Source organism: Lygodium microphyllum, chromosome 15 (genome assembly GCF_053477565.2).
Source record: "Lygodium microphyllum isolate KBCC chromosome 15, Lygodium_microphyllum_v1.1.10, whole genome shotgun sequence".
In the NCBI taxonomy this organism is placed as follows: domain Eukaryota; kingdom Viridiplantae; phylum Streptophyta; class Polypodiopsida; order Schizaeales; family Lygodiaceae; genus Lygodium; species Lygodium microphyllum.
Window position 1 is genome coordinate 143830565 of NC_141149.1, and position 288358 is coordinate 144118922.

Here is a 288358-nt window from a genome sequence, read left to right on the forward strand (position 1 = left end):
TGTGTACGGTGAAGTGTCCAGGGTGAGAGACTTTGGGGCATATTTCAGTGAGCGTGCTATACTTGCAGCGAGGAACACAGAGGTGGCTTCTTTGAATCATTGTGTATTGCAATCGATGCCAGGAGAAGTTATACAGTACTATAGTGTGGATTCAATTACAGAGACGGGTGATAGCTCATTTTTATACTTTGTAGAGTATTTAAATACACTGGATCTTGGAGGTGGATTTCCTCCCCATCTATTGCTGCTAAAGATGAATGCACGTATTATTCTGCTTAGGAACTTAAATCCAGCAAAAGGTTTATGTAATGGTACACGGTTGATGTGTAAGGCATTCAATAAAAATGTGATAGATGTTGAGATAATAACAGGGACAAATGTAGGGGAACGAGTTTTTATTCATAGGATCACTTTTATTCCTAGCACCTTGCAATTTTCGTTTGGTATGAGGCGGAGGCAATTTCCTATTCGACTGGCGTTTGCTATGACGATCAATAAGTCGCAAGGCCAAACATTGTCTATTGTTGGTCTTTACTTAAAGACACCAATATTTACACATGGACAATTGTATGTTGCATTTTCAAGGGTGAAATCCTCATGTGGTGTGAGGGTGTTATTGGATGAGGATGGAAGCACTATGAATGTCACGATGAACATTGTATACAAGGAGGTACTTCAGAAGATGCAATGAGGTGCATTGCTTTTTTGCAAAGATGCATACGGAGATGAATTTTTTGGAGGGTGGAAGATATGCTTGCATTTTTTCAGAGATGTATCTATTGAATTTTGATGGCTTTGTAGTACTTGCTTGGTATGTATGTGAAATGGCCTCGGTTGGCATATACTCGATGGTAATTGAGTATATATTCCCTACACTGTATATAAGTGTTTGCTTGACTTTTGTAGATGCCTATTCCAAGCTGGGGTTATTATCCAGCTTCTGAGTATCAGAAGGAATTGCAGTGTATCTTACGCGCAGTGACAACGCATGATATTATAAGAAGAACACTTGCAAGGGTCATTGAGCATTTGTATGATGATGTCAACATAGAGATTTTACTTCCAGTTTTTATTGAGGTGGTGCATTGTGGGTATACTCAGTGCTTTCGAGTGCATATGGGTGAAGCTGAGCAGGAAAAGAGGTTTCGGTGATCTCACACAGATAGAATACCGAGGGGGTGGCCGGCATATGAATTTAAGGATCTCAGTTGTTTTATGACGCTACATCAAGCTGTGACAATGTCTGCCAAGTGGTTTGCAAATGTTAAGCCAGGTATTGTTATTCCAATGTTAAGTGATCTTTGTCGATTGTTGGATGTATTCACGTTTATGGTGTGGGCTTTTAAAAATTTAGACGCAAGAAAGAGAGGAAAGACTATCATGTCCCTGTACCATCACCGGGACAAAAAGTGGCAATGGGACTTGCTTCACCTGAGCATGCTATGTTGGAGAATGGAAATTTTCCCAGTGATTCCTCAAAGAAAAGAAAGATTCATTTTGGTTAGGCCCTATGGAAAGTTTCAACATTTTTGTAGTGTTTGGATGTAGATGTATATGTGTAATCAAGAAGTGGTACTTTGTGGTTTGTTGATACTTGGATTTATGGTACAAAGTTTTCGGCTCTAGAGCAAGATTTGGTTTTGGGCTTTGCTTCACCTATTTGTATTTGATGCTTGGATATGCTTACACTTTGTGGTTCATTTCAGCGTAGCAATGTTATTTCTGATTACATTGAATGATCATGTAGAGCTACTTCTAGCTATTGCACATAGCAAGTATGGATGCAACTGCAATATTGGTACATGGTCATTACATGTATATATATAAGTCTATGTACTCCTAGATGCATGTTTGGCCTTTTGTACATGCGTGTAAGAGAGAGAGAGAGAGAGAGAGAGAGAGAGAGAGAGAGAGAGAGAGGGAGGGAGGGAGGGAGGGCGTGAGTGAATGAGTGTGAATAGAGGAGGGGAGAGGTGTAAAAGGGGTGAGAGAGAGAGGGTAGAGGAGAGGGGTAAAAGAGGGGAGGGAGTGAGAGGTGACAAGGGGGGAGGGAGGAAGAGATAGAGGTTGTGGAGGGAAAAGAAAGATAACAAGGGAGGAGGGAGGGAATGAGGATGATAGATGTGAGAAAGAGAGATGGGTAACAAATGGAGGGGGGGTGAAGATAGGTAGGGAGAGGGATAGAGAGAATATGGTAAGGAAGCATATAGTTTCTTGCACTCAAGGATACAAAATATGCATTTTGTATATCTTTTGTTTATGGTTTGGTGCAATGTTATTTCCAATTGCAACATCCAAGGATCGTATAGAGCTACTTCTAGGTATCATGCAAAGTACGTATGGGTAAAGTTTACTAGTTTGGTGTATAAAAGGCGTTGTATACATATGTGAATCTCTATACACCTAGATGCAAATGCATATCTATCCTTTTATGCATGTGTACATGAGAGAGAGAGAGAGAGAGAGAGAGAGAGAGAGAGAGAGAGAGAGAGTGTGTGTGTGTGTGTGTGAAAATATAGGGAGAGATGTAAAAATTGTGTGGGAGAGGGGTCGCAAACAAAGGAGAGGCATAGACTAGGGGAGGGAGGAATACATTGTGAATATACTTAGCGTTTTCAAGTGCATATGGGTGAAGCTGAACAGGATAAAAGGTTTTGACGATCTCACATTGATAGAGTACCAAGAGAGTGGGCGATGTATGAATCTAAGGACCTTGATTATTTTGTGACCCTGTATCAAGCTATGACAAAGCCTACCGAGTGGTTTGCGGATGTTAGGCCAGGTATTGTTATTTTAATGTTAAGTAGTCTTTGTTGGTTGTTAGATGTGCTTACATTAACATTGTGGGCTTCTAAAATTTTAGGTGCAAGAAAGAGAGGAAATACTATTATGTCCCTTGTACTATCAATAAGACGAAGAGTGGCGATCGGACTTGCTTCGCCTAGCCATGCTATATTGGAGAGTGAAAAATTTCCCAGTTATTTCTCAAAGAAAAGAAAGCTTCGTTTTGGTTAGACCCTATGGGAACTGTAAATTTCTTTGTAACATTTGGATGTAGATGCATAGGCACAATCAAAGAGTGACACTTTGTGGTTTGTTGATACTTGAAATTGTGGTGCAAGGTTATTGGTGCAGTCTTTAGAAGAAACTTTGGTTTCAGGCTTTGCTTCACCTATGTGGGTTATTAATACTGAGAATTTGCATGCAATGCTTGGACAAACTTAAATTTGTGGTGTGGTTCATACATCTTTTATTTGTGGTTCATTTCACTGTAGCAATGTTATTTCTCATTGTAGCATCCAAGGATACAAGTTGTTTCTAATTGTTGTGCAAAGCAAGTATAGATACAAGTTTATAAATTTGGTGCATGGTCATTGCATGTATATATGAGTCTATGTACTCCTTGATGCAAATGCATATTTGGCCTTTTATACATGTGTAAGAGAGAGAGAGAGAGAGAGAGAGAGAGAGAGAGAGAGAGAGTGTGTGTGTGAGTGAGTGTGGATACAGAGGAGGGAAGTGTGAATGGGGTGAGAGATAGAGCGGTTGTGAGTAGAGAAGAATAAAGCATGTGATGTTTTTGTGATAGCATTACCCACTCTGCAATAGGGAAGTGACGCACGGCAGCTTTACTTCCCTTGCATCCCGCTTTGTCGCAAAACGGGATAGCGTTCCTTGCGTACGAAGCGCTAGCATAGTACCAGCTTCACTTCCCTTGCACCTCACTTTGCCGCGAAGCGGGATAGCGTTCCTTACGCGCGAAACGCGAGTTTAATACAATGTGACGCGCTACTGTTTTGCATGAAAGTCTTAGAAAAGTTGGCGTCTGGGGGAAGGGGGGAAGAAAAAACAGGTGGAGGTATCTATCTCTCTCTCTCTCTCTCTCTCTCGCTGTGTTCTGTGTTTGAAACCGATCGGCCTTTGAGATTTCTGCTATAGCCTCGGCTGCGCTGCCCTTGGCTGTACCACAGCACAGCGCCGATAATATGGCTGCTGCATCATCAACGGCCAGTGAAGAAGACGAAATATTGCGGAACATGGTGATCCCGGAGTATCTTTTGGCGGAAGGTGAAGCCAAGGCCGTGGTCGAAGAAGGGTCCTGGGCTCATCCTCCTACTCCCAAGTACCCGGTTCTCGTCTTCATCAACTCCAAGAGTGGGGGACAACGAGGCCGCCTCCTCTTCCAGCCGTTCAAAAGTCTGCTCACCCCATCGCAGGTGCGTTCCTTCCTCAGCTTCTTTGCAACCATTTTCTTTTCTTGAAACTTCTACAAAAATACCGGAAACTACTTGCAATTTAGCTTACAACTGGCAAAGAGCAAGAAATCACCTGTAATCTGCCAAAGCGAGAAGAAGACATGACAGAAAAGTTATGGAAATCAGGCCGTCCTGCCTAAACATAGTGTGAATTTTCAGCTGCGTTGAGTTATGCTTTTGATAAAACATGGACAGTGCAGCTTTCATCTCATTGCCAAAGTGTATTTCTAGTCAGTCTCACCAACAGAATTATATTTCATACATAAGGTTTCTCATGGATGTGGTCTGCATGGCTTCATCTCAATATTATGTTTATGGGATTTTTATACGGGACTTCCGAGGGCTGTTTCATACTTCAGATCGTGTGTATGAAAGGGAAATTTCCAAGAAGATAAAACGGTTCCCATTCTTGAGTCTTAAGGGCGCATATATGAAAACATAGGCAGTAGGCTGGAGAATATTCTTCGATTGGAAACTGATGTTTGTGCCATTCCTTATCAGTGCCATAAACCATGCAATTTCTAGGACTTTTCAACAAACTTATGCAGTGTGACAAGCACTTTCAGAGACGTATAAAATTTATTTTGTTGTTGATTTTAATTACAGGTGTATGATCTACATGAAATTCAGCCCATGAAAGTACTTCATAATATTATAAACGATTTAGAGAAGCTAAGCACAGAAGGTGACAAAATGGCTGCTGCTGTCCGAGAAAACCTGAGAATCATTGTGAGAGTTTCTAAAATTAATAAACACATCAGGTCCTCATCCCTATCCCCCTTTTTTGTAGAAGATTTCTTAGCTTAATAGATAATTGGAGAAGATGCCAATATAGTCTGGCTCAAATCTAGTGCCTTTAATACATACATACTAGCAGCCACCTCAATAATTAAAAAGGGATATTGATGCAGGTTGCAGGAGGAGATGGCACAGTAGCATGGCTTTTGGGAGTGATTGGTGAAATGAAGCTGTGGCATCCACCTCCAGTTGCACCTGTTCCTCTTGGAACAGGAAACAATTTACCATACACTTTTGGATGGGTAGGCCTTCCTCATTATGGAGGTATTAGCAGTAGAGTTGCTAAAATTACATCCATGTAAGAGTTTTGGTGGTTGCTTACAGGGAAGAAGTAATATTGGAACAGATTTGAATTCAGTGAAATTGCTTTTGATCAAAGTTGCAAGAGCAAAGGCCATACAGTTTGACAGGTTCAATGTTATTTCAAAATGTCCAACTTCTCTTTGGTTAATGGAGTTGCTTTATAGACAAGTACATAGTTTACTTTGTGCTTTTATCTTCCTTAAGAGCAAGTATAATGATCTCCTACCAAGCCTAAGGATACTGAACATGACTTGGATGACTCATAGTATTTGCTTGCAAGGATGTGAAAGTGAGACGAGGGGAGTGTGAGGGTTTTGAGGTTACTTATGTGTCTTATGACAACTTGAGAATGTTGAACACAATATTATTGTCTCGTAGTTGATCGCTGCACAAAGTTGTGAAACCAAATCCTAGATGTCTGAGAGTTTTGAGAGGTTGGGAGCTTGAAAGAAATAATCCCATGACAACTTAGATGTCTCCTAGTTGATCAATTGTAAGGCTGTGAAAACAACTACACGTAGTCTTTTAAAATCAACTCCAAAATGAGTATACAAAGCATGCTCTCATAGTAAAGCAAATATCACTTAGAAGTGTTTGCATGTAATTTTATTAGTTGTCACTTAATATTAAGTTTTTTAACTATGGAATGAAAACTAGCCCTAATATATACCATAAGTTGAAGAGATATAAAGCTTTCTATGTACACGAGAGAAATGAGCTAGATAGGAAAGATCCCTCAACAACGATTGCCTTGCATCAATCTTGATAATTTTTTTTTCCAAGAAAAGAAATGTCTATTAATAACACCTTGGCAAAATGTCTATTAATAACACCTTGGCAAATAAGGTAAAATACAAAGTACAAGGCTGTATGATGACATCCCAAGCAACCTTCGCCTTGGTTCAGGCTCCCGTCTCCTTCGGACCAAATGAAGTTCTTGATAAGGCGCTTCACCTGACCGATGCATGACTTGGAGAATGCCCAATAGGAAGTGATGTACCACATAGTTGCTAGAAGGACCTAGTTGGCAATCGCTACTCTTCTTACTAGTGAGAGTCTCGTTGAGCTCCAATAAAGAAGCTTTTGTCTTATGCTTAAGAGGAGAGGTGCTAATTGTTGTTTTGAGGTAATGCCAATCCCTGCATGGCATCCAAGATATCTCACTACGGTCCTATGGGGAACCAGGTGAAATCCTCATGCGTTGCCACTCTAGTTGCCTAGTGTCACATGCTCAAAATCCATAGGACTTGTGCCAACTAATTAAGGCACCTACTGTTCTACAAAATATCTCCATGACTGATACAAAGGCCCTAAAGTTACTCTTATCCCGGTCTAGGTAGATTACTTTGTTGTCTGCAAACTCCACATCTAGAAGCTCCTCGAAGTCAAGGATGGGTAATTTTGATGACTTTGATATTTGTAGATCTCTCTCAATGAGCTTATGGCCTTTGCTACAAATAAGAACAAGAAGGGGGACTAGTGGGTAGCCCTGTCTAATTGATCTTTGATTGCTGAATCTATCTCCTCCCGCCCCACCAGTCATAACTTGGCTATGAGATGAGGAGTAAAGAGCAGCTATTCCCTTGACCCACTGCTCTGAAAATCCCATCCTTAGCATTGTACCTTGTAAGAACTCCCAATTGACGCGGTTGTATATCTTCTCAAAGTTGAGAAGTAGCATGATAAGGTTGTGGTTCTTGGATTGAGCCAAAGTTGTGGACTCCTTGAAAGTGAAAATGTTGTCCAAGATGCTGTGCTTCTTGAACAAAACCTGCCTGTGTTGGATGAATGATATTTGGCATCGATAGGGCTAATTTGAGATTGATCACCTTTGCAAGGGTTTCATAGGTAGTTCCAAGCAAAGTAATCGGTCTCCAATATGTGATCTCCAATTTGTCTCCACTTCCATTGGGAATGAAGTGAATCAATCTCTCGAAAAGTCTCTTTGGCATGACCCCTAATGCCATGATCTCTTGGAAAGTTGAGATCCTTCTCCCAAGCAACTTGCTCTTCTTTAATAGTTTTCGTGTATCTTCCTCTCTTGTCCTGAAGAGCCTCCACCATATTAAAGTTGCCACCAACTATCCAATGATCCACTTGTGGTAGAGACTGGGTAGTCCAAAATTGTCTCTTGTCTCATTGGCCATTTGGGACATAAATTACCAATAGACCAATAAGTGACTCCTCCACTCTCACTGAGACTCACATAGCTCTCCCTAGAATCACAATACCCCAATCTCGTACAAGTTGGGTCCATTGCTCCCCAACACATATGTAAACTCCAGCATGTATCTCTACACCTCCGACAATTGCTACCCAATAAATGTGAGTCTGATCTGGAAATAGCTTCTCGCAGCAGCAACAGGATATCCTCTCTACTAAGAGGTGGTGCTCTTGCAACACGAGAAAATCAATTGCTACTCCTACTAATGCTCTGTGCAAATCTTGCCTCATGAGGCTCCATCTTTGCTTGAAGTGTTGTCCCCTTCGAAGCCTTGTACGTTCCATGAGAGTATTCTCATGGAGTATGTCTCAGCCTCTCAAATTGGTTGGTGTTGCTTTGCTGCTCATGCTTGTCTCTGCTGTCGCCTAGCATAGACCCTCTTATGTATCTTCTCCCCTATCTTTGTTGTAGGGTGGAGTGGGGGAAAGTCCTTGGAATATGCATTCAAGTCCTCTACATCTTACTCGCTCTCTTGTGTCTCCTCACCCTTGTCACCTTGTTGGGTGTTAGGTACTTACGGGATCAGCTTTGGAATCGCCACTTGGCAAGGTAGTAAGTCTAGGAGATGGTGGTGCGTCTATAACCTGCTACATCTCTTGAGTCGTTGCTGGGATTATTGGCTCTATGGGCTACATTGCATCTATCTGTGGTGCTATTTGTGATGCTACTATAATCTGTTGTGGAATCCCTAGCCCTTGGATAACTAGGAGTGGCTGTGGAAGTTGTAGGAGGCTGGGATGACACTGTATGTGCTGGTGGTCTAAGGTCCTTGATCACTCTTGAGTGTCCTTATGCATGTCTTAGCTTTGCGTCTCTTTGTTTTTGCCCCTATCCCTCATATGCATGCTCTTGTTGCCACTGGTTCGGTCTCCTCCTCTATCTAGCATTGCGCCGTCTTTGGTGCTTTGCATGGCTCCTTCTTCGTGTTATGGGTCTATTGCCTCCTTGGTCTCTGAAGGAGGTTTGGTGCTGGCGAGACTTGGGGCACTCCGTTGCAAGATGTTTGAACATTCTACATGTGAAGTATTGGCCCAGAAGTCGTGTGTATGTGGCGCGTCAGTTGAGAAAACCCTCATGGACAGAGGGAATCATGATGGTCTAAGGAAGGGGATGCAAGGACTCTATGGGAACAATAACTCGAACCAATGGGTATCTGTGTGGGCCTTTTGATACTGTGTTGGCAAAGGTCCTCTCTCTTTGTATGACGTGGCCGAATGCATTGCCAATCTTAGAGAGTTATGGCATGAAGTACTCATCAAGGCCAAGAAAAGAGATGGTGATGGTAGTGCCATCTCCGAGCAATGATTAGTTTCGACCCTTCATCCATTTGTCTGAGTATGCCATTGATGATCTAACATCAAGCGGCCTGGTAGCAAGCATTGTCTCCATCTCCTCAAGTAAGCTGAACTAGATCTTGAAGCACACCTTCCATAGGGGTACCACTTGTGTGATCTTGGTAGGAGTGCCGGTAAGAGCCGAGTGGATGGAGTTCTTGAGAATGCGAATGGACAGGTGATCTCCAACCAATTTGCAGGCCAGAGAAGATGCCTCAAGGGCTGTAAATTTGTCCCCAAGTGCCATCTTTGTGTTTGGAGCAAAGCGAATTGGCAAGAAGGCATTGGCTGAGTGTGTGCAGGGGATTGCATTGCAACCCATTGGTAGTGGTGGGGAACCGGCTGCAATCTCCTGCGATGCACTAGCTCCATGTGAGCGTGATGTTGGCTCTGATTGGACGACTGGTGTTGAGCTTTGTTGTGGCGATTCTAGTGCCTAAAGGGGGGAATATGCCAAAGTAGGGGGGATGGATGCGGCTTGAGTAAGGAACCGGATGAAGGCTGCGAGGGTGGATGAAGCTGAGGATGCCATGTGTGAAGGAGGAAAGATGGTGCCTGATTGTTGGCTTGTGGCGGTAGGTGAAGGCGGGTTGTGGCTGGATTAATGGGCTGTGGTAGGTGAAGGCAGGCTGTGGCTGAGTTGATGGGCTATATGAAGGAGGGAAGATGGTTGTGCTAGTTGCTAGCTTGTGGCAGTATGTGAAGACGAGAAGTGGCTGTTGACAGGTTGTGGCGGGTTTGTTGATGGCCTGTGGCAAGCAGTTGACGACATGTCGATGTGTTAGGTAGGGCGCCTGCTTGAAATAGGGGGATTGCTTGGAGCAGGGGGGTTGCTTCCTAGCTTAGAGTCCTTAGCCCAAAGTGTTGACTATCGCCTCATTGAATTGGCATGGTGAAATTAGCGTAGACCTTTAAGATGTGGCACCAAATCTCACGTGCCAGGAAGTGACATCAATTTTGATGGCTTGATTCTAGTATTTATGTTTTACTACTCCAAATTAGGTTGCAGATGATGCAACTTATTTCAGGTTAAGTCATAGTTTCACACAAGACTCATTATACTACATTGCTTTTAGAATGGAAGATTTCAAGATTTGTTGCCAAATGCTTATCGTGCTAGGAAGCGCTTGACATGTTGGAAAAGACGTATCCTTGCTTGGGTGAACTTTGACTCTTGGAATAGTACTTAAATGCTGAGTTTTGCAAGAGAAGTGACAAAAATCTTCTTAAATACTAAAAAACTCGGTTTATATATAAATTTCTTATGCTTGGTTGATTGCCTTGCACAAGTGCAATTAAAGAGCTATTTCCTACTGACAAATATGAAAATTGAACTAGGGCTGCCATTGCTATTGCTGTGCTGTGTGATGCATATGCCTTTGATAGAGAGTTTTGGGATGAGGTGAATCATACGAATCAAATGATTGATCCTATCATGCATATATTGAGGCTTGCAAATGTTATGGATCCATGCCTTGGAAAGATTTATGAAGATTTAGATCACATGATTGAGAAGTTGGAGAGATTGGAGCCAAATGCTAATAAAGATGAGCAAATTAAGGAGTTATGCATCAATAAATGGAATGAGTAACACTCTATTATGTATGTTGCAACATATGTATTTCAAGCATAGTTACCAAGAAATGGGAACGGGAATAGGACCCCTTGGAACGGGGAGAACACCCATATATATATATATATATATATATAGAGAGAGAGAGAGAGAGAGAGAGAGAGAGAGAGAGAGAGAGAGAGAGAGAGAGAGAGAGAGAGAGAGAGAATCAACACTTAAGTCTTAGAATCTAGAGAGATATATCATATCAACAAACCATAATTCGTGAAATTAGAGACATAATAATCAAGTTTCAGCAATAATAAAGATTCAAAACATTGTAATCAGAAATGGATTGTCGCATTCATGATTCAACATTGTAATCAACAATGTTGCATAAGTCCAACAAGTGTGCGTTGCAAAGACACAAAATATGCACTAAAATTTAAAGTGTAAAGATCCAAGTTACAAGAGCCCCAATTTTGAAGTCAATACTCTAAAGTTCCAAAAGGCTAGCTGCTAAGGCTTAAGTGCTCCGATTCATGGAAGATAGCTCCACTGTGCCTGAATGCTCATCCTGCTGAACAACATCCTCGCCATCACCATCACCATCATTATCATCATCGTCATCTTTTTCCCAACGTATAAAAGAATCAACCTTTGCAAGTGATGTACGAGCTAGCAAGTGAAGATTGGAGCTCACATAAACTAGGTCATTCGTTTTCATTGTACCAAGACGATTTCTCTTCTTTGAGGGAATGTGATTGAATGAGCTCCGTAGTTGCTCTAAACAAGAAGAGCTAATTGTTCGGCTAAGAATACGAATAGCCAAACTTTTCAACTCTGGAGCTTTTGCCTCGTAGTCCTCCCACAATAAAGCAGCCCCAATATTTGTCTTGTCCTCTAGTGCATCCTCTGTACCAAACACCCCTAATGTTTGCCGGTACATAGAGAGCTGATTTTTAATTTTGCGTTGCATTTCATGGCTAGGATAAAGCTTGGCAAGCAATGTGTTCCAAGCCTTGACCACCTCAAGGTCTCTTTCTTGCATCTTTCCTTGAAACTCAGGATCAAGCATATATGCTGCAGCATGCATAGGAGAGTCATACTCATTCCATCTGCTGACGCATAACTCCTTGATCTGCTCATACTTGTCTGCATTTGGTTCCAAACTCTCCAACCTCTCAATCATGCGACCCATACCTTCATAGATCTTTCCAATGCATGGATCCATGCCATCTGCAAGCCTCAACATATGCATAATAGGATCAACCATTTGGTTGGTGCGATTCACCTCATCCCAAAAATCTCTATCAGAGACATATGCATTGCATAACACAGCAGTAGTAGTGGTAGCCCCAGTCCAATTTTCATACTCATCACTAGCAAATAGCTCCCTAATTGCACCTTTGCAATAGTGCAATCGACCAAGCATAAGAAAGTTATATGCAAATCGTGTATCCGAGTATTTGAGAAGTTCTTTGTCACTTCTCTTGCGAAACTCAGCATGCAAGTACTGATGATTACATATAAATGTGATAATCTTGTTGCCTTTCGCAACAAGAGATGCAATCCATGGCAAGTCCCCAATATCCTTCAACAAGTTATTCAAGCAATGCGTCATGCATGGACTAAAGGTGATATGTGGATACATTGCCATTAAAATGTTTCCTGCTGTCCTGTTTGTAGGCTCACCATCTGCCACAAACTGCACTACATTTTCTACCCCAACAGCCTGCACTGCCTCACACCACTCGGATGCCAATACATCTGCACTCTTTTCAGTCTCTGAAGCATCATGACTACCAATAAAGTATACATCTCCACGAGAATATGCGACAATGCCATGTTATGGACCTATGGCGCGTGTCACTTCATCCATCTGCTATCAATGTCACTCCATTTCTTGCCCATTGGTTGCGAATATTTGTTGTTGCAATCTCTATGGCTGCTTTCTCCTTCTGAAGCAATGTAGTCCTGATAGTTTCTGATGAGTGAAGGGGGCTTATATGTGGGTCCATACTTTGCAATCTTTGTCACCATATTTAAAAAATAAGGTGACCTGGCTGATTTGAATGCAATATGATCATGGTAAAAAAAGCGTGCCACTGTTGCACGTGTTTCCTCTTTTTTCTTTGGTTCCCATGAAGTGTGCAATGAACTCTGTCTAACGCCACAACCTGCTGCCACTGATGGCCCACGAGAAGGCTGCGTAGCCACTAATCCTGGTGGTCTTCTACATGAAGCACCATGCCCTGCTGGCCTTGGAGTCCATGTTGTTGGATCCACTGCTATATTTGGAGTCCTCCTTGCATGTGAATTCTCCATAGAAGTGGCTATGCGGTCAAGTAACTCCTGCCTTTTCTCAATTGATATATTGGTGCAAAAACGCACCTCTTTCCCCTCATGTAGAATATGGGCTCTTACTTTATCAGCCCCACTAGTGCGAGCATAAGAACAAAGTTTGTATTTCCAAGGGCGAGCCCCTCCACCTCTCAATGGCACCCCTGCATCTACCTCATCCCACCATGACCAAGTAATGCTTGGATTTTGTCCAATTGTTGACGAAGTACCTGCTGAGGATGTTGAAGATCCCATAGATGTCAATGCTGCCATCCATATAAAGGTGACAAATAATCAGTAAAGCTCATTAAAATTGCAGAAATTTGCAGCCAAAATTTCACCATGCGTGTGTTAAATGTTTGCTAAAAATGCCAAAACTTTGGTGCTACTTCAACCTGCATTCCTTTTACTGAAAATGCCACAAATTTGGGGCATTCTAGCTTGCATTCCCTTGCTGAAAATGTTGGGTATCTCACACGCCTTACTTACGCCTACGCTCATATGGGAGTGTGCGGGTGATCACTAGGACACTGGGGCACTTTTTACTCTCGGTAGGAGAGGTTTTTTCCCCTAGATTATGTGTACTATTTTGTATGTGCTTGTGGTGCACACTTACGGGCACTTACTATGTTCGGGTGTGAACAGCCCCTTATAACCCTAAGGTATAAGGGTTATCATTTGTACTTTCAGCTAACACTCTATTCAGTACTATTGCATTGGGTATCGTGCTCAACTCTGTCTCTCACTCTCACACTGTCTACTGCACTTCAGCTGCACCTCGATCCTCTCCCATCTGACATTTGGTATCAGAGCTGGTCAGCAGCTCTGCACAACTCCCGAGGATTCTGCACAGCTCCCGAGGACTCAGCTGCCGTCGCTAGTCAGCTCAGGTTTGGGCCTGCATCTGTCTGCCCTGTGCAGACTCGTCAGTCAGCCCATCTCCTTCCTGTAGCAGCGCCGCCAGGAGCCCCGCCAGATTGGCGCCTCTGTGCCCTAGCGCCAGCTCGTCAGACAGCGCCACCAGCTGCCTGCGCCGCCTGGACCTGGAGCTGAAGCCGCCTTGTCTGTCACGAGCCCTGCTCCTGCGTGTGCCAGTTCGTGACCAGCGCCGCCCTGTCTGCGAGAAGCTCCACCTGACGCGCCTCCTGTACTTGCAGACGCCGTCGCCACCTAACGCGCCACCTGACGCCGCCTCCTGACGCCGCCCTGTCACGTCCTTGCCAGCTGACGCCCTGTCCCGCCATCTGACGCCTTGTCCCGCCACTGGTACCCTGTCCCGCCACCTGTCTCCTGACACGCCACCAGTGCCCTGACGTGCCGCCTGTGTCCTGACGCGCCATCCTGTACCCTGTACCTGTGCGTCAGTCCGACTGTACCCAGCAGTCATTACCTTGGGAATCGTGCCCGTCGTCAACACGCAGAGGTAACATTCTGCACTTTTCTTTTACACAGGAGTTCGTGCAACAGGTTCAGGTTCAGCATTGGGAAACGTGCTGAACAGCAGGTTCAGTTTTCAGCATTGGGAAACGTGTTGTGTCAGTCTGTGACACATTGAATGCACATTTTGGGGCTTTTGTAACAGACATTTGTGACAGAAATTTTGGGCAGAAAATTTTGGGGCTTTTGATGTTTTAGTGTTGCTGAGCACTAATTGCACCTTGGGAAGCGTGCATCAGTGACTTTTTTTTTTTTTTTTTTTTTTTTTTTTTTTTTTTTTTTTGACAGAGTACCCTTTGCACATTAATTGCAGACTTGTGTTTGCTGCAATTTCTGGAAATTTGCAGATTTCCAGCCCGTACTGCATTGACATTGCTCTATTGCCTTTTGGGAAATAATGGCAAATCAGGGAGGAGATGTATTCACCTATGTGTCCAATGATGACCGATTGGATGGGAACAATTATTCCCTTTGGTCTTTCATGATGAAGAATGTATTAGTGGCCAAAAATTTGTGGGATCATGTCAGTGGAGAGGAAGCACGACCGGGAGTTGTGGCTCCCGCTACTCCTCCTCCAGGAGGACGTGCAAGAGGGCAACCTCAGCCCCCTCCACCTCAGCCCGCTCAGCCACTTCCCCCAAGAACTGCAGCTCAGAAAGCTTGGGATACACGGGATGCACAGGCTATGTCGCTGATTGCATTGGCAGTTCAGCGTTCTATCATTCCTCATATTCGTTCAGCAGCTTCTTCACAAGAAGCTTGGTTGACATTGGAGCAGATGTTTGCAGGAAAGAATGAGACTCGCATCTCTTTCTTGAAGAAAGAGCTAGAGACTCTAAAGATGAATGAGGGTGATTCTATGCAGGATCATCTCAACAAAATTCAGGACTTGCGGGAGCAACTCATGAATGTGGATGAGTACTACTCAGATGCGCAGCTGATTTCTACGACATTGAATTCACTGCCTCCCTCTTACTTGGCTTTTCATACTGCCTTGAACCTCACTATGAGGATTTCGAAAGAGCCCATCACTTTCATTCAGCTTGTCAGTTTGCTTCTAGAGGAGGAGCAAACTAGACGGAACAGTGGTGTGGATGGTATAGCCTCTGAGCAGGCTTTTATGTCAAGGCAGAAGGGTAAAAACAGCCAAGGGAAAAATGCTTCGCAGAGTTCTGGTAGTAGTAGCACTTCACAGACAAGTCAGAAACAGGGGGGCACGCAAGCCAAGAAAGGAAAATGCCATTACTGCAAGAAGCCTGGCCACTATATCACTGAGTGCAGGAAACGCATCGCCAAAGAGAAGAAGAAGGAGTCAGGGATGTCTGTTTCTGCAGCTCCTTCCACTGCTAGCGAGTCCGCGTCCTTTGTTGCAGCCAGGGACTATTGTTTTTACACTTGCAGTTATGATGTCTCTTGGGCCGATAGAGCATTTAGCTCTACAGAGGATGCTGACACTTGGTTCTTTGACAGTGGTGCTTCACGGCATATCACATCTCGTAGAGATTTGTTTGCTTCTCTTGGTGCACCTCCCGTTGGGAAGTCTGTTCAGTGTGCTAATAATGCATCATACCCTGTTCGTGGTATTGGGGAGATTCAGCTTACAGCCATTGATGGCTCTATTCTCCGCCTACAGGATGCTTTGTATGTGCCTGGCATTAAGAAGAATCTGCTTTCCATTTCTTCTATGGCACGTTGTGGTTTGCAGGTCACCTTTGATGATGACCGTTGCATGGTCCGTGACAAGGAACACATGACATTGGTCTTGACAGGTTCTCTGTGTCATGGGTTATATGAGTTGGATGCTCTTTCGGTAGATCAGTCTGCATATTTGACATCCACTCTTACTCCTGCTATGTTAGAGGCAGAGTTATGGCATGCTCGTTTGGGGCATGTAAACTATGGCAGCTTGATGCTATTACAGCGTACTCAGATTTTGGATGGATTACCTCTCTTGGAGAGACCTCCTGAGCATTTATGCGAGGGTTGCATTTTGGGGAAAATGCATCGTTTCTCTTTTCCCCGTGATGTTGCTTTTAGAGCAACAGCCAGATTGCAGCTTGTGCATTCGGATGTTTGTGGGCCCATGCAGACACAGTCATTGGGTGGTTGTTACTATTTTGTAACATTTATTGATGACTTTACACGTTTTTGCTGGGTCTACTGCTTGAAAAAGAAGTCAGAAGTGTATGATGCATTTTTGGCTTTCAGTGCACTTGTGGAAACTCAGTCTGGTTGCAAGATTAAGACTCTCCGTTCGGACCGAGGGGGGGAATACATGTCCTCTATGCTGAATTCTTATTTGCAGCAGAAGGGCATTATCCATCAGTACACTACTGCATATACTCCACAGCAGAATGGGGTAGCAGAGAGGAAAAATCGGTCACTCATGGAGATGGCCAGATGTATGCTGAAGGCAAAGAGTTTGCCTCATAGTTTTTGGATGGAAGCCGTCATGTGCGCTTGCCACATTTTGAACAGATGCCCTACCAAGGCCTTGAAAACCGTCACACCTTTTGAGGCTTGGCACAGCCGCAAACCTTCTGTTGGCCACTTCCGTACTTTTGGGTGTCTTGCATATGCCCATATTCCACAGGTACTTCGAAAGAAGTTGGACAACAAGGCTGTAAAATGCATCTTTATGGGATATAGCAGCGAAAGCAAAGGCTACAGACTCTATGATCCCGTGACCAAGAAGGTTTTTGTCAGCAGGGATGTTGTATTTGATGAAAAATCAGAATTATCCTTGGCTGGTTTTGATACATATCAGGCTGCCCGTGATGTCTTTGAAGGGCTGCTGCCCATCACATTTGGTGATTCAGCTGGTACTTCAGCAAATGAACCTAATGTTCAGCCAGCTGCTCCTATGGAACATGCAGTAAATCAGCACATTGCTGAAACTGAAATTCAGCAGGAACTTGTACACAGTCAGGAAGCAAGACAGGTGCCTAGATGGTACACGCAGACTATGAGAGATAGTCATTTGGAAACACCCTTGGCTGGTCGTACTCGAAGGCAAACTCGACTGCATGATTCAGCACATTCCATGGAGTTTGTTATGGCAGCATGTACTCATGATAATGAGGAGCCTGAATGTTTTGAGGATACACGACATAGTGTGCATTGGATGGCAGCCATGCAAGCTGAATTGGATTCTATTCATAAGAATCATACTTGGGATTTGGTGTCTTTGCCAGTTGGCAAGCGTGCCATTGGTACGAAATGGGTCTACAAATTGAAAAGGAATGCAGATGGATCCATAGCTAAGTACAAGGCACGGCTGGTAGCTAAAGGCTACGCACAGAAAAAGGGCATTGACTATGAGGAGACCTTTGCTCCTACCTCCCGTATGACGACCATTCGGTCTATGATTGCCTTGGCTGCACATTTTGGTTGGAAAGTGCATCAGCTGGATATAAAGACTGCATTCTTACATGGGGAACTTCAGGAAGAAGTGTATGTACAGCAGCCCATTGGTTTTGCAGTTGAAGGCTCAGAAAATTTAGTATGCAAGCTGAAAAAAGCTCTATATGGTTTGAAACAAGCTCCACGAGCTTGGTACGCAAAGATAGATGCTTTCTTGCTTAGTCAGGGGTTTGTAAACAGCCCATCTGAGTCTACCCTTTATGTACATAAAGAAGGGGGATCCATGCTGATTTTGTGTCTATATGTAGATGACCTTTTGCTCACTGGAACACATGCTGATCAGATTTCAGCATTCAAAAATAATTTACAGCAAACGTTTGACATGTCTGACTTGGGTATTTTGCACTATTACTTGGGCATCCAGTTTGTACATGATGCTAGAGGCATTGGATTATGTCAGTCAAGGTACATTGGGCAACTTCTTGAGAAGTTTGGCTTACAGGATTGCAAGCCAGTTTGTACACCCATGGAACCTGGGCTCAAACTGTCATTACATGATGACAGTGATTTGTTTGATATCCATACTTATGCTCCAGCAGTGGGATGTCTCATCTATCTATGCCACACTCGGCCAGACATACAGTTTGCCGTTTCAGTTTTGAGCAGGTACATGCATCAGCCTCGTATGTCGCATTGGCAAGCTGTGAAGCGTGTGTTTCGTTACTTGCAGGGTACTAGAGCTCTTGGATTGCTTTATGCCAAGGGGGGACCACTGCAGTTACATGCTTACAGTGACTCTGATTGGGCTGGTGATTTTGATACTCGTCACTCCACTAGTGGCAATTGTTTCTTTCTTGGCTCGTCATGCATTTCTTGGCTTAGCAAGAAACAATCCACTGTTGCCACGTCGTCATGTGAAGCTGAGTACAAGGCAGCCTTCACTACTGCAGTTGAGTGCGTATGGCTTAGACGCTTACTTGCTGATTTGGATGTATCTGTTACGGAGCCTACTCCTTTATATACTGACAGTCAGAGTGCCATTGCAGTGGCACGGAACCCTGTGTTTCATGCTCGCACGAAACACATAGAGATTCACTACCACTTTGTCAGAGAGAGGCTACATGCAGGTGATATCAGCCTTGTCTACTGTCCTACCACCAACAATGTGGCAGACATCTTCACCAAAGCTCTTCCACGAGACAAATTTGAAGCATTTCGCGATGCTTTGAATTTGACGCCCTTTGGTGGCGGATGATCCTTGTACACTTGATCACTCTTCACTCCAGGGGGGTTTGTTGGGTATCTCACACGCCTTACTTACGCCTACGCTCATATGGGAGTGTGCGGGTGATCACTAGGACATTGGGGCACTTTTTACTCTCGGTAGGAGAGGTTTTTTCCCCCAGATTATGTGTACTATTTTGTATGTGCTTGTGGTGCACACTTACGGGCACTTACTGTGTTCGGGTGTGAACAGCCCCTTATGACCCTAAGGTATAAGGGTTATCATTTGTACTTTCAGCTAACACTCTATTCAGTACTATTGCATTGGGTATCGTGCTCAACTCTGTCTCTCACTCTCACACTGTCTACTGCACTTCAGCTGCACCTCGATCCTCTCCCATCTGACAGAAAATGCCCCAAAATTTGGCATATTTTCAGCTTCCAAATTTGGGGCAATGACTGACTCAAAATGCCCCGAATTCGGGGCATTCTAGCCTGCGTTCCCTTGCTGAAAATGCCCCAAAATTTGGTGCATTTTCAGCTCCCAAATTTGGGGCAATGACTGATTTAAAATGCCCCAAATTTGGGGGCTCTTTTAGATCCCGGGATGATGGATCCCAATGCCCCACATTTGGGAACATTGCAGCCAAATTTAGGTCCCAAATTCCAATCCTTGAGAAATGCCCAAATTTTGGGGCAACTACCAACAACTGAAGTCTGATCCAAAATGCCCCAAATTTGGGGGAGAATCGAGATAGTGATCCTCGAGACCTCACTTGATCGTGGGCGGGAGTCACGCCAGGCAAGAGAGGCGGGAGAGGTAGGCGGGTCCCGAGAGCAGGTGGGAGTAGGCAGTGGGGGCAAATGAGAGCAGGCGGGAGCAGCGGGAGAGGCGAGAGTAGGCGGGACAGTCGGCAGGAGTAGGCGGAAGCAGCGTGAGCGAGGGACAGCCGGCAGGAGCAACGGGTGGGACAGTCGGCAGGAGCAGCACGAGTGAGGGACAGTTGTTGAGGGATAGTCGGCGGGAGCAACGGGCGGGATAGTCAGCGGGAGCGCAACGGGCAACGGGCGGGAAACAGGCTAGGGAGTTTCGCCCGCCGAAATGAAAGTAAAAAAAAAAAGAGGTCCACTATTGGAACAGGTGTTCCAAATAGGGAACGGCCTGGTAACGGACAAGGAATGGCTCGGAACAGGCTGGAACGTTCCGCTAGTGTTTTCTGGGCTCAAACATCTTGGAAGGCATTAATCTGTTCCTATGTGCCGAACGGGTGTTCCCTGTCTCTATGATTTCAAGGCAAGTTGTGAGAAAGACACCTTGAGGTAGTCACAAGCTTGGAACACATTGCTTGCAAGGCTCTTTTCTAGTTGTGAGATGTTGCACGAAATAAAAAATTTGTTCTCTTTGTATCGGTAGACATTTGGGATATTTGGTATACAAGATGCACTAGAGAATAGAACACATGTTGGGGCTGCTTTACAATGGGAGGATTATGGGACAGAATTTCTAACACTCTAGAGTTTAGCTATTCATATTCTTAGCCAAACGATTAGCTCTTCTTGTTTGGAGTAGCTATGGAGTTCGTTCAATCATATTTACTCGAAGAAAAGAAGATACCAAAGTCTAAACAGTTTTAGATCCTTAGTAATTGATACATGGCTCTACATACACAAACACACTCTTGCACACAAGCACACACAAGAATGAATGAATGGAAATATGCATGCATATGTATGCGGTTCCTGCCAATGTATGTATGTATGCATGTATATGTGGTTCCCCTTAGACCCTAGACACACCCCTCATTTCAAGGTTCTTGTTTCCATTCCCATCTCTTGTTCCTAATAACTATGCTAGGATTCCTTTCACACGTATGTGCATCGAAACAACAAATGCTCTATAGAGTAAATAGTGAATGATAAAGGGCCATTTGGATCGAAGCCAACTTGATTTGTGGCCCCAAGAAGATCGATTGCAAGATCCACCTTCGTACCTTGCCTTTGACAAACAGGGGAAGGTAATTACCCCTTGGGATAGAAGGTATCAATGTTCGTCTTCTAAGAATGTTGATAAACCATCTACTGCAAAGATCTCATGGCAAAAATGTTTTTGTTGTATTGACTAACTTACTGGATGATGGAGTTCTTGAGGCCTTGGCATCTAAGGTCAAGGGGAGCAAGACAAGCCTTAGATTTGAGTTTCTTCTTCATGCAAATGAAAATTGCCACATGGAATGTTTGTGGTGTTTGTGGGGAGTTTTGCATGATAATGGTTGGGATGTTCTTTGTGCTGTTGAGAATAAAAATCAGGAGTCTCCGCAATGCAGTATTTTGGTGTATTGATGATTGTTCATGAGATATTTCAGCTTGTATTGGTTAAAAATGATATATTTGGCAGACTTTTGGAGTCAAAATCACACCACGAGGGTGAGATTTTATGGCTGGTTGGTGTTTATGCACCCAATGATTTCTCATGTCGTTGTGATTTATGGAGGCAGCTGCAAATATGTCTTTCTCTTGGCAGACCTGGTTTATTAATGGGAGAGTTCAACATGTGTTTGGACCTTTTCCATTTCACCTCTAGATATTGTGTTATGGATACACCTAAAGATCATGATTGGGATGCATTTGCATCTCAATCATGACCTCTAGACATTGTGTTATGTATGCACTTGAAGATCATGATTGGGATGCATTTGCATTGGTACTTCTAAAGCAAGATGTAGACATTGGTTGTGCCCATCCGTTCATGGCTATACATTCCATTTTGCTATAAGATTTGGAACTTGGAGTTGGTTGGATCATATGTATGTGATACATGATGACGGTTTCTTGCCAGAGATCTCAGAGATGAAGGTTTTGCAGCAATATGTACTCTTTGACCATTTTCCATTGGAGTTTGTAACTCTCAGGTAGTTGACTCATACTTTTGTCCATTGCCCTTGCACTTCAATTCTTCCTTTCTTCGGCATGTAATATTTAGTGATACATGATACAATCATTGGATCAATTTTCTCTTGAGTTTCCACACAAGGGGATAGCCTCTTTTGACATGCTAATTTATAAAGTGCAAAGAGTGGCGAGAGAGTATGGAATTCATCATGCTCCCTTTTGCAAACAAAGATTGTATATTGCTGAGAGAAACTGTTGGTATTCGTTCGATCTCTTTTGGTTGATTCTCCAAAGGATTCTCTTTTGGTTTTGCTATCTATGCAATTGCCAGACCTCATCAAACAGTTTCACTTGCAATTCTATTAGCTGGATTTACATACTGATTTGTTAGAGGGATTGCATGATAATAGCTATCAGTCACATAAATTTTATTGGGGATTACATGCATTTTTTGCATGTGAGAATGTGGTGAGACTTCAAAATTCTGCTCACCAAATGGTCATAGGTCCCCACACTATTGTGCAAATGTGTTGGCAATATTTCATGGATCTACTTGGGTTGTAGCAATCCATTTCAGACAGAATTACCACTTCTTGAGCTATCTTTTATGAGTCGATCCAAGATTAAGTCTTGCCAATATAACTACAAGTTTAGAGGTTGAATTTGTGAGGATGAGGTGATGGATATTTTGCTATGTACTAGGAAGTTTGGGCAACCGGAATTATGCTTGCCTTGTGGAAAGATGGTGTTATTAAGTTGATTCCGAAGGTTCCCTCACCTTCAACACTTATGCATTGGAGACCCGTTTTTTTTGATGGGCAATATGTATAAGGTATTTTCCAAGATGTTAGCTAATCGAGTCTTGACTGTATGAACACCTTCTTGATATTGTGCTTCCTACTCAGTATTGCTTTATCAAGGAGAGGAACATCTTGCAAAACATGTTAAATGTGCAAATGGGCATTAGCTATACCCAACATACAAACTAGTTCGTCTACCTTGAATGGTCTTTTTTTGCCTAGTTCATGCAAAATATGGGGTTGGAGCCCATAATATCTCATTTGATATACATTATTAGTAGGGATTCATCCTTAAGAATCATGCTTAATGGTGGTGTTATAGAGCCGTTTGTTTTTTCCTGATTTGTCAAACACAACTGCCCTTTGAGTCCTTTATTTTTTGCTCTTGCCATGCACCCTATCTTGACTATATTATTGCACTAGGTTGCCAATGGGGATAGAGTAGGCTTGTCTTGAAACTGGCCTTTGAAGCCCAAAGGGCAGCATACCACATTTTAGCTAACACTTAATTCAACTTAATAGTAGATTTAGCAAAAAAATCCACACATAATTGGATCTAGAGTGTTCTTGCACCACATGACATCTAGTGGCTCCAAAGCTTGGCACTGCTTGTGGTATTTCTTTAGATTACAAATGTATGCTCAAAATTGGTTACAAATGGTTATAATTTAGTGATTTCTCATGACACAATTGATCCATGGATGCACAATGACCTTGTCACCTTCAATGTTGCTCTCTAACCAACAAGTGTTCAAAAATGCGAATGAACACTTTAGCCTAGCAAACCCTAAAGATTTTAGCCAGCATCTGAACCCAATTTTGTAAAGCATTCTCCTAGACAAATACCTCCATAGTTCCTATGCAATCCCACATTGTTCCTCTCACAAATTGAGAGATTTCTCATGATGAAACTATGAGAATGTTGTTTCTTTCACGAGAAAGTTTCCCAGAAAGTGCACTAGGCTTGGGATCTTAGAGGAGAAGAGAGGATCTTAGTCCATAGTATGTAACAACTTGTTTTCTTGATATGTATATTGAAAACAACAGCATATCTTTCTCTAAATGGAGTTACAAAGTTGCCCAATGGATTCCCATGCCCAGAGAAGAAGATCGACTGCTATCGAATTTTTGCAACAAAGAAGAGAATAATGGTTGTCTTTAAACTTAGGTTGCTCAAATGAGAGAGAAGGAGCTCAAAATATGCCAAGACAAGCTTTCCAAATGAGTAACTGGCTACTTCTTAATCATATATTGTTTTTGATTAAGAGCTAATTAATGACTTAGATGTTTTTTTCCCTAAAGAAAAGTAACAATTCTATTAATACACCTTAGAACAAAGTGTCCCAAGGCAAAAATACAAAGTACAAAGCTCAAGAATTATGTAACGGGGAGAAGTCTATCACAAAGCTTGAGTGAATAGCAGATCGGGAGGTTTAGGTGTTAATCATAAGTGAGTTGCTAAGTGGACCAAACATAAGGTTAGGGCTTGCTTTATAACTCAAGTGGCCTAAGTGAGGTGCTTACTGGGCAAAACTTACAATGTAACTCAATTCTAAGATGCAAATTTTTAATTTAGTGAAAGGTTTACATTGCATCTCATCACTTCACATAGCTTGTACACTTGCCCATTATATGCTTGGTGTCAAATCCTTCATTGCTTGTGCAATGGCCATTGCTAAGAGTTAGGGATGCCAGAATTAAAGTTCATTTTAATAAAAAATCTTTGTGAAGTTGAATTAAATTATTAAGTTCATTTCTCATTCTGGTGATGCGTCCCTTCCTTCACACCAACAATTTATTGGCCAAACCTTTGGCTTACGGTCTTGAAGGTTGATCGTGATAACCTTCACAAAGCTTTAGACATATGGGATTTGTTTGCACAAGCTTTGGGGCGGCATATTAATACCCAAATCTTTCCTCACAAGTTGTACGGAACAAGACTTGGAGGCTTTGGGGTGGCAAGGGAAGGTGGTAACTAAAGGAAGTATTACAAGGACTTGGGCCATTCTTTGAATGTGAATGTATGGTTGGATTGGATATTTGCATGTGTAGTTGACACATTTTTTTAATTAGAAATTGCAAGCGTGACCTTTTTAGGTGCGTCTTAAAGTGGTTTAGACAATCATGCTGTCCATGGTTTTATATTATTTGCCACTATTACCTTGGTTGAAGACTAGTTTGAGGGACATTATTTAGTCTATTCATTTTATGCCTTGGAAAAAGGATTCTTCAATTCACATGGTGGCTTTCAAACAGTAGTCATTGCTTGAAGCTATATGCCTTGGTTATCAGCCTTGGGTTTCCATTGCACAAATTTTTCTTGAAGATAGGGGCATCGTGCATGGAAGTACTAAAATATAGAGCTCATACTAGCATGTGTCAAAAGTGGATGCGACAATGGAAGCAAAGAAGAATGCTGAAATAAAGTGTTGAACACGCGACAGAAGAGAAGGAAAGAGAAAATACGAGAACACTGCAAAGAAGAACTCAAAGATATGCACAGGAAATGGAATCCATATACCAGACATGAGACAGTTGTGTGCAACAGTGAGTCACTTGTTGCGTGGGCACCGGCACCGACTTCCTCTCTCCAACAGGGCATGCATTGGAATTTGTAAGTGCTAGACGGTGATTGTGAAGGAGTGTGTAAATATATAGCACAAAACAATGCCATAGATGTGACCAGGACCAGGTCAGCCAACATTAAATGTTGGTTGACTAGCAATAAATGCTAGGAATGCCCCAATAATGACACATGAAAAATGCCAAATGCCTAGCCCACCAGATTCACACATGAGCTGACTAAACTGCTAACACTCCTCTCTCAGATCATGGGGGATCTGATACAATACAATGATACAATGATAAGGACTCGTCATAGTCTATACAACAAAGACTACTAGAATAGAACCATGGATACCCAAGTAGTGGGTGTGCAAGCCACCACCAAGTTGCCTTGGAGAGAACCTAAAGGCGATGTCGATCATACCATAACCTAAAAATAGAGAAGAATCAAAATAACTCTTTGTTGTTGACAACAATGTCTCACAATAGCATACATGACCATCCTGTTAGAAATGCTTCTGAATATATATGAGTGCCTGCCAAAGTGTCTTCTCATGTGAACTCGGATGAGGAGCCAAGCCTGTTCTCTGTCAAGAAACAACCCATTATGAACTTGGATATCGATCACAACTCTGGTTGAACCTGCCTTCGGTTGATGCATTAGTGATGTCCCTCTCTGAAACATGTGCATTTGTATACGTGTATAGATGAGGCTTACTTGCCCCACCTCACCATCATGTCACACTTCCTCTTTGGCACTAGAGAGTCATGAGGGATGACTGTAGCACCTGTACTAGAAAGTAGTAGGAGGATGGGCAGCCAAGCCCTTCCCTTGATCTAAAGAAAAGACCCCCTTCTACATTGCGGCCTTGGTCTTGGCTAGAGGATTTGAGTCGGAGTTAGAGGAGGAGGAGGACTTGGCGGAGGAGTTTGTATCTTGCCTCTTGCTGCTGCTGCTGCTTCTTCTTCTTCTTCTTCTTCTTCTTCTTCGGTGTCCCTCTTGGTTTTGCACTTTCTAGACACAATATATCCAATGGATGGGTGGTGTCCCTCTTGGTTTTGCACTTTCTAGACACAATATATCCAATGGTTGATACTCCTTCTGTACTATGAGTGTGGAGACATGCTGTCATTAGTTTATCTTTTGCATGGTGGCAAGAAAGATGTGGTCCTTTTTATCCAAGATCTGGTGCTATGTGGTCAGAACTACCATGCGTCCTCAAGATTGGGTATTTGGAAAGCCCAAGTTTTCAAATTCCATGGAGTTGCATATGAAGACTATGTTTCATTTCTTGCGCTTTTGGTGTTGCCTTCTTTTTTAATTCCCATTCAAGAGTCCAAAGTCACATTGCTTGATTGAGAGGTCCTTTTTTATTGGCAGTTTGGTATTATGCAATATGTGAGTGTTCTCCCCAAGGATGATTTGGTCTCTTGGCACACGACAATTTTTTAAGGAATTAGTACAATTACCCTATACATATAGACATACAGGGAGGGAGAAAGTTAGGCAAGCGTGCACGTGCACACACACACACACACACAGAGTTGGCAAGGTTAGTTTGCGTAGCATGGTGACATTGTAAGGCATCTTGGTTACCCCTTGGGGGCTGATGTGCAGTCAAAAGCCTTGCTAAAATGGATATCGCAGAAATTGGAAGCCAAGTTTGTCTATTAGAAATCTCAAGCTTGGCCATTCCATGTGCGTCTTAAAGTAGCCCAGGCCATTATGCTCCCTATGCTTACCTACTTCTTGCCGTTGCTGCCGTGGAACAATGCTGCCTTAAAGGATCTCATCCACCACTTTCGTTTCATACTTTGGAAGAAGGATTTTATGCAAGTAGTTATATCTTGGATATTGTGGAGTCATGTTTGCACCCCGAAATTCATGGGAGGTGGGGCTGTTTTGGATGTGGGAACCCATATGACAGCCCTCCGTTGGTCACTGTTTCAAGCCTTGTGTATTGGCCAACAACCTTGGACTCTCCTTGCTTGTGCTGTCATTGAAGAACGAGACCTTTGGCATGGCAATACAAGGATTTAGGGTTCCTCGTGGCATGTGCTTAATGTTGAGGCTCGGTTTTCATTCTCGATGGAAATTCTAGTGGTCCCTCAGATTCTTTTGTGATAAGGAAAACCAAAGGAGAGACCTAAATTTAATTGCATGGCACACCTTGGATTGACCTTGGTGGTTGATGCCACTCTTGCCTTGAGGCACCCTGATGTCCTTTCACACCATTAGAGAGTATTTTGGGTACCACGTGGCTACAGTGATCTTTGGGGTAGAGTCTCTGATCTCTTGTAGGACCGGTAGCCCTTTCCTATTTTGGATTCTGATTGCCCTTGGCAGGACTAGTATCTTGTAGGACATTTGACCCTTTACTATTTAGTCCTCTTCAGTTAATCAAATCTATCATCTCATGATCAGAGACCGTGCATGGATCACCACCAAAGCCAATTCTCTTTGGGGATTGCACAAATCTAAAGCTTGGTGGAAATTGACAATAATGGAGGGATGGATCAATAAGACACCATTCAAATGCAAGGTATTCATTTGGAGAATGTTGGTGAGGGGCCTTCCTCTTGCGTCAACCCTTCATTGTAGAGGTATATCTAATGGGAATCGTTTCTTCTGTTTCATAGCGGTGGAGTCTTCCCATCATAGATTCATTTCTTGCCCATTTGCTTGGAAGATTTGGGTCCTTCTTTGGGACATTGGCTTGTGGTGGTGGGCACAAGGATACATTTACTTGATCGTGTTTTTGGAATGGAAGAGCTAAATACAATGGTCAACCTCAGCCTCACATGAAGATTCTGTTTCACTTTTTCAAATTTTGGGGTTGTTAGCATATTTAGCTCACTCGCAATGTGTTCATTTTTGATGTGGCCTCGGGCATTCAACGTCATGTTGTGAAGCTTAGGGGTCTTCTCCATTGGCAGCTTCACTTTCTACAGCATGTTGATATCTCTTTGTGTGAGATGATTTAGTCCCTTAGTATATGGCAATCTCTGCTATTCCTTTGCCATGAGTTTGTATCTTTTATGCGCGATGGGCTAGAGCCAGCTTGCATCTTGTAATCTTACAATCTTGCACTTGTATTTTTTTGCAATTAATACGATTGCTTATGAGAGAGAGAGAGAGAGAGAGAGAGAGAGAGAGAGAGAGAGAGAGAGAGAGAGAGAGAGAGAGAGAGAGAGAGAGAGAGAGAGAGAGAGAGAGAGAGAGAGAGAGAGAGAGAGAGAGAGAGAGAGAGAGAGAGAGAGAGAGAGAGAGAGAGAGAGAGAGAGAGAGAGAGAGAGAGAGAGAGAGAAGTATCCCACACCGCCACCGTTACATATGAAGATCTTATTTCACTTTTTCAGATACTGGGGATGCTGGCACATTTGGACCACCCGAAATGCTTTTCTCTTTGATTCGGCCTCTAATGTACGGCGACATATTGCAAGGCTTAAAGAGCTCTTGCACTGGCAGCTAGATCTCATCAGACACTCTGACTTGCTCCCTCGGGAGGATTTGCATTCCTGGCATTTAGCAATTGCCTCTGGGTCCTTGCCATGATTGGTGTAACCTTTTTAGTATACTAGTCCGGGGATTTCCCACACGTTGGCCTAGGGCCCTCGTGTCTCTTGTACTCATGTAATCATGTAATCTTGTACTTTTTTTCGTAATTAATACAATTACCTTTTACGAAGAGAGAGAGAGAGAGAGAGAGAGAGAGAGAGAGAGAGAGAGATTCTTTGTGATGCTATTCACTCTGCTCGTGGATACATTTGTGATTTGGTTAGTAATTAGGTTAAGCCAGAATGGGTTTATTTGATGGAGATTGATATTTTAGAGGATAAATTGGAGGATGTGGTGTCCCATTTACCACGAAAGAAAAGCCCTGGCTGGGATGGGCTTCCTAATGAGTTGTTTTCAGCCCATGTTGAGCAACTTAAGGACCCATTAACTCGTCTGTGTCAGCAAGTGTGGAATTTTGGTAGGATGTCTTCAGACTGGAAGATTGCTGTTATTCGGTTATTGCCTAAGGTTCCCTCTTTGACATCTTTGAAATAATGGAGACCCAGTTCTATTATGGGTTCTTTGTATAAAATCTTCTCTAAAATCATTGCCAACAGATTGCAAAAAGTATTCCCGCACTTGGTTCATCCACGTCAATACTGTTTCATTAAGGGTCGGAATATAATGCATAACATTTTGAATGTTCAATTGGGGATTGATTATGCCAAAGCCTTAGGCCAGCAGGTTGTTATGCTTCAGCTTGATCTTGAAAAGGCATTTGATCATGTCAGCTAGTCTTTCTTGCGGCAGCTAATGTTCACCATGGAATTTGGTCCTCGCATGATTTCTCTTGCTGATATCATTAGTCAGGGTGCTGTGGCTCGTATTGCACTTAATGGAGGGATCATTGATGAAATTGCCTTGTCTCGATCTCTTCAACAAGGCTGCCCTCTCAGCCCTTTGCTGTTTGCTTTGGTCACTCACCCGATGCTCTAATTGTTGGATAAGTTGGCTGATCAAGGAGAGATTGTTGGTTTGTCTCTTTCCAGTGATGCCCAACTTTTGGGTCAATCTTTGGCTGATGATTCCTTTATGTTTCTTATAGCTGATTGCTCGAATGTTAATCAGGCAATGGTTGCGTGGAATCTCTTTGCATTAGCTTCAAGGCGTTATATTAATGCTTAGAAATCTACATTAATTTCTTTTACAGAGAGTGATTTGCAAGCTTTGGGTTGGCAAGGAGTTGTGATTTCTGAGGAGACATAACCCGACACTTGGGTTGTCCTATTGGTGTGGATGTAGGTTCTCACGGCTTGTTTGATTGGATGTCATCCCATATACACGATCGGTTTATGCATTGGAAATCTCAAGGCTCGCCTCTTCATGTGAGACTTAAAGTCGTTCAATGTATCATGATCAGCATGATTTCGTTTTTTCTGCCATTGCTTCCTTGGACTAAAAAGTCTCTTTTGGAAGTGGTTTAGCCTATCCGATTCATGTTGTGGAAAAAGAAAGGGAATCGTTTGGGCTAGGTGTGGATTTCGTGGTAGGATGTGACTACTCCTAAAAGGATGGGGGGAGCAGCTTTATTGGATGTTAATTTGCATATGGTTGCTTTGAGACTAGCACTTTTGCAGGCACTATGTATAGAGAGTCATCCCTTGTCAGATATTGCAAAAATTTTCATAGAAAAGACTCGCATCTCTCATGGTAGCACAGTTATTCAAGTTTCTTGGTGACATGTGCTTAATTCCACGAGGCGTGTTGAGGTTTCCCAGTCTTTTCTCCTCTCTCATTTGATTGCATCCTGGCAGGAGATGTTATGTTTTGCAGTTTGGCGGCCTCCTGATTTTCGTAAGGAGGAGAATTCACTGCAAGGAGAAGTGCTGGCTACCTCCGGGTTGTTGGATTGGTTTGATAAAGATTTGCAGCGAGACAAGTTTAATCGAATGGCTCGTTCGGGGTTGTAGATAGTCCATGATGGTGTCATTCTTGGGCAGCCTTGTCTTTATTCTTTCTGGTATATTTGTCAGCACTTTTGGGTGCCTCAAGGATATCATGACATTTGGTCGTCCATATAGGACATGCTTATGAGGTTCTCTCCTTTGCTTGCCTTACAGCCATCGTCTCCCTGGCAAGATTAGATGTTTGTGCTTCCTGATGATTTTGAGAAAATGTTAGCTAATCAGATATATCATTAGATGGTTGAGGCCAAGAGACGGGTCACTGGAAAGGCTAATAAATTATCGCATATTCGAAACAACAAAAAGAAGTGGTAGGAAAGATTCATCCAACTTTGCCGGATGACCCATTTTTGGTGCCCTTAGCTACAAGGATGACAAATCCCATTCAACAGTTCTAGTTGAGATCGTATCAACAAGGTAAGTTGCAAAGCATGACTGGGAATTTACAAGATGCTTCATGACAGTCTCATAAATTTTTTCATGGCTTGCACACCTCTCTTGTTAGAGAGAATATGGTTCGACTTCAACATGCCTAGGGCCAGATGATTACGGATCCGCAATCCATTGTGTGCATGTGCAGGGAGTCTCTGATCTTTTGGCTCTTCACCCCCTTCTACTCAGCAGACCACCTAGGTCCACTTGGCTTTCTATCCCTCGGTTCGAGGCCAAGTGTTGCTAGATATACACGATGATTTGGATAGAGTTATTTGTGACAAGGAAGTTATGGATGTACTTGTGAAGGAAATTGCTAGGGTTTGCACTGAGGACACACAGAGTGTACGACCACGACAGAAACACAAAGAGAGACACACAGACACAGAGGGCAAAACTCAAACCCTAAATGCAAAACTCAAAACTCAAACCCTAAACGCAAAACTCAAAACTCAAAACTCAAACACAAACAAAAACAAAAGAAGGGAGAGAGAGAACACAACTTTGAAGTGAATGGATGCTGTAAATGAATGTAAGAGTGTACAGTGTGCTCAAGAGCAGAGCAATGTCGGAGTGTGACGTCCACCAAAGACGGATCCCAAGGCTGTGACCACCAGTCGGAGTGTAGGAGTGCTGAATAGTGAATGGCAGCAAGCTGATCGCCAAAACGCAGCAGTGTACCACCGATCGGAGGTTGAAAGCTGTGCACATTCTGCTGTAAAGAGCAGGCTGAAACAGTGTCTGAGAGTGTCAGGGCCTGCAATGCTGAAAACGCAGGCTGGCTGACCTTGGAGATGATGGACAGCAGGCTGAACATCAGTCTGGGACAGTCTGGAGCAGTCGCCAACAGCTGAGAGCTGTCGTCTACAGCAATAGATAGGCTAAAGATAATATGGCTGTAGTCGATGATGGCTGGACAACAGATGGAGGCGGGCTGCAGGTTGGAAATTGGGTGCCAACAGCAGCAGAGGGTGTGTGGCCTGGTGTAACTTGCAAACAAGGATGATGGCTGAATGGGGGCAGCCATTCTATCTATAGATGTGGAAGGGCGCCCCAAAAATTAGGGTTTCCACTAAACTCTCTCGAACTGCTTCCCGTTTTAGGGTTTCCACTGAACTCTCTTGAACCGCTCCCCGTTTTAGGGCTTTACTCTAAAAGAACATTTTTAGTGTGTTTGGGGCTGTTTAAGAGGATAATAATCAAGTAATGCATATTTTAGCTCAACACCCCGTCTCAAGCTCAAAATTGAGCTGTAGGGAGGGTACACCCAACACATCACAAAACTATATAAGCTAACCCATCCACTCAGGGTGTCGATGATGAGAAAAAATAGGTGATGAGGTATCCATGTGATGAAGAAGGATGGTGTTGTGGTAACAACAACCGCCTGTGGAAACAGCTTAGGATCCGTGCAAGTGGTGCTCTGCACAATGAGATGCAAAGTATGCTACATGTTGAAGAATGCTCATGCAGCGGGTGCCACTTGGACAGTGTCCCTCGTGGGGAAATTGTTCACTTGCCCAAGTGCCCTAGTACAAGAATGATGTAATCATGCCATGGAAAGGGTAAGGTACAACATGGGGAAGAAGTCGATGTCGAAGACAAAGTGCTGAAGCCTGTAGAATATCAAGGAGGGCAAGAACCCCCTCTCAACCTAGACGTAGATGCCGAAGAGGTCTGTGCAGTCGCAGCGGTCTGTTGAGGCTTTTTAGGTGGAAGACCTTGGGCCTTGGAGCGACACTCCTCGTCCACATGGCCTGTCTCTGGCAATGTGTGTAAAACCGGTTTTTCTTAGGGAGTTGCTGTCAGATAGGTCTAGATTCTTTGGTTCCATCTGAGGAAGAGGAGTCACCCTTTGATTGGCTTGCCTTCGCATCTAGCGAGTTCTTGCCACTAGTGGTTGTCCCTCTCGAAGAAGAGGCAACCAACCCCCTCTGCTCTGAATAAGGCTGTGATGAGGATTTTTTGTGGACTTGATTATACAGCCTTGTGTAACGCAAGAACTGGCACTCAAACTCGTAGAAGGTTGGTAATTTGGGTTGGGAGATGATGTGTTGAATGAAATTGAAGTACTTGTCGGGCAACTTATTCAAGAAGAATGTAACCTGATTGTCATCTGACTTTGGAGAGCCAGTAGTGGTGAACTCGGCAAGTAACCGTCTATATTCAGCCAGCTTGACTTTTAGATCATCTCCTTCCTTAATAGAGAACTCTTGAAGCTCAAAGTCGAGATTGATGCGCTGAGAGTACGATTACGAGCCGCATAGCGGTCGAGAAGGTGACTCCAACGCTCTAACGCGAGCAGGAAGTGCTGCAAATGAGAGTGAAACTCAGGAAGCGATCCCTGCATGAGCTCAACATTTGTTGTGGCATTGTGGGCTCTCCATTGACGGATGTAATCAGGGTGAGCTAGTCGAGGGTTCGGCATGGGCTCTAGACCAATTCGGAGGTCCCAAAGACCCTGAGACTCAAGCACTTGTTGCATGAAATTAGACTAAGTGGTGAAATTTGACCCGTTAAAACGTGTCTTGTCCGTGAAGGCATTCTTGGCCATTGCAACAGGAGTGATAGTGCTCCGAGATGGATAGTGTGAAAAAGTGTAGTGTGGGTAGGATGGGGGAGTGGAGTACGAGGCCCCAGAGTGCCCACGAGGCATGCGTGTAGTGTGCAAGGTGGATCCATAGGTAGGGATGGGTTGACTAGACATGGGCATGGTAACCACATGAGGAACCCAAGGAGGTGGGATGGGAACACGGTGAGCAGAAGATGGGAATCCCTGCGTAGGTGTAACCCAAGGAGAGTGTGAAGACGCACCATAAGCTGAGGATGGAAACCCCTGCGTATGAGTGGTCATGGGAGATGTGAAGTTGGGGATAGTGAGGGGGATGCCCATCACAGTCGTCCCAGGAGTTATGGGTGTGCTCATTTGCTAAAAGATGAGAGGCACTGTGTTAAAGGGTGGCATTCCCCCTAACGAAGTACCATGGCGCAAAGAGGTAGAGAATGGGGTGGAGAAGGAAAAGGTGCTAGGAGTGGAGATGGAAGATCCAACCCCTAGGGTATGTGATGCAGATGTGGAGTGTAATCCAAGGTTTTGGAAAGATGATGAGAGGTGTGATATAGAAGAGGGTGGGATGGGAGGGAAGTGAGAAGCGCGAGTGATATGCTCAAATGAAATAGAAGCTATAGATGTACCTGAATTTCGTCTGCTTCGTGAGCCCCCTCTATTGAAGTTCACATACGCATAGCCATCTGGATCCTGTATCTCAAAAGAAGAAAGAGGTGAGGATTTTGATTCATGCAACACAAAAGAATTATACAAACTTGACATTGGACCTGGCTGAGATGATGAAGATGGATCGCCAGACGTTCCGAATGCCGTATGTCCTCCATGATCGGAGAGGTGGCCAGCCTCAGCAACCGGTCTTGATGTGGTAGCAAAATTGGTAGAAGGGGTGTAAACATCACCATACTTGTTGCGATAGTATTCCTCAAAGTCCTCCTCTATCATGTCAGTGAAATTTGGTGAAGGTGGAGTGCCATCCTCCTCACCGAGTCCATAATGCCGTCTTAGGGCCTCCAATGATGGAGAGGCCTGATAAGACATCATAGGAGCTGGAGGAGAAGGTGTCTGGGAGATTGTGATTCGGTTATGAGTCGTATTGTGTGCCTCGCACAAAGACTAGCTCTCCACAATATCCGCAGGATACTCTTTACAAGAGCATCGGCTCTGATACCATGTGAAGGAAACTGCTAGGGTTTGCACTGAGGACACACAGTGTACGACCATGACAGAAACACAAAGAGATAGACACAGACATAGAGGGCAAAAGTCAAACCCTAAACGCAAAACTCAAAACTCAAACACAAAAGCTCAAACACAAAGAGAAGAAGGGAGAGAGAACACAACTCTGAAGTGAATGAATGCTGTAAATGAATGTAAGAGTGTACATTGTGCTCAAGGGCAGAGCAATGTCGGAGTGTGACGTCCACCAAAGACGGATCCCAAGTCTGTGACCACCAGTCGTAGTGTAGGAGTGCTGAATAGTGAATGGCAGCAGGCTGGTCACCAAAACACAGCAGTTTGGAGGCTGGAAACTGGTAAACGCAGCATTGTACCACCGATTGGAGGCTGGAAACTGTGCATAGTCTACTGCAAACAACAGGCTGAAACAGTGTCTGAGAGTGTTAGGGCTTGCAATGCTGAAAACACAAGCTGGCTGACCCTGGAGATGATGGACAGCAGGCTGAACAACAGTCTGGGATAGTCTGGAGCAGTCGCCAGTAGCTGAGAGCTGTCGCCTACAGCAATGGACAGTCTGAAGATAATGTGGCTGCAATAGATGATGGCTGGACAGCAGATGGAGGCGGGCTGCAGGTTGGAAATTGGGCACCAATAGCAGCAGAGGGTGTGTGGGCTGGTGTAACTTGCAAACAAGGATGATGGCTGAATGGGGGCAGCCTCTCTATTTATAGATGTGGAAGGGCGTCCCAAAAATTAAGGTTTCCACTAAACTCTCTCGAACTGCTCCCTGTTTTAGGGTTTCCACTGGACTCTCTCGAACCGCTCCTCATTTTAGGGTTTTACTCTAAAAGAGCATTTTTAGTGTGTTTTGGGGCTATTTAAGAGGCTAATGAGCAAGTAATGCATATTTTAGCTCAATGGTAATGCTGCATCTACCCAAGGATAAAAGTCCAGGATGGGATGGCTTGACCAATGAATTTTTTGAAGCCTATATTGCCAGTTTAGCCAAACCCTTGATGGGCATGTGCTTGCAGGTCTAGGAGACTGGGATAATGCTTTGCCTCATGGAAGGTAGGTGTTTATTAAGCTTATGCCGAAAGTGTCATCACCCTACACGTTGAAACAATGGTGACCCATTGTTTGATGGGTTCTGTGTATAAAATCTTCTCTAAAGTCATGGCTAATCAACTCCATAAGAACCTCCCTTACCTTGTACACCCTAATCAATATGTCTTTATCAAGGGCAGGAATATCTTGCACAATGTGCTGAATGTTCAAATGGCCATTGTCTATACAAAGTGCTCTAAGCAAGTTGTGTTGGTCCAATTGGATCTTGAAAAGGCCTTTGATTATTTGGATTGGTCTTTTGTGGCAAAGCTTATGCATGTGATGGGTTTTGGTTTGCACTGTCTGATACACACGGTTTGCGTGATACCTCTTCGCAGGTCATCATGAATGGTGGGGTCATTGAGCCCTTCGGGTCCTCTCCGTACTATCTCATTTAGTGGACACAGGATAGCCAGATGGTCTTTCTCTTTCCTTTGGCGAAGTGTGGGCCAAATCATTAGTAGATGACACCACCATGATTCTCAAAGCAGAGCGGGATAATCTTTGCAAGGCATTGCTTGTATGGAATCTTTTTGGGATGGCCTTTGGTCTTTGTATCAACATAGGCCTCATTAGTTGTACTGAATTGGATTTGTAGTCTTTACAATGGCAACGAATGGTGATTTCTTGTGGCAGTGTTGCAAGGCATTTGGGCTACCCCCTAGTAGTTGATGTTCGGCCCAAGTAATTGCTGCAATGAATTTCCCAGAGATTGGAGGCCAAATTTCCTTATTGTAAATCGCAGACGTGGCCATTCAAGGTCCACCTTAAAGTGGGATGGTCCATCATGCTCTCCACTCTCACTTATTTTTTGCCACTCTTGTCTTGGACTGCCATTACCTTGAGGGTGCTTACTGGACACATTCGCTTTATGCTATGGAAAAAGGACACTTTGTATGCTAGCATCTCGTGGATTTTGTGGAGCCATGCTTGCACTCGGAAAGGTATGGGTAGTGGAGCTATGTTGGATGTACACACTCGCATGGTTGCTCTTCGATGATCCCTTGTCAACTCCACTTGGAAAGGCTTCAGCAAATCAAGTATATCACCTCATGATTAAAGAACACCATTGGCTGGTTGCCAAGACTAATCTTGTCTTGGGCTTGCATAAATCTTGGGATTGGTGGAAAATGACTATCATGGAGGATTGGGTCAACAAGACTCCATACAAATGCAAAGTCTTCCTTTGGTGTGTCATGGTTGGGGAATTTCCTCTTGCCCCAGTACTTGCAAAATGCTGGATTTCCAATGGTAATTGCTTTTTTTGTCTTGCCACTATGGAATCTTCTTGCCACTGCTTTCTTTTGTGGCCATTGGCCTTGAAAAACTAGACCCTCTTGTTTGACATTTGGAGGGTTGTGGCTGGCATGTTGCTACATCCCTTTGATTGGGTCTTTGCCCTAGTCCAACACAACCATATATGAAGATTCTGTTTCATTTTCTCTGTTTCTTGGGCTATTGGCATAATTGGATAACCCTGAATGCTTTCATTTTTGATTCTGCATTTGGGGTGTAGAGACACCTTGCTAAGCTGAAAGATCTCTTGCATTGGTACTTGGATCTCATCCAGCACGTTGATCTTCTATCTAGGGAAGATTTGGTTCCTTGGCATTTGTCAATTCTTTGCTGCTTCTTTGCCATGACTTTTGTAGAGAGAGAGAGAGAGAGAGAGAGAGAGAGAGAGAGAGAGAGAGAGAGAGAGACCAACAATCTCTCCTTGATCAGCCAACTTATCCAACAATGAGAGCATTAGGTGATGATCTCCTCTATGGTTTTAGCTGATCTGGTTCTTCTTGACATTGTTGTTCCCTGGCTGGATATTGTTTGCTCCACACCAGTTGTCCTTTCTGTGTGATATTTGTGTGTTAGAGTCTTGGTAGTCTTTCATTTGTGTCAATTTTTCTTAGCTGACCTGATTGTCTGATGTAAATATTGCTACTTAATTTAATTATCTTCACGGAGAGAGAGAGAGAGAGAGAGAGAGAGAGAGAGAGAGAGAGAGAGGTTCAAGGGGGATTCCCCACACGTTGGCCTAGGGCCCTCGTGTATCTTGTAATCAGAAAAAAAAGAGAGAGAGAAAGAAAGAGAAAACCTCTTCACATGATGGCTTTGTGTCATCATGTATCTTGTAATCAAGTAATCTTGTATTTTTTTTCGTAATTAATACAATTACCTTTTACGAAAAAAAAAAGAGAGAGGTTCAAGGAAAAACACTTTTTATTCTGACTGAATAAAAGTCCTGATGAGAAGCATGCAGAAGAGAGAGGCATCTGTGAACCGTCTCAGACTCTCCACAATGCATTGTGAAAGCGATCTGTTTCTGACCTAGGGCCTGTATACAGACAATGTATTACAGTTTGCCCTTCATACTTGAGCTCCAATCCAAAACAGATTTGTAGTTATGTGCTTGTCATGTTTGCTATTCTGCGCAACACTCACACAAGTTGGGCTTTTATTATATCTAATATGCAGGCGTCAAGTGGTATTGATGTGGCTTTTCTTGACCCACATATTGGGCATGGGGATGAGAAAGATTTGGTCGAGTCGGATGGTGACTCTTTGGATTTTGATCAGTTGATGGAAGGGGATGAGATGGGAAAACGCCATAAGATGACGGTTGATGAATTGGTTTTGTGTGCTCCAAAGTTGCCTCAGCAAGGTGTTTTTGTTTCTTGCTCATAGGCTGATGAGTCTTTCCAGTTCATGCTTGCCATTGCCAATAATCTTATGTTTGATTATGTTCATGCTAATGAGGGTAATGTGAGCTCTTTATCGGAAGGGCATCATGTGGTTGCTATCATGGGAATTGTCCTAGTTTTGCAACAGATTGCTACCTTTCATGAGAGGGCAAGCATCCTTTATTTTATGGATAGGACTCCTCTGATTGCTCAGATTCGCGCTTGGTTGCAGTCCATGCTTAAGTGATGATGCATGTCATGATGATGTTCTTAGGCAAGTGCAGGCTCCTCTCGTGGAAGAGATTTATGATGGACCAAAGGGATTTTTTGAGGTCCTTTTTCATACTTCGAATGTGCCTGCTTGCATTATGCAAGATATTCCTTTGTTTTTGGATGGTCAACTGGTCCATATGGTCCCATGGAGGCCCATGGCTGAGTTTCAAGAGGTTCTTAGGTAGGAATGCCCCTTTTGGGTGGAGGTTTTCAATTTTCCTGCACATCTTTGGAGACATCTTCCTTTGGTTTTGAGATCCCTTGGCGAGGTGTTGGTGGAGCCCCATTTGGCCTCCCGTAGTAGGAACAGGGCTTGTATGCTTGGCCTACTATAGTTCATTCTAAGGTGCTTGGGTTGCAAACGTTGGTTTTTGAGCTCAAATAGGGGACATTTGCTGGACACTACTTTCGATGTGGCCAATTGGGTAATTTTATTTCTGAATATGATAGTAGCCTTGAGGTTTTGTAGCATTCTTTGGACCCTGACATGGATATGCAAGAGTGTGATCTCTAGCCTTTGATTCAGCAGCAAGATGTTGCTCCTCTTGTGCCTCTTGCCCTGCATGGACATGATAATGGAAATGAGGATGTTTCCTAGGTTGGTATTGAGCGTGAGTTGCATTCAGTTGTTTGGGATCTACCTTCTTAGGATGATTCTTGGGTCTTTGTGGTTAGACACAATGCTCAATAGGAATCTTATTCGTGACTCTTGCTCACCCATCTTCTCATCTTGTTACTCAGACTTTTCAATGCAGAGGTAGGGGATTTTACATGAAACCTCAATCTTCGTGTGTACCTATAGTCGGTGTGGTTGATGAAAGCGCTTCTTCTGATTCTGCTTTGCGCTTTGATGCTCATGGGAGGCTTTTGTCCCCTCGGGATGTTTTCCGTTCTCAGCAATAGCAGTTCCCTTCTCGTGCTTTGATTGCTCGTTTGCAGAGGGCGGATCTTGTGGATGTGATCCATAGTGAGATGGAGCGATTTCAAGCTGCTAAAGCTATGGATGTTAAAGGGAGAGTGGTGATTCAGTAGGTCTCTCTCTTTTTTTGTTTATCATGAGACTTGCTTTATGGAATGTTAAAAATGCATTTCTCATGGCAGTAAACAATATTGGTTCCGAGAATTGTTTTTGCGGGAAATTGGGATGTTTTTTGTGCTGTGGAGCACAAACAACATGCTTTGGTTGTGGAGAATTGTTTTTGCTGGTAATTGGGATGTTTTTTGTGATGTGGAGCACAAACAACATGCTTTGGCAGGTTTTTCTTATATATAAAAGGATTATACAATATTTTTTAGTGGACAGGTTCCACATAAATCTAGACTTATGTTGGTTGTTTGATCTTCCTTGCAACCATCCTTGGTTTCTCAAGATGCTCGTGGTAGATTTTTAATGCTAGAAATCATATATAAGGGTGAGGTTTTGTGGCTTGCATTGTCTTTCCATGACTCGTCAAGGTTTTGTTATGGGTGATTTTAATGCATGCAAATGTGTGGATCAGGCAACTTCACCTCACTCGGTCATGGATGGTCTTGAGTGTCAAGCTTGGGATGCATTGGCAGTTGTATCTTTGAAGCAAGACATGTGGTCTTGGATGCATCCTTCACTGTTTGGATATACTTATCGCTCTCTTCAGCATCCGGATACTTGTGCCAAACTTGATAGGATATACATTTGTCAGAGTGATTCTTTTCTTCCAGCAGTGATTGATATGTGGATGGAGCAACAACATGTCTTGTTAGATTACTATCCCTTGGTTTTGGAATTGACTCATAGTCCGGTTCATGCCTTTTAAGGCTCTGCTTGCTTATTTGCCTTTGCATTTCAATCAATCTTTTTGGCTGCAAAATTAGTTTTTGGAGTGTATCCAGCAATTGATTGCTTCTTTTAGCTCAAGGATTCTATCTAAGGATATGGAAGTGTGGGCTGTTTTAGGGATAATGCACGTGCATTGTCCCGATAGTATGATATTGAGCATGCTTATTCTTTTCTAGCTAAATTGCAGCATTCAAAAACTTTGTTGGCTCACTTGTGTTGTCTCTCTATCAATCAGGGGATACTATTGATGACTTGGTTACATGCATTGAATGGTTGAAATGTAGAGTTCAATCTCTTCTAGAGGAGGAATATGCTAAATACAAATTGCTAGCCCAAGCGGAAGCTTTGTTTGTTAATAACCGTCAATCTCATCGGTTCTTTGTTCGCTTACGCCAGAAATATACTCGGGAAAATATTGTGCATTTGTTGAATGAGCAAGGTGATATGGTTATTGAATCTATCTCCATCATTCAAATGTGTATCAACTATTATAAATCTTTGTTGGGTCCATAGGAGATTCTTTCATATGTTGTTCTCTCTGCTCATCGACACATTTGTGACTTGGTTAGTAATCAAGTTAAGCCTGAATGGGTTGATTTGATGGAGGCCGATATCTCAGAGGCTGAAGTGGAGGATGTGTTGTTCCATTTACCACGTAGGAAAAGCCCTGGCTGGGATGGGGTTTCTTTTCAGTTCATGTTGAGTAGCTTAAGGACCCATTAACTTGCCTGTGTCAAGAAGTTTGGAATTTTGGTTTGATGCCTTTAGATTGGAAGATTGCAGTGATTCGGTTGTTGCCCAAGGTTCCTTCTCCGACTTCCTTGAAACAATAAAGACCCATTTCTATTATGGGTTCTTTGTATAAAATCTTTTCTAAAATCATCGTCGATAGATCGCAAAAAGTATTCCTGCACTTGGTTTATCCACGTCAATATGGTTTCATTAAGGGACGGAATATCATGCATAACATTTTGAATGTTCAATTGGGGATTGATTATGCCAAAGCCTTTGGCCAGCAGGTTGTTATGCTTCAGCTTGATCTTGAAAAGGCATTTGATCATGTCAGTTGGTCTTTCTTGCAGCAGCTGATGTCTACCATGGGCTTTGGTCCTTGCATGAATTCTCTTGTTGATACCATTAGTCAGGGTGTTGTGGCACGTATTGTACTTAATGGGGGGATCATTGATGAAATTGCCTTGTCTCGTTCTCTTCGGCAAGGCTGCTCTCTCAGTCCTTTGCTATTTGCCTTAGTCACTCACCCAACGCTCTCTTTGTTGGATAAGTTGGGTGATCATGGCGAGATTGTTGGTTTGTCTCTTCCTAGTGATTTCCAAATTTTGGGTCAATCTTTGGCTGATGATTCCTTTATGTTTCTTAAGGCTAATCAGATTAATGTGAATCAAACAATGGCTATGTGGAATCTCTTTGCATTAGCTTGGGGGCTTCATATTAATGCTTAGAAATCTACACTAATTTCTTGTACAGAGAGTGATTTGCGAGCTTTGGGTTGGCAAGGAGTTGTGATTTCTAAAGGAGATATTATCTGACACTTGGGTTATCCTATTGGTGTGGATGTAGCTTCTCACACCTTGTTGGATTGAATGTCATCCCATATACACGATCGGTTTATATATTGGAAATCTCAAGGCTCACCTCTTTATGTGAGACTTAAAGTTGCTCAATGCATCGTGATCATTATGGTCCCATTTTTTTTGCCCTTACTTGGACTAAGAAGTCTCTTTTGGAACTGGTTGAGCCTATCCGCTTCATGTTGTGGAAAAAGAAAGTAAATCATTTGGGCTAGGTGTGGATTTTGTGGTAGCATGTGACTACTCCTAAAAGGATGGGGGGAGTAGGGTTATTGGGTGTTAATTTCCATATGGTTGCCCCAAGATTGGTACTTTTGTAGGCTTTATGTGTGCAGAGTCATCCTTGAACAAATATTGCAAAAATTTTCATTGAAAAGATTGGTATCTGGCATGGTTGCACGGTTATTCAAGTTTTTGGTGGCATGTGCCGAATTCCATAGGACCTGTTAAAGTCTGCTAGTCCTTTCTCCTTTCTCATTTGATTGCATCCTGACAAGAGATTTTGCATTTCTCAATTTTGCGCCCTCCTGATCTTTGTAAGGAGGAGAATTTGCTACAAGGAGAAGTGCTGGCTACCTCTAGGTTCTTGGACTGGCCTAGTAAAGACTTGCAGTGAGATAAGTTTAATCGGATGGCTCGTTTGGGGTTGCCGACAGTCCATGATGGTGTCATTCTTGGGCAGCCTCGTCTTTATACTTTCCCGCGCATTCGTCAATACTTTTAGGTGCCTCGTAACTATCATGACATTTGGTCGTCCTTACGGGAGCAGCTTCTGAGATACTCTCCATTGCCTGCTTCATAGCCCTCGTCTCCTTGGAGGGATTGGATATTTGTGCTACTTGATGTTTTCGAGAACAGGTCAACTAATCAGATCTATCATCAGATGGTCAAGGTCAAGAGATGGGTCACTGGAAAGGCCAATCCAATATGGCATATTTGAGACAACAAAAAGAAGTGGCAAGAAAGTTTACTCCAATATTGGAAATCTAAGATTCCTTATTAGGGTAAAGTTTGCGTATGGAGGTTGCATATTGGGGTCTTCCACTTGGGGATGTGTTGCATGCTCGCAAGATCTCCCGTGTTCTTTGTGTATTTTGCACTACATGTGATGAGACATTGCTTCATCTCTTCGTCTCTTGCCCTGTTACTTGATAGATTTGAGTTTTGTTTCCCGTGTGTGGTCCTCAATGACTTAGGAGCGGATATCAACACGCTTGTGGATTATGGGAAGGATGCCTTCTATGTCCACCTTGCAATCAGATCATTCTAGCCTTTTCCATTTTCTTAGATGGACAGCTCTGTGGCATATTTGGCGTACTCGGAATGCCTTCATTTTTGATTCTACCTCGGGTATCCATGGTCATGTGGCCCGTGTTCGTGGTTTATTGTTATGGTAAATCTCCTCTATGGTTTCAGCTGACCTGGTTCTTCTTGACATTGTTGCTCCCTGGCTGGATATTGTTTGCTCCACACCGGCTGTCCTTTCTGTGTGATATTTGTGTGCTATAGTCTTAGAGGCCTTTCAGCTTAATTTGTATTTGTTTTGTTTTTCTCAGCTGACCTGATGGTCTGATGTAAATATTGTCATTTAATTCAATTATCTTCATGAAGAGAGAGAGAGAGAGAGAGCGGACCTATGGATGTGTTTCTCTGCTTGCGGTTGTGCTTCCCTTGACTAGCAGACGTGCGAATCTGCCTCGTGTGCTGCCTGAGCTCCCCCGTCTCACCTACTTGCGTAGTGTCCGTTCTGCCCTGCTTGAGCCCTGCCCCTGCCTACCTGCTAACAATCGTCGACCTGCACTGCGAACAGCTGTCGACCTGCATTTCTCTCTCTCTCTCTCTCTCTCTCTCTTTCTTAAATTTTATATTCTCTCTTTGTTTCCCCCCTCTCTCTCTCCCTCTCTTCTTTCTTTTTTGCTCTTTGTATGTATATATATATATATATATATATATATATATATATATATATATATATATATATATATATATTCCTCCCCCCCTCCCCTTATTTTAATTAAAAAGAAAGTTTAAATTAAAAGTTTTAATCTAACTATGAGAGAGAGAGAGAGAGAAAGAGAACCTAGGCCCTACACATAAGAGAGAGGAGAGAAGTAAATGTTGTAAGATGTCGGTTGATGAATCGGTTTTGTGTGCCCTGAATTTGCCTTAGCAAGATGTTCATGCTTCATGCTCAGAGACTGATGGGTCTCTTCAGTTTATGCTGGCGACTGCCAACAATCTTATGTCGGATTATGCTCATGCCAATAAGGGTAAAGCGAGCTCTTTATCGGAAGGGGACCATGCTGTTGCTGTCATGGGAACTGATCTGGTCTTACAGTAGATTGTTGCTTTTTATGAGAGGGCAACCATCTTTTACTTTACGGGAAGGACTCCTTTGATCACTAGAATTCGTGCTTGGTTGCAGTCCATGCTTGCCAGTGTTGAGGTGTGTCAAGATGATGCTTTAGAGGGCAAGTGCAGGCCCCTCTCGTTGAAGAGATTTATGATGGATTGAGGGCGTTTTTTGAGGTCCTTTTTCGTTCCTCGGAAGTGTGTGCTCACATTATGCAACGTATCCCTTTGTTCATGGATAGTCAATTAGTACATATGGTTCCATGGAGGCCTATGGCAGAATTTCAGGAGGTACTTAGGCAGACATGCCTAATTTGGGTGGAGGCTATTGATTTTCTTGCACATCTTTGGTGACTTCTTCCTTTGGTTTTGAGAACCCTTGGTGAGGTCACAAGCATTGGTGGAGCCTCGGTTGGCCTCCTGCAATAGGAATATTGGGATATAGGGAAACCTTGCCCGATTAAAGTTTGTTTTGAGGTTCCGGGGTTGCAAACTTTGGTTTATGAGCTGAAATGGGACACATTTGATGGACATTGTTTTAGATGTGGCCAATTGGGCCATTTCATTTCAGAATGTGATAGAAGCCTTGAGGTATTGTAGCGTTTTATGGATCCTAACATGGATATGCAAGAGTATCATCCCCGACAGATGGTTCAACAGCCAAAAGTTGATCCTATGTCGCTTGTCCACCATGGATATGATGATGGAAAGAAGGATGCTTCCCAAGCTAGTATTGAATGTGCATCGCTTTCGTTTGGTCGGAATTTGACTCCTCATGATAAATCTTATGTCTCTATGGTTAGACGTAATACTAGACAGGAGTCTCGTTCTCGACTCCTGCCCACCCACCCCCGCATCCTATTACTCAGACTTTCCAACGCAGAGGTAGGGGGTTCTATATGAAACCCCAATCTTCACGTGTTCCTGCAGTTGGTGTGGATGCAGATGATTCATCTGGTAGTGAGACATCATCCAGCGATTAATCTAGAGAGGGGTCCACTATAGAGGATATTTGTTATACCTTCAGCTCCCCAAAGTGCGAGAGCATATGATCAAAGCGATGTTCCGAGCATAGATGAGGACAATATGCAAATAGAGGGGTGGATATTGCAAGGGGTGGAGGCCACCGAAAGCTTGGAGCAGGTAGAGGAGCTAGCATCGGCTAACAATGATGGAAATACAAGAGTCCAAGAACTCTTTGAGAACGAGGTGGACTCATCCTTTTGTGGTGACATATCTATCGACCTTCTAGTGTATGCGGAGTTGTGTCAGGAGATTGTCATGGGACCATAGGATACTTCATACTTGGAGCCTCCACTTACTCAATTGGTTCCTGACAATATGATATTCAACATTCTTCCTCTTTACGAGCTGAATTGCAGCATGCACAATCTTTGTTGGCTCACTCGTTGTCTCTGTATCAGTCAAGGGATACCATTGATGACTTGCTCACATGCATTGAATAGTTGAAAGACAGAGTTCCTACAAGAAGAGGAATATGCTAAATAAAAATTGCTGGCAAGAGTGGAAGCTTTACACGACAATAACTGTCAATCTCATCAATTCTTTGCTTGATCACATCAAAAATACGCTCGAGAAAATATTGTGCGTTTTATGGATGAGAAAGGTGTTATGGTGACTGATCCTGCTTCCATCATTCAAATGTGTGTTGACTTTTATAAATCATTGTTGGGCCCACAAGAGATTCTTTCTAATGCTGTTCACTTTGCCACCGATACATTTGCAATTTGGTTAGTAACTAGGTTAACCCAGAATGGGTTGATTTGATGGAGGCTGATATTTCAGAGGATGAAGTGGGAGAGGTGCTGTCCCATTTGCCTCGAAGGAAAAGCCCTGGTTGGGATGGGCTTCCTAATGAGCTGTTTTCAGCCCATGTTGAGCAACTTAAGGATCCATTAACTCGCCTATGCTAGTAAGTGCGGAATTTTGGTACGATGCCTTTTGACTGGAAGATTGCTGTCATTTCTTTATTGCCTAAGGTTTCTTCTCCAACCTCTTTGAAACAACAGAGACCCATTTCTGTTATGGGTTCTTTATATAAAATCTTCTCTAAAATCATTGCCAACAGATTGCAGAAAGTATTTCCGCACTTGGTTCATCCATGTCAATATGGTTTCATTAAGGGCCGGAATGTAATGCACAACATTTTGAATGTTCAATTGGGGATTTGCTATGTTAAAGCTTTAGGCCAGCAAGTTGTTATACTTCAGCTTGATATTGAAAAGGCATTTGATCATGTTAGCTGGTCTTTTTTGTGGCAGCTAATGTCCACCATGGGATTTGATTCTCGCCTGATTTCTCTTGTTGATACCATTAGTTAGGGTGTTGTGGCCCATATTGGACTTAATCGAGGGATCACATATCAAATTGCCTTAACTTGGTCTCTTCGGTAAGCTTGTCCTCTCAGCCCTTTGCTGTTTGCTTTGGTCACTCATCTAATGCTCTGATTGTTGGATAAGTTGGCTAATCAAGGAGAGATTGTTGGTTTGTCTCTTCCTAGTGATGCCCAACTTTTGGGTCAATCTTTGGCTGATGATTCCTTTATGTTCCTTAAGGCTGATCACTCGAATGTTAATCGGGCAATGGTTGCGTGGTATCTTTTTGCTATGGCAAACACGCTTTGGCTGGATCTTCTTATGTATACAAGGATTATGCGGTCTTTTTTAGTGATTGAACTCCGCATAAATTGGGAGATATGTTGGCTGTCAAATCCTCCCTGCAACTATCGTTGGTTTCTCAAGATATTTGCGGCCGATTTGTGATCCTGGAAATAATTTATGAGGGAGAGGTTTTGTGGCTTGTAGGCGTGTATGCTCGTACTGCAAGGGAACATCGTCAGCTTTGGGATGACCTGCATTGCCTTGCCATGGCCCGTCAAGACTTTGTCATGGGTAATTTTAATGCATGTGTATTTGGGGATCAAGCAACTTCTCCACATTTGGTTATGGATGGTTCTGAGCGACTTGCTTGGGATGCTCTTGCAGCAGTGTCTTTGAAATAGGACATGTGGTCCTGGATGTATCCATCACAAGCCGGATATACTTATCGATCTTTTCAGCATCCAAATTCTTGGGCTTGACTGGATAGGATCTACATTTGCCAGAGTGATTCTTTTCTTCCTGCAGTCATTGATATGTGGGTGGAAAGACAACATGTTTTGTCAGATCATTATTCTTTGGTCTTGGAAATGAGCCACAGACCTGTTCACGCATTCAAGGCTCTCCTTGCACGTTTGCCTCTTCGTTTTAATCAATCTTTTCTGCAGCAAAACTAGTTTTTGGAAGGCATTCAACAAACTGATAGCTTCTTTAAACTCGAGGGGTACTATCTACAGGAATGGAAGCATGGGAGGTTTTTAGGGATAATGCGCAAGTGTTATCCCGACACTATGGTATTCAGCATGCTTCCTCTTTTCGAGCTGAATTGCAGCATGCCCAATCATTATTGGCCCATTTCTTGTCTTTGTGTCAGTCTGGGGTTTCCAATGATGACTTGCTCACATGCATTGAATGGTGAAAGGCAAGGTTCAATCTCTTTAGGAAGAGCAATATGCAAAATACAAACTGCTGGCTAGAGTTGAAGCTTTACACGATAATAACTGTCAAAATCATCAAATTTTTGCTCGATTGCATTAGAAATATGCCCGGGAAAATATTGTGCACTTAACGGATGGGCAAAGTGTTATGATCATTGATCCTGCCTCCATCATTCGGATAAGTGTCGACTTTTATAGGTCCTTGTTGGGTCCGCAAGAGATTCTTCCCGATGCTGTTTTCTCTGCTCGAAGATATATTTGTGACCTAGTTAGTAATCAGGTCAAACCAAAATGGGTGAACTTAATGGAGGCCGATATTTTAGAAGATGTAGTGGAAGAAGTGTTGTTCCACCTGCCTCGAAGGAAAAGTCATGGCTGGGATGGGCTGCCTAATGAGCTGTTTTCAGCCCAATGTGGAAATGCTTTAGGACCCATTAACTCGACTGTGTCAACAAGTGTGGAATTCTGGTATGATGCCTTCAGACTGGAAGATTGCTGTTATTAGGTTGCTGCCCAAGGTTCCCTCTCCAACCTCTTTGAAACAATGGAGACCCATTTCCATTATGGGGTCGTTATATAAAATCTTTTCCAAAATTATTGCCAACAGATTGCAGAAAGTACTTCCGCACCTCGTCCATCCACGTCAATATGGTTTCATTAAAGGTCGGAATATAATGCACAACATTTTAAATGTTCAACTAGGAATTGACTGTGCCAAAGCTTCTGGCTAGCAGGTTGTTATGCTTCAACTGGATATTGAGAAGGCATTTGATCATGTTAGCTGGTCATTTTTGTGGCAAATGGTATCTACAATGGGTTTTTGTCCCCATATGATTTCTTTGGTTGATACCGTTAGATAGGGTGCTGTGGCTCGTATTGCTCTTAATGGAGGGATTACGGAGGAAATCACATGATCTAAATGTCTTCGGCAAGGCTGTCCTCTCAGCCCTTTGTTGTTTGCTTTGGTTACTCACCTGATGCTCTCATTATTGGATAAGTTGGCAGCTCAAGGTGAGATAGTTGGCTTATCTCTTCCCTGTGGTGACTAGCTTGTGGGTCAATCTTTGACAGATGATTCTTTTATGTTCCTCAAGGCTGATCGCACTAATGTTAATCGGGCAATGGTGGCGTGGAATCTTTTTGCTTTGGCATTGGGTCTTCATGTTAATACTTAGAAATCTACCCTTCTCTCTTGTACGGAGAACGATCGGCACGCCTTGGGCTGGAGTGGAATTGTGATCCCAAGGGGTAATATAACCACACACTTGGGATATCCTATTGGTGTGGAGGTAGCTCCCCGTGCCTTGTTGGATTGGATGGCCTCTCGGATTCATGACAGGTTCATGTACTGGAAATCTCAGAGCTGGCCTCTACATGTTAGACTAAAAGTGGCCCAATGCATTATGATCAGTATAATTTCGTTCTTTCTACCATTGCTTCCTTGGACTAAGAAGTCCCTTTTGGAATTGGTTCAGCCTATCAGATTCATGTTGTGGAAAAAGAAAGGCAATCGTTTGGGTTAGGTATGGATTTCGTGGTTGTATGTGACTACTTCGAAAAGGATGGGGGGTGCAGCTTTGTTGGATGTTAGTTTGCATATGGCTGCTTTGAGGCTATCCCTGTTGTAGAGTCTATGTATTTAGAGTTATCCTTGGTCAGATATTGCTAAATTCTTCATAGAGAAAACATGCATCTCTCATGGTAGCACGGTTATTCACGCTACTGGGTGGTATGTACTTAATTCCACGAGGCCTATTAAGGTCTCCCAGTCTTTTATCCTTTCTCATTTGATTGCATCTTGGCAGTAGATGCTACGTTTTGCAGTTTGGCGCTTCCTGATATTCGTAAAGAGGAAAATTCACCGCAAGGAGAAATACTGGCTTCCTCAAGGTTGTTGGATTGGCCGCATAAAGATTTGTAGTGAGACAAGTTTAATCGGATGGCTTGGTTGGTGCTGAAGACAATCCTCGATGGTGTTATTCTTGGGCAGCCCCGTCTTTATTCTTTTAGGCGTATTCGTCAGTACTTTTGGGTGCCTCACGGATACAATGACATTTGATCGTCCATACAGGACAGTATTCAAAGGTTCTCTCCTTTGCCTATGTTATAGCCACTGCACCCATGGCGTGACTGGATGTTTGTGCTTCCTGATGGCTTTCAGAAAAAGTCAGCTAATCAGATATATCATCAGATGTTGGAAGCCAAGACATGGGTTATGGGAAAGTTAATAAATTATGGCATCTTCGGGATAGCAAAAAGAAGTGGCAGGAAAGATTTATCTAGCTTTGGAAGTCTAAGGTTCTGTACCAGGGTAAAGTGTTCATGTGGAGGTTGCTTGTTGGGGGCCTTCCAACGAGAGATGTGCTCTGTGTGCGAAAGATCTTTGCAAGACGTTGTGTTTTCTGCACTACATGTGATGAAACATTGCTTCACCTCTTTGTCTCTTGCCCTGTTGCTCGACAAATCTGGAATTACATTTCCCGAGTGTGGTCCTCGGCGACCCAGCACTGCATTCCAGCTCGTTCGTGGATTATGGGAAATATGTCCTCTATGTCTTCTTTGCATTCAGATTATTCTTGCCTTTTCCATTTCCTTAGATGGAGAGCCTTGTGGCATATATGGCATACTCGGAATGCCTCTATTTTTGATTCAACATCGGGCATCCATGGGCATGTGGCTCGTGTGCGTGGTTTAGTGCTATGGCAAATCTCTTCTATGATGTCAGCTGACTTGGTTCTTCCGGATATTGCTACTACCTGGCTGGTTATTGTTCGCTCTACTCCAGTTGTCGTGTCGGTGTGATTTATAAATGCTACTCATGTAGTAGGTTGTTCTGATAGCGTGTTGGCTTCATTATAGTTTGTTCCCTTCCTATTTTATTGGCTTGATGAAGGCTTGATGTAAATATGTCCAAAGAGATAGAGAGTTTATGATGATTATTTCTATGTTGACCTGATGGCCTAATGTAAATATTTACTACTTAATTCAATTATCTTTACGAGAGAGAGAGAGAGAGAGAGAGAGAGAGAGAGAGAGAGAGAGAGAGAGAGAGGAGAGAATTTCTTGCTAGGTAAAGTACTGGCTACTTTTAGGTTGTTGGACTGGCCTAATAAAGATTTGCAGCGAGACAAGTTCCATCGGATGGCTCGTTTAGGCTTGTAGACACTCCTGGATGGTGTCGTTTCTAGGCAGGCCCGTCTTTTTTCTTTTTGGCGTATTCGTCAGCACTTTCGGGTGTCTAGAGGATACCATGATATTTGGTCGGCCATATAGGATAGACTTTTGAGATACTATCCTTTGCTTGCGTTAGGTAAAGGCTAATAAAGTATGGCGTATTCGAGATAGCAAAGAGAAATGGCAGGATAGATTCATCCAGCTTTGGAAATCTAAGGTTCCGTATCAAGGAAAATTATTTATGTGGAGGCTACTTATTGGGGCTCTTCGTATTGGGAATGTGTTGTGTGCTCGCAAGATCTCTGTTGGTGGATGTGTATTCTGTACTACATGTCGTGAGACAGTGCTTTATCTTTTTATCCCCTGCCTTGTTGCAAGACAGATTTGGAGTTTTGTTTCTCGTTGACTCAACACTAGATATTAGCTCGTGCGTGGATTATGGGAAAGATGACCTCCATGACCTCTTTGCATTTAGATTATTCTTGGCTTTTCCATTTCCTTAAGATGGACTGCCTTGTGGCATATTTGGTGTACTCGGAATGCTTTCATTTTTGATTCAATATCTGGCATTCATGGCCATGTGGCTTGAATTTGTGGTTTAGTGTTGTGGTATCTCCTCTATGGTGTCTGCTGATCCGGTTCTTCCTGACATTGCTACCCCCTGGCTGGATACTATTCACTCCACACCAGTTGTTCTTTTTGTGTGACATTTCTGTGTTAGAGTCTGTGTAGACTTTCCTTTATGTTTGTTATTTTCAATGCTGAACTAATGGTCTGATGTAAATATTTATTACTTAGTTCAATTATCTTCACGAGAGAGAGAGAGAGAGAGAGAGAGAGAGAGAGAGAGAGAGAGAGAGAGAGAGAGAGGATTTGTTGGATTGGCCACAAAAGGATTTGCAGCGAGACAAGTTCAATTGGATGGCTAGGTTGGGGTTAAAGACTGTTCGTGATGGTGTTATTCTTGGGGAGCCCTGTCTTTATTCTTTTAGGTGTATTCGTCAGTACTTTAGGGTGCCTCCTGGATATAGGGACTTTTGGTCGTCCATATAGGACAGTCTTCAGAGGTTCTCTCCTTTGCCTGCGTTACAGCCGGTGGATCCATGGCATGACTGGATGTTTATGCTTTGTGATGATTTTGAGAAAAGGTCAGCTAATTAGATATATCTTCAGATGGTGGAAGCTAAGAGATGGGTCATAGGGAAAGTTAATAAGTTATGGCATCTTAGGGATAGCAAAAAGAAGTGGCGGGAACGATTTATCCAGCTTTGGAAGTCTAAGGTTCCGTATCAGGGTAAAGTGTTCATGTGGAGGCTGCTCATTGGGGGTCTTCCAAAAGGAGAGGTGCTCTGTGCCCGAAAGATCTCTACAGGTCGTCGTGTATTTTGTACTACATGTGATGAGACATTGCTTCACCTCTTTGTCTCTTGCCCTGTTGCGCGACAGATCTGGAATTTGATTTCCCGTGTGTGGTCCTCCGTAACTCAGCACGCATACTAGTTCGTTCGTGGATTATGGGAAACATGTCCTCTATGCCCTCTTTGCGTTCAGATTGTTCCTACCTATTCCATTTCCTTAGATGGACAGCCCTGTGGCATATATGGCGTACTCACATGCTCTTATTTTTGATTCAACATCAGGCATCCATGGGCATGTGGCCCGTGTGCGGGGATTAGTGTTATGGCAAATCTCTTCTATGATGTCAGCTGACTTGGTTCTTCCAGATATTGCTGCTCCTTGGTTGGCGATTGTTCGCTCTACTCTAGTTGTTCCTTCTATGTGATTTATTAGTGCTGTTCATGTAATAGGTTGTTCTGGTTGAGAGCCTGCGGGCCTCATGTAAATATTAGACAAAGAGAGAATGTGAGAGATAGAGTATGCTGACCTGATGGTCTGATGTAATAGAAAGTAAGAGATACAGAGAGAATGTTGACCTGACGGTCTGATGTAAATATTTACTACTTAATTCAATTATCTTCACGGAAAAAAAGAGAGGATTTGTCAATGGCTGGCCTATCTGATACAAGCTGACTGTGTGGTTGAAATCTTTGTAGGCCCTACGGGCTTTTATGAGGTGTTGTTACATTCTTCTTAGATGTGGGATGCTCTATTGGAAAATGTACCTTTGTTTTTCAACCGTTGTTTGGGCCATGTTGTGCCTTGGAGGCCTTAGTAGATTTTCATTGTCTGCTTCAACATGAATGTCCCCTTTGGGTTGAGGTTGAAGGCTGCCAAACGGTATATTGGTCTTTGTTGAAGGATGCCATGTCTTCCAATTGCGTGGTTTTGGTTCCAACAACCTTGCGTGCTCCTAATCTGAATAGATTATATATATTGTGCAACACTAGCCACAAGAGGTCTAACTGGCTGTGCATAAAATGCTTTGGTATGCATCCATTACTTTGTTGGCTCAAATGGGGCACCTTTCTAGGTTATTGCTTTTCTTGTGGACAATCGGATCACTTTATGTCAAGAGTGTTTGGAAAAAGTGGATGGAAATGCTAAGCTTATTGGGGATGTAGACTTGTTAGTGGAGGAGCTGAAGGATAGTGAAACCCCTCTATAGAGGACTATGGATAAGGGTAAACAATCTATGTACTCATGTGATCAGTTAGCACCTGCTTGGAAAGAGGTTCATTCCAAAAAGAACAAAAGCATGGATGTTCGGCAATTACAGGTTCGACACTCTAGTCCGCCAGACTTCTTGTGCACATATGTGTGGAGGAAGGGTGTATCCTCTTTTGATAGTTTTCCTTTGAATGTTTCTCCCCTTGCTCCAAGTAGAGAAGGAGGTGCCATTGTTTCTAGTGAACATCCTAAGGACCCATCAGCATGCCTTGTCTTTGATCATACAGGTAAGGTCATGACTCCATGGGATCCTAGATACCCTCATTGATCCCCGACGATTGGATTTGGCCCTTCCTACTCGAAGTCTACTTGTCCAAGGTAGAAATCTTTTGTTATTTTGGTAGATTTCTTGGAGAGTTCTTGAGGCATTGACAGATTAAGTTCAAGCAAGGCGTGAGCAGCCTTGTCTTTGATTCTGATTTCAGTCATGTGGGTCGCCACTTTGAATGTTTGTGGGATTTGTTCCCGCAATAAACAACGTGGTATGTGGCGCATTTTGCATGAGAATTGTTGGGATGTGTTGTGCTCTTGAGCAGAAAAGTCATGATGATGCAGGTCACATTTTGGATTGTCATTGTTTTCATGTTGGAAGCAAGGCAATGCACTACTTGGGTGTCCTTATGGTGGTACATAAGAAACTTTAGCCAATACTTATTAAGAAGGATGTCCATGGCTGCTTTATAGTGGTGGAAATTGTTTTTAAAGGAGAGGTTTTGCGGCTAGTTGGACTTTATGTGTAGAATGCCTGGTTGTATTGTCAGGCCTTGTGGAATTAGCTTCATGATTCATTGTCTTTGGGTAGACCGAGCTTTGCTTATGGGTGACTTTAGCATTTGCAGTGACCCTTCCCAGTTGGACTTCGGAGCATTCTTTGATGGATATGCTAGAAACCTGGGCTTGGAATGCCTTTGCAATGGATATTCTGAAGCACGATCTTTGGTCATGGCTTTGTCCATTGGTTTTGAGGTTTACGTTTCACTTGGCACAATTTTCAGTCATGTGGTCTTGCTTGGACCGTATCTATGCCATGCATGAGGATTCCTTTTTACCAGAAATTTTGGAAATGCAAGTGTGGTAGTGATATGCCTTGTCAGATCATTTCACTTTGCAGCCTGATATGATTAGGTAGCTTGTGAATGCTTTCCAGGGTCTTTTGAGTAGGCTGCCCTTGTGCTTTAACTCATCCTTTCTTAGTCGTCTTCAAAGGATATATGAGCCAGTTGTTGGAAAGGTTTTTGTGGGATTTTCCATTGGAAGGCTTGGCCTCATTTGATAAGACTGCTTCCTAACATGTAGACAGTGGCAAGACAATATGGGATCCACTATGCCTCCCTTACAAGCCAGCCTTTGCATGGTGTGGAGGACATCCTAGGCTTGGTTCGTCTATTGTTGCTTGATTATCGACATGATATTTTCTTGGTTTCCTTATTGGCAAAGCTGGCTGGACTTATACAATGTTTTCATCAGCGGTCTCATCACTAGGCTAAGCTTCGGGATTTGACTAATGGCTTTGGGATAGTTCGTGCTAGATTCGTAAAATTTTTAGAGCTTAGGGAAAATATGGTGAGATTGTAGAATGCAGAGGGTCATATAGTTGTAGACCCCCAATCCATTGTATGTATGTTCAATTTCTACTTTGCGAATCTCTTGGCCTCCTAGTAGGCATGCTTTCTTGAGGTTGCTCATGCCCGTGTAGTCTTTTGTACCTTGGTCAAAGATCAGGTTCCACGAGATATGCAAGTTGCCTTGGAGGATGATATTCAAGAGGGTGAAGTTATGGATATTTTGTTGCATTTGCCTCTCGATAAAAGCCCTAGTTGGGATGGTATCGTCAATGAATTCTTTGAAGCTCATGCATCCCTTTTGGGCCCAAGCCACTCATAGTCATGTGTGAGCAGATGTGGGTTTTGGGCAGCATGTCTTCATCATGGGGAAAAGGGATCGTTAAGTTGATTCCTAAAGTTCTCTCCCCTTTGAAACTTATGCATTGGAAACCCATATCCTTAATGGGCACTGTGTATAAGATCTTTGCAAAGGTGTTGGAAAATCATCTTCATAAGCAACTACTTGGTTTGGTGCATCCTTATCACTACGGCTTCATTAAGGGGAGGAACATTGTGAACAATATCCAATTATGTGCGACATACATAGCAAGAGGTGGTCCTTGTGCAACTCGACTTGGAAAATACCTTTGATCTCCTAGAATGGTTTTTTGTTGTGGACCTCATGCAAGGCACGGACTTTGGGCATCGTATGTCCATGTTGATCTATACTAATCGTGTGGGGGCTACGTCCCGTGTTATGCTCAATGGTGGAGTTACTACGCCCTTTTCTCTTGCACGCTCAATTCCCCAATGTTGCCCTTTAAGCCCTCTTCTTTTTGCACTTGCTACTCACCCCGTTCTTTCCATGTTGTCACATCTTGCTGACATGGGATAATTGGCTGGTTTCTCTCTTCCTTTGTCCCAACATTTTTTTGGTTAGGCATTGGCTGATGACACCTTCATGCTTTTGAAAGCGAATGTTTTTAATCTTTGCAAAGCTTTGGATGATTGGAATTTGTTTGGACATGCATCGGGGGTCTCCACATTAATGTTTCCAAATCATCCCTTATTACTTCCACGGGCTCCAATTTGTCAGATTTGGGCGGTAGGGTGTGGTTGTTCATCAGGGAGACATTGTGAGGCAGCTTGGTGTCCTTGGGAGTGGATGTGTAGTTGAAACATTTATCGAAATGGATCTTGCACAAACTAGAAGCCAAGGTTGTTTATTGGAAATGTCAAGCTTGGCTCCTTCATGTATGCCTTAAAGTGGCATAGACCATTATGCTCGCCATGCTCACTTAATTTTTGCCATTGTTGCATTGGTCTAATGTTGCTTTGAAGGATCTCACCTACCACTTCTGTTTTATGCTTTGGAAGAAAGAGCTTGTGAATGCTGGCATATCTTGGAATCATGTTTGCACCGAAATCCATGGGGGATGGGGCTGTTTTGGATGTGGAGACCCATATGATAGCTTTTCATTAGTCGCTTTTGCAAACCATGTGTGCTGTCAACAACCTTGGATGGTTACTGCTCATTTTTTTCTTGAAGCGTCTTTGGCAAGGTAATATGAAGATTATCGGTTCATAATGGCATGTTCTTTTTAATGTTGAGATTTAGTTCTCTACATCTACTTCAGTTCTTCTCAATCGCTTGGTATGTTTGTGGAAATTGGTGCTTTGCAAGGTCCAATGGCACCTAGCTGAGGACAGACTGGCTGCCAATTCTTTCCAAATGGAAATTTTGGTGGTATCTCGCTTGCTTTCATGGGAGGACAAATTGGAGGACAGACCCATCGTATGGTTCACCTTGGATTGGTCTTGGTGGCTGATGCCATTCTCTTGCCTTGTGGCACACTCATGTCTTTCCACATTATTAGAAGGGTCTTCCGAGTACCTCATGGCTACTGTGACCTTTGGGGAAAGGTTTCTAGACTTTTGCAGGACCGCCAAACTCTTCCAGTCCTGAGTTTTGCCTATCCTAGGTAGGATTGGAACCTTATAGGCTGCTTGAGTCTTCAGTCTTCTTCAATTAATCAGATTTATTGCCTCATGATCAAAGATCATGCATGGTGGACCGTCAAGGCTGATGCACTTTGGGGATTGCACAAATGTGAAGCTTGGTGGAAACTAACAGTGATGGAGGGAAGGCATAGCAAGACGCCATTCAAATGTAAGGTATTCATTTGATGCTTGTTTGTGGGTGGCCTTCCCCTTGCTTTGGCTCTTTGCTGCCGCAGTATTTCCAATGGGAACTGTTTCTTCTGTATTATTGCAATGGAGTCTTCCCATCACTGATTATCTCCTATCCTTTTTCTTGAAAAATTTAGCTCCTTATTTTAGACATTTGAAATGCTCTAGTGGGCAACTAGGATGCATCCTTTTGATTGGGTTTTTGATAAGACTAAGCATCATGGTCTAGCGCAACCCCATATGAAGATTCTATTTCACTTTCTTAGATTTTGGGGTTGTTGGTATATTTGGGTTACTCGCAATGCATTCTCTTTTGATGCTTTCTTAGGCATCTAGAGTCATATTGTGAAGCTGAAAGGACTTCTTTAGTGGCAGCTTGATTCAACATGCTGATACTTTGTTTGGTGAGGATTTAGTACCTTGGCGTCAAGCGGTCTCCTCAATGACCCCGCCTTGATTTTTGTGCTTCCTTTTGTTCTTTTCTCATGTAAAAGCTAAGTTTATGCATGGTGGCTTAGAGCCATCCTGCATCTTGTAATGGTGTAGTCTTGTACTTTTTTTGTAATAAATATAATTATGTATTATGAGAGAGAGAGAGAGAGAGAGAGAGAGAGAGAGAGAGAGAGAGAGAGAGAGAGAGAGATGCCTCGAAGGAAAAGTCTAGATTGGGATGGGCTTCCTAATGAGCTGTTTTCAGCCCATGTGCAACTGCTTAAGGACCCATTAACTCGCTTGTGTCAGCAGGTATGGAACTCTGGTATGATGCCTTCGGATTGGAAGATTGTTGCCATCACGTTGTTGCCGAAGGTTCCCTCTCCGACCTCTTTGAAACAATGGAGACCCATTTCTGTTATGGGATCGTCATATAAAATCTTCTCCAAAATTATTGCCAACAGATTGCAAAAAGTTTTTCCGCACCTCATTCATCCACGTCAATACGGTTTTATTAAAGGTCGGAATATAATGCACAACATTTTGAATGTTCAGGTGGGAATTGACTATGCCAAAGCTTCTAGCTTGCAGGTTGTTATGCTTCAGCTGGATATTGAGAAGACATTTGATCATGCCAGTTGGTCTTTCTTGCAGCAATTAATGCCTACAATGGGTTTTGGGCTCCGTATGATTTCTCTAGCTGATACCATCAGTCAGGGTGTTGTGGCCCGTATTGCTCTTAATGGAGGGATTACAGAGGAAATTGCCTTATCTCGGTCCCTTTGGCAAGGCTGTTCTCTTAGCCCTTTGCTGTTTGCTTTGATAACTCACCCCATGCTCTCATTATTGGATAAGTTGGTAGCTCAAGGTGAGATAGTTGGCTTAACTCTTCCCGGCGGTGATCAGCTTGTGGGTCAATCTTTGGCAGATGATTCTTTTATGTTGCTTAAGGCGATCATATTAATGTTAATCGGGCAATGGTCTTCCAGACGCGTCAAAATTCTCTCACAATCCACAATATGGTCTTGAACAAACTGTTTGCACCCATGAGCATCCATCCCTTCATTCTTTTCATACACCACACCCCCTTTGATTGGAACATCATTCAAGAAGGGCATCGTCAATTGTGGTATAAAGTCTCTAAGTACCCTATTCATAGCATTTGTCATGTGTGCCACTGAGTTTGTTGCACCCTACGGGAGAGTACACATCCGTACTAACCCCACGGGAGTCTTCATGGTTGTGATATCCTTGCTTTCAACTGTAAGCTAGAATTGATCATACCCCGAGTAAAGATCATCCAAAGAATAGATCACTCTGCCTGCAAAAGCCTCTACAAATTCATCAACCACAGGACTTGTACCCACATTTCATATGGTCACTTTATTGACCAGTTGCATGTCTTGAATAAATCTCAAAGCCTCATTCTTTTTGGGCACGATTTGAGGATGGGGCTAAAGAGGGCTCCAAGATCTTCATGCGAATCTTTTCATTTAGCAAATCCATTAGTTTTGGCAAGTAAGCTTTAGGCACTGGAATAGGCCTCAAGTTCCATGGTACATGTGGCACAATAAATATTACCATAGGAGATACAACATTTGGATCCACACAACCTATTTCAGTTGGCTGAAATGCAAATGCCTTTCCATGCCTAGCCAACATCTTCATAGAACAGTCTCTTCTTTCAGCAGGCAAAAGAAACCCTTCTGCACCAACCTTCAATTCCTGCAATGTTTCAGATGTAAGCTGATGACCTGCATCTTTAGGATCCCATAAGCTTGGCTGCCTTGACACTTTTTCATAGAGACCCTCACTTTCTGGTGGAAGTGGCTAAGCAATTGGTTTCACCTTTTTGTCAACTGTCTTATACTTTGTCTCCACAAGTGCTTCGGCCCATTGTAATCTTTCCTAATGAGCAAACAATGCTATAACATCATACATGTCCAAAGAACATACTGACAACACTCTGTTTTCAGCCTTATTTTTTGCATGTATAGCTGCTGAAATTTTAGCCATAGTTTCATTAATATTGAGCCCATAAAATATAATTGAAAAACCTTCATTTTTAGCTAACAGCTCTTCCTTAGTAGTCTGGAATCTTTTTGCTTTGGCATCGGGTCTTCACATTAATACTCAGAAATCCACCCTTCTCTCCTGTATGGAGAATGATCTGCAAGCCTTGGGCTGGAATGGAATTGTGATCATCAGAAGGGATAATATTACCAAACACTTGGGATATCCTATTGGTGTGGAGGTTGCTCCCCGAGCCTTGCTGGATTGGATGGCCTCCCGAATTCATGACACGTTCATGTACTGGAAATCCCAGAGTTGGCCACTACATGTTAGACTAAAAGTGGCCCAATGCATTATGATCAGTATGATCTCATTCTTTTTGCCATTGCTTCCTTGGACTAAGAAGTCCATTTTGGATTTTGTTCAGCCTATCAGATTTATGCTCTGGAAAAAGAAAGGCAATCGTTTGGGGCAGGTATGGATCTCCTAGCAGCATGTGACCACTCCAAAAAGGATGGGGGTTGCAGCTTTGCTAGATGTCAATTTGCGTATGGCCGCTTTGAGGCTATCCCTGTTACAGAGTCTATGTATTCAGTGTCATCCTTGGTCAGACATTGCCAAATTCTTCATAGAAAAAATTGGCATCTCTCATGGTAGCACGGTTATTCATGCTCTTCTTAGTGGCATGCGCTTACTTCTACGAGGCCTTTAAAGGTCTCCCAGTCTTTTCTCCTTTCTCATTTGATAGCTTCCTGATAGGAGATGCTTCGTTTTGTAGTTTGGCGTCCCTCGAATATTCATAAAGAGGAAAATTTGCTGCAAGGAGAAATACTAGCTTCCTCAAGGTTGTTGGATTGGCCACAAAAAGATTTGCAGCAAGAAAAGTTCAATCGGATGGCTAGGTTGGGGTTGAAGACACTCCGTGATGGTGTTATTCCTGGGCAGCCCTGCCTTTATTCCTTTATGCGTATTCGTTACTACTTTAGGGTGCCTCGTGGATACAAGGACATTTGGTCGTTCATACATGATAGTCTTGAGAGGTTCTTTCCTTTGCCTGCGTTACAACCATTGGATCCTTGGCGTGACTGGATGTTTGTGCTTCTTGATGATTTTGCGAAAAGGTCAGCTAATCAAATATATCATCGGATGGTGGAAGCGAAGAGATGGTTCATGAGGAAAGTGAATAGGTTATGGCATCGTAGGGATAGTAAAAAGAAGTGGCGGGAAAGATTTATCTAGCTTTGGAAGTCTAAGGTCCGGTATCGAGGAAAAGTGTTCATGTGGCGGCTGCTCATTGGGGGTCTTTCAACGGGAGAAGTGCTCTATGTCCGAAAGATCTTTGCTGGGTGCTGTGTTTTTTGCACTACGTGTGATGAGACATTGCTTCACCTCTTTGTCTCCTGCCTTGTTGCGCGGAAGGTTTGGAATTTTATTTCCCGTGTGTGGTCCTTGGTGACTCAATACTGCCTATTAGTTCGTTCGTGGATTATGGGAAATATGTCCTCTATGCACTCTTTGAGTTTAGATTGTTCCTGCCTATTTCATTTCCTTAGATGGACAGCCTTGCATCGTATATGGCGTACTCGCAATGCCTTTATTTTTGATTTAGCATTGGGCATCCATGGGCATGTGGGCGTATGCGTGGAATAGTGTTATGGCAAATCTCCTCTATGATGTCAACGGACCTGGTTCTTCCAGATATTGCTGCTCCCTGGCTGGCCACTGTTTGCTCTACTCTAGTTGTTCCTTCTATGTGATCTATTAGTACTGCTCGTGTAATAGGTTGTTTCTGAGAGCCTACAAGCCTCATGTAAATATTACAGAGAGAGAGAGAGACAGAGTATGCTGACCTGATGGTCTGATGTAATAGATACAGAGAGAATGTTGACGTGGTGGTCTAATGTAAATATTCACTATCTAATTCAATTATCTTCACGAAGAGAGAGAGAGAGAGAGAGAGAGAGAGAGAGAGAGAGAGAGAGAGAGAGAGAGAGAGAGAGAGAGAGAGAGAGAGAGAGGAGGGAGGGAGGGAGGGAGGGAGGGAGAGAGATGGGGGAGATGCAACGGGACCTTGCCTAGGGCTTCCGCTTGTTGCTTGTGCGTGGCCTTGTCAGTTGCTCGTCGCCTATTCGTGCAGCCCTCCTTGGATCTCCACTCTAAAGCCCAGCTTCTGTGCGTCGACTGCACCCTTCATCCTGTGCGCTTAGCCTTTCCGTCTCCTGTTTGTGCAACCCACGGTCGATGTCACTTCTTGGCTTGCCTGTTGCACCTGCTGTTGCACTCAGACTTGCTCTTCTTGCATACAGTCGGAACAGGGTATTGTGGGTCCGTGCTTTTTTGCGTCCGCCTGTAAGTAGACAGAGAGAACGAGAGAGAGCGAGCGAGACAGGACGATTTAACAGGCAAGATAGACATCGACTTTGTTCTTGTTTCTGCTCTTGCACGTGTGCCATTCTGTGACGACGTGGGTTTGTGCCGCCCCTATGCACAGACAAAGAAAGTAGACCCGCCTCTGCGCGCGCGCGTGCGCGCGCACGCACACACACACACACACACATATATATATATATATATATAGAGAGAGAGAGAGAGAGAGAGAGAGAGAGAGAGAGAGAGAGAGAGAGAGAGAGAGAGAGAGAGAGAGAGAGAGAGAGAGAGAGAGAGAGAGAGAGAGAGAGGGTTTTGCTATGGCAAATATGTAGGAATTTAATGGTATCGATATGGCCTTTCTCGATCAGTAGATTTGTCAAGGGAATGACAAAGCCCTGGCCGACTCGGATGGTGATTCGTTGGCTGATGAACTCGTGCCGTTGCTGGATAGTGAAGAGATGGGCAAACGTCGTAGAGGATGTTGGTTGAAGAACCGGTCTTAGGCCCGAATTCTCCTCAGCCTGAGGTTCATGTTTGGTGTTCACAACGTGATGGGCCTTTACAGTTCATGTTGGCCACCGCCAATCATCTTATGTCGGATTATGTCCATTGTAATGAGGATAAAGCTAAGGCATTACCGGATGGGAATGAAGTGGTTGCAGTCATGGGAATCGACGTGGTCTTACAACAGATAGCTGCTTTTCATGAGAGAGCAGCCATATTTTATTTTACTGGAAGGACTCCTTTGATCACTAGAATTTGTGCTTGGCTTCAATCTATGCTTGTCAGTTTTGAACAGTGCTCAGATGATGCTTCCGAGCGTATGCAGGTTCTGCTGGTTGAAGAGATTTATGATGGCCGAAAGTAGTTCATGTGGTCCCTTGGAGGCCCGTGGCTGAGTTTCAAGAGGTGCTGAGACAGGCATGCCCAATTTGGGTAGAGGTGGTGGATTTCCTTGTGCATCTCTAGAGACTCCTCCCTCTGGTTTTGAGAACCCTTGGGGAGGTCTTGGTGGAACCTCAGCTGGCTTCTCGCAATCGGAATAGGGCATGTATGCTTTGGGATACAAGGAAATCTCGCTTGACAAAGATTCGTTTTGAGATTCCAGGGTTATAAATGTTGGTATATGAGTTGAAATGGGATACTTTTGCAGGACACTGTTTCAGATGTGGCTAGTTGGGCCATTTCATTTCGGGGTGTGACAAAAATATGGAGGTAGTGCAATGCCCTATGGATCTAGATATAGAAATGCAAGATCACCTCCCTTAGTAGACGATTCACAAGCCGGTAGCCGACGATCCAGAGGAGCTTTCCCAACAAGGTTGTAATGAAGGTAAGAAGGATGTTTCCCATGGTGGTGGGGAGCATGCTTCGCTTGCGGGTGGGCGGAATTCCTCTCTTCAGGAGGATTCTTGGGTCATTGTGGTTCGTTGTAATGCAAGACACGATTCTCGCTCCACTCTTGCCCATCCTCGGCCGCCCCCAATCACTCAAACCTTTAAATGCAGAGGTAAGGGGTTTTATATGAAACCTCAATCTTCACGTGCTGTGACAGTAGAAGATAAAAGGCCTTTTGATTCTGCTTTGCACTTCGATGCGCGTGGGAGGCTTGTGCCTCCTTGAGATGTTTTCTGCTCCCAGCAACAGCAGTTCCCTTCCCATGCTTCAATTGAGGGTTTGTAGAGGGCAGATCTTGTTGATGTTATCCGAGGTGAAATGGAGAGATTCCAAGCTGCCAAGGCTATTGATGTAAAAGGGAAAGGGAAAGTAAAAGCGACAGTTCAGTAGTTTTTCTCATTTGTGATTGATCATGAAAATTGCTATGTGGAATGTGAAAGGTATTTCTTCGGGCAGCAAGCAGTATCGGTTGTGGAAAGTTGTGCTAGTTGGAAAATGGGATGTTTTTTGTGATGTGGAGCATAAACAACACGCTTTGGCTCGATCTTCTTATGTATATAAGGATTATGTGGTTTTTTTTAGTGGTCGACCTTTGCACAGATCAGGAGTTATGTTGGTTGTCAAATCCTCCCTATAGCCATTGTTGGTCTCTTGGGACCCTTGTGGCCGATTTTTGATTCTCGAATAATTTATGAGGGAGAGGTTTTGTGGATTGTAGGTGTGTATGCTCCTTCTAATGCAAGGGAATGCCATCAGCTTTGGGATGACCTGCACTGCCTTGCCATGGCACGTCAAGGCTTTGTTATGGGTGATTTTAATGCCTATGTTTATGCAAATCAGGCGACCTCTCCGCATTTGGTTATGGATGGTCCTGAGCAACAGGCTTGGGATGCTCTTGCAACGACATCTTTAAAACAGGACATGTGGTCCTGGATGTATCCATCACAAGTCCTGGAACATGATCTCTTAGATTGAATCTTTCTCTTTTATAGGGCATGCTGTTTACTCTTTAATAACGGATTTTCCTACTTTGTTGGGCGGAATGTTTCCACAAGCTCCGCTATTCATTCAGAAGCTGGCTTGATAATTATCCACTTTGTGCATAGGAAAAATACATGTGTGGTTCTTGCCTGCTCTCTCAGCAAATATTTGGAGGGGAGGCACGATGTTTGTGTGCAAGTGGCTTATTTGTGGTTTGGGGGGGGCGGCCAGTTTTTGCAAACTGCTCCTTGAGGGTCGGCCAATTTCATGACATAGTCTTCATGGAACAGGAACCAATTGCACCACTTATTAGACAAAAGCTCTAAATGGTCTTTCTTGTAATCCGAGTCGAGCCTTTGAAGGGTGGAAGCTCAATGTTAACTTTTGCTAGGATTCTAGTGAGCTTGGGGTGGTTGTGGTGAGGTGCTGGTTGGGGCTGAAGATGGGATGAAGGTATTGAAGGTTATATTCAGGTTTTGTTTGGTTTTTAGGTTGGAGATATTAGAGGTAACTTGTATTGCTGGCCCTACGTCATTCTAGTGGTCGCAATGTTTGTTGGGGCTAGGGTTAGGTGAAAATTGGGCTTTAGGTGGAGGCATGGGCTGGAGTGGGGGCACTACTGCTCTATGGCCACTTTCTGAGCTTCCTCTTGGAGTGGCACCTCTTTTAGTGAAAGGTCTTAGAGATTAAGACTGAGATTTGGTTGGGCTCGAATGGGTCATAGTCATGCAAGATCAATGTGTTGGATTTTTGGCAAAACAACATGCAGAAGTGTGTTTTTTCCGTCAGCAAAGTTGCCAAATTTCATTGGTCAGGGATCATGGGGCCTAGGTCCTTCTAGCTCCTTTGTAGTGCTTGCTGCTTTTCCAGAGCTAGTGTTAAGCTAGGGAAGGGCTTGGGCAAGGCACTAGGAAGTGTAGATGCCAGGTGCTAGGGGGTGCAGGGTGACAAAGTGGCACAGTATGTGCAAAAGCAAGGAAAAACTATGTTACTTAAGTAAAACAGAGGCAGCATTTTGAGACCAGGTTACTATATTGCTAATGCAAGTACAGTAATTGGTACCGCAGCAGTAGCTGAATAGGAGGATGCAAAACAAGACAGAGCCAACTTGTGACGAGGCTAACTTTATTTTCTACTTCCAACCTGATACAACTGAAAAGGGACGAGAGATGAGACCCATTATAACGAGGTTTCTTTGCTTGAGTCTTAGGGTATTGTCTTGTGGAATTTGGCACTGACTCTCCATGCCACACTATGGATGTGGTACCAAAAGATGGTTAAGCTAAGTCAAAGGGTGATTTGGTCTGAAATTGAGGCGTCTTATAAAATCTGGAGCCATGCTGGAGATACACAGGCCATTCCTTGGGATATGCTAGAGTGCTGCTGGAGACGCATTGGAGTGCTGCAAGATTTCACAGTGCTACGTCTTTTAATCTATGCATTTACATTTTAGGCACCTCACATACTGTGGGGCCAACACATATTTATTGTTGGATCCATGGATAACCATCAGTCCCACAATAATTCATGTGCAAGCCATCGAGCCCATTCTTAACTCTTTTGCTAGGTTCCAAACTCACTTTCAGCTAAAGGCTAGCTAAATCCTGTCCTAATAAGTGTTAGCCACTATCCTAAACTCTAACCCCGGTGTACTCTACTATAAATCCTAAGAAGCAGATTAGTAAACGGGATACATGTAGTGGTAGGAGTGATGGCATCTTACCACCATTGGTTTGTAGTTGCATTTATAGTTATTTGATTATAAGGAGGATCTATTGGGATTCAGGTTCGAAACTGTATTTTCAAGATTTTAATTGTAACTTGTATTCTATTTTAATGTTGGGATAATGCATGGCAGGCTGCAGTGCTATCAATGGCATGTCATTTACTGTGTATTGCAGCAATAATAGACACTAATGTTGTTCTACCTTTGTAGCTGGCTTCTTACCATGAAAATACCTTCTTGTGTTGGGAACCATGCGAACCCTGTTGCTTTGCCACATGGAATGCAACCTTTAAAGCAGTTTGAGAATGAGGTATGTAACATGATCTCTAATTGCTAAAAACTAAAACTTGGATGAAAGTTATAAATTTGTGGATTATATAAAGGCTTAAACGTCAATTTTATATGCAATTCATTTTTGATGATGGATATGTTGTTTCTTTTTCTGGAAATTTCCTATGATTAGTTGGAAGTGAAAACTAGACGTTGAGGGGTACAGCCAGAGAGATGAAAACTAGAGAAATACACCCCTGGTTGATACACCTTATGGGATAGGTGTCCCTTACACAGTACCCTCCCCTGGCCAACTGCTATATGATGTAAGTCTCTTGTACATGGAAGTCAGGGTGCCATCCAGTCTGACTGTTTTCTTTGGTATAGAAGGACCATATCTGCTCTTAAAAGAGCAAATAGTAGACTGACTATCTTAACCAACTGAGCAATGGATTGGGAATTGAGGAATGAATAGATTAATTTATCCTCGTCATTCACGGTGGATTTCTTGAGAATCGCTAAAATCTAGTGCTCATTGGCATCTGAGCGTACTCTGTCTTTTTCGGGTACAAATCGTTGATTAAAAAATTATTTCGAATATAGAAACGGCCTTTTGGCAGACATGCAAAGGTCATGAAAAGCATACATAAAGCCAAGATGCAGGTGAGAAACGCTATGGGTTACTAGAAGGAAAATGAACTCTGTGCTGCCTCCATTTCTCAACACTCAGTGGCATGTGACATCACATTGTGACTAGTGATTGGAGTTGTATGAATAATCCAAATCAGCTTGCTAATTTATTCTTGTCAGTCATGGTTGATTTCTTGAGAATCCCTAAAATCTAGTGTTCATTGGCATCCAAGTGTACTGTCTTTTTCAGGCACAAGTCGTTGAATAAAAGATTATTTCGAATATAGAAATGGCCTTTTGGCAGACATGCAAAAGTCATGGGAACCATACATAAAGCCAAGATGCAGGTGAGAAACGCTACTAGGTACTAGAATGAAAATGAACTTTGTGCTGCCTCCATTTCTCAACACTCAGTGCCATGTGACATCACATAGTGACTAGTGATTGGAGTTGTATGAATAATCCAGAGCCATGGAGCAGCACATTATGGATGGAAAACACATGCCGAAATCATATAGGCCCCTTAGTGGAATAATGGATCCCAATGCAACCAAAATGACCACGAATGTCTGATGCTGAATTAAAAATAAAGGCACTTTTGGAATCTAGACTGCAAAAGCTTGATCCATTCAAACAAATATAATGAGTGAAATGTTATTGCTGAACCATGACAGCTCTAGTGCAAGATCCATCCGTGACTAGTAGTCCTCTGCTGTTTTACGAATGTCCTTATTGAGGAAGTGAAACCCCACACTTGCCCTAGACATTGGGCAAGAAATGAAAAGAAAAAGGTAATCCTTGTATATATAGCACCGAAGCACAATGGCCACAATCAATCTCCAGGAGTCTCATCTTGTCGCCTACTACAGCAAACTCTCTAGCGAAAATACCTTACCTTAGTAACGGGTGTTGAACTTTCATAATTGATGCAATCTATTCTAGCATTTTCCTAGCCCTCTCTGGATAACCACACCGTATTAGACTTTCCCACAGACCATTTTTCTCCTCAACTGTTGTATGCTGGATCACATTTGCTGAATGCTCTAGAAAATCATGAGGATTCATGAAAGCCAAATCCCAACAAGGTGCAAAGGCTTCAAAATCAAGAAGTGATTGTATGCTGCCTAATCAGCTTCTTGGCCTACACATACTAACTCCTAATTTTTGGGTACAAAGAAATAGTGTAGCTGGTCTACCAAGGAGTGGCTACAGCATTTGTTGTCTTTAGGGCCAATCTTGTGATCATATTTGTTTCCTTTCTTGAGGAATAATTTGAAGAATCCAACAATGTAGATGCAACCAATTATTAGTTCTGGAAGTAGTGAAACGTTCATCTAGGATCCAACTTGCACATGAGAGACAACTCAAGCTATATCCATGAACATACAAGTAGTGGACATCGGACTAACTTCCCAGCAATAGGGTCAGGCGGGCTCACCCCCGAGCCTAGAAGCTAGCAAAAGATTGGTTCACGATCTCATCCCACGATCAGACGTCCCATATCACCAGTCTATACCATCCCATATGTACGTGTTGGCCTACAGGGCCAAGGGTCCAAGAGTGGTGATTACAAAAGAACGTGCACAATAGAGACTTGAGTCCTATAAATAGACTCAGCTGCCCTAACCTTGAAGTGCCCTTAGTGCATTCACACTAAGTCACTTCATAACCACTATGACCCATACTACTAGTGCTCATCCATATGTAAGGATGTAACACTTCCCCCCTTATGAATGATTGCGGTTCTCAATAATATCCTCACAAACAAATTGGGGAAATCGACTCTTTGATGAACTACCAACTTCCAAGTAGCCTTCTCTATGCCATTTTCCCACTTGGACAAAAACTTGGGATAAAAATTCAAACGGGATCATTTGATCTTATGGTTAAAAACCAATTTGGATTTGAGTGGAACATTATAAGCAATGTCCTGAAGCAACATCACTTTCTCAATCAGAAGTTCACCTTGCCCTAGTCGTTCTTTCAAACGACTCATGTGCGTCATTGGGTGAACTCACATATTCGAGATTAATCTAGATTATAAGACACACTACTTATCTTCTTAGTAATTTGGAAAGGATCACAATATCTCTAAGATAGCTTGTAGTAGTTGCCAATGGTTTATTGAATTAGAATCCTTTGGGACTTTAAGGTAAATCCATATGACTCTTAGAGCTCTCGAGGAGTAGATTTTGGTCAGCATAAAATGTAGCACGACCTTGGGCCGTTTCAATGGTTTCCCTTACAATATCATACATAAACTCGACCATGGGGACTGCATCTTCACCCAGTTGAGCTCAACGATAATCAGTGGTTTTGGCTCATAATTGTACATCAACATAAATGGGCTATATCCAATAGCTAAATGCTGAGCATTGTTGTAAGCAAACTTAATTTGAGGAAGGTGATGCTCCCAATCAAATTGTCTATAGGAGACATGTAGTGAACATATCCTCCATAGTTTGATTTGTCCTCTTGGTTTGTCCATTGGTCTCAGGATGTTGCGAGGACGATGTGGACAATGAGCTCTTCAACTTCATGAAGACCTTTTGCTAGAAATGGCTAGTGAACTTAGGATCATGGTCATTGACTATTTCTTTAGGCAACCATAAAGTTTATATAGATGTTTGACAAAGAGACCAGCCAACTCATGGCTTTTAATGGTCACCTTTATCAGAATGAATCGAGCCATTTTTTTCAACCAGTTGACCACGACCTAGATGCAACATGACCTCAATATTTATGGGGTAATTGTAGTACAGAATCCGTAGAAATGCTACTTCACTTCTTATTAGGAGTTTTGTAAAGGATGTAACATCCCTGCTTGCTTCTGCCATTTAGCTTTATTAAGGTTGAGACTCTCGTTGCTCCCATCGCGAAGTGCCAGTCCTTAAAAAACCCCCCCCTCCTCCCCCCCTCCCCCCCCTCCCGCCCCCAAAAAAAAAAGTTGCTCCCTCCTGCTGCAGCAACTCCCCTCACTGGTAGCATAGCAGTGTGATAGGTAGGTTTCCAACAGGGACGTTGAATGGAAACCTCTGGTCCTCATTGTTTAAATGCCTAGGGAACTTGAATCATGGATCAAAGGGCATCAATAGCCCATGAGATGGCCTACATTGATGGCTAGGAGCTATTACATGGCCATTAGGGTGGCAGCATGAACTAAAAACACACAATAATGATGAAGATGATCTATTCTCCTAGTCCAAGGGAGAGTGAAACCAACAAATGCAATAATCGAAATAATAAGGAACAGGTCCCTGAGTCGTGTGGATTCAAAAGGTGGCAACCTAGAGTGCCTAGAACTGATGGCAATGTGAAGAAGACTTCGAAAATGAAATCATCCGTTTGTATGGCATCACGATCAGCTAGACAACACCATGAACTAAGATATCTGCCAATGTAGGGGTGTGGACTATAGAGGTAGAGGGCTAAGGCTAAATATGTGACAGGGGAATAATGAAGGATGAATGACACAGTAACTATGGCAGTGATAAGGCGATAGGCGCGGTCTTATTACAAGAAGGTCGACCAGTTGCTTTTGAAAGCAAGAAATTAGACCGTGCAAAACAGAATTATTCTGTTTACGAGAGGGAGTTGTATGCAATAGTACATGCAATGAAGAAATGGAGGCACTATCTGTACGGTGCCAAACTTTTGATTTTATCGGATCATGAAAGCATTAAGTGGCTTAATGATCAACCGGATTTACACGGGCGTAAAGCTAGATGGGCCGAACTCCTCCAAGAGTTCGACTATGAGATAAGATATAGAAAAGGAAAGTATAATATAGTAGCTGATGCACTCAGCAGAATGCCCATCATTAATGAATTGAGTTTTACTCAATTCACTTCCAACTTGCTTGAATCTTTGAAAGGGAAATGCCAGGTTGATCCGGCATATTCCAACATATGGGAAGCAATAAAAAATGGGGATCCAACTGAAAGTGCTTCTACTGAGGAAGGAATATCTGAGGATGTTCAGCAAGGAAATGGAGCATCAGGGGTTGCTCAAACTGGATTCAAGTGGAAGATATTTACCATTGATAATGGTTATTTACTCTACAAGGGTAGGGTATGTGTCTCGAAAGATATAGAAATAAGGCGCCAGATATTCTTTGAGTGTCATGATACCCCTAGCGCGGGACATCCAGGAGTTATAAGACTTATAGTCTTATTAAAAGGCAGTTCTATTGGCCTGGAATGAATAAGGACGTCCTTGACTATGTGGTCAAATGTAATAAATGCCAGGTTAATAAAGCTGAAAGATTGAAAATGGGAGGACTTCTCCATCCACTAGAAATTCCTTCGGGAAAATGGGAGAGTATCTCCATGGACTTTATTGTTGCTTTACCTAGAACACAGAGGGGGCACGACTCTGTGTGGGTGATTGTGGATAGGTTAACCAAAATGGCTAGGTTCATTCCAACTTCAACTGATGTTAAAACACCAGAATTGGCTAGATTGTTCGTAGAGAACATATACCGATTGTATGGCCTTCCGGCAAATATAGTTTCTGATCGGGATAGAAAATTTGATAGCCAATTTTGGCGTGTAGTATTTAGGAAATTGGATACTAAACTTAGCATAAGTACGGCGGATCATCCGCAAACAGATGGGCAAACTGAAAGGGTTAACCAAATTCTTGAAGATATGCTTAGGGCATATGTAAGTAAAAGGCAAACTAATTGGGAAGAGTATCTACCGATAGCAGAGTTTGCATATAACAGTGCCAAGCACTTTTCCACTGGATATAGTCCATTTATGTTAATGTATGGGTTTCAGCCCAGAGCTCCTTTTGCAGTAGGACTGCATAAGGAAAAGGTTCAGACAGCTAAAGACTTTTTGGAGGATATGAATAATATGTTAAAATTTGCTCAAGAAAATATTAAAAAGGCTCAAAATCGAGCTAGAGCATATGCAGATCCTCACCGAAGAGACATTTCCTTTGAAGAAGGAGAATTGGTCTATCTTAAGATGCCTGAACAAACTAAAACTATGAAAAAGGGACAATGTCCAAAGCTTTCACCAAGGTATTGTGGTCCTTTCATAATACTAAAAAAGGTGGGAGAATTGGCTTACAAGCTCCAACTACCTGCTGGTAGTAAAATACATCCAGTTTTTCATGTAAATAAATTAAGGAAGAAGCTGGGTGATTTGGATAATCTAATCTTAAATGATGACATTGAGGAGCTATTCAATGGCCAATCTAATCCACATGAACCAGAAAGAATATTAAATGTTCGTAATAGACGAACGAGGAATACTATTTATCAAGAATGTTTGGTTAAGTGGAAAGATTATTCAGAAGAAAGCTCAACATGGGAGCGAGTAAGTACTTTAAAGAAAAGGTTTCCCGATTTACAGTTAGACCTTCCAAGTATCGTTTTCGAGGACGAAACCGATTCTTAAGGGGAAGGAAATGTGACATTAAAGTGATATTTAATGTGACATTAAGGTCACAAATATTGAATGTGACATTAAGGTAAATCAAGGGGAATACGCACGAGGATGACCGTCCGGGCTCTTGGGCGCCTGAACGGGGTTAAGGGGAGCCTAGAAATAAAGAGAGTCTAAGAATAGTAGGACTCACCAAGGTTTGACGGCTGGCAATCGGATGACGATGGTCTGGCCAGCAATATACTAGGCAAGGCTGGGAGGAAAAAGGAATCACTCGTGCTCATCCATCCCGTCTCTTCTTTCTGGCTTCATTGTCTTCTTCTGAGTGTTATGACAATGCTCCTATCCTGGACAAAGCCTATCTGTGTGTGTCATGGATGATGTCTAGAAGCACAGGGCGTAGTCACCTACCAATCATCTTTGCCAGTGCATTATAGGCCACTAACAATAAGGTGATCGGTTTCCATTGGGAAAGCTCCAACCGGTCTCCCTCTTTGGGAAGAAGACTGATAAGGCCTGCTGAAAGACTCCCTGGCATCTGTCTTGAAGTGAAAATCTCTTGCAAGGCCATCAATATGGGGTCCTTCACCACTTCCCAATAGATAGTGAAGAAGGCCTTAGAGAGGCCATCCTCTCCTAGCCATTTCTGCCCGTCCTGTGTATGGAAAGCCTTCTCTAGTTCCCTCTCTCTGAAGGGGGCTAGAAGGGAGCGTCCCGTCTCCACTGTGACGAGGGACGGGATGTGATCCCATAACTATTGTCTGCATCGTTGTCCTCTAGCTCAGGTTGTCTCCTACTGGAAAAGGCGACTGTAGTAGGCGATGGCAATCTCCATCACCTCATCTGGGCTAGAACGAGTCCTCCCATAGTGATCTTGAAGGCTGCCTATCTGCTCTCCTGAGGTGCGAGGCTAGTGTACCAAAAAAAACTCCCTGCACATCGTGTCTCCCTTCCGTGCCCAAAAAGCTGTTGAGGTGCAGAAAGAGAATTTCGAGCGCCTGTCCTCTAGGCCAGCAATGGCTGCTCGCGCGCGCATCTCTTGTGCACGGAGTGTGGGATCCCCTGGTGTCTCCTGTAATAATCTTTGCGTGGCTGCAAGGTCTTGCTAGAGTACTCTCTCCTCCTCCCAGCTCTACTGCCTAGCATGTATGGCTGCCTCTTAGCAGATTCTACTCAACTCGGCTAGGACCTCTGCAACCTCCTCTCCAATCCGGTCCCTCCTGCCCCAATCCCTAGTCCAAAACTGCTCTATTTGTCTCGTCACCTCCTCCCTCCTATAGATTAAGTCAGGGATCCAACAGGATCGTGTGTCTAGGGCAGATGCTGAAGGATCAAGTGTCAAGAGAACCAGCCAGTGATCAGACAACGTGATGCCCGCCAACTGCCCAATCTGGCCTCCACGAGAGCCTCCACACTCTCCCACATAAAACCTATCCAACCGCTCCAATAGGACTCCACCTAGCCCCCATATCCCCAAGAGAAGTCTAGCAACCTCTCCCTCCTGTGGAAGGCACGGTCTCTCCAAGCATCGCGTGCTCCTACTGCTAGTAGAAAGACCTTCCATGCCTCCTGCTCCTCCCCAGCGATGCCCTGGTAGTTTCTGCCTCTGCCTTGCTGGTCCTCCAAAGCCTCCAGCTTATTGAAGCCTCCTCCAACGATCCATGAGTCCACCTTTGGGAGTCCATCCGCGATCTCCACCCAAAACCTACTACGTGCCCTAACCTCCAAGGCACGAGTCCCCAATATCCAATCTGATCCACAGAACCCTCCGTGCCACTATCGTCACGTGATCTTGTACATAGGCGGTGAGACTCGAGCCAATAGAGGTGCATACGCCTCCACTCCTGCCGTGGGCACCTATGGCGTGCTCCCAGTAAGTATACGAGCTGCTCGGGAGTACCTTCCCTACCCGCTAGGCTTGGGTGGGAGTGAGCTTATGTTCTTGTAGAAGTAGAATGTCGATCCGTCCGGCAAGGGCAGACTGCAACTCTTGCCGAACAATCAACTTCCTAGAGCCACGTGTCCAACTGTAGTGGAGACTTTTCACATTCCAGGATGCAAGGTGTAAGCTCATGGGGAAACCTGTGACTCACCGAATAGGCACCTGTTCGGTGTGGAGGCTGTTGATGAGAAGGAAAAACTATGGGGCATGCAAGTATGCTTTGCCACAAGTCTAGACGGCGAACTCCAGTCCCCCATGGTGGCCCTCGGCTGGACCATAGGGGTGATAGATACTCCAGGTGGTACTATCAATGCATCTATCAGCCATGCTGAGAGTCATGACTCTGTACACAGGTAGAAATACGCCGATTGTGCGAAGGGTCACTCGATCACATCCCTTGGAGCTCTCCACTTTGGAGGGGCTCGAAAGATAATGCTCAAGTGTCAGACCTCCCACCAGTTAATGTCCATCATGCAACCGGGCCACTGCTATACAAGCAGTGCTAGTCCTTCTCCCATCCACTGGGAGATGTGGTCCGCCACCTGACTCTTCAACTCCTCTATTTGTGTCATCGTCCAATCGCCTAAGTGAGAGGACTGAAGGAAAAAAACGTAGTTTGGTCCATCCGATGGTGCTAGTAGATGGACCTTGCCCCTCCTTGACTTACGAACCATGAAGATCCCCACCTCTAGAGGTAGTGGGAACTCTCCGCGCTCCGCAACTCTCAGGTAGGACCGGGCGGTTGTCGGCAGCTAACGGGGTGAAGGCGGTTGCAAGGGCAGCCATGTGACTGTTGGCTAGTCGACGAGAGACAAGTAGGCCACTATTGGCCTAAGTGGTAGTTTCTCATGTCAACTTGGCCAAGCAAGGACCAAGGCGAGCTAGTGGCGGGTCACACAATCAAGATGGTGGGCCAGCAAGCAACACACCAATCAAGGCAAATTCAAAGCAGAGTCTCGGGTGGCATATGGCAACGAACGGGCAAAGATGGCGGCAGAAAGTGCAATTGTCGAGAAGACTTGAGCCAAGACAACAACAATGGCTCGTAGGACAACCAACCGAGCACAAGGAGCTCAATGGCAATGGCTGGTGGTGAATGATTATGAGGAATAGCGAGGGCCATGAAGGTAATTGGCTCTCATACCACTCTAGCCCAAGCATGAAGAAAATAAAGATAAAGAATGAATTAATTGACACATAATAACTCAATCACAAAATGAGAGGCAATGTTTTAATGAGTGATAGAGAATACAATGTCCAAGGCTATAACTGACACTAGGGTTAGGGTTTTATTTAGAGAAACTATCATTTGAGCTCATTTTCACCCCAATTTCTTTAAAAAATTTGAGGCTCCTTTGATATTCATCAAATATATTTAAAATCAAGGCTCAATTCACCTTGATGCATGACATTCGACGTTAACCGGGTAATAATTTTATCCAATTTCTTCAATTTCTCTTCAAAGTTTAGATCGAATTCGGGGCTTTTGTCCAATTCTACTTCTAAGGCACTCAAAATTAGGGGCTTTTGCGTCAATGTGCTAAAAAATCATAGTATTTGGTCGTTGCTCCTATTTTTTTGCGACAATGAAGACAAATTATCTTGTTGTGGCGCATTTGTTGGGCGAATCTTCATGAAATTCTTGTTGATTGCCGGCTTGATTGGGTAATATTTATTTTTGAAAATTATTATTTTATGCATATTTTTCTCTCTCCTTAGTGGGAAAACAAAAAGAAGAAATTATTATTCTTCATATTATTCCACTTCATTGAGACAGCCAACTTCTCTTTTATCAATACTTTATTATTATTTGGGCATTTTTTTCTCTCTCTTCACTTGGAAAATATTATCTACTGTTGATTTCCACTCATGGCCAGCAATAATAATGATTTGTTGGGCATGCTTAGTGCTGATGCGAAGCTCGATGGACACCAATTATCCAATATGGGCTTACATGATGCAACATGTTCTTGTTGCAAAGAATTTATGGCATATTGTGAATGGCACCAAGCAAAGGCGGGCTTCTCCAACACCGGCACCATCTCCCGCTTCCACATTGCAAGGTGGCTCTCATGATGTTGAATCATCCTCCTCTTCCACAACACCTCCGACTAAAGACAGTATTGGATGGGATGGCCGTGACGTCGAAGTGCATGCCTTAATCACTTTATCCGTGAAGAGAGGTATCATTCCACATATCCGATCATGCGAGACAGCCAAAGATACATGGCATAAGCTTGCATCATTATTTATATCAAGTGCAAAAATGAAGCGTGCATTGCTTATCTATGTAAGCAACTTGAAGACCTTCGCACGGAAGGCTGTAATATGGATTCCTATTAGGCATCAAATATCTTATTGAATAACTATTAGATATTGATGAAGAGGTTCCAAATAATCAACTTGTTTCTATCACTCTTAATGGCCTACTAGAGTCATATCAAGGTTTTGCTACCACTTTGCGGTTGGTAACTATGGGCAATGAAGTTACCTACAATTTTGACCAGTTTGTGTCTCTTTTGTTGTAGAAAGAACAAGGGCATCTCAACTGCAATGCTACCATGGCGACCAAACATGCCTTTTCCACTCATTATTGTGGAAAAGCCAAATCGAGGGTTTTAAAAAAAAGGTGCTGGTAAAAAATCAGCAAACTTTCATCTTGGTCATCCTTCTACTTGCACTCCTTTTCCAGCAAAGATAGCCTTCCAGGTTGGTCCATTCACTTTTGAAGAAGAAGGAAGAGTCCTGTCTTATTGTCATACATGAGGCAGTGAACTATTCTCAGTTTAAGAATTATACTTTTTTCATTTAGTGTCAGTATAATCCTTCTATTCATAATGCTTGATTTTCTATCATTGATGCGGCTTCTACTTGGTATTGCGACAGTGGTGCATCTAAGCATATCACCTCTTGGTGGACATTATTTTTATTTCTCTCTGATGTAGCCAAGGGGGGTATAGTCATGTGTGCTAACAATGCCTCTTATGTAGTTAAAGGCATTGGTCATGTGTAGGTTGTCTCCGTTTTGGGCACTCCTTTGATATTGCGTAATGTTCTCTATGTGCATGGCATCAATGAGAATCTTATTTCTATTTCAGCCATTGCAACTTCAAGGTTTTGTGTCATTTTTTATGGCCCTTGATGTGCAGTATATGATGATCAAGTTTCTTTTTCCATTCTCTTGACAGGCACTGAAACTAGCATTCCTTCTTGGATAGGGTGGTAATTCTTGATCAAGCACTTAATTACAACAATTAGTAAATGAACATAAATAGAGATACACACTTTACCTTCATAGTCTTGGACAGTGGACACCTTGTTGGCCCCAAAATTGGCGGCCTCTTTGTATTTCTTTAGCTTCAATTGCTAATGGATTGATTGCAAGCCAAAATCCCACAATATCCTTGGTTGATCCAAAAGCCCCTTGGCATTATTTAATGTATTAATGCTAGTCTCTAATGTCACCATCAACACTTATTGGCCAAACAATTGTCCTAGGGTTGGGACTAATACCAATTGACCACTAAACCCCAGGTGGCTAACTTGTCACAACTTTTACCTTTGACACCCACTGCATCCTTGGGTTCCTTGGCTTGTTATTACCATGATATAACTGCCATGTGCAACACCTGTGCTTAAGAGCCTTGCACATTTGATTAATAACTTAATCAAATATTCAAGCAAAATTAAAGCATCTAAAAATTTCATGTCCTTGTGACAGACCTCCCCCTTGAAATCCTTGCAATCGTCTTGGATTGCACTGCATTGTACCAAAGCAAAAGCATAGTGCAATGGAACTTTCATAGGGCATCACAATCACAACATTGGGCACTGTCGTCTATCCATGCCACATGTCCTAAAAACTTGCTGAGAATTTCCAGCCAACATATACATGACATGAAACTGAAAAACAGTTTAGAAAAGCATTAATTCAGCATAAACCATGGCTAAAACTATCAATGGCATTTATTAACATACTGCTGTCCATGGAACCAGCTGTAAAACATTGAAAACCGAGCATAAACTGATCACTTGCTGATCTGAGAACTAATCACAAATTGCTGCAAATGTGACTCCAAACTGATCACAAACTGATTGCAAAAACTGATCAGTAATTGAAGGAAAAGCGATCCTAAAGGTGACAAACTATCCTCAAAATTGATAAAAAACTGAGCTGAAATTAATCAAAATATTGTCTCAAAACTAAGGCAAACACTCATGCCAAACTGATCATAAACTGATGCAAAAATATAGTTTCAGTGCTCGGGTAAAACTCATGCTTATCTTCATACATCTCACAGTGACTAGTACAAAGTAGTGATCCCATGACAAACATACTGTTAGGACAATACCTTGGATGCATGTTAATACATTCGAGATCCACTACATGTGATAGCTGTCCAAAAGTGGCGGAGTGGAATTGGTACCTCCCCCTTGAGCATTAGGCAATGCTTTGGACTCTTGCTCTGTTGAACTTTATTGAGTCCGATCCAAAGTCAGCTCTAATTAAAAGGCATCTATGTAAAGTTACAACAATTGACGAGGGTCCTCCATGTCATCCTCCTCCATCCACTTCACATCCATTGGTGAATAGTTCTTTTGAAACTTCACCAAATATATCCTGGAAACTTTACCTTTGACCTTCTTTCCTCATGTGCCAAAATTTGCTAGGGTACCAACATCTCATCTAGCTCCTCAACCTTAGGCTGAGTTTCAGTAGATATATCCTTTGCCACATCACCACAAAAAGGCCTCAACAAATTGACATGAAAGGCATTGTGTATTTGCCAACGTGGAGGTAATTTCAGTTGATATGCCACATCGCTGATTTTTTCAACACTTGGGAGGGCCCATAATATCTCATACTCAACTTTGGATACAATCTCTCTCTTCCTTTTATTTTTTTAAGCCTTGCCTTTTCAAAATGTAGTTATATAGAATCACCCTTTGCAAACTGCAAATCACCTCTATGGCAATCAACCGGCCTCTTTTGCTTTTCTTGTGATCTTTGGAGCGCATTGTTTATCTTTGAATAGGGTACAAGAGCCAATACATTTTCAGTAAAAAATAGCCTTTGTTGGAATGGCTTATTGTTGAACCATCTTTGAATTTTATAATTGAACAAGCTTCGCAAATGTGTGAGGAAGCTAGGAAATTTCTTTTATCTCAATCTATCAAGTTAAAGGGGGTCGTTAATCTATCAGCTCCCATACCCTACGTTGCATGCAAGTTTTCCACATAACGATCAGCCTCAAAGATCTTATCCTTAGTCTGCAAGATAGGTGGTAGCTTCTTGTTACCCTCAACCACCTCAAATGGAGCTTTGCCAATGGAACTATCAAGTTAAAGGGGGTCGTCAATCTATCAGCTCCCATACCCTAGGTTGCATGCAAGTTTTCCACATAACGATCAGCCTCAAAGATCTTATCCTTAGTTTGCAAGATAGGTGGTACCTTTTTGCTACCCTCAACCACCTCAAATGGAGCTTTGCCAATGGAACTATGCATCGTATTATTGTATGCAAACTCAACCAATGACAAATATTGCTCCCACTGTGTCTTGTGGTTTGAAACATAGCACCTCAAAAGATCCAACACTATGGAATTTGCTTCCTTAGACTGACCATTTGTTTGTGCAGAAGAATGATGAGAATTTCAGCGTGGTACCCAGAGTTACAAACAACCCCTTCTAAATTAAAGTGTGTTTTTGGTCTGCATGTTAATGCTGCAAAATCATCCCTCTTTAGTTGGACTGAATCTGACATACAGTCCTTAGGATGGCAGGGGCTGATGGTGCCCCGTGGCAATGTTGTTAGACATTTGGGATATCCTTTGGGTATTGATGTTCGGCCAAAATACTTGCTGGAATGGATCTCCTGAAAGATGGAGGCAAAATTTATGTATTGGAAAACATGGGCGTGGGGCTTTCATGTACACCTCAAAGTAACCCAGGTCATCATGCTACCCATGCTTACCTACTTTTTACCAAGTCTACCTTGGAACACAGCTTCTTTGAATACACTCACCAAACATATCTGTTTTACGTTGTGGAAAAAGGACTCCTTGCATGGAGGTATCTCTTAGATTTCTTGGTGCCATGTCTGCACCCTGAAAAGCATGTGTGGTGGGGCAATTTTGGATGCATAAACTTATATGGTGGCCCTTCATTGGTCACTCTTCATAGCAATGTGTACTGATCATCATGCTTGGGTCTTTAAAGTTCGCTTTTTTTCTGGAATACTGAGGTATTGTACATGGTAACACTAGCATATAGGCATCATGGTTGCACATTCTTAATGTGGATACTCACTTTTCCACACCCTCCTCCATTTTGGTAAATCATTTGGTTTCTTCTTGGAGGCTCGTTCTTCAAAAGGTACGTTGGCATGTTGCAGAGAATCATTTGGAGGGAAATTCCTTTTAGTTGGAATTGTTGGTGGTGTGATGGTTGCTCTCTTGGGATGGGAAATAGGAGGATTGTCAATCATATGGCATGTTCGGGTTTGTTTTCTATTGGGGATCCCACCTTGATGAGCAGGGGGGTTTTGATGTCTTTCTGTACAAGGAGGAGACCTTTATGGATTCCTTGTGGATAGCACAACTTATGGGGCTAGATTGAAAGGTTGATGCAGCCTATGCAGCCTTTTCTTGCACTTGACTCAGATTTCCCTTGGCAAGATTGGGATATTACTAGTCGTCTTTGTCTTCAAAAGGCTTCAGCTAGGTAGGTGTATCCTCTTAATTAAGAACAAGCATTGGCTGGTTACTAAAGCCAATGCTATTTGGGGCATGCATAAATCGAAGGCTTGGTGGAAAATGATAGTGATTGAAGGATGGTTGAACAAGACCCCATTCAAATGCAAGGTCTTTCTTTGGAGAGTGATCATTGGTGGGCTTCCCCTATTTCGGCCCTTTCTAAGCACCTAACCTCAAATGGCAACTACTTTTTTTGTACAACCAGCGTGGAATCTTTGCATCATAGGTTTATTTCCTTCCCTTTGGCTAGGAAAATTTGGGCTGTTCTAACAGATATTTGGCAAGCAGTTTTTCATCTATTGCTGCACCCTTTTGATTGGGTTTTTGCCAAGGCCAAATATCCCACCCTAGTGTAGCCACATATGAAGGTCTTGTTCCATTTTTTAAGATTTTGGGGCTGGTGGCATAATTGGATCACCCGGAATGCTTTGGTCGTTGACTTTGTCATGTGTCCATGGACATATAGCCAAACTCAAGTATCTTCTACATTGGTAGTTAGATCTTGTGTAGCATGCTAATCTTCTCCCTAGGGAGGATTTAGCTCCTTGTAATGACTTGTTCAAGGAAAATGGAAATGGACAGGTACATGTTCCTCTGGTGGAGGACATTTATAATGGGCCAAAAGGGTTCTTTGAGGTTCTCTTTTGCACCTTGCAAGCTCGGGCCGAGATCATGCAAAGTATTCCTTTGTTTTTGGATGGACAATTAGTTCATGTTGTTCCATGGTGGGTCTTGGAAGAATTTCAAGGTGTACTTAGATAGGCATTTCTTGTTTGGGACCTGGGTGGAAGTGGTTGACTTCCTTTGCATCTTTGGAGGTTTCTTCCGTTGGTTCTGTGCTCTCTTGGGCAGGTCTTGGTGGAACCCCGCTTGGCCTCCCACAGCCGAAATCATGCTTCTTTACTATGGGATACCAGTAAAGTTCGCCAACTAAAATACCTTTTCAAGCCCCTAGGTTGCATTCTTTGTTTTGTGAGCTGAGATGGGGGACATTTGCAAGGCAGTGCTTCAGATGTGGACAATTCGGACACTATGTTTGAACGTAATTAGGATCATGTGCAATCACAACTTCGTAGGGATTGAAATGAGGAGAGACATATGCATCTGCAAGCTCCTCAAGCTCTGTCTCAGGAGCAAACTGTATCTCCTCTTCCACTTCCTCAGCAATGAGGACTTCAGGATTTGTGCGATATCAGGCCAGTGGAGTCATCTCAGCCTTACTATCGTGATCGAGCTTCTAAGGAAATCCCTTGAGTAACAGTGGTGATGCATGGTGCTTGCCAGGACACTCGCCTAGTTCCTATGCATGCCCCCCACAGAATGTTACTCAAACGTTTCAGAGAAGGGGAAAGGGATTTTATACCTTGCCGCCCTCATCTGGAGCAGGAGGGGAGAGTTCTCTGGATTCTACCTTGCGGTTTGATTCTCGGGGAAGGTTGCTTTCACCAAGGGAAGCTCTTTGTGCTCAACAATAGTAGTTTCCTCTGCTGCATCGATCACTGGTTTGTAAAGAGCTGACCTTATAGATGTTATTTGCGGTGAAATGGAGTGATTTCAGGCTGGTAAGACTGCAGACCCCAAGGGAAAGCACTGCAGCAATAGTTTTCCCTTCTCTATTTTATCACAAGGATAGCGTGATAGAACATTAAAGGCATCTTGTTGGGAACCAAAATGTATAGAATGTGGACTACTTTTGCTGGCAAATGGGATATGTTATGTGCAATGGAGCACAAGCAACATGTTATGGCTTGTTCCACTTATTCATAAGAGGATTTCACAGTATTTTTCAGCGTGCACCTGGTAGATTTGGGGTCCTGTTTGTTGTTTGCTCTTCCTTGCAACCTTCTTTGATTTGCAAGGATGCTCAAGGCAGGTTTATGATTGTGGAGATTATGTACGAGGGGAAGGCTCTTTGGCTGGTAGGGGTGTATGCTCCCAATACAGCTCGAGATCGGCGGCAGCTTTGGGTGGACTTGTAGTGTCTCAATTTGGCCTGCGAAGGGTTTGTAATGGGAGATTTTAACACGTGAGTTTCTCAAACAGGCAACCTCACCCCATTCTGTAATGGATGGTCCTGAACGGCAGACATGGGATGCTTTGATGGCCTCTTCATAAAAACATGACTTGTGGTCTTGACTCCATCTGTTAGAGCCAGGTTTTACCTTTTCATTCTCTTCAATATATTGGAACGTGGGCTAGATTGGATAGGATGTATGTTTGTGAATGTGATTCTTTCCTTCCGGCGGTGCTTAATATGTGGGTGGAGACACAACATGTGGTCTCCAACCATTTTCCTTTGATTTTGGATAGATTCATCTCCCGGTGGATGCCTTGAAGACCCAGCTAGGGCGTATGCCCTGGAGATTCAATATTAAGGCTTTAGTGAAATCCCTGTGCTTCATAGCTTTGGCCTTTTTTCACATACTGGAGCTTGTTCTACTTCTTGCTCTTTCAGAGGGGATGCTGTAGCAACCATCTACTAAGTCATTTGGTACTGCTGATGCTTCTTTGATATAGTACATGCTGCGTTTGCTGTATCCATTTGCAACAACTGGTTGATACTCTTTGTATCCCTGGGCCTACCTTGCTGAGAAATTTTCAGCAGTTATGGTGCCTAGGCTTTTCTAGCTGAAGACTATTGCACTCTCGTGTGTTTAGAAATCTGAATATGTTTATTAGTCTTTGCATGTATTTTTGGTATTATCTTTTGCATATAACTGTTTGTTTGCTAGTCTTTGCATATAACTTCTGTTTTTGGGATTAGCTCTTGTGATGAAACAAGCAATAGTTGCACCAGTAGTGCTCCAAATCCTTCAAAATGGGAAACTCTCTCATTTGCATGACCATCCTTATCTTGTTCACTTTAGCACTTGCAAGCTATCATGCACAAACGTGTGTTGCAAATCCTTGAAAAGGGGAACATTATCTTGTTCTTCACTTTTGTTATGATCTTCTGCAGATTGGGTCTTCATAAAGCTTCTGTAACTCTTCTTGTCATTATCACATTTTGATGATGCAGGGTGCTCTACGTCTCCATCCCCCTGTTGATTAGGAAACATGAACTACTTAAAGTAATTCGTCAGCCTTAACAGGGAAAAAATCTGCCCTTCAATGACTTTTGCTCAAGGAAGAAAAGGCTAGTACCATTAAAAAGGTAAGGCTTATGGGATCCCCTCCTAATCAAACTTGACCCAAGTAAGAGAATTGGCATAGAGTCACAAGGACAACACTAGGGTGGGAAGGGCCCAATCTCCCTTCACATTTCGAGTATGATGGATCCCAGGAGCATCCTGAAGCTTCTTGATGTATTCTTTACTGTAGTGGGGCCACATGGATGGCTTAGTACATTCCCTACCAGCATATGCCCATAATGTTTCTTGTACATGAAATCTAAGTAATCTGATTGTTGAATAAAAGGTTGGAATTCCCTCTTTGGTCAGAGGAAGGCTTCTCTGTTTTTTTGCAGATGTCTTTGCACATTCTAGAATGAGCAAAAGAATGCCTTTGGATCACATGTAGGAGAATGCTAGTGTTTTCATTTCCTGTTTCAAACTTTTCAGGAAAATATTTAAGGTAGGAGAATACCAGTGCTTTTATTCCCCGTCTCAAACCTTGGAAGGCTACTTAGGTGAGGCAAAAAGGGTTATGTTAGACAAAGTGCATTGTGATGTGGCGGTGCCCATTGCGTTCAGCCTTATAGTGGCTGGGGATGGGTGTAATGATTCGTATCTCTAGGACCTTCTTCACCACAAAACATACATTGGCTTGCGGTGCTTGAGCAATGAAATGAAGTTCAATCTTCAGATCACTTGCAGGGGGTGGTCATATTGTCCTTTCCTAACTCAAAATGGTAATATGGGGACTGATTGCAACTTTGAAATCTGATCTGGTCTTAGTTGTCATTGGATGCATTCAAAGAGAAAAGGATAGCTTGGTGCTATGTAGAGGAATCTTCAAGGGATCCAGCAAATGAAGATACAATGTGTACAGTTTTTATAAGTTCAACCTGCTCACCTTGTCTTTTGACTTGTTATGCAACCGTGTTTCAGGCCAAAGAAATGTAGATGCTAGAGAGGAGAGGCTAATGTACACATGACATGGTTGCACAGTTATTGCTTGATTATATAATCACATATTCTTGAAGAAGATTGATTTTGAGGGTCTAAATTTGTGTTTGAGCTTCGAAGTGAAAAAGAAGCATTTTGACAAGGGTAAATGCAAGCTATTTATATATAGACAGAAGCAGCACTGACAACATGCTGGTACTCAAAACAGGATGGCTGGTTGACCTACTCTGGAAAATTTTGGAACTATTTCAGCATGGGTAAGATGACACGATTGTGTGCATGCCTGGAACCAAAGTAAGGAATGACAAAAAGGCCCTGCTTCTGACCTGAACAGTTTCATTGGGTAGCAGTTGTGCTGTAGGCATGATCTCAACATGGTTATTAATACTTTTCACTTTTGTAGCAATATAATTCACCCAGCTCACCAAAAAGCCCAATGGAAATCTGTGTTTAGTTTTTATATATTAAGTAAAGCATTGTAGAAAGTTAAAAGCTTCTGTTAGAAATCATCTGCTGTCTGAGTAGACTTTGACTGCAAAGAGTGGTTAGTAGTACTGCTATTGAGGATGGCTAATGTGAAATCTCCTAGTTATCTCCTAAGTTTGAGCAGCTGAATAATAAGCAATGTCATATCTGAAGTCTTTTCTCTTTGAAGACAGCACAATGCAGGTTTTGTTTTTGTTTTTGAAGTGGTAAATTCTGAGAACCGATCCAAAGCATTCACAAACTAACCATTGACTACAGTTTTCATGTGGTTATTTTTGTGTCAGAGAGTGAGGGATGTGATTTGAAGTAACCATTTCTGGTTTTTAATAGAAAGATAAACGTTGTAAATTATAAACAATGAATTCCCCAACAAGAACCTTTGATTGCTGGAAGGTCTATAGGAGTGTACCAATCTTAGAGAAGTGACCCTGTGAACTTCTGCTGGTGGTGTAAGTCACTTGAGTCTGTGGATAACGAGGCTTCAGAGCTTAGCTAGGCTGGTGGCCACTGAAGTCTGTGAATACCAACTGACATTGGGCCTTTGGATATGACAACTGTTGTGAGGCTCTCAAAACTTGATGGGTTCCAAAACCTGTCTATTAGGGAGCCTCAGCATACCTTGACCCATAGCTGATACAGCCCAGGCCCGAACTTTTCTACCCAGCTTAGGATCCTGCAGGAACCTCTCCACACTATTGCACTGCATCACATATCTATAGTCAAGCTTTGTGTCACTAGGCACTGGCTTGGGCATCTCTGGCACAATCAGTCACATTGCACATGAACTGCCTGACACGTATAGCTAGCCCATTGCAAGCAAGCAACCACATGAAAAGGGAGACCCGCCTGGCTTTCAGAAAAACCATGTGACACCACTTGGCTCAATCCTGCTTGAGCTTCTTGGTGGCTCAACCCTTCCACCTCCAGAAACAGCATTGCTGCAACTCCTGATAGGTCACATGGGGTCAACACTCCGGGTCTTCCTTCTCATTCCCATCACTCTGGTTTTCCTCCAAGCCAGCTCTTTTAATGGTGATGGTGGTTGTTCCCTACTATGAAATAAGTATTTGGGGGGGCCCATAAAAGAACTCCAACAACTTCAGACATCACATTCATATGTGAAATTTGAGCCACTAAGAAGGCGCCTCTTGGCTGCTAGATAGTTTTGTGCAGTGGCAACCACTCCAGTAGGATGGCTTCATGAATTTCTTTCTTGGCGGCACCTGGTCAACCTTGAGCCACCCATTGGACGTAGGACACTCTTTCAGAAACTGCTGCAGTTCCAACCTTTTGACCTGGAGTACTCTAGTGTATGAGAATACTCCCCGCCATCGCATGGTGTCGCTGCTCCCCCGTCTCCGACTGAACTGCCGCCTTGCGCCCTCTTGTCAGTCTTCCCCCTCCCGCTCGATAGTCGTCCCCCCCCCCCCCCCCCAACCCACGCATAAGTTGTTCCCTCCCCCTGCAGCAACTCGCCACCCCCCCGGTAGCACAGCAGCGTGATAGGTAGGTTTCCAGCAGGGACACGCAATGGAAACCCCTGGTTAGACGCCGGCACATTCTGCGAGTGCCCCCCCAGTCAAACACCTTGCGCATCATCCTCTCTGAGGAACAGCTATTAGCCGTCCGTGCCACAGAGCTGGAGTTGAAGGAAACATCAATCTTTGGTTAGGGCGTTGGACGCTCCCCATCGAAGGCCCAACTGTGGGATTGGCTCCACTCCACGTTGCACATTGGTACAACGCAGATTGTGGAGGTAGTCCTCATGGGCCAAGGTTTCTTCATGGTTCGACTCACCTCTGCGGCAGACACAACTCGTGAGTTAGTGGGGAGCTCGCCCTATGCCTCCACGAAGGGGGTTATTCACATGGTTCGCTGGTATAGCGGTTTCACATTGGAGACATTTGCGCTCCAAAACAAATTTCTCAGACATCCAGTCACCTTACTTTTCCCCGGATTGGCGGTAGAGTACTGCCAGTTAGTGGAGGACTTTGGATGGCTCTTCGGCACAGTTCTTCCTGCCTCTTTTGCGGATGCAGTGACAGCTGGAGGAGTTCCAAAGGTACGAGTGGCAGTGAAAGACACAAAGAGTATACCCGAGTTCCTAGAGATTGAGGCAGGAGTTCACTCCTTTAGGCAGCAGGTCATTGTGACTGGGCCACCAGGGCAGCGTCTGCGCTGCCATGACTTTGGGCATCAGGCAGCAGTTTGCATGCGCTTCGGAGCCAAGGCGACTCCGTCGACATGCCCGCAGGTGGACACTGACTGCTTCACACGGGTCCAGAGACGACAGAGAGGGAGACGGCAGGGGGGGTGGCGGCCAGCTCCTCAGACACAACCTCGTCAGCAGGGATCAGGAGGGTGAGTGACACCCCTCCCCTGGTAGAGCACTCCATAGCCCCCCTCTGCCCGGCAGGACTGCAGTCCCCCACATCCACCACTTGTGCAACAGACTACGTCAATTGAGATCCCACAACCCCCACACCCACCCCTCCACCTCCCATGGATCCCCCACAAACCTTGGCCCACGACCCCCCCTTCTAGGGCTGCTAGCCCTCCCCAACACGCGCCTTTGATCATCCCACCATGCCTCGATCCTCTTTCCCCCACCACCTCTCCTCTCAAGCACCCCTCCGATCTGCACCGGGTACATGTGATCCCCCCCCTCCCCCCCCAACCAAGCAGAGGAGGTGATGAGTCACACACGCCCACATCCTCCTCGCACTAGCAGTCTTGCCCCCCTCACACAGCCACCAATTCATCTGCCCTTGCCGCCTGTCATACACGATCCTGTCGGATCCTTGACTCAATCTACAGGAGAGAGGAGGTGAAGAGGCAGATTGAGCAGATTTGGACGAGGGAGTGGAGCAGGAGAGATTAGATTGTAGAGGAGTTTGCAGAGGTCCTAGCCGTGTCGAGTAGTATCTTCCCCAGGAGGCAGCCCTACAGGCCAAGCAGTAGTGTTGGGAGGAGGAGAGAGCACTCCGGTGGGACCTAGCAGCTACGCAGAGATTACTACAGGAGACACACGGGATCCCATTCTCGACGCATAGGAGGTGCGCAGCACGAGGATCCATCGCTGGCCTAGAGGACAGGCTCTCGGAGTTCTCATTCCACACCTCAGCAGCCTTCAGGGCGTGGAAGGGGGACACGATGTGCAGGGAGTTCTTTTAAGCACACTAGCCCCGCACCTCAGGAGAGCAAATACGCAGCCTTCGGGATCAGTATGGGAGGATTCGCTCTAGCTCAGCCGAGGTGATGGAGATTGCCACTGACTATTACAGATGTCTCTTCCAGCAAGGGACAGCCTCAGCCAGAGGATAGCGTTGGAGACAGTAGGTCTGGGATCACATGTTGTCTCTCGTCACAAAGGAGATGGGACGCTCCCTCCTAGCTCGTTTCATAGAGAAGGAACTAGAGGAGGCTTTCCACACACAGCCCGGGAGAGGATGGCCTCTCTAAGGCCTTCACCACGTACTTGGAGGTGGTGAAGGACCCCTTATTGATGGCCTCCCAAGACATTTTGACCTCAGGACAGATGCGAGGGAGTCTTTCGGCAAGCCTTATCAGGCTTCTCTCCAAAGGGGAAGATCGGTTGGAGCTTTCCCAATGGAGACCGATCACCTTATTGTCAGCGGCCTGTAAGGCACTGGCAAAGATGATTAGTAGGTGACTACAGCCCGTGCTTCCAGACATCATTCATGACACACAGATAGGCTTTGCCCAGGATAGGAGCATCCTAGACAATGTATTCACCTTCTTTGAGGCGATAGAGTGGGCTTAGCACAGCGGGTAGAGATTGGCCATACTACTCTTGGACTTCGAGAAAACTTATGACAGGGTGGATTGGGATTTCCTAGAGGGAACCATGGTGAGGTTGGGTTTCCTGTAGGCTTGGATCCTTGGGGTCTCCGCACTTAGGAGATCCGCCACCAGCAGGCTTCTCATAGGCGGTAGGTGAGGGGAGGAGTTTCAATTGGAGAGATCGGTTCGGTAGGGCTGCCCCCTGGCCCCGTACCTGTTCGTACTCTTTGCACAGGCAATGTCTCACTTCCTCAGGTTATGTGTGAGCGGATTACATGGCCTCCGACTTCCAGTGAGAGAGGAAATTGAGTTGCTAGACTCAGAGTATGCAGATGATACAACACTCTATATAGAGGCCGATGAGTTGATGCTGGAGAGAGTGAGGCTGGCTCTTGAGGTGTTCTGTTCTACATCGTGAGTGAAAATCAATTGGCGAAACTCGGTTGGTTTTCTCACAGACCTGGACTTTAACACGGAGTGGGGCGTCCACCTAGGATTTAGATAGGTGAGCAGAGGGCAGACTGTCCCTTACCTAGGGTTCAAGGTGGGACTCGACATCACTCCCGCCCTGTAGCTTCTCCCAGTCCTCGATTCTATTCGTAGGAAGCTGACCTATTGGAGCACGACTCACCTCTCACTAGCAGGCTGGGCCCTGGTGGTTAACTAGGTCCTCCTAGTGAGGGCCTGGTATATCGTCTCGTGGTGGTACTTCTCCTCATCTTGCGGAATGCGGAATTTCCTTCCGTCCGGGTTAGATGGTTTCAAGGATTCGAGGGCTAAGGTGGCGTGGGCTACCATCGTACGACATCGGTCAGAGGGAGGGCTTGGGATCATAGACCCAGAGTATCAAAGTATGGCCCTCTTAGGCAAGCTAATTTTTGGCAGCCTCACACCAGGAGGGCAGACCTGGAAGGTTCTATTGCAGTAGGGTCTTCACGATTGTAGACCGAGGGTTGGTGGTGAGTGGAGGTTGTCCTTGAGATGGATCCTCACATCAGCCCAGATCACGCCCCCCCCACACACCCCCCTAGATCACCTTTCTTACGTAGCTTGCTTCGTGTGTGGTAAGGCCTTCGTACGGCCCTAATCCAGAGCCCCCGAGGCTGCTACGAGGAGATAGACCGTTAGCCAGTGGTCTTGAACCCCCAGGTCAGAGATCGGGAAGGGGCACAGATTGGCGAGCGTCCCCATATCCAGTGGGCTGGTTGGGAGGCTAGCCCGGCTCGTACCATCTAGTCATGGCGGGAGGTATACAGGATGGTGGACGAGGAGGTGCTGCAGCGAGTATCAGGCTACTAGAGAGGAGCGGAGTTGAGGAGAAGGGAGATAGCCGTAGCAATACCTCAGGAGTGGCTTGCTCCCCGGATACGAGAGCCGATAGAGTTCGGATAGGTATGGGCCGCTAGGTTTTCACTAGTAGGCATCCCCCTACAGGTGGCAGGTAGAGTGGGTGGTGCTCCACATGGGTCTTTCTTCACCGTATAGGGGGGGGGGGGGGCGTCTGGCTCTTGACAGAGGGTAGCAGGATGAGGGGATAGCTGTCCTTTCATGGAGGAGGCTCCGGGTGATCGGCTTGCAGGGGAAGAGATGGCGGCTGGACCCTTTTGTCTTGTGGATGGAGCTTAGGGTGTGGCGCCTTTGGATCTGTGAGGGCAGGCCACTTGATGAGCTGGAGTGGGATCCGAGAGAGTGGCTATGGCCGGCCACTGCGGTCGCTAAGAAGCCATCGAGGTTCCTGGAGTACACTGCCAGGATTGGCAGACACGTATTGATGTAGGAGGATATGGAGTCGGTGTTGTCACGTAGCAGGCACTGGGCGGAGCACAGCATCACTGAGCCTTCCGACGGACCTTCTAGTGTCACCTATGGGATAGTTGGAGGCTGAGGAGGGTATCATATTTCTTATGGTTGGTGGCATATGGAGGGTTGGTGGTGGGAAGTTTACTTGCTGAGATGCAGAAGGAGGGAGGTTGTAAGGGTTGCACACAACAGCCTCTGGAAACCCCAAAGCACTGCCTTTGGTTGTGTGAGGCGGCCCAGCTCGTGTGGAGAGGAGCATGCCGCATCCTTCGCCTTATAGCACCCTGCCTTGGATGTATCTCATTGGGAGCTTTTTGCTGGCAGGCAATCAGCTAGGGCCGTCACCTTTTGTATGAGGCCAGGATGCAGGACACGATATTCATTATCGAGGCAGGGTCGTGCGCAATGGTCGGTTTGGAAGCTCTACCCATCCGGCAGGTACTGGAGCCTACAACAAACCGCTCTAAGGTATGGGAGATCATAGGGAGTCTTACTGGGTGGCATATTTGGAAAGTGCGGTGATAGGAGACTTTCGGTGGAGAGAGACTTTCAGTACAGGCAACCTTAGTAGAGCTTTGGACCTCCATCATCCACTCCCTCCATAGCCGATGGGATCAGGTGTAGGGCGAATCTAGGGCTCGCCAGGAGCTTCAAGGTCATTTCATGCGCACTTGGGGCGGCCAAGACCTATTTTTTGTGGTGCAGGCAGACAGCCCTAGATGGCAATATACCCCCCGGGGGCTCCATGGCTTCTTGCCCCCATCCCCCCTAGACCACCTTTAGAGGCTTGTATACATGATGTATTTGTGACTTTCATCAGCTCGAGCTAGTTTGTCGAGCATGAGCACTCCGTTGTAATCAGCTTTTTTGAGTAATATAATCAGCCACATTTTACTTGCAAAAAAAAAAAAGAAACCTTTTGACGTGGCCATCTGAGATGATAGCTTTATGTCAATTTTCTCGGAGGCTGCATGGGAACTCCTAAACTAGTTCTGCATGATGTGTTTGCCAACTCTCAAGGGGATGCAAAGGATGGTAGAGCGGCAAAGCATTGTTGGCAAAATGGAGGAGAAGGGACCTCGACAATATGTACACACATATGTATGTATGTTTGAAGACTTGTTTGAGAAGGAGCTTCCTGGTTCACCCACTTGGAGTTAGACCTCTGACTGCCATCTTGCACAAAGGGGCTTGACTTTGATGGTGTGGATCAATGGTGCTGAATAATAGTTTCCATGCCATGTTAGCTTGGGAATTTTGCAATTTGTTTGACCTTGACATTAAGGGTTTGCAGACTTGGTGGCAGAATGGAATTGTGCAAGATGCCAAAAGGCACTGATCGAAGCAATGTACTAGGCTACAACTTAGAAAAATATGATATACCATTTGTTTTAGCAAGAGAAGGGCATGGAAGGCTGCAGTAGATTAGCCTTTGGCAAATGGAATCCAGACCAGAACAAACTTTTGAGCTGATGTTATAATAAATATCTAGGCCTTGTTGAAACCTTGGGCACCAAGTTGACTTATACTATGCTCTTCGACATGAAGCCTAGGTGTATGTACTAGTCCCCAATCAATGCTAGATTTTGGGCCTATAAATAAAAGGATAGTAATAGGCTATAGCATCAATAATAAAATTTGAAAATGAAGTGGAAATGGATTGTGGCGATTGGGCAGGCCAGCTAATCCATGCCAGCATATTCATGTCCTTTGCAATTGACTTGCACAAAGTTGTTTTTGCTTTTGAAAGAAAGGTTCATTCCTGCTATGGTGCAATAAATATGAAGGGCTAATCGGAACCTTTTAAATCACAATTGCTTTCTTTACATATACTGTTGTGTCATTTGGGTAATTTAAGTCTAATAACCTTTTATATCCTAGTTGTAAGCCTTAAGCCACGTAGGCTTATGGATCTAGAGCAGAGAAAAAGAAATTGCCTTTGTGAATTGAAGAAACAAGTATAAGGTCGTGACAATCATGTCTAATTGATCTTTCGTTCTGCTCATGACAATCCTTTCTCTCCTTCTTGCAACCTCGCTTGCCTCTGCTATTTCGTGAGAGTCTCCTGCTCCTTCTTGCCTTGAGCAATGTGCCTTGTGCTTCTCACTCTATCCTACTCTGTTCTTAGGCTGGCCATTTATTGTGCTTTGTCTCTTCATAGTTGTTTTCCTAGTATACATATAGGTGACCCCAAATGATCAAAGTGGATGCGCAAACCAAAATACAAGTATAAGGCCATACAAGCCGGTGATATACAGAATACCAAAAGCTAACCAGCTCTACCAGATCATTGGTGGCTAGTGCAATGAAATCAAAGAATAATGATCTGCAAGCTTGGGCACGTCTAGCATGTCCCATACCACCACATCCACCATAAACCTGACAACATCACGTCATATGTCCACATGCCACTAGATACACCATGGCTACTCCAGCACTAGCTGATGCCAGATGTGCATTGGAATAGCCGTCCAATCGATGTTGATAATCCTCAACCTTGATCGTGGGAGAGTAGCAACATTTAATCTCTCTATTTGGCCTGTTATGCATACCTTAGCAGCTCACCATGAAGTAGAGATCCATTGCCTTCAACACAATCTTGCTAATGTGCCATGTGAATACAATACATGGGCTAGATTACCAAGTGCCATCTCATCCATATGGCCCTAGAGTTAAGCCAGCTCATAGGGTTTGATAAGTGCTAGAAAGTGATACATGTATGAATCCACAAACTATCGGTCTATGATGGCATCATATCGGATGTGAAGCATAAGCATGGCCCCACCACCACTCTTTGTATCTCTCTCTAGCCTTGGAACATACGAGGAATGTCACTCTACTACCATAAGATAGGAGCATCCCCACCAGCTATATTATCTCTGGGAGGAGAATCAAAGTCATTGTATAGGAGATTAGGAATGGACATGCCAAACCAATACATAAGATTAGGATTCATTCCATGACATGACACAGTGACAAGGAACAGGAAGCATCCAAGTTGGACTGAGAAGTTGCAGCTTGATCTTCCTAGTTCCATTTTGTTTGCATATGGAATAGATTTGTATGAGCTGTACTGTATGACTGTACTAGTATGTTTCCATACAGTTGGTGTCTGATGTTCCTGTCCAGCATAAAACACTGACCCAAACAGCCCATTCAAACATTCGAACTTCTTGCTCAGTTCTCACCCTCCTAAAAGAAATAGGGGGTTCCCCTAAATTTTGATGTCAGACTTGTCTCATCTACCTCTACCACTCACCTCATCATCAGCAAGGAAGCAAGACAACAACTCATCAGCAGCATAGATAGACCACCACTAGCATTTTTGGACAAGCATCGTCAAGAAGCCTCAATGACCAGCACCAAGAACTATCATCCTCAAAGAAAGTTGCCAAAAGGACCAGAGACAGAAGATATTTTCCAAGTCAAGGCTGTGGTTCAGACTTCTTTGAGACATAGTGGTCAAGGGTGCTGCCAGCTGATTTACATATTTCACCAAAAATTTAGTGGTGAGGCCATCCCAGCGAGGGCAAATTTACCAAAAGTTCAGTCAAGTCATCCTCACATATGTCTGCATCTAAAGTTGCAGCTATATCAGGTCAGACTTGATCCTTCATCAATCATAAGACATAGACGGGGCTGTTCTTGTTGTGTTTGAAGTGAGTAATCACAAGCCAAGCATAAGGAGTTTCACATTAATGATTTGGGACAGCTAGGATATTTCTTGGGTATTGAAGTGATAGACACTTCATATGGTATATGGATTTTGCAAAGGGAATATGCACTAGAGATGCTTGAAAAGTATGGGGTGACATGTTGTAAGGCGGTGGATACTCCATGGGATCAAAATGCAAAGTTCTTGGATGATGGGAACTACATTTAGGATGTGACAATGTATTGGAAGATGGTTGGAAATCTGATCTACTCACCCATTACGAGATCAGACTTGAGTTATGCAATTGGAATAGAATCCATAAGATATTCCCTACACATTTGCACAATAGCTTGGGAATGTGTGACCATTTGATGGACAGATTTTTGTAGCCTTTTTACATTTTGCCTTGTGATAGAGGCATGCAAACGGTGATACAATGTATGAGTTTAACAATTGTTATCTTGCAAGCCCTCTGACAAAGCATCAATCTTGGGGTGTTGATAAGATTGCAGTTGAAAATCTTTAATGAGATCTAGCAATTGCACAGATAGAAAGGAAGAAAGAAAGTGTATATTAACATCTCTAAAAGGCCAATGTGGCCTATGAGACCAAAGCAATACATACAGTGATGGTTATTTCTCATCTGGAACGAGAAAAGATGAAAAACATGTCTGTAAGACTGAAAAGAATAGTGTCCTATAAAAAGAAAACATATCGATGATCTAAAAGTAAAAGTAGAAAAAGGAAACTCTCCATCAGTGAGATGTTTTTCCTCTAAGGAGATGTATCTCTGCATGGCTAAGGTGCCTTGGCATCTATCTCCTTTGGCAGTCAATAGTGGCTCTATTTGTCTGTAGTGTGGACCATCTTGGCCTTCATCCGGGTTGATGTGGCCACCTAGACTGGTTGAGTTGCACGTCTCTATAAAAAGGGACACCTATAGAAGAAGAGGTTCAATGATGATGTACTTCTATAGGTTGTGTGGCAGTAGTAGTGGTATGTGCCATACTGGGTCGCGTAGTAGTGAAAAAGTTAGTGATCGCTCTTTGTCTATGTGAGCGGATCTGTGGGGGGTCTCATACTTTGTAGAACCTCTAAAGATCCAAGAGGAAGAAACCCAAGCATCTCAAATCCTCAAACTGCATGATTCGTCTCAAGGGTCCAAAACCCTTTTGAAATAGATAGTGGTATCTGTCTCGCATATCATAGTGTACCAAGCATCGGTAGATGTAGTGTATCTTTGCCTTTGGCTCCTGTCGCATTGTGGGCGTATGAGTTCCTCTGTTTGTATGCCCTCCCATCTGCCTATCTCAATCCTCAGGTTGTAAGTAGGGCGTGGGTGTAATCAAGGTGCCGAAAAGCCACAGTTTGGTGCATGGTTCATGAAATTGTATGTGAGCACATTGTCTATCCAATGCACCTAAGGTTGCATATGCTTTTGCCAAACGAGCCTTTGATGTCTCTCTGCAAGAGAACTGTGGTCCCTTCAACGTGACCCCCAAATAAACATATTGCTTGATCATCTCTATTGGCTCTCCATCGAAAGTAAAGTGGTACTCAGCTCTTGTCACCTAAGTAGCTGAAGTGTTAAATACCATAACTTTAGTTTTCCCAAGGTTCACCTTAAGGTATCTATCTCTGCAAAAAGCTGATAATTGCATCCAAGTGTCTATTTAGTCCCTTAGGTGAGTCCGATATAAGTACAATATCGTTTGCATAAAGTAGTAATGGTATCACCACTCTAGCTAGCTCCGGCCGCACCAGTTCTGTTCACATATTTTGAAATTTCATCTATGTACAATCCAAATAGTGTTGGTGAAAGTGGGACAAGGCATAGATACTCCATTGTATCTCTACGGCACATCAATGTCTTGCATTCTTCTCACGAGTCTAGCATGTGACCCTATGTCAAAGGTCTTGCGAAAGTCCACAAAACAACAGGAGATCTTTTTCTTGAATGCCTTGCCTTCTTTGATGATTGTCCTCAATGTAAAGATATGGTCTAGAGTTGTATATCCCCTCTTGAAGCTAGTGTGGCCTTTTGATCTCAGGCCATGCATCTTGACCCATTCAGCCAATTCTTGTTCCACAATAGACCCATATAATTTGGCCATCATGTGTCCTATCATGATAGTTCAGTAGTTACTAAATAGCACAAGGCCTCCACTCTTAAAATGCGGCACAATAGTATGATTTGACCAATTGGTCACAGGGTCTCTACTCTTAAGGAGTGGCACAATAGTATGGTCTGACCAATTGGTTGGAAAACAAACTGCCCTATTAAAGATGTGAGCCAGCATTGGTACCAAGATATCACAAGCATGCACGAAGTGTTATGCTACTAAACCATCATGATCCTATTGGATAAACCAAGAGACGGTCATTTGAAGAATCAACCAAAAGTGAATGTACCAATGCTAGGAGTTTGTTAGCAACATCCAATCTTTATCTACGAAGTGAAACATGATGGATTTTTGTATTTTTTGGCAACTCTTTGCATACTAGAAACTAACAAGTCAAGGGTAGCAATCCCATTGATTGGGAGATCAAGTAAAAAATGGTCACCTGGGTGTCTCATGTATCCATCAAATGTTTCATGCCAAAGAAAGGAAGAGTTGAAACTCAACAACATCCCACCCTAGTAATGCTTGAAAAGATGAATTGGCTATTTGAGCGTTGCAAGCGTTGCAAATTCTAGTGGAAAATGATAAGAAAGCACACATTGTTGTTGAAGCTTAAACTTGAAAGCCTTTGGTAAGAATGAATAATTGCGAATAACGTACAATGATCCAATGGATTCTAAGTTTCCAAGTGTTGGGCAGAATAGAAGGTATAATCATGATCTAGTAAACACAACAAGACCAGAGATCTTGCTACAGAAACATTGATGCAAATGTATTCTAGCCATGACTTTTACATTATACTAACAAGGGATGCTCGTCCCCGGTCCCTGGGACGTTGGAATGTTGTCCCGAGACGAGACGCCTGTGCGAGACGTGGAGGTGGAATGGGGGATGTCCCCGTTTAGAAGCGTCACAAGTGGACGGCCGTCCCCTTGTCCCAGGGACGCGTTACCTATCGGGGACGGGATTGTCGGGAGACAGACAGTCACTGTCCCTTGCTTTTGGGTTGTCTTCCCTCCCACACAACTCCCGGCGGGCTTCTTGACTCGCTCATCTCCCACCTGACTCGCGGCTCCTCCGACACTTGCTCCAATTTCCAACTCCTACTTCCCCCGCAGCCCGCCTTACTCCCCGCCCTGTAGCAGCCCGGCCAGCACCCCTTCATCTTCTTGTTCTTTATCTCTTGTCTCCTCCTCCTTCTCCTCCTCTTCTTCATTATCATCATCATCATCATCATCTTCTCTTCCTTCTTGCTCCTTGTAGCTTGGGCTCCTAGCCTCCATACATCGGGCACCTGGGTCCGACAGTGAGCAACCGAGCAACCAGCATGGCTTTTTCACGACCGGCTCGTCGGGTCAGAAGGAGAGGCAGACACTCCGACACATGGTCGTGGTGGGATGAGGTAAATGTTGAACGCCCATCAAGTGGAGGAGGATCACACCCTTGGTCATGCAAGTTGTGTCCATATCCGCGTACGAGTGGTGCAAATAAAGTAAGGGCCCATTTATTGCATGAGCCAAGATTGGAAGTGCAATTTTGTCCCAATGTTATGCTGGAGAAGAGAAGGGAGCTTCTAGATCATGTTGTTGGACAAGAGGCTCTATTTGCATCGAGGCATGCCACGAGTGGTGGTCGATTCAGCTACACTTGCGGCAGCGGCAGCAACAACAGCTGATAGGCCTAGAGCTTGATCTACAGTAGCGAGTGTGGCTTTTACACCACATGGAGTTGCTCGATTGAGGCCATATTCACCATTAGTGCCTTCGTCCTCGACCATTTGACGCCAGACTACTCTCGAGGGAAGTTGGGACCCAATCAAAAAAGAGGAGACAGATTCAACAGTGGCTCGTTTCTTCTACCACGACCATATTGTCTTTCATACAGCCAGATTTTGAGTCTTGACAAATTGATATGCTCGAATCTTTACTATTTACAAATTTTCCTGTTAAATAATATAATTTTTAAATTTATAACTTGGTTATAACTTATATGATATAAACTTATAACTTATTCTAAAATCATGTCATCATGATAATTATTGTGTTTATTATTTTATGCCCCTAGGTCGGAGTACTTTAGAGCCATGTTGAAGAACGTTGGAGAGTATGGGCCTAACTATGTGGCCCCCTCTTCTAAGACTTTACGCACTACCTTGCTCGATAACGAAAATCGTGTTGTGGAGCAAGATGGAGAAAACATAAAGAGACGTTGGGAGAAAAATGGTGTCACACTTATCGCCCTGATGGGTGGAGTGACACAAGAAAGAGGTCTATCCATGGCATTGAAGCTTATTCTTGAGGGGAGATGTATTTTATGTCATCCCATGATGCTTCAAGGATTGGGAAGTCCGCAGATGAGCTTGCAGAAGAGTGGATGTCTGCCATTGAGATTGTTGGGCCACATTTGATGGTTGGTTCTGTGGCTGATGGTGAGCCCACAAATAGGGCACCAGGTGCCATGTTTAGGGAGTGTATAAGCATATGACATTTTCTTATTGCATGGCGCATTCCTTGAATAACACGAGAAAATGAAGGGCAGCAATAGAGGGAGTGAAACACAATTCTCAAGAGCTATTGGAGATGAAGGATGTGCTGAAATCTCTCCAAGATGATGGTTGCTCTCAAGTCAACTTTTGGGCAGCCCATTTGGAGTGAAGAAAACTCAAAAACTCAGGTATCTGATGTAGGGCGGATTAAGATGGTGTAACCCTGCTGTAGACAGCTTGAATTTGTTGCAAACCAAGCCTCCATGAAGTGGCTGATGGCTGGGAACTATCCCCTGGGGGTGCTGGGGTGGCAGTAGGAGTTAGAGACACACAATAATGATGAAGATGATCTGTTGTACCACTTTAGGGAGGAGAGAAACTAGCAAACCCAGCAATCGAAACAATGAAAAACTGGTCGCCAGGTTGTGTGCACTCAAAGGTGCAGCAATCTGGAGTGTCTAGAGCTGCTGGCGTCTGAAAGAAGACCTCGAAAATGTAATTGCCTGTGTTGGTTAGGCATCCTGATCAGCTAGATATTACCACAAACTAAGGTGTCCACCAAAGTAGGGCTGTGGACAGCAATGGTAAGAGGACTAAGGCTGAGGATATGATGGGGGAATGATGAAGAATGAATGAGAGAGTAAATGTGAAGTGAAGATACATGGATGCCTATACCCTATTTATAGGTACATAACTCTCTAGGCTGGTGCCTTGACACTAATACATTATACAAATAAAGCCTTTTTGGGAATGTAACTGGAAATTAAAATAGGGATTGATGGAACAGAGTGCACATAATGGTTTTTGTATCTCAACATCCCCTCTGCGGCACAAAAAGGTGTCTTAGGAGGAGTGATAGAGAAGTTCTCCATCTTGAAATCTAGGTATTCCACATAGTTACCTGGAACGGGGAACGGGAACGGGAACGGGACCCCCTGGAACGGGGGGGACGTCCAAGGTGGGGGAACGGGAACGGGGGGAACGACACATGTCTTAAGTGCCCCAAATATGCCCTGCATGACCAAGTTGCCCCAAAGAATGCCCCTCTAATTGCCCCAATACCCCTCAATGTTCCGAATTGACTCGAATGTCCCAAAATTGACTCGATTACCCCCATAGCTCCAAATTGCTCTGAATTGCCCCAATTATTCTAGTTTCCCTTGAAATTAGACAATATAAATGGATGATTACCTTGGAATTGAGAATAGGCTGAAATTTGATTGTGATTTGCAAGAGTTCGTAATGCATCAAATTTGAACTTTGCATGGACTCCTGATTGGCTTGTGGGTTGTCTTGACACTTTGAATATTCAAAAAGAGAGAGAGAGAGAGAGAGAGAGAGAGAGAGAGATTAGTGTGTGCACATTAGGCGATGGACATAAGTGAACATTTGATAGAAGGAGTGTGATACAAGCAAAAAGAAAAAACATGAAAAAATGTAAATTTTTGGTCAACAGGCCTGGAACAGCCGTTCCAAACAGGGAACGGCAGGGAACGGCCTTGGGAACGGCAGGGAACGTTCCCTGGCCGTTTCACCTCCTCCAAGGGTCTAGAACGCGTTAAACCGTTCCTACAAGCCGGAACGGCCGTTCCCTGTTTCTATGGTATTCCACCTAAAAGGACACATGTAAGGAAGAACAATAGATATTGTGTGCTGATGGTATTCGAAACTTGATCTTAGGAGAGAAGCCAATAGCTCTATGTTTCCATGCTGCTAAGAATGGGAAGGCATAGCCACCAAGTTATGGCCAAAACATCCACGGTCCTGACCGAGGTAGAACTTGTAGATCGTCGGTGTCATTAGGTGAGATGGTAGCTTGATGTTGACCACCCCATCCAAGGGAAGATGCAAAATGCAAAGGCTTTTTTTATTGGATGATGTAGGCAGTTATGTATAATTTTGTGATTCCGCATGGAAGAATTACCTATGGGAATCTTGTCTTTGCTTGAAGTGCCAAGGTGGGTAGCCTCCATTACTTGTTTGTATCTAGTTCTCTTGACCATTTTTTGACTGTGGCTAGAATGCAGCATATATCTTTATGGCATCATGGGCTTGGGTATATGTACTTAAAAGGAATGAAAATGCTTACTTGTTTGTAGTATCTTCAATCTCTTAATTACAAATGTTTTGATTCTTGTGACCATTGTCTTTATGATAGGCAAACGTATAATTCTCATAAGAAGTTTGGTGCTATGCGCATGGGTGAGCCTCTATGACCCCCACTAATTGGAGGAAGTAGATCCCATTGGAAGACAGAGAAGTAGAATCCCTCTTTGAACCTGAAAGTTTATGTATCACAACCTCTAAAGTTTTTAATAACGAAGGAAGGATTGCCAATGGGTGCCAAAGAAGGTACTTGAGGTTGCAAGGGAACATGGTCTAGACAACTTCTAGAGGTGGCCTCTTGAAAGTGAGTGGAAGAGGGATGGGAGGTAAGGGTATCACAAATAATCTATTTGATGTCCTCATTGGAGTTTGTGTCCATGGAGCCAGAGAAGTGTGGAGGGGAAATGTGTAGCTCTTGTGGAGCAATGGGTCGGCAACAACCTCTCTTTGTGGATGGAGTAGAGCCAAAGAAGTTGAACGGCCTTTGTCTCTCGGTGGAGTGGAATGCCGAAATGCGGAATCCAATAGCCTTTGTCTCTTGGTGAAACAGATTGTAGAACTGCAATCCATGGAAGCCCTTGTGAGGATGTGGCACCTTTTCTTGATTGCAAGGGCTTATGTGCATTGTGTGCGTCTTATTGCCTTGATCATAAAACTCTAATAGTCGATGTAAAATGAACTTCCTTGCTTAGAAGGACAAGGTGGCACAAGGAGTGCCAGGTGGTAGACACATATAGTTTGGTAGGGTAGGGAGCAAAGGTTGACGATTACAATATGCAATGGAATGACTGTTCTTCTTGCATTAGGAGCACCTTGTGGTCTATCCTTCTGTCTTTGGAGAAGCCATAGCACTGGTGTGTCAAATGTGTAAAGGGAGGGTGGGAGGAGAACATAATGGTATCCCCCAATGATTTAGTCGAAATAAATAATATGGAATCTAAGAGTATTGCTGATACTGCAACCCTTTTGCCCCTTCTTAGACGAAGAGAATCTTTAGCTCTCTAAGCACCTCTTTACATTGTATCAAAACTAGATACTCTCTAGAGAGACTTGGGCTCTCGATTGAGAAGCTTGTCATAAAAAATAAGAATTCTTAAAGGAAAGATGACTTTGAAAAGTTCCTCACGGTTTGAGTTTCCTAAACAACCTTTGTCGAGAATCGAGCTAGAGTGGGTATCTTAGCTTACTCCATGAGATTTTATATCAGTTGACGTTTTTGCTGCTGTGAATATTTGAGCTTACTTTGTGAGATTCCTCTAGAGGAGAAACATTTGACTACTATGGTGTCTACAGACCCCAGGAGATTTCACTTGCCGAGGTTGATTTGATTCCCATGCATCGAGCCCAACAACTAGAAGGTAACATTGATTATTCACAGTTGGATTTAGCACATAGGTCGAATGATTTTACAGGAAGGACGGAACATCCTAGTAGGACTGGCCGTCCTATTGGAGAGAGCGATGAAGAGTACAAATCTTCATTTACTTCCCCTCTTTCGACTCCAGTGTGAGGTACACAAGCTTTTACTTCTATTTTCCTTCCTAATGTTTCTACTTCCATGCATAGTGTTGGTAATTTTCAAGAAGGTATTGTTCAGTCCATTCATAGTAATCAAAAATCTTGGAGAGGACAAATACTCTTATATAAACACTGGAAGAGGTACGTATACCTTATAAGAAAAGCTCAAAATTTCCTCCTTTGAGTTTTCCTTCAAGTTTTGTTTTCTTCAAGTGAGTTTGAAGTTTGTACACCATCATTTCCATCATCATTAAACTTTCAATTTCAACCAAATCATTCATCCCCGATTCACATCAATTCCTTCAACTCCATAATTTTCAATCCCACCCATCCTACCTTTCTCTTTCGCTGGATATCATATCTACATTTACACTATTTTCCGCATTACCATTCACCATTCCACTTGTCCAACCTTACACCACACTGTGGGGATCTTCAAACATACTTACATTCTATCGCTTTAAGTCCATTGATTTTGTACATGAGGTGATGGAGGTGCATTGGTGGTGGGGGTTATCCCCCAAACCAAGTATTGATAGGGAGCTATATGAAAGGGTATCACATCCATGTGTCTAAAGCGCCAACCGGTTGTCCCATTTTCGAAGTGACCACACAATTTGCCAAACATGTCAATAGCAACTGGGCCAACCTACACCTTTTTGGCGTTTGGACAACACACGAGTTAGTTGTGTCCTTTGGGACACCCATCTAAAATCATCATGCTAGGCGCTTTGATGCCACATGTAGCACCTTATTCCACATTTCTATCCTATGCTACCCACCTATCCCCCATCTCATATAAAACCCTACCCATTTGCATCAATGAAGCATGCGTTTACATACAAGACTCATTTTAATGGGTCTAACTTTAAGACTTGGTCTAATTTGATGTGGCATGTCTTGGATTCCCAAGGTTTGTGGGGACTTCCAACTCCAACAATTGGACCTTGCATACGAGCATTGGGCACATCTAGTCAACTTCTACATGGCTTGCAATTCTATCTGATGTAACCTTGACCATGAGCTCCAAGAGTTCAAAATTATTAAGGGGGATGATTTGACTAACAAGTTCTTGAAGTATTGGTGATTGCTCGTTGAGTTCACTGCCATCGGCTTTCCCAAGTTAGTTGATGATCAAGTCACTTGCTCATAAACAAATTTCCACAAAAATATTTTGATATCATCCAACAAAGTATATTTCAGAGCCCGAGTTAGCCACCTTCTATGAGTTTGAATGGCAACTTGTGTGTTTTGTAAGGTTGTCCGATTGATTTTCAAAACCCCCAGTTTTCATGTTGAGAGGGTGCTTTGATTTTCCACAAGGTGTTGGAAAGGATAACACCGAGACTAAGTCACAGATAGTAAGGTCCAAAGTAACTCACCTTCTGGATTAAAATCGGTTGACAAAATATCCCCAAAAGGAATAGGTGCCGTTAGTATTGCCAAAAGGCCAGCCATCTTGATGACGACTATTGCTTAGAGGCCAAGAGCAGTTAGATCCTCTTCGCCACCTAGGAAGTTGATCGCATGAGGTGAGGGCACTATTGCCCTGCTCCACAATCGGGAGAGAGTCATGGTCCTCTGAGCAGGGTAGATTTGCTGGTCATAAGGCAGCTGGACTATTCACCTCCACTACACCCAAGGGGTTATCCAATTAATCCACCGATGCTATTACTTTAGACTTTGGTTCTTAAGAACCCTTTATCCCCCTTGAGGATAGGCTTAATGAGTCCCCTTTGGTTTTTGGGTTGTCCTCTCCATCGTGTGTGCAACCAAAAGAAGTGGAGCCCACTTTGGATACACCCACACTTTGTAGTCATTTGGGGTCCAAGCCTCTATCACAATTCACACAATAAGACAACCGTTGGAAGACCATGATGGACTAGAGAGGGAGTTTTATGATGGATGGGAGCATGTGGAGCAACTATCAGTCATGATGATATCATGTACGATACAAGCAAAGAGCTCAACCCCACATGAGATCATTCGAGCGGAGATGGGGGCAGCACCTACAGTGGTTGTGGCCCTGCTCCAAGGAGTGACTTTCTTACATGGATTATGGGAGCTAAGTTAAAATAGATACCCATGACTAGCACTGGCTTCATCTCGACAATTAGTAGTTGAGGGTGACAGACATTTCTGGTATGCTCAGATGGGTATATGGATGAGTTTGCATGGCTTGCAGATTGACAGATACCCTATGATAATAAATTCAAAATATGTGCATCGTTTGACCCCTCAACAAAGCTACAATAAAGGATGAGTTTTCCCTTTTCTTTATTATTAACAGAGTTTTGGAGTATGTAGTTGGACATTGCCAGTATAGCTTCACGTATGATTTTTTCCCCCTTTGAGAAAACGAAAATATACTAAAAACACTATGGAGAAAATCTGCCTAAGGCATGACAAATTACAAGAAATGCTATAAAGAGCAGGTAAGTATAGCACAAATACAATGCTTTTGTGAATGACCATTCTGGTGGGCAAAAATGGTTGACCACTGGAGGGGCAATATGGAAAAAGAGCATACATGGGACAGGTTTTGGGAGTGGGAATAGGAACAAAGACAGGGACTAGAATTGCCATCCGCTATCACCATTAGAGGGGGCTCTAACAAGGGGACGGGATTGGAATGATTTGAGGATAGGTTGCAAATGAGACGAGAAGCTTTAAAATGGACGTCCCATGTCACTATGGAAAAAAGTGCCTCAGTCCCAGCTCTGCTGGAAGTCGTCTCTTCTCCTCCTCATCATCACAAAGGTGCTCTGTATCCTCTTTGATGTCTTGTAGAAAGTGTGGACGATCTTTGTCCAAATCCTCGAAAGAGTCACTATATAAAGAGTAGCTAAGTACATCACAAACACAATGGTTGTTTGGTGAGCAAGAAGGGAAGTATGGAAAAGGTTTCCTGAGTGCCAAGTCCACAAGAAGGCTGTTCTCTTCCTCCTCTTGTGCTAGTTGTAATGTTCAGTGGAAGGACGTTCCATTTGAAGTGCCTGTATCCATCCGACAATGAGAAGGTGCTTACTTTGTCAAGGTCTCAATTATAGCCTTGGCTCCCTTGAGAGCATGTAGTCTTTGGCTTTGAATCTCCTTCGGTAGCTCTTGAAATGTGAACTAGTCTTCCTCCAATGCAATAACCTATGTGGAGAACCTTTCCCATGATAGGTAAGTCCTCAATCAGAGAGTGTGACCTAACTCTCATCTCAATATTTTTTGAGAATAATTTGCCTCCTCTTCTCTTTGGTTTTAGTCAATGGTAGCTAATGAAGACTAGACAAAATAGATCTTCTAGCTTTCCTAATAGCAGCTGCAAATCTGGCCTCAAAGCTTTTCCCTAATTCTGAAGTCCCGATCTCCTGAAAATTTTAGTGAATGCTATGCCAGGATCCTCCTTGTGTTGGTGGAGAGATTGACGGCTATGTAGTAGAAGTTCCTTCCAAGGCTCCTTGCATAGAAAAAGACCCTTGACAACAATGAGCGTAGCCAATAAGGCTTTGCTCCAACTATTTAGGTCGATGATTTCCAATGCTTTTCTAGATGTGGGTTGTATGATGATATTCCTAGCCATTGTTGCTCTAGTGGGGCTCCCACATGCTCATGTCGAAATAAAGTCAGCAGTTCGCCTGCTGGCCAATGCGTGACCTAGAAAATGCTCAAGAAGAAGTGATACCATATGGTCATGAGAGGAACCTGATTGGTGACTGCTACTCTACTTGCTAATGAAAGCCTCATTGAGCTGCAGTAAGGGAGCTTTTGTGTCATGCTCATAAGAAGAGGTGCTAATTGCTACTTTGCGGCATTGTCAACTGCCACATGGCATCCAAGGTAGCTCACCATGGTCTTGCGGCGAACCTAGGTGAAATCCTCGTGCATTCTCCATTTCAGCTGCCTAGTGTCCCATACCTAAAATCCATAGTACTTGTGCCAATTAATTAAGGCACCTGCTACTCTGCAAAATATCTCAATGGTTGTACAAAGCCCCTCAAGTTGTTCTTATCCCTGTCCTGTTAAGTTGATGATCATCAACAAAGTTCGCATAAAAAAGCTCCTTGATTCTTGTGCCAATTTATTAAGGCATTCGCTACTCTGCAAAATATGTCGGTGGACGTACAAAGGCCCTCAAGTTGCTCTCATACCTGTCTATTTAAATTGATGTGTTGTCAGCAAACTCCATATCAAGGAGCTCCTTGATCTCAAGGATGGGTAACCAAATGTCTATGATATCCGTGGATCTCTCTCTCTCAAGGAGCTCATGGCCTTTCCTATGAATATGAACAAGAAGGGGTACTAATGGACAGATGTATCTCGGTGACCTTTGGATATTGAATATGTACTTTGGTCCCATCAATAATAACATGGCTATGTGCTAAGGAATAAAGAGCCGCTGCTCCTTGACCCAGTGCTCTAGCAATCCCATCCTTAGCATCGTGCCTTCCAAGAACTCCCCAATCCACATTGTTATATGCCTTCTCGAAGTCGAGAAGGAACACAATAAGATCCTTGTTCCTAGAATCTGCAAGAGTGGTGGACTCCCAAAAGGTGAAGATTTTGTCCGATATGTTGTGCTCTCAGAAAAAACCTATCTAGGTGGGGGGGGATGATAACTGACGTCAATGGGGCTAGTTTCAGATTGATTGCCTTTGCAAGGAACTTGTAGGTTGTTTGAAGGAAAGTGATCAGCCTCCGGTTAGAAAGTGGATCTTGCATAGCTACTGATACCATAAACTCATGGAAAGTTCAGATTAGATAAGATTCTAGTACTTGATGAGCTGGGAGGTAGCCCCCCGAGCTGGAAGCAGCGGCCCCCCCCTTCCCCGACACCTGACCTAGCTTTTGAAATCGACGTGTGACGACATACGCAACAGACCCATCATGTCTCCTGCCACAGCTGGTCAACAAACCCACCACAGCCCATCAACTGCCACAACCTTTCTTCACCTACCACCACAAGCCAGCAACCTGCCTTGACTTGCCGCCACAACCATCTTCCCTCCTCCACACAGCCTGTCAACGCAGCCACCATCTTGCTGACACAAGCCTGCTTTCACTTGGTGACAGAAGACAGCAATCAGCCACCATCTTCCCTCTATTGCCACTGGGTGCTTGCCACATCCAAGCCAAGTGCCAACTAGTAAGCCTGTATGGGCTAGAAGCCATAGAAAGAGAGATCTTCCCAGGCCTAAAGATGTCATGTAGCTGCCTCCAAAAATCATGCAGGAATACACATGAGATTCCCTCTCTTTGCCAATGGGGGGTTGCTGTTGGTAATGCTCCAATCTTGCTCATGTGTATCCTCTGCCCTAGTCTAGTATTGTAGCCAAAGAAGGGTACGTCACATGGTCTATCAAGGAAGGGGTCCCTCCATACTCATTCTCCAGGATACCATTGAAGTCTTTGTCAAAAGACGACATACTAGTGAGACAGTAGGGTTTGTGGCGAGGAACACGGAGTGATTTTGGCAAACACTTAGAAGAGAAGAGAAGAGAGAAGAAACTTTGATGAATGGAATGATGAAGATCTGAATCTTGGAGTGAATGTGATACAAGGGAACAAGGGTGCCATAGCATAGGGAAGTTGATGAAGAGAGCCACGAACCATGAACCGCAATGTCCTCCTGAAGGGATGTGAGGGTAGTTGAGAGGCTGCAGAGAAGATGTGACGGACTGAATGAATCAGCCGTAAAGAACGAGTGACAGAGGCAGCCTATAAATAGGCAAGAGATTGTCTAGGGTGGCGCCCGGAGGGAGGGTGCCGGTTGTCTAGGGTGGTGCCCCACCGTGGGTGCCTAGCCCCTTCTTGGGGCTGTCCACTGTGAAACCCTAAACACAAAATGCGAAACCCTAGATGCAAAACGCAGAACACAAAACTATGGGCGAAGGGAAACAAGAGAAGAGTGAGATGGAGATGGAATGCTACATGCTGAAGAATGCTCATGGAGCAAGTGCTACTTGGATAGTGTCTCTCGTGGGGAAATTGTTCACTTGACCAAGCGCCCTAGTACAAAGATGATGAAATCATGCAATGCATAGGAGGAATGTCGGACTTTCTGTGGTGCCGAGAACCATAAGGATATGCCGTACTTGATTTTGGGAGTTGGCTCCATGTTGACCGAGGGACGAAGAAGATCCACCTTGTAATTTGAGAATACCACTTGAAAGGAGACATTCGAAGATAGTCAGGAGACTGGATGGGTTGTAGAACTGGAAACTCAACCTCAGGAGAGAAGCCACTAGCTCCGTGACTTCATGTTAGAAGGAATATGAAGGCGTAGCCACCAAGTGGCTGCTGAAGACCCAAGGGTCCCAATCTAGCTAGATTCTCTAGATCGTGGGTAAGATTCTCTAGATCGTGGGTAAGATTCTCTAGATCGTGGGTATGAGTAGAGGAAATGACAGCTCAAAGGAGAGCCACTCCTCGAAAGTGAAAGGTGGTGGTGTGTGAAGAACTTCATGGCACATAGGGTCCCTCTTTGAATTGGAAGGAGTAGAAGGAGGAAACCCCTTTGAAGCCGAAGAAGAACTGGAAGCCCCCTCTGAGGGCGAAGTAAGAAAATCCCCCTCTGAATCCCAGTTTGAGAGAGAAAGGGAATCCAATCACTCATGGCTCACGAACTGCGAAGCATCTGATGATGAAGAAAGTGCCATCAGTCGTGTCGAAGAAGGTATCTGGGGCTCGGAAGAAGAAGATGGAAAGCACCCAAAAGTGGCCTCTTGAACCTGAGTGGAAGAGGGTGGGGAAGAAGGAAGCTCAAGATGAGCCAAGGGTGGGGAATAATCGCGGGCTCTCAGGAGAGGGGACTGTGGAGGAGATGTGGGCCGTGGAAGCCATTGTACCCGAGAGTGGGTGGGGAAAACCTCTGTGTAGTGGGGTGGTCTCCAGGAGGGCTTATTGCCTCGTAAGATCTAAGAGCTTCTTAGTGCGCGCGCGTTGGTTGCGGAGTATTGCCTTGAGCATAATACTTTGATAGCCGATGCAGAACGATCTTTGCGGCCCAGAAAGGAGGGACCGGCTTGTACCATCAAGACATGGCGAGAGGTGTAGAGGATGGTGGACGAGGAGGTGCTGCAGTGAGTATCAGGCTACCAGAGAGGAGTTGAGTTCAGGAGAAGGGAGATAGATGAAGCAATATCTCAGGAGTGGCTTTCTCGCCCGATATGAGAGCTGGTAGAGCCTGGGGAGGTATGGGCCGCTAGGTTCTCACCAACAGGTATCCTTCTACAAGTGGGAGGTAGAGTGTGCGGCGCTTCACATGAGACCTTCTTCACTGTGCAAGAGGGGGGGCGTCTGGCCCTTGACAAAAGGCAGCAGGATGAGGGGATAGCTGTCCTTTCATGGAGGAGGATTCATCACGAGAAGACATGGCGGTTGGACACTTATGTCTTCTGGAAGGAGCTCACAGGCCACTCGATGAGCTAGAGTGGGATTCGAGAGAGTGGCTATGGCTGGCTACTATGGTCGCCAGGAAGCCACCGAGGTTCCTGGAGTACACAGCCAGGATTAGTAGACATGTACTGATGCAGGAGGACATGGATTGGGCGCCGTCACGTAGCAGGCACTGGGCGGAGCACACCATCACGGAGGCTTTCAGACGGACCTTTTGGTGCCGCCTATGGGATAGGTGGAGGCCGAGGAGGGTATCATATTTCTAATAGCTGGTGGCACATGGAGGCTTGGCGGTGGGAAGTTGGCTAGCCTTTGGAATCTCCAAAGCACTGCCGTTGGTCGTGTGAGGCGGTGCAGCTCGTGTGGAGAGGAGCATGCCGCATCCTCTGCTGTATAGCACCCAGCCTTGGATGCATCTCATGGGGAGCTTTCTGCTGGCAGGTAGTTAGCAAAGGCCGTCACCTTCTATATGAGGCAGGGATGCAGGACACGATATTCATTATTGAGGCAGGGTGGTGTGCAGTGGTCTGTTTGGAGGCTCTACCTATCCACTAGGTACTGGAGCCCACAGCAGACCGCTCTGAGGTATGGGAGATCCTAGGGAGTGTTACTGGATGGCATATTTGGAAGGCGCGGTGTCAGGAGGCATTTGGCGGAGAGAGACTTTCAGTACAGGCGACCTTAGTAGAGCTCTGACCTCGATCATCCACTCCCTCCGCGGCTGATGGGACTATGTGCAGGGCAAGTTGAGGGCTCGTCAGGAGCTCCGTTGTCATTTCATGCGCACTTGGGGCGGCCAGGACGTGCTTTTTGTGATGCAGGCAGGCAGCCCCAGATGGCGATACACGCACCCTGCATGGCTTCTTGCTCCCATCCCCCTTAGACCGCCCTGAGGGGCTTGTACATTTGATATATCTGTGACTCTGCATTAGCTCTAGCTAGTTTGTTGAGCATGAGCTTTTCCTTGTATTCAGGTTTTTTCTGAAGTAATATTATCAGCCACAGTTTATTTGGGGGGGGAAAAAAAACTTTGATCTTCCTGGGCAATCTATAGGGAATGATGGTGTTTGGATAGTTATTTGTAGGTCAAGTAAGAAAGCCCACCTCAGATGAGGAAGAAAGTCATATGATCTGAGAAAGTTATTGTTCATGTGAACCATCTTTAAGTACCATGGCATACCTCAATATACCATCAGTGATAGATATTCAAGAATGAATAGTTTATTTTGGATAGGGATTTTTGAGAATATGGGCATCTGTAGAAACTTGGAGTGTTGGAAGATTCTCAAATGCTATGTGCCTAAACATATGTGCCTTTGGTAGAGTTTGCTTACAACAATATTGTTCATAGTCCATTGGCAAGGCACATTTGGAGATAGTTCAAGGTGGAAAGAAAGTTCCACCTATTTTGATTACTAAAGATAAGATCTTTGAGGCAAGTAAATATGTCAAAAGATTGGATGTAGCTTACAAGAACGTTAAGCTAGCTGTCTAGAAGTCACAAGAAAAGCAAAAGAAAGCAGCTAACCATCACCACAAAAGATTGAGTTCGTAAGGGGTGATTGGGTTCGTTTGCATTTTGGAAAGGCAAGGATTAAAAAGGTGAAGGGTAAATAGTGCTTATTCCCTAAGTTAAGCATGATGAAGCTTCTCCATTCGACATAGACTTGCTGCCTAGAGGTGCGTGCAGGTTGTGTGCAGCACTTTCCCTCTCCAAAGCAAACAAAGTTTGTTGTATGTAGCAGTCTTGGTCTGTGTTCAAATGTTTTTTGAAGAGCTTCAAAAACATTTGAGTTTTCAAGGCATATGTGGGCAGTTCTAGTGTCTTTTAGTCTTAGTTGGTGAGAGCACCTTGTTATATTGTGAGCAGGCCGGGCTGGACGGATTTGTGAAGAGCACATACAAGAGCAAGTTTCTGGTTAGAGACTGTGAATGGTTGAGACTTAGGGTTTTGGAGCAGAATCATCTACCTTGTACTCAGATTGAACAGCTCTAGTAATCTCAAAGAAATATCAGAAGGGGCAGGGAGCTTTGGAGCCTATCTGCATCTTTTGTCTTTGAGCAGGAGCATTCTTGCTACCCTTGTGCGAAGTGATTTCTTACTGAAATTGTGGTGAAATTGTGCGAAGTGATTTCTTACTGAAATTGTGGTGCTTTTGCAAGTTAATTACCTTTCTTTGCAAGTGTGAAGGCTGGTTTCATACAATCTGCCAGCACTTAGGAGTTAAGACTCTAATCCATTTGTCTATGACCTCTTGTCACCTCCTCTTTTAGGTTTTGCAACGAAACATCAGCTAGGGGGCTAAAAATAAAAGACCCTCTTAACAGCTCTATCTCATTGCAACATTTGTGAGATTAGGGCTAGGTTGGCAAGAGCTTTGGAAGCTGTTTCTTCACACTTGCAGCTGATGTAGCACCTTTTTCACACTAGACGGTGGTCATGCTTAGTTATGTTCTTGGTTTTTCCATTGGCAGACTACCCCGAGAGGCCTTGTACTGATGTGATGTTGACCTTTTAGCTGTAGCCATGTTGTTGAGCTCTTTCATATAATCATCTAAATTGTTTCTTTACCAAATAAAAATTAGTGTTTGTGGAAGCTGTATTCCTCGGATTCCAAGCTGTTGCAACTACTCTCTCCTTGTATCACAATTCATGTATATCTTTGAATTTTACACAGGTATGGATGCACAAGTTGCTTATGCCTTCCATCGAAAAAGAGAGCTACATCCTGAAAGATTTGGACATCAACTGAAAAATGAGGCATGTTTAATTATCTCTCACTGAAAAGCTTCAATTGACACAGGTTCCCATTTAATGACCATTACAAAGTGTACATAAAGTAAGGAGTGTGAGAGGTTGGTCACTTATTACCTTCATTGACAAGACTAACAATCATTGCCTTCACTAATCAGGTTAACAAATTATTTTTTTTCAGAGTAAATGAGTGAAGGCAATATCTACCATAGTAGTCTTGATGCACTAGTTAAGTCAGATGGTAGAGGACTATTACATTGCAGTCTGAGGCATATTTCATCTTATCATGTGAAACATGAGGGACTTGATATCTCAAATTACCTAGGAACCTTCCTAAAAGTGATACATAAACAATCTACTAAACAACTAATTGCAGGTCATGGATATGCAAGAATCATCATGGTCAACCTAACATCACTAATGAGTATGATATACTGACACAAAACTTCCTTTTTCTTTTCCAAGAAAGTAACATCTACGAATACTTTTGGAAAGAGACATGAGGTACAGTACAAACTACAATTGTCAAATGAAGGACTGCTATGTAGATCATTAATACAGTGGTTCAGTGAACGACCCATCTGGTGGGTTGTCATGCCAGACCATGTGAGTTCCTTGTTCAGGTCCAGAACTTGCCTCCAATTTATCCTGTCCTTTTCTAGCATTTTTTGGATAATTAAAACAACCTTAGAAATGTGTTTTGTCTTTTTGAATGGGGCATCAGACTTCTTTTATTGACAACAATTCCTATAAAATGGAATTTGTGTGCATACCACCTCACCGTTTGTGCCCACAATTCCATGCGATCATCATCCACACAGCTCTCATGTTGCCACTACCTACACATTGAATCCATCTTCTGTGTTTCCAAGCTGCTAGCTTTCACGTGTATATTGGCTCTACTCCGAAGGCTCCCCAACCTTGCTGCAGCTTCCACGACCTCATCTTCAACGTCATCAACTCCTCTAGACACCAATTGACTTGATTCCTAGCCTTGCCGACCTTTTTCTAGCCTGGCAATCCAATTTCTTGGTGGGCGGCTTTGAGCTTGATTTCTATTTTCATGGTAAGCTTTGTGAAGAAGAGGCCATCTATCACAAGCATGTTTTGAGCCAATAGTACACTTGAGCTATCGAAGCCCTCTACCACTAGATTTGCTTATATGTTTATTGTATTGGAGAGGTTGATACTGGTCCAACTTTGATACGGACCATTGAATGCCAAGAATGGCTCACATGGAGTGAGAGAGAGTCTCGAAAGGTTCTTGCTTTTAGGCACAATATTTGAAATGAGAGTTGTTGGGTTGAGGCAGAGGCATTCGTGAAAAGTCTCACTATTTACACTGTATTGTGCATCACTGATATGGAGGGGAGTACTTTGGGGCTTCTATATGAGAATATGAATAAATTTGGCGAGGCTTGCCTTACCACAGCTTTTTGTCCCAAGACAAGTAAGTTTTTGTTTAGCTTTTACACATGTAATTATTTGGTATGAAGGACTCCTTGATGATTGATCATTATTCTAACTTCTAAGTTTTTAACTTATTTTATCTATGATCCATTATCCTTTGCTATGGAGGGGAGTACTTTGGGGCTTCTATATGAGAATATGAATAAATTTGGCGAGGCTTGCCTTACCACAGCTTTTTGTCCCAAGACAAGTAAGTTTTTGTTTAGCTTTTACACATGTAATTATTTGGTATGAAGGACTCCTTGATGATTGATCATTATTCTAACTTCTAAGTTTTTAACTTATTTTATCTATGATCCATTATCCTTTGCTGTGAAGGGTTGATGAGATTCGTGCAGTGTGGAATGCACGATGCGATTGGTTCCATAAACCAATCCATGTTGTTGCACATATCTTGCATTTCCTTTGGCGCAGCAAGGAGTAGTACACTAGTGAGGAGTTAGAGGAGGGCTTCATGGAGTACATGAGGCATCTCACAGGGGATAATATAGATATGATGAGGAGAGTAGAAGAGGATTTATTGGCATTCCGCAATCATTCTTTGCCGATGTAGTCTCGGAAGGCCCATACACATATCCCTTGTTTTGAGTTATCATTGTCATAGAGTGGCTATATTCCCTCCCTTGGATCTTCAGGATTCCCTTCGTTGATAAAGGTTTTCTTACGTATCACATACACAGGACTCCCAAGCTAGTGCTTCACATGTAAGATGATTGGACATCTTGCAATGGAGTGCCCTTGGACTCGACATCTCCATATCTCCTTCAGAGATGAGGTAGATGGTAGAGACCCAACGCATAGAGGATGTATGTAAAGTGCGAGAGACGGCATAATGCTACACAGATGACAACTTTCTCTAGGATTGACCAATTTTATGTGGATGATTGAACTTGCGACAGGGGCAGCCTAATGGGCATTATACCTGGCACGACCCTCTCTGGCCATTTACCGATTTAGCTACTTCTCTTTGAGAAAGTTAGAGAACCGTACTCTAGTGTTAGGATTCTAGAGCACTTGTTTTATGAGGATGGCCTTAGAGAGTCAGTTACACAAATATGGAGATCTAGGGCCATCCTAGGCCGACGAGCAGTTAATGACTTGGATGAGATCTTACAGGAGATTAGTTTGTTCTTTAGGCAGGAGGGCACTAGGAGGAAAGACGGCCTTTTAGAGAAGGAGAGATCTGCTAGAGTATCATTGGCTGCCTTACAAAGGGGAGAGGAGAGAGGGCTAGGGTGTAGATGGACACCTAAGAGTATGCACATTGCCAAAGCAGAGATCAAGGCTATCAAGGAGGCCGCATCAGAGTTTTTTTTTTTTTTTGCAAATAACATGTGGCTAATTATATTACTCAGAAGGTTGATTACAACAAAGTGTGCGTGCTCAACAGACTAGTTGGAGCTGATGCAAGTCACAAGTCCATCATGTATACAAGCCTCTCAAGGCGGTCTAATGTAGTAATAAACTTATTTTTAAAGACGTAATCCATATGTTAGCCAAAATTAGGTCTGTCTGCTGCAGCCACGTCAATCCTAGCTAGTCATTGTTTTGATGAGGGGGGGATGGGGTTAAAAAGCCATGTAGGGGGGGGTGTATCACCATTTGGGGCTGCTTGCCTGCATTGTAGAGGATCGGTCATGGCCGCCCCAAGTGAGCAGAAGGTGAAAACGGAGCTCTTGATGAGAACGAGACTCGCCCTGCATGTTGTCGCAGCGGCCGCGGATGGAGTGGATGATGGAGGTCCACAGATCTTCCAAAGTGGCATATACTGAAAGGCACTTCCCGCCAAAAATCACCTGACAACATGTCTTCCAAATGTGCCATCTTGTAAGACTCCCTATGATCTCTCATACCTCTGAGCGCTCTGCTGTGGGCTCCAATACTTGGCGGCTGGGTAGAGCCTCCATGCAGACCACTGCACTCCATGAGAAAGATCGCGTCCTGCATCCGGGCCTCATACAAAAGGTGACAGCCCTGGTTGGTTGCCTGTCAGCAAAAAGCCCCCCATCAGATGCAGCCAAGGTTGGGTGCCACTCATTGGAGAATACGGTAGGCTCCTCTCCACACGTATTGTGCTGCCTTGGAAGACCAAAGGCAATGCCCTGGAGTTTCCAAGAGTTGCTATGGGCAGCGCTTACAATCTCCATCTTGCTGCATTTGAGCCAACCAACTCCCAACAGCTAGACCCCACGTGCCAAAAGCCAAAGGAAATACGACACCCTCATCGGCCTCCACCTGTCCCACAAGCGACGCCAAAAGGTTTGACAGAAGGCTTTCGTGATGCTAGCTCCATGCAGTATCTGCTGTGCGAAGGTGCCCAATCTATATCCTCTTACATGAGTACATGTCTACCAATCCTGGCTGTGTACTCCGAGAACCTCAGTGGTTTCTTAGTGTCCACAGTGCCCGGCCATAGCCACACTCCAGGATCCCACTCCAACTCATCAAGTGGCCTGCTCTTCCATACCCACATGCGCCACTCCCGAAATTCCTCCCAGGGCACATAAGGGTCCAGTCTCCAGGTCTTCCCCCTGGAGTCCAACCACACGAATCCTCCTCCAGGAAAGGACAACAATCTCCTCATCCTGCTGCCCTCTGTCAAGAACCAGACGCCCCCCATCCTGCACAGTGAAAAAAGTCCCACAGGGACTAGCCACTCTACCTACCACCTGTAAGGGAATACCTGCCGCTGAGAATTTAGCACCCCCACTCTTCCACATAGAACCGGTCCAGCCGCACAAGAAGAGCTGCGCGGGGCTGCCTGTATCCCCAAAAGAAGTACATTGACTCTCTGTCCTTTGGAAAGCTGGGTCCTGCCAAGCATCACGTGCTCCTATTGCAAGGAGGAAGACCTCCCATGCCTCTTGCTCCTCCCTTGCCATACCCTGGTAATCTTTGCCTCTGCCCTGCTAGTCCTCCAGGGCCTCTAGATTGTTGAAGTCTCCTCCAACAGTCCAAGAGTCCACCTTTGGAGGTCCTGCTGCGATCTCCACGGACAACCTGTTGCGTGCCCTAACCTCAGTAGGAGCACAAACATTGAGGACTCCAAGGCACAAGTCCCCTATATCTAGTCTGATCCATAGGATCCTCCTTGCCACAATCGTCCCGTGGTCTCGTACACAGGTGGTGAGAGGCTTGGGATATCCAATTTGATCCATAGGACCCTCCCTGCCACAATCGTCCCATGGTCTTGTACACAGGCGGTGAGAGGCTTGGGGAAATAGAGGTGCATACGCCTCCACTCTTGCCGTGGGCATTGATGGAGTACTCCTAGTAGGTGTATGAGCAGCATGGAAGTACCTTCCCCACCCGGTGGGCCTAGGAGGGGGGTAAGCTTGTGCTCGTGAAGAAGTAAGATGTCGATTCCTCCGGCAAGGGCAGGTTGCAGCTCTTGCCGAACAATCAATTTCCTAGAATCATGTGTCCTACTGTAGTGGAGACTGTTCACGTTCTAGGATGCGAGGTGTAGACTCATGGGGAAACCTGTGAACAAACATCTGTTCGGTGTGGAAGGTGTTGATAAAGAAGAAGAGCTATGGGGCATGCGAATGCGCTTGGCCACAGGCTTGGAGGGTGAACTCCATTCCCCCATGGTGACTCTCGGGCGGACCATGGGATTGATAGATGCTCTAGGCGGTACTACGAGAGCACCTATGAGCCAGCAGACTAAGAGGGGTGACTCTGTACACTGGCGCAAGTGGGCAGCCTGTGCGAGGGGCCACTCGATCACATCCATCGATGAACTCCACTATGGAGAGGCTCGAAAAATAATGCTTAGATGTGGGACCTCGGCCCCAGCCCACCTGTTAATGTCCACCATGCACCCTAGCTAGTACTGGGAAAAAAGTGCTAGCCCTCCTTTCCCCAACCGTTGGGAGATGTGGTCTGCAACCTGGCCCCTCACCTCCTCCTCTATCTGTATCATCGTCCAGTCTCATGAATGAGAGGTCTAAAAGAAGAAAGCATAGTTTGGTCCATTCGGTGGTGCTAGTAAATGGACCTTGCCGCTCCTTGACTTACAAACCACGAGGATCTCCACCTCCGGAGGTAGTGGAAACTCTCTGCGCTCTGCAACTCTCAAATAAGACAACAGACCACTACAAAAAAACTCCTGGTAGAGCAATTGGCGTCCACTTGGGGTCTAGGTGGGTGTGCAAGGGACAGACCGCCCAATACCTAGGGTTTCAAGTGGGACTCGACATCACTCTTGCTCAGTAGTTTCTTCCAGTTCTCGACTCTATTAGGCGCAAGCTGACCTACTGGAGTACTATCCGACCCCCACCTCTCCTTAGCGGGTCTCGTGTTGGTGCTTCTCCTCGTCTTGCATGGTTGAGGTGTGCCGCCTAATGCGGAATTTTCTTTGTTTCGGCTTGGACGGTTCTAGGAACTCTCGGGCCAAGGTGGCGCGGGCAACCATTATCCGGCATCGGTTTGAGAGAGGGCTTGGGATCATAGACCCACAGTTCTAGAGACTGGCCCTTTTGGGCAAGCTAGTAGTCGGTGGGCTCACATCAGGAGAGCATACCTAGAAGGTCCTTCTGCAGGAGGGTCTCCAGGAGTGTAGACCGAGGCTTGGTGGTGGTTGGAGAACATCCTTGAGATGGATCTTCACGATTGCCCAGATCACGCCACCTAGATCTTCCTTCCTCCGCAGCCTACTTTGTGTGTGGTAGGGCCTCCGCAAGGCCTTAATTTAGAGGCCCCCAAGATGCTAGAAGGAGATAGACCGCTAGCCGGTGGTCTAGAAACCCCAGGTCAGAGAGATTGGGACGACGAGCGCCCCCACATCCAGTGGGCTGGATGGGAGGCTGGCCCTGCTCGTACTATCAGGATGTGGCGGGAGGTATACAGGATGGTGGATTAGGAGGTGTTGCAGCAGGCATCAGGTTGTCAGGGAGGAGCTGAGTTAAGAAGGGAGATTGACTCATTGATTCCTCAAGAGTGGCTTGACCCCCTGATTCGAGAGCTAGGGGAGCCTGGCGAGGTGTGGGCTGCTAGATTCTCATTGGTGGGTATCCCCTTACTGGTGACAGGTAGAGTGGGCGGCATCCCCTACTGGATTTTCTTCACCGTGCAGGATGGGGGGGCATTTTTTCCTTGACAAAGGGCAGCAGGATGAGTAGATCGTTGTCCTTCCTTTGGAGGAGGATTCATGTGGTTGGTCTCCAGGGGAAGACCTAGTGTCTGGACCCTTATGTGTTCTAGGAGGAGTTCTGGGAGTGGTGCTTGTGTATATGGGAGAGCAGGGCACTTCATGAGCTGGAGTGAGACCTTGGAGAGTGGCTATGGCTGGCCACTGCCGTCGCCAAGAAGCCATTGATGTTCTAAGAGTACACGGCCAGGATTGGTAGACATGTACTGATGTAGGAGGACATGGATTGGGCTCCTTCGGGTAGCAGATACTGGGCGGAGCACATCATCATGGATGCCTTCCGTCAAACTTCTGGTGTCGCCTATGGGACAGGTAGAGTTTGCGGAGGGTGTCGTATTTGCTATGGTTTTTGGCACATGGAGGTCTGGCGGTTGGGAGTTGGCTGGCCCAAATGCAACAGGATGGAGGTTGTAAACGCTGCCCACAGCAGCACTTGGAAACTCCAAAGCACTGCCTTTGGTCTAGCGAGGTGCCACAACTCGTGTGGAGAGGAGCTTGCCGCATTATTCGCCGTCTAGCACCCAGTCTTAGATGTATCTCGTGGGGGGCTTTCTGCTGGCAGGCAATCAGCTAGGGCCGTCACCTTTTGTATGAGGCCGGGATGTAGGACACGATTTTCATCATTGAGGGTTGGTAATGCGCAGTGGTCGGCTTGGAGGCTTTACCCAACTGCCAAGTACTGGAGCCCACAGCTGATTGCTCAGAGGTATGGGAGATCGTAGGGAGTCTTACAGGATGGCACATCTGGACGGCATTTGCAAGAGGTTTTTGGTGGGGAGTGCCTTTCAGTAGAGGTGACTTTGGCAGAGCTTTGGACTTCCATCATCCACTCCCTTTGTGGCCGGTGGGACTAGGGGCAAAATGAATCTTAAGCTTGTAAGGAGCTCCGTTTTCACTTTCTACGCACCTGGGGCAGCTAAGACCTATTCTTAATGATGTAGATAGGCAGCCCTAGATGGCGATACACCTCCACTCCATGGCTTCTTGCCCCCATCCCCACCAGACCGCCTTGAGAGGCTTGTATACATGATGTATTTGTGATTTGCATGAGCTTTAGCTAGTCTGTTGAGCATGAGCACTCCGTTGTAATAAACCTTTTGAGTAATATAATTAGCCACATTTTACTTGCAAAAAAAAAAAGATTTCCAGAGTTGCATGAATCTATCCTACCACTTCTTTTTGCTATCCCGAATATGCCATACTTTATTAGCCTTATCCCTGACCCATCTCTTGGCCTCCACCATCTGATGATATATCTGGTTAGCTGACCTTTTCTCGGAATCATAAGGAATCACAAGCATCCAATCACGACAGGGAGACAATAGCTATAATGCAGGCAACTGATAGTACCTCAATAGTTTGTCTTGTATGTTTGACCAAATATCATGATATCCTCTAGGCACTTGAATACACCAAAAAGAATAAAGATGGGCATGCCTACGAATGACACCATCCAGGACTGTCTAAAACCCCAAACGAGCCATCCGATTGAACTTGTCTCGCGACAAAACTTTATCAAGCCGATCCAACAACCTAGAGGTAGCCTGTACTTCACCTAGCAGGGAATTCTCCTCATGAAAACGAGGATGGTGTCAAACTACAAAACGTAACATTGCCTGCCAAGATGTGATCATATTGGAAAGGAGAAAAGACTGGGAGATCTTAATAGATCTTGTAGAGTTAAGCACATGCCACCAAGAAGCATGAATAACCGTGCTACCATGAGAATTGCCAATCCTTTCTATAAATTTTTTTGCATTATCTGTCCAGGGATGACTCTCAACACCGAGTGCCTGTAGAGAAGATCTAAGCTCAAAGCAGCCATATGAAAATTAACATCCAAAAGAGCTGCTCCCCCCTTTCTTTTAGGAGTAGTCACATGTTGCCATGAAATCCACACGTGGCCCAAGCGATTTCCTTTCTTTTTCCATAACATGAATTGGATAGGCTGAACCAATTCTAATAGGGACTTCTTGGTCCAAGGAAGCAATGGCAAGAAAAACGAAATCATGCTAATCATAATGCGTTGAGCAACTTTAAGTCTCACATGGAGAGGCCAGCCTTGAGACTTCCAGTATATAAACTGATCATGAATATAGGATGCCATCCAATCCAACAAGGCACGAGGAGCTAACTCCACACCAATAGGATAACCCAAATGTCTGGTTATATTTCCCTGAGGAATCACAATATCATTCTAGCCCAAAGCCTGCAAATCATTTTCCGTACAAGAGAGCAGAGCGGATTTCTGAGCATTAATATGAAGTCCCGGTGCCATAGCAAAAGTTTCCACGCTCAGGACCATCCATAACCGAGTGTTGTGAAGTTGTCTGATCCGGAGATATACATGCATTAAAATCTCCCATCACAAAGCCTTGACAAGCCATGGCAAGGCAATGCAATTCATCTCAAAGCTGACCACGTTTAGAGCAATAGAAAGAGCATACACACCCACCAGCCATAAAACCTCTCCCTCATATTGGATTTCCAAAATCATGAATCTGCCTCGCTGGTCTTGAGAAATCAAAGATGGTTGCAATGAAGATTTGACGGCCAACATTACTTCAGATTTATGTGGAACAGAACTACTAAAGAAGGCAGAATGATCCTTATATACATAAGATGATCCAGCCAAAGCATGTTGTTTATGCTCCACATCACAAAGAACATCCCAATTGCCAGCTAACACAATTTTCCACAACCAATACTGAAAAGACGCAATTCTCATGATGGATTACAGAAAAGAAAACTACTGAATCCCCACTTTCCCTTTCCCTTTAACATCTGTGGCTGCCTGAAATCTTTCCATCTCGCTTTGAATCACATCAACTAGATCCACCCTTTGCAAACCAGCAATTGAAGAACGAGAAGGAAACTGCTGTTGTTGTGCACGGAAAACATGCCGAGGAAGCATCTACCTCCCTCGTGAATCAAAGTGGAAAGCAGAATCAGAGACCCTTTTTTCATTCGCAGAAACTGCAGATTGAGGTTTCATATAGAACCCTGTAGCCAGGAATTATCCGGAGGAGACAAGTTCTGACCCATCGAATTCGATGCATGCTGAATACTAGCTTGAGAAGCAACCTTCTTTCCATCTACTTGTCCTTGCTAGACAATCTGGACAGGAATAGCTTCACGCTGTTGAACCATCTGCTGGGGAAGATGGTCATGCATATCTAAATCACGATCCATAGACGGCTGCATTACCTCCTGGCTTCTATCACATTCTGAAATGAAATGTCCCAATTGTCCACACCTGAAACAGTGTCCAGCAAATGTGCCCCATTTGAGCTCATAAACCAAAGTTTGCAATCCCGGAACCTCAAAATGAGGGCAAGGTTTCCCAGTATCCCAAAGCATACATGCCCTATTCCTGTTACGAGAAGCCAATCGAGGCTCCACCAACACCTCCCCCAGAGATCTCAAAACAAAGGGAAGAAGTCGCCAAAGATGGGCAGGAAAATAAACCACCTCGACCCAAATTGGGAATGCCTGCCTAAGTACCTTCTGAAATTCTGCCTTAGCCCTCCAAGGAACCATATGGACTAACTGACCATCCATGAACAACGGGATTCGTTGCATAATATGAGCATGCACTTATGGGGAGCGGAAGAGGACCTCAAAAAAACTTGTGGGGCCATCATAAATCTCTTCCACAAGGTTTGCCGAAAGAGTCCCTGGCATCTATCCTGAGGTTAAAATGTCTTGGAAGGCCATCAGTAAGGGGTCCTTCACCACCTCCGAGTACGTGGTGAAAAAGGCCTTAGCGAGGCCATCCTCTGCAGAGCATTTCTGCCCGTCCTGTGTGGAAAGCCTCCTCTAGTTTCTTCCTTATGAAGGGGGATAGGAGGGAGTGTCCCATCTCCTCTGTGACTAGGGACGGGATGTGATCCCAGACCTGCTGCCTGCAACATTGTCCTTTGGTTGAGGTTGTCTTGTGTTGGAAGAGGCGTTTGTAATAGTCGGTTGTGGCAATCACCATCACCTCGTCTGGGCTAGAGTGAATCCTCCCATACTGATCGCGAAGGCTGCATATCTACTCTCTGGAGGTGCGGGGTTGGTATGCCTGATAGAACTCCGTGCACTTCGTGTCCTCCTTCCGCGCCCAGAAGGCATCTGAGGTGCGGAATGAGAACTCCGAGCGCCTATCCTCTAGGCCGGCAACGGTTGCTCGTGCGTGCACCTCATGTGCGTGGAGGATGGGATCCCCCGGTGTCCCCTGTAGTAATCTCCACGTAGCTTCTAGGTCCCGCTGAAGTGCTCTCTCCTCCTCCTAGCACTACTGCCAAGCCTGTAGGGGTGCCTCCTGGCAGATACTGCTCGACGCGGCTAGGACGTTTGCAACCTCCTCTGCGATCTAGTCCCTCCTACTCCACTCGCTCGTCCAAATTTGCTCAATCTAGCTCTTCACCTCCTCTCTCCTGTAGATGAAGTCAGGGATCCGACAGGATCGTGTATCTTGGGAAGATGCTGGGGGATGAAGTGTCACGAGGACCGGGCAAAGTGGTGCTAACCAACTACCTTATCTGACCTCTGCGAGACCATGCCCACACTCCCACATAGAACCTATCCAACTGCTCTAGCAAGGCTCCGCCTAGCCGCATGTATTCCCACGAGAAGTCCAACGACCTTTCCCTCCTGTGGAACACTGGGTCTCTCTAAGCATTGGGAGCTCCTATTGCTAGTAGGAAGACCTTCCATGCATCTTGCATCTTCCCCAGCTATGCCCTGGTAGTTTTTGCCTCTACCTTGCTAGTCCTTTAAGGCCTCCAGGTTGTTCAAGTTTTCTCCAATAATCCAAGAGTCCACCTCTGGGAGTCCTGCTGCAATCTCCACCCAAAACCTGCTGCGTGCCCTGACCTCAGTGGGAGCATAGATATTGAGGACTCTGATGCACGAGTTCCCAATATCCAACCTGACCCATAGAACTCTCCCTGCCACAATCGCCACTTGATCCCGTACGCAGGGGATAAGGCTCAAACCAATAGAGGTGCATACGCCTTCACTCCTGCCGTGGGCACCGATGGCGTATTCCCAATAGGTGTATGACTTGCTTGCGAGAACCTTCTCTACGTGATGGGTCTGGGCAGGGGTGAGCTTGTGCTCGTGCAGAAGCAGGATGTCTATCCGTCCCGCAAGGGCTAGGTGCAACTTCTACCAAACAATCTTCTTGGAATGACGTGCCCCACTTTAGTGGAGACTATTCACATTCCAAGATGCGAGGTGCAAGCTCATGGGCAAACCTGTGACTGACCAAACGGACATCTGTTTGGTGTGGAAGCAGTTGATGGTGATAGATGCTCTAGGTGGTACTACCAATGCATCTATCAACCAAGCTGAGAGTCGTGACTCTGTACACTCATAGAAACGAGCCGCCTGTGCCAGGGCCCACTCAATCACGTCCATTAGAGCTCTCCACTGTAGAGGGGCACGAAAGATAATGCTCAAGTGTGGGAACTCGACTCCAGCCCACCAGTTAATGTCCATCATGCAACTTGGCCACTGCTGTGCAAACAAGGCTAGTCCTTCTTCTCCCATCCATTGGGAGATATGGTCCGCCACCTCACTCTTCAGCTCCTCCTCTATCTGTCATTGTCCAATCCCCTGAGTGAGAGGATTGAAGGAAAAAGGCATAGTTTGGTCCATCTGGTGGTACTAGTAGATGGACCTTGCCCCTCCTTGACTTACGCACCACGAAGATCCCCACCTCTAGAGGTAGTGGGAACTCTCCGCGCTCCGCAACTCTCAGGTAAGATCACGGTCCACTGCGGAAGAACTCCTGTGGTAATAGCTGTGCTTGTCTCAAGAAGGTGTGACGAGCGGTAGGAGCAGATGAGGTGGTGGCTGTGTGTGGGGGGGAGCAAGGTTGCTGATGCAAGGATGTGGGTGTGTGTGGGTGATCACCTCCTGTGGGGGTTGGGGGGGGGGGGGATCAACTGAACTAGGTGTGGCTCAAGGGGGTGCTTGGCAGGGGAGGTGGTGGAGGGGAAGAGGATCGAGGGATCGTGGGGTGGTCAAAGATGCGTGGCGAGTGTGGGGGAGGGCTAGTGGCCCTAGAAGGGGGGGGGCTCTGGGCCAGGGTCAGTGGGGGATCCATGGGAGGTGGGTGTGTGTGTGGGTTGTGGTATCTCAGGTGAGGTAGTCTGAGCCACGGGTGGTGATGTAGGGGACTGTGGTCCTACCCGGTGGGGGGGCTCGCCCTCCTGATCCCTACTGACGCGACCGTGTCTAGGAAGCTAGCCGCGGTCCCCCTTGGTGTCTTCCTCACTGTCGTCTCTGGACCGTGTGAAGCCATCAGCGTCCACCTGCAGGCCGGTCGACGGAGTAGCCTTGAGTGCTCTACCGGGGGGGGGTCGCTCGCCCTCCTGATCCCTGCTGACGAGACTCTGTCTGAGAAGCTAGCCGCGGTGGGTGCTGTCTCTCTCTCTGTCGTCTCGGGACCGTGTGAAGCCGTCAGCGTCCACCTGCAGGCCGGTCGGCAGAGTCACCTTGGCTCCGAATTGCATGCAAACTGCTGCCTGATGCCCAAAGTCATGGTAGTGCAGACAATGCCTTGGTTGGCTAGTCATGATCACCTTTTGCCAAAAGAAGTGACCTGCCTTAATCTCTAGGAACTCGGGTATACTCTGTGTCTTTTGCTGCCACTCGTACCTTTGGGACTGTCACAGGGTAGGTGGTGGGCGTAGAGTGGGGAGGCGGGCGTAGAGTGAGGTGGCCGGCTGAGCAGGGTGCCTTAGGTGTGTCTCATTAGGGCGACGAGGATTGACAGTGGTGCTGGGACAGAGCGTGTGTTGGATAGAAGGCATACTTAGCTCGAGCAGGCGGAAGATAGGCGTTTGGACGTTAGGGGCAGGAGACGCAGTGACTGTGGGAATAGGCAGCGTGCAGGGCAGGAGCCGAAACGACAGAGGCGTCCGTCTCTCTCTCTCTCTCTCTCTCTCTCTCTCAGTCTCGCTCTCTCTCTCTTTCTCTGTGTCACAAAAGCAGGGCGCCGCAGGAAGGAAGGACGCACATTAGTTCAGGGCGGACAAGACCTAGCACTGAACTAAGAAAGGAACTCACGCGAGGCGAATGCGCGTCTGCAGGTAGGGAAGCACATCCACATGTTCGCCATCCTCTCTTTTTTTCGTAAAAGGTAATTGTATTAATTACGAAAAAAGAGTACAAGTTTTCATGATTACAAGATACACGAGGGCTCTAAGCCGACGTGTAGTACTAAGCCACATTTTCGCCATCCTCTCTCTCTCTCTCTCTCTCTCTGTGAAGAAGCTTAAATTAAATAGGCATATACATCGGGCCTCCTAGCCAACCATAAAAATCCTAACAATTTACAAGTCAAGCAAAAAGACTACCAAAACCTCTCTTTATTTTTCGTGAAGATAATTGAATTAAGTAGTAAATATTTTACATTTGACCATCAGGTCGGCTTACAAAAAACGGAAAATAACAGTCATGAAGGAAAGTTTACACAAACTCTAACAAAAAAATATCACACTGAAAGCACAGCTGGTGTGGAGCGAACAGTGTCTACCGGGAGTAGCAATATCAAGAAGAACCAGGTCGGGAGACACCATAGAGGTGATTTGCCACAACATAAAAACCCCGGATTCGGGCCACATGACCATGAATCCTAGATATTGAATCAAAATCTGTGTGTGTGTGTGTGTGTGTGTGTATGTAGATATAGCTAGAACGTTGTGCATGGCACAACGCCCTAGGGTACCTGCTCGGTAACATAGGCATGCTCATATGCAACACATTCGCGCCACAATTACTTACTACAGATGAAGATTACCACACTGACTCAGTCGGAGATAGCTCGCAGAGTTTTGGTGGATTCCATAGTGTGAGAGGGAGATACTATATACTCTTTCCTTATTTCCATTTCTCATTTCAGATTATGATGTAGATCTAGACATAACTTTGTTTTTCTTCTATGATGAGAGATGATGATACTAGTTGTATTGGTTATGGTCTCATAGGCCATCTTGGCCTTCTATAGACATTAATAGATCTTTCCTTCTTTCTTTCTTTCTCTCTCTCAGAACTTCTTATATCTTATAGCTTCAGGAACATCTTCCAACTTATAACTGTAATTTCTTGCATATTGATAAAATTTAAGTTTCTAATATATATGTCTTGAAACCTTATTATCTAGGATATCATGTAACCTTCATCTTCCCTTGATAATGTGGGTCATGGTGTTCCCTTGATGATGTGGGTCATGGTGTTTTGCCCCCTTTGAAAATTCCTGTCCACATTCTTGTTTCCGTTCTTGTTCCAAAGTTTCCCTAAACTATTGGGAAGCCATACGAGGGACTATATGGAAGAAAGTGCCTGAATCCCATGTCCACAGAAAAGCCTCTGTTCTCTTCCTCATCGTCTTAGAGCTATCCGCCGGCATCCTCTCCCATCTCTCGCAGAGAATGTGAATGATTGCTGTCCGGATCCTTGATAGTCTTTGCAATGGATACATCCAAGAGGTGAATTGCATGGCTGCATCTCGCAGTCCAAATACACCATGCTATGATATTGGCAATCAACTCTCATCTGTGGCAGTGTCCTTGGGACCACTATGCTTGTGAGTAATCTAGAGTGAGAATCTTACTCAGATGCTATATCCAATGAATGATTTCTATCTAGATCCTTGATAGAGTCCGCAATGGATACATCCAAGAGGTCAGTAGCATGGCTGCATCTTGCAGTCCAAAAATCCCAGGCTAGGATATTGGCAATTGATTCCCATCTGTGGTAGAGTCCTTGGGACCACTATGCTTGTGAGCAATTTGGAGTGAGAATCTTGCTCAGATGCTATTCACAGATGAGAAAAGAGTCAATGCTCATAAATCTCATTATGTGCTCATATAGTGGTGATGTAACATGATCTGCATGTATCTTGCCTCTACATCTCTATATACCACTTGGACTGTATGTCGGAGCTCTTCTCTAAATAGAATTTCGCACCTCCTGATCCCCTTATGCCTCCAAGCCTCCTAGGTTGAGGGTGATATTTACTTTCCCATCTATATCCATACACATCAGGTAGATGGCTATCTTTACATTGGTGTGTCTCAGTATACATAGCAATGTCTGTCCCTTTGAAAGTTCCATAGTGTGAATTTCGGGTTTCATAGGTTGCGCACCGTCATGTTGCCCTTTTCTTTGTGATAATGACTCTTCCATCTCTCTAGATAGTCCATTTACATTTTTTTCATGCCTCTACAACATGTGTCATGTTTTCCCTCTTGTGGGCTATCTGGGCCTAGGTAAGGTCTTCATCTAGGTAGATATTTTCTCCTTTGAGAGCAATCCTCTTGGAGAGAAAGGCTCTTCTTTTCCAAGTATGCAAAGTTCAGGATGAGGACTTTTACTTTTGTGTTGTCTTTCCCGACTCGCTAGGCCCCAATGATGGGTACGCCTATAGCCCCAATTTTGGTGGCAAGAGCTGTAGCATCTTCAATTGGGGAGCTTTTCTCATCTAGTCCAACCACACTTATGTGGAGTGCGTGTGCCCCTGTTTTTCCCTCTTTTTCCAAGGTGGCATGCATAACTTTCATGTTGTTGCCATGCATTCCTTTGTTCGTTTTTGTTGCATCTATGTATTCTGCACTTTCTTTGACAAGATTCTCAATTGTGATTTGTGGTTCCTTTTGTGCATCCAATTTCTTTTTGCATTCCTCTAGCTCTTCTTTTACGTTAGAGATCATTGAGTCTTTCTCTTCCATGTGTGCATTTAGTGTTTGTTGCATCTCTTTTTTCAGTTTCTCCATCATCTCAGCTCGAACCTACTCTTGTATATCACTTTCCATTTCCTTCCTCATGATATGCATTGTAGCACAGAGCATAGTCAACATCTCATATAGTGTTTCATTGATTTTTCTTCGTGATGATGCGTATTTTAGCACAAAGCATAGTTATCATCTCATATAGTGTTTTATTAGTAGATGAAGTTTGAGCCGAAGGACAACATTTTAGTCCTTTTTGCTTTGTGTTATACATTTACAAGATTAGCTTCGCCACATGCAATCTACCCTTCCAAAGGCACATATTGTGGGAATGGTACTCTACAAGCTCCCCTTGAAGTTCGATGGAGTGACCAATACTTTGTGGATGCAGACATCATCTATACTTGTGAGCTTTACACATGTGCTCAATGTTACTTGAGCATGAGGCGTCTTTGAATTTATAGGGGAGGCTTCTGTCTCACTATGGACGTTCCAGTGAGGCCTTTACAACTTCAGAGGGGCGTCAAGAAGAAGTCGAATGCCTAGTGTTATTACTAAGAAGGGACACTTGCAGAAGGACTGCAAGGAGTTAGCAGATTGACAGAAGTAGGAGAAGAAGAAGCAGGATGCTGACTCCTCTGACGAGTCATCTTCGAGTCCGATCCTTCAGCTAAGGACAAGTCCAAGGTGCAAAAGGGATCGACCTCTTTAGATCGGGAGAAGGGTTTGACTACCCCTTCCTCTGTTGTGTTCTAGTTTGGGTGATGCCGTCATCCCTCACAACTCTCCAGTGTAAGAGAGGGAGTGTGAGAGGGTGTTGAGATGGGGCAGCTAAGCCTCCTCTATATAGGTATATATGTGTAGAGGTTCCCAAGAGGGACATCCCTGAAGTATTAATTGAAGCCTGACAGGTTCAAGTCCTGGAGTTGGGATTGACATCCAAGTTCATGATGGGCTGTTATTTGACAAAGGCCGGGATTGGCTCCTAGTCCGAGCTCACATGATGGGACACTTTGGCAGTGACGTACACAACCATTGTATATATGATGTGCTTAGCTACTCTCTACAGCATAGTTGCCCTCGTACATAGTACAAACAAACCGTATGGTACACTACGAATCTGTATGAAAAAGCTTGTACTTTTGGGCCATCGCGTCTGGCATGTTTCGCGTCCTGATCAAAGTCAAATTTGTGCACTTTGCTTGCGTTTTTGTTCCATTTTTTGCCCGCGTGGCACTCTTGCCATTGGATCTCGTGCTCCAACCTTGGAATGCTCTTTCTATACTCTTGAGCCTTATTCTCTCTTCTTCCACTTTGAATCCCTCTCTTGTTTCACTCTCTTCTCTGGCCTATAAAAGGTGCTCTTCCCCTTCATCCTTCCACAACAAATCAACAAGTATTCTCATTGCTCAAGCCTCTCTCTCTTCAAGTAAGTAATCTATCTATCAGGATTCAAGCCTATCCTGATTCCTATGCCCTCTCTCTCTAAAACTTTCAAGCGTCTCTCTCCCTCTTTTTCTCAAGGGTCACTATCCCTTGGGCCTCTCTCTCTCAAGCCTCTCTTTCACTTGTTACTCTCCCTTTCCATCAACATGTTGACTCGTGAGAAGGACGAGACCTTCAATTTGCATGCCATTCATGTGGAGAAGGACACAAAGAAGTTCAACTCGCACCATTGGACGTGCAAGTGTTGCAAGAAGTGCTACACAAGTGGTGCGACCTGACTTCTCCAGCATATTTCTAAGATGGGGCGTAAGTTTCTCCGCGCAAGGAAATCCCTTAAAACATCGTGAACGAGATTCTCGCCAAGATGAGAGGGGGATCCACTAGATGAGGAGGAAGTGGCATATTGACACCAATACCTATTCCTACTAATGAGGAAGCATCAAATGTGGGCGTAACTTCAACGGATGCAAGTGAGGCCTCTATCATTGGTGGCAGGGGCTCCAGGTGCACATTTAGCTCCTGCAAGACAAAGAGTGGAGGCTCATGTGGCACTGGAGAGGCAATCCTTTGTATCTCAAGGTTCTTGCAGACATGGAAATTGCACATATGGTGATTGAGTCCAATATCACATTCAATGTCCTAAAGCAAGAGCAATGGAAGAAGATGGTAAAAGCCATTGCCAATGTGGGTTCATGTGAAGAATGGACCGGTGCCATATACAATGACATAAAGACAAGAAAGATTGATGAAGAGAAGAAGAGGATTGATAGAGCCCACGGACAAAATATGGTTGCTCCATTCCCACGGACGGATGGAGTGATCATAAGAAAATGGGTATCATCAATATATTCGTTTCATGTCCACCCGACACTTACTTTTTGTGGGCCGTAGACACTAGCAAGGGGTGGAGGAAAATGACGGGTTCCTTCATCTATCGCCATATTCGGCAAGCTATCATTGAGGTATACATTGTCTTTTAAATTTGTTTCTTTCATTATTCATGAATATTAATTATCTATCTTTCTATTATTTCTAATATCTACCTCGATTCTTTCTCTTCCCCAAGTCTCTATCTCTCTTGATTCTTGAAATTTGAATCTTTTGAGGCTCAACTCTCTCTCTCTCTCTCTCAAATCTCTAGGTATTGTAATTTATGGTTGTAGATGGGCCCCTCGAATGTGGTGCAAGTTGTTATCGACAATAGGCGGTTTGCTTGAGGCCGAGTTCTCCATGATTGTGTGAACTCCATTGCAAGTCATTGTTTGGACTTACTCATGGAGGACATTGGAAAACTCAAGTGGGTGAGGGTGGTCTGCAAAGCCACATTAGTTGCCACCTTCTTTACAATAAAGGTAAAGGTGCTTGCGATGTATCATGAGCATAGCACACTCGAGTTGAAGAAGCCTTCTTCAATTTGCTTTTCTTAGATGTAGTTATTACTAGAGCGCCTTTATGTGGTGCAGTCCAGCCTGTGCCCTATGCGAGATAGTGGTGTCCACTCTATGGAATGAGTGGGATGAGCATGAGATAGAGAAGGCCAAAGCTATGAAGTCCTTAAGCCTCAGCGAGCAGTTTTGGCATGACTTCCTTTTATAGGGTATTACATATGAGCGATTGCGAGGGATCACCATGGGCCTTTTGGTTCGCTTCTTTAGAGCGGCATTGGTGGAGGCACGTGCTTGCACATCAATCACAGAGACACAGCATGTACATGTTCTACAGATAGCAGTGAGGAGATAGGCATGGATCCTTAAGCCGATCCATGGTTTTGCAGCATTGGTACGTTTGGCCTACAAGTTGTTGGTAGTCATGCACGATAAAGAGCTTCATTCGGACCAACTTGCTTATTTGACATGTGTGGTCCCTGTGGATGATCACAATGCAATGCTAGAGGAGCTAGGATGCTATGCAGATCAGAGAGGGCATGTGGCTTTTGCTTCTTACACTTGTTGGAGGAGGGAGTCACTTGTGAAGCCTCTATTTTGGTGGCAAAACTTTGGATACACTCTAGAGACCCTTCAGCCCTTATCCATGAGAGTCCTTGCTAAGGGTTGCTCTTTGGGTGCATTTGCGAGAAATTGGAGTGTCCATTCTCTCATTCATACGAATATTTGCAATTGGCTTAGCACACAACTATTAAATCGGCTAGTCTATTGCTGCACTAACTTTAAAGTTTGTACTTAACAATTGAAACTTCTTCATTTACAATCTTATGTGCATTGTGTAGGTGAATGTTGATACATTGAGGTGGACGGGCGATACTCTTCCGAGTGTACATTAGGAGATGGACGAGGAGGAGATGATCTTTGGGGACCTCTATAGAGAGCTTATAGCAGTAGATACTTGTGACACTCATAGTCAGCATGCTCGTGGGTGAGGAATTCGAGTAGATGGTAGTAGGGGCATGGTTATTTCATGCCCTTCGACATTGAGGAGGGGTGGTTCGAGTGACTTGCAAACATATTTAAGATGGGGCTCTAGTAGCTCACATCTTATGCCTCATGATGACATTCTTGCCTTGCCTATATAGCTGGCACCTAGGGAGCCACCATTTGATGATGATGGTAACCTCATTAGTGAGGATGAGTATGAGAGTGTCTCATCATCCAAGGCTCAGGAGTCATCTTTAGACTCGCTTGATTATCACTAAAATGGTTCTCATTATGATGATGATAGTGATGCCTCATCATACATTCATAGGTCTCTCTTTGGTATCTACTATCATTGTATCCATATGCACTATGATGCATCATCCATGGACCATGTATGTACTAGAAGTTGTATCACATGTTGCGTGCAGCCCATGTGAACACGATGGCCACCCTCATGTATTCATCCTTTTTTGTAATGGAATGGCTATTTCCACTTTAAACATGTGTTCTATCATTTAGTGATTTATGATTTTTTTTAAAATCATGTTTTTTTTTTTCGTACTAATATCATACCATACCTTTTAAAATCATAAGGTACCATTTAGTACTGTATTTTATTGTACCGTACCGTATCGTAGCTTTCATACTTGACAACTATGCTCTATAGTGATCTTTGTACTGCATATTTTATCTCAAGGTGCTTTTTCTAAGTTTTATCAATAGAATCTTTCATATGTTGTGCTTTGTATTTAACTCAAGGAATTGTTTCTAAGGGGTTATTCATAGAATCTTTCTTTTCTTTGAACAAAACAAAGAAATCCTCAAATGCATGCCTAAGAGTTACATAGGCTAGTCTTAGGAGGAAGTCTAGGAACAAGCTAGAGTAAATGCATCAAAAATTGTGTAGAATTGATGTTTTGACACAATCAATGCGTCAAGAGCGCCATAAAACTTCTCTCCAACCTTGCATAACCAAGGGAGAGTTCCATTGGACAAAACCTCCATGGCAGCGCCATTGCAAAAATATTTGCAACCAATACCAATTCTTTAGCACTCGTAGTGCCAAGAGAGGGTCAATCTACATTGAGATTTACTGGATAGGGATGTGGTTTATGGGCTATTTCTTTAAAGTGCTTGAACGCATGTCTTTAGAAGTATTGACCTTCCTACATTTGGGATAATGAATAGACCTTAAAAAGTTTGCCTAAATCCTCGAATATTTAGGGACCTCAGCTATATGGTTGTAAAGCAAATAAAAAGCTCAGCTAAATATCTTTCCCATTGCAAGGTAGTTCATTTTCCCTCAAGCCACATGCATGAAAGGGACACAGTTCAGGTTAAAAGCCTGGAACAAAAGGAGTAGTGGGGATTTCTGTTTGAAGTTGATTGAAGAATGCATGTTACAAGCCAGTGAGAAGACTCTACTTAGCATCTTTTTTGTTTTATTCTCTAGAACGTATTCGACTAACCCGGTCAGGTTACTTTTGCCTTCCACTAGCAAGGATAAAACTTTAAAAAGTCTTTCAATTTCTTGTTGTGAAAAGGACAAAACTTGTTATCAAAGATATTTCTGTGGCATCTGAACATATTTGATTTGACTATACATCAATAATGACTCTATCATAATGGGGTATGATCTGTGTTAGACCCTAGAAATGGTTGCTTCACCACAATTGCAGTTTATTGGACTGTTTCCAAGGTGTTTTATTTATTTTATATTTTTCCTGCCTTGACAACTCTCAGGGAATTTATGCATCAATAGGATGTTCTCAGGGTTGGTTTTGCGTAAGTTGTTTCCATCGTGCATCAAGGTGTGGTCTGCTCATTAACTCTCTTCATGCAAAATTACTCAATGTGTAGAAGTTATGACTTTTCTATTGCTTTCTCATTTTGAAATATGACTTTTTTTCCACATTTTACAGTCTTTGTTTGTTTATAATGCTTCTTCAAGAACAGAAGTATCAATAGACTTGGAAAAATTACATTTACAAAAAATGGGGAGGATTGGGAAGAATTAGATATTTCCCCAAGGTTAGTAAAATTCTATATTATTGCAGACTTTGAGTATTGAAACAATCCTCTGCTTTCATGAGAGGCGGCAGGTCACTCACCTTGTTACAGCATTGTGCAGCATAAGGTCAATTGTGATGTTAAATTTGCCAAGCTTTGCAGGAGGATTAAATCCTTGGGGAGATCCTAGCAATAAAAAGTCAAAAGAGGTGATGTGCTTTCTTCTTGTTTTTCAAATGTTATGTGAATTTGGTTGATCTTGGTTAGCTCCATGGTATTGCACTTAATTATTTAGCTGAGAGACTTTGTCTTGCTTATTCTTATACCTTCTCCTTAAAGTAGAAAGAAACATTACAAATGAGATATGGAAAATTTTCCTCTAGAGAAAGCAAAAGGCAATGTCTGAGCTTAGATAGTAAGATGAGCACAAGCATTCTAGGATGCAGTGTTTCTAATGGGCTGTAATCCTGTAGCAAATGACTTTATACTTGAGTACTTGTTTTCAATAAACTTGAATCCACACTGTATTTCTTGCCATTCTTCAAACAGGAAGAGACAATTATGCCTACACTAATACATAATAAAGGACTTGAAGTTCCAAAGCTGGCTTTTCTAATGCATTGATCATTCTTGTAGGAGATAGCCATTCCAATTCTCAATTGCTGATTTAGGAATTCTCGCCTGCACAGACAGCTATTGCAAACAAGATGATCACCTGTTTTTTACTCGTGTCTTCATTCTCTTTCTTTGTATTTGTTCTCTGGTATTTTTCTTTTAAGAACAAAAGTGGCACTCCTTGGCTCAGAGGTTTGTTGTTATGCCAGAGCTTATATCTTACTGCTCTGTGGAGCAGGCAAGAATGTCAATGGCTTATAACAGCAATACACCTCTTCTTCTTTTCACAGAAAAGAAAGTTTGTGACTTGGAAGTTGCCTCTTGGCAGTTCTACCCTTTGAATCTCCTCGCTACTTTCCCCAACGAGCTTTTAAGGAGTGCATTATGATTAGCCATATAGTTAAAGTTTTTGTGCTGCTCAATTTCCTACCTGTATGGAGCAGCCTCAATTGGCATCACCTGTTTCTCCTCCAATTTTCTCTCAGCTCTCTGCCTCTTGCCTCAGTGTTTCCATGTTCAGCCTCTGTTACATTGACTCCCTCAGCAAATTCATGGGCGGGGTGCCATTTCTGGGTTCAATCAACTTTTGGTTCAGATTAACCTCAGGTTTCGGTGGAGCAGATGTGTCCTGCTGTGTTTACTGTTCTAGTGATGGTAGTCCAATACATAATTTATGTCTGATGGCATCCAATTAGTACCATCCGATACTAGTACAATACTAATTTGCACTAATACATCTTAGACATATGTCTCATACTACGTCCGATGCAAAAAAATTGTATGTGTAATTGCGGCCTATACTTAATGTTGGGACTTCAACATTACACTTCAAAAATTTAGTATCTTTACACTAGGAGTTTACATATGGAGAGCTTGAAGGAGTAGGGGGTGGACGGCTTCACGAGAGATGTTGAGAGTAGACAGGCTAAAATTCGAGCATGAAATTTGCAATTGAAATGATAGGGGAAGAGAGGGATAGAATCTATTATAAGAGGGGACACACGCACATGCACATGCATGCGTGCACGCACGCACACACTATGATATGTTGAATGTGTGTGTGTGTGTGTGTGTGTGTGTGAGATGCTACCGAAGGGCTGAAAATGGAACTGATGCTGACGTTGAAGACAACAAGGTGTGAGACTTGATTAGGGATAGGGCAGAAGAAACTGTCAGACCATAGTTGTCAACATTTGATGGACGGATGGACTAGTCCCGATCTGTCCTATCCAGTAGGACTTGTCCGATGGCGTCCAATCCAAACTGTTTTAAAGTGCCTGTTTATGACCATTTGGGGTTACTTTTGGGGGTTGTTGTAGGTGTTATTTATAGGCTTCCTCTCCCACAATACACATATGCCATCAGGTTCTTCCTTAGAGTGACCATTGAGTGCCTCTTCCTTTCCTGGTTTCTCCAAGGTCAATGGCACCTTTTTAGAAAGCTCTATGCACTCTATTTTCAGTTAGTAGGGCCAATCTCCTACAAGCTTCATCCCATGCCCAGCTGACCAGTTGGATGGAGTAAGGCTTTGACTGTCTCCTTTGGGGGTTGGTGGTCATCTATTGCCTCAAACTTGTCCAAATCTTGTTCCACAGGATCTTCATCAATTCAGTTGGGAGTGCAAAGAGGTCCAAGTGGGACTCCCTCATCTTGGATGCCATTTCCTCACACATGCTTCCAAGTAATATTATGTTGGGATGGGCCTTGGGGATAGATCTCCATACAGGTCCCCCTACCCACCTCGGCACATTGGATAAAGTGGGGTGCTGAGGCCCCCAATGCATGGTCTCCTTATTCACCTTTCATCACGAGTTACCTAGGGTGGAGTGCCATTGGGGCATGACCCCCATGCCATCCCCCAAGTACACCATCAATAGCAAATGCTGAGCACCATCATTGCAGGCTGGCAATGATTGTGCCATGAAAAGATTGGGACCCCTTCCATAAAAAAGCATTTGATGTAAACGTAACCATATTTCTAGTGACAATCCACAGCCAATGAGCAACAATCCCCAATGCAACAATTTTTTTTTCCCCAAAACGTTACCCCCACCCTGTTTACAAGAAATTGAAATAGGAAAAGGAAATCAATAAACAAGCCACATGCCAAACAATATAGAAAAAATAATTGCACCTAGAAACATGATTTGGGGAGCTAAATCCTCATTGCTGCTCCTACTCATTCCATAGCATGAATTCTCAAATTTTAATCAATATTCATATTGTCCCCTTTATCTTCATTTCCTCTCTTGAATAGACTGACCGTTTAAATACTGACATGGCAATTGCATCCAAAGCTCTCAATCAACCTTGTCCATTCATCTTGCAATGACCATGAAGGAGCCCTTTTGATGCTTACATTGTTGGTTTGAAGTGTAAAAAATGTATTTTCCTTTACAAATTGTAGAAGGGAAACTAATTGAAAAAGGGAACATGACACTTCCGCAAATCCAACTGAATATTCGTGGTTGAAGCAAATTTGGTAAGACTCTTTTATTTGGTTTTACATTGAGCATGATGTATACATAATGCTATTGAGCATTCTTTATTGGTCACCTTTTGATGTGCTTTTCTCCAAAAGGCATGAGAAAGATCTCTATTCTTACGCATGTGAAGCGGCTCAATGTGCAAGGTGGCAAACAGTTTGTGGGTTGCAAATGCCACTTTTATGTTTACTAGTTGTATCTATGGCCATTAGTTCGTTGTATCAACTACGTGCACTACAATCAATTTCGTGCATTGATATTTCTTCACTAGTAGGCAAGCCGTGTCAAAAAACGACATACTAGCGAGGCAGTAGGGTGTGCGGGGAGAAACACAAGGCGAGCTTGGCAAACACTAAGAAGAGGAGAGAAGAGAGAGGAAACTCTAATGAATGGAATGATGAAGATCTGAATCATGGAGTGAATGTGATACAAGGGAACAAGAGTGCCGTAGCACAAGGAAGATGATGAAGATAGCCACGAACCACAAACCGCAATGTCCTTGGAGAGGCTGGAGAGAAGAGACGACGAACTGAATGAATCATCCGTGAAGAATGAGTGACAGAGGCAGCCTATAAATAGGCAAGAGAGTGTCTAGGGTGGCGCCCACAGGGAGGGTGTCAGCTATCTAGGGTGGTGCCCCACTGTGGGCGCCCAACCCCTTTTTGGGGCTCTCCAATGTGAAACCCTAAACACAAAATGTAAAACACAAAAGTACGGGTGAAGGGTTTCGCAACACCCCTCTCAGGCCCAAAAAGGAGAACAAGAGAAGAGTGAGGTGGAGATGGAATGCTACGTATTGAAGAATGCTCATGCAACAGGTGCCACTTCGACAGTGTCCCTTGTGGGGAAATTGTTCACTTGCCCAAGTGCCCAAGTACAAAGATGATGAAAAGATGCAGTGCAAAGGAGGAATGTTGGACTTTGTGTGGTGCCGAGAACCATAAGAATATGCTCGTACTCGATCTGGAGAGTTTGCTCCAAGCTGACCAAGGCACAAAGAAGATTCACCCTGGAAGCTAAGAATACCACTTGAAAGGAGACCTTTGAAGATAGTCAGGAGACTGGATGAGCTTCATGACTCCATGCTAGAAGGAATACAAAGGCCTAGCCACCAAGTCGCGGTTGAAGACCCAAGTGTCCCGATCAAGGTAGATCCTCTAGATCCTGGGTATGAGTAGAGAAAATGAGTGCTCAAACGAGAGCTACTCCTCGAAAGTGAAAGGTGGTGGTGTGTGAAGAAAATCCCTCTCTGAATCCGATTCTAAGAGAGAGAGAATCCAACCACTCATGGCTCACGGATTGCGAAGCATCTGATTATGAAGGAAGTGCCGCTCGCCTGCTAAAGAAGGTATCTAAGGCTCGGAAGAAGAAGCCGGAAAGCACCCAGAAGTGGCCTCTCGAACTTGAGTGGAAGAGGGTGGGGAACAGTAGCGGGCTCTTAGGAGAGTGGACCATGGAGGAGATGTGGGCCATGGAAGCCACTGTACTCGGAAGTATGTGGGGGAAACCTCCGCACAGTGGGGTGGTCTCTAGCAGGACTTATGGCCTTGTAAGGTCTCAGAGCCTCTGTGTGCTCAGAAGGACTTAGTGTGCGTCGGTTGCGACTTATTGCCTTGAGCATAATACTCCTATAGCCGATGTAGAACGATCTTTGTGGCCTAGAAATGAGAGGTGGCATAGGAAGCGCTAGGTGGGAGACGCATATACTCCGGAGGGGGTGGGGAGCAAAGATCGAAGTCGGCAAGCATTGGTGTGTGTGTCCAGTGTGCCACAATAGGAGCACCCAGTATAGTTTGGTCATTTGTTGGTAAAGAAGCCATGGGTATCAATGTGCCTTGCTAAAGAAGAAAGAGGTCAGCCATGAACCATGAATCGTGATGTCTGCCTCAAGGGTTGGGAGGGTAGTGGAAGGGTTGGAACTGAGTTGCGAGTGGGAGGAGGATACTACCAGCAGTAAGAGGTTGCAACCAATAGAAAAATGCAGTGTATAGCAATATGGTGGAGCTGTCGGGTTGTTCTGAACGTACATGCGAAGCGCATCACTGTAACTCCCAAGGACTTCCAACTTGTAAGAAATCTTCAAGCAGTGAAGGATGCATTCGTTCCAATGGAATGAACACAGTTTGTAATGTTATCTTTTTTGGCATAGTGTTATTCTCGTGCATTGGACATATGATTATGTCACAGTGCAAAACTATTGTATGCGGCTCCTTTTTCAAGAAAGAGATGCATCTCATTTTTTCGAGCAAACATCTACTCAAGTGTGAGCCATGCTTCTTGTGAAGAAGCAACAGACCTTATATGCAGTATTATGGACCATTGAACTGCTAATGCAATCAGTGACAATGCTTAAGCATCCCGTGTGTCCCAAGCCTTTTGTACTACTAATCATTGGGGAAGTGGCTGAACTGGAGTGGGCCTTTGACCACGTCCTCCCGGGGGAGGTATTGGAGCCACAACTCCAGGATGGACTTCCTCACCACTAACATAATCCCAAATATTTTTTGCAAATAGCACATTCTTCATCATGAAGGACCATAGAGAATAATTATTGTCATCCAATATATTCTCCTTGATACATATGTGAATATATCATTGTGTCCTTGATTGGCCACGGTAAATGTCTGTTTCAAAGAGCACGAAAACAAGAACCAAGCTGGAACAACCTGGAAATTTGCAAATTTCCAGAAATTACAGCATACACCAAGCTGTAATTAGCAAAACTGTGTCACAATTGATCGCAACTGTCCAATGTGCAAATAGTGCTCAGCAGCAAAATGAATGCAAAGGCCCCAAAATTTTTGCTGTCCAAACTGCACAATTTCAGTCTATTTCAGACTGAATATTCGGTACATGTGCCAATGTCTGCTCAATACCCAAAAGCCCCAAATTTTCTGACCTGCTTCCCAAGAAATTCTGCAATGTGTATGCCCGAAAGCACATCTAGAAGCAAAGATGCACTCCTCGAGCACAAGCCCCTTGCTGTATTTCAAATCTTTGAATAAAAAATGAATAAATATCTATTTTACCTCTAATGTTGGCTGCCTCAGGCTGGGTGGAGCTATGCAACAGCTGGAGGAGTTGGAAGAGGTGCTGGCAGCGGAGTTGGAAGAGGTGCTGGCGGCAGAGTTGGAAGAAGTGTTGGCGGAGCAGAGCTCAAGTGGCACTAGCAGCGCAAATTAACTAGGGGGTGGCAATGACATTTGTAGGGCAGTGGCACTCATGCAGACAGCGCAGTTTGTGGTGGTGGCACATGCGCAGGAGACGATTCTGGACAGATGAAGGGAGGCACTGTTGGTGGTGCTTGCAACTGTGGACCAAGGGGAGGGAGCTGTAGATTGAGGAAGCTATAGCAGGGCATGCAAGCGGGCAGCAACTGGACAGCAATGATGGTGTTGCTGCTGGCAGTTGATGGGCTGTTGGTTAGCAAGGTGGCTGGCTTGATCGTTGGCTAGGAGCTGAAGCTAGAGCTGATTGAGATCTCCGAGAGGCTGGGATGGACCGTGGTAGCTTGTAGCTCTAATACCAAATGTGAGAATGAAGATGGAAGCTCTGAGCTAAGACAAGGTTGTGAAGTAGAAAAGGTACGATACGGTACAGTAAAATAAAATATAGTGCCAATTGGTACCTTGAGATTTTATAAGGTACGGTACGCTATTAGTACGAAATAAAAAATTACCTCGGTTATTTTGAACTACACATGATAGAGCACATGTTTAGAGCTAAAATAGCAATGTCACTTAAGTTAATAAGATGAATACATAAGGATAACAAGGCAAAACCTGATGCACAATATGCACAATGCACTACAAGTAGATGTTATGGGAGCACTAGACTATGCTCGAGAGACTAGACTAGATGCAAGATTTGTTACAAGAATTTTGATTACAAGATAATTCCAGGTAGGAATACAAGGTGCAATGATAACTTAAGAAGATACGGGAAATCCCACAACCTGGGACCGTAGGTATAGACAATAGGACTCCATAGGATAGGAAGGATCCCACAACTTGGGACCGTAGGTATGGATACAAGATATTAGAAATACAAAATCTCCCTCGACGGGGATGAATAAGATATAAGTGAGCACTAGACAAGATCTCGTACTATGAGATTACAAGGTGACAAGGCAACAAGAGTATAATGGAAGACAAGACAAAACTAGATACCATGACTAGACAAGAACCAAAACTAGAACTCCAAGTTACTTGAAGGTCTCAACTCCTTGAGCTCCCAAGACTGACATTGGCAAGACTCAGGAGCTCTATAACGAGCCGCTCCTTTCATAGGTGTTGGAGGGAAGCTAAAGATCTTCTAGAATGTTCCATGATGACATCATCAATGACGTAGGCAATAACATGACATCTCTTTTAAAAGGTTCTATGATGACATGGCAAGGGTGGGTTTGCATGGTTGGCTCGAGGATGTCCTGTTAAGGGTGCATTCGCATGGGGTGTGGATTCATATGGCATTAGTAAGAATTAATCCGTACACTTGATCATGGCATGTCCGTGACACCCTCTCCTCTAGCGACGAGTTCCACAAGGTGTAGCTTGGTGGTTTGGTCTAAGTTTCATTGGATTTCGCTTGTGAAATTCTTTAACTTTGAGAGCTGCTCTTTGAAGATATTTTGCATGTTCCCAAGTGCGATCATTGATGTCATATCCTTTCTAGTGAACAAGATATTCCAATCAACCATACTTTACCAGCGACTTTGTATGTTGGATGTTGGAGACAATGTTGGTCCGCATAGTGCTTGTATTGATTCTGAGCCTTTTGGATTTGTTGCTTGAGTTCTTGGTATTTATCTACTAGGTGTTGAGCTTTATCTTAGGTAGCAGGGTTCTTTACTTGATTGGAGAGATGTACATTCATCCTTGGATGCTGGCCATAGCGTGTAAAGAAAGCAGTTTTCTTGGTAGATACTATTATTATAAGCAAACTTTGCAAAGGGAAAGAGCTCAAACCATTCATTCTGATGGTAGTTGATGGTGCAGTGGAGATATTGTTCTAAGACTTGATTTACCCGTTTTATTTGACCATCATTCATAGTGGATGATTGGTTGTGGATAACTTAACTTGGATCCCAAGGAGGTTGCAAAGGCTCTTCCAAAAACTAGATATGAATTGGGAATCCCGATTGTTGATGATGTCATTTGGGAGTCCATGTAATCTGAAAATGTATCCTGATTAAGAGTCTAGCAATAGCTACACTTGTGATGGTCTTGGTGGTAGGGATGAAATGTGTTGTCTTTGTGAACCTATCTACCATAGTAAGAATAGAGTCATATTTGTCTAATTTGGGAATATTTGTTATGAAATCCATGGATAGAGAAGACTAGGGTCACGCTAGAATGAGCAAGCGTTGCAGGAAGCCATGTGGTTTGTGACGAGGTACCTTGGCTCTATTGTAGATATGACATGATTTTATATATTCCTTAATTTATTTCCATATCTAGGGCCACCAAAAATCTTTTGAAATAAGCTCTAAGGTCTTATTAACTCCAAAGTGTCCTACTGCCGGGATGTCATGGCGTTGTTGGAGTACCTGGAATCTCGACTTTCCTAGAGGATGTGAGAGAGGTCGACAAGATCGAAGCTCAGCATAGAAAATAGTAGACAGTGTGAGAGTGAAACACGACACCCAATGCAATAGATTGAAAGAGTGTAAGCTGAAAGTACAAGGCACAACCCTTAAACCTTAGGGTTGTAGGGGGTGTTCACACCCGAACACAGTAAGTGCCCGTAAGTGTATGTCATAAGTACATACAAAATAATACCATAAGTCTGGGGGAAAAAACCTCTCCTACCGAGAGTAAAAAGTGCCCCAGTGTCCTACTGATCACCGACACTCCTATGTGAGCGTAGGCGTAAGTGAGGCGTGAGTGAAATACCCAACAACCCACCTTGGAGTGAAGAGTGATCAAGAGTACAAGGATCATCCACCACCAAAGGAGATCAAATTTAAAGCATGGCGAAATGCTTCAAACTTTTCACGAGGAAGAGCTTTGGTGAAGATGTCTGCCACATTATTGGTGGTAGGACAATAGACAAGGTTGATATCACCTGCATGTAGCCTCTCTCTGACAAAGTGATAATGTATCTCAATGTGTTTCATGCGTGCATGAAACACTGGGTTCCATGCCATAGCAATGGCACTCTGACTGTCAGTGAGCAAAGGAGTAGTCTCCGTAACAGATACATCTAGATCAGCTAGCAAGTGTCTAATCCATACGCATTCAACTGTGGTAGTGAAAACTGCCTTGTATTCAGCTTCACATGACGATGTGGCAACAGTGGACTGTTTCTTGCTAAGCCAAGATATGTAAGACGAGGCAAGAAAGAAACAATTGCCACTAGTGAAGTGACGTGAATCATAATCACCAGCCCAATCAGAATCACTGTAAGCATGTAACTGCAGTGGTCCCCCCTTGGCGTAAAGCAATCCAAGAGATCCAGTACCCTGCAAGTAATGGAAGACACGCTTAACAACTTGCCAATGTGACATGGGTGGCTGATGCATATATCTGCTCAGGGCTGAAATTGCAAACTGTATGTCTGGCCTAGTGTTGCATAAGTAAATAAGACATCCAACTGTTGGAGCATATGTGTGTATATCAAACAAATCACTGCCATCATGTAATGACAGCTTTAGTCCAAGTTCCATTGGTGTACAGACTGGCTTGCAATCCTGTAAGCCAAACTTCTCAAAAAGTTTACCAATGTATCTTGACTGTGATAACCCAATACCTCTGGCATCATGTATGAAATAAATGCCCAAGTAATAATGCAAAGATCCCAAGTTTGCTGCAAATTTTGTTTAAATGTTGAAATCTGATCAGCATGTGTCCCTGTAAGCAAGAGATCATCAACATAAAGACAAATGATTAGCATGGATCCCCTCTCTTTACATACGTAAAGGGTAGACTCAGGTGAGCTGTTTATGAACCCTTGGCTAAGCAAAAAAGCATCTATCTTTGCATACCAAGCTCTAGGAGCTTGTAATGTAAAAATGCAGTTTTAATATCTTACTGATGCACAGCCCATCCATAATGAGCAGCCAAAGCAACCATAGACCTGATGGTCGTCATGCGGGAAGTAGGAGCAAATGTCTCCTCATAGGCAATGCCTTTCTTTTGTGCATAGCCTTTGGCTACAAGCCTTGCCTTGTATTTGTCAGTGGATCCATTTGCATTCCGTTTATGGATACAAGATATTAGAATTACAAGATTTCCCTCAATGGGGATGAACAAGATACAAGACAGTACTAGAGAAGATCTGGTACTACGAGATTACAAGGTGACAAGACAACATGAATATAATGGAAGACGACAAGACTAGATACCATGACTAGACAAAAACTAGAACTGAATCTCCAAGTTACTTACTAGGAGGTCTCATCTCCTTGGGCTCGCAAGACTAGCATTGGCAAGACTGAAGAGCTCTACAGCAAGTCCCTCCTTTTATAGGTGTTGGAGGGTCGCTGAAGATCTTCTAGAATGTTCCATGATGACATTGTCGATGATGCAAACGATGAGATGGCATATCTTCTAGAAGGTTCTATGATGATATGGCAAGAGTGAGCTCGTATGGTTGGCTTGAGGATGTCCTATTAAGGATACATTCACATGGGGTGTGGATTCATATGGCATGAGGAAGAATTAATCCATACACTTGATCATGGCATGTCCGTGACAGTAGACATATGGGAGTGGATACATCATACATCATACATAAAAGCAAAGTGTAGGGTGGATGGATAGAGAGGCTCTATAGAGAGAGAGAGAGAGAGAGAGAGAGAGAGAGAGAGAGAGAGAGAGGCTTAGCAGTTTGGGGGAAGGGGGGAGAGAAAGACAGAGAGACTTGGAATTGTGTATTCATCTTGGAAGTTGGGAGAGAGAGTGTGAAAGAGGCTTGAAATTATGATAATAAACAGAAGGCTTGGAAGTTGGAAGATATTGTATGGTCCAATCTTCATGGGCAAAAAATAGTCTATTTTTTGGTATGGATATGTACCTTACGGTATGGTACAAACCGTATGGAATGAACCAGTCCGTACGTAGTACAAATGCAACTATGAGCTGAGAGTACACGGTTGATAGTAGATTGAGTGAGAGTGAAGACAGAGCACAACTCTCAATACTATTCCCAAGTGTAAGTGAAAGTACAAAACTCAGTCATTAGACCTTAGGGTTGTGAAGGTGCTGTTAGCCTGTCTTCTTTCTTTGCCAGTCGGTCAGCTCCTGGTTGAGGTGCTCATGTTGTATGCAGTCGGCCCATTTTATGGGCAGGTCGGTCGGGGCCAATTTTCTGGCAGGTCGACCAATTTTTGATGATGGGGGGACTATTTATAGCTGCCCCCCATGTCAGTCTCATTCACTTCTTTTGCAGATTCCAGCACACACTCCTCTGTTCCCACTCCGACATTGGTGCTATTGTCTCCAGCCTGATCTGGTGCCCTCACTGACGCTTTGCAAAGGCTGCGTGCAGGGACTGATCAGTCCACAGTTTTGTATTCAGCATTCATTACTGTCAGTGCAGATTTTCTTCCTTCATTTTCTGCTTTCTCTTTCTCTTTCTCTCTCTCCCTTAGTGTTCGTGTTTCTTCTTCCGTTCTGCACTCTCACATGGTATCATCACCAAACTTAAGAGCCCGGAGAGCCTTCCTTACAAGGAGTTCGCCATCCACTGCAGCCTTTATCTACCTTGTCCAGCTTTTGACGGTCCATCCAAGGCTGAAACGCAGCCTTGTCCAGCTTCTAGCAGTCCTTCCAAGGCTGAAACACAGCCTTTTGTGTTTGCGTTGGGTATTCAGCACCCCTGGCAGAGTAGGCAACAGTCTATTTGCAGCCATCTACTTGCGTTTACATCGACCGCAGCTTTCTTGCAGTCGTCCTCATCATTAAAGGCAGAGGTGTCATCATCTGGAGCCTAGAGATTGTCTTTCCCAACCTGCGTTTGTATCAAACGCAGTCTTTTCTAGCATCCAAGCAACATAATCCACCTCCTCCTCTAGCAGGCGACAACACTTCTTGTGTCTTACAGGCATAGGGGGGGGGGCTTCATTATGACTGTTTGTTGCAGATTCTGTGGTGTTTGCAAATTCGGAAGATGTCTTACCAGTTTTCAAGCTTTGATGACTCAGAGGATGAGCTTCTTTCTCATCATTCTTCTGAGCGGAGACGGGATTATTAGGAGTTTCAACGACAGGAGGAGTCTCCTCGTATCCATCCTTCTTGAGTCCATGCATCTTAGAGGGCTCCATCTATTGTGAAGGTTCCATCGGTGATGAATGCTTCTGATGTCCATATGCCTTCCTTGATTCCCTCCATACAGGTACCCATACTCCCTTCCTTTCCGAAGGAAGACAAGTTGGATGGTTCCAACTTTTCCCTCTGGTCATGCAAGGTGGAGTGCATCCTTGATACATTCGACCTATGGCATCTTGATTTGCTGTGACAAACACGTGATTGCCTAGCTTGCATGCTTGAGGTTCTTATCTAGTCAAGATTATGAAGTTGTTGCTATTGATCAAGTCTAATGAAGCACCCATCGATCGTCCCCCGATGGAACTTTCTCATGGGCCCTCTTTGGACCGTGCAGCCTTATGGGATCGGCTCAACTCACGAGCCCGTTCTTTTCTCTTTATGAGTCTTCATGACTCAGTTCTTATTCATGTTCAAGTTAAAAACCACGACGGAAGTGTGGAAGAAGCTTGCGTCTTTGTACCAACATAAGACGTTTGCTCACAATATCTCTTTGGAGAAGAAATTGCGGATGCTCAGTCTTGATGATTCCTCTTCTATAAAGGGGCATATCATGAAGATGGAGGATATGAGAGGTGATCTTGCCTCTATAGGTCTGGTGATCTCTTCCAAGGATATGGCGATGATTCTCTTGACTTAGCTGCCATCACCCTGGTTTGATGTCTTCTATACCAGCCTCATCACCTCGAGGACCCGTGAGAAACTCTTATGGGAGGAGCTTTTCCCGCTTGTCTTGGAGCATGATAAGCGTCTCAGAGAGGTGGGTGCCAATAGCTCTGGCTCCACCAAGGCTTTTATTGCAAGTATCGGTGGCGGGAAGAAGAAGAAGCAATAGAAGGAGAAGGCTAAGGACAAGGAGGGGCAGGACAAGAAGAATGCGAAGGAGAAAAAGCCCAAGTGCCCACACTGTGGGAAGGGCACGCATCCCAAAGAGAAGTGTTGGCAAAATTGCCCTCATTTGAAGCGTAAGGAGAGGGACTTGAAGGCGGCCCCTGCCACGACAGATTCTGCTTTTGTGCATGTCTTTGTTGAGGAGGATACATCCCTAGCTTCTTCTACTCAGGAGAAGCCTTGGCTCATGGACAACAGAGCATCTTCTCACATGACCTTCAGGAAGGATTGGCTTCAGGACATTCATTCAAGAGGGGGCACTGTCACCATTGGTGACAACTCTATAGTTCCTATTCGAGGCGTGGGAACCTTACCTATGTTCTCAGACAAGTGGTCTTCTTTCGCCAAAGTTCTTTATGTACCTGATTTGGGTTTTAAGCTCTTGTCTGTGCATGGTCTTACTCAGCTAGGTACCGGAGTCATTTTTACCTTGGAGGATGCTTCTACAGGTGATGCTCTTTGGACCGGTACATAGGAGGGTGGGCTTTACAAGCTCACAGCCTTAGTTGCAAGGGCTTCCCGTGAGCTTGGGCTGCTTTGGCATGCTCGTTATGGGCATCTCAATCTTGATGCAATTCAGCTAGCTTCCTGGAGGAAGATGGTGGAGGGACTTCCAGATTTCCCTCCTCTTCACACTTTATGCCCCAGTTGCTTGAGGGGCAAGCAGCACAGGTAGCCTCACCCACAGGTTGCTTCCAGGCAGGCTTCTTTACCGCTTGAGTTGGTTCAAACCGACCTTTGCGGACCTATGGGCATGGCCTCCCTCGGAAAGGCCAACTATCTGATGTTGATTGTGGACGACTTCAATCGTTATGTGTGGCCTTACTTTTTGGAGTATAAGAGCGAGGCATACTCTTGTTTGTGCGAGTGGAAGGTGTTTGTGGAGACACAAACTACTTCCAAAGCTCATGGCATTTGAACTGATCATGGTGGCGAGTTCACTTCTCACCTCTTTTCTTAGTTTTGCAAGGATCACGGCATTCAGGTGGAGTATTCCCATCAGAATACACCATCGGAGAATGGTGTCATGGAGCGTGCGAATTGGACCATGGTGGAGATGGCCCGATCTATGCTGGAGCATCGAAGTCTTTCTCATACCCTTTGGGGTGAGGCGTTGGTTACGGCGGTGCATATACACAACCGCTCTCCTACTTCAGCATTGCAGGATATGACTCCTTATGAGGCTTTCTGTGTCTCACTTCCACCCCTTCCAGCTCCTCTCAAGAGTCTTCTAGGGATACACAACCATTCGATAGGGAGCCTTCTTCAAATGAGGACCTACCTTCCCTTGGCGAGGGGGAGTCTCTTTCCTGGACAGGTGCTTTGCAGGTTCCGAAGGCTCCTCAGTCTCCCTCGCAGCAAGAGGAGTCCCTTAGGATTCCTTTGTGGTATCGTCGGCTCATGCAGGATTCAGGTGTTACTCACTTTCCTGCTCCTCTAGGCCCACACAGATCAGCCCGATTACAGGCCCAGTGGGATAGTTCATTCTGTGTGAACTATGGTCTTATGTCACAAATTCTTTAGGATTCGGAGCCTTTTACTGTTGAGGAGGCTCTTGCACAGGATGTTTGGAGAGAGACTTTGCAGGCAGAGCTCAATTCCATCGAGCGCAATCAGACTTGGGAGCTTGTATCGCGTCCCAAGAAGTGGAAGGTGATAGGTGTAAAATGGTTCTTTAATACCAAGTATCTCGCTGATGGTTCCTTGGACAAGCATAAAGCTTGGCTTGTTGCCAAGGGTTTTGCACAGTGGGCAAGATTGGTTTACTTTGAGACCTTTGCTCCTACAGCTAGGATGTCTACCATCTGAGTTCTTTTGGCTCTTGCAGCTCACCACCATTGGCCTGTTTACCAGATGGATGTCAAGTCAGCTTTTCTGAATGGCGTCCTTGAGGAGGAGATCTATGTCTCCCAATCTCCCCGTTTTCTTGTGCAGGGGAAGGAGGATCATGTCTACAGATTGCGGAAGGCTCTTTATGGCCTGAAGCAGGCTTCTCGTGCTTGGTACCATAGGATTGACCGCTTCTTTCTACAGAGTGGTTTTCAGCACTCCAATCATGACCCCAACCTCTACCTTCGAGTTGCAGGTGACCTTTGTGTTTTATTGATCTTGTATGTGGATGATCTTATCCTTACAAGGAGCAACACTCAGGAAGTGGATAATACTTGGTCTCTTCTCCGGCAGGAGTTTGACATGACGGATCTAGGGATTCCTCACTTCTTTCTTGGATTGGAGATTTATCAGATGGCACAGGGCATCTTTGTCTCGCAGCACAGGTCATCTCTGAGCTTCTTTCGGAGTTTCGTATGGCTGAGTGTCGGCCTATTTCATACCCCATGGACCCTTTATCAAACAGATTCTAGAAGATGATCTAATCACATTGATCAAGATCAAAACACAGGAAAACCCTGTAGATGTTCTCACTAAAAGTCTAAGCAAAGCTCAACATGAGCATTGCATACGACTAGTGGGAGTTGGTTAGAGGTTCACTTCGGACCTTCAAGTGGGAGGTTGTTGGGATAAAGGCCCGTTTGACCTCCGTGTGGTACACACCCACTATTCAGTTGTACATGTGAATGCACCCTTAATATGCCCCAAGTATAAATACATTTTATTCTTTGTGTACCAACACATTGTTGGTACACTCAAATCTAATCGTACTTCACTCTCCATCTCTAACTCTCTCCAGCCGTCACTCTCACTCCTCCAACTGCTGCATCCAGCTGAGCTTCAACGGAAATTTGTCTTTTTCCTCATCTCATTTTCATATACAAAGCTTGAGGCTGCTAGCTATGGCAGGTCGGGTCTAATTTTTCTCTTTTCTGCTGAGATTGGCGATTTTGTGGCAGAGGAAGGTCAACTGTGGAGCACCAGCATCATGGTTGCTGTCTATAGCAAACTAGAGCTATATTGCTTTGATACTGCTTTGTCCTACTGCCTTTGTGATGGGGTTGCCAGATTAAGGCTAAGCTTTCTGAGTAAGCAGATGTAGACCTATGTATTTCAGCATAGGTTACACTGAAAATGCACTACCTTTACGACTGATATTTAGGATTTATTGATTTTGTATGCAAGCTGCAGATCTGTAGTGTGAAACACCAAGTTATTCAACAATCACATAAGTGAATGCTTGTAAGGCTCCTTACCCAATTAGCATGTCTGTTCCCATTTGAAATGTCAAGGAGCAGTGCTTCATAATATTATAAAGTGCTAATCTCAAAAGTAAATATGTAGTCTCATTTTCAATGTTAAAGGGACAATAATCCATAAGATTGTGAAGTGCCAACCTCAAAGATAAATGTCTGTCATGAATATTAATGCGGATATCAAGTATGTTACACTTTTAGGGATAAGTGAACCTTCAATCAATGGTTGCACCAATGAAAACACATATATTATTGGATTGACATATAGTGCGCGGCATTCAGTGTTGTGGAGAATGTTTTTCCTTCTGAATTTGCAGTTTAATTATCTTGCTTGGCAAATGTCTAATAAGTTCACCAACATGTTGCTTACTAAACGGCTTTAAACTTACATGTTATTTATAACATGCAGTGTCAGCAATCTCATTTGAATGCCTAGCTTTGCCTTTTTGCAAAATCAAGCTCATGTTTACTGGCTTGACAATCATTCAACATTAACTCTTTTTTGGCCTTTAATTAGGACCAAATACTAGCAACATATTGACCTGATGGAATGTCTTTTCTTTGAACAGAGAGGATTGACTCGACCTTATGTGAACGATGGGCTTCTAGAGATTGTCGGGTTTCAAGATGGTTGGCATGGCCTTGCATTGCTCTCTCCAAAAGGACATGGAACACGTCTTGCACAGGTAACTGGATGATAAGCTTCTCCCATCATCAATATTAGGCATAGGTTTGTGTACGAAGATCTTTAAGCTGTTGAACCAAAATTCAAGGAAAAGGGTTTTATAATGCAAGTCAACCTCTATCTGTTTTAGAATGCAACAAAAAGAAAAGACGGTAAACTATGGATAATTATTCTGTGTGAATGAAATGTGCTACCATATACTACTTTTCTGTGTGTAGATTACAAATTCATGTACTATGCCCATTGAAATTCCGAATATTTTCAAACTTATGTTTGCTGTTCTTGGATATAAGAGTTTTGGGGGTTGGAAATTAACACTTAAAGGAAATCAAATCTCAATATGTGATACTATTCTGTAGGGAGTATTATTGTTAGGCTTAAGTTGTATCAATACAAAAAACATGAGAAATATATCACGCTTGGATTCAATGATTTTAAGGAATTTCTCAAACATGTCTAGTGGAAAGAAACTTTGTTCAGGGATATTATTGTTTTATTACCAAACTGGGGTCAATTGAGGAGACTGTTACCAGCATTGGTCATAGGCTTATCTTGCAGTGCTCAGACTGTAGTCTGTTAGCTTTTAGGCCATTTCGTTTTAAGTGACTAGGCTTGGCTACAGAAGACCTTTTTGTGGCATACAGTATCATTTCCTCTCCATTAACTCCAAGTTGACCCAGAATCCAAATTGCATAGATCAGTCTTTATTATCACTTTCCACTTTTTATCTGTGTGTGTCACGTAAGAGTGCTCATAAGTCCCACATGTAGGTGTAACACCTGCACATTATGAGAAATTGAGAACCTTTTGCAATCTTATCCCTACCGCCCCCCCCTCCATTGTGATAGCTCTGTCTATTGCCATGAGTCACCCAACTGCCCGTTGGCCAATTCACCCACATAAAATCACCTTCCCCAGTCTATTTTCCAATTACTTACCTACGGTCACCTCATCTAGTATCTTAGTATGACTTAGCATCATGTTATCTAGATTTACAAATGGTCCAGCGAGCACAAAATCAGAGCCAAACAAAGAAGTGAAAAGAGCTCCTCAAAACAAAGATCAAGATCCCAAACATCCAGAAATTTTTGCCAAATCTGTGGGAAGCAAAACGGCCATTGGTTGAAGGGCAAAACAAGAAAATGTGAGGGATTGTTTCCATAGGGGCAGTGCAACATTGACAAGCTAAACCAGCAACACTTGCCAAACATCCCTAAATGACAAAGTCTTGATTTAAGAGGAAGTTTACTTTTCCATAAACTTCTCAAAATCATCATCCACAAGATAGAGATTTTCACAAATATTGGAGATTATTAGCATGGTCTTTTATCCATGACAAAGGAATAACATGCAGATGCACTGCTTTTCCAGTCATAGAATGTAAAGATAAGAGGGTCTTGTATTAGGCAAAGGATCTGAACTGTGAATAAAGTGGAGGAATCAAACCAACCTTCTGATGTCTGAATCTCCTTCGCTTGCAACACAAGCCTCTGATTTTTGAATAGTTTATCCAATGCCAAGGCTATCAATGCAAGAGAAATCAGGTTGTGGTTGGCTTGAAGTGCCTTGCAGCCTAGTCAATATGTGTAGAAACGGTCCAAGTCCTTGATACCTTCCTCCATGTCAATGCCCTTGCCTGAAAAATCTAGACTGGCCTACATTTTTAGAAGGTGCATTTTCACAAACTTGCAACAACCTGTACATGCATTGAAAGTGCAAACGGCAAGAGCAAAATGCAGGCTGAACTGGCGGAGCAGTAAGCAGCTGATGAAGACCAGGACCTTGCAGAAATCTGCTAGTAGAAATGTAGGCAGCAGGTGCCTCCAAGGAAGCACAGCTGGATGAATTTAACAAGCACATGCAGATACACCGCTCTTGCAGTCATAGAATGTAAAGATGAGGGTCTGGTACTGAACTTTGAATCAGGTGGAAGAACCAACCCTCTGATTTTTGAATTCCCTTTTGCTGCTTGTTTGACATCCTATGCCAAGGCTATCAATATAAGAGAAATCACCTCATAGTTGTCTTGAAGCGCCTTACAACTTAGCTGTCAGTGTGTAGAAATGGTCCAAATACCGTACTCCATGTCAATGCCCTTGCTTTGAAAATTTCAAAGCTGACCTACAGCTCTAGAAGGTGCATTTCCACCAACATGTACATATGTTGAAATTGCAAATGGCAAAAGACTTGAACGAGACTATTTCAGGGCAAAATGCAGGCTGAAGTGGCAGAGCAGCAAGCAGCCAATGAAGACCAGCACTTTGTAGCAATCTACTGGCGTAAACGCAGGCAGCAGGTGGCTAGAAGTTAGCACATGGCTTTTGCAGTAATAGCATGTAGAGATGGTCTAATATTAGGCAAAGGATCTGAACTGTGAATCAAGTGGAGGACCCGACCCTTTCATTTTTGACTCTCGTTCCATCACAACACGACCCTGTGATTTGAAGCTCATTTCGCTGCTTGTTTGACATCTTATGCCGAGGCTATCTATACCCTTGCTTGAAAATCTCAAGCTGACCTACAGCTCTAGAAGGTGGATTTGCACAAACTGGCGCCAACATGTGCAGGCATTGAAAGTGCAAATGGTAGAAGATTTGAGCAAGACTATTTCAGGGCAAAAATGCAGGCTGAAGGGACAGAGCAGCAAGCTGATGAAAACCAACACCTTGCAGCAATCTATTGGTGGAAATGCAGCCAGAAGGTGGCTAGAAGGCAGCACAATTGGATGGGAGCAACATGCACATGCAAATACATCATTTTTGCAATAATAGAATGTAAAGATCAGGCTCTCGTATTAGGTTAAGGACTTGAACTGTGAATCAAGTGGAGGAGCCAACAGTCTGACTTTTGTATCTCCTTCAATTGCAACACCACCCTCTCATTTTAAACTTCTTTTTACTGCTTGTTTGACATCCTATGCTAAGGCTATCAAGACGAGAGAAATCAGCTTGTGGTTGGCTTGAATTGCCTTGCAGCCTAGTGAGTGGTGTAGAAATGGTCCAAGTCTTTTTGTCCGTGTGCATACCCTTGCTTGACAAATCCAAGCTTACCTGCAGCTTAAGAAGGTGCACTTGCACAAACTTGTGCCAAATTGTACAGCAGTTGAAAACTTGAGCAAGACTATGTCAGGGTAAAATGCAGTCCGAAGTGGCAGACCATCAAGAATCCAGTGATGACCAGCTCCTTTAAGCAATCTAGTCGTGCCCCAAGTACTAGTGGGTCAACCCTCATCCAAAGAGTGCAAGAAGTGTGGGGTCATATCCTGGAGTCTCTTACTAGAGAGCTTCATGAGTCCTTGAGGCAGGCTTAGCCCCTTCCTACAGAATGAGGTCTTGCAGGTCCTTGTGACCAACCAGAATGCTTGCTAAAGATAGGATGGTTCTTTAGAGCCTCTTTTTATGGCACTGAAAGGACAATTGAATCGTCAATTTAGGAAGTCTTTCAGCAGCTTTTTGATGTAGGCAGATGCGTACAGCTTTCAGCTTGAATGATCTTCATTTCTTCCTTGTGGGGAGAGGAAGATGTAATAACATTTATGATTGGTGACTGATCATCTGAATGACCACAGCCTATGAGGGCTTAGTTAAGTTGATCAGCACATTTGATGCTGATTCTACAGGTTTGATTTACAACACTCGGAATGGGTTGTCAAGGAGTGTAGCATCTTGAATAATATTTTGTGAGTGAAGGCGAAGTAACACAAGATTGAGCATCAGCAACACAGATGAGCAAGAAAGGCATCATAAGATGCATTAAGAAGAACATTGGAGAAACCACCGAATAAATTAGACATTAACTAGGTATAAGAAGTTTGCAGACTGACTTACCGGCATAAAAGGAGTGATCCATGTTTTCTCTTTCTGATGTCTGCACCCTGTTTGTTTCCCCTACTAAAAAGCCGTGAGTGGAACTCAGCAACCCTTTATGTTCAGGGTGATCTGTTTGAGAGGGGCCATTTAGTGCTCACTTTTTCTGTCCAGCTATTCGGGCTTGCAGTAGCATTTCTTGCAAATCCTTTTCATTGTCTGAGTGGGCCCTGTACATAACTTTCACATGGATTCCCCTATGCCAAATCACTGCTTAGCTCCCCTGAATTTCAATTTTTGCTTCGTTTTTTTGAATTCAGATTCCGCTTCTTGTTAGAGCAGTAAGCTGTGCTTGGAACTGCCACAAATTTCTTTAAAGTTCGTACTTGCTTCAATGCTTTTCAGGCACATAAAGTTAGAATTCAGCTGAGTTCTGTACAACATACTTACATGAGGATGGATGGAGAACCCTGGTTACAGCCTTTACCGACAGATGGGCCTTCCACTCTAATAGAAATGTCACATCAAGGTCAGGCCTTAGTCCTTGCTACAGAAAAATCTATGGCGGAAACATATGGAGAATGAAACTAGCCAATGTAAATCACCTGCTAGGGACATTTAAGAAGGAAGGTGTAATGCCACCAAGGTCAATTTCAAGCCTTTTTTAGCATAACTGGTATTAGAGATTGTAATTATCAATTAATCCCTAAAATTTTGAGCAGAGTTGCGAAATTAACGCTATTTAGAATAGGCACAAAGACGTTCCTAGAAACCATTATACCCTAGCCAATATTAAGTTTGTATTACACCGCAGAGTGTAGTAGGGTCCTGTTGGGACTTGGTACATTAGGCTATATTAACCGTGTAACTGCCTTAAATTTCTGAACAGAGTTGCAAAATGAAGTCTATTCAGAGTATCCACAAAGGCGTTCCTAGAGGCCATTATATCCTAGCCAATATCAAGTTTTTGTTACACAGAATAATGGTGATACATGTAGTAGGGTCCTGTTGTTAGGACCTGCTCCATTAGGTTAAATTTAGAGTAAACAGTTCCAGTAAGTAGGTGGAGAAGTACTTCATAATTAACAAATGTATATCACATGGGTAGACGTCCACAACAAGCCAGCTACAACTCGTAACTCCAGATACCTGTGTAACAAGTCTGTGTACAAAGGTTTGCCTGGGTGAAAGCAGATTTTATGTGGTTGTCTAAACATCATTCAAAACAGCATCTACTTTGTTTATTTGCCAACTGTTTATGGATCCCGTAATCATGTTGTTTTTGCTTGGCACTTTTCTTCGTGAGATTGGCCACCATACATATTCCTGAGTGCTTTTGATGATATTATATTCTATTAATGTACCCCTGCATGCAACAATCTGCTTTTAATCGCACTCCATCGATTTTATGTCTTAGTTGAGATGCCCTTGGAGATCTTCCACATATGCCTTTGATGCTAGTTGCTCCACACCTTTTCCAGCAATACAATATTGCATCCCACAAAAGCATGTGCGCATGAGCACGTGTGTGTGTGTGTGTGTGTGTGTGTGAGAGAGAGAGAGAGAGAGAGAGAGAGAGAACAAAACAACAACAAAAAAGTGTGTTATAATGAATGTTGATAGATGAAAAGTGTTATTGCGCGCATGGATTTTCATCAGGTAGATGTAGCATCTTCTTATTGGCTCTAGTTTGGTTTTCACATTGTCTATGTCTATTGCATCTTCTTATTGGCTCTAGTTTGATGGTTGAGCTATCCTGCCCACTTAGTGTTTGGTGCACATTCTCTATTGGCATCGACTTTTGCAACTATTATGAGTTCAGCATGTGCAAGTTGGACTTGACATTGCCCATGTTTGGTGCATCCTTTATTGCCTGCAAGTTGATGGTTTTGTAATTTTACATCTTTCAAACGGTGTGATCAAGTTTATGGACAAGAATATTGCTTGCTATCATCTCTGTAATAGGTGTAAAAATGCTTTTAAGAGTTTATGTACAAAAGCATTGATGATGCAAGAGGCTAAGCATGTTTATCAATATTTCTAGGAATTTATTGTGTGCTCACATGTCACGAAAATGCTAAGCATAAACTTAGTAAACGATTGAGAAAGGCAAGGAAAATTCTGTTTGGTTTGAAAATCCTTGTTGCAATAATTCTTTAGAAACTTACGTGCTTTTAAACAAAGGAAAGTCGCAAAAGAGTCCAAAAAGATGGATAATGGATACAACTACACATGATGTGAAAAAATGTGCTATGCAATCTCTTGGTCTATAGTTGATTTTTTTGTATCCATAAAAAAATCTTTGCAATGTGATAAGTCTATGATCAACTTGATAGAGTATTGGTATTAGAGGATCCATTTACTATAATCAAGTTAAAATATACTTTTCACTCATTGAATAAATGAAAATCACCTCATTGTGATTGTTTTAAAAATCATTTTACTACAATATAGTTGAGGTTGTTTTCCACTCCTTGGAAAATACAAATGAACTAGTTGGGATGGCCTTCATGCTCTTAATGATTAAAAGAATATGGCACTGTGAAGTAACACCTAGATCTTGGAAAAAGGACTTGGGTTGAGCTTTTCTCTAGAGCAACAAATGAAACTATAGGGATTGGAGACTAGCAATGCAAATGCTTAAATAGAGTGGAAGTTATTTGAAGAAATTAGAGTTCAATCTAGTCTCACTATTGCGTTGAGATCTTGCAATGCACAAATTTTGATTCTATTGCTCAATATAAAATGTTTATTTTTTATATTGTTGCATCTAAGTAAGGGGCCTTATCAAGTATACACCATTGTGCCAAAATAAAGAGTTGTATTGAGCTATATATATATGCCTAGTTTGCGAAAGTCAACTTGAGGGAGCTAATTTGATAGAATATTAGACATAAAGAGTAGATTAGAGTCCTTTTGCTAAGTACAAATTTAGAAATCATTCAAAAATGAAATCTAGTATAGAGTAATAGTATGCATTGCAATATATTGATTGGTTAGTATGAATTAAAAGAGCTTCATGATTTGTTTGCTTGTACAACAGTTATTGTATATATTCTAGCCATCAATAGTAGCATCCTCTCACACTTATGGATAGAAGGGGCTTTTCCATGCAGTAATTAGCTACATCTATTTTCCTTCTTGTGATGTTGCAAGGCAATTAAGCAAGCTCTTTCTTTTATCCTTCTTGTGATGTTGCAAGGCAATTAAGCAAGCTCTTTCTTTTATTTTTGTTTTACGTAACCTAATCGCCTAAGTTGATTATTGGTGTTCCATCCTGCAACTCAACATAATCATGTCCATAGTTCTAGTGTATGACTATGATCTAAGCCATAGTCAATTGGGTCTTTGCCTTAGCCCCCTAGTGGTCCCCAAGCTAGCAATTCACCTCCTAACCCCCCTTGACTTCGGGCAACTTTCATGGCCACCTAAGACCTCAATCTAATGCTCAAATTGAGCATAGTTAGTCCACCAACATTTTAGAAGCGCATGGCCTTAATATTTAGCCCTTTCATCAATGTGCTTGGCCTCGCACAAGAATCCCTTGAACTATTGTTGAGACATTGATCATTTGAGCAATATTGATTGGTTAGTATGAATTGAAAGAGCTTCATGATTTGTTTGCTTCTACAAATGATAGTGTATATTTTTATCCATCTCATGGAAAGATCATAAATCTCTTTTTCATAAATAGAAAAGCATTGATATTCATACATTTGTGTTTCATGCTTATAGAATATTATCAATGTAGAATATTGTTATTTCTTGTATTTTGCTAGCTTGTTGGGAGTTATATTCATTTAATTGCATGAAAATAGCTTAATTCCTTTACGTGTGTGTCTAAAGTGAAAAATTACATTCTCTTTGCTTGTTTTCAATCATAATTTTCACTTTCATTCTCATTGATTTTACAAATTCTAGCACATATAGGTATCATACTGGAGCTACCTTTGAGAGGTAATAAGTTTAAGGAGCCTCCAAACTTGCCAAAAAGTATAGTTATTTAAAAACCCTAAAAGCTATACATAGTTTCAGCACAATACCTCCATTCTACCCATTCATAACATAGCAGAATTGATTGGATACATTGCACTTCCTTCCTTTGCACATAGTTCTATTGTGTGAAAGTATGGAGATTAAAGACCATTGTTGTTAATCCTTGTCACAAAAAATGTCAATAAGTAGAAACAAACATCCTTCATGATGGATTGCATACCAAGGAGACATTACTAGCAATGTTGCTAACATGTAGTATTAATGTTGAATAAGTCAAAAATAATTAACAAGGTATAATAATCATTGACATTAAGAAAGCTATGGCCAGTGTGACATTATGGCCAAATTGTGCTTGGTCCCAAAATGTAGAATATGATTTTTTTGGTTATAAGAAAACTAGGTCATGTATTATTTTGGGATGCGATCTTTTTTAAACTTGACCTTATGAAGCTCATTATGTTAACTTGTCCTTTGAATTAACTTTCGTATGCAATGGTTTTCCATCCATTTTTTACATACTTGCATTGTTTGATAACAAATATACACTTAAATTTGTTAGTATTACTTAATCTCTTGCATTCTTCTACATTGACACTTGTATATGATTCTTTTAATATAGCTAGAAATAATTAATGAGAAGTTTTCGATCCCATGCACATTGAAAACACTTGTTTTAGTGGTGGTGATAAATATCAAATTTTGTAAATCCAAGCTATTTGAAATATTAGATAGTTGTGGCATGGTGAAATTTCTCCTCTTGATTACATTGTCCATCATTGCTTACTTGATCTTGGGTTGGGATAGGTCTGTCATTTAGTCTCGCACATGTCACAAGCATGGCTTAATGGATAATGTGAAAATATGGGTTAAGTGTGTCTTCAAGAAGTTAACATGGTCTTTGCATATTCATTTTAATGTAGTATAGTTAACTATGGTTGCTTATGTCTAGTCCTTTCTTTAGCTTATCATATCAAGGAAAGTAAGTTTAGATGCTTTATGCCCATGGGCATTTAGATAGAATTATAAACGGCTTAATGAAAAGACAATCTAACCTTACTTGTGATATATAAATTGAGCCCTCAAAAACTACAAGGGTGAGCTTAATATCTTGAGCTTTTACTATCACATAGTAACAAGAAAAGCTTCCTTGGTTGCATTTGTGAAGATAATCTTAGTCATAGATGCATATTATAATATGCATCTATGACAATCTTTGTCATTGATGCATATTATAATATGCAAGAGTATGCCTTTTGTAACCTTTCAAAATTGATAGTCCGTTGGGAGGTCATATTTATTTGCTTTGGATTTTTAAAAAAGATAGCTTTGTTTTTTTTCAATAGACGAATTTTGAATTGAAAAGGATTTCACCGGATTGACAATGGATGTAGAGAAAAAATCATGAACAAATTTATGTGCATCTTAAAGGATTCATTAGAGCAGTTAATTGTGATTGCTTTAGCAATACAAGGAAGGAGGTCTTGTTAATAGCAAAGAAATAAGTCAATTGTATACATGATGTGGTGTATATATAGGTTGTAATCATCTAGTATTATGTTTAGTCAATATCTATTGACCAATTCTGAGAATATTGAAACAATTCATTGGGCCCATGGAATTGGTTTCTCTACTTGATTTAGAGTTTAGTTTTGTTAATTGCCTACAATGTGATTTGTCCTCTCTTGAACCTCTATCCTTAGAAATTGTTAGTGATATATTATTCATTCATCATAGATAAAGTGTCATGCCCTATGGCATGTGACAGTGACCCTTCAACAAGAAGAATGCTTCTATTTAAAAGTACATATATCAAGCAAGGAAAATACTTCTATCTAAAAGTATATATATCAAATCAATTTTCTTTTTCATGTTTAGGGGATGTACTCACTTTAGGAGTACATAGAGGCATTGAAAGTTAACCCTAATATGCCCACATATGTCCACGTGTGTTAATCCTAATAGTTACAAGATTATGTAATAATTAACCCTAATATATATGTGGACATATGCATGTGTACACATGTAGATTAGGCGTCATCGTATGGATAAAGACTCTTTTTGCATGGAAATAATATACATTGTAAAGTGCAAATATTTAACATTGACGTGCACACCTGAAAAGATAGTATACCTTGCTAATATTTATATTTTACATATGAGAAAAACAACTTCCTTTACGGCTCCATTTTTGGGCCTAAGAAGGGATATTAAGCTAACATAAGCATTACATGTTGAATTAGTCACTTAAACAGTCCCAAAATACTTAATCAATGAAAGCCTTAAAATGGTGTGCCATTCAAGAAATTTTTAAAACAATGCGCAGTACAAGGCTTTGAAACTTTCTATACATAGACATGTTGCCCTCCATCCAATCCGATCTCGTTTTTGCAAGTTTCAAGCCCTCTAGTTTCGCTGCCTACACCTAGTTCAAATAGGGCATCTCATCCAAAGCTGCCCATTGTTGTCTACATCAATCTAGCACCTATTTCTAGCCTCCACCTTGTTGTTCTCTCACTTTCCAGCCATCGCCTCGCTGATCCAGTCACAAAGTTGTTATGTTTGCATGTCATGGAGTATGAGGAGTAGAGATACTTAGGGCCTTTTCTCCTAAAGCTCTAGAGGCCCCATGCTATGGAGTCACACTAAATAGCACCACTACAAACTCGACCTTAGATGCATCGACAGAGCGGCCTAGGACCACATTGTAGTTAAGATATTTTGTTGATCTTGACATTTAGAGAGCTATTATAGCTACTTCTTTTATGCATTTTGTTTTTAGATATACATATCTTTAGATGTTAGCCTTATACTAGGATGTATTTTTCTTTATCTTTCATGATGAGATGAAATTGGACAGATGTGTTTTGGTAGTCTCATTATAGGCCACATTGGCCTTTTCTAGATGTTAATGTTTCTCTCTCTCTCTTTCTCCATCTCTCTCTCTATATATTCACTTTATGTTCTTATCTAGACACCTAGCATTACAGGGTGACATTGATTGATGATATGCCCAAATGCATGGTTGCAATTGCATGTGCTACATATGGACCACCTTCCACCTATACAATACAGCTTTCATTTTCCCTTTTTAAAGGTGAGTCCAAAGAAGCTTTATAAGCCTATATGTATTAATTACCCCTTCTTTCACACATTTGCATAGATGGACTATACTTGTCTTTCTTTAACTTTTCCTTACATTCCAAAGTTACAAGAAGAAATTAAAGTGTCTACATTCTTTACTCGTAGTTAATTGAGCCTTGTACTCTCTCTCTCTCTCTCTCTCTCTCTCTCTCTCTCTCTCTCTCTCTCTCTCTCTCTCTCTCTCTCTCTCTCTCTCTCTCTCTCTCTCTCTCTCTCTCTCTCTCTCTCTCTAGCAAGCTTGTGGATAGATCATGTGAGTATACACGTGGAGTACTAGCCATTGATCAAACCACATGGATAGTAAGTCAACACAAACTTACCATATGTATAGCTAGTTGATGTCCAACACTATACATTCATATATAATTCTACCCTCTAGTACATTGCATCATAGCTATTGATGACATATGAATTTTTCTCACTATCATCCATCCAACATTTGTCTAAATTATCATCTAAGATCATATGTATACATGGGTGAATAGAGCCTTCACCCTTCAGGTGCATCAATTTGGTATTTTTTTCCTATTCGCTCTCTTACACTTTATTTTGTTATTATATTTTATTTTATTCTTTCATGGTATCACAAGCGAGGTGGTCTAAGAAACAACTTTAGTAAAAGCAAAAGTAACTATTGTGGCAGAAAAGTGTTAAGAGTGATAATGAGCATTGATAGTGGAGCTTCAAGTAGCAATATGGTGGGACCATATAAATCTTGCAAATGCACCATTGGCCTTCATGGAAGCTAAAGTCAATGGTATCAACTATACCATATGAAAGTTCAAGATCAATGCCATCATTAACTCATATGGCCTTCTACATAAAGTTTTTGATATTGATGTTGAATTAGTTGCAACATCAAGATCAACCAATCGTAGTTAAAATCAAATCCCACCTAATCCAATCCTTTGTCCTTGGAAATAAAAAAATTAGATACACTCAATACTCTTCTTAGTAGTCTTGTTACCCATCAAGGAGCTTGAGAAGGTTTTTTTTTTAAGTGATTATAATATTTTCAAAAGTATTACAATGTAACTATGTTTTGAGGAGAGATGGGCTCACTCCCATACCAATTGTACTCTCTTTTTTGAGAAAGGACAGTGACCTACAACAAGCAATAATTATAAGGTTGTGGGAATTGTGACTCTATTCACTTTTAGAAGAGGGCACTCCAATTAATCCTAATGGCTTGCAAAATTTAAGGTCTTGTTAAGGGCCAAAAAGAGGGGTGGGGAACCCTAAATTTTGAAACTTATATATAAAATCTAAAAAGTGAAAAGAGGAGCTCATTCTTATATATGCAACTTTGAGGGATCCACTCTTGTTTATTTCTATTCTCCTGCTTGTGTGGAGAGAGAGAGAGAGAGAGAGAGAGAGAGAGAGAGAGAGAGAGAGAGAGAGAGAGAGAGAGAGAGAGTGTGTGTGTGTGTGTGTGTGTGTGTGTGTGTGTGTGTGTGTGTGAGGGAGAGTGACGGATTGTGTGAAGAAGCTATTTTTCATTCTTGCCTTCTTCTTCATTGGCTCCATTCCTCTATGTATAGAACTTGCTTGCACGGATCAACGTGGAGGCAATGAAGGGTGCTTTCAAAGGTGCATCACTTGAACCATGGAGCCATCGATGAGCCTTTGATTCTTGACTATAGCACAAAGATAAGAAGATGAACTTAGTATACCTTCTTATTGATCTATCTTTTTTGCTTTATGGGATTGAAGTAGAGCTGATGGATCAATGTGAGAGAGTGCAATGGCTATATGAGAAGTAGCTTGACCAAGGTGATTCAAAGCTATTGAATAAATAAGAGTTCCGTCCAACATCCCATCATTGTGATTGTAAGATGTGATATTTTGGTTTTGTTACCAAGACCAACAATGGAATCAGCCATTTGAGTTGTACATTCTCTTGTTTCATTTGGAGTACAAGCTCTTATTCTATTACAAATTATAAGACATGACTTTTTGGTTTTGTTGCCAAGACCAAGGGTGGAATCAACAATTGAGGTGCACACTTTCTTGCCTTGCAATGGAATAGGAGTCTGTACTTTGAAACAATAAGGGTACTTTTTCATTTTGGTAGTGTTTTTATTAATTTTTTCTTATGAGGTAGGATTAGGTAGGATTGGAATACTTGAAGATCAAGGTTAAAACATTAAAAATATTGAAACTTTTTCAATATTTGGTCTCTGTTTCAGCCTTTGTGGCCCAAAAATTATGGTAGGTTGAGAGTTTAAAGTAGAGGGTAACATATGAGTGGAAGAAATCTTTTGCGAGGAAAAGCAAGCTACTTTTCTTTTTTTCTAAAGAAGAAAAAAGTTAGTAGGGCAACAAGAAGCAAAGGAAGAGGAAGCTTGTGTGTTGGCTACCAATAATAGTAGTAGAAGGAAGAGGCGGACGAGGCAAGTCCATCAGTAGTAGCATCCTCTCCACTTGTGGGTAGAAGGGCTTTTCCATTCAACTAAACTACATCTACTATTTTCCTTCTTGTTGTGATGTTATGAGGCAATTACAGTAAGATTTTTCTTTTAATTTTGTTTTACATAACATAATCTCCCTAGTTGATTATCCTTGTTCCATCCTGGAACTCAACATAATCATGCCCATAGTTATTAGGCGTGGTTAATCTTGCCATAGTGTATTGCTATGATCTAAGCCATAGCTAATTGGAACTTCACCTTAGCCCCCTAGTAGTCCCTAAGCTAGTTGTTTACATATTGACCCCCCTCAACTATGGCCAACTTTCATGGCCACTCACCACCTCAGTCTAATGCTCAAATTTGGCACACATAGCCCACCAACTAGGCATGATTTAATCAACTCCCTAGCCTGACTCAACCACCAACCTTCTAGAACCCCATGGCCTTAATATTCAACCCTTTCATCAACATGCTTAGCCTCACACAAGAATCGCTTGAACTATTGTTGAGACATTGAGGATTTGGACCCACCATACATAATCCAATTAAGCTTAAACAAATGCATGATATCAAACCATACTTAAGGACTTTGTGGGAATATACTAAGCTCATTCAACTTGCAAAGAACCTTCTAAACAGGGTGAGCAAGCACCCACTACTCAGCCCACAAGGCATTGTTTGAAGAAAACCTCTAAGGGTTTGGAAGCAAGCCACTGACTACCATTTCTAGAACCTTAACCATACTCAAGGTGGGATCATAACTTTGCAAGAAGCACTAGGATCAACAAAACTTGAGTCAAAAATTCTAGGTGTAAGACTTGAGAAACTTACGTCATTGTGAAATTCTTCACATGAGGGCTATAAAATGTTGCTCTAATAACTCAAAACTCCTTACCTTAAGGGCATAAGACTCCTCAACCTTGGAGTTTTCCACTCTTGACCACAAACCACCTTCATAGCACTTTATCCCCACATAAGCATTATGCAACAAGAGTGAAACCCTTGACCTATCACTTTCGGGTTTCTTTTTAGGAATGAAAGTGGCACTCACATCGTAAGGTCGTCTGGACAAAACCTTAATAGCGTGTCAACATACTCATCTAAAATATCTCGAGAGGTTCCACACTTGGAACTACATTGCCATTTACACTTGGAGCACCAAACCTTAATCCATTCACATTGCATATAGTTGTATATTGCAAGCACCAAATTGATACTTGTAGTACCTTAGCAACTTCTTAGGAACCATGAGCCCCTAGGCTAATCCCATAACTTCATCACTATACTTAACATTGATAGATACCTCACGTCTCATCACTTTAACTAGTTGTATCATAGGAGTCTTAATAATCCAAGCCAGCCCTTAAGAGTTTATTCCCTAGGGCTAGGAAGCAACTAACTATTCACTTGATTGGTAGAATTGATGATTGACTCATTATCAATGTTTTAGGATTCATTGTCAAATAGGTTGCAACTAGGAGTGCATTAACTAGCCTAGAATCCTAGAACTAGAGCTATCATTGGAAGCACCAAGACTTGGAAGAATTAGCTTGTATTTAGGGCCCACCTAGTTGCAATAGAAGGTGCCTAAGAGACCAAGAGTGAATTAAAGAGAACATCATGCTTGAGGCCTAACCATAGCATATTTCATGAAAGGCATGGATGTGCATCACACTCTTGTTTGGAAAGCAAAAAATCTTGTATGAGTACAAAGCCATGTCAAGTCATATTTAGCACACCAAAACACATTATTTTGGGGGAAAATGAAAGCATCATCGTGCAAATAACACATGCAATGTTTGCACAACTTCATGTAGTAAGAAGAACTATTTGAACTAAATATAGAATCACTTTATATTAAGAGATAAGGTCAAAGAATAAAACAAAATTCGACAAACTAAATCAAGAAACAAGAAGTTGAACCTACACAAACCCTTAAAATCAAGAACTCGTTAAGAGATGAGAACCGTAATGTACCTACTCTAGTAAGAATAGAGAGGCATGGTTAGTAGTCCATCAAACTTCTATCCTAAATGACGTCTTTTGAAATCCCATCGAAAATGTGAACTTAGTTGTTAGGCCATATTCGAGTCTAGCTCATAGGAGAAGCATCTCGGCTCAATCCACAAGGATTGACCCAATGTTTCTAAATTATATATTAAGTCACTTGTCACTCTTCTAGCATTAAGGATAGTGGCTTGTGGGAGTAACCAAGCTTGAAGTAGACAAGTATGCCACTTGGTTTAATGCTAATGAGAAATGAGGGGGTGTAGAGCATCAACCCCTCTGCTTGTAAGGCATAGTTTGACCCCATCCCCTAAAATAACATTGAGTTGGATTTTAAGATACAAACCCTATGTAAGTTAGCGAATGGGCTCTAGTCATTCCTAAATTCAATCATTGAGAAGCCTCTCAATGTATCAGAACCACCCACCATAGATGGACTTATAAGAATCTACCTTTTCGCTTCTCACTCACCTATATGCATATAATGCTTGCAATAGTTATGTAGTTCATCCTATCACATCTACTAAGAAATTTAAAATTAATTTTCATAATTAGACCCATTAAGACAAGTTTTTTCACATAATTTTTAATAAGAGACACAATGACAATGTCGAATAGTTACAAACAATGTATACCTTCTCCGAGGTATAATCACATTGGTATCCATCCCCTACACCAAGACTTGTAGTCAAAGCACCTAGATACATGTATCCAACTCTCATGGATACAATCTACCCTTATCTAAAATGGGGTCTTCCAACATCCATAAACATTAGGCAATTGAGGTTTCTATCTCTGTTCTAGGACTAGAGAAAGGGTGTTCACAACCTCCTTGACCCACATGAACATTAGGCAATTGAGGTTTCTATCTCTGTTCTAGGACTAGAGAAAGGGTGTTCACAACCTCCTTGACCCACATGTTACCCTAGGAGTGAACCTTATCTTCGTAGTGGCCTTTACACCACTCAACCTTTAGCTCGTGTGTCAAGAAATTCCCTTCCAAGTTTCTTTACACCTTTACTAGCATCTCTATGGTGTGATCATGGAGGTGATCCACCCATGCATTAACCCTTCATTTGATAAGCTCAAAAAAATCATAACTCTCTAGGGGATTTTCAAGGAGTAGACCAAAACAAGTCTATTAGCCTATCTTCTTCTAGAGAGACATTCCTTTCCAGCAATTCAAAGAGTGTTTTAAGTAAAACATAAAATTAAGATCTCCCACTATATAAGTAAGCCATGTGGCTCCTTTATGTACCTCAATGGTTGCAATGTTTTTTGCCTCAATAGTAGACAAGGTTGTACATGATTGTAATCGAGAGACCCATGAGAGTTAACCTTTTGCAAATGTAAATACAAAACATATAGACTTCCTAAAGTCCACATTCCCTAGAAAATCAATATGTACATACATAAGGATAAATTCATCCTATTTTCCAAAGTAAATTCACATAGCTCTAGTACCATTCTCATGACACTCTTTACTAATTTCCAATGTTTCTTACCAGGGTTTGACATAACCTTGCTAACCACTCCCACCATATAAGTAATGTTTGGACATATAGCAACCACAACATATATCAAGCTACCACAATTGCAAATGCATAAGATACATTGGTTATTTTAGCCTTCAACTCTTTTGACCTAGGGCTATCCTCTTTACTAAGTTTCAAATATGGAGACAATGTATTGGGCTAAATGCACAATAATCGAGACATTGGACAAACTTTTATTCTTTTAGAAGTTGCCACTTACTTTGGTGATAATTTCTCACCTTGTCTCTTGGCACTCTATTCTAACTAACCATTCATCCTTCTCTCTACCCCAAGAAAGCAAGCACACAAAACTAGCTTCGAGGTGTACTAAACTCGCTTATCTTACCTTCTCACATTGTAGTCCACTAAAAGATTGAAGACTCAAAGATGGTTTCACAACCCAAACAACACAATCCAATGGCATCATTCCTTCACATGCACCATCGAGCAGCACTGCAATGAGTCGAGAAACTAGTAGAGAAGAAGAAGAAGACAAAGAAGACGTAGAGCTTCACCATCACATCCCTTAATCAGCACACCTCTCACTCACTCACTCTCAATCACTGTAGCATGGATGTATCAAAAGGATAAATACAATTGAGACTTCCTACCCTTATATAGACCAAGAGTTTAGAGTAAGGGTTAAGTCATTTCTCTAGGGTAGTGCACCATTTTAGGGTTAGGGATTGTGTCCCCTTTGTGTTTTAGGGTTTGCATTCCACTTTTCATTTTGTGGTTTGCCCCCCTATGAATTAGGTTTGCACCCTCTTTTGTGCATCCTACCCACTTTGTGGGATCTAGGTCGGTCATCCTTGAAGTATACTTGTGCTTTAGCCTTATTAGACCATGCCTACACTAATACAATAACAAATACATGTACATAATCCACACAACAATTGCAACTGTAAGAAACACAACTACGGGTGACGATGCAATGTGCACGCGAGTGAGCCCAGCCTCTCACAAAATAATACAACCATAATAATGTGGTGTCCATGAAGTACAACAATAATATACAAGTGCCTAGAATAATAGAATGAAGATTTGCAAAATAATAATCAACCATCAAATAAATACAACACTTATGCTTTGACTTTTCTTTGATCTTCTTTAACTTTAGCGTTCACAAAATACTGTTAATATTATCCCCCTGTGAGTGAGTGCTAGTCCCATGGCATGCACATCAAAGGTAGATGTGGAATGCTAGGAATAGTCATTGAAGTAGCTCTAAAGAAGAAATGGTCATGATGGAGGAGTAAGATAGGTAGTTGATGAAGAACTTGGGATGATAAGAGTGATATGTGTGTTGAGAAGAACTTGGGATGATAAGAGTGATATGTGTGTTGATGAAGAATTGGAGCTCCTAAAGAATATAGTGTTCCGGTTGATGGTACATAGGGGATCTTGTATAGTGTAAAAACTGGCTTTAAATACACTAAACCTTTTGGCCAAGAAGGACAATATTTATGAATCATTGGAATCATTGTGCTCTTTGGGCTAGAGTTAGTATTTTATCATGAGACTGAAGAACTAGAGGCTTGTTCCTTAGACGTAGGGATAGGTTTGGTCACAACCAAAGGTTGTGACTATATCAGTTCCACATTTAAATTGGAAGTAGTGGCTTCAAATTCAGTGGATTGGTCAATCATATTAGTCAAAGATGACTAAACACTAGGATCCTTAGACCTATTCGAGGTAATCTTGGTCTTCGAATTTCTAGATTTGTCACTCTTGAAGGGAGGCTGACAATCCTAGAATGTTTTCTTAGATGTCCCTTGCGAATCCTTTTTAGTGGATTGAGCAGCTGCACTATTCTATTGCTGCTAGATTCTCTGTTTTAGCTTGGGTGACAAAGTTTCTTGGTTATTGGGAGACATTGGCTATTTTGAAGGATTAGCAATTTTCGTGGGTTGTTGCTTGTCACAATAGTGGAGGGATTTATATTCACCTTTCTTGGACTTTCTATTTCAGCATGAGCAGCATCACTAGCTAGTGGTCGCTTTGTGTCCTCTTTTTGACTCAATGATTGCTTAGTCATTGCTAGTTCTTGTTGTGGATTAGCAACTACTTCAAATTGTTGCACTTCTAGAATTGTGGATACGAGCATCTCAAGGACTAGTTGTTCAGTCACTAGCTTGTCAATTTTTGTCTTCACAAGTATCTTGGTCCATGATCTAGATTTGCATTTGGATCTCTCTCTTTCTCCTGGATTTCGATGGAACCAAGCAATGGTCAGTGGATGCAAGTAGCTTTGGCAACGAAATCTAATTATTTTGTACATAAAACCCTCATGCACATAGCAATGCTTTGGGAAGCCATTGCGGCTTTGTGCTAGCTCTCCATTGACATTTCTGATTATATACCTTGGGTCTCCTCTTCCTTTTGGATAAATTTCTTTTCTTGATGGCTTGAGAAGTTGTGGTAGTATTCCTAACAACTTTGGTATATCCTCTAGTTCTAGGGGGATGCTTTACTGATGAGTGGTTTGCGTTTATCCTCATGTGCCTTGAGCAATCCCATTAGAACTCTCTAGCCATCCTCCCTAGGTGTGTGGTCTGACTCTGAGACAAGTTGCTTGCCCTTCTTTGAAGAAGAGATAAGGTTCCCTTTGCTAACAACACTGACAATCTCAACTTCTAGTAAGCTCAAATGTATTTAGTGGGCTTCATAGTCCACAATCCATCTAGTCACATGCTTGAGAGGTCTTCCAAGCAGGACCTCTCTACCCATATCTTCTCTATTTGGAAGCACATAAATAACAATGGGAATGTTCTCAGTCTTAAGAGCCAAAATAATTCTTAATCTTCTTAAGAGAGAATATGGTGGATCCTCCATATGGTCTGATGGTTGCATTAGTTGAGACGAGTTCAGGTTGTCCAATCTCAGACCATAAATCATAGGTCAAAATGCTATAATCCAAGCCTTTGTCAATGAGAGCATCAATGATGAGCTCATGTTTTGTAGTTAGCTTGGCCCTAAGATATGCTGGAGGTATGAGATCTTCATCTTCAGGGTCAACGTTTGTGCCTTTGACCTTTCGAATGTTAGGCTTTGTAGACCACGTGAGGATACTACTAGACGACTTGCTTGTTGGACAGTCATGATACATAGGAGTGATACCACACTCAATGCATCATAAATTAGCGTGTGTAGATATGCCTACCCCCGTCCGGTCTGCTAGATGTGGCCATGGCTCGTGAGTTACTAGCTCATTCATATTATCAATGGAGAAATGAACGGGATTGGTCTCTCTTTGTTGTTGACTCATTAGTGGTGTGGACTTATACACTATATAGTCTAGTGTGCAATGAGGCGTGTGAACGGAGTAACGGCTCTTAATACTCTTCTTGCAAGATAATTTCCTATGTGGTTTCTTGTGTGGGTGCTTTCTTTTAACTTTCAAGTCTTGTCAATTCTTTTGGGATCTCTCAACTTGTTTCTTAAAGTTTCTATTCTTCAAATTTATATGTCATTGGTCAATCTTTCTTATGATCATGCACTAAGGGAAAATGTTGATATTCTAGATCCAATGGTTGGCTTCTCTCTTGATTGCTTTGGACTTGGTATATCCTTGACATAAGATTCAAAATGATTTGAAGTGGGCTTAGAACACACAGCAACTTGGATGATTCTCTGCCCCCCCTCCCCCCCAATTGACTTGCTTTGTGTCCTAAACCTAAATACATAAGTGACTAGTGTGTATGTGTGTGTGCGATTTGATCATAGTGAGTTGAAGCAGTCCTAGGTGTTATGTGTGCTAAGTCCTTGTGTTGTGACAAAGTGTTCTCGGATTCCTTGAGCTTGGTTCTCAAGGAAGTTGCTCTATGTATATCCTCTACATCACGTGCGTTCAAGGCTTATTTATAAAATCATTATCTGTGAATTTATCTTAAATATAACATAATCCTTTTCTATTCAATCTGTAAATATCCCCTTTATATTATATCCTTTTGTATGTAAAAAAGTTATACAAATGGTATTTTTAAAATACCTTATTTTGAACCCACATGATGTACACATATATTCATGAGTAGTTTACCCGAGGCTTGGTTCGACGCACCCTTTTTGAGTCTATAAAGAATTATGGCAATCACTTAATTGCAAAGAATACAAGTTCTTTATGGCACTTTGCAACACTTTGATTTCAAAATGAAATCTGCAACAATAGTGAGTGGTACAGAAGTAGGCTTTCTTTCTTTTCAAAATCACAGTGCGCTTATGCAAGCAATGTTGCAATTATATCACAATCCTCGAGATGGCAGCAACTTAAACAAACTTTTTACTTTGCAAGGATTAGATAGCTTGGTGCACTTAAATGAAATGAATGTTATGCAAGGGTTTAGGGTGATTAGGATCTAGAGTTTAGTGTAGAAGTGACCTGAGGGTAGTAGTGGATAGAAGTGGGGTTTATGATATAGGGTAGAAGTTTGTAGGCAAGTAGAGGTGGGTTGGTAGAAGTAGGTAAGTAGAGATGGGTTAGTAGAAGCAGGTGAGTAGAGGTGATTAGATGGAAGTATGTGGATAGAAGTAGAAATGTGTGGGGGTTGAGTGGAAGTGAGTGCTAGGGTGAGAATCCTGATATGAATCCTAGAGCGTGAATGATAGGGCTAGTGTGCAAATGCCTAAGATGTAGTGTGGAAGACCTAGTGTGTGAGTGCGAATGGAATAGTATGCGAGTGTTAGGTAGACCTAGATCTAGTATGCAAGTACAAGGGGCGGGTTAGTGTGAGAGTAGGTGAGCTCTAGTGTGCGAGTGAACTAGTGTATGAGTGTATATAGGCTAGGATCTAGTATGCTAGTGCGAGTGAACTAGTATATGAGTGTATGTAGGCTAGGGTCTAGCATGGAAGTGCAAGAATGTGAGTGGTGAGCTAGTGTGCGAGTGATGGGTAGTAATGTTTATAGTTAGGGTGGAGTGTGCAAAGGCTAATGTGAGTGTGTGCAATTGATGAGTTTTAGTAAATGTGAAGTCTAATGTGTGCAAGTGATTGCGCACTAGTGTGCAAGTGGTAGTGAGTGATATAGTCCATGCACTAAAGTGAGTTGTGTTAGGGTGAGCTTCCTTCAATACTCACACTATCAATCATCCATAATAAGAAAGTTGCATCTAAAACATTGATACATGGATTAGTCAAGCAAAAAGAGGTGAGTTTTGAGTTTTTTGTGTTTTGTGTTTTACATTTTTTTATATTGTTTTCACTTCAATACATACACAACCCAACAAGTATGACAAGCATAATGTATATTTAATCCACAATAGTATCACACAATTTGTTTAAGCAAGAAAACTTTGAGTTTTGAGTTTTGTGTTTTGCATTTTTATGTTGTTTTTTAAGTTTTATTGTGTTTTTTAATTTGAGTTTTGTATTTTCATCTAGTCTAACAAATCCAATATTTCCAATCTCAATTAACAAATCGATTTCTCCCAATTTTTCCTTTTTCTAAACTAGTTGCATGGGTTTCAGAGTATGCTAGCCAGGAACACAGACACTCAATACCCCATCGATTCCATCTATGCTCATGCATGAGCATCCTATTCCACCACATGATAGGAGTGTAAAAACATAAGTGGATGTACCATCCTTTGTCTTGGCAACAAAATCAAAATGTTAAACTAAACACACAACAATCGGGACATTGGATGAACTTCTATTCTTTCAGAAGTTGCTACTCGCTTTGGCAATAATCTCTCACCTTGTCTCTCGACACTGCATTCTAACTAACCATGCATCCCTCCTATCCCAAGAAAGCAAGAATACAAGTCTAGTTTTGAGGTGTAGTGAACTCACCTATATTACCTTTTTACGCTATAGTCCAAAAGGGATTATATCATTTCTCTAGGGTGGTACATTATTTTAGGGTTAGGGTTTGCACCCCACTTTGTGTTTTAGGGTTTGCATCCCTATGAATTCGGGTTTGCATCCTCTTTAAGCATCATATCCACTTTGTGGGATCTAGATCGATCATCCTTGAAACATACTTGTGCCTTAGCATTATTAGACCATGCCTATACTAATACAATGATAAATACATGTGTGCAACCAAAACATAAATTGCATATGTGAGAAATATAACTATGGGTGATGATGCAATGTGCACATGAGTGAATCTAGCTTTTACAAAGTAATAATACCATAATAATGTGATGTCCATGAAGTACAACAATAATATAGAAGTGCCCAAAATAATTTAATGAAGCTTTGCAAACTAATAATCCACCATCAAATAAAGCTGACACTTGTCCTTTGACGTTGCTTTGACTTGCAACTTTCAAGTATCTTCCTAATATTCTTGTGATACAAATAGAGAAGCTTCTTATCTCTATCCTCATAATCAACCTACCAAGAATGTGGCTTGTATTCCCCAAATCTTTCATATCAAAGGTTTCATGCAACCTTTTCTTCAACACATCCACATCCAATAAGTGAGTTTCCATTAATAATTATGCATATCATCCATATAAAGGAGCAAGACCATGAGGCTACTATCCATAGCCTTTCGTGTTATAAGCAATAATTGATCTCATTCCCAATATATCCTTAAGACCATAAAAGCATCAAACTTGTGATACCATTTTCTAGGAGATTGCTACAATCCATATAAGCTCTTATAGAGATTATATACCTATTTTTCCTAGCCTTGCATAACAAACCCATGTAAATTGTGTACATACATATCCTCATTTAAATCGTAACATCCATTTGTGGAAAGTCCATATCCTCCTTGGAAATCATTGCAAGCATTGTATGAAGATGATCATCTTGACTACTAGTGAGAAGATATCATCAAATTCCATGCTCTTCTCCTACTGAAAGCCCTTAGCCAAGCATCTTACCTTGTACTTAGGTAATGCATCAAATGGAGAGATCCCATGGGACATGGAGACTTAGATTGTTTGACTCCTATTAATAGGTCTACCTTGTAAGCAGAGCATTTAACTTGACCCAAAGGATCAATATGGGTTCCTTTTAACTCAACTTTGGCCTCCTAAATAATATCCTAACATCAAGATAAGAAAGTCAATTATGTGACATAATCAAAACTCAAAGCAGGCTAGTGCTCGATAAACTCAAAGTAGAACATCCATCCCTCTGCCCATGAGGCATAATCTCACCCCATATTTTGGGCATAAAAAATGCAAAAAGAAGCATGGGAAGAGCTCGATAAAATCTTTGGTTCACAAAGTAAGCTAGGACCAAGAGGAGGTTTTAAAATGTATGGTACTATAAGTTGTACTACAAGCACATGTAAAATGTTATATCCCAAAACCAAAGAGACAGAAGTGTGTCCAAGCTAGAAAGCTATAAAACAATGTATTTGCAACCATCAAATCAATCAAGTCTCTTTCAAGCCACTATGGTTTAATTATTGTTCTTCTTCCTTCCCCCATAATCCGTTCTCTTGTTGCTCAACTATGGCGTTCAATCGAGTTTTGTTACACAAACCCTAGGTAGGTCACACTTCACTTCTAATACTAATACTATCTTTCATTGACTAATCAAGTCCACCTAGCCATAGGGCAACTCCCACAAGGAAAGTTGTCCTCCCACTTCCCAAGCACACCCAAAGCATATCTAGTGTTCTAATTAGGTCCTAGCACATAAAAACAAATGAAACCAATCCATTCAAACCAAATAAATTCAATATAATTGCCATTGACTAAATACAAAATTGTCTCTAAACAAAACCTCATATACCAAGCCAAAAACCACTTTGGATAGACCATTTGATACCAAGTAGACTGCTTTGGAGGAGGGGGGAAAGGCAGTCGATGACAGTACACCTTTCCCTCTTCCCTCCCCCCGCCCCCAAAGAAAAAGACTATTCTAAGCTTTTGGCACCCAATGACAGCACCCCCACCCCCCAAAGTCTTTTTATCTTTCTTTGTTTTTTGGGCGATGGGAGGAGATTTGAAAATTCCTTACCCCCCCCCCCCCCCCCCCCCAAAAACCCCAAAAATTTGTATTAAAATGACTCTCCCTTCACATTTTTTAATCAACTATGAGGAGAAGAAATCTTTAGCTCTCTATGAGAGAGAGAGAGAGAGAGAGAGAGAGAGAGAGAGAGAGAGAGAGAGAGAGAGAGAGAGAGAGAGAGAGAGAGAGAGAGAGAGTCAGACACAAAGGATGATAGTGGGCATTCACGTAGATGATAGATTACACATAGATCAATTGAGCATTTGCCTTCAACTTAAATGGCCCCATGCAAGCACATAGAAGTTGTGGGCCCCTCCTCCGCCCCTAGTTCCAAGAATACCATGGCTCAAACATAAATCGATTGACTGTTTACCTTCAACTTAAATGGCTCCATGCAAGCGCATAGAAATTGTGTTCCCTCCTCTGCCCCTAGTTCCAAGAATACCATGACTGAGCTGACTCAAGTATAATCTTTTTATTTCAAAAATTCTTTCAAAAAATTAAATAAACATATAAGTGAACCTTTAAATTTTTATAAATTTAAAATTAAAATCTATAATTTTTAGTTAAGAGTAGATTACAAGTAATTATATAAAATCAATAAAACACTTAAGTAATTGGAATAAATTACAAGATAATTGGATTAGGGGTTAATTTCAAGTTTCTCTTAAGTTCTTATTAAGAATTCTTATGGGAATCTCAAAAATTTAGAAAAGTATAGATTTTAATTCTAAAATTTTATAGAAAAAATTGTGAAGTTTTACCCTTGTGGTATAAAAATCATAGAAAGTCTTTCTATACAAAATGTCAATTAGTAAACTAAAGAATACTAGTAATGTTAACATGGCCATTAGAACATAGTTTATTGAGATAAAGAAATTAATTAGAATTTTTTAAATAATGCATATTCAAGTCAATTCATCCATCATTAGCTACTTAATTGAAATTGAAAAGTTAGTTGTTTAGATTTTTTTATTCCTAGCAATTAAAGTTAGTCAAGTTTCATTTATATTTAGATATATGTATGTATTTATATACACATGTAGATGGTACTCAAACCATAAGTTGATTTGCAAATTATTGATGGAAAAAAATAATATTAAAACTATATGTTGAAAATTTATTTTAGCTTAAGATAGATATTGTTTAGAAGGGGTTGTTATTGTCTTGCTAATTTGTATGAATGATTTTAGATGACACAAATTTCTTTACAGGTCCATTGACTTTAGGATATGACTCTTCTGAGAGTCTTGATAGTGAGTTTGGTATACTTGCAGTTGTTACACCTAGAGTTAAGCAGGGATATGTATTGCCTCATGAGAGAGCAGAATCTAGTTCACCTCCATGTTGTAGAGATCATAGAGAGAAAGAAAGCCTATGGATAGGCTTGCCTGCAATGGATACTCAATGAGACATTATGCATACATGTCAAAAGTGTTGAAATACAAAGAGCCTACATCTTTTGTAGAAGCAGTAAGGATGAGAACTGGTGCAAGGGTATGGATGATGAATATGAGGCTTTGTTGAAAAATAAAACATGGGATTTGGTTGAGTTGCCTGTAGGGAAAAATGCCAATTGGATGCAAGTGGATCTATAAAGTAAAATCTAAGTCTGATGGCTCACTAGAGAGGTACAAAGCCAGATTGGTAATGAAAGGATATGTCCAACCGTATGGGCTAGATTAGGAGGAGACCTTTAGTCCAATTACTAAGATGGCAACTGTATGAATTGTTATTGCATTGGTTGCATCCAAAGGCTAGAATCTTTATTAAATGGATGTAAAAAATGCTTTCTTAAATGGTGATTTGGTAGTCTAAGAAAAGGTTTATATGGATCAGCCAGAGGGCTATGTGCATCCTGACTATTAGTTATATATATGCAGATTGAAGAAAGCATTGTATGTCTTAAAGCAAGCCCCACGAGCACGGAATGCTAGGATTACTTTCTACTTGTAGTCACTTAGATTTTAGCTAGGTAAAGCTTATCACAATATATTTACCAGGAAAACAGAGATAGGATATGTGATTTTGGTGCTCTATGTGGATAATCTGGTGATCTCACAGGTGATGACATACAGGGCATTGATGACATAAAAGCTATGTTATAGAAAGAATCTTAGATTACAAACTTGCGAGAGCTGATATTTTTCTTAGGGATTGAAGTTATGCATACAACTCATGTGATATGGATGATACATAAACAATATGCACAAAATATGTTAGAGAAGTATGGCATGCTAGAATGCAAACCCATGGGCACACCACTAGAGCAAAATGTAAAGGTGACTATTAATACAAGGAATGTGATAGAGAATGTGACTATGTATAGATAGATGGTTGGAGTCTAATCTATCTTACTATTACTAGACCAAACTTGAGTTATGCAATTGGTTTGATCAGCCAGTTTATGCAGCAGCCAAATAAAACCTCACCTAGATCCTTTGAGAATTTTGAGATATGTGAAGGGTACATTGCCTTATGGGTTGTTCTATGACCATGGTAGACTTGTTGAGCTTACAAATTATTCCAATGTAGATTAGGCTGGCTATATGTATGGCAGAATATCGACCAGTGGATATGCATTTGGACTTGGAAGTGGCATGGTTAGTTGGAGTAGTAAGAAACAACCGACTATGGCTCTCTCAAGTACAGAATTAGAATACATGGGTACAACATTGACTGCATGTGAGGCTGCTTGGCTGGTTAAGTTGATAGATGACTTGGGGATTTGGGTGGATAAACCAATCAAGCTATATTGTGACAACATGAGTAGTGTGCTCTTGGCAAGCAATCTATTCCATCATGCCAAGTCAAAACACATAGAGGTCCATTACCACTTCATCAAGGAAATGGTGCTTGGAGATAAGATAGACCTCATACATGTGAAGGATGAAGACCAAGTGGTAGATATCTTTGCCAAATCACTTGGTAGAGATAATTTCACTCATTTTAGATTGCTACTTAAGATACATGCAGACTACTTGAGCTTGAGGGGGAGTGTTGAGATATGCAAGCTCAATCAATCTACCTACTACCTGTACTGACATGATAGCTAGGTGTGTGTAGCTATCTATCATGTGTGTGCCTTCAATAAGTCGATACTTGACTTAACCATAGTTATTTAGTGATTAATTCTTTTGGTCACTCTAAGACCTAGTTCATATATTGAGTTAGTGAGTATGTGTGATGAATAATATGAAGAATCTCATTGAGACCTGGCTATTCTCTGTTGCCCCTATCTCTCTCTCATTCTTTCTATACACAATAGTGGAGTTTCCTCCTATCACTTGGTGATGACCCCCACATTGTATGACACCACATTTTATACTTATTTTTGTATCAAACGTTCAATATGAAGGCCCTTTTGGATGATTATATGGTGAAGTAATGATATTGTAGGTGATAATATGTGGTGATCTTAGGGCTTTTAAATATCTCAGTGCTGATTATGTTGTAATTATGAGGTGATACAATGTTGTGGGTAGCAATAGGTGGTGAACTCTAGCCTTTTAAAAATGGTGGTGACCTTTGCATGTGCTATGGACCCCGCATGGTTCACAACCAAGCAAGAGAGTCCCATTATAGTAGAGAGCTCTCTCTTATCACTTTGTATTGACTCTTGTGGATGGTGAGGGTGAGAACCACAAGTGCCATGTGTGATACCATGTTGTGGGTGGCAATACGTAGCGATCTTCGAGCTCTTAAAATATCAATATTGATTATGGTATCTTGGAGAATTATATTAAGGAGGTGACCATCGTGTGTGGAGGGCTTCAAATGGGTCACCATCAAGCTAGGGGGGTTGCCTCTCCCAAGGGCATTGTGACTTGTTATTACTTGTTGGTATCTTGCTTGTGGTGTGAATCTAGCATGGGTCACCACCAAGTGAGAGAACCCCATCCTAGTGGTAGAGTTTCCTCCTATCGGTGGTGACCCTCATGGGTGGTGAGGGTGAGAACCACCTAGTGCTAAGTGTGGTTATAACAATGTTCCATCCTAGTATGAGACGGTAGCCCTCTACTATAGAACCTAGAATAATTTTGGTACTATATTTTGAAACTGAATGTCTATCCCAAGATCAAGAAGAGTGCACAAGGTAAATAGGGAACAATGTCCATGTTTTAAAATAAAAAGTGATGGAAGGAGACAAAAAATTCCATGTGTATTACATCAATGACAATATTGCTGCACTAGCTATAGTTCGCAAGCATGGGGCTTGTTACAATGACTACACAAGGGCACTTCTTTCCTACCTCAAAAAAGAGCTCCAACAAGGTGCAATTGCCAGGATATTTTATTGCCGCATCATCTTTGGATCAACATCTGCCTTGGAAACTCCTCCAATATTACCATGTAGCCTATCAAAAACTGCACTCTTCGTACTTGCTCCCTTAGCAGTCTCTTCATAGACATCTGATCTCGTAGGCTCGTTCACCTACTTTTTGTGACAATTATCAAGAACCATATTCTCCTTGGTTTCTTTTGCTTTCTTTCAGCTCCCTTGCCACTCCCCTTTGACCCATTAGCAGCCCCCTCCCCACTTTCGATATCAAGAGCATTTGGATCCCCCTTGATCATCAGTAGCCCCCTCCCCACTTTTGGTATCAATAGCATCCAAATCCCCCTTGATCCCAACGGTATGTGGCACCGCCTCATCAATCAAAGAGTCTTTCTCAGACCTAGTGTACTCCATATCTAACATGTCATCCTTGATGTTTTTAGATTCAGTACCACCAACTCTTGGGTTCAAGTCTTGTGGGACATCTCTAAGCTTCTTCATACTATACAACTCCTCGAACATGGGAATGGTAGCAGTAGATTTTGTTGCTCCTGGCATATCGTATTTCACATTATTTATAGTCTTCCCATCTTCAATGACCTCAACTACATATTCCTCATCAGTGCAATAACCACGTGCAATCTAAAACGCATGAGCACACTGACTCAGCATTGTAATTGGCATGTAAAACAACCATGACAACGAATAACCATGCCAACTTACTCTTCACATTGTAGTGCCCAATGATCCATGCCTTTTCCACTTTAGATACTTCAATGTTGCACCCTTCTTTCACACAAAACCCATTGTTATGCATAAATGTGTTGAAGCAAAGGGGTGGTATTGATGTTGGCACTCAAGCATGAGGCTTTCCATGATGTGTGCCGCTTTTAGTGACTCTTCAAAAATGGCATAGCACAAATGAAATGTCAAACACATGCTCCAATATGTGGCCTAGGGAAGAGGGTGAACCTCTTTCCCTTATTCACATCAGTAATCATCTGGTTGATAAAGTCCATGTGGACCTACCCTTCTTTATAAGAGGCCTCTAGCTTGTCATAGTGTGACTCCCAAGTTAAAGAAATAAAGAGGATTAAACTTACAAAAACAAAACATCACCACAGGAACCAAGCATCAAGTACCAAAACTTCCAACCATAATAGCATAACCAACCATTATAGCAATGATAGCCAAAGTACCAAATATACCAAAGAGCACTAAATGTCCACCAAAAGATACCAATAATAGCTATAAGCACCAAAGAAAAGCTTTGTACCAAAAATAGCATGAGAAAGTACTAATAAATACCAAAGGTACCAAAGAATACAAGAAAATCCTTAGTACCAAAGGAATCAAAAGGTACCAAATGTATCAAATTCAATAGACTGCTTCATGTACCATAGAGCTTTAAGTACACTAAGTGCAAGGACCACCAAAATATACCTAAAAGAGACAAAGGCAGTACCAATTAGCTTTTTTAGTAATGAAAATAGTTGAAGAGTACCTAGAGTCTCCAAATGGTATTGAAACAGTTTTAAAAGTAACAAATGTATTAAAAAATACAAAATGCTACAAAAATATTAAGAGGAAGTACTAAAAAGCACCAATTGCACCAAAGGTTCAAAAACCACCAATTTTACCAAAGGTTCAAAAAGGATGTACCAAGTTCTACCAAATGCTTCAAGTACTAGAGAGCATAAAATATACCAAAGAGTACAAGAACCACCAAAATATCCCAAAAAAGAGCATGAGGTATATAAATAAGCTTTTTCGTAATGAGAACAACCTAGGAGAGTACCAAAAAGCACCGAATGGTACTAAAAGGGTTTCAAGAGTACCAAATGTATCCAAAACAATCAAATGCCAAAAGGATTAAGGGAAATAAAGCACCAATCTGACAAAAGGTTCAAAAAATACCTTATAATCCCAGTGTACCAAATGCACTCTACATTTTCAAGTGTACCAAATGCAACACCTAAACCTAATGCACTAAAGAGAACCAAGTGTATCAAACAAGACCAAATCAACCAAATACTTTGAGAATGTACCAAGTTCTACCAAAATTTTCATGTACCAAAGAGCTTAATATGTGCCAAAGAGCATAGGAAACACCAAAATATATCAAAAAGAGCCAAAGTCTATACCAATCATCTTTTTAGTAAAGAGAATAGCCAAAGAGAGTTGCAAGGGGCACTAGATGGTACTGAAAGAGTTTCAAGAGTACCAAATGTATCCAAAATCATCGACCGCTCCCAAAAGATTAAGAGGTAGTGTTAGTGACAAACCAAGACAAAGTACATTGAGTATACCTGCTCAAGCTCAACCTCTTGTCCGAGCCATTTTATGTTCTCACTGACCTCAAGACATTGCAACATTCATTGGCTTACTCATAGGTCAACTTCCACCTCCTTCACCTCTACATCAGTACATAGAATCTACTATTGGAGCTCTTGGATGTATGCTTCATACAATTTAATGTCATCCTTTATGCGCTCGGTCACTACATTTGACCCCTTGTACTTGAGCAATGTCTCCTTCTTTTGCTAGATCGAAACCTTTAGCTTTGACAGCCTATTCAGTGTACTCTTAGTCTTGCTAGATATCCTCTCCAACAATGACTCCAAGTGAGCAATGTAATCACAGACCGGCTCTACATACCTAGGTCGCAGCTCTATACAAATGTCGCTTGCAAACTTTGCAAAGCAAGGCTTGTTTCCAAGAGAGGGACATTGGACTAGGAGGCACCACTCGCCCTTTTTCATGTCTCAGTCTTCTTTTCCACACCCCCTGGCTTGCTCCTACACATCTAAATTACACTTTTCCCAAACTTGGCCCATGCCACTTTGTGGCCTGCGGGTGTCTTGTCCCATGATGGCATCACTCAAATGCATAGCACTATGCAAACTCGGCTATGATCTCATCACAAGATGGAGGTGCTTAATATACATTGTGGAAAAGAAACCTGTAATCTTTTGCCAAGTGAGGGTGCAGAGGGCTCAGGTAGATCTTTGCACCTTTTTGGTGCTTGTACTTTTTGAAGACAATCAACCAGTGGTCTCACAGAGGGCAACTCCACTTAAGTCCTGTGGAAGCACCCCTTCCAAACTAAGGCCACACTCCTCATGTAGCTCCTTTGCCATATAACAAAATTTGCTCAGTTGTGGGTACTCTTTCCTTTTATTTTTCTTTGAGAGATGTCAAGTGATACTCCAGAGTTAGACATATCATGGTCCTCCTTTGAAAAATGAACAATGCTTAATTTATATAAATTTTATTTTATATTTTGGGTGTGGGGGGAGGTGGGTTGAACTATCCAAAATTATGTGGATACAAAGAAATCACATTTGTTGATGCAATCTTGGCAAAGGTTTGCCTAGTGCAATAGTACCAAATTTGATGCTATTGCACCACCAAATTTGGTATTGTAAAGGTTTAGTTTCTCTACTAGTTATCCTAGAAAGGTCCAAAACTAGACAACTATGTGCAAAACAAGCTCTTAAGAATTGAAACTATGAGATCATGCAATAATGTTGCTTTGACACATTGACCAGAAGTGATCTATGCACAAGCATGCATTGGAAGATTTGACCCCTTTGGTGTTTTTTCTTTTTTAAATGCTAACACAGATTTGTATTGATGTGTAAAGGTTAAATTTATAGCCTTAAAAAGAAGCCAAAGTTTGCTAAAGGCTTTAAAGTTAAGCAGCCACTTTATGCACATTTCTTACATCCTAAGCAACGTCAGGATTTGACATGCACCCCTACTTTTCGTAGGACATTTCCTTTTGGACCCTGCCAATCCCAATTGCATAACAAATTTGAACATTGTCAATGCATTGACAATCATAATAAGTTTAGACGCGAAAAGATAGAGTTGAATTAATAAATATCAAGCATTACATATGACTATGGCCACTTAACATGGGCATTACATATAACTATGGCAATCACAGTAAATTCATGTATATTACCACTTAAAGTTTAAAGTTACAATAGAGAACCCACTTTATAGTAAGAGTAAAAATATTAGATATTTATCAAACACATTATATGCTTCAAATTATTTTTGATTTTGGATGGGTTTGTAAGATAATTGCCGAAAGAAGAAAAGTCTTTGTCACTAGGTGAATACCTCTTGCCTGAACCCAAATTGACTTCTGAAGTCACCTCTGACAGCAAGATAGAAGCATGGATGTATTGTTTCTCATGTTACATGACCGTAGCAGAAACAGAGACAGAGACAGACGGAGAAGCACAAGCAGAGGACATAACAAAGAGCATGTTCTTCTCTTACAGAGCCCCCACAGAGGTAGAAACAGAATCTAAAGAGGATGAAGATGATAATGTAGAATGAGACTATGAAAGCGAGCTAGAAGAGTCTATTCTACTGGATACAATCAAGTCCAGATCACAAAAGAAAATCAACCCAAAACAACCTTCACAACATAATGGGGAACCTATGCCTACAAAGTGATGTTGTTTGGGCTCTGTAACACCCCTGCTACCTTCCAACAAGAGTGATGATGGCCGCATTCCAAAACCATCTGCATGATTTCATTGAGGTGTACCTAGATGACTTCTGTGTCTATAGCCTAATTCGTGAGCATTGGGGACACCTAGAGTAGTGCTTTGATAGATGTCAAGAGTATGGGATTTCTCTCAACCCCGGCATATGCGTCTTTGGAGTCTCGTGAGGAGTTCTCCTAGGCTACATTATCCTTGTACAAGGAATAGCAACAGATCTTGCCAAGATTGAGAAGATTGTCGCCTTAATAGCGCCAACCAACGTTAAACAATTAAGGGGTTTCCTTGGCCATGTGGGCTATTACAAAAGGCTTATTGCGCACTTTGTGAAAAATGCAGCCCCTTTGTATAAGCTCTTGAGAAAATATGCAGAGTTTACCTGGACCACTGATTGTGACGAGGCATTCAACACCCTAAAGTAGTGCCTAATTGAAGCACCTATCCTACAACCTCTTGATTGGACGAAAGAATTCCATGTGCACATTAATGCATCAATCAAAGGCTTAGGTGCAGTCTTATGCCAAAAGGGCCCCTCAAAGTTAGATCAACCTATCTACTATGTAAGCCAGAATGTAACTGATAGAGAACGAAACTACACAGTGATGGAGCTTGGGTGCCTAGCAATGGTGTTTACCTTGGAGAAGTTTCGACATTACCTACTGTCAACGCACTTCAAATTCTACATGGACCATGAAGCCCTGTCCTTCATGAGGATGAACAAGGCTAATGTGAAAGGAAGAATGATGAGATGGCTCCTTCTATTTTAGGAGCTTGACCCAAACCCGATCGCTCCCATGTCCTAGTAGCTGATCATTTATCATCATGAATCCCTCAGAGCGATGATGAAGAGCAGGATGATCCAGAGCTTTCCAATGCTTCCCTTTTTCTAGTCGAAAAATTATTACCCCATGGTACGTAGATATAGCCAACCTCCTTGCAACCCAATAGTATCCCCTTGGTATCTCAAGCCATGAGAAGAAGAAGCTTCTGTTGGAATCAGCCCCCTACACTCTGTTAGGTGGTGCTCTATACAAGAAAGGCAAATATGAGGTATTGCGCACATGTGTTGCAGGAGAAGAGATTGGAATCGTGCTGCTAGCATGCCATGACGAGCCCTATGGCGAACACTTTGCAAGAGAAGCGATAGCCAAAAAGGCCTTACTTATAGGATATTAGTGGCCAACCCTCCACAAGGATGCCTATGACTATTGCAAATATTGTGATGCTTGTCAACGAATGGGAAAGCCTACCAAATCTAGCACCATGCCACTGCAACCTATTCTTCCCCTAAAGTTGTTCAAGAAATGGGGAATTGATTTCGTTGGTCCCATTGATCCACCAACCAGAAGGAAACAGAACAGATGCATCTTGGTATGTATAGACTACGTGGCAAAGTGGTATGAAGCCAAAGCTCTAAAGTGGGATGATGGCAACAACGTGGCCCTGTTCCTGTACAAGAATATTATCACTCGTTTTGGCAGTCCCCTAGAGCTTGTAAGTGATAGAGGTACACACTTCCTTAACAAGATTATGGAAGAATTGACAAAGTTGTACAAGAACTGCCATCGTAAGTCCACACTATATTACCCCAGAGCTAACGGCCAAGTTGAAGTTACCAATCGCATCCTCTGTTTGATCCTAACAAGAATGATTGTTGCACATCGTTGTGATTGGGATTATCAACTTACAGAGGCCCTCTAGGCATACAGAACCTCCCATAAGGCTGCTACACAGGACAAAGCCCTTTCCAGTTGGTATATGGTATAGAAGTCATCTTTCCTATTGAACTCAAGCTACCCTCCTTGCGCATGCCTATTAAAGAACGCCTGGGAGATGACGTCACCGCAACACCATCTCTTGCATTTGGAATGTCTAGATGAGACTCACATGATGGCCTTACAATGCATGGAAGCCACGCAAGCTCGCAGAAAGGCCTATCATGATAGCTTCATCAAGAAGAAGGAGTTCAAGGAAGGTGGCTTAGTCCTAGCTTATGATGATGCGTGATTTGGCAAGTTTCCAAGCAAGCCTCAACAATGATGGATGGGATCCTATAAGATACTTGCCGTCAATCCTAATGGCTCTGTCCAAATTCAAACAGTCAACGCTTTGGATGATCCCTTCCTAATGATTAATGTCTATCGCTTCAAAATGTATATTACCCTCCTTGGGAATCTTGACAATCACCGCCGTCCAATAGCTCCCTCATTCCTTGCACAACAGTCAATATAGCTTTTCATATAACTCCTAATAGCCCTCTTGCTAATCCTGATGATGTGGTTTCGTTCTGTTAGCCCCTTACAGCCAGCTTCCCCCCCTCCTTGGCTTCCTTTTCGTATGATGCATCAGAGGTAGCGAGGATGGTTCTGATACATGGCATTCTTGCCATTATCCTCTTTCAAAATAAAAAAATAAAAAAATAAATATATATCGATCATGGGAGAAAGGGACTTAGGCTCCTGTTATGTCGACCTATTCTTTGGGAAAAGGTGGAAACACCTCGAGAGTAGGGCAAAAGAAAAGAAAAGAAAAAAATAAAAAATAAAAACAAAAGTGTTATGGGAGAAAAGGAAGAAATTCCTTGTCATAATAGGCCTCGTTCCAAGAAAATGTAGCACACACCCTTGGATGGAAAGATGGCTGTGGAAAATGTGGTAACACCCAGTAGTCCAGAACAGTTGAATCTCTAACAGAACTCTTGTAGCAAAAGTTTCCAAGCCACCTCCATTGGTGTGCTGAATCATGTAAATCCATTGGTGCTTCTGACTCCTACAATAGACAATATTTCTCATATACAATCCAAGAACCGAACTTGTTGGCTACCTCCCTACTTATGCCTCTTCATCAACCGATCCTTGTTGACATCATAAACCCAACAATGCCAATCTTCATTGACAAATATAGAGCGATGTGGGCTTTCATCCTAACTGGATTGGGATGTGAGTATGGGTTGCCCTCTGTATTCATCAATAGAGTGAAAGACAAAGGGTGGGGTGAGTGACCAATCCTTGCCCTTTATATCCAACAAAGAGGTGAGATGTGTGAATGGAGAGTTACATGCACACGATGGGCCTCTCAATGCACAAAACACAAATTGTTCCTATGCATGGCACTATAAGGCTCCCTGGCCTTCCTTCTCGCACTGTATGCCAGCACAAGATGGGATGTACTGTTGCACCATCTATTGTATACAAGGCCTACAACCTTCGCACAAGTGTCAATGAGGATTCAATTAACAAGATGTGAGGAACTTAGTTGCCCTCATGTATCTATCAACAAAGCATGAGATAGAGGGTGGGCTAAGTATGATTGATTTTCCTTTCATCAACTGAGAGGTGAGGATTGAGGGACGTTCCAACACTTGGAGACAGGTACGTTCTTGTTTCCCTATGCATACACAACATAGGCCTCTCCTCCGTCATCACTGTACACCCCATTCTACAAGGCGCACTGCACTATAACACTCCCTGGCCTTCCTTCTTGCACCTATGCCAAATGAGTTGGGCCGCACTGATATACCATCAACTGTGCACATTGGCATACTGCCTCTGAACCATTCTCTTTGTCAATTTCTACACTAGATGTGAGCTATGGCTTTCAACCATTATTCTTTGAGTGACATGAATCATGGGGTGAGCGACTGATCTAACATTCCAACTTGAGCGACTGTCAAGATTGAGTGATGGATACCTCACCATCGACAACCCAACCAACGCTTCATCAACAAAGCTACCTCCCTGGGTGCTGCTACATGGTCGCTACCATGATAGACGAGTATATTATGGCTAGACGAGTATATTATGGCTAGCCCCGGTACCTTTTGCCGATGACTATAATCCTTCATGCGCAACAACAATGGTTTCACTCGACCATTTGCAACTTGGGCCAAGTTTTTCTAACCCTACCCCTTTTGATTTCAAGAGTCGATCATGTTTTAAGTGTGGGGACATACGTGTATGGGTTATGATCGCGTGTTAGAACCATGTTGCATCGTCAATCTGATTTACTAAGGTCTTAAGTATGGGGATGCATCCCTATGCGTCCACTTTGCATACCCTCATAGACACATCCCTCTCGGATGATTTATGCATATCAAGTCTTGATCTTGCCTTACTAGGGTCCCTTATCCACCCACCCATCCTCTTTTCAGCCCATCTTGGGATTGTTCCTTGTTTATTTTCCTTTCTCCTTTATTTTATTGCTTTTCCTTAACAATGCATCCTACATTCACCAAACCTAAAAACTGACCTTACAAGCTTGTTCATCCCCTCGAACTGGCCATTTTTCCTTTGTAGAACCCTTGTTTTGAGCCACGGATCATGAGTTATTAATTTTTGAAGAATTTTCTACCCATTTAACGTGTTTCCATGTGAACGTGCCTTTTCCACTTCGAAAGAGAGATCTCAAGTGACAGCCCTAACCTACACCTTTTTGGGGACATTTTTTCTTTTTATTTCCCACCATTCCGATGTCTGTTTTGTCTGTTATTACTTTTTCCGTAATAACGGGTATTCTCGTGTGTGTTTTTTATCATTTTTTCATGTGAACCTACCTTAACCACCTCAAATTTTAATTTTGATTGAAAAGCCTGTCCAGCTTAGTCCCCACACGATTTTCCTTTTTTCCCCATCCTGATCTAGCCTCCCGATTTTATTTTATTAATTTTTCCATGTGTTTTTATACTCCTTTTTCTTCTTTTTCCAATGTGAATACCCCCTAATGCCATCGGAACTACATTTTGACCTACCAACCTTGTCCCACCAGTTCTTTATGACATTTTTTCTTTTCGTTTCCCTCCATTCCGATGCATATATTTTTTCATATTGATTTTCGACTATATTTTTGTTGGTATTTTTGTCATTTTTTCCATGCGAAGGCACTCTATTGTCCTCGAAACTGCATTTTCCCTTACCTACCCTGTGTGACATCTTCGTGCGGACATTTTTCATGTTCACCTCATTGGGTTTCGCATGATGGATCTCTCTGTATTAATTTTTCTTTCTTGTTTCAGGAGCATCTTTTCAGTTTTTCCCATGTGAATGCGTGCTATCCCTATTGCACCTTTCGTTCTCCTCTAATACGCATGTCCGGCACGTCATTCTACACACTTTTCCTTCTTTCCACATTTCATTTCGAAGGTCAGATTCTTCAGTATTATTTTTTCTATGAATTTGCATTCTGATATTGTACGTGTTTGCGCACGACCATCCCCAATTATGACTTCTAAGGCGTGTCGATGTGTCTATCATGTCGTTCTCCACCTGACATGTTTGCATGCCCTCTCAATCCCTGAAACACAAATTTTTTAACCCTCTCCCCCCACACGCGCGGGACGAGGGGGACATGGTCCTTATCCCCAACAAAACCACAAAAATAAATAAACAAACAAACCAACACAAAAAAACAAACAAACAACAACCAAAAGCCAAACAAAAAAAAACAAAAACAAAAACAAAAACAAAACCACACATAACACCCACATTATATGCCACCCCCTCCCTTCCTATGGCCTCTCCTAAGGTCCTCCCCCTCCCGTAACCCTTCCCACCTCCCTCCTTCCCCCCTCCCTCCCCAATCCCCTACCTCCCCTCCACCTCCTTCCCCATTCCTCTTCCCCTCTCCCTCTTCTCCTCTATCCCGCACAACACCTACCTACCTCTATGAGAGATCGCCACCCCATCCCTATAGCCAGTCGTTGTCGCCGCTGTCGCGCAGCTTGCCGCCGCCATGCCCTCCTGATTCTTGGTGTCCCCCATATGCTACGTCTGCTCTGGCCCCATCAACACGTGGTCCTGCTGCGACCCCCGCAACGTCCACGCCGTAACCTTCCCCATGACGCCATGGGCACGCTCTAACTCCAGGACCGCTATTGCCTCCCTCTGAGCCTGTTGAGCCGCGTGACAACTACACCCTCCCACCACCCTACCCAACCACCCCACCCGTGTACCCTACCCCTCCCCATCCTCCTTGCCTGGCCCACCCCAACAGCACCCCACCTGCACAATTAACCCCCTGCCCATCCCTGTGATTCCCCCTCCCCCCCCCCCCCCCCCACAAGCCCGGCCCAACCCTCTTCCACGGTAATATAAACAACTCACCACCCCTAACTATCTATCTATCTATCTATCTATCTATCTATCTATCTATATATGTATGTATGTATGTATGTATGTATCTCTCTTTACACAAAAACAAAATAACTATTTTTTTTAATAAACAAACAAACAAAACATAAAACCACATCTTATTCACTTTTCCACAAACCCACCTTAATTTCTCCACACACCAGTAAATCGAATTTTAAAAAAACATCTCCACATAATCATACTAATCCTCCTACTAATCACATACACCTACCCACTTTTCCCTCACCCTCCCTCTCTTCATTGTTGGCCTCCGCGTCTCTTAATATGTCTCCCGTGTGTGCCCCCTTTCCTTCTGTCTCATGCAACTGTGTCCCCCTTATTAGGTTTGTTTGCATGCGGAATTTTTGGATCTCGTTATGCGTGTTTGTGATTGCGGTCATTCTTTCACGCACAAGAATGCACGTGAGGTTTTTTCTATGGGGTGATACCGTAGCTAATGTTCACATGCATCAACACACAATCCATTCCCAAGTACCTTTTTTTAATTTTTAAATCTTTCAAAATTGAAAAACACTTTGAAAACACATGAAAACTTATTAAAACCCGTAAGAAACGATAAAAATTACAAATAAATATTTAAATTTTTAAAAATTTTGCTAAAATAACTCGATACTTTTTGAATATTTTTAAAATTTTCCTTAATTGAAAATGCCTATATAAAATTCAAAATTTTAAAAATATAGAAAAACCTCCTTAAACCATTAAAATTTCATGAAATTTTCCTAAAATCCTTTATAAATCATTAAAAAAACCTTAAAATTACCCAAAATTTTAGAAAACTCCTCCATCATTTGGACAAATTGCCATGGACTCCAACTTGGCATACACATTCAAAAATTATTATTTTCATAGAAAATAACCTCTTAAATGAGTCTTGTTTTTTTGAAAAACCTTTTATAAATCTGAAAAAAATAGTTGGCCAATTCCTCAAATTTGTGGAACATAAAATGGATTCCATGTTCAATTTTTAGCCACAATTTTACTGATTAAAATGAACGAAAAATCCAACTTTAACATAATTACATCAAACACAATAAACAACACCACACATAAAAACACAACCAACCACATCACCTTCAAAACAATAATACTAAAACCTCAAAATTCTTTTATTAAAAAATATAATACAAAAACACAAACAAAAACAACAACGAACTATACGCCTATTCACATGGTATCCCTCATTTATACTCCTTATATATGTTCCTTTTATTTTTATTTTTAAAAAAAATAACCAAATCTAAGCCAACACATTCCATACTGCATAAATGGATAAGAAGACGAAAGTTTTAACACCACACTATAAGCCTATTGAAAATTTTTCTATGGTATTTTATTCTTTTTCGCTTATGTCCTAACTTTTTCTAACTAGTTAGATTTCTTGTTGGCTTCCCTAGTGATTGTATCACATCAATGGACGAGTGCGCATTTAGTTTTTAGTTGCATACACACCCCTCCCAGGTATTTCTTTTTTTTTTTGCTACCCAAAACCCGCAATTAATTATTAAAAGGAATCATGATAACCCTGTTTTTCACGTGCTTTGCGCCACACACACACACATTTTTTTAATTAAAATCAATCCGTCATTTAGTTAGCATGCACTTCGCATACTACAAACACGTTTAATTTTAATTAAAAATGAACGAGTTGTCACCAAAAAGTACATGCTGACAAAGTAGTATCCAACACATATTTAATTTTTAATAAATTAATTTGCATTTAGAGACCCTCAGTCAAGGTCTAAAGTTTGGGTTACGCTAAAAGCACCGTATCAAATTTAATTAGTTTTAAATAAATTATAACAAGGAACCGCCGTTTTTTTTTTAAGTTTTATTACCTAATAAAATTTCACCTATTATTAATAATTTTATTAAAATGAATCCTTCATTACATTTCTTTCCCTCACATTGCACATTTCCCTTTTTAATGAACACAGTTCGTGTGATGGGAACAGTGAAGTCTTGTCTAGTCCCTCTTGTCGATGATGATCAACAGTTCGAGTGTCATGTCAATATGATCAGTTCTTATGTGATTCTATATTTTTATTTTGCTCATGTTGACGAGTCATGGTATATTATGTATTTTTCTTTTTCTTTTTTGGCTGATGCAGGGATTCAAGGTGTCTGTTTATCTTCATCCCATGAAGCTTTTGGTCGCACGTATGTAGAGGTCATGCCAGATTTTTCCTAGGATGTGGACTGCTTAGGGTAGTTAGTCAATCGATCAAGTTGTGTGAGTGTATTATGATCAATATCTTATCTATTCCTATCGAGTTGTTTTGCAGGCATTCATTGTGACTATCTGTGTGTGTAAACCATCTTAATGGCGCCTCGAACCCCTCCCCCAATCTAGTATGTACCTTTGGTATCGCATGATTATTCCTTGTTGCTAGATTCGGACCTTGTTGCCAAAGTGGGATTATCCAAGTTTGTGGGCCTTTCCTTACCACTAGTTCTAGATGATCCTAACATCTGTGATCAATTTTTAACCTCTTAAAGTAAGAGGTCCGGTTCTATTTGTGGTACAACTATTCTTATGACGCATAAGAGTCTAGGGAAGGCTCTTAAAGATCTTTGACATATCATGGGGAGTCCTTCCCTACTGCCCGTCAACTATTCTCTAACAAGGATATTTTGAAGTTATTTTACAGAAGCAGACTCCAAATGTTTTGGATCCAAAAAGGGTTATCGCCACATTAGAGGTCAGTATCTCTATGATTTCCAATTCCTTATGGAAGTAGTTGTGCCAATTTCTTCAGGACAGGTTTATGCCTACCAAAACCCCATCTCATTACCTCTCCAAGAGTTCTTCACAGCTTCTCGTATGGTCCTGAAAGATATTATCATTGATTGGAGTACTTATCTCCTGGCAAAGATGGATTAGCATTTCATTAGAGCTACTAGAGGAAATGTGACTAATGTCACATTTAGTTCTTATTTTTATGTATTTCCGATGCATGCTTGCCCTGCAAAGGAAGTCCCTTTACCTCCAGTTGATCCTCTAGAGGTTCCTCATCCTCCTCCTAATGAATATGATAATGTGATCATTAAGAATGATGATTCCCCCCTACCTCTAGTCATTTAGAGAAAGAGCCTAAAGCGAGCTCCTGAATCAGTGCAAGTTCCTACTCCTCCAATTCCAGTTAGTACAATTCCTACTCAATCTTGCAACACACTGCTTGCCTTTCTTCAAATGCCAAATCTTTTCAAAGCCCATAGGGATGGTATGCTAGACATTTCTATTCCTTCTGTGCAACTCATGGTAACACGAGATGCCATTTCTTTTTTGTGCAAGGATATCTAGAGTTCAATTGAACTTTCAGTTACTACCTATATTCAGTAGCTTTCTTCTTCTTTTTATGAAGAAGTTCAACAGTCTAAGGAGGAGCTGTATAAAGCAAATGATGAGTTAGCTTTTGCTCAAGAGAAATTTTCTGACTTCTGTATACAAATGGAGCAACAAACTAAGGTCATAGATACACTGAAAGATGAAATATCTACTTTGATAGCTCAGTTTGGTAGAAACTCAGTCCCAAGTTCTTACTGTAACAGAGGAAAGGAATAGGTTACAGAAGGAGATTCAAGAGATGAAGGCTATGATAGCTAGCTAAACAGAGAAGCTTAAATCCACTACAACTATCCTAGACCAGAGCAATGCTCAGATTCAGCAACTCAAGGATCGATTGGCTCAGTATCGCTCTACTTCACAGAGTCCTCTGCAGCCAGTTCCTTCTTTGTCCCCTACAGACTTAGCAGTTCTTCAAAGACAAGCCACATTATGCTCTTTGTTCCATGCCAAGTTGGGAAGACTCCAATCTCAAATGGATTTGTTGTGGTCTTCATTTGAGCAGTTTCAGGAATATGTTCCTTCATATCACTCCTTTTTCGTACATAATCGGCAACAAAAGTTGGCCTTTTACATTAAGCTTTCCACGATGGATTTACCTCTACTAGAGGATGGTTGGAGTGGGGCATGGTCTTCTAACTTGTTGATTGAAGTAGTCAAAATGGTTTTTGAGGACTCTATAACTTTAGATACTATGCTTCTGTCTTATATGCATTTGAGAGGTGATTTGTTGATTCCCGACAATGAAGATTTGGCTCGGTATGTCAGGGATGTGGTACTATAAGCTACTCTGTATGCTAGACATTTGGAGTTGCGGATAGATGAGATGTTTCAGTGTTATTCTTTTAGAGTGGCTAATTGTCCTGAGATTTCATGGCATACCATGATTGACTCTGTCATTTTGAATCAATGCCAAATCAAAGATTCAACTCATGCACAAAACATTAACCAAATGAGGGTGGATCTTTTAGCCCATCTTTCCAAGCAACCCCCATTTGATTCCTCCTTCTTTGAAGCTTATCATCATAGATCCGCCTTAGGTCCACTGTCTTAGGTCCATCAGTACCTTATCTATCTCATTATCAACAAATGGCCCATAGGTATGACACTTATCTTTCCTTTTATTAATCTACCACCTAGGTCATTTTACCCCTTCTCTTTCAATCCCAAGGTGCTCCTCAAATTCCTATCTTTACTACTTGTTCTTTTATTGAAGATCGTGTCTTTTTCGTTCCTCCTTGTCCTTCCCCATCTACAGTGTTTCTCTCCACTTTTCTTGCCTATCTATCAATACCTTTCTTAATAGATTCTCCTAAAGTTTCAGCTAATCCCTCTTTAGCTCATTCTTCATTTTTTGATTTTGCTTACCCATCTCTTCATCCTCTTTTACTAGTTCCTCTTCCATCTCCTACCACTTCTATTATTCATCCCCCTCAGTTGGTTAGTGGATATGTGGGTTTCAATCAGAACATTCCTAGAAAACGAGGGTGGAGTTCAGTTGATTATCTTACTGGACCTCAGATTAATTGGCCATTGATTCCAGGGGAGTGAACGACTACTAGTCAAGCATATCAGAATTATCTACATTTTGCTCAACAGCATTCTCAATCTATAGATTCTTCAGTGAGATTGACTGCTCACTTTGCTTGGTACCTCTAGCGTGTATGCACAAGCATTCACATAATGATCAGAAGTCCATTCCAAAGTTGTGCTTAAATGTGAATGTGAACATTGATTCCCAACAACTAGATGTATTATACTTTCATGCCCTTTGTTTTCCTAGCAGATATCTTATCTTGCTAGAGAGAATGTATTGCCTTAGTTTTTCCAAAATCCTTCAAAGACTTTTGTGAATGAATCCTTATCTATGGACCGTTTTCGCAATCACCAAGCTTTTAAGAGGGATCATCTTCGTTGATACCTTTAGAGGTATCTTTGATTATTTATCATGATATATCTCACTTTTGGAGGTGCCATTCAGATGGTTGTTTAGTAGTGTTTAGTGCTTCTGTTGTGTGTTAATTTATATATGATGGGGTCATGGTGGTTGGATATTCAATTTGTTCAAGAGCTACATTTTTGGAGATTTGCAGTGATTATGATAGGTGGATAGATAGCTCAAGATGCAAAGATGCAGAATCTCTTATATCATTTACGAGTTTGTCTTAATTTTTTGTTGTTCATAAGACGTGTTAATGGATGTTAATGGATAAATGATTTTTCTTTCATTGTATTCTTTATTAGAAACAGGTTATAAGTTGGGGTCGTGGTTGGATGGTGTTCTTGAAGATACTAAAGAAGATCGAGCTAAAGTATATTTTTAACTTATATTCTCTTTTTCCTAGGTCGCGAGGGTGCTCCCTTATTATGGGGATTTATTGAATGTTGAAATGACCTGCTTTTTTGGTTTATTTTTGTTGTTTTTATGGGTTGAATGGTTGATTTTACATGATGATTGATTGGTTTGAAAGTGTTTTGAGTGTTTTGGATAGGTTGGAATGGTATTGATAAGCTCATGATGTTTTTCAGTAAAGATATGAGGTTCTGTGACGTTCTATTGATGTCCTGATAGTGTTTGATCGGTTCTAATAGCTTCTATTTTGTTTTGTTTTTCTTTTGGAGTAATGATTGATGAAGTTTGAGGTTGTTTGAAAGCTCATTGAATGGTTTTTTATGGTTTTAATTGGTTTTAGTTGAGTTGGATGCTTTCTATTGACCTTCTGTGACCCTCTATTGAGCTTCTGTAAATCCTTTGTATGCCTTTGTATGTATTCTGTTGGATGAGGGTATAGTATGGGAAAGTTCTCTAGCCTTGGAAAGAGATTAATGCAAGTTCAAAAGAGCTCAAAGAAGTGGAAGAAGTAGTTGTTGAAGATTCAAGTGAAGACTAGAGTGAAGTGACTTTGATGAGCTATGAAGAGTCACTCTATTGGCTCTAGTGACCTTTAATATCAGACATACCTTTTGGGAGGGGTATTGACGACCAAAGAAGAGTTATTATGAGTGATTATTGAGTATTTTAGTGAGGATATGATGTACTATTGAGTGTGTGTGTATAAGAGAGAGTGAGTAAGTGAGAGATAGTCAATTCTATGCAAAATGTATCTACCTATGAGAGATTGTGAGAGAAAGCTATGGAAACTTTGAAGATGAATAATATGTGATATCTTTCCATTCAAAGTGGTGTATTATCTTTTGTTTTTGTGGTCTATCAAAGAATTCTATGAAGAATATGAAGAGCATGATCGATTTTGTTAAAGCAGTGGGAGAATTGTTTCTATAAAGCTGCGTGAAGATTTCTTGTTCATGGTGTTCTTTTCTTTGTTGAGATCATATCAAATATAAAAAAGACGGTTGTTGATGATACAAGATAGATTTTCTTGTAGTAGATTCTCAGTTTTCTTAGTGTTCCTCTTGGGGCTTCAACAGCTCTCTTCAATGCTTCCAAGTAATGTTCACATGTTTTCTTGTATAGTTTTCTAAAAGCATTTAGGCATTAGCCACGACATCTCTTGTTTTCTCTGAACATGTTTAATCTTTTCTTAAGTGAACTTGATCTCCATGAAAACCCATTTTGAAGAGTAATGTCTCACATTTGTCAATACACTCGGCCGATAAAAACAAGGGCTTGATCAAGTATGTATAGTCGAGATGTAACTTGAGAATTTTATCAATTATTCTAATCTCTGCATGCAAAGTATATACATGAATATTTTTTAAGAGGAATTAAAAAAATGGAATCCCATATATCTTCTTTATTTTTAAATTTACTCAAATCTATGAAGCCTTAATTTAGGGCTCTTCTTGTAAGCCGCAAGTTACTCCAATATTTAGACCCAACACTTTCCATGCAATAAATACAATGATATTTTACATTTGCTCCATTACATATTCCAAGTATACATTTGATAGTTTTAAAGTCAGAGCTTATATACCATTCCACATTAAAATTACCAATCCCATCAACCATCAACATTTTTTCTTCACTTTGAGACTTAATGTTTGAAATACATGTATGAGTGAACAACCATTTCAATGTTTGATGATTCTCAATTGGTACCTGAGCTAAACCAACCCACCAAATCTCTATCTCAAACTGAACTTATGTATTGGTGCTTGACTCCCACCATTGTAGTCTAATACCATTTTCATTATACAAATGCTGACTCTTTTCATCTTTTGTCCTTTTTGAATGTGTGCTTCATCTAACTTCAAGGCAAACTTCAAAACACTATGACATTCCTCTAATGTGAGTCTATAAATGTAAACCATTGGAATCTACACTCTTATTAGATCAATCCACATATCGTTAAAACACATTGTATTACGTCTCTATAATTTCATTTGATTATACTATGTCCTTTTAAGTCATTTATCAATTCTTTAAGAGTTGAGCCTCTCAAATTCACATTTTAAGATAAACTTAAAAATCCTCAAAATATCATTCTTATTCATGGTCTCCTTTAAAAGATTGATTATCTCCTCTCTCTCAAATATTAATATCTAATATGTTAGAGACATATTTCTTTACAAGATTCTGTCTTCTTTTCTCTATTCTCACAAGCTAGTTATATTTTTTAATGATTTCTTCCTCTCTCTAAATCCTATTAGAGTTTCCTTCAAGTACGCTAAGCTTGTCTTACAAAAACTTATTAGCATTTTTTAAAATATCAATTTTATATATAAGCTTAAAAATACTTGTTTGTGTAATTAATAATGATTTTTTCATTTCGCTTATTTGAGCCATGTATGCAAGATGTAGAGAATAACCTTTTACAATAGCAAACATTAACATTTCCCAACATATCTTACGTAATCATGAATATTTAAAAAATTCAAAAATTTACTTACAAAAAGATCCTTGGGATAAATATTATTATCCATCCACAAATCTATATGTTTCTTTCCTTGAGTTTGCAATCTGTTAGCCTCCATCTCATTTGTTGATACTCGACGATATACACTTGTATGTGCTCGCATCTATATTATATTGCTAAACATTTTAACAGATCAACCACAAATGAATCTTACAATGATAAAAAAGTGAACACAAAGAAGAGAATGACGAAAGAGAATGGTGAAAGAGTAGTCGGTGTGGGAAAAAAAAAAGAGCAGATAAACATGATTTCGATAGACATATCTCAAAAATATAATCCTCCCAAGTTTCAAGACAAAAACGACCAAAAAAGTAACCTTGACATAAATTAAAAGATGCGACAATTAATAATTGATCCCTTCAATGAATTAAATATTCTCTCATTAATCACAACTAAGCAACCAAAATTTAACGATTTCATTCTTCTAAAATCTCAACTAATTAACTTAATCATTTTCTTACAACTACCTTTTTTGAAACATTTTTTACCCTAATGGTATATTGAGAATAGTTATCCATAAATGTAATGAAATAAAGATGACTTTCTAGAGCATGAAACCATATACATCACTATATATAAGCCACAATTTTCAAATACCATGCACTACATCCTTTTTTAAACAAACCTAATACATTTTACCAAAAATACAACGCTCAAAAGCATGACAAGAGAGAGTATCCAAAGTAGGTAAAGCATCAACCATCAACACTTCATAAGACTACCAAGACTCATGTGGCCATATCTAACAATGCCATAACTCCACATTTTTCATTACAAGAGTGAATATAGCAATCAAATAAATTATTTGATCTCTCTACATAATCATCCAAAAGAGATTTTTGTACAATGTGCCAAAAAGCTTGAATGCATAATTATGCTTTTTATCTCACACGACACATTTGTCACCCTTAAAGATGACACGAAATCCACTTATGTTAAAAGCACATCAAAAACAAGTTATTAACAATCATTGGCACATACAAAACATCCAAATGTCAAAATTTGTATCAATTGTTGTAATTAGCACCTCACCAATACCACAAACTGAATGAGAAGTTTTGTTGGCATAAGATACCTTCTTGCCAAAAGGGACCGAATACACAAAAGAGAACAAACATTTCCTAAAAGTGATATGGCATGATAGACTACTGTCAAAATACAAAGTATAATATACCTCTAATGTATTAAAGATTGACCCATTCATAGAAGAGTTATAACTGCATGTAAGAAAAGCATAATCCTCCTCCACGAGATAAGTTGAAGCATCTCCATTGGTCAGATTGATGTCTCTTGAACAACCATACATATGAAAAAAAAAGAAAACCATTCACTTATTAAGTCATGGTATGAATTAGGATGAAAGGCCCAACTAAGTGATGCCCTTGACAATGACACCACAACCCAATTTAAGTTCACCTACACTCCTTGGCTATGAGAGAACATTCAAACCAACACACAAACTAAATATTTGCTAGTTAAATATAACCATTGCTTTCACTCAGAATCATGTAAGGAACACACAATAATTGGTTCCCAAATGTCACTAGATGGTCCCAACTTGCAACTGTTAGAAGAGGTCTATATTAAGCTATGTTTTACTTGATGCAAAAACCAGCATGCTATGATTAGGATGGGGTTTTTGCATGCATTCAAAGGCAGGACACAGAAGTTCTCATTTTCTTCTAAAAGATGTACAATGGTGTGTCATTAAATTGGCCCTTTAGGCCTACACTGTCAAGAAACTGCCATACAATGCATACTTTCTCAAACTTTGAATGCAATTTGAATATGACACCAACGATGTGCCTTTAGAAGCTCCTTGAAAACCCCACGGATGCTAATACATGGTAAGCCTCAACTACATTAGCCAAAAAGGGTTAATAGGTGGATTGAGCGAACATTCTTCAATATTTGGACCTTTAATGCCTAAACTTTGTGTCCCATATATACTGAATTTCAAAGAGGATTGCAGATTGCAACCTGTAGCTTCTTAATCAAATCAAGGACACATATACATACACAGGCCCTGACAACACCAGTGTACGACACTTTCAAAATGAAATACCTACAAAGAGAAGCTTTTGATCACAGAGCTTCTTCAATGTAAAAAAAAGTTGAAAGAAGCAAAGTTTTCTCAAAACCACAATACGCCAGATGTAGGATACATAATCAACCTCCTTGAATCTGCCACTGCTGACTCCATCTTTGTTGTGAAATCATCAATAAAAGAGAACCTATAACAACAAACCAGACATCAACATGAAGCTCAAATTTTTGGCCTGCTTGGTAGCTGTGCAACCTCTCAACATGGAGCTCAAATCTTCTGCTGCTCAGTCATAGCTACTTGGAGCTGCTTGGAGTGTTCCATCCCTTTTTCTAACCTAAGGTCCTGTCACAAAACACTATCGTCACTACTGCTTAAATTAGTAGACACTTGTAAGGCTGTAAGTTCTGACGACGAGATTACACTCACCCTGGTCTGTCTCTTCTAATGTGTCACAAGTACAAAGAAGCCAGGACCTTTTGATTTGATTCACCTTGTGAATTTCCTCAACTTTAATGACAGCAATATAACTAAATCTTGTGATCTGATGAAGGCAGCTTTAGCCAGCAAAATCCAAGTATCATCAATGATCTTTTCACAGCATCCACAATTCGAAAAGAGTATGGCCCAAAGTCTAAAGTGTAGCTGAAAAATAAAACAAAGTTTTAGACATCTTGAACTAAGATCAGCACAGGAAATCTCATCTTGTCGCGTGTGACACTCTACAAAATCTAGTCACAGAAACAGCATGTCAACAGAACGTACTTGCAAAGTCGATATAAAAGGCTGCCCTACTGCAATCAGCCATGGAAGTTCATAAGAGGTCAAGGAAGATCTGCACCAACTCAAATATATATCATATTCTCTATACCAAAGTAGACATCCCAACTTGCAAGTTTAGAACCATTTCCCCGGCATGCTGCAATTTGACGAAATGTGTTGCTTCACTGAGGCTCATCCTTGCTCTTGCTGATTTCCCAAAACAGCCTGCAAACCTTGAAAAAATGGCCAAGACAAGACTCCTTTTACAGCAGCTTCAATCTCACCGTTTTTAATTGACCCATCAATTACCTGTGATTGCTCTAACAGGTTATGATTATCAATGCTCTTTTTGACATCTTGATTTTGAACAGCCATATATTCACTGTTCTTCTGGCAAAAGCATGCTACTTCATGGACAAGCCTGATAAAAGAAGTAGCTGTACTTTTACCATGATAAAAACTGCCACCTAATTCCCTCTTTTCATAAACTGGAGACACTGCCATAGAAAGCTTCCAGCGCGGTAGTCTTCCAGCAGCCCTTGCCTGTCTTAACTTTTCCATCCGTTTGATACGACTGGCTTTTGCATGTTCATGTGTAACTTTTGGAATGCTCGGAGCTCTAATTCCTCCATCAGAGGATACATCTACTTTGTCAGATGACCTGTTTAAAAGAACATCCCAAAGAGAGGAAAACGAACTTGGTATTGTGAGAAACTATGTGGCATACTACATCGCTACCTGCATGATAAAAGGTAAGAAAACATGTGTAGTGTGTATTCATACAAGCATACAACCATGCATCAAAACACAAACAAATGATATTCTAAACAGCTTGCTGCTTACCTGTTAGAAATCCTAGGTTTCCTTTTCCCTTTCCTTATGGAAACTGCAGCATTGTTGATAGATATATTTTGCGGATCAGCAATAAAATCTGCTGGACCAAGCCTTGGTCTTTCCTTCTTTCTGCCAACAAAGTTTGTAACAAGGGCGGTTCTTTGAATTTGACAGTCCTGCTGAAAAACAACAAGCTCCTCTGGATGTATATACTTCCACCGCCTGTAAAATAAATGGATACTTGGAAGATGAAACAAAAGCAACAAAACAGTCTTGAAACACAAGAAATTATAGAAAATACAATACTAGAAACTACAGGAATATGCAACCAAATTATAAGATATTTAACTGAACATTAAGCATCAATAGTTTGGCATGATGTACCTCTTTGGACTCAAGCTTATAAAGCAGAAAAGAAGTGATTGACCAATGACAATTATAGACAAACTAAGTATCAAAAATCTAGACACGGGGTTGCAAATCATCAACCTACTGCACACTGCATAGACATCTTTGACCCTCATCTGTACAAGAGTTAATAGATAAGAACCTCCAGCACTGATTGTCAGTTCTTGGCTTCAAATCATTAGCCACAGTAGCCCATCGATGAAGCCCATGCTTTCTCACCGCTGCTTCCAGTTTCCTGTCCTCTTCCTCTGTCCACTTAGCTACAATGATAGACGGATCGATCACATTGCACCACCTGCAGAGACTATAATGACTACAGGCATATAGAACACCCAACAAAAATTAACTAGCAAAACACAATGTGCTTACCTCTCACGGCATTGAACCTCTGTTCGACCTGTAACATGCGTTGCAATGGTCTTCCAGATTCTTGGTCCATAAACAGTTACAGACACAACGAGTTGCACATCCTCCAAGATTGACCACCTGCCTGACCGCTTCCTCAAAGGATGGAGAATTTTATGCCACCTGCTAAATCATCAGCATTAATGCTGCATTTTCTCTCAACACAGAAGGCCTTCAAACAAAGCACTTGAAAACACTTACCTGTTCCAGCACTGTGGACCGGTACGACCTTCCAGACTCGCAGCTACAGCTTGCCAATCTTCTCCATACTGGCTCACAGCTTTGCGAAGCTGCTCATCCTCTTCCTCTGTCCAAGAACTCCGCACTATACCAGCATTTAAACTACGCTGATAGCGCATCAGACATTGTGCAGCAGTACGATTTGTTCCCAACTTTTCGGATATAAGATCCCAATGGCACAGCCTATATCCTTTTGCAATGCTCCACAACCGTTTATCTTCTGTCTTAGTCCATTGTGCTAGATTTATAGAAGGGTCCTCATAGTTGCACCACCTACAAAATGAACATGTATTAAAAGGTGGCCATGCCAACCTTAAAAACCTCAAAAACATTTATAAATGTAAAACCAAAATGAGTACAAACTCAAGACAGAAACCTTGCTCATCCAGCTATAAGTCATGTCAGGCCCTTTTTTCTTTCAAATAAAATAAGAGTTTCATTCTTCCACTGATACTAACCTAGAATGGTGAGATTTAGTACAACGATCTAAGCACTAGCTTACAATCTCCCTCAGAAAAAAATATATCAAATCCTCAGCCAACAACATTCTTCTTTAAGTATTTTTTACAGAATCAGCTTTCTTCTGCAATAAGAGACTTTCATTAGTGAAATGCAGCCAAATAAATGCAATAATCTAAATTCTCAACTCATGTCATTATCATTCAGAGACGCACCAAACAGCCACAAGTATACACTAACTGCAACAACAAGGTGGAAGCAAAAACAAGGTTAGAAGCATATGATATCTGATCAATTCTTCCTCAAGTGGATAGTCGAAACAACTTGCAATCGATGACCGAGTTAGCTCTTAATTTGGCCGATTCAAATACAAACTGCTGGACTTAACAAGATGGTGGCAAAAGAAGAGCTTACTGTATCTTGCATTCAGTTGGCGTGCGCCCAGTGACATAAACACGAGCAACTTCATTCCAATTAATGATTGGCAAAGTAGCTTGTATGTCACCTGGTGTAAGTGGCTTCTCTGAAATAGTCTTGATTTCATCATCTAAAAGATCAGCATCATCAACTCCTGCACTGTAACATCAAGATAAGCACACACCTTTCAGCTTTCATGTATGCAGCAGTGCAGTTCAGACTGTAAAGTTGTACATTATAGCCATAGAAAAACTAAAATTTAAAGCTTCACCTGAAGTTTTCCATGATCGTGCAAAGGCGTATCTCTTGAACCTGCTGTTTCACTCCTTTCATGAGTTCAGTTCTCTCTTCCTTTGACCAATATCTAGGTTCAAATGTTAGAGAATACATATTTTTTACGGCCTTCAGTTTAGCAACATCTTCATTTACCAACGGTCTCAGCTTGCATTTTTTTCTGCCCTGTCAATGCCAGGTATCAATGTAAATTACAAGCTAAATTGAATGTGAAACAGATCATTGATCAAAACAACTCACTACTAGTGAAGAATAATAATAAGACAGCAGCCAAACACGGGATGCAGGGATATGCACATCCATTAAAATAAGATCACTGCACTTTTATATGGTTGGACAGTCATAATCTGCAGGTTTGATTACAGCAAATTAGGCTTAGCTCGATCAGAAAGTGCTCTGAGCTTAGACAAGCACCCTTACATTGCAAGCTTTTACAAACAGTGTTCTTTGATATCAACTTAAATATTGCCCAGACCCCACTGTACACAAGTTGATGGTAAAGGACAGTATATCTGCTAACTGTCAGCCAAGAGTAATAACCCAGCTTCCAAAATGAACACCAACAAGAGCTGACGTCCTGATCTCTGTAGAGCATCCACGAATAGTTGTGAGTGAGGCAAGCATGAGAGCAAAACTGTGGGTTAATAATATTGAACAGTTTCATAGGCCAGCTCAGGTCTGCTGTCTAGGTTGGTTGCCATAGACAAATGTTCATGTCAAGTCCAAGGTCACCTGTGCAATGCATTTCAGCAGTGAAAGGTTTCACTGCCAACGTGATCTGCCTGGCCATTTCAGTGTTTTGTGGGGTGGGCTTTTGTCTTTTTTGTGAGAGGATGCAGATTTTCCAACTTTAATTTCAGAGAAAATAATAATGCTATTAATAGACCCCCTTGGGACAAAGTATCTTGAGGCAAAGTACTAGATTTTTCCTAAGGGACTTTTGAGAAATCACAAAAATAGCACAAAAAGGGGACGTCTATTTTAAGGCTGGAGTAAATAACCAATTGGGAAGGTCTTTAGTGCGAGACCCTGTGTGATTCAAAGCAGGAAGTGCCATTTATGTTTTGTCTAACTTTGTAGTGTTAGTTGTGTCCATACACACACTGTGTTTTCTGTCCAAACCCTAGTGTATCCTCACATGGTATCAAAGCCAGTGCTCTTATAAAGAGTCCCATGATCTATCATGAGCACTAGGTTTGTACAAGTGGCACAAACTAACTCATGATGTCTCGGCCACATTAACCTTGAACCCCCTGTTGACGCAGACCTCTTCTCAAAATCCTCTGAAATCACAAACTTCCAGTCACGCCATGGATACAATGGCTGTAGCACTGGTAAAGGAGGGAACCTCTGAAGTGTGACCTGTATGGATGACCAGATATCACAATATCCATGGGGTACCCGAAAGTGTTGACGAATATGCCGAAAAGAGTAAAGACAGGACTGCCCAGGAATAACACCATCAAAAACTGTCTGCAACCCATCCGATTAAACTTGAGTCTATGCAAATCTTTGTCCGGCCAATCCAACAACCTGGAGGCGGCTAAGGCCTCTCCTTGCAGCGAATTCGCCTCCTTGCGAGTCTCAGGAGGGTGCCAAACTGAAAAACGTAAGATCTCCTAGCAGGATGCAATCAAATGAGAAAGGAGAAAAAATTGGGTGGTCTTAATTGCTCTCGAGGAGTTGAGCACATGCCACCGGGAAGCACAAATAACCCTATTACCATGAGAGATACCAGTCTTTTCAATGAAAAATTTTGCAATGTCCGACCAGGGATGACTCTGTACACATAATGCCTGCAAAAGGGCCAACCTCAAGGCTTTTATATGCAAATTAACATCCAACAGGGCTGCTCCCCCCATTCGTTTAGGCGTAGTCACATGTTGCCACGAAATCCAAACCTGACCCAACTCCCCTTCTTTTTCCACAACATAAACCTGATAAGCTGAACAAGATCCACAAGGGACTTCTTAGTCCAGGGAAGGAGTGGCAAGAAGTGCGATATCATACTGATCATAATACTTTGAGCAACTTTCAATCTGACATGTAAAGGCCAGCCTTGAGATTTCCAGTACATGAACCTGTCATCAATTCGAGAGGCCATCCAATCCAGTAAGGCCCGGGGTGCTACCTCCACCCCAATAGGATATCCCAAGTCTCTGGTTATATTTCCCTTTGGGATCACAATTCCATGCCAGCCCAAGGCCTGCAGATCAGTCTCCGTACAAGAGAGAAGTGTAGACTTCTGCGTATTAATATGAAGACCAAATGCCAAAGCAAAAAGATTCCATGCCACCATTGCCCGATTAACATTAGTGCAATCAGCCTTAAGGAACATGAAAGAATCATCTGCCAAAGATTGACCCACAAGTTGAGTACCACTGTGAAGAGTCAAGCCAACTATCTCGCCTTGATCAGCCAACTTGTCCAACAATGAGAGCATCGGGTGAGTGACCAAAGCGAACAGCAAAGGGCTAAGGGGGCAGCCTTGCCTAAGAGATCGAGATAAGGCAATTTCTTCCGTGATCCCTCCATTAAGAGCAATATGAGCTACAGCTCCCTGACCAATAGTGTCAACAAGAGAAACCATGCGAGGGCCAAATCCCATTGTGGACAATAACTGCCGCGAAAAAGGCCAGCTAACATGATCAAATGCCTTCTCAATATCGAGCTGAAGCATTACCACTTGCTGTCCTGAAGCTTTAGCATAGTCAATTCCCAGTTGAACATTCAAGATGTTATGCATGATATTCCGACCTTTAATGAAACCATATTGACGTGGATGAACCAGGTGCGGAAAAACTTTTTGCAATCTGTTCGCAATGATTTTGGAGAAGATTTTATATAACGAACCCATAACGGAAATGGGTCTGCATTGTTTCAACGAGGTAGGGGAGGGAACCTTGGGTAACAACCGAATGACAGCAATCTTCCAATCAAATGGCATGGTGCCATAGTTCCACACTTGCCGGCACAGGCGAGACAATGGGTCTTTAAGCTGCTGCACATTGGCTGAAAACAGCTCATTAGGAAGCCCATCCCAACCAGGGCTTTTCCTACGGGGTAGATGGGATAGCACTTCTTCCACTTCATCTTCTGAAATATCTGCCTCCATTAAGTTCACCCATTCTGGTTTGACCTGGTTGCTTACCAACTCACAAATATAGCGGCGAGCAAAGAGAACAGCATCAAAAGAATTCTCTTGCGGTCCCAACAAGGACTTATAAAAGTCGACACACATACGAATGATGGCGGTTGGATCAGTCACTATAACACCCTGTTTATCCATTAAGCGCACAATATTTTCCCTAGCATATTTATGGTGTAGGCGAGCAAAGAATTGATGGGATTGGCAATTATTATCATATAAAGCTTCTGCTCTGGCCAACAATTTACTCTCTCTCTCTCTCTCTCTCTCTCTCTCTCATGACTTTGGACCTATTATTCCCTCAATGTAGACGACAATGCTCCTTCATTACCAAGGTTCCATTCCCCAAGGTGCATTTTATCCATGACAACCGACCAATGAGATTCTATAGCAATTGGCTCTTCGCTGGGGGAAAACCTACATCAATATCAAGGCAGTGATTGGTGATTCAATGTTTTCATCCCACACTTTCTCAACCAAGCCCGGTCACAAGCTCTTATGATCCTTCTAGTTTATATGAACCACATTCTCTCTATGCTGCTCCTTTTGCTTGATAAGCTGCCACGGTGATCCAGATCTGTACCAATACATTAATAGAAGAGGCCCTACAAGCAGAAGCACATGAATACATGCTCTTCTTAATCCAACTGACCTGAACAACTGACGTTGGAGCTACAAACTTGGTCCCACACTCCTGAACATTGCAAACTATGTGTCATACATGCAAATCTCAGTTCCAAATTGATCCAATCCACTATACAAAGCCTCAATACTGTTCATGCATCAATCCGGTACTTTGTCCTAACCTTTGCACACCCAATTCATTCTCAATTAAGTAAATTCGGACATACACTCTTGCCACAACAGACAAGCATTCAATTCACGCCTAATACCAATGGGTGTTTGTTGTAATCCGTGCCAGTGTATTCCAGTGATCAAGAGATTTTCCTACTCTTTTTCTTGTCTCTTCCTTCCCAAACTGATTTGTTTGTGTCCTCAGGCCAAGAGCAATTGAGAACATTTCAAGAACTTTTGTCACTCAAAAAGTCAATTTGGTACAGATTTTTCAGAAGGACTAACCATGTCTGTGAGATGAACAAAGGAGTGGGTCAATAGAACAAATCTGGGCAGCCAAAGGAATGAATGCTCAATGGATTCAGGTGCAAAATGTTGATGTCATCGGATAAGTTTCTAGTTGACTTAGAGTTGGATTGACCTTCTCTTAGGGTGCCAAAGCCATGGAACATCTGACAATCAAGCATGCTGCAAACCATTTCAGCAATCTAAAGAATTACCGAAAGGAGCACTAGGCTTTGGGCCCAATCCATGTCTTTCTGCCAAGTAAAAGCACTCCTACCTTCAATTTATGAGTATTAAATTTGTAGATATTTGATATATCTTTAAGTCTATACAAAATGCATAATAGACCTGCATTATAACCCACTCTGAAGATCATCCATAAAGAACAAGGAATAGATGCATTATGATCAAAGCAAAAGACAATGACAGAAAGACCCATTCATGAGCTAGAGTGAATATGAAACAGAATGTGTTTAAGGCTACTCCCCATGTTGTAATGTCAATGGTAGTCAAAGACACCAAATGCATATCCATGTCATGTTTCTTTTTTGAAGTCAACTCTCTTACCTTCACATGTTGATTAATATCGGATAAAATCTCATCAATGTCCATCTTTGAGGCATCCAAAGTCCGCACTTCATCATTATGATCAACCCCTTTTGCATGCAGCAAAGTAGAAAGCATCTTAAGCATCCCGCATACTCTATTTGCATACCATCTATTTTGTCCTTCAACCTATTCTTCTCCTCAACCAAGTATTCCAAACTTTCAGATACAAATCCCTATTGGATTAAACCACACAGACAGCCAATAAGTTGAGACATTCTGCTAGCAATAGTCTGTCACTAATCATACATGAATCTTGTCAATGTAGACTTCGTGGGAGTAATATCCTCCTATATAAAGACAGAACCATCCAATTCTATATCCATATCATGAAGCATTTGCTTTTCAACCTACAAGAGTGGTTGAAGTCTAGCATCAAGGAGAACTCTTTCCACGCTCAAGCTAGCATTATCTTGTGCAACCATTTGAATTTCACCTTGGAATTTCTCTTGCATGTTAATTATCCACTCCTTGAACAACCTAGAAGACACTTTGCATTGTTGTAACATAGAACCAGATTCATCAAGTTGCTTCTTAAGAGCATCAATCTTACTAGCATGAATCTCTTCATTTTTTAATTTCGCACTAACGGCCCCAAAAAAGGCTGGTGTCCACATTTTGGCCACTTTTTCAGTGGGCGCCCACGCAGTGATGTGCCACCCTAGATAAATTATGCCTATAAATAGGCAATCGCTTCATTCTTTACCACTCTCTTCAGCAAATTCTTGACCACCTTTGGTCACCAACACCACTTCCCTTCTCTCACTAGCCCCTTCCACAACCCTCATACCCCTTTAGGAGGCCATTGCGGTTCGGGGCTCGGGGCTCGGGGCTCGGAGCTCGTGGCTGCCTTCACCCTTCCTTTTCTGCTTCAAGCACCCTGTCCCAACATCAAGCCTTGTGTTTGGAGCATCTTCCACCTGACACTTGGCGTCAGCACCCTTTTCCATCAGGCTCCACCTTCACTTGTATTTTTCAATGTGGAGATTTTCTCCTTACCTGGCATCATCATCTCCAGCTTGGCGTCAACATCCTTGCCTCTAGCGACAGTCTATATCACCGAGCATCAATGATTTCATCACTCATTTGTCACAAAGGCTGCTAGGACCTGCGTTTTTACAGCTTGGCTCCTATCACAGGGACTGCTAGGACCTGCTCTTTTGCAACATGGCTTCTCCTCCATCTCTTCTGTCATAGAGACTTCTGGGACCTACGTTTTTGCAACCCAACTCATCTTCCATCATCTGGCATCATCATTATCCACCTGGCATCAGTATCTGGGCTGCTCTCCTTGCGTTTGACAGCTCTAGCACTTGGGGATTTGCGTTTTGCTGCCCATGTCACTCCCCGGCATCAAAGGACTGTGGTTCACTCCCTTGACAACTAGTGATCATCTTCCACATCTCTGACAGCATTAGAGAACTACAGTTCGCTCCCTCGACAATTGTCCTTCACCCTTGAGTAATTACTTTGATAGCCTACTACCCGGAGAACCGCATTTCGCTCCCTTCACTGTGCAAATTTCCCATAAGTGCTGCCACCTGATTTAGACAAGATAGTGCAGTTATCTTTTGAGCTTTAACTCCACTGTATCAGCTTTTCTTCTCATAGCACGATTTAGTGCATCATCACCATGTTCTTCTTGTGTTTCTGAGTTTCTCTTCTCTCTCAATATTTGTCGTACACACTCTGTGTTACTCCCCGCAAATCCTATTGTCTCTCTGCACTATCGACTATTTTGACATGGTATCAGAGCATACCTTTTTTTTACATGGTATCAAAGCACAGGAGCTCAAGGAGCTAAAGACCATGTTCATCAAAGAAGACAAAGATACGTTGCGGGTTCAGGATCATCTATTGATTTTCTCCTTCGTTTCCACTGTATCACCAAGAGACAACGATACCTTTCTCTTCCTCTCCCACCCACCCAACCTTTTACAGGTTGACACTCTGGTGCTATAACTTCTCCACAAGCAGATGGGCAGATCACCGGAACCCCCACCGATGCTTGCCACCATGGACCTTTGTTTCCTACACTACCAAAGTATATGTGTCTACCCCCATGCACTCGTTGTGACTTCGTCGTAGAGCATGATTTCGACTCCGCCGAACTGGAGATGAGCATGGAGGACGAGAGGCTGCTCCTGCTTGGCCTTCCACTTGGAATGCACGGTCTTGGCCACCTCCACAGCTCCGAAAGCACGCTTGTAGAAGGCTATGGCATCGACGGCCATGGAAGCCTTCACCACCAAGTGAGGTCCGCAAACACCATTGCCAGGATAGCCGCCAGCAACCGCAACAATTACAGCCTCCTCCTGGTGCCCGTTGGTCTTGAGAGAGAGCTTGGGAGCGGCCATGGAGAAGAGACTTTTTTGCATGCAATGCTCCAAAATAAAGAAAAATCACATTACTTGCAGCAAGTCTGGTGTGATTTCATACGAACTCCACACTTCCTGTAACAAGATTGAGACTTGTTTTGAAAAATCAAAGTAAGCCCGCCCAAATTCCAACACTAATATGTCACATATCAAAGTGCAATTAAATATTGGAGAACTTTGAGAAGCATTCTTTCCAAAAGACTTGCAAATCACGTAGATATCCATTGAATCCTGCAATGTAGCTTCAGGAATTGCAATAGTGACTTGAATTAAATAAACTCCGCTACTTGTCGAACTTCTAAATCCTTCTCAGGATCATCATAGCCTAGTTGAATTAATCTCCTTAGCCTAAAGCCATTAACTATAGGCTTTATAATATCTCCATGCAAAGTAGCTAAGATAAAAGTACATTGGCCAACATATTTGACTCTCTCATAAGGACTTATGTAACATAGCTTCGGGTTACATACATGCTTACCAAGCTTTGAATTGTAGACCATTACCAAATCCCCTTCTTTGAAAATCTTTTTCTTGACATGTCGATTAATCCATGCTTGCCTTCTTGCATGCGTTTGAACTTTCTCCTTGGCCATTGGCTTATGCAGTATCATATACTTTGTGGTAAGCTCTCTTATGACATCATAGAGAAAATTTTTACCCTTGTCACTTACCAATTTATGAGCAACCGAACCTTGTCATAACATTGGAGTAGAAAAACTGTGAATTCAGATGCATATGATTCAGCATGCCAAACGTCCGCAAACGTCTGGTATGCAAACGTATGAAAAGCCATTTCATACCTGTCTATTTTTTGGGTTTTAAAAAAATAGGTCCTGACTGGTCAAAACTACCACTTTTTGCTTGGTGACATTTTTTCTTGCAATCTCAATACTTTCTCCTCTAGATTAACTGCGTGTGCAGCCTGCATGCCTCGGCCTATTCCTGTGTAACCAGCAAATCAATCATCAACCTACGCACTATGCAAAACCAAGGCAGTGTGTGCAGAAATTCAGATTTAGGGCTCTACAGCCTACACGAGCTCTCATCCTCTCCCTCTCTCCCATGCTCCTATGCTGAGTGCTCTACAGCCTACACGAGCCCTCTCAAAATTTATACAATCCCCTTGTCAAATTTCATTGTCTTTTATGCTTGTTTTTCAAAGAGTAAGCTTTGTTGAAATGTTTACAATTCCTACCAAGGTTCAACTTAGCATTCTTATATTTTTCTAGTTTTTTAAGAAAAAAAATAGGGCAACATATGATTCAGCCTGGGGGTCTGAATCATACTTAAGTCATACTTTCATACCCGTACACGTATGGAATTTTGAAACATATGTTATCAACTATGCTTGCCGTTGTATTGTCTTTTAAGACTTTGGTCTCTACCCACTTAGCACAATGGTCCATACAAACCAATATATACTTGTTTTTACTTTGGTGACTACTGGTTTGATAGGACCAACAAAATCTATGCCCCACTTTTGAAATGGTTCTAGGGGTAACATAGGATAGTCTTGCATCCTATCCCTTGGCTGTGGTTGCCCCTTTTGCATGCAAACAATACATTCCTTAGCATACTCATGATGAGCATCTTTTCGCACTATAGGCCACCATAATCCTACTTGAAGGATCTTTCTCCCTATAATTTCTCCAGAAAAATGCCCTCCATCAACATTATAAAGGCACAACCACCAAAGTAGCAATCCACTTGTCATGAAAAGTAAACTAAAAGTGTAGATAATGATGGTTAAATGTTTAAAAAAACCTCAATTGAAAGGAAAGAAAGAGAGCTTCCAAGAGAAAAAGGATGCCCAAAACCCGATCTCGAAAGAGAGGATACTATCTTCGTCTCCATGCTGATGGAGATAATATTTACCAATGCAAGGACCAAAAAGTAAACCTTCAGCCCATGTAGGACCTGCAATGTTAGTCCTAACTGAAATATAAAACCTGCATGAAAAGATTAATAAAGAAACCTACATACCAAATAAGAACTCTCATAATGACCTGAAATTTTCTGCTTTGCAAGGCCAATCTTCTCCACTGATCTCTAGAAATATCTACTGGCATAACACCATCAAGCAAAAAATTGATCATCTGATCATAATAAGAATCAAACTGGCGTACATATACTCCAAACAAATCATCATATCGAAGTTGATCGCAGAAAATCCGCTACTATCGTTAGCCAGTGTCACTTCCTGGATAGTCGACCAGCGTACGGCAGCAGGCAGGATGCCACATCAGCAGGGCTGTGCAGTCGGCCAGTTTTCCTGCAGTCGGCTGCAATAAATGCAGCCAACCTGGTGCTGGGAATTCCTATTTTTTCAGCTATTTATAGTCGGCTTTGTGGACGCTCTAGCATTCATTATTTCAGATTCTGATCTTGAGATCTATTGCCTGAGATAGACTGTGCTTGGGCTGACGAAGATCGAGGTCATCAAGTCGGAGACATACGCAGATATTTCCTCTGCCCCCTTGTGTATTTCTGCACTCTTATACAGCATACTACACTGCAGATTTTCTGCGTTTACACTGTCTCCTTTTCTCTCTCTGTGTTCACTCTCTCTCAGTCTTTGTCCTACGCCTCCGCATCGCTGCATTCTGACATGGTATCAAAAGCGGTGAAGATGGACTGACTGAGGGTTGAACCTATCTGAAGAGGAGATTTCAGCGCGACACAAGGCTGTGTTTCCAAGATTCGAGGGCGAGCGGGAAGGCTGCGCATCGGATCAAGGCTGAAGCGAGCGTGGGCATGCAGGAAAGGAGTCTAATCGGTGAATTTGCTGCAGGCTATTGCTGTTCGAAGGGGAGGAAGGCTGCGTTTGAGGCCTTCCATTGCAGATTTTACCTTTTCATCGCCTCCGGCGAGTGAAGAAGGTTTGGGCAGCGGAGGAATCAGCCCTAGAAGGATGCGTTTTCACAGTCAGAGGGGGCTGATTTTGCGTTTGTGCAGGGGTATTGCAGGTTAACATGTCTACAGAGATTGATTTGGAGTTCCAGGCGATCATGGACAGGAAGGTGCTTGTCCTACCGGCTCTTCCATCGGATCAAAAGCTTGATGGTGACAATTACCGCATCTGGCGGGTGATGATTTTGGCCATTCTAGAGTCTTATGATTTGGCGGAACTGGTGATGGAGGAGATTAACAGGCCCTCGGTGAGGGATGAGTCCAAACTCTCTTCCAATGCTCGTGCGGAGTTGACCAAGGCCCAATCTCATTGGGACAAATTGAATGCCAGGATTCGTTCTTTTTTATTTCTGTCTTGCACCACAGCCATGATAGCTCACATTGAGCACTTGACGATGGCTCGTGAGATATGGCTGGAGCTCAACTAGATGTACAACCGGATAACCCTGATGAAGAGGGTTTCTTTGGAAGTGCAAATGTGGACTTTGTCCGTAAATAAGTCTTCTTCGCTTCGGGAACACATCAACAAGCTTCGGCAGCTTCAGATGCAGGTTCAAAATGCGGGGAAGCCTATTTCCTCCAAAGACATGGTGATCACTTTACTATCCCAGTTGCTGCCACGATTCGGTACTTTTTATTCCGCTCTTATTGCTTCAAGGCGGGAGTCGACTCTTCGGTGGGAAGAGTTGGTTCCTATGGTCTTGGACCAGGAGGAACAATTGAAGGGACAGAATGCTTCCAAATCGGAGGCATTGGTTGGTCAAGCCTCTCAGAAGAAGGGAAAGGACCAAAAGAAGAAGGAGGACAACAAATCCAAGAAGAACAAGGAGAAGGAATCGACTTGCCATTTTGTGGGAAGACCGGTCACTGGAAGAAGGATTGCTCCGATAAAGACAAGGAGGATACCAAGAAGAAGGACACGAAGAACTCTGGAGCGATGGCTGCACCCTCATCAGCTGCTTTTCTACACCTAGTAGTCATTGAGGACTCTACACCGAAGACTTCTGATGCTGCGATGACAGCTCCCCAGGCTCAAGAGTGGATTGTGGACAGTGGTGCTTCACGGGACTCCTTTTTCCGTTGGTGTTTCCCATTTCCGACCTTCGCGTGGGCAGATTCTCATTGGAGACAGCTCTTCTGTATCTATTGCTGCACAGGGTGAGATGCAGCTTATTCCAGATGGACATGGTGGTACCCACACCTCTGAGGTGTTGCATGTGCCAAGATTAGGGTATCATTTACTTTCGGTTCATAAGATTTGTACTCTTGGCCTCTTGGTAGAGTTTGACAGTGATATTGTTCGAGTCCTTGATCATGAATCGAGAAAGATTCTCTTTGCAAGGTATGAGGAGAATGGCGTCTACAAATTGAAGTCTTCTTCAGCTCTTACTTCTCTTCTTATTACTTCTCAAACACAGTCCGAGCTATGGCATGCTGGGTTTGGCCACCTGAACTACGAGTACCTTCGGAAGGCGTCGCGAGGGTCGTTTGTCCGAGGCTTGCCGGACATAGTGGTGAGCCATCAGCCATGTGTCTCCTGCATTCGTGGGAAACTGCATCGGGATGTGATTCCCAACAAAGCTTCTAGGCGGTCTACTTCACCCATGGAGCTTATATCTACGGATCTTTGTGGCCCAATGAGAACCAAGTCCCTGAAGGGGAGCTTGTACTTCATGTTGATCGTAGATGACTACAGCAAGATGACTTGGGCCTATTTCTTGCCTTTGAAGTCGAAGGCTTTCTCTCACTTCAAGGATTGGCTTCTCTTTGAGGAGAACCGTTCCGGCCGACGACTGAAGACCTTGCATTCAGACAAGGGAGGTGAATTTATGTCTAATGAATTTGCTCGTTTTTGTGCAGATAGGAGCATTCACCAAGAGTTTGCTAACACCAACACTCTCCAAGAGAATGGCATCTTAGAGCGGAAGAACCGAAGTGTGATCGAGATGGCACGCACCATGATGGAGAACCGACACGCACATCAGTTTTTGTGGGCCGAGACAGTGGCTACCGCAGTTCACATCCTTAATCGATCTCCCACTTCGGTCGTTGACAGGATGACACCTTTTGAGACTTACTTCGGGACTAAGCCTGATGTCTCTTATTTCAAGATCTTTGGGTGTGACGCTTATGTGCACATTCCGAAGACACAACGTGATAAGTTCGAGGCGGCTTCCCAACAACGGGTTTTTGTTGGCTATAGCTCCTAGTCCCAAGGTTATCATTTGTTTGATCCCATTAAGCAGGATGTCTACACAAGCCGAGATGTGCGATTCATGGAAGTTCTGACCACAGAGGGGGGTGAGGAGCACCCCGTCCTTGGAGATCCAGGGGAGAGTTGGGCTCCCAAGACAATTCCTTTGGAGCCAGAGCCTCTTGATGGAGATTCTTTTTCTGATTCAGAGTCTTCTCATCCACCGGCAACCCCCGAGGAGCTTCCGCCGGTGGATGTTCCTGAGTCTTCAACAGATGGAGAGCGACGGGGAGAGGTTCATCCTCCTCCTTGTTGGGCCCGTGACACACTCCGAGATTCCGGGATCAAGGGGGTCCCTGAGGAGTGGGAACCGCAGGATGAACCGCGGAGATCGCGGAGAAACCAGGCACATTCTTCGGAGCTTGTTTGCCCACTTCCGTGAAGGAGGCTTTGCAGTCTGATCATTGGCAGGCCATGGAAGCCGAGTTGGAGGCTATTGAGAGGAATGGCACTTGGTCTCTTGTGCCTCATCCCTCTCACAAGAAGGTGATTGGTGTCAAGTGGGTCTTCAAGACCAAGTACCTTAGTGATGGTTCTTTGGACAAGCACAAGGCTCGCCTTGTTGCTAAAGGTTTTGCTCAGCGCCCAAGCATTGATTTCCATGATACTTTTGCCCCCACTGCTCATATGGCAACTATTCAAGCTGTTCTTGTCTTGGCTGGCCATAAGAGATGGCTTGTTTATCAATTGGATGTGAAGTCGGCCTTTCTTAATGGTGACTTGCAGGAGGAGATCTATGTTGAGCAGCCTCCTGGCTCTGGATCCTCGGATGGGAAAGTTTACAGGTTGAAGAAGGCCTTGTATGGCCTCAAGCAGGCTCTGCGTGCATGGAACGAGAATATTAACTCGTTTCTTCAGTTGAAGTTGGAATATCGGCGCTCTACGGCCGATCCGCAACTTTATGTACACACTTCTGAGGTTGGTCGTGTGTTGTTTGTGTTGTATATTAATGATTTGATTTTGACAAGGGATCATGCACAAAAGATCCGAGAGACGAAGACAGCTTTACATCAGGCATTCGAGATGACGGATTTGGGGCTTCTTCATTTCTTCTTGGATCACGAGATTTATCAGTCTCAGAGGGGAATTTTCATCTCTCAACAAAGGTACATTCAGGAGCTCTTGGTGACTTTTGAGATAGAGACTTGTCGGCCCATTACTACTCCTATGGATCCGAATTGGAAGGCCACTTCACACTAAGATTCTCCCATGATGGATGCTTCCCGCTACCGTCAGTTGATTGGATCCTTGATTTGGCTTCTCAACACTCGTGTTAATCTTTGTTTTGCTGTGGGTCTTTTGGCAGGGTTCATGATGGAACCCAAACAGGTGCATTGGCAGGCTGCCCTAAGGATTCTTCGGTATTGAGGGGGACCTCTAACCTAGGGATTTATTATCCCGCAAGTACAGATACTTCAGATCTGGTTCTTGCAGGTTGGAGTGACTTGGATTGGGCTGGCGATGTGGGCCACCGCCGGTCTACTACAGGCTACTATTTTATCTTGGGTACAGGTGTTATCTCTTGGAGTAGCAAGAAGCAGCCCACGGTAGCCCTTTCTTCTACTGAGGCGGAGTATCGGCTACGTCTTCCATCACATGTGAGCTTGTGTGCATAGTTATCAGGTACAAAAAGTACGGTACGGTACGGTACGATAAAATACAGTACTAAATGGTACCTTAAGATTTTATAAGGTACGGTACGATATTAGTACGAAAAAAAAAATAACTTCATTATTTTGAACTATAGATGATAGAACAAATATTTAAAGTCTAAATAGCAATGCTATTGGAGTATATAAGATGAATACTTGAGGGTAACACACCAAAACCTCTATGGCATATGCCGCATGCGCAACATGCGCTACAACTTACAAGTACATACATAGGAGTGGATACATCATACATGAATGATCATACAAATAAGAGGCATATATGCTTGAGAGAGAGAAGGTTGAGAGAGAGGGAGAGGCGAGAGAGAGAGAGAGAGATGAAATGGCATGAGATGCTTTATTAACATCTACAAGAGGCCAAAATGACCTGTGAGACCAACAATTACCAAACAAACCACCAAAGGTTTTGGTAAAAGATTTATGAATTTTGTTATGTTTTTGTTTGGCATTGCTAAGGCTAAAGTAGCTACCGATGGTGCATTCACTAATTCGTGTACTCTCAGAAGGTACATTAGACCAAGCTATCCTTTGGCTTAGTTTTATTAGCAATGTGTACTAATGCTTTGGGTTGGGTGGTGCAAAATGAGCTGTGAACAAAGGTAAAATCAATAGGATTAAGCTACTTGATGATTCTCAAATGGTGCTGAATTTATTTATTGATGACACTAATATATTGTGAAAAATGATGGGACATCAATTAGAAACGTTTGGAACTGCTTGAATACCTTATGTATGGCCTTTGGCTCTAGGATAAATCATAACAAAACATGTATGAGGAGTCTAATCAAGCTTCCACCCCCTTTCTAGGTTGATCGATCAAGGCTACAAAATCACCACCACCACCACAACAATAACAATCAACAACCCAAACCACCACCAACAACAACAACCACGCCCAAAAAAAAAGTGCTTGTTTTTTTGTATGAATTCGTACTGTACCGTACGGTACGAACCGTATAGTATGAACCAGTTCGTACTACGTACGAGTGCAACTATGGTTGTGTGGCTTCGAAGATTGTTGGAGGAGCTTGGCTGCCCCCAAACTCGTCCTACTCTTCTGCGATGCGACGATGAGAGTTGCATTGCCTTGGTACGGAATCCTGTATTCCATGCCCAGACGAAGCACATTGAGATCCAATATCACTTCATTCGGGAGAAGCTTTTGGATGGGACCATTGATGTGGAGTATTGCAAGACGGAGGATAATCTTGCAGATTTGGTCACAAAGGCGCTTCGCATTCATTATTTCAAATTCTGATCTTGAGATCTGTTGGCTGAGACAGACTATGCTCGGGCTGACAGAGATCGAGGTCATCAAGTCGAAGACATACGCAGATATTTCCTCTGCCCCCTTGTGTATTTCTGCACTCTTATACAACATACTACACCGCAGATTTTCTGCGTTTACACTGTCTCCTTTTCTCTCTCTCTCTTCTCTCTGTGTTCACTCTCTCTCAGTCTTTGTCCTGCGCTTCCGCATCGCTGCACTCTGATAACTATATGCTCCTTTCAGAGTAGAATTCCTACAGTAAAAGCATCCATCAGGCTAGTCTCCCTACTAATTATGGCTTATTGACCAAATACAACAAAGCTTGGTGGTCTACATGAAAGATCCTTGGATTTCCCAACAAATAATGCCGAAAGTTCTGCAAAGCGAAGATTATTCCTAAGGCTTCTCTCTCCGTCATAGTATAGTTCTTTTCAACTATAGTTAACGTCTTGCTAGCATAATAAGTCTGTCCAAACCACCCTTTAGTCTTCTCTTCCTTCAAAACAACTCCAACCACAATATTTGAGGCATCAACAAAGACATTAAGTGGGACATTCCACTGCAGGGTTACAAAATTGGAGCCACTACTAACATTGTCTTCAATATACTAAATGTCTTTTCTTGATCATCTTTCATATAAATTATACACCCTTTCCTATAAGCAAAGTGAGAGGAGTACATACATGAGCTAAGTATCTAAGGTACCTGCTGTGCCACTCAATTTAACCAATGAACCTTATGATCTCTTGCACAATCATAGAAATTATGGCTTTCTCAAAACCAATTGAATCTTTCTAGGACCAATGGTCATTTCTTCTTCTGATATAATGTGTTGAAGTAATACTCCCATCTTAGTAGAAAATACTAATTTAAATGGATTAAATTATATCCCAAACTTTATGCATCTTTTAAAACATAACTTAAGATGTTGCAAATGATCGATCTTTTTGCCAAAAACCCAAATACCATCAATGAAAACACTCATGAATGTTGTAAGATACGAATCTAATGTCTGTGAGCTGCTTTCTCAAATTCAAATTGATCGTTTTTTATTCCAAAGTTCATAAATGTGCTACCAAAGGCTCCCATTCACTGATGAATGCCATCTTGTCCATGTCATCAAGGTGCATTCTGATTTGGTTTCTGATTTGATTGTACCCTGAGAAACCATCAAAAAAACTATAAATTTTATGACCAATAACATCATCTAACAACGAATCAGTAAACAAAAGAGGAAAAGGATCCATTATACTGATTGCATTCAGCTTCCTATAGTCCATGTATACCTGAATCTTTCCATTCTTCTTTGGGACAACAACTATAGTGACAACCGTGCAAATTCATTAAGAAGTTTAATAAAACCCACTCTTAGAAGCTTATCAATCTGTTTCTTGGCTTGCTTTGCATAATCGGGGTCATACGATACCTCTTTTGCATTATTGGTTTAACATGCACTTTCATGTTGATCCAATGTTGGCATACCTAAGGATCAAAACCTTTCATATCCGTATATTACCGTCCGAATATATATTTGAACTCTTGATAAAGTTGTGTAGTAGCTACTTTTTTTAGTCCTCATCCACATAAATACTCATTTTGATTGGCTTAGAACCAATTACAATATCCGAATTTACCTCTTCTACACCATCCTCCAAAACTCTTGCTACACGGTATGCTCAAATTTCAACTCCGCATCAATGATAGCTTATTGACTCGCTTTCTCCAAAGCCTCTTCAATCTCTATTTCTTGATTATCCTATAATTTATGCAATTCTTCATCAGGCCTCTAATTCTCTCGCATAGAATTGATAATTACTTGCTTTTTTCATGACCATTTGCCCAAAAAGTGTACTAGGCTTAAGATCTCGAAGAAGAAGAAAAGATCTCAGCCCATAATGCTATCATAACATGTTTTTCTAATATTTAGCTAAAAAACAGTAGCATACCTTGATATATATGGAGTTACAAGGCTACCCAATGAAATCCCCATGCCAAGAGGAGAAAAATTGGTCGTTGTCCATGCTTCATATATGCTGTAAGCTCATTCCATGGCTGAAATCTACAATTTTCTGCAACAAGAAAGAGAAGAGTGATTGTCTCCAAACTTGGGTTCCTTCAAAAATAAGAGAAAATAAGCCCCAAATAGCCAAGATAAGCTTTCCAAATGAGTAACCAACTACTAATTAATCATATCATGTTTTTATTAAGAGCTAATTAATGATTTAGTCATTAATCATAAGTGAGCTACTCACTAAGCAAAACTTTAGCTCAAGGCCTACTTAATAGCTTAAGTACTCTAAGTGAGCTGCTTACTGAGCGAAACTTTCAATGTAACTCAATTCTAAAGTGTAAATTTTCAGTTTAATGAAAGTTTCACATTGCGCCTTGTTCCTTTAGCCCTAGCCATATACCACATGGCTTGTACATTTTATCCACTGCATGTTCCAACGTTAAATCCTTCCCTACCAGCACAATGGTCACCATGCAAAGAGCTACTAGGGATACCAGAATTAAAGTTCATTTTAATTAAAATCTTCATGAAGTTTAATTAAATCATTAAGTTTATAACTTCATTTCTCATTCTGATGACACCACTACCTTTGTCTGGGCAGGTATCACTACTTCGCATGTACCCTTTGCACCTTACACATACTACTTCTATACCTTTCCTTGGCTCATTGTTATCCTTAACAACAACTTTTTTTGAAACCTTGAATAAGATCAAGGATTTTTTCTAGGTTTCATTAACTAATGCTTTAAACAACTCATGAAAGCCTTTTTGCTGCTCATGCACACTTAATTTTTGTCATGATCATTTTCCTACTGCAAGACTTCTTGCATACACTGATGTTCTTGATTAAACTCGTCTTTATCACATTTCCTGTAGTGGATTTGCAGGGCTGAACTGATTTACCCCTCTTTTCCTCTCCAATTTTTGCACCTCTTTTGACCACTTCTCTGGTCTTCTCCTACACATCCCAATCTATCTTTTTCTTTGCTTTGACCCTTGTAATAGCCAAGACTTCAGTATCCTTTGAACAATCTTCCACTATAATACAATTTGAGCAATCACATCTGACATGTTCCAACACTTGCTGACTTATAAGCTTCCGCTCTTTACATGACATCTCTGATATTTCAACTTCCTTAGTTCTTTGCTTTAGTTGCTAGCCTATGGACTGCCCCTCTATAATCTCATCAAAGATTTCTACTAGGACAACTACTCCAAGGGCCGGTAGTTATCACTAACCTGGAGGTACTCCTGCTGGTCACATTTCTTGCTAATCTCAGGTTTGCATCCCTCTTTCAGCCCTATGGTATACCCAAAACTCACAATCCGGTCCCTACCTTCCACAATAGTAGCAAAGTCTTCTTGACCTCTATTGTGTCTTATTCCATAGTCTTGGCTAGTCATTGGCCCACTGTTTTTGTGATTAACCCTTTCTACCAAACCCTCTAAATCCTCTATGTGGTGCCATTTCAAGTACAATTTAATTAACAAGTGCTACTTACAATACTGACACATCCCAGCATTCCTAACAATTGAATTATATCAACAGTTTTTTGCTTCATACCCAATTTTTTGACAAATGGTACAAGACTTCACATTCTGTTAAGTATTCATTACTCCCATATTCATTAGTTGCTTTGAATCTTTCTTCCTAGCCTCCTTTCCAAGCTTTTCTTACCATCTTTATCTTTACTTTTCTTTGATCCCTAGACAACTCTCTATCTTTCTTTGACTTTTTTATGCCTTCTTTGTCTTCTTTTCCCCCTTTCATCCTTTAAATCACTTGACTCACTATTAAAGTCCGATTCTGAAAAAGAATCATCATCCTCATTGCTATCATAAATATTAAAATCTTCCAATTCGGAATCGGAAGACTCTTGGTTGGCTTTCATTTTGGACATTCTCTTTCCAAGTCTCTTTTCCACCCTCTAGGTGGCATCAGCCAGAACATTTATAGTGCCACCAATCTACAATACAATATTAGCAATTGCTCTTGCTATGGTCTTATCTAGACCCTTCACAAAATAGAAACTCTATAGTTCCACTAATGGTCTATCCACAATATCCAATCTACTGAATAAATTCTTAAACTTCTATGCACTTGCATAAGAATAAACTTTTGTATTATTTGCTTTAATTTCTTTAGAACACTAATGGCTATTTTATCCTTCCGAAATCTACTTAAAAATGCATTAGCTTTTCCCTTGAAGTTGCAACAAATTGTTTAAGTTTAACTTGATTCCCATGCATATTGAATCCCTAACCTAAGGGTTGACTCGTTGATTTGAATTCATTATGAGTTGTTTCTTTAGCTTCTTCAATGGAGCTCAAGGTTGTCACATTTGATGGCATCCGATTAGTACAATCCAATGCTAGTACGATACTAATTGGACTAATAAATCTTGGACCTACATCTGATGTTACATCTGATGAAAAAAAAATACATATAATTTTAATTCTATGCTTAATGTTTGGACTTAAACATAAACTTGGAGATTCAATTCAAAAGTAAGTGCAAAAGAGAGTTGAAACAATATTCAAGAGTCAAGACCCAAGAGTATAGTATATATAATGAAACCAATAACTTTATTATGAGCCAAATGCGCAATCTCATACAAAAAGTATACAAAAATGGATTGAGATAAAAGTCATTATTCATGGCTCAATCCAAATCAAGATACATCATTACTCTTGAGTGCTCATATCTCTCAACATCAAAGATGAAAGCATCCTCATCGCTGCTTGAGCAGCTATCACCCTCCTCAACAAAATCACCCTCACTAATGACATTGCCCTTGTCATCTGTCGGAGTGAAGCAGTGCGGAAGCAAATGACCAAGACAAAGAGTGAACAAAGAGAGGAGAGAGAGAGGGAGAGAAAGAGACAATGAAACAAAGAAAATTTGCAATGAAGAATGTTGTATAAGGATGCAGATATATACACGGGTGCAAAGAGAATGTCTGTGTATGTCTCCACCTTGAAGATCTCTCTCTCCGTGAACCCCACGGACAATCTCCACAATCTACAGCCTGACTCCGACCACAACTGACTGAGAATGTGAAGACTAGGGCCAATAAATAGGCCAGCAATAAATGGCCAAAAATTACAGGTTGACTACATTAAATACACTCCACTAGTCTTGCCACAGATGTGACAATTGGACTCCTTTTCTTTATCCTTCTTGGGTTTGTCCACCTTCTTCTTCTTTTGGTCTTTCCCCTTTTTTTGAGAGGACTAGCCAACCAAAGCCTCAAATTTAGAAGCATTAGTCCCTTTCAACTGCTCCTTTGATACAAGACCATAGGAACCGACTCTTCCCACCGAAGAGTCTCAAACCGCCCTAAAGCAATCAAGGTGGAATAAAAGCCACAAAAACAAGGCAATAACTATGAAAGAAGACTTATCGCCATGTCTTCAGAAGTGATTACCCTCCCTACGTTTTGTACCTCCATTTGAAGCTGTCTCAGCTTGTTAATATGCTCCCGCATAGAAGATGACTTATTGACACTCATGGTCCTCATTTGCACTTCCAAAGAAACTCGTTTCATGATGGTCATACGATTGTACATTTGATCAAGCTCCAGCCATATCTCATGGGCCACCGTCAAATACTCAATATGGGACATAATAGATGTAGTACATGAGAGACGAGCAGATGTGAGCATTGAGTTTATCCCAATGTGCCTGAGCTTTTGCCAACTCCACCTTATCATTGAAAGAGAGTCCGGTCGTCTCGCAAAGAAGGATGATGAATAGCCGTTGTAACAAGCTCCACCAAATAATAGGATCCAAAATGGCAAGCATCATGACCCGCCAAATGCAGTAATTCTCACCATCGAGCTTTTGATCTGATGGAAGAGCTCGTAACACGAGCACCTTCCAATCCATGATCGCCTAAAACTCTGTCTTAGCCTCAGAGAGATACCTTCACCTACAATGCCTACATAAAACACAAAAAGCAACCCCCTCTGATTGTGAGAATACAGCTTGCTAGGGCTCTTCACCACTCGACCCACTCGCTTTTCACCTGCCGGAGGCGATGAAAAGGTAAAATCTGCACTTGAAGGCCCAAAACGCAGCCTTCTTCCTTCTCTAACAGCAAAAACCAGCAGCAGCTTCAGAAAATCTTCTCCTTTCTCGCACCCCACGCTCACCTCAGCCTTATTCTGATATGCAGCCCTCCTGCTCGCCCTTGAACACTGAAAACGCAGCCTTGTGTCACACTGAAATTTCCTCTTTAGACAGGTCCACAGTTCTTCAATGCTCTCATACCATGTCAGAGTGAAGCAATGCAGAAAAGAATGACCAAGGAAAAGAGTGAACAAAGAGAGAGAGAGAGAGAGAGAGAGAGAGAGAAAGAGGCAGTGAAACGTAGAAAATCTATAGTGAAGAATAATGTATAAGGATGCAGATATATACACGGGTGCAGAGAGAATGTCTGCGTATGTCTCCACCTTGAAGATCTTACTCTCCATGAACCTCGAGGGCAATCTCCACAGTCTGCAGCCTGAAAACTGGGAGCACAATTGATTGAGAATGTGAAGACTGAGGCCAATACATGGCCAGAAATAACATGTCCGCTGCATTTAATGCAAATAGCTGGACAAAAAAACTGTCTGACTAGACAATCTGACTACACTGGTCTGTCTGCCTGCCACGTTGCCTGCCTATTGTACCTATTGTCATCTGCTGCACCTGCTACACCTGCATGTTCAGGGAATGTCCAACTCTAACATCATCATACTCGGACAAAACAGTCACAAAAGTGATTGTTGTTGGTGTATGGGAGGCAGGGCGGGCAGGGATCAGAGGCCGAACGGGTCCGCCGGACAGGATCAGATGTGTCAAACGGGACTGGACGGGTTGACCCATCCATCAGGTGTGGACAACCCTGATGGAGATAAGGGATTAAAAGTCAAAGATTGCTTTGCTACCACCACAGAAACAGGACTGCACTACCCAGCACTAAATGTTGCAATCTCTCAGCCACTTGATGAGTAGTAGTTTGTTAGGGAAGAGGTACTGGTTCTTCTTCTTCCAGTTCTTCCATACGGTTGCAAATTCTCTTGCTTCTCCTCCATCATTCTGCAATGACTCCTGTTGTTGCTATCTTGCCCATGATTCTCTCAACTCTCTGGACTGGCTTTTTGTCAAAATGACATTTGATGGATAAGGATAATTCTTCAACATATAAGCTGAAAAGCAAAACCAGCCCCTTAAACTGCATCCTCCTGCTTGAAAGGGTGTATGACCGCTTCAAGATTTGCACGAAAATTCAAATCTCTGGCATAAAACAAGGTCTTTTTTATTTGAATTTTAAAGCAGAGGTACAGGCAGCACTGGTAGCATTGCCAAAGTATTACAGCCCTAAGTCTATATAAAATGTATACCAGGACTGCATTGCTGGTATTCGTATTGCAGCATATCTGCACTGCTGCTTCAGGAAATAAGAACATAGACCAAGAATACCATCACAACATGTAAAACAAAGACCAAACAACATTTATGGTAGGATAGAACTAAGAAAAGATAAAGAATATTCACAGATTGATCACATAAAACAGGCCACAAACTATCATATTCTTCATTTCAACATAAACTCTCATCACCGTACAATCATGGGCAGCAAAACAAAAATAATAATGCCCTCTTCAAGCCACACCTCTTGGAACCACACAGACTACTTGTCCCATGGCATTTTGGGTTCATTTACATAACAATCTTTACAAACCATACACGACTAGGGCTAATACATACTACCAATAATCATATCCAAAGCCTAGCCTAATAATGTTATTGTTGATGCTATAATTAGTGTATATAAATTAAGAACTGCTGCCCTTTGAGTTCAAAGGCCGGTTTCTCCCTCCTCCTAACTCTTGCACATAGAAGACAATCTCATTGGCTTCAAACACAGCGATGCAAGCCCAAGTATCTGAATAAACTGGCATATTGGAGTGAGAAAACAGCTTAAAAACTCACAAAAAGAGTGTGGAAACAAAAAGACCTATTTGAAAGATGTACTTCATTGGGGAAGTTCTTAGCAAAATAGGACAATTGAGTGATGTATCCATAGCATAGCTCACCAAACAATTGTAAGTACCCATTCAACATAGTATGCTTAATAACCAAGATCTTAGCTTATTTCCATGACTAAATAGTCCAACAAAATTGAAAGAGGAAATTTTCCAAGCTTAAGGTGCAATTACTAAGATATTATTATAATGACATACATGTGAAAGGGATAGAGACGGGAAACAAAAATGTGGTTCAGCATCACGGAACAAAGTTTCAACCTTTGTCTGAAATGGCAAAATGAGGAAACAAGAACTTGAAAAATATAAATATATAAAAATAAAGATAAAGATAAGTGTGTGTGTGAGTGTGTGAGTGTAGTAGTAGTATATTGTACAAGCTACTATTTTAGCCTTTATATAATAAGATGCTTACATTGCCAAGCATACCCATCACATACACTACTTTGTAGCTACTGGTTGCTAGTAGGCTGCAGGAGTTGAAAGTTAGTACAACCCTCATAGTTACGCAAATCTTATGTGTGACTCCATGCATCCTCTCATTATAGATGGCTTTAATGAGAGAAGCAAGCATCAAAACACATGCAATAAAAGTAGAATTTGAAGGCTATAAATGAAAGCCGAAACTAAAATACATTGCCTATCAACCAAAAACAAAAACATAGGTAGGTAAAGATCAAGCCCTTTCCCCTCTTGGGCCAGCCCCTAAGAAACAATTTGATCAAGTGTGCAATATCGCATCTTTTTCTTCTCTCCATCTGCAACTTGTGAAGAGCAATGAAGACCAAGTATTGCTCACATGTTGGAGTATAAGTGAGATCGAGACAAGTAGGAGCATTCACAACTCGGTCATGGTGTTGAGGCAGATCAAGGCAAAGTGAAGAGCTGTCTCGAACAGGAAAAATTTGACTCTTCTTCGACTATTGTAAATAAATATTCGAGGATCTCTTTGAGAAATACTTGAGCGGTAAAATTCTAAAAAAACTTATAAATCTTCCAAGGGTCATTCTATTGTCTATGAATAGAAGAAAATCACTATAACATATGAAACTCGTAAGTAGTGAGATAGAAACACACTCTTTCAAAATCTTGTGCAGAAGGAATTTTGTGTGATGTTTTCCTTGGTTTATCAAGCAGGGTCACAATGTAGCCTCTCTCTGCATAAGCACCTTTTCTGAATGGACTGGATCTTCGTCCTACCTCGCCACAAGTTCTTTGGGACTACCTAGTGGACAAGTTTATGGGATGATATATGATGCCTCCTAACTACTGCATCTGTGTCGATCATATCAGCAAAGTATGATCTGTGGAGACTTATGTTGGGTTGTGCAAATTAGGACCTACTGTCTTACAAGGCCCTTCTTTAAAAAGCTTAGTAAAGGCTGCTTCTAGCCAGTCTTCACAAATATAATGGCAATTGAGGTTTATAGAAGGAGAAAACCAACTACTTCTTCAACCTAATCCCATGGCTAATGGCCCTTGGAGCAATATTTGTCAATATTCTCTAGGTAAAGCACAGAAGAAAGCAAATCACATTCTGTACGGCATGGTGCACTTGATGCTAGTGTTGTCAAAAGATGACGTACCAGCGAGACAGCAGGGTTTGCGGGGAGGAACACGGAGTGAACCCAGCAAACATGGAGAAGAGAAGAGAAGAGAGAAGAAACTTTGATGAATGGAATGATGAAGTTCCGAATTATGGAGTGAATGTGATATAAGGGACCAAGGGTGCCGTAGCACAAGGAAGATGATGAAGACAACCACGAACCACGAACCGCAATGTCCTCCTGAAGGGGTGTAAGGGTAGTGGAGAGGCTACAAAAGAGGTGATGGACTGAATGAATCAATCGTAAGGAATGAATGAGAGAGTGGCCTTTAAATAGGCACAGTCAGTCTAGGATGGCGCCCCTTTTTGGGGCTGCAAACCCTAAACGCAAAACGCAGAAACGCAAAAACACAAAAACGCAAACTGCACGTGAAGGGTGAAGGGTTTCTCAACACCCCCTCTCAGGCCCAAAAAGGGGAACAAGAAAAGAGTGAGGTGGAGATGCAATGCTACATGCTGAAGAATGCTCATGCAGCAGGTGCCACTTAGAGAGTGTCCCTCGTGGGGAAATTGTTCACTTGCCCAAGCGCCCTAGTACAAAGATAATGAAAACATGCAATGCATAGGAGGAATGTCAGACTTTGTGTGGTGCCGAGAACCATAAGGATATGGCCGTACTCGATCTCGGGAGGTGGCTCCATACTGACCAAGTGACCAAGGCAAGAAGAAGATGTAGGGGATCCCCAAGATCCAAGATTTCCACCGGAAAGGGAACCTGTAGTAAAGAACAGTAGACAAAGTGAACTAGAGAAACTGAAACTCAACCTCGGGAGAGAAGCCACTAGCTCCGTGCATCCATGCTGGAAGAAATACGAAGGCCTCGTCACCAAGTCGCGGCTGAACCTCCGAGGTCCTGATCTAGGTGGTACCTGAAGATCCTGGGTATCAGTAGAAGAGATGATTGGTCGAAGATAGCTGGCGTAGGTTCCCCCTCTGAGGTGGGAGATGGAGGGGCCCCCACTGAAGTCAAAGAAGAAGTAGATGCCCCCTCTAAGGGCAAAGAAATAACATCCCTCTCTGAAGTAGATAGGGAATCCAAAAACTCATGGATCACGGACTCCAAAATGTTTGATGACGAAGGATGTACCGCCGTTCGTGCCGAAGAAGGTATCTGGGATGCCGAAGAGCTCCCAGAGGTGGCCTCTCGAACCTGAGTAGTCGAGGGTGGGGAAGGGTAGGGCTCAGAATGAGCAAGAGGTGGGCAACAGTCGCTGTCTCTCAGTGGAGCAGACTGGGTAGCCGAAGAAGAGGAAGGAGTCGAGCAGCCACTATCTCTCGAAGGAGCGGACTGACGAGGAGACAATATCAAACAATCATTGTCTCTCGATGGAGCGGATTGTAGAACCACAGGTCGTGGTAGCCACTGTACCCGAAATAGGTGGGAGAAGATTGCCATTGGCATTGCGACGATCTCCAGGAGTTCGTAGCGCCAATCGATCCTCCATGTGCTCGAAAGGACTTAGTGCGCATCGGATGCGTCTTATTGCCTTGAGCATAGTACTCTGATAGCCGATGCAGAACGATCTCTGTGGCCCAGAAAGGAGAGGTGGCACAAGGAGTGCCTGGTGGAAGACACATATACTCCAGGGGGTTGGGGAGCAAGGGTCGAAGTTGGCAAGCATTGGTGGTGTGTTCGGTGATGCCGCAGTAGGAGCACCCAATAGTCTGGTCATCTATTGGTAAAGAAGCCATGGATACCAATGTGCCTTGCTGAAGAAGGAAGAGGTCAGCCACCACAAACCACGAACCGCAATGTCCACCTCAAGGGGTGTGAGAGCAGTGTGAAGCACGAACCGCAATGTCCGCCTGAAGAGGTGGGAGGGTAGTGGAAGGGTTGAAAGTGAGTTGCGAGTGGAAAGAGGATGTGACCAGCAGTAAGAGACTGCAACCAGCAGAAAAACGCAGGTGAGGAGAGAGAAACACTAAAAACGTAGGCAGCATGTGAGAGAAAGACTAAAAACGCAGGCATGACAGCCTGTAGGAGAGAGAGAGACTAAAAAACGCAGACAGGACAGCTTGCAAGATAAAGAAAAGCTAAAAACCCAAGTGAGGAGAGAGAAAGTGAAACCAGCCTTTCTTCTTGGAATGGGTGGTGATAACCTGATTTAAGAGTTAATTACAGCAATAAATAAATGCATATAAAATGAAATACACACTTTATCATAACATTCTTGGACAGTAGACACCCTGTTGGCCCCAAAATTGGCGCCCCTTGCGGTATTTCTTTAGCTTTCATTCAATCGGAAGGAGTACAAATCAAGATTCTTCAATCTCCTCCTACTAACCAATTGCTCTTGCTGTCATAAATGACCAGCAAGCCTTTCGGGTCATTTGCCCCTTGATTCACCCAAGACTTCTTCTCCAATTTGACCCTTGGCTGGCCAAAATCTTGCCCCAAATCAATTCGAGATGGGCTTGCTCCTAGAATCCCTTGATAATCTTCAATTATCAGCTGCTGATTTCAGTCCCTTGAGCCTTCAATCTCCGGCACGGATCCCAAGGTGGCTGCTAAACCCTAATTTCTGCTGTGAATTAGGGTTTACTACAGAAATTACAGATCAGCCCACCAAAAATGGCTGAGATCTCCTCCGAATGGCTGAGAATTGCTGAGAGTGGCTGAGAATAGGCTGAAGGAGATGAGAGAATGCTGTAAAGAGAGAAAATTTTGAGATTTGTCGCGAAGAATTGATCAAAATCAGCTGCTACCCTACTGTACCAGCCCCAAACGGATGCACCAACAACAATAGGAGCATCAGAGACTGTGATCTTCAGGAGAAAGAGCATCAGAGCAATTGTCAACTTCCCAAGGTCAAGAATATGCAATCTCCATCACCAAAATGGTCTCCAATGGTGGCTGGGAATTGGCCCCAAAAGCTGGCAGCAACAGTCCAACACCTCTTTCCAAGAGCTCCAAAATGAAAAAATGAGATTTCCCTCTCCCTTCAGCCCTATTTAGCCTTTCCCCCACTTGCATGGGAAAGTTTTGCCAAGTGGCAGCTTTCTTAATCCATTTCCAGCCATTTAATTAATTTTCAGAATTAATTAATTCTGAAAAGTAATTCAGCCCTTAATCCATGCCCAAAAAATTGACCTTGTCCATCCAAAAATTAATTGGCTAGGCCATTTGCAACCCAAAGTGGTCCCATGCATTAATTGACCCTTGAACAAGCATTAATCCATTAATTAATGCCTAGTCCCTAGTATCACCACTGACACTTAATGGCCAATTAATGGTCCTAGGGGCAAACTGACACCAAAATTCACCTAGAATCTAACAAGTCTAACTTGTTACAACTTTTGCCTTTGACACCCATCTTTTTCACAGGGTGCTTCGGTTTTCAATTGTGAGAAAGTAGCTTGCACCTCACATGTGCAACACATGTGCATCTTTTAATTGCACATTTGATTAATCCTTTAATCAAATGTCAATTAAACATAAGCAAAGCATCAAATTTTCACGTCCGCGTGACAGACCACCCCCCTTGAAATCCTTGCAATCGTCCTCGATTGCACTGTAATGTGTCAAAGCAAACAATATTGCACTGGAATTTTCACAAGGCATCATAGTCAATACAACATTGGCTATGCTGGCTAACTATCTCATATGCCCACCATTTGCTGAAAATTTCCAGCCAGCATAAACATAGCATAAAGCTCAACAATAGTTCAAAACTGTTGCTAGAAACTCATCGGATGCATCCCAAACTCTTGTTTCTCAACAATGCTTACTACACAACCATATTAAAGCATAAACCAAGCCGAAACCATGGCTGAATTGTCAATGGCATTCAGTACACATGCTGCTGTCTATAGAACCAGCTGAATACCACGGAAACTAATGATCATACACTGAAAACTAGCACTCGGTAATCAGTCTCTCATGATCATAACTTAATGCAAATGTACAGTTTCAAAGCTGCAGTGAAAACCATACCCATCTGCATACATACCACAGTGACTAGTACACTGAATAGTGACCTCATGGCAGACATACTGTCAACACAGTACCTTGGATGCTTGATGAATACATCCGAGATCCACTATACACGAGAGCAATCCATTCCTGGAGGAGTGGAAGTGCTACCTCCCCCTTGAATATCAGGTGGTACTCTGGACCCTTGCCCTGCTGAACCCGAAAGAGCCCGATCCAAAGTCGGCTCTAACTGAAAGGCATCAAGGTAGAGCTGCAACAATTGAGGATGGTCTACCAAGTCATCCTCTTCCATCCATTTAGCATCCATTGGTGAATAGTTGTGAAACTTCACCCAATAGCTTATGGAAGCTTTACCTTTGACCTTTTCTCTTTATGTGCCAAAATCTGCTCGGATACCAATATCTCATTCAGCTCCTCTACATTGGACTGAATTTCAGCAAATACATCCTTAGGCACATCACCAACAAAAGGCCTCAACAAGCTCACATGAAAGGCATAGTGTATCCGCTAGTGTAGAGGCAATTTCCTTGATAGCCAGCATTAAACGGAACATTTGCATGACTAGCACTTATTCCTTGAGCCCCAAAAGCACGACGGGGTACAGATGCTTGCCCATATGCGTGATTTTCCACACCAGGCATCATACCGATGCCGCCATACATCGGATTATGCATTCCATGAGCCATACCCGAGTGCATTGGGTTATACAAGCCATGCATTGGTTGCTGAAAACTATGGGGAGGTGTGCCATACATTCCCACATTCGATCGCTCACCCACCATAGCATGAAAAATTGTGCTACCACCAAAGTAAGCTGGCTGCCGTAAATTCTCATGCAAACCTTGCTATCCAAAAACCATAGAATTAGCATTTACATCCTGAACTTGCATATGCATTTCTTGCCCAACTGGCACCAACTACTTTTGATCATGAGCATCTTTAGGAGCATCTTGAGAAGGCTTTGGCTTGTTCTTTGGTGCATCTAACTGTCCCGAAGTTCTAGAAGAGGATTTTCTCTTCTTGCCCTTGTTGTCCTTCGTAGGAGTGTTCAAAAACCGAGTAAACTGAGGATCTTTTGCCAATTCAGCAAAGATATTGGCTGCTGCCCTCATTCGATTCTTGAATGCATCAAATTCCATTTCCCCTTGCTAATCATCATCATCTTTCTGCATTGAGGGTCCAACATCTTGGCCTTCAGCCACATTTTCAGCATGTTATCCATGATTCGTGCCTTGTCCAAAATCAGGCATTGCATTTCCTTCTTCCCCATGTGAATATGCATCATGAGAGGCATCATTACTGCTTGATTACTTCCCACTGTATGAAGACATCTTACTGTACTTTCTCAGTTGAGCACAAAGATTAGCACTAGCACAAAGCTTTGTCTTGCAATCAAGTGCCTCGGGCCCATCAAATCAAGAGATTTGATGTGTCCCGGCAACGGAACCGTGAAACCAGCCTTTCTTCTTGGAATGGGTGGTGATAACCTGATTTAAGAGTTAATTACAGCAATAAATAAATGCACATAAAATGAAATACACACTTTATCATAACATTCTTGGACAGTAGACACCCTGTTGGCCCCAAAATTGGCGCCCCTTGCGGTATTTATTTAGATTTCATTCAATTGGAAGGAGTACAACTCAAGATTCTTCAATCTTCTCCTACTAACCAATTGCTCTTGCTGTCATAAATGACCAGCAAGCCTTTCGAGTCATTTGCCCCTTGATTGCCTTGGCAGTAGCCAAAGTTTGGAGTTTGCAGTAAATGGATGTTAAGAATGCCTTCTTGCATGGTGAATTGCAAGAAGAAGTGTATATGGAGCAGCCAGCAAGTTATGAGGATTTAAAGCATCCCACATATGTGTGCAGGTTAAAGAAGGTGCTCTATGGGCTGAAGCAAGCACCTAGAGCATGGTTTGATAAGATTGGAGAGTATCTTGTCAATATTGGATTTTGTAATTCTGATGTTGATCACTCACTTTATGTGAGAAAGGGAGATGCAGGGTTGGTCATCATAGTCATCTATGTGGATGACTTAATTATTACGGGTGACAGTGACAATGGGATTGCTGAAGTTAAGGACTTTTTGAAGAAGAAATTTGAGATGAAAGATTTGGGTGGGCTAAGATAATTTCTTAGTATTGAGGTGATCAGATGTGATGATGGTATATGGCTATCCCAATGGCAGTATGGCTTGGATATGTTATCCAAGTATGGCAGAAATTACAGATCGGCCCACCAAAAATGACTGAGATATCCTCCGAATAGCTGACAATTGTTGAGAATGGCTGAGCATAGGCTGAAGGAGATGAGAAAATGCTGTAGAGAGAGAAAATTTTGAGATTTGTCGCGAAGAACTGATCAAAATCAGCTGCTACCCTACTGTACCAGCCCCAACAATAGGAGCATCAGAGACTGTGATCTTCAGGAGAAAGAGCATCAGCAACAATTGTCAACTTCTCAAGGTCAAGAATATGCAATCTCCATCACCAAAATGGTCTCCAGTGGCTGGGAATTGGCCCCAAAAGCTGGCAGCAACAGTCCAACACCTCTTTCCAACAGCTCCAAAATGAAAAAACGAGATTTCCCTCTCCCTTCGGCCCTATTTAGCCTTTCCCCCACTTGCATGGGAAAGTTTTGCCAAGTGGCAGCTTTCTTAATCCATTTTCAGCAATTTTCAGTCATTTAATTAATTCAGCCCTTAATCCATGCCCAAAAAATTGACCTTGTCCATTCAAAAATTAATTGGCTAGGCCATTTGCAACCCAAAGTGGTCCCATGCATTAATTGACCCTTGGACAAGCATTAATCCATTAATTAATGCCTAGTCCCTAGTGTCACCACTGACACTTAATGGCCAATTAATGGTCCTAGGGGCAAACTGACACCAAAATTCACCTAGAATCTAACAAGTGTAACTTGTTACAACTTTTACCTTTGACACCCATCTTTTTCACAGGGTCCTTCGGTTTTCAACTATGATAAAGTAGCTTCCACCTCACATATGCAACACATGTGCATCTTTTAATTGCACATTTGATTAATCCTTTAATCAAATGTCAATTAAACATAAGCAAAGCATCAAATTTTCACGTCCTCGTAACAAAAAGACTAAAACGACAGACAGCAGGTGAGAGAAAGACTAAAAACGCAGGAAACAACAGCAACAGCAGTCAGTATGCTGAAATCAGCTCTGAACAGTGTGTGATAGGCTGAAAATAGGTGCCAGACTATTGTAGATAGCAATGGCCAACTTGGACCGCAATGTCCTCCGTGTTTGGGGTGTGGGCAGCAAGCTGAAATACCTGAAATCTGCAAAAACGAGATTGTTTTCTGAATGGAGAGAGATCAGCAACAGTCGTTCTGTTGTAAACCACTGCAAACTGCGGGTGGAAGGCTGAAAACAGGCGCCAGATTGTAGATGACAGTAAGGGACAGTTGAGACTGCGATGTCCTCCGCGAAAGGGGTGTGGGCAGCAAGCTAAAAACACCTGAAACCTGCAAAAACGAGATTTTGATGCAGCGGAAGAAGAAGAGAAGTGGATGTCGAACCCGCCACCGGTCTTTGCCTTCACTGGAGTGGAGGATCTTGGCCGCTGTTTGAGCAGATCGAGCTCTGATACCATGTCAAAAGATGGCGTACCAGCGAGATAGTAGGGTTTGCAGGGAGGAACACGGAGTGAACTTGGCAAACATGGAGAAGAGAAGAGAAGAGAGAAGAAACTCTGATGAATGGAATGATGAAGTTCCGAATTATGGAGTGAATGTGATACAAGGGACCAAGGATGCCGTGGCACAAGGAAGATGATGAAGACAACCACGAACCACGAACCGCAATGTCCTCCTGAAGGGGTGTGAGGGTAATAGAGAGGCTGGAGAAAAGAGGTGACAGACTGAATGAATCAGCCGTAAGGAATAAATGAGAGAGTGGCTTTTAAATAGGCATAGTCAATCTAGGATGGCGCCCCTTTTTGGGGCTGCAAACCCTAAACGCAAAATGTAGAAACGCAAAAATGCAAACTGCGGGTGTTCTCAATGAACATTGTATAAGCTTGTCATTATCCATGACTTTACACAGGGATAATAATCAAATTATTATGCTCGGATTACAATATAAATAGGTATTTTGAAGTTCATAACAGCAATACAGAGGCCTGGTGAGAACACATAACCTGCAGATTACAAGGGATTTGATCTCAGATTATCTGCAATGAAGAAGTGGTTCTGGAATTTTTTCTAGAGGTTCTGAGAGGACTTGTGGGAAGACACAGCATCTTCACAACTACATAACTAGATCATGCAGTCTGCTGGATTGTGCAATGATTCAGCTATGTAACTGGTTGTGAGAACTAGAAAAACCTTGATTTCATGAAGATTCATGTATGTGCTCTAAACCATTTTATTGGTCAGAAATATGTGAATACAATTACATTCGAACATAATTACTTACTACTACTATTGTTGTTATTATCCTTCGTAAGATTGAAGAACTTACCCTAACCTGGTTTTCTTGAATCCACTTTCTCTTCGCCCTGCAAAAGATATCTGAATCCGGATTTGTATTACCTCCTCGGAAAAACTCACATCTCTTTTTGGAGAAATTTCTGAAGCTAATAAGTGATTTCACCTGTTTTCTGATTTTTGTAATTTCTTCTAGTTTTGATTGTAGTTGTAACAACTTGTTCCTCAACACCTTTTGACAAAGCCTATTTTTCTTAAGGGCATCCAAGGCGCTTCGTGTACCTCCTGCCAGTGGGCCCTCTGTAAGACCTGCTACATCAAACACTACACCATCCACTGGCTCGTCTGAAAGAGCTAAAGGGTCATCAAAAACTTCCACCTGTCCAGAAATGAATGCTTGAGTATGCTGCATAGGAACAATATTTGTAAGATGACCAGGAGATGAATCACTGCAAACTTCTGACATTGGCGTGCCATCCATGGAAACATCTTGAGCAATATGTCCATCATTTGCTTCCCACTCAGCCTGAGATAAACTGCCTACTTCTTCAACTCCCTTCAATAGCAGGTGATTTGCTTCAGCACCCTCGAATGAATTCTTACTGCCATTTGCTAGAACCAACAAAAAATTTTGTGAGAAGCCATAGGTTTCAACACAGTATAAACTTGGAGAATTGCATGTTAACTCTAAAACATGCCCAAACATTGGACATCATCAGTGGGAGAGAGAAATGCAGATGCCCCATGCTTAACAGCAAAACAATTCATGTTACAGGACAAACCGAGACAACTCAGGTGCTATGAAATTTGAAAATAACTCCAATGCCAAGATAATCATCATATGTCAGGGTGCAGTGAATGCGGAACCGTATGACCGGACTGAAAAGAAAAGGCGTGAACACAGAGAGGAGAAAGAAAGAAAGCTCCATTAACGTCCTTTGGAGGCCGAAATTGGCCTATAGGACAGATCAAATGATTCATTACATTCCACTTGGGGTAACATAGCCATTGAGGCACATAAAAAGAAAGAAAATGAAAAATAACTAAAATGGAATAAACTCTAAACTCTTATGACACATAGCTTTAATTACACCATTGAGTTCCATTACAAAAATAGAGGGTAGCTAAATCCCATTAGAAGATACATTTATTTCTGGGAAAGTGGGGTGTGAACTCCCTGATGACTACTTTTCCTCCTCGATACACTGCCCACTTACCATTTCTTCATGCTTCTCTGACTAGCTAATTCTACTGGTCGATTTTTAAGCTGGAGGAGGGTCAACTAATCCGCTATCCATACTTTTATCCTTTGTAGGGACTTAGTTTGCTTCATCACAGCTTCCTTCTCTGTCATATCCATGTAACTGACTCTTGCTTGTGTGCCTTTTGAGAGAGAGAGAGAGAGAGAGAGAGAGAGAGAGAGAGAGAGTAACACTAAAGACTGCAAAGTATAAATGCTGAAGACCGAAGAAGAATCTGTACTATGGGCTATCGGAGTATCATCAGCCGGAGCTCTCCCTCCCACCTGCAGAAAAATGAATGTACGTGAACCCCAGGCAGCAAACTGGCTGACTGCAACAAACTAATTAAATAAAATGCAGCAGGTCGGCCAGGCTGCAAACTGGCTGACTGCAACAAACTAATGAATAAAATAATCAAAACTGCTGCTGCAATCGCTGCTTGGCAATGTGCAATAAATGCTAGCCGCTGCACTGAAAACTGTCAGACCTGCTCCACACTAGAAAAGTCTGCCCTAAACTGTCCTGACACAACCTATGCCCATCTTGGGGATGACCAAATCTCCAACACCCCCCTCAAATCCTGAACAAGCATAAGGCTCGGGGATCTGGAATGCCGATAAAGAACGGCCTAAGGAAGTGCTTCAGTCAACAAATTTGCCACATTATCCTCTGTCTTAGAATACTCCACATCTATGGTCCCATCCAAGCTTCTCAGGAATCTAGTGATACTATATCTCTACGTACTTTGTCCTAGTCTTGAAAACGGGATTTTGTGCCAAAGTTATGCAACTCTCATTGTCGCACAAGGAAGTGTAGTAGCTCTTGGCTGTGAACAACCAAGCTCCTCCAATAACCTCCGAAGCCAAACAATCTCACAAGTGTGGTAGTACAAACCACTTGATACTCAGCTTCTATAGATGATAAGGCAACTATGGGCTGCTTCTTGCTACTCCACGAGATAGCACCTGTACCCAAAATGAAGCAATAACCCATCAATGACCTCTTATGGTCAATGTCTCCAACCCATCCAGCCTCCTAACACCAAAGCCTTAGGCTCACTCATAAATCCTGCAAGCAAACCAACTCCAACTGTCTGTAGCGGAAAGCATCCGCCAACAATGAATCTCCTTGAGCCGTAGCCTTCCCATTCAAATCCATGGAAGTAGACATGGTCAACACTCTCCATCTCAAAAGTAGTCAAGAGCTTCTGCACATACTACTATTGGGAGAGAAGTTCCCCCTCTACCATATCTCATGACCTAGGAAAAAATGAAGAAGTCCCAAATCCATCATCTCAAACTTCTCATGGACTGCTTCTTTAGTCTGCTTGACCATCTGGGCATGGTCACCCATCAAGATAAGATCGTCCACATAAAGCACAAACGTTGTGTGCCCTCCAGGACATGCGAGCCTACAAATTGGGATCGAATGTGGAAATTAATACCCTAACCTTTCTCAAAGAAATAAGTCATTCTTCTCATTCCAAGCATAAGGAGCTTGTTTGAGGCATAGGTTGACCGCTTTGGTTAAGATGTCTGCAAAATTATCTGATGAAGGCACAAACTCTAGACGAATAGTGCCTAGCTCAACTTTGCTCTCTCGAAAAGTGGCTCCCACATGCCGCGTCCGTGGTGTAATGATCGGATTGCCTGCAAGGGCAATGGCACTCTGGTTGTCGCAATAGATAACAGTGGAAGAGTCGCAAGGAAAATGAAGCATCGTTAATAAACTCCTCAGGTAGATAGCCTCAATGGTGCCATCGAAGACAGCCTTATACTCAGCCTCAGTCGTGGAAGCCGCCACCGTCTCCTGTTTACGACTAGACAAAGAAATGGGAGCCGTGCCCAAGGTAAAGAGATAGCCGCCATGGGAATGCCGGGTGTCAAGATCTCCTACCCGATCAAAATCAGTTTACCCCTGGAAACATAAACTAGAACCATAAGTTAGGCCATAAGAATAAGTACACCGTAAATAACACAACACACGAAGACATGAAATCCAATGTAACATCCTAGTTAGGTGCTCTAAAATACTGACCGAGTATGCTAATTGAGTAAGCTAAATTTGGCCTAGTATGAATTAACCAAAGAAGTTTCCCTACGACAGACCGATAGGTGTGTGCATCGAAGGGCTGACCTAGGGCATCCTTCGATCAGTGGACAGTAGGATCAAGAGGCATGGCCACTAGCCATGTTTGATCCGTGGTGCACTGTTCCACAAGCTGAAGTGCGTACTTCTATTGTGACACAAAAAATACAACCCCAAGATTGAACTACCTCCATTCCCAAGAAATAAGACAACAAACCAAGGTCTATCATCTCAAAGGTAGCACTAAGCTTTGCCTTAATTTCTACAAGGCAGCAAAATTTGAGCTTGTGATGAGTAAGTCATCAACGTACAGCAGGATATAGTTGACCCCCTCTGCAGTAGATTGAACATATAAGTTCGGGTCATAAGGGGTAGAATGGTATCCATGAGTCTGTAAAAACTCATCCATCCTATGGAACCAAGACCGCGGAGCTTGCTTCAGCCCATAAAGAGCATTCTGCGAGCAGAATACCTTATCCCATGGATTCCCAAAAGGAGAGTCCGGTGGCTGCTCCACATAGACTTCCTCCTCGAGATAACCATTCAGGAAGGCACTCTTAACATCCATCTAATGTATCGGCCAACCATGGTGGGCGGCTAGTACAAGAAGCAACCGGAAAGATATCAACTCCGTAGTAGGGGCAAAGGTCTCTTTATAATCAATGCCATGCTTCTATCAAAACCCTTGCATTACAAGGCGAGCCTTATACTTGTCTAAAGTCCCATCAACTTTTAGCTTGGTCCTAAAAATCCACTTTGTCCCAATGATTTTCTTGTGGCTCGGACAATCCACCAATGTCCAAGTCTCATTTCGGTCAATACTCTCTAGCTACTTCTCCATGGCCTCTTGCCACTGCCATGTATCCGGCTCAGAATGCGCTATGTAATTGGGTGTAAACAACGATGCAAATAATACCTGAGAAGCAAGCGGGGCAGATCTTCTAGGACCCTCTGGAGTGGAATCCAGTGGTAAGATTCCCGAATCCCGCATGGTCTGCTGATACCAACGAGGTAACGGGTCTCGCGGAGGGAGCCTAGGAGCTAAAGAATCTGCAGGAATGTCAAGAGCGGGAAGTAGACCAGGCTCAGTAGGCACAATCTCCGATGATGTGAAAGGAGGAACCAGATCGAAATCCGGTACAGAGGATTGTACGATATCCCTCTCGTAAAAAATGACGTCCCTCCTAATGATCACCTTATTTGTCCGAGGATTGAACAAAAAATTGGCTTTTGCTTCAGAGGAATATCCTACAAAAATAAGCAGATCAGCTCAGGGAGTGAGCTTTCCTATCTTATCATCAAGCATGTGTGTGTGGACATGACACTGAAAGACTCTGAAGCGGGAAATAACATGCCGAGAGCCAAAGAATGTCTCATACGGTCTTCTAAGAAAGAGCTGCAATCAGGTACCAGTTGAGAATGTACACAGAATGTTAACAGCCTCGACCCAAAGACGCTCAAGGTGCTCTGCTGCGAACAGCATAAAGCGTGCCATTTCCATGACTATCCGGTTCTTACACTCTACGGCTCCATTTTGAGAGGGGGAGTTGGTAGAGGTGAGCTGGCGAGAGATGTCATGCTGTTGTAGAAACTCGAAAAATTGAACAGATAACAAGTTTACCCCAAGCTGAGGAACATGATATACATTGTCTAACGAAGCCAAATCCGAACCCTTGTCAATGGCAAAACTGACGCAACCTTGAGTCTGAATCTTGATCGAGGAGTTCTTTCCTACGCGGATCCGCCCGGCTGCAGGGGCTTGCGTACAGAAGATGTCCTTTATAGGAGTCACGTGATGTGTAGCTCCATTGTCCACAATCCAAATAGGAGCTAAAGTGCTCGACTGTGATGAGTGGGCCTCTGCGAAAACCTTGTCAGGAGGCATCTCACAGATATGGACAAGACTCGCATCTGATGTCTCTATGAAGACGATGTGGGCAGTTGCAGACCAGCCAGACAAGCCCTCTGGAGTTGAGAATGTTGTCGACTAAGATGGCTAACCAATGGCAGTGTGAGTCTGAGCTTTAAGCTGCCCCTTGCCATCACCCTACCTCCCCTGCTAGGGGTTGCTTGATTGAGCGGATGAGGTCTGAGACTTAGGTTTTGTTATTGTGTCTCTTGCCTTTGATCGACACTCGTCGTCAAAATGGCCATCCTTTTGATAATGTTAACAATACCTATTCGTTTTAAGTACATTCTACCACCCTGGTTTGAGTTGTGACTGGGAGTTTCCTTGTGATTCTTCGGATTGATTTTGTTTTTTATTTTGATTGGATGTTTGATTTTCTTTGCCCTTCCCTTGTTGCCCCTTCTGAAAATGAGCAACAAGAGCCCCCTTTGGGAGATTATTCATATGAAATTGATCAAACCACCGTGCATAACACAACAGTTGACACTCAAATTCATAGAAAGTAAGCATTGTAGGCTTTGAAACTATACCTTCCACAAAATTGAAGTATTTCCTGGGAAGTTTGTTTAGAAACAATGTGACCCGATCATCAGAGGACTTGGGAGTCCCCGTAGTGAAGAATTTGGCAAGAAGACGCCGATACTTAGCCAACTTGACTTTCAAGTCATCCCAGTTAGAGATTTTGAAATTTTGAAGCTCATGGTCAAGATTCATACGACAGGTCCTATCCCGGGCCACATAACAGTCAATCAAGTGTACCCATCGCTCTGACGCTAAGTCAAAATGTTGAAGCTGAGAATGGAACTCAAGCAATAAGCCCTTCCCTGCATCAACTTGACAATAGCGAAGCCATTCCTGGCCTTCCATGAGCGGACGACATTGTAGGGAACAAGTGTAGGATCAGGTTGGGGTTCCAACCCCTGCACAAGATCCCATAGGTTTTGTGAGTCAAGGACATGTTTCATTAAGTTCGACCAAGTGGTAAAGTTTGACATGTTAAAACGAGTCTTGCCATTGAATGCATGCTTAGCAGAAGATGTGGTAGAACCATGAGGTGTCGGGAAAGTGGGGTAAGATGGATTGGTGGAATAAGATGGTGGTGGTGGTAGAGGGGTCTGATAAGAAGAAGCAGAGGAAAGAGGTGGATAGGCAAAAATGGGTTGTGAATATCCAATGAGTGTCGATAGAGACAGAGGCATTGGAACATGAATGTTTCCATAAGGTGCTGGTGTAGGTGAAGACACTGGGACACGGAAGCCCTATCCAAAGTTCGGCTAGGGCACATGAAGATGACCAAAAGGTCCACTAGGTAAGGCCATAGAGGCAAATTGTGGTACTAACTAATCCACACTCCGGAGAGACCGGGAGGGATACCCATGCTGTAATAATACTGAAAGTATGTGAGAAGAAGATAGACCACCACCTAGTTGAGGCAAGGATGAGGTCCTAAAAGGTGTGCCTAGGTTTCCACCCCCCGGTGTGATGTGCGGTGCAACATGAGGTGTCTGAAATGGGAATGTGAATGATGTGAATGGAAGTGGAGAAGCAACGGAAGAAGATGATGGGATGGGTGGGTTTTGAATTTGTGGAGTGAAAGGTGTGCCTAGGTTTCCACCCCCGGTGTGATGTGCGTTGCAACATGAGGTGTCTGAAATGGGAATGTGAATTATGTGAATGAAAGTGGAGAAGCAACGGAAGAAGATGGTGGGATGGGTGGGTTTTGAACTTGTGGAGTGAAAGGTGAAGATGCATTTTGTTCATTTTTTCCATTTAATGATTGAAAATGAAAAGATGATGATGAAGATGCACCATGTAATGAAGGAATAGAAACACCAAATTCATTCTAATTTTGAGAAGTAAACTGAAAAGAATAAAGGGTAGAAGAAGAAATACCTGGCTTTTTCTTATAATCCCCACGATGTGTGTTAAAAAACAAGAATTGGTCCTCAAGAGAACCTTTTCCGTAGTCGACAGACTGTACTCTTTCTTCCTCGTAAATTCTACCAGTATATTGCAAAACAAAAGACGAACCTAAAGTACCTTGCACCGGAGTAGATGGAAGAGGATGAAAGAATGGAATATACTCCGAATCTCTTTCTCCAATAGGAGGGCCCATCCTTGATGGAGATCTCAATGGCCCTGCAACATCATCAAACTTACGTGCAAAATCTAAAGAGAGAAAATCATGTATACCTTCATTGAGTACCTTTTCTTGAAGGGAAATCCTTCGCTCGAGCTCCTCAATCTTGTCTGTAAGCCATGATCATGTGATATTCTTCATCAGACAGCTTACATAACTTTGTTTCTTCCTTATGGTCAGAAGTGTCTTCCACCATGTCGGAACTTTGTGGAGCAAGTTGATCTGCCCCCACTCGCTCGATTCTCGGCATAGATGTTTCAAGAGACTAAACTGGTGTTGTTATGTTCGAAGTCATCTAAACCTACTGTTGTTCTTGCTTCTGCGGAGAGCTTCCAAATCAAGGCCTAGGTTTCTCTTAGAGAACCTTCCTCTGATACCATGTAAAGAAATACCCTAATACAGAAACATACACAAAAACCGTACGACAAAGCACAGACTGATAAAAAAACACAGTTAGGGTTAGGGTAACTCAGAGACAATGACCATAGAAAATTAATGAAGTGATATGACTCCTGAATATACAAGGCTCATGTAGCAAACACACTATGCAATGAATGGATATTGAACCTCGAACTCTTGTAACTCAAGAATCAGGTCAAGGGTAATGAGCTGGAGAGTGTGTCGTACTCCGAACAGATCCCAATCGCAGCAAGGCAGTCTCCGGATATCGAACAATAGTAAACGCAGCATGTGTATGGTTGGACCTAAAGCGGCTAGAGAAAGAGTGTGTAGTAAACGCAAACTGTAGAGAGAGAAAAACAGCAAACGCAGTCTATGGAGAGAGAAAATCAGCTGAACGAAGGCAGAGGAGAGAGAAAATCTGCAAACGCATGTAATGAAGAGAAAATCTGCTGCGACATACTGAGAGAGAAAAACAGCACCAACAGCAAGGAGGAGAGAGAAAACTAAGCAAGCGGCACCTGGAGAGTGTCAACAACAATCACTCTACTGTAAACAGTTGCAAACTGCGGGTGGAAGGCTGGAAACAGGCGCCAGACTGTAGATGACAACAAGGGACAATTGAGATTGCAATGTCCTCCGCGAAAGGGGTGTGGGCAGTAAGCTAAAAACACCTGAAACCTGCAAAAATGAGATGTGTAGCTGAATGGAGAGCAGCATACCTATTTATAGAAAGTTTGGGCCCTCCCAAGTGAATTTGTGCTTATGGAACACAGACACTCTCTAGGAACGCATTTCTCTTAAATAAACAAGGTTACTTCATTAATTAAGCATGTTTTGGGGCTGTTTAAGTGAAGCTAATGCATTTTTAGCTCAACATGTATTATGGGCATTTGTAACTTCATCCACACTGTCAAGATGACATAATTGTAAAAGGGCACTTAGACAAGTGAACAATTCCCTTGCGAGGACACTGTCTAAGTGGCACCATTGTATCGCATTCTGCATGAGCATGGATACTTACATCTTCCTTTGCATTACCCCATGCATCAGCATTCTATTCATGTAAACATGCATTTGTATACATTTATCCCTTTTCAGACACCCTTGGAGTGGTCAACTTTGAATCCACCATACTCGTAGCATTGCACATGGCAATCTCTGAAGGCCATTTATTCTCTATGTTTGCATGATGGCTTTGTTTGTCTTGCTTGCTCCCACCGTATTGTCTCTCTCTCTACATATTCTCCATATGATTGGCACACGTACACCCACACTTAGGAATCCCTAGACACTTATCCTAGTAGTGTGGGGGATTTTTTGCTTGTTTTATGCAAGTAATGGGGCTATCCATCCTTTTTTACCGTACTTTAGGGCACAATGACTCAATGGGATGAAAACTTATTTCAGACCATCACTTAATGCTAAATCTTTTAAACAAATTAAAACAAAGCCTTTTTCTTTTTAAACACACACACACAATCTACTATTGATTCCATCCACCTTTGTAGGACTTGGTAGGCCCCTGGGCAACCAACGCGTACCCTTGGTCCAATGCCCTAGCCTCTCTCAAGTGATTACTCAGGCTCCCTTGGTAAGATAATAATCACCTCTAAGTCTCGGTAGGTTACTAGGGAGCCGACATGTACTCTTTGCCCAATGCCCTGGATACTTTGGGATGGGACGCCTTGGAGTAAAACAAAATAACTATTAAGGGTTTATTTCTCATGGCTCAAATTTGGACTTGAGATGAGGGATTGAGCTAAATTTGCATTAACCTGACTTAAACAGCCCCAAAAAACATGCTTAATTAATAAAGAAAGCCTCTTATTCTAAAAAGAAACGTGATCCTAGAGAGTTACTGTATACCATATGCAAAACCCTAATTTGGGTGTCCCAAACTTTCTATAAATAGACAAGCAGCCCACCACTCTCTCTTAATCTCGTTTTTGCACCTTTCAAGAGCCATATCTTTGCCGCCCACACCCCATTTACAAAACTCCAAAACACGCTTAATTAATGAAGAAAATCTCTTATTCTAAAAAGAAATGCAATCCTAGACAATTCTTGTGTTCCATATATAAAACCCTAATCTGGATACCCTAAACTTTCTATAAATATGCATACTGTAACTAGCCTTCCTTCTATGGATAAGTGGTAAAATTCCCTAATTACAACTTAGTTACAGTGGTAACATTTATTACAAAATTGAGAAATGCAAATTAACTTACAATCTTGGACAATGGATACCCTATTGGCTCCAAAATTAACGCCCCTTTCGGTATTTATTTAACTTAATTGGAAAAAAAGTTAATGTACAATGGGATTCTCCCAATCCCTATCGATATTCCAACTCCCCTTGCTGTCCAAAATAACCGGCAAGTCTTCAATCTGATTTGCCCCTTGATTTGGCCATTCAATTGGCCTTCACTCGCTTTGATAGAGATGAAAAATGCCCAAATTCATTGATTTGCTGGTCCCTCCATCTTAATTTGACTGAAAACAACTTCAGTCCTGTTGAATCCAAGTCTTGGAGCTTCCAATATTCGGCACACTTCCCGCGGCTACTGCTAAACCCTAATTTCTGTTGCAAATTAGGGTTTACAGCAAAGAAATCTGAAATTTCTCAACCTCTGGTCATCTCAATGTTGTAATCTTCATAGCAAGGTTGTGGAAAGGCTGGAAGATGAGAGAGAATGCTGAGGAGAGAGAAAATTCAAACTTTCTTCGCAAAGAATTGAAAAAAATCTGTCATTTACTGTTGCTACCATGTTCCAATAGCTTGTAGATGCAAAGAACTGAAGAAAATCAATCATTTACTGCTACTGCCCTGTCTCAACAGCCTATAGATGCTGTCATCTGCTGTTGATTGGTCTTCTCCTACCCTTGGCTGCCTTAGAAGGTCCTCCAATGGCTGCAAATCCACCAACAGCATCTCCTCCCTCTCTCTTGCAAGGTAAATACACTAAACTGCCTCTCTCCAGCCTCTAAAGACGTTTTTCAGTCTTGCATGGGCATTTTTGACAAGTGGCAACCTCCCCAAATGGTTTTTCCAGACATTATCCATAATTAAATATTAATTTTCAATCCTTAAATACTGAATATTAATCTTAGAATTATTTCGATGCCCTCAAAAATAATCTAACTGGCCAATAATTAAAATTGGCTAGGCAACTTCCATTCCCAAGCGTCTCTGCACCAACTTTGACCATTAAATTGGTGTTAGGTATCATTAAACGCCACTTCTCTAGTGTCACCAACTAACATTTATGGCCAAATGAATGACCTAGGCCAACAACTGATACCAGATACCACCAAGTACCTGTGCGGCATAACTTATGGCAACTTTTGTCTTTGGCATCCCATGATTTCCTCGGGTCTTGGGGTGGTAAAATTACTCTAATCCTTGTTACACCTCACATGTACAACATTTACTTAACCATGTGATTAAAAATTAATCCACGTGTCAAGTGAGGTTTCAAAAATATATGTCCTCATGACACATGCAACCCACCACTCTCTCTTAATCTCATTTTTGTAGGTTTTAGGAGCCGTATCTTTGCTGCCCACACTCCGTTCACGGAGGACATCGCGATCAGAGCTTCCCCTAGCCATCTGCTACCATCTGGCACCTAATTTCAACCTTCGCCACCTGTTTGCAACTGTCGCCTGGTACCCTAAAGATGTCGCCTACTATCTAAGTGCTGCATTTGATGTTGATGTCAACATTTAGTGTTGTCGCCCTAATCTTTTCTCTCCTTCACAAGCTACGTTTACAGTTTCTGGCTGCCTCCTTAATCTTCTCTCTCCTCCACACGGTGCGTTTGCACCTAACAGCTGTTGCCAAATTTCTCTCTCCTCAAGTACCTACGTTTTTAGTCTTTCTTTCTCCTACATTGCTGTTTGAATTAGATCCAACCTTGGCTGTGTTTGTTGGTGTACGACACTCGAAGACTACCTTTGTTGCAATTCAAGATCCATTCAGAGTACAACACACTCTACAACTCATAACCTCAGCCTTGATCCCAAAGATAAGAGAGTTCAAGGTTCAATATTCACTACATAGTGTGTTTACTACATGAGCATTGTATATTCATTATTCATTCACTTTATTATTCATTGTGTTCATTGTCTCTGAGTTACCCTAACCCTAACTGTGTTCTTTGTTTATCAGTTTGTGCTTTGTCATACAATTAGTTTCGTGTTTTTTGCATTTAAAGCATTTTTTCACAATACTGACTCCGACATGGGCATTGAGGAGTTTTCATGTGATATTGTTAGCAGGATTGTCAGCTCATGTATGAGTTTATGCATGCCTGATGAGCTCGGTACGTTCGTAGTCATTTTAAGCATTTTTATCGCAATCATTTCATGTGGTTTTTGGCATTTTATGCCAATTAGCCAGCATCCGACCAGCTGCTGGCTATGGCTTATTTTGGGCCTATTTATTGTTGGGCTCCTCCTCCTCCTCACTCATCATCATTCATCAAGTGGGCTTCCCGTTGGAGAGAGGAGCAGGTGCCAATGACTCACTATTGTACACGACTATCTTGTGGTTGGTATATGGATTCCGTTTCCTAGGCACATCTCTGAGTTCTCTTCCTCTGTAGTGTTCTTTTTTTTCTCTCTTCTATCTTGTGTTCAACAATTTATTTCAACACTTGTCTATGCTTCCATTGTTGCACCACTTCTAACATGGTATCAAATTGCAGGATCTAGGCTCCTGCCACGCGTTTCTCTGTTGATTACAAGCCGTCTACACCCCTACTGATTTGGTGACTGCTCCCTGCTGCAAATCGACTTGCTGTTGCCTGCGTTTTTAACATTTAATGCGTGTACTGCCAAGCAGCCTGCATCAGCATTTCAGGTCTGTCCAGCCTGCATTTTCAGTTTTTTGAATATTTTATTGCTGCATTTTCAGCATTTACTGCCCTCTGAGACTAGGCCACTGCACCTATTGACCTTTGACCTTGTCTCATCTATTTTCCATTTTCTGCAGTCAATTTTTTGTGAATCAACCTATGAATACCACATGTGAACTCTCTTATTGTGCAGTCTTTGCTATTTGGTTAGCTATCTTCTCTCTCTATCTTCTCTTCTTATCCTCTCCATATATGTCCTCTGTGCACTTCTACAAATGATAAGTCACATGGACCTAACTATCTTACATGGAGTGCTGTGATGAAAGACTGGTTTGTGCAAAAGCGGATTTGGTACATTGTTTGTGGAGCCATTCCTCGACCTCAATATCCTTTTCCACTTCCCAAAGATTTTGAAAAGGAAAACCAGGAGGAAGCTGTGCTTACATCGGATTCCAATGATACGGGTGCCTATTTTGCTCTTCTTCACCATATTTCTTAAAGACGTTCTATCGACGGTTACCTCCTGTAGGACCTCTCCTAAAGTATAGTCAAAGCTTCAAATGTATGAAGCACCTTCCACTATGTGTGCAATGACCCTTTATGACCAACTTCAACAGATGCAATTTGAGCCTAAGTATACTATTCAATCATTTTTGGCATGTCCCATGGCAATGGTACTCTACAAGCTCCCCCCGGAGTTTGATGGAGTGACAAATGCTTTGCGGGTGCAAACATCATCTACACCTGTGAGTTTTACACATATGTCCTCACCGTTGCTTGAGCATGAGGCATCTTTGCATTTAAGGGAGGATTCCCTCTCACTATGGAGGTTCCAGTGAGGCCTTTACAACTTTAGAGAGGGGTGACAGGAAGAAGCCAAATGCCCAGTGTTATCACTGTGGCAAGAAGGAATACTTGCAGAAGGAACGCAAGGAGTTAGCAGCCTCATGGAAGAAGGAGAAGAAGAAGAAGAAGCAAGATGCAAACTCCTCCAATGCATCCTCTTCCTTAGACTCTGACTATGATCCTCCAGTCAAGGCGAAGTCTAAGATGGGGACGAGATCCGCTTCTTCGGATCAAGGGAAGGGCTTAGTGGCCCCTTCCTCTATTGCTTTCTAGTTCAAGTGATGCAGTCATCCCTCACGACTCTCCAATGCCAGAGAGGGAGTGTGAGAGGGTGGTGAGATGGGGTTGATAAACCTCATCTATACATGTATACAAGTGCACACGTTCCAGAGAGGAATGTCCTTGACACATCGATCGAAATCTAGCAAATAAAAACCGTGAAGTTGGGATTGACATCAGGTTCATGATAGGCTAGTATTTGACAAAAGAGCAAGATTGGCTCCTAGTTTGAGCTCACATGAGGGCACACTTTAGTAATATGGCCAAAGGCAAAGAATCCATGGTAACGTGTGTTCAAAGGAATTTTTGACAAGATGGTCTTGTATGCTACTGCAAAACATTAATGATGGACACAGCGACATGCTATGGTTCTTCTCTATTTTCAAGAGCTAGTACGATTGATATCGACATTAGGTTTTCTTGGAGGGACCTTGGTGATGGCTTGATCACCCACTGCCTGGGTATCCATGGTTCTACTCTGGTGGTTCTATTTTGTATGGACTATGATGAGTCATTATCATTGTATCATTGTACTATATTAGATCACCCATGATCTAAGAGAGAGTGTTAGTAGGATTGTCAGCTCATGTGTGATTTTGTGCATGCCTGATGCGCTAGGCACATTTGTAGTCCTTTCAAGCATTTTTATTGTGGTAATTTCATGTGGTTTTTGGCATTTTATGCCAGTCAATCACAACATGTAATGCTAGCCAACCAACTACTGGTTATGGCTTATTTTGGGCCTATTTATTGTTGGGCTCCTCCTCCTCCTCAATCATCATCATTCATTTGGTGGACTTCCCGCTGGAGAGAGGAGCCGGTGCAAGTGACCATGCAACCAGTGACTCACTGTTGTACGCGATTGTCTTGTGTTTGGCATATGAATTCCATTTCCCGAGCACATCTCTGAGTTCTCTTCCTTTGCAGAGTTCTTTTCTCTCTCTCTTTTGTATTGTGTTCAACAGGTTATTTCAGCACTTGCCTATGCTTTCATTGCTACACCACTTCTGACGAATACCCCTCCCTCCACTCCCTCTTCTACTCAAGTTCAAGAGGCCACCTCAAGGTGCCGTCTAGCTTCTATTCCATTGGAGCCCCAGATACCTTCTTCAACACCACTAGCGGCATTTCCTTCATTATTTGATACTCCAAGGGCCATGATCCATGAGTTTCTTAATTCCCTCCCTCTTACCAAGGGGGATCATCTTTCCTCTCCTTCAGAGGGAGATCCCATTCCTTTATCTTCAGAGCTCATCATCCAATTCTTCACACACCTTTTACCTTCTTGGGGTGGTTGACATCTCCATGCCATCTCACCCATTGAGACATCTCCATGCCATCTTACCCATTCATTCCCATTGATACCTAGGATCTACAAGTTCTTCCTAGTTCGAGGCCTTGGATGTCAACCATGACTTGGTGGCTAGGCCTTTGTATTCCTTCCAACATTGAGTCACGGAGCTTGTGGCTTCTCTCTCGTGGTCGAGTGTCGGGTACTATTAGCTCATTATGTCTATTATTCTTCACTATAGGTTACCTTACAAGTGGAACAGTGGGATTACAAGGTTTATCTTCTTCTCTCACACACACCTCTTATGGCTCCTTTTTGGGGCCTGAGAGGGGGTGTTGAGAACCCCATTTATTAGCTACATTTCTTTTCATTAATTCATTCCAGTTTCGCACTTACAGCCCCAAAAAGGGCTGGCCACTCACATTCTAAGACGCCACTCAAGACTGTTTGTGCCTATAAATAGGGCACTAACTCCTCCGATTTGATACACTCTCATTCATTCATTCACTCACTCTTTCTATCTGATCACTCGATTCTATCAACCTTTCTCCATTCCTTAGGCTCTCCACTGTTGTCTACAACCCTACTTGGAGGAAACTCGGTTCATGGATGATTCTATATATTTGTCTACTACGTCTAGCACCCTGTGCCACTCACACCAGGCTGCATTTACAATGCAGATGCTGCCACCCAGCTCTTCTTCACCTTCTAGCTGATTGGCAACATCAAGATTGCTACAAGCAACACCCTTTTCATTAGGCAATATTTGCATTTTACAGTGCAACCCCTTTGTGGCATCTCACTCGACTTCGACTAGCAGTTTACACCCTTGTATGCTGCATTTTGCTGTCGGGAGGCCCTCTACTGCTGCATTTCACCTTGAGGCAGACCACCCTACTGTTCTCAATCTAGAGTTGGGTGGTGGTTGATCTTCTCTCTCCTCTTCAACAGTATCCGAGGCCTGCGTTCCACTCCCTCTACAGCTGTCCATCATTCAGCATTTACCTTCAATACCCTACTACTTGGAGGACTGCGTTTCACTCCCTTCACTATGCAAATTGTCTACAGGTGCTATCACCTGATCAGCCAAGACAGTGCACTCATCTTCAAGCTATTGCTGTATTGTATCACTGTGATTTATTCAGCACTATTCAATGTTCATCATCGTTCTTCGCTCTTCTTCTAAGCGTTTCTACTCCCAATGTTTGCCGTACACTCTGTGTTTCTCCCCACAAACCCTATCCCGTTACTTTTCTTGACAAGCTCCTAAATAACCTGCAGTAAACAAGGGTAGCCCCCGCTGACTCCGAAAAGGCAGCCAGCTAGGGATTCCTCTGCTACTTCTTCACACATCTTAACCGAAGAGGTGATTAAAAAACAAAAGCTGTTGTAAAAGGCTGAAACACAACCTTGTGTTCCATTGAAATCTCCTCTTCATGTTTGCCCACAATCCATCACCCCTGTGACGCTGTCCTAATACCATATCAGAGTGCAGCAGATGTGGAAGCATATAACCGAACTGAAAAGCAAATATGCGAACACAGAGAGAGAGAGAGAGAGAGAGAGAGAGAGAGAGAGAGAGAGTAGAACACTGAAGACTGCAGAGTATGAATGTGGAAGATTGAAGAAGAATATATACAATGGGCTGTCAGAGTATCACCAGCCGGAGCTCTCCTCACCTGCAAAAAACTGAATGTATGTGACCCCTGGGAATGCTGGCCTATAAATAGCCTAAAACAATAACATAAAATGCAGCAGGTCAGCCAGGCTGACAACTGGCCCCGACTGCAGCAAACTAATTAATAAAATAATAAAATAATCAAAAACTGCACTTTGCTGCCACATGGCACCTCTCTGCCCTGCCCAGTTTGCCCTAAATGCACAATAAATGCTGGCAACTGCACTGAAAGCTGTCTGACCCACTCCAAACTGGGAAAATCTGCCCTAAACTGTCCTGACACAGCCTGTGCCAGTCCTGGGGATGACCAAATCTCTAACATAATATGCTGAAGACATATAGCACATAAAGACATCAAGTTAACAAAATGATAACCTTGATAATGGCCAACAAGTCACATTTTTCTTGGACTTGGACATGTCTTGACTGACAAATTGAACTCACTTCAGTTCAAGCCCAACCTTAGAAAACAAGAAACTCAAATTTAAACTAAAAGGTGTTCGAAGGGGGAAAAAAAAGCTAAGAGGAGAAATGTTGGGCGCCGCCCGAGGCAATTTAGGCATGGCATACAGCTGGCACAGACAAGCAACCAAAGCAGCGATGTAACAGTCAAACATGGTAACATATGGCAGTCAGACAGGTGGCTGGAGCCTGGCTGGTCAGTTTGTCTTGGGAGACGAGAGATCTAACAATGTGCACAAAGCATATGAACTCCTCAAAAGCAAATGAATGCTCAAATAAAGGGAATGAAAATGGAAGAAAAATCTCAGCACAAGGGAAGTATTCGATATAAGACTGCAGGACAGCAGTGGAAGGTTGAGAGGCTAGAGTAGAAATGATAGCATGGCAGGCTACGAATCTGCAGATTGTGGAAGGCAGCAGCAGCAGCAACTTGCAAGCCTGTCAGGATCAGCAAAACAACACAGATTTAATGGCATGGCAGGCTGAAGAAGCTGCAATTTGGGGCAGGAACAGCAGTGTGGGTGTCTTGAACAGCAGCTGGAGCAGGTCTGATGACATAGAAGTAGAAGGATGGCTGCAACAATCATGGATGTCTCCCAAAGTTAGAACTGGGCTGCTAAAAACTGTGTCTTGTAGCAGGACAGGAACATCCAGCAGCTAAAGATGATGCCAGGATAGATGGGATTCCCTAGGCAACATGGTAAACCACCAAAGGAGCAAAACAGCCGGTGGGACTGATTAAGCTGTCATGGAGGCTGGGCACTAACGAAGATGGCAATGAGGCACAATGATTGACAGAACGTGGGTGTCACAAAGATGAAGTGTGGTTGCCCCCTTGGCCCCTTTTATAAAGTTTTGTTGAAATTGTCCTACCAAAACTCAAATAAAAGAATCACTTGATTTGTTCGCTTTAGTTCTAGAGCCAAATAAATTGACCAATAATTATGTTTTGGCCTAATTTTTCATTGCTTAAAACCCCCCTTCCATGTCCAAAAGGGAAGAACAGGAAATGACAGCAAGGCCCTTCTCTTTTTTCTTTCAAGCAATCAAAGTCATTAAGTGCATTAACAATAATTGTTGTAAAGGTATTATTTGGCATTTAGTATGCATGGTAGGGCAAATGCCCAATTTTTCCCTATAAAAAGGGTTATACATCATCACCACACATCTCATTCATTTCTTCATCAGTTCAGTCATTCCTCAACACTCGGGGTGAGTTTGGTGGTGGTTTTGGGGGGGGGGGGGCGTGGGGGTGGTGTGAAACCAGCCTTCCTTCCGTGGATGGGTGGTAAATCCCTAATTACAACTTAACTCAACCCCAAGTCAAAAAAGCTTATCTTCATGGGCTACAACACAACCACAAAGGGCTTTCACCTCTATGACCTAAAGAAACCAAAGATTGAGGTGAGTAGGGTTACGATCTTCGATGAGGCTACGGCGTCCAAGGGCCTGATCGATGTTCTTCTGTTGTAGGTGGTTCTTCATCATCAACAAACCTCCCCCTCCGTGGATGGGTGGTAAATCCCTAATTACAACTTAACTCAACCCCAAGTCAAAAAAGCTTATCTTCATGGGCTACAAAACAACCACAAAGGGCTTTCACCTCTATGACCTAAAGAAACCAAAGATTGAGGTGAGTAGGGATACGATCTACGATGAGGCTACAGCGTCCAAGGGCCTGATAGATGTTCTTCTGTTGTAGGTGGTTCTTCATCATCAACAAACCTCCCCCTCTCCCACCCCCCCCCCCCAAACAACCATCAACCCCTCCCCCTCCTTCAAGGTTACTCGTTAGCAACTTTTCATCATCTACAACTCCTCCCTACCCTTCCTCTACTACCCCATCTCCCTCTCCTTCTCCCCTTCAACCCTTGACAACTCCTCCTTCTACCTCGTCATCAAGTATTCCTACCCCTTCCCCATCTCCTTAGGTTTCTTCTAGGGGAATTAAGCTGTCAAAGGGAAAGTCTTCTTCATCAAATGAGGGGGATTTGTCTCCCCTTAGTGAGGGGGAGCCCCTTCCATAGATAGATACATTGCAGATACCAGAGGCTACCTGGTCTCCTTCACAACAAGATGAGCCTATCACCATTCCTGGGTGGTATTAGCAGCTCATGCAAGAGTTAGGGATTGCACATTTTCCTGACACCTATTGGCCTACGCAAGTCAACCAAGATTTAGGCCCAACAAGACAATTCACTCTGTGTAAACTATGCTCTTATGTCACAAATTCTTCATGACCATAAGCCTACTACAATTGCTAAGGCTCTTGCACAATAGGTTTGACATGATGCTATGCAAGCTTAGCTTGATTTTGTGGAGCACAACCTGACTTGGAAGTTGGTTCTACATCCAAAGAAGTAAAAGGTGATTGGTGTGAAGTAGGTCTATAAGACCAAGTATCTTGCAGATGGATCCTTGAACAAGCATAAGCCATGGCTTGTTACCAAGGGATATACACAACAAGCAAGGTTATATTACTCACAAACCTTCGCACCTACAGCTCGAATATCCACTATTCGAGTCATCTTGGCTCTTATAGCTCATTACTATCAGCCTATTTTTCAAATAGATGTCAAGTCTACCTTTCTAAATGGCATCTTGAAGGAGGAGATTCGTATCTCCCAACCTTCTACTTTTCTTCTGCAACAAGGGAAGGAGAACCATGTTTACAGGTTGTAGAAGAGGCTCTATGGCCTCATGGACTGAAGCAAGCTCCTTGAGCCTAGTACCAAAGGATTTATCGATTCTTCTTACAAAGTGGCTTCCATCGATCAGATCATGATCCCAACCTTAATTACACGGTGGAGGGTGATAGGTGTCTCATGGTCTTTTTGTATGTAGATGACCTTATTATCACCGAGAGTGACTCACAGGAGTTTGATTCATAGTGGCATGGGACATTTGGGAACAGGAACGGGAACAAGAACAGGGACCAGGACTAGAATTGCCATTCCCTATCACTATCGAAGGGGACTCTAACAAGGGGAAGGAATTGGGATGGTTTGAGGATAGGCTGAAATTGGGACGAGAAGCTAGAAAATGGCCATTCCATGTCACTATGGGTTGATCAAACTCAGTAGATCTTGAGACAGGAGTTCGAGATGACAGATCTTGGAATCCTACACTCTCTTTCACTTGCTTTGGATATAAAAAGTTCTAATGGCTTTTAGATCCTTCCTAATTATATTGAAGTCTTATACCCTTTCCCTCCTTCATGCACTTCTACATATTAGATAATATGGAAACTATGCAATTTGGCTACCTTTGAGGCTATTGGTTTTATGGTTACACTTACTTTAGAAGACCTCTATGCCAATACCTCTTTGGCAATCTTGTCACTCAAGGATAAGAAAAACCTTGATATGATCTTTCTTGGTTGCACTCACTTAAAGTTTGACTTCATCATGTATTGATAGTTAATTCAATATTTTTCAACCAAAGAGAGAGTGTGTGTGCATGTGTGTTTGTCTATCTACATTATCTATACACCCTTTGCTTTGTCTGCGCAACATAGACAAATACATAAGATGAAGGCCGAGGTGAGAATAATTAATGCCTATGTACACACCCAAAATGGAATGTCTAAAGCTCAATGTACTTATTTTGATCCAAATTAAGCCTCTCTCTCTCTCTCTCTCTCTCTCTCTCTCTCTCTCTCCAAATTAAAACAACATATAGCTCGATCACCTGCAAGAGAGAGGCGAGCTTCACTGTAGCCTGGAGCAAATCTTTGCTGCACAGCACGAAGAATCTCCTCGTCATCCTCTTCCTCCAAAGGGGTCTCTTCCGTCGGCTTGAGAGCGTCAGGTGCAAAGCTTCCAAATCTCTTTTGTACAGCAAGAAGGAGGACTTCGTCATCGTCGACAGAATCGTCATCATCATCGTAATATTCATGAGCCATATCATCGTCTTCAGCTTCATCTCCGTTAAGTCGACATGCCGCCTTAAGAGCTCGAAGATCCTTAGCCAAGTCTTCAACCGCCAAGTTGTTGTCATCATCCTCGTCTTCTGCTTCTTCTTCGCCATCTTTACAATGGCGATCGCTCATTCTCTGCCAGACCTGAACGCAATATCGACAATCCCGACAGCCTTCCTTCAACCCTAAATCTCTTTCGTATATTAACTGAATGTCCGATTGCCTGGAACTAGGAGAGAGCGAAGCTTTCAGAAAAGGAGTGAACGGTTTAAGTAGAGCCCTATTGATAGACCATATTGATATGCCCCACACATGAGCTACTACGAAGACTAATCATGGAGTTTAAGTAGTCGGATTCTTGTTTTCTCGGTAAGAACTCTTCATTTCTCCTCCTTCCCTCTCTCTCTCTCTCTCTATATATCAAAATTTTTAGGTTGTTTCTTCTCTCCCTCTCTTTCTTTTTCTTACCATATGAAGCTACCACGAAGCGGTAAACGAAGTTATTGTAAGATAACCTCGCTTAATAATCTATTTTTCCTTTTTCTCCTCTCCGTTTCTAAGTGCTCTCTCTCTCTCACAATTCCCTATGTTTAGATTTTTTCTCTCTCTTCTCCCCAATTCTCTCTCTCTCTCTCTCTCTCTCTCTCTCTCTCTCTCTCTCTCTCTCTCTCTCTCAACATTATAAAATTTGTAATAAAGAATGCCAAATACATATGCAATCTCATCTATACACGACCATAAGAAAACACGTGCTTGTTTCACATAATAATTAGAAATTGCGCTCTCTCTCTCTCTCTCTCTCTCTCTCTCTCTCTCTCTCTCTCTCTCTCTCTCTCTCTCTCTCTCTCATCAAACTTCAAACTAAAAGTAGTTTATAAAATTTGTAACAAAGAATGCCAAATATATAAAAAATCTCTTCTATGCACCATATTTATAAACTTTTATATTTTACACGACTGTAAAAAAATGCATGCTTGTTGCTTCGCATGATATTTTAAAATAGTAATGTTACACCAAAATGGATCGTAATTGAAACAAAGACCAATCACTACAAAAAGACTTTATCTAAGAGATCTAATCAAAACGAAGCTATCTCCTTTTTTGAAGAATCATTTTTATCTCCAAGTAGGATATTCACAGGTAAAGTAGAGTCAAACGCCAATATCTTTGGCTTCTTTCTAGCGATCATGCCATGAAGGGAAGGTATAAGACATCCTACTTTCCATTAGCAAACCACGAAGGCCAAGATTAAGACATCTTACTTTTTGCCCACACACGCTCGACTATTTCCAAGTACTAAAAGTAAATGGCCAATGCCAATAGAAAAAAAAAAAGACAATGTCTTCAAGGAGCCTAACAGAAACAGAGCTTCCTTTTCTTCAAGGAATCATTAGCAAAATCTTCATCCTCAAGCAAAACGTGCAAAGGTAAAGCATGGGTTAATCCCACAATTTTTATTGGTAATTGCATGGGGGATGCAATAGTCTTATGTCTCTTTTTAACACCTACATTTGAATAAAATCATAATGTAAGTAAGTGGAACAACTAAGAAAGACCATTTCATTCTAAAAATAGTAATATATGGCCGAACATTTGTGAACCATTCAATAGGTATTGAAAGACATTGAAGCAATGTCGCAAAACAACCTAGATCCCTAAATCCATACTTAAAACCAATGCCTATATATCTTATTAGTATGAGAGCATTGAAATCTTTTCTTGTGGTCAACCTTGTACATATGCACTCGAAAACATTAGGTGTATCCACAATGCACAACTTCAATAAAAACTAGGAGCTTTGGCATATGTTTATATCATCATGCAAATACTCAACAACTATTGCAAGCATCCTTCTTATGATATCATCGCTCATTATTGGACACAGCGTGCACTGTAACTCCTTTTGATAGTCAAAAGCTAGGTAATAGCCCCGCTCTAGGGTAGGCATATATCAAATAAATATTAAGACATCTAGTCAAAGCGAAATGCAACAACATCAAGTTACAACTACGAGGATGACTAGACATGATAGTCCACAATAGATGCACCTTGAACGGCACTGCATAGATGACCCAAGTCATCAGTAGAGAATCCACATCTGGTTCTTTGTCTATATCTTACGTCATGTATTCCACACCAAGTACATTGGAAAGTCTTGATAGTGAAGAGTTCTAGCCTCTAGATGAATATGCACACAAACCATTTAGTAAAAGTAGTTTTTTGGAGGGCTTAATTATGCACAACATCCAGTATATTATCTCTATCTCAAAACACCACATAAGTCTCAATGCAAGCATACTTGCAACTGTTGTATATCAAGCTTTTCATTGTGCAATGGGAAATCATAGATCTCCCAACATGCCTCAGAGGCAGAAATATATCATGCATCCAAATAACTTTGAATCTCGTCCACTTCATGAACATTGCCACCATTTTGTGCCAGATCAACCCCAATAGAAAATTTGATGCTTGCAAAGTCATGCCACTTGTACACATACCTATACAAATACTTAACAACCATTATTGTCAAGCACATCTCCACATTTATGTATGCATTGTATTTCTTACTCAAGTAAGGATTATATGGAACAACCCATTGATTATCAATAATATTACTATTTATGATTGTCTTGTTTTCATCATCTCACCTTCGATAGATGGGATAGCCAGAACTATCAACTATTGACATGTCCACTAAGTTTTTAGGATAGTCTTTAGTATATTTACCCTTTTCCATGCAAGGACTCTTGGGGTTCAATTTTCCACAAGGGCTATGAATGTTGCATTTTGAAATTGTCCTAAATAAGGCTAGAAACTTAACTCTATTTGGCAACTCAGCACAAACCATTTTATTGTAGTGACATGCTTCAGAATGTTTGAAAGATTGCTCTAAAATTAGCAAAGCATGAGAATGTGGTAGCCCCCTCTTTTTGAATTCAATCACATTAACATAGCCTGTAACCTTTCTAAAGAGGTCTTTTCACAACAATGTGTGCATCAAATTAGCATGTTTTTTGTGAAACGTGTGAGTAGTCAAATCCAGACAGTCATAAGCACTCTGTATAGGTAACAAAGAATTAGTTATCTCCAACAACGTTGGATTACATGTCATTGTTATAAAAAGGTTAGGTTTCCCCCTGCATTGCACTATAGCCATGGCATACATGTGCCTTGGTCCACCTATAAATGATGACAGTAAAACTATCCTTCTACCAATAGAGACACCAACAATCTGCACTGGCTTATTAGATAGTTTGTCCCCATCATGTCTGCCAAAGCTTGTATAGACCTCCGATCGGACGACTAACTGATTTTGGCGACACCAAGTTAACTTGCATTGCTCTATACTATAATAAGTATCCATAATAAATTGTTGAAATAGTCGACCACTATGCAACATGCATACCTTAGTATCTTCATGCGCTTGAAGTCAAAATGCATAAAATTGCATTTGGATAACACAATTTTTATTGGATAATTTATGTATGTTAATAAGAACATTGACATTGCTATAGGGAACCTTTATATGACAATCGTCATCCTCCATAGGAAAAATGAGGACATATAGCATTGGCATACATGCCCGATGCAAGTTTGAAATAGCAATACATCGACTATCCCAAGTGTAAACATGAATATCCAAGTGATCAAGAGTATTCTCATCACCTTGTCCTAGAATGATAGCTGCAACCTCAATTGCTGTAGGAGCCAAGTACTATTTGTTGGTCCTTTGAACACCAAAAATAGTCATCCTTAATTCTTGCATGGGATTATTTTGGAGTTACATATCCACATACCTAAAGACTTGTGCATATATGTTGTGTCGATGCATCATAAACTAAATCTCCCCAAGTAAATTTGATAACAAATCATGCATAACCCCCAACCAATTAAATAGCTCATGTTCAATATCAGAAATATAGATTTGTGCAAATCTTAGCCTTTCTTAATGTTGCATATCAAGAAGCAGAGGACCTATATAGTGATAAATAGAGTCATGCACTATAAATGTGTAGCCATTCTTGACAACAAGCAGATCATATCAACATTAGCTGCAAGTGATACAAATGCAAGAGCACTATTTTATGCTCGTATGTTATTTTTAAATATCCTACTCTAAGGGTGCATACCGTTTAACAAACCATGCAATGATTGTGGTGGACATTGCAATAGTGGCAATATTATTTTTCCATTTTGACAACACTGCTTTCCAAACAAAATTGACCCTTGGCATCTCCACAATTTAGTCAAACGCCTCTCACATATTTCAAAAAGACTCCTCATAGGATGCACATTCAGTTCATGAAATAGTAATACTGTTATTGTTGGATGAACATCCGTTGTATGCAAAATGGAGCACAATCCATCATTTCGGGGATCAAAAGTTGCAATGTTATTAATATGTGGCTCATTAATCACAAGATTTTCCACATTGCCGTGATTTCTAATGTTACAACCATTTGTTGATGTTAAAATATTAGGCACAACATACTCAACATGCATCATAGTCAAAATCTATATCAACATACGATTCAACTGGCTCATTACCCACATTTGCAATTTCAACACGATGAGACACACTCTCATAAGCTGCTCCATTACAATTTCCTCCATTTCGGTAGTTAAACATTGAAATGTTATTAACATGTGACTCAATAATCACATGATTTTCCACATTCTTGTGTTTCTGGCCATTGCAACCTCTTGCTAATGATAAAGCATTAGTCAAATCCACACCGAGATGCCTCATTATTGTCTCATGCAATCTCAACGTGAAAAGGCATATTCGGAACGTCATGTATCCTTTGGCGACATCCCCTAATGGATATATTGTGACCTAAAACCCCTCTTTAGGAGTTAAATATTTTGACATTATCAACGTGTGATTCATTAATAACACGATTTTCTACATCCATATGATCTCGGACATTGCAACCAATTGTTGATGGTAAAGCACTAGCTAGATCTATACCAAACTATTGTTGGCCTAGTTCACAATCACCATTTGGAGTCTCTTGATGAAAATGTAGATTTTGAATATCCTTATGAATGGATCTATCATGACCTAAAATCCCTCTCTGAGCCCTGAGCTTGGCAATCTACCTTTATTCATACCTTGTGGAGCTAAGCACATCCCTACAAACATGCAACACATAATCTCTACTAGTTGCTCGATATGAACACCCTATATTGATTGGATACCCACACAAAATCTGTTATTAATACATTTTATCAAAGGCATGGCCTAATTTTCAATATATACGTACGAGCACATAAAATATATTGTGTATATTCAAATATTGAATATTAAATATTAAAATTACACGATACAATAAGCATGATCATAATTCGATAAAATAATAACCACTTTATAGTGATAACATTGTATATGCTATCACTACAAAGTAAAAACTCTTGTTCAAATAGTACCACTTTTAATGCAAATGCTTTAATCTAAACATACCAAAGTATGCGCAAATATGTGAGGGCAAAGGCAATTGGTAGAGCAAGTACTTGAGTGTTGAGAGTATATAACGTTCCACATATTTCTTTGACCAATAAATATTACGCTAATGTATTTGAGTCAATACTTGGAGCTCAATCATATTGATTATAAAGATTTTGAGCTCACCCATGGGGAGAGAGAGCCTTTTTGGCAAGATAAAAAATTTAGTTATAAACACATACATGATTGATCTATTCTAACAAACAAAGAAAACATGGGACCATAGAACCCATTATCAACACATTTTGTCAAAAGCATGGGTTGATTTTCAAAATTCAAGTGCAATGGAGCCCCGCGAGGAACACCAAGGAAAAGGGAATTCTCTTGCAAGAAAATCTATCTTGTAACATCAACAAGCTTGTTTATCATATTTCATATGATCACAATGAAGAAAAGAACACCAGGCACAACAAATCTTCATGCAGCATTATGTAGATCTCCCACGGTTTTAATAGAATCAACCATATTCTTCAATATCTTCACAAAATCCATCACTAGAACAAAGAAAGCAAAGGAATACACCATCTTTGAATGGAAATACATCACATAGTATTCATCTTCAATATCTTCATAGTCTTCTCTCTCAATCTCTCATATACAATCACTCTGTTTGAGTAGAATTGGCTATCTCTGTCTCTCTCTCTCTCTCTCTCTCTCTCTCAATCATACATCATATCCTCACTACAATCTCTCAAAATCACTCTCAATAATCACTCTTAGGTCGTGGATACCCCTCCCAAGAGGTATGTCTGATATGAAGAGTCACCAGAGCCACTACAGTGTCTCTTCACAGCTCACTACTGTCACTTCACTCTAGTCTTCACTTGAGTCTTCAGCAGCTACTTCTTCCACTTCTTTCAGCTCTTTTGCACTTGTATTCACCTCTTTCCAAGGCTAGAAAACTTTCCCAAAGTCACACATACATTCCACAGAACACTTACAGAAGCATACAGAACAGTCTACAGAACAGTACCAGAACAGCTACAGTACAGAACAGAACAGAAACAGAACAGAAGCAGAAGCTCTACAGAAGACCTACAGAAGGTTACAGAAGGTTATCAAAACCACATAACTCATTCTCAAATCATTCCAAACTCTCACAAACCATTCAATAAACTTTCACAAGATCTCAATCTTCATTAATCAATACTCTATCCCTCCTTACAGAAGACAATCAGAACAAAACAGACCAAAACAGAACAAAACAGAAGGTATACAGAACCATTCAGAACCTATCAGAACATCACAGAACCACCAACAAACATCATGAACTTCCAAAACACAATCAATATCATCTAAAACACTCTCAAACCACTTCCAAATCAATCAATCATCCCATAAAATCAACCATTCAGCTCTCCAAAACAACAAAAATCAGCCAAAAAACAAGTCATTTCAACACTCAACATATCCCCACACTTAATAAGGAAGCGTCCTCATGACCCAGGAAAAAGGGAATACAAGTTCAGGGAAAAGCTCAACTTTGATCTTCAATATCTTTTCACAAAGAATCCATCCACCATGACCCCAACTTATAACCTGTTTCTGATATAAAAATATAAAGAAAGGAAAACTCTTTATACATTAACACCTCTTATCAAACTAAAAATCACAACAAATTTGTAAAGGATATAAGAGTTTGCTTCTTCTTCATCAGCATCAGCTTCAACTCTCCATCCATGACCCCATCTCTACAAATCTCCAAAACATAGCTCGTACACGAAATCCCATAGGAAACCACCACGTTCGTTTGACATAAAGGAACTCACAACACAAACACTAATACACAACACAACCATCTGAATGACTTCTTCAAAAAGAGAGGTGTTCATTAAAAGCTTCCACCATACATTGGAAAGGCATCAATGAAGATGATCCCTCTTAAAAGATTGATGTTGTCGGAATCGATCCATAGATAAGGATTCATCTACAAAGTTTTTAGGAGGATTTTGAAAAAATTGGAGACAACACATCCTTTCCAACAGGACCAAGTATCTGCTAGGCAAACAGAGGGCATGAAAATACGGTATCTCCAGCTGCTGGGAATCAATGCTAACATTGACATTCATGCACAACTTTGGAATAGGCTTGGAATCAGTATGAGAGTGCCTATGCATATACGCCAGGTACCAAGCAAAGTGAGCAGTTAATCTCACTGAGGGATCGATAGACTGTGAATACTGCTGGGCAAAATGAACATAGTTTTGATAAGCTTGACTGGAAGCTGTCCATTCTCCTGGAATTACTGGCCAATTAATCTGCGGTCCTGTAAGGCAATCATCCGAACTCCATCCCCTTCTTCTAGAAATCTGATTATCAAACCCGTCACAGTCACTAACCAACTGAGGTGGTTGAGATATGGAAGTGTTAGGAGAGGGTAGTGGAATAAGGGAAAGTGGATGAAGGGAAGGATAGGAAAAATCATAAAAGGAAGAAAAGGTTAAAGAAGGAGTGGCGGAAATTTGTAAGGAATCACTAAGGAACGGTGTTAACTGATAAATAGGAAATGTGGAGGGTACATTAATGAGGGGTGAAGGACAGGGTGGAGAAGGGGAAAATACCCTATCCTCAATAAAGGAACAGTAAGTGAAAATAGGAATTTGAGGGAAATTTGAAGGTTGGAAAAGAAGGGGTAAAATTATTGTGGAATTAGACTGACAAAGGGAAAAATATATAGCATAGCGGTGAGCCATTTGTTGGTAACAAAGGAGGGTAGGAACAGAAGGTCCTAAAAGAGATCGTCTATGATAGGCATCAAAGAAGGTAGCATCAAATGGATTATGTTTGGAAAGATAGGTTAAGAGATCCATCCTCAGTTGGTTAGTACTCTGGGCAAAGGTAGGAGCTGTGTTTTGTCTTTGATTTAGGACCACTGAATCAATCATGGGATGCCACGAATTATCATGACAATCAGCTACTTTGGAGGAATAACTTTGGAACATGTCAGCTATGCGCAACTCTAAATGATTGACATACAGAACAGCCTGTAAGACCACATCCCCCACATACCATGCCATATCTACCTCATCTGGAATTAACAAATCTCCTCGGAGATACATGTATGACATCAACATGGTATCTGGCGTGACAGAATCTTCAAAGACCATTCTGACTACCTCTGTCAACAACTCAGCAGACCAAGCCCCACTCCAGCCATCCTCTGGAAAAGGTAAATCCATCGTGGAAAGCTTCATGTAGAAAACCAACTTCTGTAAGTGGTAGTGGACAAAAAAAGAATGGTCTGGTAAGACATATTCTTGAAACTGCTCAAAGGTAGACCATAACAAGTCCATTCTGGACTGTAATCTTTCCACTTTATCTTGGAATAGAGGGCACAAAGTAGCATGTCTCTGTAGGGTAGCCAAGTCCTGCTGTGAAAGAGAAGAAATTAATGGAACAGGAGGGCTTGGAGGAACAGAGTGGGACTTTGCAAGCTGATCTTGCAACTGGTGGATTTGGGAGGCTTGGTTGGCCACTGTGTCATTAGCCATCTGTAAAGCTGAAAGCTTGTCATCTAAGATAGCTTGGAATTCCTTCGCTTCCCTGGACATCCTCTCCTTCTCGTCTGAAAGGCTAGTAACTTGTGATTGAGCCTCGAATAACTGGGTCTTCAATGAAGAAATCTCATCGCTTTGAGTGGCAACCAGTTGGGTTTGCTGTTCCATTTGCTTAAATAAATCTGCTAGGGTATCCTTAGCAGAAGCTAACTCAGATGTTGCCTTATGCAACTGGTCTTTGGACTGCATGAGCTCCTCATAGAAAGATGCATACAGGTGTTGAACACATGCTGTCACTGACAACTCAATGGAACTTTGAATATCCTTGCAGAGGAAAGGAATGGCATCGCCTGAAACGAGACTGTTCAGGGAGGGAACTGAGATCTCCAAAGATCTTTCTCTATTTGCTCGGAACAGGTTATTGCAAGTGAGATACCCAGGGAGTTCACTGCCAGAAGTAGCAGGGATAGGTACGGAGGGAAGTACAACAGGGGCTTTATCCGCTACCCTCTTCAAGCGTTTGCGCTGTATGACCAGGGGAGGCGGAGAATCATCATCCTCAATGTCAATGGGTTCTGACTCTTCTGAAGGTGGAGGAGGAGGTACTGGATCTGATGGAGGAGGTGGAGGCACAGTCTTTTGTAAACCGGAATAGGTCAAGAAGGCAGACAAATATGATCCGTATGTAACATTGGTAACATTACCCCTGGTGACTTTAACAAAATGCTGATCCATTTTAGTAAGGAGGTAAGTGCTCCAATCAATAGCAACTCCTTTCAGCACCATCCTGGAAGCTGTGAAAAGCTCTTTGGACAAATAGTGGGATGGCGTTTTGGCAGGCATAAACCTGTCCTGAAGGAACTAACAGATCGTCTTCCATACGGGATCAGTGATCATAGAAAAAGAAACTCCTGAAGAGTTTATCACTTTCTTAACATCAAGGACTTCCCTTGTCTGCTTCTGCAACAGCTTTAGAATCTCTTCATTAGAGAAGAGCTGATGAGTGGTCACAAAAGGTTCTCCTTTGAAGGGAAGAGACAGAGCCTTCCCTAAGCCTCGAGATGTCAAAGTCATAGACATGCCTTGGACTACGCCTGTCTTCTTGCTGTAAGAGGCCAGGAACTCATCACATAACGACGGATCCTCTGGAAGCAATGGAAAAGGAGTGGCCACAAAAGCAGCAAGTCCCGCCTTCGTGAGAGGCTCAAAAGTAAGTATGGAAGAGTAATCCCTACTAACTAATGGGACGTACTGGATAGGGGGAGGAGCATGAGAAGGCGCCATTCAGATGGTTACACACACACCACAAACACAGACAATCAAGGAGAATGCCTGCAAAGCAACAGATAAAAACCAAGGATAAGAGAACAACCAATAAAACGTGACTCGACCTACTAACCCCAAGCAAACCACATCCTAGAAAAAATTTGACATGACCTTGAGACAAATGCGACCGAAAGCTTCATGCGATGCATCAAACAAACACCCTGAACCCCGTATCAGGCAACAAAAGAAAAAAAAACTGCATACCGCACCCGTAACCGGAACAAGACAGGAAACCAAAATAATACCATATCCGACACATATCAAAACTACATCGGTGATAAACCAAGACGGGACCAGGAAAACAACTCTAATGACTGCGCATACCCATCCCACGAAACGGTTCATTAAAAAAGGGAATTAAGTGCAGTGAGGGGGAATTAATTTAATGAAGGGTTCATTTTAATTAATTATTAAAAATGGGTGAATTTTTATTAGCTGATAAACCTTAGCAAGAAAACGGCGGTTCCTTATTATAAATTTAATTACCAATTATTAGGTGAAGCGGTGCAGTTATGCGATTCCCGGACTTCGATACCCGACTGGGTCTCTAAATGCAATTCATTGATAACAAATTAAGGTGATGTGGAGCGCTTTTTTGCCAGCGCGTGCTCATGTGACGGCTGGTTCATTTTATTAAAAAAAATTAAAGTGCCTCTTTAGCGCACGTAGCGCGTGCTAAGTGAATGGCTGGTTTATTTTAATTAAAAAGTATGTGTGTTTAGCGCGAATGCGCGTGGAAACTGTGGGTGAAGTAAAGGGTTCATTTTAACAATTAATTTGTGATTAAGGGGAAAAATAAAAATAAATAAAGCACATAAAATAAATACCTGGAAGGGGTATGTATGTAATGCAGGAATGCGCACGGAAGAGTCCACCAAAAGAAGTGAATCCAGGAAAGGAAAAGTAAAGATCACTGATGAAACAACAATGACAACACCTTAGCGGGTATGTGGATTAGGTTTGTGTTGGTTGTTTATTTTTATTTTATTTTATTGTATTTTATTTTTTATGGTTTTTTTTTGTTAAGTTGTGATTATTTATGGTTGAATAAATGGAAAATGATGAAGGGAGGTGAGGGGAATTTTTTAGAATTTTTTACTATTTTAAAATGAATTTACGACATTTATTGGCAATTTAGGGGATTAAATGAGGAAATATTTAATTTTTTAAAATTTTAGGGTAGGCAATTTCCAGCGGACAAACTCCCAAAAATTGGCAAAAGGCAAAAGGAAGTTTTAGAAATTTTTCTGAATTTTTTTAATGGAAAAATTAATGTAGTGATTAATTAAATCACCTAAATCACATTAATCAGATAAGTCAGTTAGGCATAAGTCAGTTAAGTCTGGTTAGTGGGGGTAAGTCATGTTAGTCTGCCCAAGGCAAGTCAAGTTAGTCAAGGTTGCTTAGGTTAGTCAACTAGGTTAAGTTGACTAGGTAGGGGTTAGTCAACTAGGTTAAGTTGGGGTTAGGTTAACTAGGCTAACTATGGTTAGGTAATTAAGTTGACTATGGTTAGGTTAGTCAACTAACTAGGGGAGGGTTAGTAAACCTAGGTAGGGGTAGGGTTAGTTGAATGAGAGGGTGGGATTCAAGTAACTACAGTTGGATGAACTAGGGGGGGGGGGGTTAGACTAATTGGGGGGGTTAACTAACCTAACTAGGGTTAAACTAACTAGGGGGGTTAGTTAAACTTAGGAAAGTTAATTAAGCTAAGTAAGTTAGTTGGAGTTAGTGGGGGACCTGGAGGTACAGGGAGGAGGAGGAGGTGGAGGAGGAGGAGGAAGGGGAGGTGTGGCAGTGTGGCCGGCAGCGACGGCTGCGGCGGAGGCGCGACGAGGGCGGCCGAACGGCGGCGGCTCCACGGCGCGGCGGCGACTCCACGGCGCGGCGGTTCCACGGGCGCGGCGACGACGGCGGGGGGAGGCGAGAAAAACGGCGGGGGAGGGGAGAAGAACGGGGGAGAGGGGAGAAGAAGGGAGGAAGTTGGCGGGCTGGCGGGCTGGGGGAGGAGGAGGGAAGAGAAGGGAAGGACTGCGGCAGAGGAGGGAGAGGGAGAAGCCGGCTGGGGGAGGAGCACAGACGGCAGGGGGAGGGGAAAGAAGGGCGGGGGCGCGCTGGCGGGAGAAGGGGAGAAGAAGGGCGGGGGCACGCTGGCGGGAGAAGGGGAGAAGAAGGGCGGGGGCGCGGCAGAAGGACGGCGGAAGAGAAGGGGAAGGAGGAGAGGGAGATCGGCTGGGGGAAGGGGAAGGAGGAGAGGGAGAGAGAGAGAGAGACGCACAGAGAGAGAGAGAGGGAGAGAGATGGGCGGTTGGGGGGAAGGGGTGGGCAGTTAGGGGAAAGGGGTGGGGGGCCCATGGGGGGGCCATGGGTTGGGCAGGTGGGGGAAAGGGTAGGGGGCAAGAGGGTAAGGGGTGGGTAGGGACAAGGGCGCGTACCCCCGTCCCGCGCACGTGCGCGGGGCGAGGTAAAAAAATTTACCGTGATGGGATTGAAATGACGCTGGGAAGATGGTACGGGTTATGCGGACATGACCGGGGCGCGTGGAGATTTGTAAAATCGATAAAGGGCGCGGTCACGCGCAAAACGGGCGCGAGAAAAAACGTAAAAATAAAGAAAAATTAATAACTCCCAATCGGGACGTCAAAACGACATAGTGTAAAAACAAAAAGTGGGCAGGATGACAGGGGGAAAACAAGAAAAATATATGACAGAGGCTCCGGGAGGGGTAAAGGGCGGTCACGTGCAAAAAACACAAAAAACGAACCAAAAAACACAATTAAAAATTAATAGCGAAAAATCCGTGCATCGGAATGAGGTGCAAAAAAAAGGAAAACTGTGCAGAAAGATGTGCTCGACAATCCTATCACATCAAAACATAATTCCGACGGAGATAAGACGTGTTCACATGGGAAAAACCCAAAAAAAAACCCTGAAAATGGGATCAGAAATTAATAGCGGGCGAACCGGACACCGGAATAACATGCCATAAGAAGGAAAAATGTCCGCAGGAAGGAGTGGCACAGGGGTATCACATTAAAACGCAGTTTCAGTGGAAGGAGAAGGGGTTCACATGCGAAAAACACCAAAAATACGCCCGAAAACTCATTTAAAAATTAATAAGTAAAAATCTGGAAGTCGAAAAAGGGTGGAGGAAAAAAGGAAAAAGGTAGGGAAAGGCACAAGGGACACGACTGTCAAATCAAATTGGAATTCCGATGCAAATAGGGCAGGTTCACATGGAAAAACGTCAAAAATACACACGAAAAAGGTCGTAAAAAACCCGAAAAATGAATAACGGACAAACCGGGGATCGGAATGATGCGCAGTAAGAAGGAAAAATATAAGGGTTAAAGTGGTTGGCCGGGCTATGACGTCAGATCATGGTTCGGAAGCAAGAAAAGCGCGTTCACATGGAAAACCGGCTAAATGGTGCAAAATGCTTCAAAAATTAATAACTGGAAAACCGTGCACCGGAACAAATTCAAAGGGAGGAACAGGGCTATAAAGTTGGATTTGGACTTCAGTGAACGTAGGGTGCATTCACATGGAAAGATCTCAAAATCAGGGAATAACGAGAAACGACAAAGGAACAGCCCCAAGGGTGGGTGGAACATAACCGCGTGGGTGGGAAGGGATCCCATTAGGGTAAAAGCAAGTCATGGTATACATGCATGAGCAGGGTAAGGCATATGTAGAGGATAGACAATATAGACGCGCAGGGACGCGTCCCCACACTTAAGACCTTAACGGATAGGGTTAACCGAACAACAGGGACCTAAGACCATGCCACGGACCATCCACTAACGTCCCCACACTTAAAACATGACCGGCACGAAGAAACCAAAGTGTAGGGTTAGAAAAACTTGGCCCGTTTCGTCAAGAATCAAGGTTGAGTATCGATGGCACGTCCAGTGTGGTTGTCGGCGCTGGAGGGACCAAGGCATCTTTACAGCGCACGTTCGTCATGGTAGGGACCACGCGGCAGTACCCAGGGAGGTAGCTGATGGAAGGAATCGCAGGAAATTCGTCGATGATGAGGGATACTACACTCAACTCACAATCACTCAATTGGAATGAAAGAACAGTCACTCGCTCCATGACTAATATTACTCGAGGAAAAAGGATTGAAACCCACATCTCATACCCGGTTGAGGAATCGACAAGGGGGAAATGGTGCAAAGGGAGTATGCCAGGGTGCACAGTTGATGGTGCATTAGTGCATCTAACCCGTCTGGCATAAGTGCAAGGAGGAAGGCAAGGGAGCCTTACAGTGCAGTGTACAGAACAGGGTGAAGTGTCTTGCGAGGATGGCAAAGACCCATCCTGTGGGTGCATAGGGAAAGTGGAACATACCTGACTCCAAGTGTCGTAACGTCCCTCAATCTCACCTCTCGGTAATTGATTGAAGAAACTCCAGTCACACTCATCCCACCCTCTGTCTCACGCTCTGTTGATAGATACAGGAGGGCAGCTTTTTCCTAAAACCCATTGATATAATCCTCACAGTCACTTGTGCAAAGGTTGTATGCCTTGTGTGCATTTGATGGTGCAACCATGCATCCCGCCCTGTGCCGGCATACGGTGCGAGAAGGAAGGCAAGGGAGCCTTATGGTGCAGTGCACAGAAACAAATTGTGCATTGTGCATTGAGAGGCCCATCCCGTGCGTGCAACACTTCATTCACACTTCTCACCTCTCATTTGATTTGAAGGGAAAAGACTGGTCTCTCGCCCCATCCTCTGTCTCACTCGTTGTTGATAGATACAGAGGGCAACCATACTCACTTCCCCATCCGGTTAGGATGAAAGCTCGCGTCACTCGATTGGTTGTCGATGAAGATCGCTTCGTCAATTGTTGAAGAGGCGTACCCAGGGAGGTAGCCATCAAATCGAACGTTGTATTGAATAGGACATGTCATCTGCTAACGGACAGTTGCAGAGAGTCCCAGGACATAGCGTACCAAGGGAGGCAGCTTCGGAATTGGATCCGAGGGATATCAATTAATGAATCCACTTTCTGGACTGCTGGGTGTTACCACCTTTTCCACAGCCAGCTTCTCGTCCTAGGGTGTTTACCACCTTTTCTTGGAACGAGGCCTGCTATGACAGGGAATTGCTTCCTTTTCTCTCATAACAGATTTGTTTTTTTTTTTTTTTCCTTCTTTGTTTTTTTTTTTCTCTTATTAAATTTGCCCCTATTCCCGAGGGTGTTTCCACCTTTTCTCAAAGAATAGGTTGGCCTGACAGGGACCTAAGTCCTTTTCTCCCATGACCGATATGTTTTGTTTTTTTTTTCTTTTTTTTTTTTTCAAATTGAGCAAGGGAATGGTAGAAAGACCATGTATCAAGACCAACCTCGCCACTGTCGCTGGTGGAAAATAGAGGATAAGAGATCAAGGCTGGAGGGTGGTTTTGAGGGGACAGAGGGTTGCGCCCACTTCATCAGAAGTGATTGAAAAACGGCTATTAGAAGTAGCATCATAACAAGTACAGTGCCGTGCCAACGAGGGAAAAGATCAAGCGTCCGTAATTGTCAAGATCCCCAAGGAGGGAAGTACTTCTTCAGGCGATATCCATTGATCAGAAAGGGATCATCAGAGGCATCAACGGTCTGCACTTGAACAGAACCATTAGGGTTGATGGCAAGTACTTTATAGGGGCCCATCCACCGCTGTTGGAGCTTGCCAGGAAACTTGCCAAAACGTGAATCATAGGCTAGGACCAAATCACCTTCTTTGAACGCCTTGTGCTTGATGAAGCTATCATGGTAAGCCTTGCGTCGAGCTTGCGTGGCTTCCATGCACTGGAGAGCCATCCTGCGAATTTCGTCCAAACATTCCAAGTGCAGGAGACGGCGTTGCAGTGAATCATCGTCCCCCAAACGCTCCTTGATAGCCACTCTCAAAGAGGGCAATTCTAGCTCAACAGGAAAAACAGCTTCTGTACCATACACCAACTGGAAGGGTGTCTGTCCCGTTGTTGCTTTATGGGAGGTTCTGTATGCCCAGAGGGCCTCTGTAAGTCGATCGTCCCAATCACGACGATGTGCGGCAATTTTTCTTGTCAGGATCGAGCAGAGGATGCGATTGGTGACTTCGACTTGGCCGTTGGCTCTGGGGTAATAAGGAGTGGACTTGCGATGGCGGATCTTATACAACTCTGTCAACTCTTCCATGACTTTGTTAAGGAAATGAGTGCCTCTGTCACTTACCAGCTCTAAGGGACTGCCAAAACGGGTGATGATATTCTCGTACATGAACAGGGCCATGCTGTTACCATCGTCCCGCTTTAGGGCTTTAGCTTCACACCACTTTGTAACATAATCCGTACATACGAGGATGTATCTGTTCTGTTTCCTTCTGGTAGGAGGATCGATTGGACCTACGAAGTCAATGCCCCACTTCTCAAACGGCTTTAAGGGAAGGATAGGTTGCAGTGGCATGGCACTTGTCTTCGTGGGTTTCCCCATTCTTTGACAAGCATCACATCTTTTACAGTAATCATAGGCATCTTTGTGAATTGTAGGCCACCAATATCCTGCTAGCAGAGCCTTCCTGGCTGTAGCTTCTCCTGCAAAGTGACCTCCACATGGCTCGTTGTGGCAAGCCTTCAGAACAATCCCAATCTCTTCTCCTGCAACACATCTTCTGAGCACTTCATCTTTGCCTTTCTTGTACAGTGCACCGCCTAGCAGGGTGTATGGGGCTGATTCTAGCATGAGCTTCTTCCTTTCCCGACTAGAAATACCAGGAGGATACTGTTGGGTTGCCAGCAGATTGGCAATGTCTGCATACCAGGGAGTTACAGTTTCTACCAAGAATAGGGAAGCATCAGGGAGGTCTGGATCATCCTGCTCCTCGTCTGCAGTTTGTGGGATACGCGACAGATGATCAGCCAGAACATGGGAACGACCAGGCTTAGTAATCACCTCAAAGTCGAACTCCTGGAATAAAAGGAGCCATCTCATCATTCGTCCTTTCACATCTGCTTTGTTCATCAAGAAGGACAGGGCCTCATGATCCACATAAAATTTAAAGTGGGTAGATAGGAGGTAATGGCGAAACTTCTCCAGGGCAAACACCATTGCCAAGCACTCCAGCTCGGTCACTGTATAGTTCCGTTCCCTATCAGTGACTTTTCGGCTTGCGTAATAGATCGGTTGATCCAACTTCGAGGAGCCCTTCTGGCAAAGGACAGCACCTAAGCCTTCAATTGATGCATCAGTGTGTACATGGAACTCTTTCGTCCAATCAGGAGGTTGCAGAATGGGTGCCTCAATCAGACACTGCTTCAGAGTGTGAAAGGCTTTGTCACATTCTTCTGTCCAAGTAAACTCTGCATCTTTCCTCAGGAGCTTGTGCAAGGAAGTTGCCTTTGTCGCAAAATGGGCTATAAACCTTCTGTAGTAACCCACATGGCCTAGGAATCCCCTCAACTGTTTGAGGTTGGTGGGTGCTGCCAGAGCTGCAATTTGTTTGATCTTTGCAGGGTCTGTTGATATCCCTTGTGCAGAGACAATGTGGCCCAACAGAACTCCAGAAGAGACCCCAAAGATGCATTTGTCGGGGTTGAGGGAAATCCCATACTCCCGGCATCGATCAAAGCATTGCTCCAAATGTCCCCAGTGTTCACGGATCAAACTATAGACACAGAAGTCATCCAAATATACCTCAATAAAGTCGTGTAGATGATTTTGAAATGCAGCCATCATGACTCGTTGGAAAGTAGCAGGGGCATTGCAGAGCCCAAATGGCATCACTCGATATGCGTAGGTCCCCCATTCTGTGGTGAAAGTTGTCTTGGATTGGTCTTCTTCTGCGATTTGGACTTGGTTGTATCCACTGAATCCATCCAAAAGAGAATAAAGTTCATGTCCTGCCACTGTGTCCAACAGTTGGTCTGTGAAAGGGATAGGAAAGTGATCCTTCTTCGTCTTGGAATTAAGCTTTCGGAAATCCACACATATTCGCAATTTGCCATTCTTCTTGGGTACAACCACGATGGGTGAAACCCATTCACTATTTGCCACTGGATAGATGAACTCGGCTTCCAGAAGCTTCAGCAGCTCCGCTTTCACCAATGTGGAATAATTCGGGTTCATTCACCTCTGTCGTTGCCGTACTGGCTTGGCATCAGGCTCCAAGTCAATATGATGTTGACATATTGTGGGATCAATCCCCTTTAGGTCTTTGTAAGACCATGCAAACACGTCCAAATTTTCTTTCAACAAGTTGTACAAGGTTGACAACTCCTCTTCTGGGAGGCTGCTACCCACCTTCAAGTGGCGTTCAGTGCCTTCTGCATCCACAAAGGTTAACTGCCTTTCACCTTCTACTTCACGGATAAAGGTCCCGCGGACTGCTTCTGGGTAGAGATCCGACTCCTTCAAGGGAGTGGTGTCCTCTTCTGATGTCCCACTAGAACCAACTTCTTCTTTTGGTGGAGACTTAGGTTGCTCCTTAAGACGTTGGAATGGGATAAGCGCCGTTTCGGGTTTGGTTTCAAAATTAATTACCTCTTGGCTTGAAGACTCCTCTTTTGAAGATGACACATCCAGGAACGTCACATAACAGGGACCCTCTGATGCCTGTTGGTTTGGTGGAACTGGTACTTGTTGGCACGGTGCATCATCATCATCTTTCTTTGGCAAGGATGGGTTAGGACGGCAGGAGCCAGTCTTGAAAGACGGCTTGTTCTTCTTAATCCATTTCTTATAAAGGTTTTGGATATGAGATGATCCATTTACTAGACCAAATGGTACCATCACCATTCTGTCCCGTAGCATGAGGTCGTCTGTTTCTGATGCTTCTGGAACTTCTTCTTCAAATATATCCTCTTCAGGTGGGATAGACCCTTCCATTTCACTTTCATAATCTTCTTCGTCCATATCATATCCATCCTCTTCTGTCTTTGTCTGTGTCTCTACGTCTGCTTCTGTCTCTGCTTCTGCTTCTGCTTCTGTAGGAGCTCTGTAACAGAAGAACAGATTCTCTGGTTCCTCTCCTGTCTCTGTCTCTGGCTCTGCTATGGCCATATAACAGGGAGAGCAGTATATCCATGCTTCTATCTCACTATCAGAAGTGATTTCAGAAGTCATTCCCGATTCAGGCAGGAAGTATTCACCCATTGATAATGGCTTTGCATCTTTTGGAAGTCGGCTTACAGTATCCACTGTTAAGGAATGTGCCACTGTTTTCTTGGGAAGGATCTGTTTGACAGCATCTTCGTTTGTTGACGTTCCATCTGTAGCCTCGTTAGGGGAATCAGAAGATAATTCCAAGGAGGTGGATCCATGTCCTTTTTGAGAACCATACAGTTTCAGCACCACTTTGTTGGGTCCTCTACCCAAAGTCAAGGTTCCTTTGAACCAATCCGTTCTTGCTCGGGCTTCAAACAGCCATGGTCTGCCCAGTAACAGGGGATAGGATGTACCATAAGAGTTTGGCTTCACCACCAGATAGGTTAGCCAATAATCTTTTCCAGCCACTGTAGTCTTCACATATGGGAGAATGCCCAAAGGCTTGATTCTACTCTGATCCGCCAGTCTGATGAGCCATTGGGTGGGTTGCACACCTTGTAGGCCTAGATCCTTCATTGTCACATCCGTCATAATGTTCACTGACGAACCACCATCAATCAGTGCATTTGCAATGAAGCAGCCTTCTATCCACACACCAGTCTCTGGCGTACCCGGATCTAGGAAAGCGTTAGCCACATCCACTTCTTTTACAGGCTCTGGAGCCTTGTTGGACTTTGTTGCTATTAAGGGAGCAATCCTTAAGCCACGTCTTCTTGTCAGTATACTTTTGAACCTTTTCCGGCAGCTGGGAGACAACATCAATAATTGTCGGAATGTGAGGTTTGGTTTAAAGGTATCTAGATCTCTAACTAGATCGTATTCCTTAATAGGATCCACTGGCTTCTCTAACCGGTTAGGGAATGGGGCAACACCCATTTTCATTTTTCCTCTTTCTTCCAACAGAGGAATTACATGAACTTCTTCTGCCACTTGTGGCACTTCCTCCTCTTCTGTATCCTGGACCTCTGGTCCTGTCTCTGTAACTGTCTCTGTAACTCTCTGTGGCACTGTAGGGCTCTGTACGGCACTGTTAGGCTCTGTTCTGTTCTGTTCTTCTGGTGGAAGACTGAACTTCACTGTTCTGGCAGGAGGGTTATTCTCTTTCTGGACAGGTGGTTCCTTCTGCTTTGCACGCGTGATGGCAACAACTTCCAATTCCACCAAATTGGAGGTAGGCTCTTGGGCCTTGGCCGGACTGACAGTAGCACTGTTTTTCACTGGGGCTGGGCTTGGACAGTCTTTTGCAGTGTGGCCTTCTCCTTTGCATCGACTGCATAAGGGCTTGTAATCCACTGACCTTCGAGGATTTGGACAATTTGGTGAAATGTGTTCCTTTTCTCCGCATCTGTAACATTCCACTTCTGATCTCTGACCCCCGCCAGACTGTCTTCCTCTGTAACTTTGAGAGGGAAATCTTCTGGGTCCGAAATTAGGACCAAACTCTCTAGGCTTGGGTCCAATATCTTGTGTTGTCATTTTGGATTCCAGCAAGTTGAATCTTGCGTCTTCTTCCTTTCTTCTCCTATCATGCATCTCCTTCAGAGAGCAAATGTCCTCTGTATGGTTCTTCCGCAAACAGTAGGAACAGAAGGCTCCAGGAATGGTTGGTTTTCGTGTACATTCAGTAGCTAAATGGCCTGCTTGATGACACTTACCACACCAAGTATTTGACCGCATCACATCTCTTCTTGCTCCTACAACGTTGGATATACTGGCGGTATTCACTTTCAGCGTCTGTAGCTGCTCTGTAATCACATCCATCAACTCCTTTTTTATATTTGCAACTGAGTTGGATAAGTAATCCTTCAAGCTTTCTCCTCCGGAGGTACTGGCAGTAGGGTTTTGAGGAGTCTCTGTAATCACTGCATAAACAGGTTGGGGCTGGTGCAGAGGGGTCTCTGCTCTGATTCTGATTCAGAGCTCCTGTTTGAACTGTTGGCTGTTGGCTCCAGTTGGTAGGGTTCCATTGTTGCTGCTGATTTGGCATTGGGGAAATTGGTTGGGACCATTGGTGTTGTGGTTGAACCATCATTTGAGGCATTGATTGTGGCCACTGTGGATTTGGTGCACTGTACTGTGATACTGAGGGCATCTGTTGGTAGGGGTAGGGGACAGTCCCTGGGACTGCATTTGGTGGGTACATCATTCCTGGCATTAGAGGAGGTAGGACTCCTCTTCCTGGATTCATCGCCAATCTAGCTTCCACTTCATCATACAGTCTTGCACCTTCTGTTGCAGCTTGCAGTGTGGCTGGTCTTTGCAGCTCCACAAACTTACGGACTTCTGGTTATAATCCTCTGAGAAACACTCCCTTCTGAATGCCATCATCTAGATTATGGTTAGTCCATCTCTTCAGGATGGATTCCATTCGTGAGACATAAGCTTCCACTCTTTCTCCAGAGGACTGACTTAGGTTCATAAATTCCTCTCTCATCCGCTTTTCAAAACCTTCACGCCTGAATTTAGTGAGGAAGGCCAACTTCAAGTCGTCCCATGTGCCAAAAGTTCCTGCTGCTTGTCTCTCATACCACTGAAACGCCGCGCCCTTGAAAGTGGCGGGGAATATTGCTAACCAATGCTCAGGGGTTCTGGCATTATTAGCCACACACGCTACCATAAACTCTGCTACATGAAGATCGGGGTCTTCATTGTATTCTCCCTTAAAAACTGGCAATGGGACTACATTCGCTGGCCTGTCATTAATATTTCCAGGACGGATCTAGCTTGGAAGTGGACCTCCAGCAGGAGGAGGAAGGGCTTGATGTGCCATTGGGACTTCTGTAAAGAGTTCCGCAAGGGCGTCAAAGGCGACTTCTGCTGCGAGCTTGCTCTCAGCTCTGATTCTTGCTTTCTCTCTTCTCACGTACCTCTGGACTCGTTCTAACGCTTGCCTTTTTATTGCGTCATTCATCAGGGGGTTGACTCCACTATGTTGTTAGTGCTCCACAGAGGTTAACAGAAGGCTTCAGTCTCTGGAGGACTCTCTTGCCAACATTTCTTCTACTTCTTTCTTTTCAACGTCCCTAAATTCTACTTTCATGCCACTGCACAGAGGAAGGTATTCAGTTCTGAAGGTGTCAAAATGCATACGTCTGAGCATTGTGGTGGTGCCATCATCATAGTAATGCCAGCTTCTGATGGTTTCAATAGTTTATGTTGTGAAAAACACTCTGTCTACCAACTTCCAGTGGGTTGCTAATTGAACAAACAGAAGATTATCAGTACACCAAGCATCCCATGTATCTTGCTGTTGAGCGTCCACGAACAAATTCCAACTCTTTTCCTTCTTGTCTTTGTGAACCTCTACATACCAAGACTCCTGAAGCTTCTTCACAATCTCCCACTTGATGTTGTCTGGAAACTTTTCAATGAATGCCAAATCTTCCATGGATGGTCATTCTCTCTGTTTCTGCTCTTTAGTTTGTTCCCAAACAGTTTGCCACCAAGATGCAAGTTTCTGCTGCTTCAATAGGAAGAGGAAACTGTCCACCACTTAGAGCATGCATCATGATGGTGATGTGTTTCCGCCATTGTGGGATGAACTTCTTGTGGAAAGTGGCTTTGATTATGAGGAATTCCAAATCTTCAGTGGAAGAAGGAACTTTACAAACATCCATTGAATCCTTCTCTTCTTGGCAATGCCATTTCCTTCATTTTCAGCCTCTTCTGGTGCTTGTTGATGGCAAGTTTTCCCCGACTGCGCACCAAAAACATGGAGCCCCGTGAGGAACACCAAGGAAAAGGGAATTCTCTTGCAAGAAAATCTATCTTGTAACATCAACAAGCTTGTTTATCATATTTCATATGATCACAATGAAGAAAAGAACACCAGGCACAATAAATCTTCATGCAGCATTATGTAGATCTCCCACGGTTTTAATAGAATCAACCATATTCTTCAATATCTTCACAAAATCCATCACTAGAATAAAGAAAGCAAAGGAATACACCATCTTTGAATGGAAATACATCACATAGTATTCATCTTCAATATCTTCATAGTCTTCTCTCTCAATCTCTCATATACAATCACTCTGTTTGAGTAGAATTGGCTATCTCTGACTCTCTCTCTCTCTCTCTCTCTCTCTCTCTCTCTCTCTCTCTCTCTCTCTCTCTCTCTCTCAATCATACATCATATCCTCACTACAATCTCTCAAAATCACTCTCAATAATCACTCTTAGGTCGTGGATACCCCTCCCAAGAGGTATGTCTGATATGAAGAGTCACCAGAGCCACTACAGTGTCTCTTCACAGCTTACTACTGTCACTTCACTCTAGTCTTCACTTGAGTCTTCAGCAGCTACTTCTTCCACTTCTTTCAGCTCTTTTGCACTTGTATTCACCTCTTTCCAAGGCTAGAAAACTTTCCCAAAGTCACACATACATTCCACAGAACACTTACAGAAGCATACAGAACAGTCTACAGAACAGTACCAGAACAGCTACAGTACAGAACAGAACAGAAACAGAACAGAAACAGAAGCTCTACAGAAGACCTACAGAAGGTTACAGAAGGTTATCAAAACCACATAACTCATTCTCAAATCATTCCAAACTCTCACAAACCATTCAATAAACTTTCACAAGATCTCAATCTTCATTAATCAATACTCTATCCCTCCTTACAGAAGACAATCAGAACAAAACAGACCAAAACAGAACAAAACAGAAGGTATACAGAACCATTCAGAACCTATCAGAACATCACAGAACCACCAACAAACATCACGAACTTCCAAAACACAATCAATATCATCTAAAACACTCTCAAACCACTTCCAAATCAATCAATCATCCCATAAAATCAACCATTCAGCTCTCCAAAACAACAAAAATCAGCCAAAAAACAAGTCATTTCAACACTCAACATGCAAGCACATTAAAATTTGCTCCTAGCTCCCGAATGATGACCATCAGGTCTATGGTTGCTTTGGCTGCCCATTATGGATGGGTTGTGCATCAGTTAGATATTAAAACTATATTTTTACATGGGGAACTTCATGAGGAAGTATATGTACAACAACCCATTGTTTTTGCAGTTGAGGGATCTAAACACTTGGTTTGGAAGCTAAAAAAGGCTTTATATGGTTTGAAACAAGCTCCTAGAGCTTGGTATGCAAAGATAGATGCCTTCTTGCTCAGCCAAGGGTTTATAAACAACTCATCTGAGTCTTACCCTTTACGCATGTAAAGAGGGGGGATCCATGCTGATCATTTGTCTATATGTTGATGATCTTTTGCTTACAGGGACACATATCACATTGTACATACCCAATACATTTTACTCAGATACGCTTTGTTACATCAAAAGCATTACACATCTTATAGCACATTCAATGTAGGCTTCACAAAAGAAGCATATATTATCACAAAAGAGCACTAGCCCAAGCAATTTAATATATGTGAGACAATATGAGCTTATAAGTTTCATCATCCTATGCAAGTCTTCCTCCTTAGTTGCGACCTTTCATTTGACAACTTAATTGTTGCAACAAGACATTAAACCCACTAACATTCATTTGAAATTGCAAGAATGGTACAACTGACAATCTGTTTAGCAAATCATAGGCTCATGGTCATCACCAAGCCCCCAAAACGATCCACATATAATTCACTAGAGCAGATTCATTAATCTACTTGTCTCAGAAATAATTGTTGAAGGTGTGGTTACTTCACCATCTAGATCTATTGAGACTTATTGAAGAACACTTTGGGTCTACTTTGTCTCATATACAGCACCATATAAACCTTTAGCCTGTTTGTGTAACTCGAATGAGTACATGGCAAGTGCATGATCAACACATGCGCATAAACCTATCTGCATTTCCATTAACTCATTCTGGTCTCAAGATTTTTAAAGTCTGAAGAACTTGGACTAGTCCATGTGTTTCTTCGAGTCCTCACAATTCTTATACGTTTAGCAATATGAATTTCTCATCCCCTTGCCAACTCTTCCATTTTCCACACATTCATTCTATTAGAGCCCACATTTTGGCTGCAAAACAAAACATGCAAATTATTATCTACAAAAACATATAGAACACTATGATGCAAGCACAATTAAAACAACTATCTTCTATACTCATGCAAATGGCTTCAAGTTAGTAAGCATCAACGAGATGATGTTGTGGCCGTTTTGTTTAATTTCACTGAATCCATTGCATTCAATGGAGTCGAAAGCACTATGTGTGGAATATCTTCCATGACTTTGCTTCATTCCATGACCACATGAAACCTTCAAGAGAATATAAGAGTCACACAACCAACCAACCCACTCAAAGCTATTCAATACATAAGCAATAAACACATTTGTAGCCGCAAACCTTGAACCAAAGGTGTCCTTGATTCAAAGGCAAAAGAAGTCATGCATGAGCATATGCATGCATGGCATTGTCTAATCTCTCTTTCTCCCTAATTGATGCCCATTCATCTACATGTGCACATGGTACTCATCGAAGGCCTACCAAGCATCACACTTAAAACTTGGTGTCCTAAACTCGAAAACATCACTCCTAAACTCGAAGGTGTCCGAGACTCAAAAGTGAAAGAATAGAGATGCGTTAGTCCTAGCATGCATGAGCAAATGCATGCATACATGGCTATGCATGAGTCCATGCATATATGGCTCTCACTAAAGTCTAGCCAAGCATTATCTAATCCCTCTCTCTCTCTCTCTCTCTAAAGGCCTTGCTAATGGATGTTCATTCGTCTACATCTATACATTGCACTTTTCTTGAGAGAAAAGAAGGTATCCTAGATAGGAAGGTGTCTAGACTCGAATGTGAAAGAATATCGATGCATTGTTGATGAGTATATCTCGTAATAACAACATCCCATAAGACTACATTTTGAGATGAAAGCACATCAAATACTTATTGGTGCTATTGTCAATGATGCTCTTATCTATCTTTCTATATATCTTTGCTTAACCATTTAATGAACCAGGATTCTAGCATGCTATGCATGCGAAGCTATACGCAGAGCTTTAAAATAGCAAAAGCATCACCATCTAAAAGAGCCCTAGCCATTTAATAAAACAAAACAAATAGAAGGTAAAATAGCCACTAAAGACTATCCACAACAAACTCCATGGCAACAACTTCTGTAAGTCAATCCTAAAATTGAACGGATCCTAGATTAAAAGGAAAAACAATAGACACGATGAGCATATGCATACATGATGCTTTTTTTCGATGGATTTCATTAAATTATTTATTTGCAGGGGCTCGTACACAAGGTGGATTCTGTGTGCGAAAAGTTAGCAAGGACGCCTATCCTTTTTGGGCATCAGATTAATTTAATGTGCACATGGGTGATTTCGTATAATACATATTAAATTAATGGATGTTTACGAGTTTAGAGTGCGCACTCGAATTAAATTAAGGTTAGGACAGAGTTTCAACCTATTTAATTATTTTGTAGCTGAAGACTGCTAGGTATTCACTTTTGTTGGGTTTTATTTAATTATTTTTTAACAATTGTAAATGCTTTAGTTGATGTGTAGACCAAGCAGCGGTGGTGTTGGGTAGCACTAGGCGATGGGGTAAATCCAAATGCCTAGAAGAATTACTATTTTTGATGGATGCACGTCTTATCACTAAAGTGCTAATATTTATTTAAGTGCACTTA

The 288358-nt window shown here is 42.5% G+C and overlaps 2 protein-coding genes across 6 annotated transcripts; one reads left to right on the forward strand and one right to left on the reverse strand.

Annotated features, from left to right (window-relative positions):
- Positions 1-3756: 3756 nt before the first annotated feature.
- Positions 3757-158074, forward strand: LOC148025172 (diacylglycerol kinase 5-like). Of its 3 annotated transcripts, XM_087694937.1 has the most exons (13): positions 3757-3859; positions 3972-4217; positions 4863-4985; positions 5168-5296; positions 5379-5464; positions 66766-66865; positions 85824-85872; positions 113657-113739; positions 135642-135709; positions 135855-135929; positions 136030-136117; positions 152882-152998; positions 157209-158072. In XM_087694937.1, exons 2-13 carry the CDS (start codon positions 3987-3989, stop codon positions 157386-157388), a joined length of 1329 nt encoding a protein of 442 aa, XP_087551063.1. In that variant the 5' UTR covers positions 3757-3859; positions 3972-3986; the 3' UTR covers positions 157389-158072. The 3 variants fall into 3 exon arrangements, with proteins under 3 accessions (XP_087551063.1, XP_087551064.1, XP_087551061.1); XM_087694935.1 differs by having other exon boundaries at positions 3806-4217; positions 157209-158071; XM_087694938.1 differs by lacking the exon at positions 4863-4985 and having other exon boundaries at positions 3805-4217; positions 157209-158074.
- Positions 158075-202934: 44860 nt separating this feature from the next.
- On the reverse strand, positions 202935-261706 carry LOC148025173 (uncharacterized). Of its 3 annotated transcripts, XM_087694941.1 has the most exons (12): positions 261094-261706; positions 240375-240820; positions 240243-240292; positions 206821-207003; positions 206547-206708; positions 205635-205946; positions 205398-205556; positions 205171-205323; positions 204630-204842; positions 203790-204447; positions 203454-203669; positions 202935-203369 (listed from the first exon to the last, which is right to left on the reverse strand). In XM_087694941.1, the coding sequence occupies exons 1-10, from the start codon at positions 261452-261454 to the stop codon at positions 203979-203981; spliced, it is 2508 nt and encodes an 835-aa protein (XP_087551067.1). In that variant the 5' UTR covers positions 261455-261706; the 3' UTR covers positions 202935-203369; positions 203454-203669; positions 203790-203978. The 3 variants fall into 3 exon arrangements, with proteins under 3 accessions (XP_087551067.1, XP_087551066.1, XP_087551065.1); XM_087694940.1 differs by having other exon boundaries at positions 206821-207008; positions 240249-240820; XM_087694939.1 differs by having other exon boundaries at positions 206821-207008; positions 240243-240820.
- Positions 261707-288358: the final 26652 nt, after the last annotated feature.

Coding starts and splice junctions, on each gene's coding strand:
- LOC148025172 (XM_087694937.1), top strand. CDS start 3,987: ATGGCTGCTGCATCATCAACGGCCAGTGAAGAAGACGAAATATTGCGG. Junction 113,740..135,641: donor GACATCAACTGAAAAATGAG/GCATGTTTAATT, acceptor GACAACTCTCAG/GGAATTTATGCATCAATAGG. Junction 135,710..135,854: donor TGTTTCCATCGTGCATCAAG/GTGTGGTCTGCT, acceptor CTTCAAGAACAG/AAGTATCAATAGACTTGGAA.
- LOC148025173 (XM_087694939.1), bottom strand. CDS start 261,454: ATGAGCGATCGCCATTGTAAAGATGGCGAAGAAGAAGCAGAAGACGAG. Junction 207,009..240,242: donor TTCAAGAAAACCAGGTTAGG/GTAAGTTCTTCA, acceptor TGGCATTGACAG/GGCAGAAAAAAATGCAAGCT. Junction 206,709..206,820: donor ACGATCATGGAAAACTTCAG/GTGAAGCTTTAA, acceptor TTGATGTTACAG/TGCAGGAGTTGATGATGCTG.